Source organism: Varanus komodoensis, unplaced genomic scaffold (assembly GCF_004798865.1).
Source record: "Varanus komodoensis strain SLA01 unplaced genomic scaffold, ASM479886v1 scaffold3, whole genome shotgun sequence".
In the NCBI taxonomy this organism is placed as follows: Eukaryota; Metazoa; Chordata; class Lepidosauria; order Squamata; family Varanidae; genus Varanus; species Varanus komodoensis.
In genome coordinates this window covers 16104266-16356134 of record NW_025335761.1, presented here as the reverse complement: position 1 = coordinate 16356134, position 251869 = coordinate 16104266, and the positions used below count along the sequence as shown (strand labels likewise).

At 44.6% G+C, this 251869-nt stretch overlaps 1 protein-coding gene across 7 annotated transcripts; it reads left to right on the top strand.

The window, feature by feature from the left end:
* The first annotated feature begins 91422 nt into the window (after positions 1 to 91422).
* SLC8A3 (solute carrier family 8 member A3) lies at positions 91423 to 244648 on the top strand. 7 transcript variants are annotated; one of them, XM_044437191.1, is made up of 8 exons: positions 91423 to 93188; positions 210960 to 211063; positions 223900 to 223921; positions 233296 to 233300; positions 236766 to 236881; positions 238849 to 238963; positions 242156 to 242419; positions 243766 to 244648. In XM_044437191.1, exons 1-8 carry the CDS (start codon positions 91423 to 91425, stop codon positions 244140 to 244142), a joined length of 2769 nt encoding a protein of 922 aa, XP_044293126.1. In that variant the 3' UTR covers positions 244143 to 244648. The 7 variants fall into 7 exon arrangements, with proteins under 7 accessions (XP_044293126.1, XP_044293125.1, XP_044293122.1 ...); XM_044437190.1 differs by lacking the exon at positions 233296 to 233300 and having other exon boundaries at positions 223900 to 223917; positions 238849 to 238948; positions 242144 to 242419; XM_044437187.1 differs by lacking the exon at positions 233296 to 233300 and having other exon boundaries at positions 223900 to 223917; positions 236757 to 236881; positions 238849 to 238948; positions 242144 to 242419.
* Positions 244649 to 251869: the final 7221 nt, after the last annotated feature.

The following is a 251869-nucleotide window of genomic DNA, read 5'->3' as shown; positions in this document are numbered from 1 at the left end:
TCATTCTGCCTGCCAGACATTTTATTTTGCAATGGTTTTTTTCTCGACGTCAGTTTGCTGGTAGCAGCTTTCCCTCTGCAAAATCTGTAAGAAATGAGAATAAAATTGCAGTTCATTTTGACACAACAGTTTGAAGTCCAGCACTTCCTGGCTGCATTTTATGATGCTGTGTGTGAGTTTGTACTTAGGAAAACTGGGACAACCTCAAAACTGACTTTCTGTTCAGTCAAGTCATGATGTAATCCTGTGTCTTTTAATGTTAATATTTGGTATGTATTTACTTTAAAGGGATTTACATCTTATCTCCTGCTAATACAAACCATGAGGGCAAATAGAACTGCCAAGTAAATGAAACATGGAACATTCTAGTTCCTGGGATAAAGTGAAGGCTACCTGCAGACAGATTTTATCCCAGAAGTTTGGGTATAGAATTATTCTCACCTCAGTCAGAGCAGAGGCAGCTGCCCTAAATCCTATTCCGGTCTAGTTCAAGTTTTTCAGACTTCTGTTTTCTGTTATATAAGCAGTCTACTGCTGAAGATCCATTTTCATTTTGCTTTTTATAAACTGATCATAAATCCCTCATGTGTGAGGCTCTAGGGGAGTTGTTTCACCATGCTGATAGCTCATGAGCTCATATGGGGTAGGACTGTGCATGCGCCTGCATGTGTGCTTGTGTGTGAATACTGCATCTGCAACAGCCAGGCAAAATGTGAGAGTTTTCCCTAGCCAATTGACATCCCCCTCCATGGCAAGTTGGGCAAGCTGGAAAGACCTGCCAATTGAGCTCTGCCCACATGCAGTATTTCACTCACTCACTCACTCACTCACTCACCCACAGAGAGCGAGAGCGAGCGAGCATAGGAAAAGTGGTTCTAACTAATATCCAAGGTGAGGTCTGACCAGTGGAAAGTAGTAGTTCCACCCTGTACTAGTTAGACCACACCTTGAATACTCTGCCCAATTCTGGACACCACACCAGAAGGAATGAAAGATCAGGAAACACAGAACCTACAAGGAAAAATGGCAGGAACTGGATATTGAGAAGAAAAGACTCAGGTGGTGGAGTGAAGTGGGGGAAATGAAGGTCTGCAGCTTGTTTTCTCTCATCTGAGATGTTGGGACATTAAATAATGGGTTCAAATTACAGGAAGACAGATTTCAGTTAAACATCAGGAGAAACCTAAAGCTCAGAGCAATCAGGCAATATAATTTGTTGCTCGGGTGGGGGGGGGGGTGTTATCCATTGTGGAAGTTATTCAAGCTGAGACTGGACAGCCATTTGTAAAGGATGCTGTAAACTGGATTCTTGCCCTGAGCAGGTGCTTGGGCTTGACGTCCTCAGTGGCCCCTTCAGCTCTATGGTTCTTTGGGACATTTGGTTCAGATTTTGTCCAGAATGTGCACTACAGTGTGAGCATGCCTGCTCTGATGCATCTCAAAATTGACATTACTTTAAAATGGTAAGTTCGATTCAGCCAAACTTTGTATTTTCTCTGTCTTGTTTCATACGTCCCACTTTCTGGTATCTCTAAGCTGCAGCAGGCCTGGGCTATTTAAAATGATGCCTCAACGAGACTGAGCCATCCATCCTGTTCACACTTGGTTGGCAGGCGGTTGTATTGTACATAGTGAGATATACTGACATGGAGATAGGACTGGGATGCAGTGTATCCATCCTGTGTTTATTTGTCTAGAAAAATGCCCCACAGAACCCCATGGGGCTTCAGTCTTGGGCTTTGCATTGCAGTATACTGGATCGCAAACCCTCCCCTGGGTAGCTGCTATTCTGGATGTCATTTTCTTATGGTATGAGAGACTTTTGCTTTAGACACTGCAATATCTTCAGATACGGAGCGGGCGTTTCCTCTCATGTTTCATTAGAGATTCTTATGGATCATTGCTCAGAAGCATACATGCCAGTTTGAGTACATTCATCCTATGCATGGTGCATTTGCTAGGAACAATGTTTTAATTACAAATGCAATCTCAAACGTAAAGGATTCAAACTCTGTTGGCTGTATTGCCATAGGCCTTTGAGGACTCTAGCTTGGCAGTCTGTAGCACATAATTACTGTGAGCCTAAGGAGCAAAAACTCCATCTTAGCAGGAGAAGGAAATCTTGAGAGAGCTAATAAAAAGCATCTTCTTTAAGGCCATGTCTCCCCCCCACCCCAAAGACTGCCTTTGTCAGTGTAGCTCTCTACTCACAGGGAGCTTTCTACTAAAGTATCTGGGGATTTCTTTGTTATTACCCTAGAGATCTTGCCTAGCACATGCCTGATGGAAAACCCCAAGGGACCTTCAGTTATTGAACTACACATTTTTAGTAGTTACCAGCCTTGCACTGTGGAAGATCTCTTGTCTTGCTTCCTAGCATCACCTCAAGAACCGACAAGCAACTTGTGGCCCTTCAAGATCGGTTTTATAGCTCCCATTATCCCTACCCAGCATTGCCAATGGCAAGGCAAGATGAGAGTTGTAGGCCAAAATAACTGGTGGGCCACAGCTTGCCCAAGTCTCTTATTTGGCAAAGTTCTGTATCTGCTAAATCATTTGCTAGATTTATTTATTTATTAATTAAAAGCTTTTCTAACCCGTCCACTACTAGCGTCTTGGGACAGCTTACAAAAAAAGATGAGGAACTTTGATGAAATTGGATTCATACTCACAATTTCTTGTGAAGCTATTTAATGGTGGCCTGGATTTGAGGGGCAGAGAAAAAGTAGGAAGAGACTTTGAGGGCATGAAATGAATGGGATTTATCCTGAGATGTTCTGGAAGTTTCCAAGTTCAGCCCCATTGGCAACAAACTTCACATCATGTTTTCCTGAGCAAGAGTCTATTCCTGAGAAAGGGATGTCAGCTCATCAACAAGAAATAGAGTTGCCATCTACATATGTAATAAGGAGAAATGGATGCTTGCACAGTTTCGTTACCGTCTGGGAACGCGTACTTCTTCATGCAAGCACACTTGGGTTTGTGGGGAAATGTATCATGAGGAGTCATCTCATAAGCCACTGCTAGGCAACCATTTGCTCAGCCTTGTGTCCTCTGCTCCTCCCTAATGGACATTTTTCAGAAATCTCACTGTACAGATACTCAATTGATACGAAAAAAGATCTTGCCAACAAAATTAAGTCTTTTGCATGACTTGCAGGCATCCCTGCACTGCTTTATCAAATCTGTTCGGACAAAAAACTACCTGTGCCGGCGATAGTTTGCTCCTTCTGCAACTGGAGACCAGCCAAAATGGAAAGGTCTTTAGAATTTCTGAAATAATTTCAAATGATTTTGGGAAATATTGAAAATGTAAAATTGCAAGCCCAATCAAAAAGCGAAAGAAGATACTAGCTATAGATATGAATTGTTTCCTGACTCATGTGTAGCTGAGCAATATCATAGGAAATAGCAGTTTATTTATTCACTTATTATGGAAAATTATTTATGCACTGCCTTTCAATCTAAAACGACACACATGCAGTAGCTTATGTGAATAATCAAATAAAGACTATGGTGATGGGGGTTAGTTTTCCATCTGGACATTTGGAGGCCATGTTTAAAGGGGACTTTCTCACGAAAGTCTCCTCTGTTTGCAAGACTGCACAGTTGCTTAGCTACCCTTTGTGTTCTTTTGCTGCCTCATAATGTTCTTAAGTTCTGTATATTACAGGCCTTGGGCAAGCAAAACTAAGGCACCTTTCCTCTTTATTGTTTTGACTAAGGAAAGTCTTTCTTGATAGAAAGGCTTAGATAAATCCCGTTGGCAGCAGGATGGGCTAAGTAGGGCATGTCAGGAAGATTCACCTGAGCCGTGGCAGCCTGACTTTTATTTTTATTTTTTGGGGGGATAAAAGAGGGGGCACAGCTAATATCCCAAATCTGTAACAACTGTATAAAGACTTGCTTCAGATAAAATCAATCTGATAGAATGTAAATATTTGCTTTGCAGCCCATCAACTATATAGCTGCTTGTGAACCTAAAACAATGCACAGAGTTGTTTACTATAACCTGTAATAATTTAACCACAGATCCTCCTGTTTTGTTTCTGACTATATGAAATTACAGCAGTTGCAGAGAAAATGTTTTCAATTTTAAAGGCTTCCAGGATGTAAAGCTATTTTCAAAGAGTGTACACTTCTAATGATGTTAGCTCCAGACTCTCTACTTGCTCAAAAAGCAGCACATCTTTGACTACAGCACAGTGTATCATAATTTAATGACTAATTAACCTTTTAGAGCAAGAAAGCTTGCATTAATAAAATGTCACCACGATCACTCAGTTAAAGATCACAGATCTTTTAAATAAGTCAAATTATGCCACCAAAACAGACCATTTATAATGATGCTGGGCTACTTCTTTTCCACAAAGCTTAGACTCTTTTGTGTCGGCTCCATATTCATTCAGCTCTGACTTCCTGAAGTCAGCTGAGAGGGGAACAGCTTCTGTAGTTCTGCACTGCTGGTGGAACCATTTGAATCTGTCTGAGAAACTCTAAATAATCCAGCAACCCATATTTGGAAATAATGGAGAAGAAAAGGATGATTCATGATATCACCAGTATACTGCTTGCATAGTTCTCTTCCACAGGATTGCTGCACAATCAAACAGCTCCTGTCCCGGTAAGAATGCAAAGAAAAGCAAGACATTGCATGGGTACAGCTTTTTTTTAATACCACAGTGCAAGTGGCATGAAAAAATCCACCTCACAAATGTGGCCTTGAAGCCTTCAAATGATTCTGCTTACAACCAAGGTACAAGTGTGCACCCGTGTGGCATAGTGGTTAAGAGCACAGGACTGGGACTCAGGAGATCTGGGTTCAGTCATGGGGCGGTCACAGACCCTTGGCCAAACCTACCTTACAGGGTTGTTGTTGTGGGGGTACATCTGGGAAAAGGAAGAGGAGAATGATGAAAGCCACTTTGAGTTCCTTAAAAGAAAAAAGGTGGGCTATAAATAAAATAAATAAATAAATGGGCTTGCATGAGCCACTACTGTAAGTCACAGCCAGGGCAGAGAATCCCCTTCCGAGGACCTGCAGAGCTCTGCAGCAACATGAGAATGTCTTTCTCCAGGCCAGGGGAAGCATGGGGGCCATGGAGGGTGCCCAATCCTCTCAACACTGGACTGGGCAATCCCACAGGCTGGATTGGGGCTGGAGGTTGCCCACCACTCATTTACATCCAGTGCATGTTGCTCCGTTAACCTCTGGACAGTTAAAAATTAAAGTTGGGAACTGTAAAAATAATCAAGAAGGGTCCTGAAAATCACAAAACATAGCTAAGCAAAATGCAACCTGTAAGAGTAAGGTGTTCAAACAGTTAATGTTTTAAGCTTTAAAACAGTTAAAATGTTAACTAGCAAAGAGCGTAAATAATCTTGAAATTATATCAGGAGATCTGCAGTGGGAGAGGTCTTGGTGGGAGTGCGAGTGGTTGAGGAAAAGCAGAAGATGTCATGACCTACCAGCATTTCTGCACCTGCATGGAATTTTGGATTGGTGGCAGGGCTTTGTCTGCCCACCAGGGCCCCTAAACCAGATCCATGTGCCGGGCTTGGGCCAGTGGCATTTCTTCTATGCCTTTTTGCTTTTTAGGGCAAAGTTACTGAACTTCCACATCGGTAGCCAAATTGACCTGCCTGGGATCCCAGGGCTGCTCTCTGGAGTTGTCTGACCACCATACCCACTTCTCAGCATCACCAGGGTGGTCCTCATTTCCTCTCGTGGTCTCCTGCCACTTGCTGGTACCCGAGCTTTGACAAGGCTCTCCACCCATTCTTAAAGATTGAGACGCCTTTCCTAAGGTTTCGTTTCTGGCAGGAAGAGCTTTAAGGAACAACTGTGCCAGAATTTGGGAATATTTTGGCCTGTCCTTTCCACATGTGGCCCTGTCCTCTTTGCTTTTGGCCCCACCTACCACGGCATTGCAGCCCCAAGAGTTTTTCCTCACCTTGAATTTGGCTCTCTGGTTGAAAGAGGTTCAACAGCCTTGTTTCTCAGAATGAATGCGACTGTTCTTTATAGCCAGACTTGGAAAATAATGTGAAACCACATGAAATGATTACCTTGCTAAAGGTCATGGCACCTGGCATCAAGCACTGCCTGGAACCATGTGGAAGCAGCTGTACAGCAGGTTAGAAACTCTGTAAATATTACTGAAGAATACTGTTGACCCTTTCATACTGAGCTAGTCTTGTGAACGTGCTAATATGTTTGGAATAGTGTTTGCAATAGCATCTGCTGGTGTGCTTGTTTTCACTGTGAACATGGTTTTAAAAGAGCCAAAATGAAAAAGAATTTGTAGGCCATACTGAAAATGTTGGAAGTTATCATTGTAGATTATATACAGGCTGTGTGTGTGTGTGTGTGTGTGTGTGTGTGTGTGTGTGTGAGAGAGAGAGAGAGAGAGAGAGAGAGAGAGAGAGAGAGAGAGAGAGAGAGAGAGAGAGAGAGAGGATGTGTGTAAGCAGGCCTGAGACAGCCCTTGCAAAGAGGCACTATGAAACTCTAGAAAGCTGGTGTCAGCATTTAGAATGTAATATCTAGCATCAGACAAAGCATTCCATTAAATCTGTAGTTACTTTATTTATATAAAAAAGCTTAATTGGCATGCTGTATTCTGAGCAACATAATTAGAGCTTTTGTAGAATGTACTGGTACCTTTCTCTTCAGTGTTCTGACTGTGGGTTCCATTGCTTATGTACCCAAACTGGCACAAAAGTGGGAGGGCTTAAGGGACCCCCACAGTTTGCAAAAGTATGAAGGAATGGTACAAAAACCATCAAGTGGGGGATCCTAAGACAGACCAATCAGGACTGAGCATATTTAGTGACTGCAGAATCCCAAGTGTCTGGTGATGGGGGCAGAAAACCAGGAGGGGGAGTAGAATACCCTTGAAGAGTGCACAACTGCCCCACTGGCTGGCCAGGGCTCTGAACTGGAACACTTTGTTGCATGCTATTTATTTATTTATTTATTTATTTATTTATTTATTAAAGGCATTTCTAACCATCGTACACGAAGGCCTCAGGACAGCGATACAACAATAAAGTGCAGCATCAAATCATAAGTAAATAAAACCCATGTTTAAAATTACATCAACTCTTAAAATATTGGGAAAATAAAAAGGGGTTAGTCTGGCATCAAAATGAATAAAGTTTCAGCGCCAGTCACACCTCTCCGGAGAGCATCTTTCAAAGCCAGGGTGCCACCACAGAGAAGGCCCTTCTCTGGGTAGCCACCCTTCTGATCTCCTTCAAAGAGGGCTCCCAAAGAAGGACCTCTGACCCAGATCTTAAGGGGTGGGCAGGTGTATATAGACGGAGACACTTCTTTAGTTACCCAAGTCCTAAACCATTTAGGGCTTTATAAATTATCTTATATTTACACCTTAAATTGGGCCTGCACTTCAATTGGAAGCCAGTGCAGGTGGTAATGGACCAGTGTTATATACGCATATCTACTGGTCCCAGTTAACAGCCCAGCTGCTCTATTCTGGACCAACTGATGTATCCGAACCATCTTCAAGGGCAGCCCCATGTAGAGTATGTTACAATAATCCAGTCAGGACTTTTCCACAGCATGGGTCACCATCACTATGTTCTGCTCCTCCAAGTAAGGGCACAGTTGATGAATTAGTCAAAGCTGAAGGAAAGTGCTCCTTGCTGTAACCGTCATCTGGAACTGCAAGGATAACTCTGGGTCAAAGAGCACTCCCAAACTACACGCCCTGTGCCTTAGTGGGAGGGCAACCCGATCCAGAGCAGGGCAAAGATCACTGGAGACTTGGGCCACCTACCAACAGGACCCCCGCCTTGTCTGGATTAAGTCTCAATTTATTGGCCCTCATCCAGCCCATCCCACTGGTCAGACACATCCCACATGCAAGTTTATTAATGTACATTTATGCAAGGAGGTGTTTGATTAAATGATATGCCAGAGAGATCTAAAATTGTGTGAAACTGGTTAGGGGCTGGGAGGGAATGGGCAAGTGCCAAACACAGTGGCTTCACCCTCCAAATAATAGAGGCCTTTGTAGATGCTACCAGCATCTTCTGAAAGACACTGAAACAGATCAAGATGCTTACCAGGTATAACCAAAAACTATTTTGCTCAACTTGTTTTTCTTTCCGGACTAGTGAAACACTGTTATCTCCCAGCATGGCAATTCCTAGGCTCTGTGAAAATCTAAATCGCAAATACATCTCATCCCTACAGAACTAATATGGAAAATAATATTTATGAAAAATGGATCCTTGTCTCCTGAAAGAAATAAAATGAAGACTTCCAAATTAATTTGAAGACATCCTTGAAGATCTAAGCAATTTACTCTGAAATGCTGGATTAGCATTACTGTCCTTAAATTACAGCATCTAGCCTACAATAGAGTCTTGTTATCTTTTTCTGCATAACTGTATACTTTCTGCTATATGTACGAAGGAAACTACTTGCTTCTTTAAATGATGTACCACCAATCACCCAGTACCAATCCCTACCTTATAATAAAGGATCAAAGAGACATTGCTTCTATAGCAATTTGATGGTTAATGGACTATCTTTCGTTGAACAACAGTGGAATAAAGTAGAGTTTAGGAAAGAAAGAATAACTGAAGAAAACTAATTGCAAAGGAAAAGGGAAAGCAAGCAGTAAAAAGTAAACTTCTCAAATACTGTCTTTTTCAGAGCCTGCTATTCTACATCTTGGCTGTCTTGTTTCCATTCCAAAACCAAGCTTTTCATTCTTAAGAGCACTATCCAATGCCTTCCACTGCAGATGCACATAAGCCTTTGAATTCAGAAGCTTCCTTCATCCAGTGCATAAAACAAGGCATTCCACTGTACTTTATACCATGCATTTCCTCATGGCCGTTTCGTCAGTCTATATGATGTACCAGGTGGGGAAAGAGGCTGGGATACTGATAGGAAACTGCATAAGCCATCAGCCCAAGACTGCCCCCTCCCCAGCATACCCCTTTTCAGCCTCTCCAAGGACCAGTTGCATCCTCAAAAAGGCAGCTGGCACAGTTCTTTCTGCACCGACTATAGTTCACAGGACCTCAGAGCAGGAGTTCCAGATACCATATGACCCCCAAACAACATCAGGAGACCGTAGGATTGCAGCCCAAACTGCAAAGAAAGACTTGTGAAAGTTACACTGAAATTGTGTGAATGGAAGCATTGAGCAAGATGTTCAAAATATTAGAACAGGTTTCAATTGATGTAGTGTTCTTTGATATGCCTTAATTCCTGCAGAAACAGAATAAATTATGTGATATAATCAAATTTGGCTAATCTGTACAAGCTGTGTTGCTTTTTTTAAAAAAAAACCACAAGCCATAGGCAACCTAAGAAAGTGCTCTGGAACAGGTTGGCTATTGCTGCTGTAAATGGAACATCTATGGGGTTTGGCCCATTCCAAGGCTGGCTGCCTTAATCACGGGGCCATTCCACCAAGTACCAACACATAGCAAATGTCCACAAACCTCATTTGGATCTAACAAGAAACCATGGTTTAGTGTTACACAGATGTGGACATGAACCTCAGACTTGTGCACTCCTCTTTCTCTTCTGCCATAGCCATAAGGAAAACCATCAGAGAACAGAGATTAGTTTTTGGCTTATTTGAATAAGCCAAGAGTGTAACCCATGGTCTAAAGTTGGCTTTTTAGACAAGCCATAGTTAAGGCTAGCCACAGTTTCTGGTTCAGGCATTCTGACAAAGCATGGTTAATTGGAAACTGAAAGAGATGCTTCCTATCTCTTCACAACTTTGCCAAAGGAGAGGGAAGGGGCAGTGCACAGTCTTGAAGCTCATTCCTAATTCATGGTTCAAGGTGGTGTCCAGTGCAGCCAATCACCCAGTACCAATCCCTACCATGCGCAGGGCACCGTGGGAATAAAAGCCATGCAGGATAAGTGCACCAGCCCATTTAGTCCAGCACGATGGCCACACTGTGGGAAGTCCACCAGTGGGGGGGGGGGTGCGGCAGCGCCCTTCCGTTCAAGTTCCCCACAACTAGCCTACAGAGGCATGCCACCTCCGACACTGGTGCACCAATATGGCCATCCAGACTGGTAGGACTTGGTGGCATTGCCTATGGATCGATCTAACACACTTTTGAAGCCCACCAAGTTGGCTGCCATCACTACAGTCCATAGTTTAATTATGCACCGATGTGAAGTGCTTCGTTTTATCTGTCACAGCTCCCCCACGCTGCGCTCCAGCATTGTGGACGAGGGAGAAAAACGACTCCTTTTCCACCTTCTTCACACTGTGCCTCATTCCGAACACCTCTGACGTGCCTCCCCTTCCCTAGCTTTTGTCTAAGCTAGACAGCCCCCAGCGTTGCAGCCTTTCCTCACAGGGGACTTGCTCCAGCCCCTTGATCGTTTTAGCTTCCCTTTTATGCATGATACATGTAACATGAGAACGAACAACTCCCTGGAGAAGACCCTGATGCTGGGAGCAATTGACGGCAAAAGGAGAAGGGGACGGCAGAGGATGAGGTGGCTGGATGGAGTCACTGGGGCAGTGGGTGTGAGCTTGGGTGGACTCCAGGGGAGGGTGGAGGACAGGAAGGCCTGGAGGAATGTTGTCCATGGGGTTGTGATGGGTCGGGCACAACTTTGCAACCGAATAAAAAATACATAACATTGCCAGCATTAACATTGCATGGTTCTGTCCACTAACTAGGGTGGGAGGGAAGGGGTTAATGTTATAGATAAATTGAGACTGACCTCTGTGCTTGAGCTAGGTCCTTCCTGTCCCTCCTCTCCCCCCACCTCACCTGGAAAGGCAAAAGGGTCACATGACCATTTGCCCCCTCCTCTCCCCCCCACCACCAGGGGCACGGAAGCACGTGCTTCTCTCTCCTCCTCTCTAAGCGAACCAGCTAACAATGCAGCAAGATATCCTGTACCTGGATACCAACACCTCTCCTTCATGCAAGGCAAAAATGGATTGCTTGTATGTAAACAAACCTTGGACCTTTCATTAAAAAGTCTCTCAGTGTGAATTCTGACAGATTCAGGTGCAGGCAACCGTCTCTTAACTACATCTACTCTTCAGTGTTTGCCTCAACTGAAACTGCATATAACCAAACGTACAACAGGCTTCCATTGTGGCCCTTCTTCCAGACCTGCAATACCCTTTTTTAGGTACCATAACTCTACACGATATTTCAACCGTGGTCAAGCTATAGATTTGCATAAGGGCAGTTTTGATCTTGGCAGTTTTAGTTTTGACTCTTTTCCTAATTATGCCTGATGTGGAATTTGCCCTTTTCAGAGCAGTTGAATTCTGGGTTGACTTTCTCACTAAGATTTGTTTTTGCGTCGGTTGCCACTAGCTCCAATCCCATCAACACATATGTGATACTGGGATTTTTTGCCATCATTTTACACATGCTTACACTGAACTGCATTTGTCACTCCCCACTGAATTCCACCATGCATTACCCACACATTTGCAACACGTCTTGCACAAACTTCAATTGCACGCTTGCATCTTTTATGAATCTAATGGTTGCAGAACTGACAGGGTGTTCAGTCAGTCAGTGTTCACCCTGTCAGCCCCAGTGAGTCTAGATGGCTCTGGGTGACTTCTATTTTGTCTTTTCTGAAAAGACTGACCAAGCACCCACATGTTTCCTCTCTCTTCATACCTACCACTTTTAAATGGCTATGATCTCCCTGTACTTTTCCCTCTTCTTGTATTGTAGACATGCAGGATTCATTAAGCCCCCGATCTGCTTTATGAAATAGCCTCTGAAATTCAGTGTGTGTGACGGTGCCGACACTCCCCCTCCCAGGAAGTGTGGAAGGGGCATCTGGGCTTGCACATTACAGCACCTCAGACTCACCTGCGTCTCGATGCCCTTGACAAGACTGCTCTTAACCTGATGGTGCCCTCTCTGCACAGATCATATCATATCATGTGCCAGACTCCGATTTATTTATCCCTTAGGCAGTGGTGGCATTTGCTACTGTTTCCTGTCTCTGCAAGCACTAGAAGGACACACAAAGGAGTCCCAGCAGCTACCTAAGGTTAAAAATTTCATAATTCACCTGTCCATAAATGGGTGTTTTTGAAGAAGTATTGCCTGCAAATAAAACTCCCTGTAAGTCATCTTTTATGTGTTCCCTTGTTCCCTTTTTGTTTGGAAATTTGTTACAACATGTTATGGTACCTTGAGGTGGCACCTACCCTGCAGCTCTGGCTATTCATTTTTATGGGGACCTATACATGTTGTTTGAATGCCCACAACCAACTGCCTGAAGGAGAGCCGGGGTCGGGCAACTGTGGGCAGCCTCATTCAACGCTGTGGGTCTATCCTTGCTCACTGGACTGCCCCTCTGGGATTGTGTCCCTGCTACTTTGCGCCGTGTGTGTGTGTGTGTGTTCATTCCTGCATGAACGAACACACACACACAGAGTGGCAAAGAAAGAATGGTCATGGCTGGCCCTACTGATAAGCCAGGTGGGCCACCTCAGGGGTGGGGGGCCACATTGTCCCTTAGAATCCACCAGAGCCACAGCTGACCCCTGCTGCCACCTCCGAATGGACCAGGATAGTGACCAAAGAAGTGGTGATTTTGCAAGGAAACAGATATGTACATATCTTGTTTGCAGGCAGAACTGATCTCCCAGAAAGCATCCCAGCAACACATTTCTGCTTGCAGACAATGTACGCACTCCTTGGCACCATGCTTTCTTGCAAAATCAGCATTTTTTGCCCCTGTCATTCCCACTACAGCAGCAAATTTGATTGCCTGGGCAGGGGCTTGCAAAAAGCACCATTAAGGGCCACCGGTTACCCACCCCCATGCTGAATTTGCATTTTCCTAACCTAGAGATTAATGCAAGACCTGGATCAAAGGCCACAGACTCAAAATGTCTATGGAGACCAATCCATTGGTTTATGCATACACAGTCCCTGAAAATAATGCAGTGTTCATTTACAGCATATTTACCCCACTCCGGCCATAAAGCCTTCCAGAGCAACTCCTGTAGATAAATTCAAAACTTACAATCCCTGCCCTCAGATTTATAATCTAAAAGTCAGGGCACAGAAGGGAGAAGGATCAGGAGAGGGCAGAGTGAGGGGAGCAAAACCCAGGCACTGGTTCTTAAATTCACAATTCTGCTAGTTGTTATGTCTGACAGGGAGGGGCAAAACATGTCCCTCTGCATCTGTCCCTTCACCAGCCAATGTGGGGGCAGGTTATCTCCCCCTTTCCTGGGAAGCAGCAGGGGGCAGCTCCTAGTGGCCCTGGGTTCCCTGGCCAACGGCTGAGGCCAGAGCCTGTAATCCCACAGAATGGTCTGAATGTTCTGGACAAATAATGTCATTTAAAAACCCGCAATATGACCCATTCTTCGAAGAGTGCAATTTCGCTTGGAAACAAAGCACACGCTCCTCACACGCCTGTCTTCTAGCAAAAGAATCCTTGTTTTGCCATCACTGCAGTTCCGCCAGATTTTAGCAGCAATCTGCTGATTTTTTTGCTGTTGCCGCAAGACCAAATTTTGGCAGTAGTTCATTAGTGGGGTTGCAGAAAAGGTGGGGGAGCAAAGGCAGGCTGTGTGTTCCCCATCCTGGTTTAGAGCAATGAAACAAAATATGCTAGTTTGGGTGATATACCATGTCTGCCGAATCATGAACACAGCCTTGTGTGGGTTCCACTTCAGGCCTGGTCACTTTGGAGAGATGCCCACTTCACATCAGGAAGCACCAGAAATGGTAAAAGGGGCTTGAATCAGCTCAGGTTTGGGGTGTTTGGTTGAATCCAATGCACATCCTCCTCTTCAGCATTGGAGTTTTTGCATTCATGTGCAAGTCGTCACATGCTAGTATTTAACCAACGGAACTATGAGCACGTGCAAACCACATATTCAGCTCATGTCACATGGTCACTTCCAGCTCAACCCCTTGATAAGCAGTGGCATGACCCTCTAAGCCAAGGAAGTGAATAGTGATTAGAAAGGCTGATGGCTTAAATTTAATTCCATAGCCCACAGGAATCTGAATGTTCTAACTGTGGTCGTCCAATGAATCACAGAATGAATCAGGTTGATATCTGGCGATAAACTCAAAAGCTGATCACAAGAATATCAGTAAACACCACAGTGAGAAACTTCACCTTATCTCTGTTCAACAGGGGCCACCTCCTCCATAATGTACGTGAACTTCCGAATCTCAGACTTCATGCCGCATACAAACGCTGGTGTGCCATTGTAGAGGAGGAGCTAATGTATTCCTGGAAGAAGGGAGGGGGCAGACGAAATACTGACCTCTGGGTAAGCAGGCTATTTTTAACAGGACCTCCTCAAATAATTAGAGTGCTGCTCAGAGAGCATCCCTTCAGCAAGATCGTAGCTGCATGAGCAATGAGACCAGCGCCATTGGCTTCCAGATTGCATCTAAGGCAACAGAATGAGTAATGTCCCAATGTCATCTTCTACCACTACAGATCATGTTAAATAGGGTACAGGCTAGGGTGGGGGGGGGGGATCTATAAGCAAGCTGGCAGAAGGATGGCGTTTCAGTTTCTTTCTACTATAGAAAAGCTGCTTTATGGATGTATATATTTGGTAGCAGCCCCTCTGGTAGGAAAGGCCAAGGGTGAGCATTGACAGCTATGCAGCCAAAATGGGGGCTGCTGTGAAACAAGAGCGGGGTGTTTATTTATTTATTTATTTATTTGAAGTTTTTATATGTCGTCCAATACCACAGTCTCTGGACGGCTTACAAAACAAGAACACACCAACAAACAACACATTGCACCCTACCATTACTGATAAATTCAAAGATAAAACCAATTAAATATTTCAGTGTTGGGAAAATAAAAAGGTTTTCGCCTGATGCCAAAAAAAATAAAGCGGCGGTGCCAGACGACCCTCCCTGCAGAGCATGTTCCAAAGTCAGGGCGCCACCGCTGAAAAGGCTCTTCTCCAGGTAGCTACCCTCCTAATTTCCTTCAAAGAGTGCTCCCGGAGAAGGACCTCTACCTCAGATCTGCACATGGTAGGCATGTCATGAGCGGAGCCAGCTGGAGCCAGGGGTCAGACTAAATGGCCCAGGAGGGTCCTTCTGACTCACTCTGTTTCTCTGCTTCTATCTCAGGGGGTAGGCAGGCACATAGGGAAGAAGGCACTCCTTCAGGTGTCCAGGGCCCAAGCCATTCAGGGCTTTATAGGTCATTACCAGCACCTTAAATTGGGCCCAGACTTCAATTGGCAGCCAGTGTAGACGGTATAGGAGCAGCATGATATGGGAGTCTCTGCCGGTCCCCGTCAATAACCCGGCAGCTCTATTCTGGACCAATAGAAGTATCCGGACTGTCTTCAAGGGCAGCCCCACATAGAGCACATTTCAATAGTCAAAACGGGAGGTTACCAGAGCATGGGCCGCCATTGCCAGGATCTGCGCATCCAGGTAAGGGCGCAGCTGATGCATGAGCCACAACTGCAGGAAAGCGCTCCTCGCCTCTGCCAACACCTGGTACTCCAGGGACAGGTCAGGGCCGAGGAGCACTCCCCGGCTGCGTACCCTGTCCTTCAGTGGGAGTGCCACCCCGTGCAGAACAGGGCTAAAATCACTTGCCTGGAAGGCTTAGCCACCTACCAACAGGACCTCCATCTTGTGTCAGTATACATGGGGCAACATGGAGGTTTACAGAACTATGAAATGGCTACCACAACAAAGGCTTTCTTTAAAGCCCGAAGCAGGGAGAGGGGGAGAACTCCAAACAGCCCAGTGGCGAACAAGCACTCTTAGTAGCTATGCAGTGCTGAGTGTCAGCTGGACAAGAACATGGAGGGCTGGGAAATGGTAGGGTGGAATACCCGGCATGGAGGGATGGCTAGCTAGAAACCTGCAGAGGAGCATTCCTGTTGGGGGAAAGATACCTGCAGTATATTGTGGCAGGTGTGTTGAACTAGCACTGGGGAGAACTGTGGTCAATTCCCTACGACGTCATGAAGCTCCCTTGGTAACGATGGGCCAGTCACTCTCACCTAACCTACCTCACAGGATTGTTGTGAGGATAACATGGAGAGGGAAAGGGAGATCATATACACCACCTTGGAGAAAAGGTGGGATAGAAATGCAACAAAGAAAGAAATAACTGTACAATGAATGTAATATAACCGATAAATTCCCTGCAGTTGAACTGCCATGTTTGCTGCATATCATGTGATACTTGATTTCATGTACCATGTGAAATTGGCCTTGACTTTGTCGGACCAGTTCATCATGGGTTTTGGACACATTAAAAGTATCCTTTAAGTGTTTCAGTGATTAAACTTGAAGCAGCCTATGGAATTATTACATTGCTGAATCACAGGATTGTAGAGTTGGGATGGGCCATTCAGGCCATTGGGTCCCCCTCGCCGCTCAGTGCAGCAATCTACTTTAGAGCATTCCTGACAGATGGGTGATCCTAGAGTTGCTCTATGCTCCCAAGCCACTAAGGGTGCAATCCTGGGCAAGTTTTGACAGAAAACAAGGCCTACAGCTCCCCGCACACCCCAGCGGGCATGCCCATTCTAGCTAGGACAAGGTGGGAATGGTAGGTCTATTCTATTCTCTGCATGGAATCGAGATCATGCAGTGGGATGTGTGAATATGAATTTAGCTATTGTCATTTCTTCTGGAGAGAGTAGCATGCAATGTTCAATGCACAAAATTGGTTCCAATCTGTCTAACGTTTAATTGTATGTTTAGTGTTAGGACTCCCCTTCTCTTTCCCAATTTTTCAAATGATGATAAGCATCTGCTTTATTGAACACTAATGAATCCATTCGTTTTGAGGGAACATTTATTGACAGGGGCTCTTGAGAGAAATGCAACTTTCTCTCTGCAAGTACAGTAAGAGGGGTATAATCTCGACTGCTTCATTCTCATTTTGGCAGTAACTGGGAAGGAATGCCCATAGCTCAGGGGCAGAGCATTTGCTGTGTATGCAGAGTGTCCCGGGTTCAATCCCAAGTTTAAAGGAAGCGGGTCACAAGTGAGGGGCTCATCCTCAGACTGCAGAGAAAAGCCGCCACTCAGAGCTGGCAATAATGGGCTAAGTAGATGATAAGTCTGGCCTGGCCGTAAGGCAGTTCCCTTTTCCTGAGTCCCAAACTGCATGTGGAAAATGAACTGCCAAGATGTTGTGAGAAACCCAGCAAATTAGCTACAGATTCAGGATCCTTGTACACCCCAAGGAGCCCACCAGTACAGGAGTCTGCTCTCTCTCTCCCTCTCTTTCTTTCTGTATCAGGCCCAGCAATGGGGGGACGGGGGGTGGGCAGCTTCAGGGACCAGCGTCCTTGGGCAGCCATTGCCAACTCTGGGAACTCCCCGCCTGCTGCCCATTCTCCTTGCTGTTGTTTCCTCCGCTTGCAAGAAATAGAGGCTGACTCCAGAAAGGGGGTCCATTGAGAAAATCTTGCCCAAGCCCTCCCCCACTAAAAGTCCCACTGCCCTACGGCCTTTCGATCAGCCTCTGAATTGGGTGTCTTTAGAAGAGGCAGGACCATTCTCTTCCACTTTTGCACAAGAGCAAAGTTTGCTTCTCATTTGAACTCAGGGTGGGAATATCTCCGCTACGAGACACATTGCTGTTCTGTTCTCAGTGCTGGCTGCAGCAGCAGAGCGTTGGGGCAGAGGCTTGTGACGCCACCTGCCAGAATGTGAAACAGGGTAAGCAGTAAGACAAATTACCCCCTAAAACCTCAGGCCCCATGTAGAGATCCCAATTCTGTCTCTTTGGAGTCATGCCCCCTTCCCCTGGCTTCACTTATTTTCTCCTAACCAGCAACAGTTTGGTAGCTTCTGTCAGAATCCCGGAATCTCAATTTGAGAAGAGGGAATAAAACTCGGGTTCGTGGGAAAGACCAAGCGTCCAGACCATCTGAGGCTTTATTGTTTTACCCCAAGGTTCCTGCAGTACACTCACGATAATGCATGCCTGCAGATTACAATAAGATTCTGAGGTCTCCACATACAGAACAGATAAAGAAATGTCAGTCAATCACACTGTAACAATGAGTTTACAATATTTATAGTTGTCTGTATTGACACTTTAGTTGAGTAACTTGAACCCATCTCCAGGTCTGCTCAGAGAAACTATTCATGATAAGCTCAGACCCTTATCTCGACTCTAAACATTCTGCATGATCAGGGCACATGAAGCCCTCTGGACTATCAAAAGATTATTGTAAACTGAATTCCAACAATGACTATTTACAATGTATATTTGGGCTAAAATGGCCTGTCTGCTGTAGCCTACAGCTAAAGGTGAGAGAAAGGAGGGCGGAATGTCATTTTAAACAGTGACAGCTTGGTTTTGAGAAGGAAGACAGGATTTGATCCCACAATGCAAAGGCACACAGGAGTAATGCTTTTCAGACAGGATTTATCCGAATTTTCCCAACACTTCCCACCTTCTGTGCAGTGTTTCTCCCATTACAAAAGGGTGAAATGCCTGTGCCTCCATTACCAGCAGTAGGAGCTGCTTTAAGATACAATATGCTGTTTGGCCCCCTCTTTTGCCTCCACCAACCCCAGAATGTCCCCTTCCCCCCAGGTTCCCCCAAAATGGAATTTAGCCTTTGGGCCAAAAGAGATCCTCTGGACTAAAGGGGGGAAGCTGTCAGAGCACTAACCCCAGGATCTGAAATGACCCAACCGCATCACAGTTTGTTCGGCTAAAACAAGAGTTTTCCCAGAAAGTTCATTTGCAAGGAATAGCACCACAGGCTGGAAAGAAACAAAAGAGGAAATGGCTAGAAAGGAATCCTCCTATAGTGTTTAGGACTTTTATTTTGTCATCTTTGATCTAGCAGTTTTTGTCAATTTCTGAAATCTCATCAGATAAATGAACAGCCCAGGCAAAGATGCTTCTACTGTGTGTTTTTTTTTTTTTTTTTTTTTAATATAAGCTCAGGACAAGTCAGCTACTGCAAAATCCCTTGTAATGTTGTGAGTGCGTTGGTAGGCACTAATGCAGAACAGGTTGCCATGATCTCAAATGTCCATGAGGTCAGCTTGCTCCCTGTAATTTCACATACTTCTGCCAGATTTTTCAGTAAAGTAGGGCTGACTCACCCGCAACGTCCATTGTGGCTGCAGACACAAATCTGCAATCACAGGTTCTCTGTGAAGTGCTACCCCATGATTGCATTCATGGAGAATGCTCGCAGACAGAGAGCGCCTGGCCTTCCCAATCAAAAGATGTCATGTAGCTAGTCTATCTTTCCCTCTTTAACCGATTCTTTTTGGAAAGAAAAAGAAAAAAGATCAAAGAAGCAGCTGGAAAACATGGAAATGTTGCAAGCGTAAGATAATGAAGTCCAGAGCCCAGTAAAATTCCATGCACGGAGCAGTGTGATTGCAGAATAAAAGACTTGTTTGGAAGCACTCAGAGTGAAGAAGCCCCTGATAGTTGAGGGCAGAACTATCAAAGCTAAGTTGTGTATGCTGCATACAAGCAGGCCCCCTGGTCACTTCTGGATTAACGACAGAACCGGCTTGATTTGCTGGTGCCACTCAATCCCCCCTCCCCACAGAGGTAGCTCACAGACTTGAGGCAGTCAGTCCATGTTAAGACTGCAGTTATACAAACATTTATTTCTTCCCACAATGGATGTAGCCAAGCCTTTTCCCCTACCCTGGCGACCTGCATTTGCTTTAGACTTCAGTCCCAGCTAGCAAGGCCAATGTGGAGGAATGCTGGGGAGGGATGTGGCCATCTGGGGAGGCCCAGGGAGCTGCACTGAGATTCGGCCCGCAGGCTTGATGTTTATACTATTTGTTTGTTTGTTTGTTTTTAGATTTATTTCCTGCTAATCGGCTCAAGGGCCCTCTAAGTGGACCACAATAAATAAAACATATAACAACAAATAAAAAGTAGACTGTAAAAATAGAAGATCATGTTAGTCTGCGCAGACTGGTACCTTAAGTCCAAAATAAAGCAGAAGAAATGGGAGGCCCTTGCTAAATGCTTTGGCCACTGTTCTGCTCAGGAAGAGACACCAAGCACGGCCATCCTGTGAAAAGGAGCATTTGTTCCCGAAGATCCCTTGCAGGTGAATCGGTCACTTGCTCCTTTTGCCGCTATGCACAATAAATGAGCAAAAACACAGCCAGTGCCTGTGTGACAGATGGGCCCAGTCGGTGGCCTGACTAATTAAGCTGGCCCTCTTACTCATCCACCTCTGTGCTCATGTCTTTGACAGAGAGACAGCTAGTTTGGTGATCAGATCCTTTGTTTTCTGCTCTCCCTCCGTGGGTCCCTTCCCTGAACAGTATGCTGGATTTGTGCTTCATTGGCTCGGCAGAGGCAGAGGTGTGATGTTTTCTCTGTTCCAAACCTTGGTTTTTATGTTTATTCTACCTCCCACTGTGCAGAGGACACCGGTCGGCCTTAATAAAGCCACAGAAAACTGGCGTGTTCCTACAGGGTTATTTATTGCTTATCCTGATATGCTGATGATCCCAAATCCACTCTGTGTACTGGAATAAGACAGAAATCAAAGCACGGATGAAACAGCTGAATTGTGGGCACCGAGGAAATTGGGCACGCACAGCTTACACGCCTGGTCCTGTCATTGCTGTTCCCCTCACTGACCTCTGGGCGGCCACCACCAGCTGCTCCTTCCCTGGAGCCCCTTAAGTCTCTGCCTGCCTCTTGCGGCTCCACACCAGAAAAAGTGGCGTTGCCCTTTGACCACCCACTTCAACACAATCCCCTGCATTAGCAAATCATATAGGTGGGATGGAAGGAAAGCCCAAATCCCTTGCAGCCCAAATTCTTTTGTCATCCAAAAGGCCAAGTAACTGCTAGTTTTTTAATTGTCGAAAACAGGGACCTGCCTTTGTGTGTTTCTTTGTTCCATTGATTTTGTGCAGTCTGAAATCTGCATGGCACCTGAGCCTAGTCCAACAAAGGCTGCAATCTTACATGCACTTATCTAGGAGTGGACAGAAGGCTCAGTGAATTCAATAGGACTTATTTCTGAATAGAGAGGGCTAGCATTGCACTGTAAGTATGCTCTCTCCTCCTGTATTCTGCCTTAAGCCTGTGACTAAAGGCAAGTTTTGGTTTTATTTCCTTCCCTCCACAAGAAGGTCTTTCCATGGGAGGCAAAACTCCATCTCTGCCTAATTTTATTTTCTGCAGCCTTTCTCCCTAGCAGGCCCTCCTGACTTGCTTGTGTACTTTTCAGGAGACAGCGTGTGGCCACGAAAGGTGCGGGCAGGGAAGACTCCTTTTGTCAGCAAGCTAGTTTCAGCATAAAACTAGATCCAAACTGGGTTCAAAACCTAGTCAGGTTTCCCCCCCTCTCTGCTTCTTTCACATTCTGCTTTGCTTATCATCCCACCCAGGAAGAGTTCTGGAGGGTCTGAAAGGTAATGGCTGACTCTGAATTGTGAGTTGTATCTGTGTGACTTCCCTTTGCCTTTTTAAGGTCCATTCATGACACACATGCGTGCACCAACACACACCAGTTGTTGGTTTCCTACCACGGGTGTTGAGCAAAAGGTGCTCTGGCAGTTTTTCTGGGCCTTGCCCTTGCTGGCAGGACGGAAAGATGAAACAGGGGTTCTGTGGGTTGGAGCCATTTTAAAAGCCCCAGCTAAGTTCTCATGTGGTTTTGGGTTAGCATGGTGTAATGCAACTCCTGAGCACCATGTTTGTGCTCTTTTTGGCACCAGATGAACCCCTTTTTTTATTTTGCAGACATTTTAATAGACAGCATTTGCTCTAATTGTGCTTCTATGGCTGCTGTGCCATATATTAATGTTATTATAGTTGCTGTGGGTTGCCTTTTTTGTTGCATTGGTTTTATTGCTTATTGTAAATTGTTTATTTAAACATGACTATTGTTTTTATATGTCTTTTAAATTTTATAAACCATCCAGAGAGTCCAATGGGCTTTGGATGGTATACAATTGTAATTAATAAACGAATAAATAAAGCAGGGTGGAAGGACTTCTTTCAGCCTGAGGCAAAGGAAGCAGGGCCTGAAGCAAAGTAGTTCATTGTTGCTTGTTCATTTGTGTTTAATATAGGATCCTGTAGCTTAAAGCTCTGCCAGTGAGCAAGGCTTAGGAGAGACATTTCAAGAACATTTAGAATGGGCAGAAGACACATAAAACCCTCAAAATCACCAAATTATAGGTGGTCCAAGGAAGGCAGCAGGACCAGGGGACAAGCCGGCCAGGGATGATGGAGCAGACAATCTGCTGCAGTGGGAAAGCAACTGGCTGGGATAGACGGAGTTGGAGCGTTGGCAAGAATGTGAGGCACTGGCGGTTTGTCCCTCACCCTGTCCTGAAGCTCTGTGGGGGACGTTGAGGCACTCGCTGCCGCTCAGCCTGACCTTCTTCGTGGGTAAAACTGGGGTGAGGGCAGAATAGCCATGTGCGCTGCCCTGAAGGCTGCCTGAGGAAGCAGGGCTCAGAAAGACCTCCCCAGAGAGGTCCGCCTGGCGCCGTCGTTATTTGTTTTTCGGCGCCAGGCGAAGACCTTTTTATTTAAACGTCATTTTAATGGTTAATATTATTTGCTTATTTTATCTGGCCAGGGCGACTTATTTTATATTGTTAATTTGTTGTATATTTGATTGTATTATATTTTAATTTTATGTTGTGAGCCGCCCCGAGGCTTCGGCGAATGGGGCGGCATAGAAATGTTTTAAATAAAATAAATAAAATAAAAATAAATAAAATCCTATGAACACACACGTGTGGTTCCTGCTAATAGGAGAAGCCCTCGATGTGACGTTACGTCGTGCAACGCCTCCCCCTCCCCCAAGCCAATTCATTGGCAGCCAGTTGGTGGGGTGGGGGGGGCGCAGCTGGGGAGAATGGCCTGAATAGGATGGTGCACAGCACAGGCGTCCTCTCTCTAAATGCTGCTGGAGCGCAGGGCTGGTTGCGGAAGGAGACAGTGGACTGCAGCCATGCATGCACAATGGACCTGAGTACAAGAACATTTGAACAGGTAACCCTATTTTAAAACCCTGTTTTAAAAATGTCCCTGCTCACCAAATGCACCATGCTTGAGAGAACATTATGTCCTTCTTGTGTTCTGTCCGCAATCTGTCTCATAATTAGAATTGCCCAGACCATGTGCCTTTAATTCACTCCCATCTCTCATGTGTTCTAACATTATTTTAGTTCTCTGGATCTCAAAGGAGGCAGTATTTTTGCTTTGTTTTTTTTACTGTTCAAGGCAATCAGAAGTTTGATTTACATTTCATTGCACAGCACAGTAATTGTTTCAAAATGCTTTTTGCACATGTACCACAGTTGGAGTTATTATTTACTTAGAAATAATTGAGATTAATAAATAAAGACATTTGTTTGAGTTTGTTTTAGGTCGCTTCCATCCGGGATTTTTCTAACAATAACCTTAGCACTCCAGACAGTACTAATATCTCAGGGAGCCACTGTAGGAACTTGCCCCCAAAGCTTCCATCTCTGAATGAACTTGGGAAAGAGCCCTTGGTTCTGAATCAGCCCATTGACTCAGCGCTGATTACAATACCTGGCAACTGGGGTCAAGGCTTGTCTTAGAGTGAGGCAGCCCCCCAGGTGGTTGGTGTGGGGCATCATGCATGGACATCCAGTGGTTCCTTATTGAAGGCACAATCCCTTGCATGTTTAGGCAGAAAAAGCCCTACAAGTCCTGGCATCCCCCAGCCACCATGATGATGAAGGTGGTGGTGGTGGTGGTGGTGGTGATTGTATTTTACTATTAGGGGCAGGGAGAGGTGGTCTGCCAGACAGGCTTAGTCTGCCAGTGACTAAGCTTTAGGAGAGGGATCCCAGCCTTGTAGAATGGGAGGAACCGGCACAAAAACTAGGAAACCTACAATCAATTGGTCCTTGGGTGCAGGCCCTTCTGAGGATCCCAGGAGGACCGGATTCAGCCACCTGGCCTGCGATTCTGTAGCTCTGCTTTACCTAAAGGTGGCACAGCCTGAACCTGGCTTGTGTTCAGCCACAGAGCTCTAGATCTCCATCCCCACAGAGGACCACCCTTGCCAGCCTCTCGTTCTACCTGGCAACTCTCCTCTCCTTCCGCCCTCTCTATCCCTTCGCAGGGTTCCTCGTATGATGTCAAAGAAGCAGCCTGCATTCGTCTTTTCAGCCTGGCCACACGGGTGCGATGGATCCAAGCACAGGTCCCGAGATCTGAGATCAGAGCTCTTTTTCCAGTCTTGGATTTGGGAATCCAAGGAATTCATTGGCCCCTTAGTCACTGGATTGCTCTGGTAATTTTTTTCCCTAAAATGTATACACTGTCCTTCATCTGCAATGGATGCTGGGGCAGTGTACACAGCAGCATATTTATGGAAAGACTACTGAGATTTTGCAATATTGCATCTTGGATTTTTTAAATACACAACAGGACCCCCATATCTGCTAGTTCAGTTACTACATTTTTGCTGAACCATGGTTGATCTTTGTCTGAAAGAGAAGTTGTAAAGTGTCAAAGAGAAGTCATAAAGTCTTTCGTTTAAGTGAAAATTCTTGATTTAATAGGAAAAGAAAAAAATCATGTGCTAAGGTTGCTAGAATGTATAGTAGGAACAAATCTTCTATCTGTGAAATTGTAAAACAAGAAATGCATATGTACAGTTTATAGTACATATAGCGTTTGTTATCATCCATGGTTTCAGTCATTGCTGGGGGGCCTGGAAGCTATCCCTGTGGATACAGGGGTCCTACTGTATATATAAATGGAGCCAGGGGTTATTTCCAGGTAGCAGCTAAGCAGTATATCAGCATGAGCTACTCCCTGTGTAACCCCTATGCACATTTATAGAGTTAGGATGTTAATTGGATATCTTTGTGCCACGGGATTCAGTACATTGGGTTCAGTTGAAGTGTTCATGTGAATTAAAGTTAACAACTCTCATTCTCATCTATCAGTGATTTCCAGATGAGGCTGGTATCATCCAATCACTCTGCCTTGTTCATATATTTTAGAAGGCATCCAGGAAATCACATAATCTGGTTATTGCAAATCTTGCATTTTTTCACTGGTGCCTCCATGTTTTTTTTCTTTTCACAAGTTTCAGTTAAAGGGGAAATAGCAGCATCTTCTCTTTGGATTGATAGTGCTAGGAACGGTCTCTCTACCATACATGTGTGGGAATGTCCAAGTGCGCATGGAGCAATCACCCATACACAAGGGCTTTACAGTTTACCACAACTTGGGACTTCGATTCCACTAAATATATCGGGAGCCCTGAAGTAAACTGGAAGCTCCTGTTCTCATGCATATATGTCTATGCACTGGAGCATCAGTGGTCTATTATATTAGGACATTGGGAAGCATCTACATGTTTTGAAGCTCTGTCCAGCTGCCTGAGTGACCAGTGTCCTGGTTTAGCAAGCACTAAATGCCTTCTGTCACTGAATGAAGAGCTTGATATTCCATGCCTGATAAAATATTCAGTCACCATATGTTTTGTGTATAGAAGATGACAGAATGGGCAGACCATGAGAAGCAGGGTAGAGGTGGGAAGCAACATCTCTGAGTGGAAAAAATCTGGAGTGGAAAAAATGTGTTATTGACCTGAAAAGCTTTACAAAGTCCAGCAGCACCTGACTGGTCCCAGAATACAGGCAAAGTGACAAACTGAAGGTCTGCAATAGTGGGAGGAACCTCTGCTTCCAAAGTAGGTCTTTCATCAAAGGCAGATCTTCCTGGTCTTCCTGTTTTGCTCATCATGGAAACAGAGGTTGGACATGGTGGCCTCACTCAAGCTGCTAAAAGGCAGCTAGCTAATTAAGCCACATACAAAAGACTCCGCCATGCCAAGCCTGAGACAGCTTCACTGAGAATCTTGGAAGGCAGCTAATTGGAGGTGACCTTCTGAAAGGACAACTAAAAAGAAGCTGGTGCTGCTTCTCTCTTGCACTATGCGTGAGCCTCACAGAGAGACAGACAAGAAGTTAAGGTCAAGTTAGTAGCTGCATGTTCTACATTGTCATTGTAATTTAAATTTACGCTTTCCAACAGAAAAACGGCCTTGAAAGAACTTGGCAAAGAAATCCAGAAATCCAGAATTAAATTACGAGGACCCCCCTCCCCATAACCCATCATCAGCACAATAGTGCATACACAAATGACCACCTTAAAGACTTAATCAAACATTAATATATAAAAAGGGTTCATTCACAGTACACAAATTTGCAGCACACAACAGCTTGGCCAAACTAATATCCAGATGCCTGGGAAATTAAAGGCATAATCCTATGTGAGTTTAGACAGAACAGATACGCTCTTTTTAGGAAGGAAAAATGGGGAGTGGATTGTAGCACTATATGCTAAGGAAGGAATAGGGTGCAATGAGAGAGGGAGCGGGGTAGAAGGAGATCAGGTAGAGGCAGTGTGGGTAAGGTGGCCACGTATCTGTTAGTGGGGGTATGTTATTGCCCACCAGGTCAACCTGAGACCCTGGATGATGCTCTGATAGACCATATTGGAAGGGTATCCCATGGGAAGGACACAGTCATAATGGGAAACTGACTTTCCTGACATTAGTTGGGAGATGCACTTGGTGGCAGCAGCAAGATCCCACCGCTTCCTAGAAGCTATGGAGGGAAGGTTTTTCACCCAAAGGGTCCAAGAGGCAACAAGGGGAGGGAACATCAAATACTCGGTTCAGACCAAGAGGGAGGATCTGGTGGGTGATGTGCAGGTTAGGGGAGCTCTGGATGCCAGTGCCTACTCCATGCTATGCTTTGAGATCAGGGGAGTGGGGATGAGCAGTAGGTCAAGTACTGGGAGCTGGGATTTCTCAAGGGCTGACTTCAGTCAGTGGAAGGCCCAGCTGGGGGAAGTCTCCTGGGAAAGGGTACTGGGAGGCAAGGGAGTTCAGGAGGGGTGGATGGCTCTAACAAGGGAGGTCTTGAAGGCGCAAGCCTTAACGATACCACTGATTAGCAAAGTGAGGAGATGCAGGGGGTGCCATCGTGGATGTGAAGAGAGGTGGTAAGAGGGATTAGAAGGAAGGGGACCTACACAGGAAACGGACACTGGGGCAAGTGCACCAAAGGGCTTACCAGGAAGAGGCAGCATGATGCAGAAGGATTCCTCACGAGGCTAAGGCTGAGACTTGTGAAGAATGCCAAGAGCAACAAAAAGTGCTCCTACCTTCATGCAGAAAGGAAGAGGAAGGGGAGACAGGCGGGGGGACCACTTAACAGGGAGGGAGGGGATCTGGTAACTGATGTAAGGGAACAGGCACAGATGTTAAATTATTATCTTGCTTCTGTGCTCTCCCCAAAGAGGGTTGGGAGAGTTCTACCTGGGGGGCTAGATGAGGCTGGGGTTATGGGAGCACAGACTGGAATCACCTCACTAGAAGGAGCTTCTCAGGGCCCTGAATGGAACAGAGGCACTGGGCCCTGATGGGCTACTCCCAAGGGTCCTTTGGGAATTGTCAGAGGTTGAGGGAACTGAGTCTTTTCAGCCTGGAGAAGAGGAGACTCCGAGGGGATCTTTTAGCAGCTTACACGTATGTGAGGGGATGTCATACGGAGGAGGGCTGTGACCTGTTCTTCCCTGCAGTGGAGGGCACAGTGCATTCCAATGGGGCAAAGCTCAAGGAACCAGGCTTCAGTTGGATGTCAGGAAGTACTTCCTAATGGTTAAGACCCCTAGGATATGGAATGGGCTTCCAAGGGAGGTGGTTGAGGCCCCATCAGTGAGGATGTTCAAGGAAAGACTGGACGGCCACATGTTGGGAATTACATGAGTGGAGCTGGGGGTCAGACTAGATGGCCCAGGAGACCTCTTCTGACTCCCTTTTTTCCTATGTTTCTATCTAACAAAGATCTACAACTTTGTAAACTCACACAGGATTGTGTGTGAAATGTGTGTTAGCCTGGCACCAAGCCAGTAATGATGACTGGTATGTTGTTTATGGCCACTTGCTTTCATTTTTCATTTGACAAATTTCAGGGCCTGGTATAAGATGGCTTCTGAGTTATGCCATCCATAGAAAACTTTTGTCCATAACATGAAATGCTGTTGTAGACATTTTTGCAAGCCTGCAGCCCCAGGGGGAACTGTGGGACCTCCCACCCAAATTTTCTCTACCCCTTAATTTTTTGATCAACTAGTAAGAAAACAGTTTACAACTCTGTGTTTAAAATACATGTTATTTTATCTGCAGACCTGATCAGCAGCCTCCACAGAGCTGCAGGCTGAAGTCCCTTCCTTGCAAAGGTTCATGCGAGCTTTATCGTTAAAGCTGTGGGATGTAAGCCTGATTGAGCACAGCAGGATTTACTTCTGGGTAAATAAGCCCCAGATCGTGCTGCCGGAGCTGCCTCTCGCTGCTGCTTTTGCAGCGCTGCCATTCTCTTCCCTGAGATGGAGAGGAAATGAGCTTGCCTGCCAGCACGCAGCAAGCACCCATGGAAGCTTGGATGGGGCGCAGCCTCAGACTTCCTCTTGTTTGCATCAGATGCTTCTTTTATTTAGGGTCCGTTTTTAACTCTGTATTATTGCAATGCTCTCTGGGTGAGGGTGTAATCCTATGCAAGAGGAGACCAAATTTTTTTTTTTTTTAAAAAGGCTTGCTATTCATTTCACTGAATTTCCCCCTGAGGAGGAGAATTGTGAGCTGCCCTGAGAACTTTGATTGTGGGCAATATAGAAAGGTAATAATAAAAAATAGTAATAGTGGACAGTGCAATCAGAGATGGCCTGCGTGAAAAGGTAGCTCATTAATTGGTGCCTAAACATGTCATAATCAAGAGCCAGTGTGGTGTAGTGGTTAAGAGCGTGGAACTGGGACTCAGACGATGTGGGTTCTAGTCCCCGCTCAGCCATGGAGCCAACTGGGTGACTTTGGGCCAGTCACAGACTCTCAGCCCAGCCTACCTCTCAGGGTTGTTGTTCTGGGGATAAAATTGAGCAGGACAAGGGGGTTTATGTAAGTCACTTTGAGTTCATAGGAAAAACGGGATATAAAACTAATAAATAAATAAATGGTGCCTTCAGATACAAGCATTGTATATAAAACTTTGCACATGCTCCGAATTGTTCTTTCCCAAGGTGTCTTTTAATTATTCATTAATTGATTCATTGCACATGGCCAGCTAACCCTGCCTCCTGTCTCTCCATAGAGTGTGTTTCCTCCCAACAAGCAGTCCCCATATTTTTCATATCAAAAAGCTCAATGAGTTTGATGTCACATCAATATTTTCTCGATTATTCAGTGTATCCTACTTAATAGAAGAGAATATCGATTTTCCACAGAATTTAGCAATTTTGTCTCACAGTGTTCTCTCAGCGTAGTCCCAGTTCTTCTCTGTGTGTCATTTCCTATGTTGTATTAGAGCAGAAGATGAAGGGCTCTGTGCATTTGAAAGATACAGGTCTGGCATAACATTTGTTCAGCAACTAAGAGGTATCCTGCAGTGTATTTCCCCCTGCTCCCTTGCATAGAAGTAAATACTCCCTTCACCATCTACATAAGAACTATGTGAGAGCAGACCAATATTGAAACACTCCTCCCTTTGATTTTTAAGTGAGGGATGGAATTACTGGAGCCTTCAAAAGAATAATGCATCACAGCATCTTCCCACTGAGCATCCAGCTTGCATTCCATGTTAACCAGAAGATGCTAAAATTTTAAGCCGTTGTTTCATCATGCAAATTCTAAAACAGAAATAGTTTTAAAAACTAAAAGTGTACTGACATTTGACAAATCCTGGAGTCAGTCTACAGCAGGGGTGGGCCACTTGTACACCTCCAGATCTTTTGGCCTATCATACCTCACTGTTGGCTGTAATGGCAAGGGCTGATGGGAGTTGTAGGCAAGCACATGTCGAGGGCCCTGGGTTGCCCATCTCAGTCTATACTGAATAGTGCTGGGGTAGGTGTGCTGCCTCTTGCACCTGATTTCCCTACCAGACCCACCAGTAGCTGCACACGCTGCTGAACTATCACATGGTGCCAAAGCAACCCATGGAGCAACCGCTGTGCAACCACCAAGTGTTGCCGATGTGGGGTTGCCCTTTGTGTGGTGTAATGCAATGCTCAAGTGCTTGGATCTTCAAAAACACAACATGGGCGTTTGGAAGTGACTGCATCAAGGGATAAAACCAGGGCTGGGCTGACATTAAGTATAAATTCTGGAGGTTGAACACCCCAGCAGCCGTCTCCTGACAAGGTCCCCCTGGACTCCCTCCTGGTCTCCATTACCACCTGTTCGTTTGCCCTCTTTGCACTCCAGACCAGGCCATGTGGTGCTGTGCCGGCCCAGGCAGGGGGTGCGCAAGAGATGCCATTGCCAATTGGCTCACTGCCTCTGTGCACGGCAGGTGGGCACAATCTGAAGCACTGGGAGCACATGCCCAGGGCTGTCCATCACTAAATGGCTTGCTCGTGATTTCTCTGACTGGAAGATCATCTGTCATTCAAGGCAGGGTTCTGCTTGGATTTGACGAACTCAGTCTGGTTGGTAGGAAGACCACAGCTACGTCCTTCAGCCAGCTTGAATGCTTGGCCTGTGCTGGTGGTCCAAAGCCCTTCTCCCATCTTCAGCTAAGGAAGAGCCACCTACCTCTTGGTGCCGTCTTCGACCTTTTCTAGGTGGCCCTGTAGCACAGTGAAAACCTGTTTCTTTCACAATTAAACATGGCATTTTCCCTACTGTGAATAAAGGAAGAAAACCCTCACAAAAGTGCTGTTTAGACACAAAAGCAAAACTGAAGGGTTATGTCCTCATCTAAAGAGCACGTGGGGAAATATGAATGCACAGTAAAAGGCTCGTGTGGAAAAGCAATTTCTCTGTGGCTAGGAGTGCAGTTTTCCCTCCAAGAGAACTAAACTTGTGTGTTCTGTGTACAGCCTGCAGGTGACAAGCTACAGAAAAAGGAGGAGTATTTTCGAGGCAATTGGTTGGGCCACTGTTCATTGAGTCAAAAAAGGGGTGGTTGCGGGTATCAGAAGAGGGGGAGCCCATTGTGGTTACATGGAACACCTGCTTGACCCCTAGACCAATGTCTCTTTGCCCATCCTTATGGTGTGGCCAGCACCAGAACTGAGATTATGTTGGCCCCATCGCAACTAACACTTTCATCAATGCTCTAGAGTACAGTGATGGTGAACCTTTTAGAGGCCGAGTGCCCAAACTGCAACCCAAACCCCACTTATTTATCACAAAGTGCCAACACTGCAACAAAACCTGAATACTGAGGTTTTAGTTTAGAAAAAACAACTCATACATTAACATCTTTTGTCTTAAAATAAAAACACAATAACAGACCTTTCAATGATATATACAGCTTTTTATTGAAAGGTCAACATTTGCATTTAGTGTGCTTTTGCACAATTAATGTGATCTTTGCTGTTGTATGCATGCTGATAATTTGTCAATCCTTGGCTCAAATATGCCAGGGGGACAGCACAACATTAAAAGAATCTTAGTCTCTTAATTAGAACATCTCTTTGCTAAATCTTAGATATTAAATTTTATTTTTTCATAAGAAAACTCAAAAGCTAAAATCTTGTTTTAATAAAAATGAATGTATTAACACTCACAGCCAGTCCAAGCAAATATATATATATCCTTGGCAGTGCACTGCCCGGCCCTGTGAAAGCTCGGATGAATCACGGCTAATGAGTCATGGCTCGTGACATCATTGCCTGGTGCTGCCACTCCTTTCCGAGCATGCGCATGGCCCCTATATGTGCTGTTATCCAATGCTTGGCTGCTGGGCGATGCTGGGGCGACTTGGCTCGTGTGCCAACAGAGAGGGCTATTTGTGCCCGCTGCGGCACGCGTGCCATAGGTTTGCCATCACTGCTCCAGTGGATTGTGGGCTTGCAGGGTCAAAGCACAGGGGCTTTTTTTACTACCAGGGATAATGGCATTGTCTGCCACCTCCCCAGACTTCCCTGTTCTCTCTGAGCTTGTTGCAGCCTTCCCAGTAGTTGGGGGAAATAGATTTCCCCAGCAAGAAGGTATTGTTGTGAGTCGCTCCTTTCATGATGCAAGATATACTAGGAAGCCCTGGTCTTGAATGGGCCATCAAATCCCACTAATTTCACAAAGGACCTGCTCCTGGTGGAGACAGAAGCTGCCCCAGGATGGTTTGCTGTTATGGATTGGCTTGGCAGTCTGTTTTTGGATTCTGCTTGGGGGCATGGCTGTGCTGATGGGCAGGATGAGCACCTGCACTTCAAGACCTACTGCTCACTGCTAACTTCAGTATCTCTCACCACTGGTTTCAAGGAATTTTGGTTTGAAAGAAAACCCCAAAACTGTTGTGAACTGAGGTTCCTCCTTCATGCATTCAAAGCCACACACCTTTTCCTTGCAAAGCACTCTTTCTTGACCAAAAGCACAACACACTCAGAATGAATCTCTGAGCATGCACAGACTGGTTTGTTGAGCCCAAACTAGTATTCATCTCCAAGAACTCTCCCTATGAGCATGCCCGGGCTTACGTCTCCTCATTGCACGCCAGTCCTCTAATTGGGCCACCCTCCTCTGCTGATGATGCATCATGGGATCTAGAGCTGGGCCACCTCACTGGTGTCTGAGAAGCTCCCCTGTTCCAAGTGCCCTCCTGCCACCTGCACATCTTGGTTATTCCCAGGTATTGTCTGCCCACCTGGGGAGTCTGGTCATGAGATAAGTGTCTCCACTCCTTTCATCTCAGTGTCTTGGGGTGGCCCACATCTCCAGCCCTCCCTACTCCTATCCCCCTTCCCCTTCTTCTTATTCTTCTGAAGCCCAGCCAGCAGCCCTTGAGAATGTGCACCCAAAACAGACATCTCTCTCACTCCCGACAACAACAACAACAACAACAGTGTTTCCTCCCTGCTCCTTCGTGCCTTGTGCGTGCAAGCTGGCATTTTGTTCATAGAAATCTCTGTATCAGCTTGTCTTCCTACTCCTGTTGCATGGCCATGTAACAGACATAACAACTGATGGCAGGAAATTGAACACGAGCAGCCTAACTGAGGCCACGGGGAACAGGATGGCTCTTGCAGTCTGATGGAATGTCTTTTTGGTGGTCCCAGGATCCTCTGAAAGACAGCGCAGAGCCTTGCATCCAATTTCCTGCCATTTCACTTTTCTGTGCATGTCAGCTGAAGCCTCCACCTGTCATCGTCAGACAATCCCTCATACAGAAACAAGGGGTGTGGGAGAAATTAATGCCCGGGAAAGTGTCATTCACTCTTGCATGAACCTGCGCCAGGGTGCAGCTTCTGCCCACAGTGGGCCAGCTCCCTGTGCTGAAAAGATGAGATGAAAGCCACGGGAGAGGACCCAGGAGCACCCGGCAGATGTGAAGCAGCATTGTCAAACTGGGAGCAAGGGAGTGGGCGTTCCCTAATTCCTGGCTGACAGCTGGATGCCGCATTAGTAGAGAAGTGGGATGAGATGAGCTCTGTGAAATTGCATAAGGACAAATTGCTTCACATCCAGCCTGACAAAAGGTTCTGGAGAATCTGAGCACTCACTTGCTGTTCTGTGACACTTTGGTTGGTCCTAAGGAAGGTATTACCTGACTGTACATCTTGTGACCTTCCTCATGAGTTATCTTAAAGCGGCGCTCTTCTTCTGAGGGCTAAATTCCATGTTGGAGAAGCTCCGCAGGGCTGCCCTCCAGTGGGAGTAGGGCCAAGGACAAAGGTTGCGTGTGTCAAAATATTTTGGTTTTTAAAAATAGAATCATATTTCAGCTTTAGCTCTTATTAGCAGCAGTGAAGCCTTAGGAGAAGCAGTTCGGCCAAAGCTGGGAAATCATCAAATGTTCTTTGGCCAGGTCAAGGGGGATGGAGCCCAGGGAAGGAGGTGTGACCATCTGAGTGGCACTGAAGGGGAAAGATTGGGACTCCAAGAAGACCAGATTTGGCCCACTGCCTGATGTCCTGTATCCCTGTCACGGTTCACAACATGAGAGGTAGCCCTCCCTTCAGAATGTGCACACAAGAGCTGGGGAAGCCCCAGCTTCTCCCTAACCTCTCCCAGCATGTGTCTGAGTTGGACCAGAATCCTCACCCACAAACCTGCCCCTTAATTTGCAGCACAGCAAGAGCCTGCATTTGGTTGACTGTTGCTAGCAGCAGTCAATGAGGCAACTTCAGCCCCTTCATTTGGCGTCTCTTTCTGCTTCTTTGAAATACCTGAGACAAGAGGCCATCCTTCCCCAGGCTGGCCCATTCCAGATAGTTAATTCCTAGCTGCCCTAGCCAGCATGGCCAGTGAGCAAGGATGGCCAGTTGAGAAAGTCTACATAGACCCATGAGACGCCTCCTTTCTGGCTGAACTAGAACATCTTCTAAGAAAAAGTGGAATCAAATGCAAGCTGGAAAATGGGCAAACATTCCTTTATTTTTACACTGGTAAAAAGCAAAATGAAATGTGATGCAGGACTGTTATAAGAATCTATGTGTTTATGAAGATACAGATCCATAAAATATGTTTTCCTTTATTTATTTATAACATTTTACCCCTTCAATGAAAAAGTCTTCCAGTGCAGCTTACAAAGATCAATGAGTCCTCCTTTGCCCTCAAATTTACATTCTGAAAGGCATAACAGAAACGCAATGAGGATCAGTGGGGAGGAGGGAAAAACCCCCCAAATGTATGAACCAGAACCCACAGTACCAAAGAATAAGGCTCAGGGCAAAATAGACTGTTTAAAAACCCATGATATAAAGTTTCATATTGAAAACGAAGAGGAAAAGACACCCCTTCTAGTTTCTTTCATAACTTTAACACATACGCATACAAACACAGTGCTTTCCTATCCGTTTGCATGAGATATGAGGCGAAACTGAAAGTTCTACCTATATTTCCAGGAATAATTTATAAAACTGGAAGTCCCAACAGCTCTCTCCTTGAGTTCAGCACAAGCACCGTCTGAATGATTCGCTAGAACACAGGTTGCTAGCCAGCCCACCTTGAATATACTGTTTGCTCCTGGCGGGTAGCAGCTTTCGGGATAAATAGCTTTAGGGGGACTCCTAGCAGAAAAACGCTCAGTTGAGCCCTTCCCCTTGAGCCATGGTTCCAATCCAGATTCCCTCACTTAGTTGATGTAGACTGAATAGGCAGAGAGATGAGAATACTAGCAGTGAGATTCATCAATGTGTTTAATATTGCATGCAGTTCTCTAGGATCCAGAAAACAACTTCAGGCATGCCCAAGGGCTTACGAATCGTACCCAGTGGGTTTGTTTGTTTTGGCTGTGAACAGCAGGTTCTTACACACACTAGTGCCATATCCCAAGCTGCTTTTGAAATTCACATGCATGTCAGAAAACAGCCTTGCAATACAGTAGGGGGGAAACCTGAGCAAAGAAAGCAAGTCCAGTTCTGCCTTTGGTCCACAGGACCAGACAGGTGGCTCTTTGGATTCTGCCCTAGACAATTTGATGGTACATTCTAGCAACTCCAGTTGCCCTCTGGCAGTTAGCAAGAACTTAAGACAAGCCAGAGGCCCAACTAGTCCACCATTCTGCTGTCCACAGGAGCCTTCACATACCTCTAGGAAGCCCACTAGCAGGATGAGAGTGGCATTCCTCTCTTACCATTGTTCCCCGGTCACCTGTATTTAGAGGAGTGCTGCCTCTGAACTCAGAAGAACCTTGCAGCTGTGGTCACTAGCAGGCACTGGTGGCCTTATTCTCCCAGAGTGTGTCTGATTCCCCTTATGCAGTGCTGTGCAAATTGCATAACCCCAAAGGGCTGGAGCCAAAGAGTCGAGGCCCCAGACCTGCTGAGAGGGCACCTATTTCTCCCTCTACCCCAGTCCCCACACTAAAATGAATGTATCAGTGGGCCGCTAAAAGGTACTCTGAAAGGGCCCTTGTGGTGGCAACAGGCCCAGAGCACAAGTCATGCGGTGGGGTGGGGAGTGGTAGTAGCTGGTAAGTTTTATTTATATTCCTGCCATCTATGTCTGGAGGGTTTCAGATAACTGGGCTGGGAACAGTCTCTGAAAAGCCACTGCCAGTGGCAGTAGACCACAGGAGGTAGACATCGAGGGAGCCCAAAACATTTTGCTCAGAGACAGAGAGCATGATGGCAGCCTCCCCAAAGTCCATCTTGAGCATCAGTGATGGGACACATCCCCACTGCGCCTGGAAGCAGCAGGCCGGCTTAGAGGCTGCGCGGCACACCAGCATCTCCTCCTGCACCACCCCACAAGTGGGAGGGCCAGCCCTGGGCTGGCAAAGGGTTTGATGATATAAGGCAGCTCTGTAAATAGAAAATGAAAAAGTTGCTCCAGCAAAGCTTTCAGGCTCATAGGACCACTCTTGTTTTTTAAGCATACCCTTAAGCGTTACATTATGCACCAGAGTGCCAGTTGTCAAGCTAATAATAATAATAATAAGGTATGTCTTTGAGCTCAGTCAATGGGCCGCCACATAATTTATAATAGCAATAGTTCTGTGTAAGGAAAACACTCATCCCACTTGGCTGAGTACCCCACAGGGTAAGATACATAAAACTCTTCGCATGTTTCTATAATGGAGGTTAGCAAAGTGACTTGACAAAGCGAGAACAAATTTGCAGCTGTGATTTCATTGACGACATTGAGGTTTTAGGTCTCCACCTTTCATGGTGAAAATTGCACTTATAAAATTAAACAGCAATTTCACACGTCTTGATACACTATGAAAATGATTAGCCACGGCAGCGGCTGGAGAGAGAGGGGAGGAGGACGTCTGCCATGGTCAGGTTCCCCCAAATAATTATGTGTTCTATGTGAATTCACTCTTCATTCAATATTGCCAGGCCCTGAAAATGCAAGGTCTGTAGTTGTTCACAGAAGGCAGCACTGTAGATTGCAAAGTCAACATTAGCACTGGTGGCAATCATTCTGCTCCTGCAAATGTGGACACAAGACAGAATTAGTAATTCATTGGGGAAATCCAGTACTTTTGCAACCCAGTTCCAGGCAGGCAAAGGTGCTAGAGAATATTCTCCTCTCTTAAATTTGTTGCATTTCTTTGTCAGGCCTGAGGTTGCTGCTACTACCTGTTGCTCTTGAGCAGGGGTCTCCAGGCTTTTGAGCTAATCACAAAAAAATAGGAGTGCCCCCTTATTTGTGTGCATGATTGTGTGTGTGCTATTCACTCTGGCTCCTCTCTTGCTCCCACCCCAGATTCTCTCCATCCATCTCACTAATTCCTCTTTTCTCGCTCTTTGTCTTCCCTCTCCCCCTCCTGCTCTGCCCCTCACTCTCCCTGCCTCATCTTTTCTCTCTCTGTTTCATCCTTATTCCCTCCCTTCTCCAGCTCCTGCCTCTCTTTCCCATTCCCATTCCCTACAGCCAATGTAGCAATCTGCCTATTGGTTTTAACAGGGAAAGGAAGAACCTCCCTGCTAAAAAATGGCTGCAGTAAGTGAAGGTCAGCTCTGCCAAGAGCCCAATTGCCCAAAGTCATTAGTAGGGGGTGTACTTTACCCTTGCCCAGTGGGGTGGCAGGGGGGGGAGGGGCTGTCCCTGTTAACACAGTTGCAAAAAGAAATAAAAATTCTAAATGGGTAACAGAATAAACACAATTGTTAAGGACAGGTGAGAAGCAAGAGCAAAAAGTGGTACAAACGGGATCAGAAGTCTCAATGCACGTTTTCACTGCACAGAAAAAAAAGAACTATTGCATGGCCAGTGCAAAGAGATAGAAGAGAACAACGGCATAAGAAAAAGAAGAGATCCAGAAGATCCTTATCAGTTCAGACCTAGATTAGGAATGCTGAAAGACCAAGAAAAGAACAAACTGCCTGACCAGTATGAAATGAAGAGAAGGTGGAAAGCATGTGTAGAAGAACTATATAGAAGAGATAAAATACGACAGGATCTTTCAAAGAGGAATCCTGTAAAGAAGAACTTGCAGTATTAAAAAGCGAAGTGAAAGCTGCTCTGAAAGCACTGGGAAGAGATAAAGCACCCAGAAAAAATGGGTACCAGTAGAACTCTTCCAAGCTGCAGAGATGGAATCAGTCCAAATCTCACGAAGAATATGCCAACAAATACAGGAAACAAAACAATGGCCCACACACTGAAAATGTTCAATATGCTTTCCATTCCTCAGGAAAGGAGATACTAAGGAGTGCAGCAACTATAGGACAATTGCATGATTTCCCATGCAAGCAAAGCCATGCTCAAGGTGTTGCAACCAAGAATGTTGCCTTTATGGCATTAGAAATTCCCAATGTTCTAGGTGGATTCTGCAAAGGAAGAGACACTTCAGATCCCATTGCAAAGATATGTTGTTTACTGGAGCACAACAAATTCCAGAAGAGCAGTTTATGCTTTATAGACTACAGCAAAGTCTTGGACTGTGTGGGTCACGAGAAGCTATGGATGGTCCTGAATGAAATGCGTGTGTCTCAGTACTTGATTGAGCTGATCTTGGAGAAGCTACTGCTGTGACAGAGTATGGAAAAACAGGATGGTTTCCCACAGGCAAAGGCATCAGACAAAAGTGTATTTTATCTCCCTATCTGTTCAATCTGTATGCAGAACATAGCATGAGGAAAGCTGGATTAGGATCAGAAGGAGGCATGAAAATTGGGAAAAGATTTACCACTAATTTAAGATATGCAGATGAAACTATATTACTGGTAAAAAGTAGCAGTGACTTGAAACAACTCCTGATGAAAGTGAAAAAAGAAAATGCAAAAGCAGGACTGCAGCTGAACTTTACGAAAATGAAAATTGTGACTAATAGTTTGGTATTTTTGACCCCCTAGTAGTAAACCTGCAGGTTATTATAACTCCTAGTTTGCACAGTCACCATCAATATGTTATTGTTGTTAGTTGCAAAGTTGTGTCCAACCCATGGACAACATTCCTCCAGGGCTTCCTGTCTTCCACCGTCCCCCGGAGTCCACCAAAGCTCACACCAACTGCCCCAGTGACTCCATCCAGCCACCTCATCCTCTGCCATCCCCTTCTTCTTTTGCCATCTATTGTTCCCAGCATTAGGCTCTTCTCCAGGGAGTCCTTCCTTCTCATTAGGTGGCCAAAGTATTTGAGTTTCATCTTCAGTATCTGGCCTCCTAAAGAGCAGTCAGGGTCAATCTCCTCTAGGACTGACCGGTTTGATCGCCTTGCGGTCCAAGGTACTCGCAGGAGTCTCCGCCAGCACCACACTGTCAATATGCAAAGGTGCAAAAGAATACACATACTTCACTGAAAATGAATGGCCTTTTATATTGTTGGTGTAGTGTGCCATCAAGTTGTCTCCTACTTATGGCAACCCTATAAATGAATGTCCTTCAAAATTTCCTGTCCTTCACAGCCCTGCTCAGCCCTTGTAAATGCAAGGCTCTGATTTTTCTTTATGGAACTGATCCATCTCATGACTGATTTTCCTCCTCGTCTTCTGCCTTCGACTTTCCTTAGCACATCTGTCTTCTCCAATGAGTCTTGCCTTCCCTTGATGTGCCCCAAGTACAACAGCCCTCACTAGACCCATCCCTCATTTGAAGGCACCCTCCATTTGTCCAAGTCCAATGTAAAGATAACCACAGGAAAGGAGAACAGTGGGGGCCTTAGAAAGTTGGCTACAGTTGGAAGAAGCCTAGAAGGCCATTGGGTCCAACCTCTGCTCACTGCAGTCTCCCATCTCCCATCCAGATTCTAACCAGGCTCTGACCCTGCTTAGCTTCCAAGATTGGGCAAGATCACAATCCTTTACTGTGCTGAGATACATCATATTTCTATATACTGAAATCAGCAAATGGACATTTTAGGCTAATCTGCCTCCTTTTTCATGTGATGGATTCCCTTATTTCTGGCCATGAATGCAGGCCATCAGGCTGGACTTGGGGCCACACAGCTTAGCCCCCACTGCAGATCACCCCAAGAGCTGCAGGTGATGAGAACACCAGAGCAGTAGAAACATCTTATCCATGTGAGTTTGAAATACAAAAATGCACATGCATGGAGTATTATTATTATTATTACAATTATTATTTTAAATTAGGGTTGGGAAACTTGTGGTTGTGCTCTAATGGATCAGAAATGTAGAAACAGTTGTAAAGCATGGAATGGTGAGTGGAGGAATGGAAGATGAGTGTTGGTTGTGTATTGCACAAATACAATAGCACACATTGGCATTTACACTGTCTTCTTGCCTGTGATACCATTATCTTTCCTAGCTGCTGGAATACAGGAACTGGTGCACCAACTGTAACGCTAGGACTGACTTCGGTTTGCATCCGAATTTCACCTAAAGCAAAATTCGAGGCAAATTTATTCAGATGAAAGATCAGTAGGAATCCTAGGAGTAGTTAAAATAACATTGATAGAATCAGCACAATAAAATTCCTCAGGAGGGTATCACACATTTCTAAAGTGTCACCAAATTTTGCCTAAAGCAAACTTCAAGGCAACACTAGAGGATCTTGCTGAGGCAAAGAGAATAGGATTAGTGACATTTCTCAGAAGGAGGCTCACATATTTTTGCATAGCTCTTGCTACTCAGATTAAATATTCCTTTGAAAGTCTTTTGTCTTAGATTTTGTAATAAAAGAGACATCTTTGTGGGAGCCCAGAGTCACAGCTGTTTTGAAAAGAAAATGATTGGTCCTGGAGGGAAATAGTACAATCTTGTTGCATTTTATTTGTTAATTAACTAGAGTTCTTCTCATTGGTCTAGAATTACACCCTCAAGGAGCAGTTCCTTATGCATGTATTTCTGAAGTATCTTGAAGATTCTATTAATTAAAATACATGACCTGAGTTGGTCAATTTTTTGCCCCAAGCAGTTGCATCATGTGACTTCAAAGTTCTTCCCAGAATCCCTAGCAACACTGCAAGGGTTCCTTAGCCACACCTCTTAAATTATATGCTCTGCTTTACCAGTGCTACCACATTACCACCTAAGGGACATCTTGGGTTGCTGACTCAGTCAACCTGCAGCTTTAAATGGGAGCCAGTCTGAAGAATCAGAACAGGGCTGGGTGGATAGAGCATTGTATCTGGTATATGAACGCTTCTTATGTTCATTGAGGATGGGATGAACAGAAACACACTATTCACAGACAGAGAAAACCATTTGCCAGACAAGAATTTCTTGTCCAATACATGTACCTGCTTGATACTCCGACTGCCAAATGGGAAGTCGAATTTTCCCTCATATCAGAGCTAGAATTGTTGCTGAAAATGGATTGAGATATGAGAGAAAAATATGGCTGTGATTTCCAATTAGCAGGATTCTCTGAGGTCACCACCAATGGATGGATGGCAACAAGAGAGAGGACCTTTTCAAGATTCTACTCAGACCCTAAATGGATGCTTCAGTAAATAGTGTGATTCTTCTTCTGGTGGCTTTGAAGGAACAGCCTTCTCGTGGCCTTATCCTTACCCTCCCTGCAAGTACAGTGGTAAAATGTGTCATGATCAGACAGTGGGCTTCTCAGTCTCTGAGTCCCCCTCTCTCCTTCCCCGCTCCTCCCACCCTCATAAACTTTCAGAGAAAGACAGGCAGGAGATATCCTGCCTGCCTCTCTGAAGCTGCATTGCAAATGAAACCTCTTGCAAAGACCAGCTTCAATTTTTGTCACTTCACAGGGAAGTCCACACTGCTTTGGGAAGCACCAAAATAGGCCAGAGGGGCCCAGTTTGGCTCAGGCTTTGGGCTTTGTCCACATCCATCTCTTGTGGTGCTTCATCTGTGTCCTCCCCACAGAGGCTCACCTGGCACCTACCTTAGGACATTTACAGCACCAGGTGAAAAATCCTCTTATTCTTCTGGGCATTTCAAGAACTATATTGGTGTTTTTACATCTTTGGAAGATTCTAGTTTTATTGGTGATTTTATCATCTAGTCCTTGACTATTTGACATTAATTTCACTTTCTGTTTGTCTGAGTTTTTTTAAAGAGATCAGTTTGTTTAATTGACCTGCATACCGGGAGAACTTTGGGTTATTGGGTAAATTGAAAGTGTAAAAAAGAAAATAAACGAACTGGACCTTGTGATAATGGCGGCAGTGAATCAAAATATACCCACCTCATTCTGTGTTATGTGAACTTGACATAAACTTTACCTTATTTCTGAACTGTATGTCACACACAAACATGCATATTCTTGATGGCTGCTTTTTGAAGTGAAAAGCAACTTCTAGAAGTGATTTTCAGAAAAAAAATAGGGAGAGGGAATGTGTTTGAACTGTCCGCTTCCTTCTCTTTTATTTATATACTTCTGCTTTAACCCTCCATCTTCCACCTCCCACCCTGTTCATTGTCCTTCTTCCGACTGAAATGCAGAGGTGATCTTGGAAAGGAAATGGTTACTTGTTTGACCCTTGAGGACTGGAAAAACCAATTGGTCCAGCTATAAGAAAGGGTTTCAAAGGTCATTTCCCACCATACCAAACCTGGTTTTGCTGTGGGGAGAGCAGGCAGCTAAAAATGGGGAGGTTTCGTGTTTTGGTGAAGGGAAAGAAGACTGAGAAAGGAGGGGGCAAAATTTACAGCAAAGGACAGCCTACCCCAGTTTGGTGCCTTGAAACATGCTGACTGAGAATATTGGGAGTTGTAGGCCAACAGATCTGCAAAGAATCAGGTTGGAGAAGCCTGATCTTGGTTACATTCAAGATTAAATTACCTCTGCCCCCGCTCAATAGAAGAGTATATTTTAAGAACACGTTTAATGGTTGCTTTTTTAAAATCTGATAAAATGAGGAAGGGGCATAGTAGCTCTGTAGTATGGCACCAGGTTCAATCCATCACATCCCCAGGTAGAGCTGGGAAAGACTCCCTTCCTACAACATAGAAGAAGTATGTGTAATGTTGAAACTCTGGGAAGACAGCCACTCCTACCCCACCCTACCTAATGGTGCTCCTCCAGCCAAGATATATTGGATTCTAGAGTGGGATTCAGATTGCAGATGGAGTTTTGAAATCAGTCACATGCAGGCTGTGCGAGACCTTGCCAGGAATGGCTGATGGGCCCCTGCTTCAGCCCCGCATGAGGGTATCTCTGAGCCACACTGACAGAGCGGTTTTCTGTGCCCATGCTAAGAAATCTTGCGGGGACTCCAAACCTCTGAATCAGATCTGGAACCCAATGGGGAACCCAACAGAGAACATTCTAATATGGAAATAGTTCTTCCCAGCATGAATGTCAAAGTCCAGCTCAGATTCCTGTTGGGTGGAATCTGGTAGGACCCGTTTTATCTTACATCACCCCATCTTAACTTGTTTTTAATTGAGTGGCCTGGGGGCTATCTGCAGCCCTCCACCACTCCAGGGGCAGCCCTTGAGCCCTAGAAATCCCCACCCTTTCCCTTGCAGCCCAGCTGTTGTGTGGCTTGGTCACTGTTATTTTCAGTACTGGGATAAAATCAGGGTTGCTGGGAGCTTGAACCTCTCCATCCCTCCACAGTCCTGATGCAGTTATGACCAGTGTTTCCCCATTGCTCTTGGCAGACGGGAAACAGCCATCCCAATGAAGATTGCTGGGGAAGGGAGCTTTTAACTCCCTCCTCCCAGTGATCGCAGCTCTGCCAGTGTTGCTGTTTCCCCATTGTGCAGCCACTCTGCAAGAAACAAGCTGAGGTGAGCTGGGCTTGCCTGCTTTTTCTCTCTTTCCTGATGAAGGTCCCTATGTTTTTAACACAGGAACAACAGTGAACCCCTTTCAGCCCAAGGACCAAATCCCATTGTGAAGGAGCTTCTGGGAGCTCCATTCCAGGGGCAGGCAAGGGCCAAAACAAAAAGTATGAGCCAAAAATGCCAGCTTATTTTACTAGGAGCTCTTTTTGCCAGCATCTACATCTTAGGAGAGGCATTTCAACCTTTTAGAATGAGGGGAAAGCCACATAAAAGCTGGGACATAACCAAAACCGTAATACAGTGTAATAAATAAAAGATCAGTGATCATGGGAATGGGGTGGAACCAGGGGAGGTGGTGTGGCCATCTGGGGAAGCCCAGGACGCAGGATTAAAAGCCCCCCCCCCATGCAATTCAATGGCTTCTGTCAAAAAGGAATTCATCTGATGAAGCTTTTCATGGTATGATAAACATTCCCTGCCAAATACATTTACACCTCTCCCATTGGCTAGCACCGAGGCTAGGACTATTATGAACATGCCAAAATCCATTAACAGCAGTAGGGCTGCGCGTAGCTCTGCCACAGTGAACAGAATGAAAAGACAACGGATTCACATGGGCATCACAAAGTGTCTAGTGCACTGCACAGGTCTATATTAATAATAATCTAATCTCGAATTATTTTTGCACTGTGTGGCAACATACCGCATTAACTGAAAAAGGGCAGGTAAGTGCAACACTTGCATGAAACAGCTGTACTGAGCTGGAGAAGGAACTGGGAAGAAAACTGAGAAAGAAAACTACTCAACCCTTTAGCACTTCCATTTAAAAGGTATTTTTAATGGAAAATAATAAAGGAAAGATACAGCAGCCACTGTATTAGTTTAGACACAACCCTCAATAAAAGGCATGTGGAGATTACACAGAGATGGAGTAAACATAAAAACAAGGCTTTGTGCCACCAGCCCACTGAAAGTTATTACAAATATCTGTCATACAAGTGTTTATGCCCTAATTTTCAAAGGAAGTCATGGATCCTAGTGCCACTTCATGATTTATCAGCTTGGTGGCATCAAGGGGAAACCCGGGAGGGGAGGGGAGGGGAGGGGAGGGGAGGGGAGGGACACAGAGCAGTATGAGACAAGAGCCAGACCTTGGGGCCAGCACGCAGGGCCCCCTTCCAGAGAGCAGCAGATGCAAAAGCACATGCCATTTTATTCCTGTACACACGATGGCTTTAACTGTCGTTGAAGTGCAAAACTGCAGATGCTCAGCTTATTGCTATTTTTTAAATTACGGTTGGTAAAGAGTTTTCTGGTTGTTCTAACATGTCAGGAATTTAGGAGCAGTTTAAAAACATCAAATAGTGGTTGGTTTTGCAGCAGGGGGAAACCAAGTGCACTTCATAAATGATGTAATGCACATGGCCTTCCAAAGGGGGCAGAGCATAAGACCACTGAGTCCAGGGTCTAAATTTAATTAGCTGCACCACTGAGCAGGACGTCTGATTTGAGCCCATCCGTTGCATGCACAAGGATCTAGGTATCTGGCATCTCTGTCTAGAAGTCTCTTAGATCGAAGGGCTGGAAAGGACTTTTGTCAAAGGGTCCAGAGATGACAAAAGTGGGCTAGAATGACTAATGGTCCTATTCAGCAGGCGGCAGCTTCATATGTGTGCACCATTTGGGGCCATGGGTTCTTCTCGTGTCCTATGCCATAGCCATGTTCATGGTTACAGGGATCTGCTATGAATCACACCGCAATTCAGATCTGGCAAGTTTCTCAGGTGAGCAAAATGGAAAGAGATTACTGTGGCTGGGTGGGATGCCTGGCAGCATTCTCTACACGCTTCTCCAACAAGGAATGAGGCAAGAACGAGACTTAGGAGCTTGGCTGCCTTTAGGCTGGTTGGTCCCACCTCCGTGCTGACTAAGGCTTAGTCTCCTAAAGGAGCTTGGCCTGTTTTTATCTGGGGTATGCTTACAACTCCTCCTGACTCTGAGGATGCTAATGCAACCTAGTTTGGAAGCAGGAAAACTGAGCCCTGAGGTCTTTCTGGGAACTGGATCATGGAGAGGTGGAGACCCAGTAACACCTTTCCAGGCTGAGTCATCTCACTGAACCATCAACTCTGGAATTTCTGATTCTGAGGACAAGGGGTCAGGATCCTCTGAGGAGGGTTCAGGTCCATGACAATATGTTCCTGTTCAGCTGAGTGCTTGCACCTACATGGGGGGCTTAAGGAACACACCTTTGGTACAGGCAACTACAGAAATGCCAGCAGTATCTGAACAGACCCAATCGTCCTGACCGAGTGCCTCCGTGTGTGTTGGACTGCCAGACCTCCCATCATCCAAACGGCACCAAGTTGAGAGAAGCTGCTCTGTGCTACCAGGGTCTCTGATGGATTCGTATGATGAACTCGGCTTGACCCACCAACTACCAGGAGAGGCCACCACCTTCATGTACTTTGTGGGGCACCAGTAACATGCCTGAGCCAGTCTTGTGACTATTTATCATTGTACTGGAAGAGGGCTGGTTTCTCAAAATACTTAGGGCTACAGTCTGGACACAAGCCAAACCAATTACATGGTATAGAAGGACCAATGGTGCCACAGAGTGATGAAAAGAGAAAAGGCGCTGGGAATATTTGAATATACTTTCTAAGGTTACAACCCTTCACAAACTCAGCAGGGGGGAAGTTCCCGTGTTCAGTGGGGCTGACATATGAATAAGGAGGAAAGGATTGCGCAGTCAGACTCCCAACAGCAGTGCCTACAGCCCAGTATCATGTTTGGGATGCCTCTGCTAATAGAGAAAGAAATCACAGGCTTATTGGCTGCACTATGAACTTGTTATCTAGTGAAGTAATAAAATAAAAACCAACTGAAGTAATAAACCGTCTAGAGTATTACATTGCTGATGGCAATTCACTGGGGAATACCTAAAAGGTGGGAAACTGCTGCACTTCTAGCACAAAAGTTAAGGCTGAAAAAATAACTCGGTGGCTCTGTGATCCTGAAAAGTATCCCAGGGGCCATGAAATTTATTGGAGTCCCCCCTCCAAGGCCAAAGACATTGGTATGATCTCTGAAAGGGGATTCTGGAATCTAATCCTGCCCCTTCACTGCCACAGAATGGCGTGTGCCCGCAGCTGCTGTGGATGACATATAATTGGTGTCCGGGAGCCTCTGCTTTTAATGATGGCACAACCCCTAGGTCTGCATCCTTGACAAGAGAAAAGTCTAAATATCTGATTTTTAAAAAATACAGCATATTTTGATTGTACATACAAATCAAAGGTAGCAATATTTGTCAAGGCCTTTCTTCAGATAATGAAAAAGAGATTAAACATCATTTGTTTTTATGAAGAACTGTAAGGAAAACCTTCAAACAATGGAACCCATCAATACTTTCCTCTGTGTAGGGGAATAGCATTAAATGCACTACCCTCTGTCAATAGCTAGAATTAAATGTGATGTGTTTGTTAGGGGAAAATGCAGATTATTACACAATACGACAGGTGACAGTAAAACACATGGAAAAGTATCAGAGTAGGATTTCTCATTTTAGTTTATTAGCAGCTGTTCCCTTCCCATAGCCTTACTGATGTCTTACCAAGTTAGTTATTGATAGGAATGAGCTCCAAATTTGGGTGATACCTGAGCGAATCCAGGCTCCTTCAGACTATTTCTCATACTTTCTGAGGCTTTCCAGAATGGAAGCTGGGCCAGAACAAGGGCTTGGTTACCAATTCATGCTTGGAGATACAGACATTCTGTTTTGCTTTAGATCCACCAAAATGCTGGTGGTTGGGTGGCAGAGAGGGAGGGAGTGTAATTGTGCGAATGACATCTTGTTACAGACTGTCCCATCACTGTGGTTTGTGAGAGGACAAGGATAGGACCTCGAGATGGTTGTACTTCCAGTGCCATCAGTTCTGACAATGAAAAGCCTTAAACTGGTTCCCAGTTTTCATAATCTTCTAGACCCTTCTGGCAATCCTCTGAAAGTTTGCAGGTTTCATGCATGGAAACCTGCAATCCTCTAGGACTTGCACCATAGCCCCAAAATACCATTTCAGGGAAGAAAGAGACCCAGTCCCCGCCTCTCTCTCAAAAAAGAAAAAGGAGGACTGCCCTTCCAGTGGAGTAAGTCCCCTCTCTGCATGTACTCTTGCACAAGAAAAACCTGTGCCTCTTGACCTATAACTTAGCAGGCTCAATCTTCTCAAAAGAGGGCAACTATCCCTGTAAGTGTGATCCAATTCTTCCAGGAATTTTATTATTTATTTATTTATTTACTTACTTACTTACTTAATATCCCTTTCCTGCAAGAAACCCTATGCAGCTTACATAATCCTCTTCTCAATTTTATTTTTGCAACAATTCTGTGGGTTAGGTTAGGCTGAGTGAGCAACTGCTCCAAAGTCATCCAAAGAGCTTTATGGGAAAGTGAGAACTTGAACCCAGATCTCACAAGTTCCAGTCCAACTCTCTAACCACTACTTCACACTGGATCTTTCTCAAAATGTTATCAGCAGTTCCCCCTGCTTTTTTTCCAAAAAACTGAAATATAAATGTGTGTAGTACAAAACCCCCCTGCACTAATTATTCTCACATATGGCAGGCAAATCACCTCCTAAGGGACTACTTGCTGTGCCTGCAGCTTATCATTCAATTTTCACCAAAAGAAAAGAATTGTCACCATTTAAATATGTCTGACCATAGACTTTTTTATTTAAACATCATTTTAATTGTTAAAATATATGATCTGGCCAGGGCAACTTCTTCTTCCTTCTCTTTTCTCCTATATTCTTTATTTACTTATTTTATACTGTTAATTTTAATTTTATATTATTATGTTTGTATCTCAGTGTATTTTTTGTATTTTTGTATTTAATGGTAATTTATTATGTTCTATTGTATTTCAATGTATTTTATTGTGTTGTAAGCCGCCCCGAGGCTTCGGCAAGGGGCGGCATAGAAATATAATAATAATAATAATAATAATAATAATAATAATAATAATGAAGCACAAAGTGTCACAGTTCTGGCTCTCAGCTCAGGTGCAAAACAGACTGAAGCAGACTGTCTCCAAATTATTATTATTAATTACTATACTTATTTATGTTTCTATACTGTCCCAAATCCATCTGATAATTCCAAAGCACTGAATTGGGGTTTAAATCCGGGGATCAGTGCACAACTTTTGTTATTAACAGGACATTCAGATGCGATAAAACCACTCACCCAATGATGACGGTGGTTTGCTTTTCCTCTGCTCAGCCAGCTATGTTCATTCTGGCAATCTATTCTGACAAGGAGGGTACAATCCTGTGAACTCCTATCCTGACATCATCTTGGGGTCGGGGGGGGGGGGAATGGGATTTTTGGAGACCCAGCACCAAGGTCCCCTGAAGGCTGAGCCCCTATCACTGCTGGTGTAGAAAGAAATGCGCAGGCTGCCTCGGCCGGGGTGCAAATGCCCCCTGGAAATGGGGGAAGGGAGCATGCAGGAGGGGAGGGGAGGCGGCTGTACATGGCTCCCTATTAGCATCCCAGCATCCTATCTGTCACTTGATCAGGATGGCTGGAAACAGACATGTAGATAAAATGCAGAGAATGAGGCACAGCAGTGGGGAGAGCAGGCCCTTGCTCTGGCCATTGGATGTATCTTCCATCGCCATCCAAGTTTGGAGTTGGATAGCCTGTCATTTGAGAAAATGTGGTGCACTTTTAACTAAAAAAGTAAAACAGACATGCATTAAATGTTTTAAAACCCTTAGCAGCTTGTTTGCATATTCAGGACATTTTATAGTAAAACATGACCCAGAATTTGTGACTTGTGTCTGGATTTGTCCATGAATGTAAATGTGGATAGTTCTAAGAGGAACAGGGGGAGATGACCTAATAAATAATAATAATAGGGGATATCATCTTACTGTGAAAATAGTGCCATTTCTGGCTGTTACAGCACTTTAGGATGCTGACCAGCAGATTCTGACACAATTTTATTTTACCTTTGCTCTGCACATAATAAACCCATAATTATCATTAGCTTCATTTGTCACTCTGTCTTCATGAGGTGTGCATATACATGATTAATAACAGATGTCCTTACTTGGCTGGGAAAGTCAAGGGCTTTTATTACTTCACCCTGCAACAAATGTGTAGGGCAAAAGCTGCTATGGGTGCCTTCCTGCAGTCCTCGGGCCAGTGTCCCAGGACCTCCGCTCGGTGCAGAGGGAGCTTTGGTGCAGAATGACGACTGCATCACTGGCACTGGAAAGGCCTGGAGTCACAGTGCCCAACCCAGCCGTGCTCCGAAAGGAGGCGTCCTGGCGCAGGGGGTCTCTGGAATGCACACAAAGTGCCTATTCGTTATTTGTTTTTCGGCGCCAGGCGAAGACCTTTTTATTTAAGCGGCATTTTAACTGTTAGTATTACTTGATCTTATCTGGCCAGGGCGGCTTATTTTATATTGTATTTTTGGATTTTTAATGTTTATATTTATTGTAATTTATATTATAATTACTTTTATTTATTGTTGTAAGCCGCCCCGAGGCTTCGGCGAATGGGGCGGCATAAAAACGTTTTAATAAATAAATAATAAATAAATAAATATTCCTTGGACATACCCCTGCAGTGTAGTTGGGGAGGTGGGATATGCCAACCCATGGGGCATAAAATTAGAGAAAGAACAAATGGCAAGAGAATAACGGGAGGAAACACACACACAAACCTACCGTCTAAACCTTCTAGCCCTGCTCATGGAGGCTCAGCAGAGCGTAGGGTGTGGTGATTCTGCCACTGTGAATTCTCCTCAACTTTGCTTGCATTGCTCCCGTCTTTTCTGTTCCAATTCCGTCCTTCCAAAGCTAGAGGACTGAGTCATGCAGCCTTCCCTAAACTGGTGCTGCCCGGTGGTGTGGGACTACAACTCTCCGCATACAACATGGCAAGCCTGGGGGGGGGCTCCAAAACCCCATGAAAAACCATGACATGTAGGGGTGGCTTCACAGCTACAAAGAAGCTATGAGGGGAGGGGGACCAGACTTCAGCAAACACACGAAGCAAATGAAGCTTCCAAGTTATGGTGGCTCAGTGTCTCATGGGAACCTAGCTTTTGTGTCAAGTTATAGTTAAGGACCCATCCTCTCACTCTCCATAAAGGACCAGGTTTGGGCTTTCTTATGAGTTTCCCAGTGAGGAGATCATGTGGAGCCACAAAAACGCATCTTGTAGAATTTGGCAAATAGACTCTGGTATTGAGAGAACCCAGTACCTCAACTTCTCCCTCCCCATGAAGGAAGACAATATAACAGTGCACAGGGGCATAATCACTTAAGCCTGGCCCAACTCATTTGAAAAACCTGTCAAAAACAATCCACTGGGATATATCCCTACTTTGCAGGGCAATTATATGAGCGTGCAATCTTATATCTGGGTAGACAGAAGAAAGTTGTACAACTTCCAGCATTCCGGAAATATTGGGAGCTTTTGAAAAAAAAATTCCTGCCAAAACGTGCATGAAATTACCCCTTAAATGCTTCAATTTTAGATTCAGAAGCTGCAGTTTTTGCCCCCATGAATGAGCAGAAGTGGGAAATCAGCTCCTAGAAACACAAAACAATGAGGTTATGGTCGTTTCTGGCACAAGTTCCTGAGCCCTCTTGAGTTGGGAGAAAGAGAAATCCATGTAATTCTATTTTACACGGATTGATGCACTGGGTTGCAAAGCTGAACTGAAGTGAAACATCTGTGTACCTCAAATAGCTGTGTCTGTCTTAACTTATTGTCAGCTGTAAATGCATCTGTAGTCCTTCTTTTGCTGGCAAGTAGTATTATCTTTAAGCCTCAGTCTACTTTCCGCTCTTGCTGAGAGAATTAAACCCAACAAATGTTCTTCACAAAGCACTACAAATAAGATCCGTCCAATGAAAGAGTTTCTGGTTTGGAATTAAACCGGCAAATGACGACAAGCGAAAATGGCAACTGTCTTGCTGCCGATTTCAGCATGCCATGCCCAGGAGAACATTTCTGCAGCTTCTCTCTGTGGAACGCTGGCTGCATGACACCCTCCTGCAGCCTGGCTGGGTCACAGCTTCCAGCAGTGGGAGCTGTGGCCCCGCACTTGCTGGGGGCACAACGGCGGGGGAATGCTGCTCCATGATGCATGGTCTGAAGAGGAGGGACAGGCCGTGCCAGGTGGCAGAGCAAGGGCCCTTTCTCCTGCAGGCTTGCTCTTGACCAACACAGAGGCCTGCAGAGGCAGGCCACATCTGTGCCTGACCTCATGCAAAAGCTATCATTCCACTCCAGGCTGATGGAACCCGCAGCTTCAAGCCTGGTCATTTGTCACTGAAGTCACACAGCAATTTGTGAGGCAGCGGGTCATATTTTTAGCCTCCAAATGGTTCCTGCGCCACCTCCCAAGTAGTTATTGACTTTGTTCGAGACAGATCACTGGGTGAATGGAGCCTCTCTCTCTCTCCCTCTGCCACCACCACAGCCACCACTAAGCCGCGACTGATTCCCAAAGCACCCAAGCCAAGGCTACTCCTGCCTAAGCAATTTGTAGCAGCTATATTTAACTACGCTCAGATGCCCTTGGTCAACTGAACAAAAAGATCTGGGTTAGTTTTCTTTGCGGGCCGCGGGTTAGCGTCGTGCCTGCGTGCGTTTCCTTCACGCATCTCCTTCCGTTTCATGCCCTCCTTGCGCCATCCCCGCCCCACAGAAAGTGCAAAACCTAAGGTCCGATATATACCCCGAAAGGGCGGCGGGGGCGGGGGGAATCCCTCCTTGCCTGCTAGACTTTCGGTCGGCCAGAGAGGCAGGCCGCCCATTCATGCACTTCTCCGGCACGGGGCTCGCCTGTGGTTTCCTGCCTTGTGATTTGCTTCAAAGTACCCTGCCTGAAAATCCTCCCTCTCCTCCGCCCGCCCCGCGTTGCAAAGGATAAATATGCATGGCTTGTAATTCGGTTGCAGTTCTTGCTCCCAGCTGATAGGGTGACGTGGAGTTTGGAGAGGCTTGGAGATTGGCTTTTTGATTTGGCTCCTCTGCTGCAGTTGTGCACAAGGCTGGCGGGCACTGCCTCTCCATCCAGAAACCAGGCAGGCTCCGAGGGTTTCGCCTGCCTGCTCTGTGATGCTGGAAAGTCGCTCAGCTGAATGAGTGATGGTGTGAGAGCGCGAGAGAGCAGTGGGGGGAAAGCCCATCCTATTCTCTCGCAATCTGGGGGTGCCATCGTCATTTCCCTTCCAGGGCCCCCACCCCCCAGCCCTTCTTCATCCTCCTCATCCTCCTTCACTGTTCCCTCACTCTCTCCCTTCCTCCCCATCTCCAAATTACTCCGCACACGACCGAAAGAAGAGGAAAAAAGCCGGGCGGGTAGAATTCCCAGCCTTTTCCTTTGACACCCGCAAACCACCCTAGCACCCCACATTTCCAAGTGTACTTCCTCACTCGTACCGGCAAAAGAGAAGCTCAATTTTCCAGCAAGCAAGGCAAGTTGGATTGACAAGGAGATTCCACCCCCCCCCTCAGCCCCACCCCCCCCCCCCCCGCCCCGGGAACGATTTTCCACGAGCTGCAATGAGATCGCTTTAAGAACCGGAAGGATCTGGAACTGGGGAGGAAGGAGGACCCCCCCCCCCCCGCGACAAGAATCAGAAAGGTAAGTGATAGTGGCTCATCCCCACTTTGGCGTCTACAAATCCGGAAAGGGTTGCGGCTTTACAGCCGGGAAGCGACAGTTTCAGTATTGCGTTCGATCCCCATACAGGGTTTTTGGCGGTGGGGCGGGGGAAAGGAGATGCGATGGAATGGCTTCGCCAATCCATCCGTCAGGAAACAACAGCTGGAAATAAATGTTGCAAATGCAAACATGAGGCTTGTTTTCCTGCCTGGCTGGAGCTGGAGCTTGCCTGCGTGTGAAGCTGTGTATGTGCGCGCGTTGCACATGCATATGGAGATAAGCCGGGTGCTGCATCCTCCCATCCTGGCTTAGACCGTCTGAAGGAGCTGGAGGAAATTTCAGGGAAGGAGGGAATCGCCTGGGCTTGTGTGCTCCATCCCAACGTGCATTCTGAAGGATGACCCTTGGTGCCGCTCCAAACCCGCCCCCCTCCCCGAGCGATTTTATTCTGGGATCAGGAGGTGGGGGGGCGGTGGAATTGTAATATCATAACAACACGCCGCCGATCGCTCCGACGGGAAGCGTGGAGGATGCGCCGTTGCACAGCCCAAAGCCTGGTATCCCGGTTTCTGCCGAACTTGCGGGCAGCTCTTCGGAACAGATGCAGGAGGCGGAAAGGGAAGGGAAGGGAAGGGCACCCGCGGGGGCTTATGATAGGCGGCGGGCGAAGGGGACGGCGGGAGTCATAGGCGGAATAAATGCCTTTAATGCGGTGGCTATAAATTTCTCTCCCTCCCTCCCTCTTTCTCCCCAAAACGCCCTATTTCCGAGGTGTAAAAGCAGTCCGACCACGGCTTGTTTTGGTCTCAAGCCGCGGGAGGGAAACCGTACAGTTTTGCACAAAAGTGACTGAAAGCGATTAGGGCGCAGCAGACCTAATAAATAATTATAATATGAGGAAATGAGGAGATCGCCTCCAACTATCTCTGACTATTTTGGGAGAAGAGGCGGGATTGCCTGCGTGCAGAAGGGTCCGGCTGCGGTTCAAGCGCAGGCATGTCCAGCGGCGGCGGCAGCTCCTCATCTCCAAAGGCAAGGAGCTCCCGGGGCCCTTTGCAGCCCGCCGCCGACCTGCGCGGCTCTCCCTCGTCCTCTCACGGGGACGATTAATCTTACGCAGCTGTTGTGCTCCATCCACTCTGGCTGAGCGCTTGTTTACTTCGGCTTTCAAATATAGCTCCTGCGCCACCCGCTTTGCCTAAATAGGACAAGTTTACTTCGTAGTAGGAGTAAGCGTGGGGGGCAGGAGGCAGCTGGGGATCAGGGCTGCTCCTGCGGAAGGGGGTGACTTAGCGCTGCCCCTTGCACTAGCTTCTCGGGCCTACCAAAGCCCGTGCCCTAAAAAGCGACAGGGAGGGACAGGCCAGGCATGCAGCCCCCAAGCCTAGAATGAACCATCACGTGTTTGCCTTAACCTTTCCTAGCAAGACTTCTATCCAGTTGAAAATGAGGGGCACTTGTAGATTGGGTGATGTTCTTCCGAGGTGCAGTGCTGTCCTGTACAGAAATAGGTGAAAATATAGACAGGTGAACTTATTTTTTCTTGGTTATATTAAGGGCCAATTGGCAAGCTTAACACAGGAGCATATATTGTTTATTCATGCAGCCAGTTCTGAAACTTTATGCTCTGTCTTTCCAGAGGAATGTGATTCTTCTATTGCACATTTGCCTGAGCTGCAAGACCATATTTCTCAGCTAAACAGAGGCATGAGAATGTGGCCCCTTACCTTGTCAGGTATAGGTATTTTGTAGGACTTCAGTAAACTGGGGGTGGGAAGGCTTCAAAGTTGCAGGACCCACTTTATTATTTTACTACAATCGCAAGATTTACCAAGAGGAGATATGCAATAGGCTTGCCTTCCAAATTAATGCATTCTGAGTTCTTTTAAGGAACATAGCTTGCCATCTTCCCACACCAACTGCACTCTTGGTTACCCCAAGCTTTCTTTACTTGAGCATGACAATTTAGTGTTGGGGTGAGAAACTATGTAGGTAGCAGGGATCCATTTTGTTGCTGCTATTGTTAAACAGGTGGGAGTGAGAAATCCTTGCTGATCCACTGTAAATCACAGTGAACTATACTGGCTCCAGGTCAACATTCTCCCCTCCCTCACTCTAAGCCACGTAGTAGAACCTGAAAAAATAATGGGAAGGGGTTATTTGATGAGGAGCTTTCTGTTGGAGCCAAGATTGTTCTGCTGCTACCTCCATAATTCTAATGGTTCTTTTTAATGGCCATTTTTAGACTTTGAGGTTATGTGGTGAGGCTGCCGTGAATTACCTTGGCTTGGTGCTTTTGAGAATTTCAACACATGTGTTGAGATTGCAAATCCAGAAGTCCCACTTCATTCCACACTTGGGAAGGTTTTTCAGGTAATGGTGAGCTATGTTCTCCACATACACAACTGGATGTGTATATTGGCTCTAATCTACTTGCTGTGGTATTTGATTTGGGAAGGAGAATTGCCAGAGCAGTAGAAGCACAACCAGCCCTCCTATATACAGTGTATTCCCTGCTCTGTTTGCTGAGGGTACCTGACAACACTTTCTTATTCCATCCATCTTCATAATTAGGCTGTAATGGAAGGTCACTTGTTCTCAGTTTAGAGATGGGAAAGCAGGCCGAGAGAAAGAAAATTGATCAAGGCCATCTAATGTGATTTAAACCCACTTTGTCTTAGTTCAACTCCGCAGCCACTGAACAGAACTGGGTTTCTTTTCCATCACTTCAATGGCTGTTTGTTACTAATACACCAAGGAACATTGGATGGATTGAGACTGGAACTGAGGAAGCTGCCTTATCTGAGGCAGGCCTGCGGTCCCTCTGGCCCAGTATTGTCAACACCAGCTGGTGCTGATTCTTCAGGGTTTCATAAGTTTCCTTCCTAACCCTACTTAGAGAGGCTAGGGATCGCGTCTGCCTGCAGAACCTGTGTTCTGCCGTTGAGCTGTGACCTCTCAGCTCCGCAGAAACCAAAGACCTAAATGCTGTACCAATGAGGGAAGTCATAGTCTCTCTATTTGCAAAACAATTTCATTCATGTGTGGTTGAGCAACATAGCTTTCCTTTTCTTGTAGAACTGACACTTGGAACAAATGCCCCCCCCACACACACACACACCGTTGTGTAATGCTGTACTTTCCATGGAACTGCTTCTTCATGGGAGCCACAAGCCAGCGCCCACAATTACAGGACTTTGCTTTCTGTAGAAAAGCTAAGCCTATGATTGAATATGCATTTAGTAGAAATTCTGCATTCGTTGTGCAATTGAAGGGCACAATCTGAATTAAAGTAGAAGGCCTTTCAAACCTGGCTTGGGCATTGGGAAGCATGATTTCTGGAGCATCTTTAGATGTCAACCAGTACTTTGCTTTACATTCTTTATGTCAGGGGTGGGCAGCTTGTGATCCTCCATAAGTTTGGCCTAGAACTTCCATAAGCCCTAGCTAGTAGCATAGCTCATGGTGGGTTGTAGGCTATCAAAGTCTGCAGGGCCAGAATTTCCTCTCCTCTGCTTCAGATTAGAATATTGCACAGTGGCAAATGTAGGACTGAGGCCCACATGGAGCTATCCAATGTGTGCTTAGAAATGTAAAATACACATTTCAGAATAAGAATACCCCCATTTCTCCAGCAGTGGGGAGCAGGCCTGCTTCAGATTTGAGGGGATCCTAGGCAAAGTGCATTCTGTTGGCACCCCTTTTATGCTGCTGGTCCCCCTCCTACACAGCAGGAAGCATCAGCAGTGCTGTCAAGAATGGCTAGGAGATGGTGCTTTAATATCTCAAAATGTCCAGAGTGCCCAATGTAACATCATTGCTGGGCATTCTGGGAAATGCTTTACAGACACAGCCACCAGCTGTCAGTGTTTGTGGGTCCTGTTGGGGTTCTGGCAGCTGCCTTAGGATGCCAAGGGTTGATGCCCAAGTCCATATAGTTTTTAAAGCATTTGCTCCTATCTGTGTAGCATAGTGGAGAGATTTGACCAGAAAGGCCTGGATCACTTGTTTATGTCATTAGTTCTTTTATCAGCATTGGGTAAATAATTTCATTTATTTACAACATGTAATGAAGGTCCTTCTGCAGCTATCCTAAATGTTTCAAGGGCAAATCCATTAGCGGTTGTGTAAGCACTGGGAATTGTATGTATTTAGAAATGCTGCCAGTCCAGTAGGATTTCCCTTTTATTGTGGCTGTTGGACAAGTCTCTGATAAATTGTTGGTCACATTGCATGTGGAGGATTAGGAAGCTTTGCCATCTCTGCATGGTTGTTGACAGCAGGGTAGCAAATTACTCTGACCTACGCACCCCAAATACATACACCCTGTTTGCATTCTAATAATTAGCAGCATGCTTAGGTCACCAAAGTGAATAATGGTTGTATTGCAAACATTTGTCCGTTCACTTATCGGTGAGAATGTGCTTTCCCTTGACTGAGGATGTGCTTAGTATTCTCTGTACATTCAAAATGATTGTCTTCACATTTTAAAGAAAAACCGAGCGAGAGTTCTGGTGGTGTGGCCAAGCCCCTGAACCATGCAGTTACCCTGAACTAGCCTTTGGCTTTAGACCAATGCGGGCGGGGCAGGGGGGGTCACACAAATGTGGCCGACCGGACGCTTTGGCCAAAAACACCCATCATCCCTCCCCACTGGCTATTCATTTGCCTGATCCTGTCTCAAGCAAACCAGTGTCTCTCACCCCTGCGTGTGTAGCACAGGAATAACAACAGTGTTCTACCTGGTAGGGCTATTGTAAAGATTATTGGGATCATGTATATGAGGCACTCTGAACACTCAGCTGCTAACATATCTGGAATTACTTAGTATCTGCACAGCACTTTAAAGTATTAGAATTCCATGTGTGCTCTTCATATGTCAAGGAAAAACAGCTGGCCTATGCTTCTGAATTTTACTAGCATTAAAAGGTTCCTGCTAAAAATCTGCAGGGATTGCTTATCATTGATTTTAGCAGAATTATCCAACCAAGTCTGTAATTTGTACACACTTAACCTGGGAGTAAGTCCTGTTAAAGTTAATGGCGCTTAATTCTGAACAGACACACAGAACTGTATGATATTATGTTCCTTGTATACCTGCTAAAGCATACAAATGTTAAGTGAGGTGGCCCTCCTCTAAGGTGCATCATATACTGCTGGTAGGGAGTTGATCTGCCAAAAACTCAGTGCTGGTTATTTATGTGTTTATCTTGATAACTAGCCATATAGAACGGCAGGACCTGGATCTGCTTGTGCTCATGTTCTCCTGCTTTCAGGGACAGAACAATGCATAAATTGCTTATGGTTTGAAACCAAACTTGAAGCTGAAGTCTTTATCAAAGAATAATTTATAACTGAAGTTAATTTTGAAGTTGATAAAGCATTTCACGTGACCATTGTAGACCATCAGCATGGAGACTACATTTTTCATGGCTGTTGTTACCAGAAAGACAAGCTAACAAGGCATACTACAAAGCCTAAAAAATCCTAACTTATTTTCTGGGTTAGTTAGGTTCACATATATCTATTTCTTTCAGAATGACAAAGAGGATGGGTCTGCAGGTCTTTCAAGTGACAGAAGACCTTTTGGCAGTTTTGCCGCTACAGACAAACATAGCTACCCTACCAGAATTTCTTACACTGATACTGACAAAGGAAAAAAAATGCGCTACTAAACATGGAGAATAACCTGATACTATCAGCAGTAGCCCCTAGTTATGGAGTGCTGTCCCCAGTGAGGTTATCTTTTAGGGGTCAGGTTAAGACTTTGTATTACAGTACCATGCATTTTCTGGCATATTCATCTTGCTATTCACTAGGTCCTGCTTGTTATTGAATTGTTTAGCATAGTTTTAAATTGTTTTAAATCTTTGTATATTTTAACCCTTTCTGTAAGATGTCTTGAGCCTTTTTCTAGAGAAAGTCATCTAATAAATTTAATAAATGAATGGGTTTGAACATTTCTCTCCAGCCAGGATTAAAATGGCATGTACCAACACTTGACACTTTAACCCTATAATTGATTGCTGAGTGCTCTTACTGTTATATTGGGTTCTTTCTTCCCTCACTAGAAAGTTGTTGGACTGCAGCTGCCATCACTAATTATTGACTGTGCTGGTTGGGGATGGTAGAAGTGGTAGTCCAACAACATCTGCCATCCTGTGGTTGCAAAGCAGTGGGTAGTGCTTAAGCTCACAGCCTGTTAAAATTCTTGCAACTGAGAAGGAGGTAACAGTGGCAGTGTGTGACTTAAGTGAGGATGCAATCCCGTTCATGTTTAGACAGAAGAAAATCCTAAAACTCCTGCTTACTCCTGAGTTGATATGTACAGTGTAATCCTATTTATATCTACTCAAAAGTAAGCCCTACTGAGTTCAGGAGTGTGTGTAGGCCATTCAAACATCCACAGCAACCCTCTAGACCAGCTTTCCCCCACCAGGATGCCCACAGATGTTGGACTACAGTTTCCCTAATGCCCAGCCAGCATGGGCAATGGCCATAGATGGTCGCTCAGATTTGGCCTCCAGATTTTGATTTTGGCTGAGCGTAGGCAGGATGGGGAACGAAGCAGCTTGGCCATCAGAGGTCTGGCAGGTGGGTTCAGACTTGATGTGCACAAGGCTACCGCAGAATGGTTGAAGGATGTGCAAAACGGATTACCCTGGTAGATGAGGATGACCTTCTGCATGGAGTATCCCCCCCAAGAATATAATTCAGTTAAATAGAATTCTTCTCACTGAAGACAAAATGAGTGCTGAGCAGAATTAGATTAACAAAGAAGTATCTTACTGAACTCTGCAATATAGTATTATAAAATATTCATTTTCTTGAAATTGCAAGGGAAAATGAGGCTGACTGGTATCCTGACTAAAATGACAATCCTGTGCCCATTTGAGAGTAAATCCTATCAAACTTATTAGAATATACTTCTTAGTAAAATTTCCATAAGCTTGACCTTAAGATTGGAGACTTAAAATACTGGTTATGACATCAAACATGGATAGTTTTCACATTCTACAGTCAATAACTGATAGACTCAATACAGATGCATCTATTGCCTTCGCTCCCCCTTAATCAGGCTCAGTATTGTTTTATCCTATACATCAATGCCCAAGTAGTATTTTTGTTTGTAAGCTGGTTTTGAGCTGTGTTTAATATGCTCCTGTTCATAAACCAGTTTGATTACCTGCCAAATTTCATTTGTTTTCCAATCAAGAAATTATTATAATTCAAAATTTAAAGAGATTAGATAAACACACAGAACAGTAGAAACTCTCAAGTCAGAAATTCATCTGCAGAGCTCCCAATAGAGATTCCATATTTTTGCTTTTCATACTGATAACTTATTTTGCAAAAAAAATTAATTGATGCAAGTAGAACCAATCTTAATATTTATGCAAGTTACTGATATATAATAAATGGCTCAGAATTCCTAATGGAAATGTAAGATCAGATGCTCTTACTGGAAGTCTTTAAGACACCCTCAAGAAAAAGCCGCTGGCCTGCAAAACCCATTCGCCTGTCCAGACATACTTATGTCGGTCATGTGTTCAGTTCTGTTCATCTTTTGGCAGTAGCCTGGAAGAGGACCAGAACTAGCTCTTCTAGGTTACAGCACACCTGGAAGAAATGATCACTCCCAACAGATGACCAGGTGAGAATGGTTTTTTCAACTCTCCTTTTGTTCTCTTTTTGTACCGTCACTTAATTGAACGTTGGTCTGTTCACTTCAGGGAAGCAATTACATGTACTATAGAAGGGTGCTGTGTCCACCTTTCTTATTAGAAATGTATTTTCCTTTTCCACAGAGAGGAGACCTTTCGAAGGGGAGGATGCCACGGCAGAGAAAGCCCGTTGGCAGCCATATCAGGAGTATGGCTGTGAAGCTCAGCTCCATGTTACATGCTGTCAAGTTGCCTCCAACTTATAGCATCCCTATGAATGAATGGATGGATGAATGCCCTCCAAAATGTTCTATCCTTGGCAGCCCTACTCAGTTCTTGAGAACTCAAGACTTCATGCAATCAGTCCATCTCATATTTGGAAACTCAATTCATGGCTAGGTTTTATTGGGCAGCAGGAACCAAAGGTCAGAATGTGGCATTCTTAGGTAGCTGTTGGGGGCCCATCATCTAGGGTCCATGGGGTCATCTCTACTGTTAAGCATTCCTTGTCTCCATGCACCATGGAATGCTGGGCAGCTGAATCTTAGTGCAATTATTGTAACTTACCATGCCCCTGATCTGGTGCTGTTCCAGGGCATGGGTGGTACCTGAGAGCTACCATTTCAGTCTTTCACAATCCCCCAAGTGGTGCTGCATTCAGAGTAAAGCGAGAAATCAATATGGTGGCTCCAAGGCTTAGCAGTGTTGTATTGCTTGTGGGTCTGCATGCCACTGATGCTTCTATGTAAGTGCATCAGGGAAGGTCCAATTACAGTTGGAAGAAGGCCCACCAGAAGGCACTAGTTTGCCAAGAGCTACTTCAAATCTAGAGCCAATGGCAGCTCTGAGAATTTACTTGATGAACAAAATGTATCACCCCAATATGGACCAAATGGGCAGATTATGTTGCTGAGACCAAAAACTGTAATTCTGACCTAAAAGTTCCTCTTGGCCTTTTTATATGGCTCCCTCCAATCTGCTGGTGGCTCTTGGTTATCAGCTCGTTCTCCCTGCAGTTCTCTCCTCTGGCCAGAGCTCAGTGGTGGTGCACATGTTGCAAGGATCCTTTTATGGAATAGCATAGTAGTTTTGCGTTCATGTTCCTCGGGGATGAATCAGTCTGTGATGTTTGTTTCTGGTAAGCCCATTGGATTTTTGCAGTTAAATTCATAACATCCCACTGAACTACACAAAAATCTACATGCATTTTTTCAGATATACAGGTTTTTAAAGCGCTGCTTTCCAAATCTAAGCATTTTAATGCACAGTTTAAAATTGTCCCACCATAGGCTAAGCTAATTTTGGGGTAGACATTTTTCTGAATACATGAGATAAATATGAGTACTTTTTCCTAATATGCATATTTTGGAGGGGGATGCCAACATGAGCTCAACTTTTGGAAAGACGTGAATTTTGGAATGCAGCTGTATTTTAGATGGTACTTTTCTTTGGGAAGTGTGCATTAGGTATGTGTGCACAAAAATGTGAACGGGACAAGATTCTTTCCCATCCCAACATATCTGGCTTACTTGTGGCAAGATAGCCTAGAGGATTTTGTGTTTGTGTTTGCCATCTTTGTTAAGGGCTCATTCTGTTAATTTTTCTTGGGTAGCATATATGTCCACCAGTTTCTTTCTCCAGTTTGTTGGGGAGAATTTCTGATGGACACAGGCTAACCAAGCTGACATAAAAGGCTATGCATTGTTTACCTTACCCTGCTTGTGTGTGAAGATTTTGGCCTGTTTAGGATTTTTACAGTAACAAATGCAAGTTGTGATGGCAAATCAAGTCATTGGCAAGTTACATGAAGGCAGCGACTTGAATTCTTATTTCTTTTTTTCACCAAAAAGTCCCCTGCTGAAAATAAAGGGAGAGGTACAGCTGGAGTCAGTAATATTGATAACTGACATTTCAAAATGGCTTTTTGTTCAGAAAGATTTCAAAGAGCTTTGGAAGACATATGCATCACTCCTGTTGTCACTTGAATACAAAGCTACTTTGGGAGCATGACTTGGCATTTATCACAGCTCAGAGTGCACTTTTGTCGCACCTTGAGTCCCTACCTCGATTGTGCTAAAGTTCTTGGTCATTCCATTTAGCTAAAGGACACATTTGGTGAATGTGCATCATTCCCCAGTATGTGAATTGTTATAATTTCTGACTCACTGTATGTTTTCAGCTTGGTCCAGGTAGCTGGATAACCAGATCTTTTTTTTTTTTTAGAATAGGTTTTATTCTTAATATACCTAACAAAAAGAAACTAAGAAGCATCAGTCATTGAAAACATCAGACCTACTGCCCATGAAATACTTTTGTCTGTGAATCCATGAAAATCCAAAAGCCAGTTGGGTGACACGTTGGGGTAGCTAACCAGAAATAAGGCCATGGCTATTGCAAAACTGTACCACTTTCTAACAGAGCTCCAAGCAAAGTGCAGTTATGATTAATATCAACCCGAGGAGCGATTCCCAATGTAGTGGTGTGGATGGGTTGTCCAGCTGCAGTGAGGAAGTAGTAAGGGTAATAAAGCCAGTGTGGTGTAGTGGTTAAGAGCATGGGACTGGGACTCAGACGACCTGGGTTCTAGTCCCCGCTCAGCCATGGAGCCAACTGGGTGACTTTGGGCCAGTCACAAACTCTCAGCCCAACCTACCTCACAGGGTTGTTGTGGGGATAAGATGGAGGAGGAGATGTAAGCTGCCTTGAGCCCTTTGTAGGAAAAAGACAGGATATAAATTGATAAATAAATAAATAAATAAAGCACAACTTACACTGGGTTTTCCCCCCAAATTGGCCTTATTTATGGACCTCTATTAGCTGATAGGGTGGATGAATCTGTCAGTTTCAGTTTCTCTCTCATGTTGCCACTATCAGAAGTTTGTTTTGTCTTGTTGCAGCTTCAGTTTGTGACTCTCTCTCTCTCTCTTTTTAAAGGCCCAAATGGACATTTGTATGGATTTTCATGCACATTTTGGCACATTTGGTTTTTGTGTAAACTTCCCCCACATATGCATTTTTGTGTTTATGTTTTATTTGGAAAATCACATCACAATGTTCTGCAAAATGTGAACACTGCAGGATAACTGCATTGTGGTTTGTATATTGATCTGGGAAGTGTTAATTTGTTTAGTTTTTAACAAAATGCAAATTGAATGACATTTTCTCCCATTTTTGTTTATGAGTCATTAACATGGAACAAGATGGAGATGGGGTGGAAAAAGAGATGCACACCAATATTTGAGTGAAAAGCTTTTATCCCAACTCAGGATACTGTACATTAGCTCAGCTGTGTAGGCCAGTTAAGAGATCCTTTGATGGCAGAAAACTTTGAAACACTGGGGACAACTTACCCCAAACATACAGGGTATGTAATTCCCCTGAAGAGCAGAGGGATGTATGGCAAATTATCATAGGGTTTTTTTTTTAAAAAATGCAACTTAAATGGTTGGATCATTTTAAGTTGGCTCTTAATGTGAATGCAAGCTTTTAAATGTGGGTGTAGTGTATGTCCAGTTTTTCTTACAGATTCTGTCCTTGATAAACAACATCCATATCAATGTGAAGCCAAGAATGAAAAAGTGCAAGACAGACCTGCTTCTTGGTGTTGCATGTGAACATGCAGGGTTGTTTGCCAGTGGGTGCTCCAGCCACTGTGCTTGATACTCTTTAAAGGCCCCCTGTAATGACAACTCACTAATTATAATATGGTCCTAACCTGCCTTGCTTCCATTATGGAACTCAAGGTGACATTCATGAGGTTTCCAGATGGTCCCCCATACGGGCATAACATGCCCAGATCCATTTAGATTGAGAAACTACATCTGCCCTTGGATCATGCCCTGTTTCTGCTTGAGCATCATGGCCACTTGTAACAGGCAGAAATACATCCTTAGTGAAAGAGAGCTAAACTGTGGGGAGCAGCTGCCCGTGCCCCATGAAAATCAATAATAACCTTGCACTGTCTGGGAGACGGGGGATGCATGTGTCTAAGGAATTGTGTCTAAGGACAACTGGAATAAAACCAATAAATTTAAGCAAAATGGCAGAGCATTGCTGTACAGCCAGGGGATGGAAGATAACGTTGCTGGGGTTTATCTCTTTAAAAAGCAAGCATGCAAAGTGATCCCATTTGGAATTGTGTGCTGGCAGAGTCCATTTTCTCCAATAGAGGTTTAGAAATATGTAAAATTTAAGTTTTCAGAAAGCTTTTCAAAATGGCATGGGAATGGGGAGGGGGAGAACGGAACTGGTCACACACCATTACTTATGTGATTAAAATGGCATCCACAGCATTCCTGTGACACTCATGGAGCCATTTCCCACACAGCACTCAAAATGGCAATGCATGGGCTACCCAGGGGCAAGTCTCTCATTTTTTTCATCTATAAAATATTGTTTCAGTGCTGGAGAAACATGATGCTGCTGCCTCAGATATGTGACTTGAGGGGGAGACATGATAAATAAGAATCAAATGCAATTTACTTGGCAGTCAGCTAATTGTAAAGAAAGGTTCTGTGATAGGGCTGGTCGAACGAACGAGGCCTATCTGAGGAAAGAAATATCCCTTTCTTTACTTTCAGTCCACTCCTTTGAGGTGCCTTGTGTCATCTGAGTTCTCTCCCCCACTTGGTTCAACAATAACGCCGTCCACACTGCCCTTCAGCTTGTTGCAGTACAGAGGTGGTCACTCTTGACATTTGTACTGCTCTCAGAACTGGCTGGGGAGTTGGAAGACAATACTTAAAAACCAAAGTGGAGCATCCTCATCACCCTGGGACCGACATCCAGTCACTGTCATCACCCCAGCAGCCGTGTCTTTGCACTTAGCAATGCAAGGCCCCCTGAGTATCCAAACATTACCTAGCAGAGAAGCATCTTGCAGAGTTTCACAGCTCTCTAGTCCAAGCCACTGCCAGATCCCTGCTTCAGACATTTGGGTGAGGAGGCTTCATACATTTATTAGAGTTTTAAATGCAGCTAAATGTTGGAAAAACTGCAACAGTTGCAGAGGGAGTAAAAATAAAACACTGGCTCAAGTATTCTTCAGTTTTTATTGCAATAAAAACTTTTGCTGCTTGCTAGCTTGGTCTCCTAATCTGCATTCTACTCTAATAGAATAGCAGTGCCGACTGGGACATGCTGCGAATTGTAGGCCTTGTTTCTGTCTAAACTTGCATAGGAGTGCAGCTTAAAAATGGTCAGTAACTACTAATCGAGTTCCTTTAGGATGATAAATAGAAAACAATAACTTAAAGGTTACAGAAACAGTTATTTAAATAATTGATCTTCAGCAGGTCTTCCTGTCAGCTGCCCAGAGAGCTCTGGGGATATGGGGTCACATATGAATGCAAGCAAGCAAGCAAGCAAGCAAGCAAGCAAGCAAGCAAGCAAGCAATAAATAAATAAGCAAGCAAGCAAGCAAGCAAGCAAGCAAGCAAGCAAGCAAGCAAGCAAGCTGTTGGGGGAAAACCCACTTCAGGGTCACAGCCTGACCAATGCTTGGTCACAGTGGCAGCACTACTAACATGTAAGTATATAGAGAAGAGAAGAGAAGAGAAGAGAAGAGAAGAGAAGAGAAGAGAAGAGAAGAGTTCCAAGCTATATGGTTAGGCTAAAGGAGATGCTGACTCTGAAAACCATTGACTAGTTTCCCAGCTTCTTAGGTAAATTAGATGTTCCATAGATTTCCAGAGAAGAGCTGCGGGGCTTCTTTGATTGGAAGGATTGTGGACACCCACAGAGGATGTGGGCTGCTTAGGAAAGGTTGTTGAGCCTAAGCATTGTGTGCAGATTGGCATGCGCCCTGCCAGGCTCCACAGAATCCTCTGTGATGCGTGAGCATTCTGTGACAGAGGCTCCAATATCCAGAGGCTTACCTAAGGGTAAACAATAATCAATTGAAAACAATCCCTCCAGAGTGTTGGTAGAGGGGAAAAGCAGCTCTGCCCCCTGCCCTGGCAGAGGTTGATACAAACAGTTCGTGCCTATCTGTCTGGTCTGTGAACAATCACAAAAATGCCTTGGAATCAGACAAGTCTCTCCCCTCCATCTCTTGGAATGGAGCCATTCCCAGTAATCAGGCAATTTTACATAGCTCTAATACAGTGCAAGGGAACCTCTCTCAGCCTGAGGGCTGAATTCAATTTCAGATAAGCTCTCTGGAAACAGTGGTGGACGAGGCTGAAGGCAAAACAGCAGGGCCAAAATACAAAAATGACCAGCTTATTGGAGCTTAAAGCTCTCACTATTAATAACTAAACCTTCAGAAAGGCTTTCAGCCCAACAGTGGTGGATGAGGCTGAAGGCAAAACAGCAGGGCCAAAACACAAAAATGACCAGCTTATTGGAGCTTAAAGCTCTCACTATTAATAACTAAACCTTCAGAAACTCTTTCAGCCCTTTAGAACCGGGAAAAAGCACAGAAAACCCAGGAAATTGAACTGGGGCCAAACAGAGAGAGCATGGAATTTTGGACTACCATTCCCAGCATTCCTGACCATTGGTCATGAAGTGTGGGGCTGATGGGAGCTGAGTCCTAAACATCTGGAGGCATCAGGTTGAGAAAGGCTGTTGCAGATCCTTCCCAACCAAGGAAACTGCATATTTGAATCATGTTAATGGATGCACTTTGGCATGCTTACCATGTGTAAGATGTAGCTTTCTGGAAGATGAAGGAGAAAGCAAAGGAAAAGGTAAAAGATGCACATTGAGGAACAGTGGGTATCATTGCTAGGAAAGCACCATATTATTGTCCTGTGTAGGTTTTACAATCAATATAAATTGAAGAACAACACTAAATGTAACTTGCATCCTTGTAACACACTTGACTTGGTTGCTTCGCTGCTTTATGAACTTCTCTGTCCATCTTGTGGTCTTGGGCATCTCTGGTCCATTTTACTGATGCATGCATTCCACTCTGCATGACTCCCGAGTGTCAGTTCTGCAAAGGCAGGATTGGGCCATGTCCAAAGCTTGAAAGAATAAAGAAAGAAACGCCTTACTGATCTTCAGCTTTCCTTCCCTTTTTGCCTGCCAGGGACCAGGTCACCAGGTCAGCCTTGAAACATTGTCAGAGCCAGAGGCCTTTGGGTTGCTTAGGGCAAGCCAATGTTCTTTGCAGGAAGCCGCCCTCAGTCAGAAGCCAGAGGACAAAGATAAGTGATAAACAAGGAGATCAAGAGGCAGATTCTGCCTCAGAGCCCCTGAGAGTGAGCAGATGGGATCAGAAAGCAAGGGTCAGTGCGGGCTTGGGATTTCAGGTGGACAATCAGTACTGTGGGCAAGGGACTAGGCTTTGCTTGCCTCTAGTGTAGGAATGGAGAGATAATCGTTCAGTTCAAATTTGAATGTGGACTTCACCTAATTTCAAACTTTCTAATGAACACAGAAACCAAAACAAGACCATCTTCTGAAGTTTGCATGTCTCCAAATTCTGCAGTAGAGTTCTCCCATCCAAAGGAAAAATGCCAGAATAAATATAGAGGGGAAAATGCTCACAAAAATGTCTTGAGAATGAGGATTAGAAATGTACCACTGTATATTCAGAAATTTGTTTGCAAAGCATGTCTGTTAGGAAAAGTGAATTAAAATGCATTTTAAGGTGAATTGCACATGCAAATGTTTCATGCAAGCTTTAAAAAATTCTTCATGTTTATGAGTTCTTCACATTTGACATTGGAAAAAAGGAAACGTCTCTGTGCTCTCCAATTCCTTTCCCTGCCTGCCCCGCTATCCCCCAAAGACATGCATGGAAATATGGAGGAGACATATAGACTCCACTCCATCCTCTTTTTTTTTTTTAAGTATCTTGATTGGCCAGGCAGGATGGGGAAGACTTTCTGTCTGCGAGCCACTTCTAATTAATTCAAGAGGACCACATCTGCAAAGTATTTTGCTCATTTTTTAAAACTTGCTTTTTCCTTTCTGACTAGGTTTTATCATGCTTCACCCAATAGCCCATTCTCTCCGCTCTGTGTTCCCATATCAGTTATAGGATGACCATATTTCCTATTTTACAAAGGATAGTCCTCTATTTGAAGGGCTGTCCAGTCTGTGTCCAGTTTAAAGATAAGCCATAGGAAGGAAGGATGGGGCCTTTCACCTTATTCATCAGCTGGCTGTACCTGGTCAGCAGACATCCAGGTCATCTGGTCAGTGTTCCTCACTATGGTGAGGTTTATTGCATTTCTATTTATTGCATTTCTATTATTATTTCTAAATTTGCATCTGTACACAAGTACTATCATATTCAAATATTATACAAATTGGACTCCTTTTTGGCAATGCTATCGTGACAAGGGCTATGCTAAGTGTCTAACAGATCCGGACTGAGGTGCATAAGACAAACAATTGCATAAATCTGCATGTTCTAATTTACATATGCAAATATATGTACATAACTAGCAAACATTGCTATAATTTTAATTTTACGGAAGGAAAGCTAATCAGTTTCTTGCTTACTTTCAGGACAGAACTGTGCAATGTGTCAAACTGCTTACTTAAAATTTGCCCACACTTTTCCTTGGTCTTTCAGGCCCTGATCCATATGAGGAGGGTAAAGCACCTGGGACCCCCAGAGAGTTGTGTGACCCCTTAAACATGTACTGATTAATTGAATATGAACATGGCACATTGTCAAGGGAGGGATGGGAAAAACTCATGTTGATGGCCTAAAAACTTATTTATTTATTTATTAAGACATTTTTATGCCGCCCCATTCACCAAAGCCTCGGGGTGGCTTACAACATTAAGTTAAAAAATAATTATAACATTAAATTAAAAATACAAACATAAGTTAAAATGCAAAAAATAACAATATAAAATAAGTCGCCCTGGCACAATTACTAGAGAATAACCTCCAGAAAACATAGTGGGATTTACTTCTCGTTTGTTCTCCCTCCTGCTGTGGCCTGTAAGCAGAAAAGCACTGGACAGAGGCTTCAGGATTTGCTGCTCCAGATCTCAGGACTGGCTGAAGAGGCAGAAATGCCCACCCTAAAAGGTGGCTCCTCATTTGACTTCAAATACTTTATCTTGGTAGTTACTAGGACCCCAGAATGCTTGTGTTCTAATTTCTGGAAATCCAAAAATCTATATCAGATCATACTATACTAAGTTTTGAGCAGCCTCATAATCATGCAGCTATTAAAGTGCTAACATGCACAGATAGATTTATGAGGATGAACCAAAATTCTTAAAGATGTGCAAGCGTGGTTTTGAGGTGTGGGGTTCTCGCTCACGGATCAGCATGGCTAGCTTTGTTTGTGGTTGCTTGTTCTCTAAATCACTGAAGTTATCAATCCCCGGCTTTCTCTCTTGAGCCAGACAGTGGAACTGCAGTTCTGAGCACATTTACCAAGGAGTAAGCTTCCAGTTCTCTTAGTTGGGAGTAAATCCCATTGAACTCAGTATGACTTACTTCTAGGTAAACCTGTTTAGGATTATACAGTAAATTAGATGTAATCCTGATCTCTCTGTATCTCCACTTGTTTCCCTACCCCACATAATTTCCTGCACTGACTCAAGTTACCTTTTCTCACACTTTGGGGCAAAGCAGTGACTGGCACATCCTCCCATCCTCTGCCACAGTTGCTTTGTCTCCTGAGGAGGAGAATCCTGCAAGCCCAGCCTCCCTTCCATGACAATAATCACCAACATTATATAGTGAATAACTTGCTGTTTTTTCCACGACTTCCTCAATCAGTTGTTGGAGGCAGCTGCTTTGGCCCTAAAATCTTTGTGTCTCTGTGTTTGCACATGTCCTGTCTCCTAAAGAAATTTGTTTTAAAAAGGGGGAGGTGGACAGGGAAGGGAGAAGACATCTGATTTCAGGAAAAACCAAAACAAAAACTCTTCAGGCAGAAAAAATTAACCTATGCTGTTAGGCAGTTTTGCCTATGGGCTTGGTGAAATAATGGGCAGACTGTGGAAGGAAAGATGGCCTAGTGCTTGAAAGACTAGAACCTTCTTGCTTCCATGCCTCGTCAGTCTTCTGATTGAGTCCTAAGTGAGTTACGAGAAGCGTAACTGAAGCATTTTCCGCATTCAGAGGGAAGAAACTAGTTTGCATTAAGGTCAATGGTGGCAATGGAGACAGCTCAGAAAATCAGCGGGCCACGCCTAGGCGAGTCCTTGGTAACATTGCACAGGGGAAGTGACCATCCTAATCTGCTGGCCCCAGTCTCTCTCCTCTCTCCATTACATACTGCATTCTGTACTTGATGGCATGCACTCATTTCTCTCTGCACTCCAATCTTTTAATCCCTTTCTTCTGTATTCCCATCCCAGAGATCTTTCCCTATTCCCCTCAGGCATTGCCTCTTGCCCTCTTTTCCTGCTCCAGTCTATATCCCTCCTTTATTAATATTTTTTCTCTCCCTGCACTTACACTCTCCTCACAGCAGTTCCTGCTTTCCACATTTATTTTGTTTCCCCGGCCCACATGCCTCTTTGCAGCCCATCTTTACTTCCTTCCTCAGTCTGCTTTGATGCTCTGCCTCTACCTTGCAAAGGTGTTTGCTTTTTTGAAGCAGCAGCAGCAACCTAAACTAGCACACTAGGCGAAAATGCAAAAATGCATTGTTAGTGATAGGACAGATACTTGCATTAGGAACCCCAAAACACATTTCTTCACCCCTGGGACATCAAATCTTCCCTTCAGATGGATTCCAGACTGTCTTCTTGGTGTCTGGCTTTATTGGACATTTCAGATGGCCACTTTTACTTGCTGCTCCCCTTATTGTACCTTAAACAATCCATCTTCCCAAACCCATGTTGACAGATGTTGCCCTTACACTGACATCAAGTGCATACAGCTCTGTTGCATGAAAAACTGGTTCTGTGGGTGAATGCGGCATGAGCAGTGACCCTACCAGCATCCCAGCTAAAAATACAATATGTTCCTTCTGGCGATGCTGAAGTTTGCCTTTAGATAAGTAGGCATCCTCACCCCCTAGATGGGTTGTGCGTTTCTACCAGCTGGAGGGCATGGCTGAGGGCTCATTATGGAAGGCATTTCAGAGGTGTCCAGGGCAGGGGTAATCTTTTAGAACGGCATTTGCTGCAGGTATCCAGCGTTGTTCCTTTACTTCCTTGCAATATGTACGTTTGGTCAATGCATGTCTCATTGACATTCTCATCTGCCATCTTTCTACAGCTTATATTAAAGAAGCTCAAGGCAGATTTCACAAGTAACGTTAACTGCATTCGTATGCAATAAATTTGGGAATAACTTCTATTGGAATCAGTGTATGCCACTTATACGTAGGACTAACTGCATCAATGCCTATCTGTGGCTGAGGGCACAATCCTGCCCATGTTTAGGCAGCAACCATGCTGGCTGAGGGGTGCTGGGAACGGCAAAGTCTGTCTGTTCAGGCAGACCGTTTTCTGTCTAAACATGTGCATGAATATGCCTTAACATACTTGGAGGAAAACCAGGTTGGATATAATTGATCTGGTTTGTTGTGCAGAACCGGGCAGTTTTCATTTTAAATCATCATTCCTGGAAAAGTGTTTAATTTGAATGAACTGGTAGAAGCAGTCCTCTTTCCGTTCTTTTGAACTGGATTTATATAGCATGATAAGTCATGGTGCCGTGCACATGCCATGCTGCTGGGTTCAGGCTGCACGACCAACCAGCCACCATGAACCCCGACACAGGCATTCTGGAAAATAGTGGTGGGAGCATTTCTAAAGGAAGGGTGGGGAACCTCCCTCAGCAGAAGCACTTTTGGAGAAGCTCGCGGGGTACACATTCCACTGATAGATTGTGCTGAAAACAATGGGGTGGGACCAGGCTATCAAATACACAAGGATGTTTCCACCTAAAGCTCTTTTTGCCCATAATCAAACCTTAGGAGAAGCGTTTGAACCCTTTCAGAATGGGAAAAATGGCAAAAAGCTGGAAAACCACCAAACTGTTAGGTGTGATCATATGAGGAGTCCCACAGGGCTGGATTTGGCCCCAGCAGTTTCCCATGTCTGTTCTTGGTGCTTCAAGATCATGACATGGCATGTTCAGGAACCAAGCTGCTTGAATGCCTGAATCAATACCCCAAGAGCCCTTAAGAGTTTCTTTACTACTTTTTCTGGGGGGGGGGGTCACGGTGGCTGGCTGCAAAAACACATCTTCCCCTCAGTAAATAAACTATCATCCTTATTCATATTGTTGCACTATTTGTAGTTCTTTTTTCCACCTCAGGTATGAGTAAGTGAGAATACATTTCTGGAATTACATTGATTATAAGGCATATCCCACTGCAAGGCTCTTAAAGTACAATCCTGTGCCAGTTTAAACATAAAAATTCCTACAGTTTCTAGCACGCTCAGCCAGCCATGCTGGATGGCACCCTTAATGGCATAAGATTGTCCCTGGGATACCTAGAACATGACCCCAAATCAGGTTTGGTTGTTCTTTTGATCTTTTACAGAAAACAAATAATTGTAGTAAAAATGATAGTGTGAGCTAGGCCCCGGATTTTGTCGATATGTGTGGTTGTCAACAATACTAGAAAATGCCACACAAAAGAATTGAAGCAGCTATTGTCAAAATGTCCATATGAGGTACTTTAAGACAGCTGCCTCCAGCACTCAAAGTGCTCCCAGATCAGTAGAATATATATATCTGAGCTCAGAAGGGCTCAGCAGGTGTCAGATTCCAGACAGAAAACAACTGACTGAAATCCTACTTGATCCTAGGAACTAGATTTACAACTGTCTGGCCAATCAGAAACTTAAGAAAGCCAATCCCCAGTATGACAGTGGGATAGCTATAAAGTCAAGGCTAACTTTTCCAGCTGATGCCCCTTAGGTGCTTTGGACTCCAGTTCTTGGCATTCCTGACCATTGGCCATGCTGCCTGGGGCCGATGGGGATTGGAGTGCAAAATCTGGTGGTGGGGGGACACCAGATGGGGAAGGCTATATTTAGACCTAAGACTGTAAGTCTAATGATTTGGTGTAAATAATGGGCAATAGAACAGTAAATATGTCCACCTGACCTTGCTTAAATATGCAGTGTCACCTGACCAGTATTAATCATCTACCCCTTTTCTTTAAAAGTCCATCTGTGTCCGGATGCCCTCCCCCAGTCTGGCTAGGTAGTGCAATGAATTCAAAGGCGCTTGCATTCAGTGAATGAATGTATGCAAGGAGCAACATCTAGTGCAGCTGAGAGAGCAGGGGGGCTTGCCTTGCAGAGGAAGGCACCCTAATTTTGCTGGGCAGCTGAACTTCCTTGCACTATTGCCGGTGTGTTCTCTCTCTGCTAGTAGTCCCATATGGTTAATTTAACTTTGGTTAAATAATGGGAGCCAATATTATGGAAGAAATCTATATGTCTCTAATATGTAACAGCCACCAGCATGAGCTGTTTGGCTCATAAGGCATTAATCATGCTAGATGAGCTACTCAATCAGGTTTTTTTAAGCCCACCTAAATTGCAGAATTAGTGCATCAGTGAAGTTCACCGACTGTGATGAAGTGCTGTTTAGAGGGAGAATCTGCTACTGCCTGCTACAAAAGTGTACCGGCAATATTATTTCTAATTGGCTCATATATATGTGTATTAAGACAGCCCAAGTATCAGGTGAAGGACTGTATTGCACAAGGCATCGCTGCTGCCTTGGAAGGGGATCGCTGAGGTGCAGTGATGGCAGGAGCTACCAAAGGCTTGCTTTGCCATCTGCATTAATGAGCAAAACAGAGGGAAAGAGTCTATTAACTAATTTTGACAAGAATAACATGGGAGGGCTTGCAAGCTTCAGTGACGCCACAGCAGCAAATAAATTAAACGAGAAATGTTATATGTATGGACAAGGAAAGAACATGAAAACTAATGCAGTGCCTTCCCCAATTTTAGTGCCTTCCCAGGGTGTTGGGCTATACCTCCTATCATCCCCAGTTGGGAGGTGTAGCTCAATGCCCCAGGAGGGTGCCAGGCTGGAAATGGTGGAGCAGCAGCTCTAGGGTATAAAGAAAGCAACCCAACCCCTAAGTATGTAGCCCTGGAGAAAAGATAATAGATGTCTTCAGTTAATTTGGATGAAATGCAATGTTTATGAAGCAAAAATCAGACAGCAGCTTAAGTCAGCATCTTTTGAAGCTTGTAAAAGATGCCCCGGTCACGCCCACACATTTCCTTTTAATTTTCTGCCTTTTCTTCAAGTCAGAGGAAGGGCTGACCAGTTTCTCAACAGATTCCAGTCAGGGCTTGGTTGCGCTGTTTGCTGCAGCCTCAAATACCGCTGTCGGAGAACTTCCAGGGTTCTAAAAATGTGTTCTTCACCCATCAGTTCAGCCTTTCTGTGGACTGACTTTTGAAACCTTACTGGCTAAGAATGTTTACAAGACTTGGTCTTTTCATGGTACTTCTGCAGCAGGGGGAACTAGGATTATTTCTTTGAGTCGTTGAATATAAAATAATGTGCTACCCAATTGATCAAGGGGCTCTATCAGCTCCCAATGAGTATAATCACGGTGAGGGAGGGGGCAGGTTAGCTTACAAAAGATGCAAGGGAGAGGACATATGATAGAAGTGTACAAAAAATAATGCACAGTGTGGAGGAATTGGATAGGTAGATGCTCTTCTCCTTCATAATATTAGAACCCAGGCCATGTTATGAAATTGAATGGTGAGAGATTCAGGACAAAGCATTTTTAAACTAGGAAATACATTAGCACAAGATGTAGTAAAGGCCCTCAGCGTGGGCAGCTTTAAAAGACGATTGGACCAATTCTTGGAAAAGGCCATCAACAGTTCTAATGTTCAGTATCAGGGCGGGAGCGCTCCCTATGCCGGTCCCTGGAAGAGGGGTCCCACCCCTCTGCGCAGGGCAGGCTCTGCAGGGTGCAACTGCAGCACCCCCGACGGGGGAGTGGAGGGAGCCCTCACACTCTGCTTCCCAAAGGCATCTGGCTGTCCACTGTGGGAGCAGAATGCTGGACTACACAGAAGCATGGCTGGATCCAGCCAGGCTCTTCTTACATCCTCATCTACGATTTGTGCTTGCTGGATATCAAGGCACAGGGGGTTAAAGGCTTTCAGATTCTGTGCTATAGGTCAGGAAGTGTATGTGGGTGCTGAAAACATGCAGCAGTCCTTAGGCGGGTGCATTTACCCCATCAATCGACAGCGCTAGTCACTTACCATCACGATTCCAATTTCTTGATCTTTGCTTTCATCTGAGCAACTCATCCTATTCTTATACGCTGGCCAAATGACAATAGACTGCCACTGGCAGTTGCTCTCTCAGGATTGCCTTCTCCAGAAGACATCATTACCGAAAGATTTAACCGAGTGCCTGTGACTGGGCTGAACAGACAAAGAGATCAGAGGGTTGGAAGGGATCCCAGCAGCCATCCAGTCCATCGCTCTGCTATTGAGGATGCAGCTCCTGCATCCCTGGCAGATAGTGTCCAGCCTCTGCTTCAGTGCCTCCAGCAAAATACAGCTCTCCTTCTCCCAAGCTGGTCTATTGCACTATTGCACATCCCTTGCTTTTTCTGTGGATCTGCTTCTCTCTAACTCCCAGTCCCTGGAGCAACAGATCACAGCATCATGTCATGAAGGTTTATTTTATGTATTTTATTCATTTAAAGTCTTTAATATACCGTCAGTTCTTTACAAAATCTCAAGATGGTTTACACAGGTTGAGTACCACAGTGCCCTTGTATTGCACATAGACATTCTGGGTGCTTTCGGAGGAGGTGATACTGTGCAATCGCTCTGCTTCTGTCATGGAATTTAAGGGGTGCTTCCAACATTTGTAAGCCTCCCATGTTTTCCCACCATTTCCTCTAACTTTTTTCTGACTTCATAAAGCCTCTTACAGAGCTAAACATGGAATTAGTTACACAATACCCTTTGATTGGTGAATGCTGCAATTTGTAGTCCAAACCGTCTAGAGGTGCCCAGCATGCAGAAAAGGTTGAATGCGAAGCAGCCTATGTTTTGGAATGTCAACACAGTGAGGAAGAAGGAGAAAGACCAGGAGGAAGGATGGCTGCATTGCTATCAGATAGCACTTACGGAAATAAAGTGTGTAATTTAGCCAAAGGATGATCCGTTCCAGTGTATGGCAGTTATAATCCAGGCATTAATCTGCAGTGTTATATGCCAGCCAGAGGAGGAGACAGCCAGAAAGTACCAAGCAGCAGAATATAACAAGGTGGAGTAAAATTGCAATGGCCTAATTTCATTCTGAAGGCTGAAGGGGAAGCCTGAACCTCTGAGATAAATTAGATTGTGAGATTAGTCTCCTGGGAAAGCAGCAGCATTGTCCTCTCCTGAGCAATTTAAAAGTAAAAAAGGGCAGCACATTAGAAAATAGGGTACTTAAGGGACAAAATAGTCCTGGCTGCCATGAAGGGAAAGTGCAGCAAGGAAGGGGGAAGGGAGCAAGCGACTTAATAGTTCTCTTCTGTCTCTAATTTCAGTAATTCTGCAAAATCCCCACTAATAGGGCTAAGCCAGAGCATTGGCTAACTATCCATAACACTATGTCTGCCTCACAGAAATTTTAAGGCATTTTAATTTATAGCGCAGAGTTAAAGGTCTTTCTTCCTTTCTTCTGAAAATTCCATCCCTTGCCTTTCCTTGTAATTTCTTCTCTTCCATCAAGAGCATGGGTACCTTTTGTGTAACGCTCATGCCTGGCTGGAACACAGGCAGGATGAAGAGGTGAACTCTGTGTGTGTGTGTGTGTGTGTGTACAGAAGTATGTGCATATGGATGCACACATACATGTGTGGCCTTTGGAGGTCCCACCAACACTGGATGCAGCAAATTGGGCCCACAAGGGCTCTGCACATCATGACTACTGCCATTCATGCCTATGCCTCCTTTCTCAGCAGTAAGTCGATGAGAGTCAATGAAGTTTGCTTTTGAGTAAATAATTAATTATTATTTTATTTTTAACAGGCAATGGCCAAATACAAATAATAAAAACATCATAAAATCACAGTACACGATTTAAAAGCCAGTTTTAAAATAAAATCTAAAAAGCTTCAAAAAAGCTTAAACAAATTACATCAAAAGGGTTGTTAAGCAGCTGATATAATGTCTCAATATAATATTAAAGCTAATCAAGTGCCTTATCATAAAGGTCAGTATTTACCCCATGCCTAAAAGTTATCAGAGTTGGTGCCAGGCAGGTGTCATTAGGGAGCTTTTTCCTGAACTGGGGAGGCCACTACTGAGAAGTCTCTTCTCTTTGTCGCTACCAACTGAGCCTCTCTCAGAGGCGGCAATCAGAGAGAGCCCCAGAACTCAATCACAGTGCCTGGCAGATGGTGCTTGGGAGAAGCGTTCTATCAGGTATTGCGGTCTGAAGCCATGCAGGGCTTTATAGGTTAAAACAGAGCCTTGAACTGGGCTTGGAAACATATTATCGGCAAAGTGTATTGTAAGCTGCTTAGGGAGACCTCAGCAGTTATAGGCAGCATATAAATATGTGTAAATAAAAAAATAAGATAAAAAGCAAGTGGGCAAAAATTGGTATCGCTTCGACTTTCTGGTCCCTGTGAGTAATTTGTTCCATTTTGCACATGCTGCACCTTCCAGACAGCCTTCAAGGGCAGCCCCAGGTAGAATGCGTTGCAATAATCCACTTTAGAGATTACCAGAGCATAGGTCACTGAAACCATACTACCCCTTTCCAAACAGAGGCATAGTTGGGGCACCAGCCAAAACTAATAGAAGACACTCGATGGGCCACCTGGGTCTCAGGTGACAAAGAGAACCTGCTTCTTCAAGGGGAGTGCAGCCCCCTCAAGGACAGGTTTAATCCCCTCTATCCAATTAGCAGAACCATCCACCAACAGCATAGTAGGCTCATTTGGACTGAGCACATTTGCTAGGATCATCCCGTCCATTGTGGCAGCTGGGCACTAGCTCAGCGCCTCCACAACTTTACCTGCTGAAGATGAAGAGGAGAAATAGAGCTACCTGTCATCAGCATACAAATGGCAAGGTGCTTTCAGGCAAGCTTACCTCACCGGGTTGTAGAGAAGAGGAGGAGAATTATGCAAACTGCCTTGAGTTCCTTGGAAGGGAAAAAGCTGGGATATACATATAACAAACAAACAAATGCATAGCATTTCTTCCTGTACCTATCACTGCATTAATTGGTGCCCCATCAGGACCACCTACTTGGTCTCATAACTTCCCTCCATTGTGCACATGCAGGACCTGTGAGGGAGGAATACCCCCCCCCCCACACTTGCATTGCTCAAGGAGTGGCCCTTGCATCCCTCAAGGGTCCCCCTGCAAAGGAGCCACCCCCTTTGGGGTTGTTGCCGCCCTGCTTCAGGCTGAGAGATGGAGGGCATCCGCACCTGCACCTGGTGGCAGATGCTTTCAGTGGGAGCTGGCAGGCCTCTGGGGACTTTGCCCTCTCCCACTTCCTTCAGTCCAGCCAGCAACAATGTCAGCTGGGAGAGAAGGTCTGACAAGGGACCTGGTGGGAGAAGTGAAGCCAGGTGAGGGAAAGGCTGGTGAGATGCCAAGGCCTGCATTCCCACCTTCCCCGGAGAGAGTCCCAGTCCGTCTGTTTAGCTGTGGGCCTCACGCCTCCAGGTCATGCATCAACACTGCACTGTCACTCTGATAGAAAGGACACTGGTTTTTCTTTTTTCTTTTAACCTTCAAAGCAATAGCTTTTTGAACCCCTGATACAGGAAGTTCAGAGCTGTGGTCGCCTTTTCCATCAAGTCACTTTAAGATCTATCTGCCAGAGCTTGAAAAATGACCTTTTGACGACAGTGCACACATGTTAGTTTGGCACAGCATAAGCTTCAGCGTAAATAATTAGTTTTCTAAAGAACATGGCTGAGCCAAAGCAGTTCCACCATCCTTATTCTTTAAATATTTATCAAATGAATAAATTTCCCTTCTTTCAAATGTGCAGCTGCTGTTAGTAGATTTGCCATGGTGATTAACGGGTTTGTGTGTATTTGTGCATCATTTCCTTCAGGGACAGTTTTCTCTTTGAACAGGGGATAAAGTCTTTCTTATTCCCCCAGTAAACCCCTTATTCAAATTTCTATGGCTTCTTGAAATTGTCTCCTTCAAAAGGGATAGAAAACATTCCCTCCCATCCCAGTTTTCTTCCTGTTGTTATCTCACAAATCAGAAAACTCCTCTCATAGTCACCTTTTCCCCTCCATTTGCTGATGGTGCCCATGACATTTTCCTCAAATTGCTCAATATGTGCACGATCCCAGAAATAACATTGCATTTATATACCACCTTTTCTTCCTCTTGTGAGGAACCCAAGGCAGCTAACAAAGCTCCATTTTATCCTTGCAACAACGACTCTGAGGCAGCTTAGGCTGAGAGTGGGTCGGGGACTGGCCTACGGAGCTTCCTGGCCAAGTGGGGACTAGAACCCAGATCTCCCACATGCCCAGTCTAATACTCTATGCATTGCATCACACTTGCTCTCCTGCTCTCTGACTCCTAATTTAACCTACTTCTCCAAGCAGTTTTCATAAAAAACACACGCACTACAATTCAATCCCTACTATAGCAATAATATAAAATAATAAATGCCTTAAAGTCCTACAAAAGGAACAATAGAAACAAAGCATTGTCACGGTCATTTACAAGCCAGGGAAGGCCTGAGTGCATTTGCCACCGTTTCCACCTCTCACACCATGTACTGGGGTTTCTAGAGGGTGGATGCAGCACCAAGGAGGCCTGCTGATATACCATCACCTGACAGCATGCTGTTGGTTGTGGGCTGCCCAATAGGGCCTTCTTAGAAGGTTCCCGAGGTCGAATTCATTTATATAGAGGAGGTGATAAGTTGGTATCCTGGCTCTGAGTTGTTTAGGGCCTTAAATACCAACAACAACCTTGAGCATGTCTGAGCAGCGAATAGGCTGCCAATGCAGCTCTTTTAATGTAGGTGCATCAGTAGATGTTGCTGCATTTGGCATTAGCTTCAACTTCCAAATCATGCAAGAGCAGCAGCCCCAGATAGGGTGAATTGGTAGGTCTTTGGTGCAACCGTGCATGGGATATTGTGTTCCATTCTGGCTGCCATACCTGAAAACGGGCATTATAGAGTTGGGAAAAATGCAAAAAAAGGGCAACAACAATGATTGGCATGCTGGAGCAGCTCTTCGGTGAGGAACGGCTACAATAACTAGGACAGTTCAGCTTTAAGAAAGAAGTGATAAAGGAGGGACATGATAGAGGTGTTTAAAATGATGCATGGTGTGGAGACAGTGGCAAGGGAGACATTTTTCTCCCTCTCCCATAACACTTGAACTCGGGGTCATCCCTTTAAACTGATTGGTGAGAGGTTTGGGACAGATAAAAGGAAGTACTTCTTCGTACGGTATAGAGTTGAACTGTGGGATTTGCTGCTACAGGAAGTGGTGATGTCCACCAATCTGGATGGCTTTTAAAAGGGATTGAGCAGATTCATGAGGGAGGAGACTATTTGTGGCTTGCTGGCTGAGTGCTACCTCCCTTCCCAGAGGTGGCATGTCTGCATTTACCAGTGGCTGAGCAGCTTCAGCAGGAGGAGAGATCTTGCACCGTGGCCCTTGGGGAGCCTGTGGGCGGCTGGTTTGCTACCGTGTGTGCAGAGTACTGAACCTGATGGATCTTTGGTCTGATCCAGCATGGCTTTTCGTATGGTCTTATGAATTAGTCACCCAGCTGTGAGCAACTAGTGCATGACTCACTGTGGTTAGGCCAAGATTCTCCAGGAATGGGAAATGTGGTGCCTCACCAAAGTTGATAATGGGCATTCCAGGCCACTGAGGTCACCTGGCCTCCAGTCTCAGAGCTGGACCTAGGAATACCCTATTTGTACATATCTGCTCCTTTGGGACATATATGTAAGCAAGTGCCCTTGCAATCAGCGTTCTCGATCACGTGGAAAGCCCCATAGATAGAAGAGGCTTCCCCTGCTCCTGCGAACAGTTGCCCTCCAAACAAGCAGGGTGATGAGTGTACAAACAGAGGGGGCGCAGGACATAGGCAGGAAGGTGCCATGGCATTCATGCATTCCTTGCATGTTTTGCATGACAGCTCATTGCTCACTGTGTGAATAAAATGTTGGGCTAGAATGATGCTTGGTTGGATCTGCAGGGATCTTCCTATGTTCTCATACCAACAAAAGGCAGTAGCCATCTGGAAGTGAAGCCCACTGCCAGTTCCATTCTCCAGGCAGACAACTCTGCCTATTCTGTTGTGTAAATAGTGCCCATCATTTGTGCAATGGACATTTAGTACTTCTGGAAGCAAGCCCAGAAACGAACAGAAACCCTTGTTTCTGGAATGGGACAAGTCAGTGGAGCTCCTTTATACAAACCCGAGAACCTGCCCATTCCAGAAATGGATAGTCAGCATTGGATTCTGCTCATGTTTCATCATTCGAGACCTGCTGTGTGTTCTCCTGCCTCCAAAGCCACCCTAGATAAGGCCTCCTCTGGTGGCACACCAGTCACAGAACACTCTTTCCAGAAGGAGTCGTGCAGCATCCACTGTTCTACTTTCTAAGTATCAAGGTAAACCTGTTTCTGTTTCCTGAGCATTTAGTGAACGACATTACAACATTCTTCCTCCACTGTCACTGCAGCAGCTTTAACTGGATTGTTTTATGTGGATGATATTGTAAAATGGCTTTTATTGATTGGGTGAGTCACTTCGAAGGCTTGGTATTAGAAGGGCAGGATACAAATGTTTTAAAGAAATAATGAAGAAAAAAAACCCCCTTCCTAACCATGTTGCTCTGGTTTAGCAATAACAAAATAGAGCCATGTAGCCAGCAAAAACCATGAAGGTTCTCACTTGGAGTTCATAATGATCACATGGATTTCCTTCTATGTTCTGTCTTCTAATAATATAATTATTATATAATGTTTATTTCTTCCCCAGTCAGTCTGCAAAGTAAAGAGTGCTGAAGTGTCACCCCAGAGGGGTTCTTTCTTTCTTTCTCTTCTTCATTATGGTGCCATGGAATGAGTGAGAGGCAATTGCTTCATCTTTTAACACTTGCCACCTGCCTGTGGCTCCCAGGATGTGGCAAGCAGCCAGCATCCACCTCTTATCAAGCAGGCAAAAATAAAATTTAAAAGCGATCTTCTGTGTGTCTGTGTGCCAAATTAAATCCCCCTTTGATTTGTTCAGTATTTGGGGATGTTTGACATGAAAGCAAATGTGAGGCAAGTCATCTGGCAAAGTAAAGAGGTGGCGGAAATTGCTGTGAGTTCATTAAAAAAGCACACACATTATTGCACTTGGTATGTACTTATGAGGTGGATCTGCTAGTAAGCCTAGTACTAGGCAGAGAAACACCCAGCCTTCTCCTGTTCTGCTGTCTTATAAATACCTGCTCAGGGGCTGCATGTTTCCCAGCAGCTACCATTGCCCCTGTGCTCCTTCCCAAAGTATTTTTTTAGCAGCAGCCACAGTATATGGAATGCACAAAAGGTCAAGTCTAGGGTTCTTTGCAAGCTAGATTTGACCTTTTTGACCCTGCATTGGGCTCAGGAAGCTTGTGTTTGGGGTTGGTAGTAAATCCCTTTTAAAAAGGCATTCAGGTTACCCATGAACTGCAGTCCACAAGGCAGAGGCCGTTGGGGTGAGAACAGTCCCCACACCTTTGAAAGTTTCCCACCTCTGATACGTAAGATCATAATGTCCTACTGTGTGCTGTTCTGAGTCAAATCTTTCTTTGTCTTCTTTTTCTTTTTTCTCTTCTTTTTAATTCTGAACAATTGTTATGATTGAATGTTTTAATGATTATTATTGAACATTTTAATTGTATTTTATATGATTATTTGTTGTAAGCTTTCTTGATGCTGTACAAAGGACAGGATAGAAATTTTTTAAAATAAATAAATGAAAATCATATGTCACAATGATTTTTTTAAAATTGAAGCCCATCTACTGTAGGCTGTCATTATTTTATAACAATGGAAGGGCAGGAGATGTTTAAATGGCTCCTGCATTTGTTTTCTGGGTAAAACCACTCCATCACATGCAGTACTTTGTTGTGTTGGATCTTGCAGAGGTATCAGTAGATGGTGCTCTGTTTGGCCCAAGCAGCCCCAGAAAGCTGTTTTGACTGAGACATCTCTCCTTACTTCCTCCCCCACGCCCTCAACTGTTGTTAGTGATTAGATTTCACTAACAACAAAGTCAGAAAATCCATTCATGCCTCTCCTACTTAATGTGTAATTTGATCCTATAACTGGAAGCATGACCGCTTCTTGTTTACACATTTACAATAGCTAAATGGATTAAAATTCCCAGTTTCCACTATGAGTTGGCATTACAATGATAAGAATATCAGTCCTTGAAAATGGCTGCTTGCCAATATGAAAAGACAAATGGCAGCACAATTCTGTATATCCCTATTCACACACAAGCCCCATTAAGGATAAGAGGACCTCTTGTCATGCTTGTTCAGAGGGATTCCTCATTAAAGCATGAGCTTGGTGCTTTGCATGGGAACTGGCTGCCTCAGAGGACATTGGCGGGACCCAGTATGGACCTGGCCTTTCTCGGCTGATGCCGTCATGTCTGCCTGCTTGAGAGGCTGGTGGGGATTCCTCATGGCCGGCTCCCCAGAGCATGGCCACCTCAAGAGGCTGGCTAGTAGGATTGCTCCTCCTCAAGGGGACAGAATTCCTTGGGAGCAAGGTTTATAATGAGATGTGGCTGAGCTCCGAGTGGAGTGTTGGCACTTTCTGCGAACTGCTAGAAATACTCTTTGATCTTCAGTTCTGTTCTTCTTATCTTTTTTCCCTTGTCTTGTGTACTTGGCTCTTCATGCCATTGACCTCTGGCCTTCTATCACGCTCTGCTTATAGATCGTGTTTTTCCTTGATTGATTGCCTAGTTTCTGACCTTGGTCATACCTCAGACCTTGATCTGGGGAAGAACCTGTGTACCTGGTAAAACTGTGCTTGCCAATTTGCTTACTAATTTGATCACTCCGTTGTATTTGCCCCTGTATTTGTTTAGCAAAGAGCCGGGACTGAGTTTACAGCAAGATATTTGTTCTCCTGTAAAACTGTCTTGGCTAGTCAACTAAATGCTTTAAAGGGTAGTGGTTTTAATTTCTGTCCATTTCTTAGGTTGCAACCCTATGCATGTTAAACAGAAGAAAATACTTTTTTTCTATCTAAATGTGGAGGATTGTACCCACCCATGTTAACTAATCAATGTTAAGTTATCCTTGAATGTTTATGCTCTCTTTTGTAAAATGCTACAGATAAAAAAAAAAAAAAGAAATACAAACCGAGAGGCCATGCATGTGTGTGCATCTGTAGCAGCCAGAGTGATTACAATGACATAATTCCAGTTTAGTCTTGCAATATACACACTTAGTTTATTTCAGAAATCAGTAGATTCCCTGCCCCTTTTGGAACTGGTTGGGAGCTTTTTTGTTTTGGTTTTGCATTCCTTCATTTTAGTTCCATATTTATTCATTATTAATAATAGCAAGTTCCATGTTGTTCCATGTCATATTTAACCAATGGTCTACATTAAGGGCAAAGCTATGCCATGCATTATCGTAGCAGCTACTTAGTTCCCCATAATGTGTTTGCCAGTTAGCATTAATGGGGAGACAGAGCTGAGGGTGTTTGAAGGGGAGAACTGGTGCCCAGGGATTGCTGAAGTCATTCCCTTCTCACATATTCCTCTCCTACTTACCCTCTTGCTTGAGAACCATTTTTTCACCCTGCTGGACCGCTTTTTCTTGTCTCAGAGCTGGCTGGGAGAAAATGGGAAGAATATGGTTGGGAAAGGAGGAATTGCTGCAGGGACACCCCCCCCCCCCCATACTTCATTTATCACATGTGCTTGGAAAATGTAGCATGCAACAGTTTTCAAACATGCCAAAATGCCCTTATAGAGTCACAGATTCATACTTGTTTGTTTGTTTCCTAATGATGAAGAACATTTACTAAACTCACACAAGGTTTTTTTTAAAGCATCTGTTATTGTGTTACAAGAAATAAAATTGCAGTCATGCGGCATTCTTCCACATCTGTGGGAATAATCAGTCAGGGAAGCAGGCTGAAACAGGCTCCCACCTTCCTTCTTGGCCTTCCCCAACCTATTGCCTCCAGATGTTTTAGACTTCAAGTCCTGTCAGCCCCAGAACATCTGGAGGGCACCAGTTGGGTAAGCTTGCATTAGTTATTTCAGCTACAGCCATCTGTCTATCCCATCTAGTCCTTTACTTTTGCAGGCATCATGGAGTCTTTATGTGCTACCTTTCAGCAACCAGAAGTATAGGTGGTGTTACAGAGGGCAGCCAATCTCCTGGACTTCTTTCTGCCTTGAACCTCTTTAGGAATCCGTTCAGGTGCTACTTTTAAACTTGTGACCTGTTTCAGGCTTGAAAATGACATTATTCCTTTTTGAGCACTGTCTGCAATCTGAGCTGTCTCCTAAAATATTTCCTTTGAAAACAAATGAGTTGGAAGGTATTTGTAAGTGATACGATTATGAAAGCAAATAAATATGATATTCCCCTTGTTCTACCTTCTCCTTTTCCCCAGGTTGATGCAGAAAGACAGTTTAGAGATTTAGACAGCAAACCTTTATATACATACCTGAGAGGAAGGCCCATTGAATTCAGTGTACTTATTTCTGACTAGGTCAAGATGTATAGGATTGTGCTGAACAGCTGCAATCCTATATACACATACAAAGGAGTAAGTGCTGGTGAAGAGATCAGGACTTACTTCCAAGTAAGTATGCATAGAATTGTATTATGAGTTGCTAGTGCTACTTTACTTGTTAGTAACAAAGGCTTGTGGCATTTTTCGTTGGGAGCCCTATTAATTTTTTTCACATTATATTTCATAGACTTCTCAGGAAGGCACTTACACTAAAGAAGAATACTGATGCATTTCAGTAAATGATGCTAAGAGAAAAATACATAAGAGAAAAAAATCAAAAAATATTGAGAGAGTGAGATTTCAGGTTTGTTTTGATTTCATGCAATTTTTAATTAGTGAAGAAGGCCTTCACAGGTTTTAAAAATCTACTTTTCCACTATATGGATTCTTTTAGCATATCCAGAAAATTGGTATTTCTTGTTTAGCTGCAAATAATGGACTCAACCCTGTCCAAAGTTGCTGTAAATCAAGCTTATTTGTTCTAGAATCAGGTATTACCTGAAAATTACTTTCAGTGAACCTTATCTAACATTAATGCACACTGGGGATCTGATGTTTTGCATTCCTTTTTTTATTTGGGATATTTCTAGCCTGTCCAATCACTTTTGTCTCTGGATGGCTCACATTCCTTGGACCAGGCAGATTTCCATCTGAGCATCTTTGCGCTAAGTAGGAATACAACCTGGCAGCACACAGTAGTTTGCTATTTCCTGGAACAGCCTTCCTCAATCTGGGCCCCTCCAGATGTGCTGGACTGCAATTTCCATCATTCTCAGCTGGCATAACCTCTAGATATCTCAGGGCTCAGAAAAGTATTATTTTTGGCATTTTGTAATAGATTTTCCGAGATTTTTATATTCTTTACTCACAAATGTCTCCGAGATGAAGGTTATTAGGGACAATCTGAACTTGTAAATTGTCATGTCATTTTTTTAAAATGTCCCTTTTCTTCTTTTAAAAAGAAAAGTTCATTTCCATAAGGTAGCAGAACATTTTATCAAAATGTCAAGCCCAGGTTTCAGAAATTGTGATTGTACTTGAAAAAAAAAAATCATTCTGTATACACCTAATCATGCAATGTGGTGTGTAGTCAAGGTAATCACACATGCAAATTATGCACAAGTAGTTCTCTTAATGTGAGCTTTAATATCCACGTACAGTTAACAAGAGAACTGAATGGTATGAAAGCAGCTTTTCTTATTTAATTTACATATTTATTTTCAGCTGTTGGCAATACATTCACAGTGTGCTTTTTATTTTTTAAAAAATGGCTCATTGGTGCATCTGTCTGCATAGGGGATAGGAAACACAGCTCATCTTTCTATCCTGGGATCTGGCCCTGAACAATGGCTAGGGAAACTGGAGGGCTACTCCTGCGCCTCACTTAAGAAGCAGGAAGCTGGCGGGTAATTCCACCCACATCTGCAAAGGTGTTTCTGGCACTCATACGGAAGCAAACTGCTTTCTTCTAGCCAGGATGAGGTCGAAGTTGAAAGTGGTATGACAAGGTAGAAGTTCCATTTGATGAATGGCTGGGAATCAACAAGGGGGATGATCCCTATTCCTTAACCACATTGGAACTTGCCGGGGACACAGCTCAGTGGCAGAACCCACCCTCTGCATGCAGCAGGATCCAGGTTCCGATCCCTGGCTTCTGTGGGTAGGGCTGGCAAAGGATCCTGCCTGAAGACCACCAGAGCTGCTTCCAGTCCGTGTTCACAGTACTGGCCTAGAGGGACCCATAGCCTGAGGGTCGAAGGCAGGTATCTAACATGCCTGTTTCTATGTTTACATGGCGGTGTGGCCCCCATGTAAGCTACTGTTGGTGTAGCCAACTTTTCCTCTTCTGCTCCTCGACCCTGGTCTGCATAGCTTTAATGACCTTGGCCAGTTAAAAGCAGAGAAACCTCTGAGGGCTGGTTCACATATGCATGTACATAATTTGACACTTCAAAACCGAATGATTTATAGTGAACTGGCTCCGTTAATAGTATTAGTGCCTGGGGTGAAGTGAGAGCCTGTCTGCTGTGTTTGAGCTTTGTAGGCTCATTCCACTCTTTGAGAGACTGGAATGTTTAATTCTTGATTCCTTAGATCCCTATTTAAGACCCAGTTCATACATACACGTACGCTGCTTCAAAACACGCACACTCATTAGTTTGCTCTGAATAATGAGCAGTTGAATGTATAGACTGACTCCACTGAAAAGCTATGGTATGGTATGGTATTTATTTTATTTATTTTTTATTTTATTTTTTGATTTATATCCTGCCTTTTTCCTACGAAGGGCTCAAGGCAGCTTACATCATTCTCCATCTTATCCCTACAACAACAACCCTGTGAGGTAGATTGGGCTGAGAGTCTGTGACTGGCCCAAAGTCACCCAGTTGGCTCCATGGCTGAGCAGGGACTAGAACCCAGGTCGTCTGAGTCCCAGTCCCATGCTCTTAACCACTACACCACACTGGTATGGAATGGTATGGTATGAAGGTCCTATCTCTGATGACACATTCACACATGCAAATCACCACATGATGCATTGTATGCTTTCCCAAGACTCATCTTGCATTACGTTCACTGGATAACTTTGAAACTTTATATAGTTTTCAGCCCAATTGACCTCATAGGGTTGTTGGTCATCAGCAATAATAACAGAGGGGTTGGTCTCTGAATCCACTGTATAAACTTAGTCCAGCCTTCCTCAGCCTGGTCAGGTTTTCTGGGAATTACAGGAACTGTGTCTAACACATCTCAAAGCTGCCACAGAGGGGGAGCTTGCCTTAGCCTGTCATCACCAGAAAGCCAAGTCCAAATTAGAAAAGGAAATATATAACTAGGCTTTCAGAAACCACGGCAGAAAGAATATGCCATGTCTGAATTAATTTGTGCAGTGCCAAGGAGATGTGTTATTTTCTTCTGGCCTCATATATCCCAAAGATGTCTGATATGGATTTGTGATTCTGATACCACAAAATCAATTCTTTCCCCTTTTCTCCACTTTGTCAGCCCCATTTTTTTTCATTTGCAGTCACTGTTCATTTCTTTTCTTCCTGTTTTGCCTGTCATTATGTATTATCTGAAAGCTTTGAAAAAATCTATTTGATTGGTTGCCGTTGATGTTGGTGAGATTGTGCCCTGCTTTGAGGAAGAAGTGAGTGACACAACATAGCGATAAAACTGCCATTTGAGATGCACCTGTTAACACTGATAACGTTAAAATGCTTCCTGGAATATACTCGGAGCAGCACATTCTTTAGCTATTTGAGACATCTCCACTCTATGATTAGGCATGTATACTGTTTATGAGCATGTACATCTTCTCTAACCATGCTTTTGAAAATTTCCAGAAGCAAAAATGCCTGACAGAAATGCCTAACCAGTAGAGCCTGCAAATGAGTTATTTAAATTCTGACTTCAGAAAATGATAGATGTACCATTGCTGTTGAAGTAATAGGAACTGGCTTTGAGGCTGCTTCTCAAAATGTGAAGCTAGGCCCTTGCAAGAAGCTTGGGGAAAGTTCAGGGACATATACATTGCCCTGTATTTTCTCCCTTGCCGGCCCATATTTTGTCAGATGAAACATACCATTTGCTGTCTTCCTCGGGACCAAAATGTCTTGCTACTCAAGGCCAATATTTATTTTACCTCACAAGAATGCTTTTGTTGTTTGCTTCTGTAGCTTCCCTGAATCACAAAGCAGGGCAGTCATATCATGGCTGCTTTTCTTTGCTATTTCTCAGTTTCAGGATGAAATTATGCACTGATACAACCGAACACCAACTTGTACATGCATTTTGGAGATCATTTCAAAGTAGCTTAATTTTTCTCAAGTTGTTGTCCATTAAGGTGGATTCTGTATGTGGTATAAAGTGGTGTGTGTATGCTTGGCACAAGTCTAAGGACCTGAATGCTGAAGTGTGTAAAAAATCAGCACAACTATTCAAGGATGTCCTTTGAATCCTGGGTCAGTTGGTTGTTCCAAGCTGAGGCAAAGCAGACCAACAAGGAAAAACAGAAGCACAATTTGAATTGAACTTCCAAAAACATGGTGAGAATGAGGCCTTTCAGGATCCCTAACCTTTAGGGATAATTTGACTAAGGCAACTGAGAATTGCTCCTCTATTTTGAGCAGTATACCTCCTTTACAATTTTGCATCTGGTGAAGTGGAAAGTACCCACAAAAGCTTATGACAGAATATATATATATTTCGTAGACTTTAAAGTGCCACAGGAGTCTTTGTTTTTGCTATAACACAGTAACATGGCTGCCTTTTTGATAATAAGTTTACATGACTCTTCCCTCATATTGTATTAGGACCGAGACATATATCACCTTTGACTGTGAATGCATATGGGAAAATACAGTGTAGTTGCCATGGAGTCCAGGTGTTTTCTTTGTTGCATTAAGTAAAACTGTTTCTTCTAAAGGCATTTCATCCAGATTTTAAACTAAAGCATTTGTGAAGCATTTATTTATTTATTTGCACAAATGTACAGCTCACCAAAACTGTTTTGGTCATATAAACAAAACTGAAAAACAACAACAATAACATCTGTGCCATGTTGGTGCTGCCCTTTCTGGCTGGTGCTCTGATCCTTAAACGAGGCTCCAACTCTCAAGGAAAGAGACACAAGCCTTTCTGAAATAGCAAGTCGCAGGAATTTACTGCAACTCCTAGCAAAATTACCACCTGGATGTATGTAAGAAATACAATTCAATTTATTTTCTTCAGTCTCACCCTTCTCATTCCTCTCTGTCTGTTTCAGATTCTTATCCTGGAAAGAAGACAGTTGCCTCTGTGCCGTGGACATTAAGTCTTGTGTATGGCGTGGTTAAGGTTGCAGCCTGTCACCTCAGCCTTCCTCCGGTTTGGGCTTGTCACTTTTGTGCTGTTTTTACACGGTCTACAGGTGGATGCTGGCACAGGGGCAGATCCACCCAGTGTAGGACATAACGCCACATGCTCCGGTTCTTCTGAATGCAAGGAGGGTGTTATCTTGCCAATATGGTATCCAGAAAACCCATCACTGGGGGACAAAATTGCCAGGGTGATTGTTTATTTTGTGGCACTGATCTACATGTTCCTTGGAGTCTCTATCATTGCCGACCGTTTCATGGCATCCATAGAGGTCATTACCTCACAAGAGAAAGAGATTACAATAAGGAAACCCAATGGGGAAACTACAACCACCACCATCCGAATTTGGAATGAAACTGTTTCCAACTTGACCCTCATGGCTCTTGGTTCCTCAGCTCCTGAGATCCTTCTGTCATTGATAGAGGTATGTGGCCATGGATTCATTGCTGGTGATCTGGGGCCTTCCACCATAGTTGGCAGTGCAGCTTTCAATATGTTTATCATCATCGCCATCTGTGTCTATGTCATTCCTGATGGTGAGACTAGGAAGATAAAACATTTGAGGGTTTTCTTTGTCACAGCTGCATGGAGCATCTTTGCATATATTTGGTTGTACATGATCCTTGCAGTCTTCTCCCCGGGTGTAGTCCAAGTCTGGGAAGGCCTGCTCACTCTGTTCTTCTTCCCTGTTTGTGTTATCCTAGCTTGGATAGCAGACAGAAGGCTATTTCTCTATAAGTATATGCACAAAAAGTACCGTACTGACAAGCACAGGGGCATTATCATTGAGTCTGAAGGAGATCACCCTAAGGGGATCGAAATGGATGGTAAAATGATGAACTCCCACTTTCTGGATGGAAACCTAGTGCCTATGGAGGGGAAAGAGGTGGATGAGTCTCGCAAAGAGATGATCCGGATCCTCAAGGATCTGAAGCAAAAGCACCCAGAAAAAGACTTAGACCAACTGGTGGAGATGGCCAATTACTATGCCTTATCTCATCAGCAAAAGAGCAGAGCGTTCTACCGGATTCAGGCAACCAGAATGATGACAGGAGCAGGAAACATTCTGAAAAAGCACGCAGCCGAACAAGCCAAGAGGAGCACCAGCTTGCATGAGGTGCGTCCAGAGGAGCCAGAGGAATTCATCTCAAAAATTTATTTTGATCCTTGCTCCTACCAGTGTCTTGAGAATTGCGGTGCTGTCCTCCTCAATGTTGTTCGAAAAGGTGGGGATGTGTCCAAGACCATTTGTGTGGACTATAAAACAGAGGATGGCTCTGCCAATGCTGGGGCTGACTATGAGTTTACAGAAGGGACCATTGTCTTGAAATCAGGAGAGACCCAGAAGGAATTCTCCATAGGGATCATCGATGATGACATCTTTGAGGAAGATGAGCATTTCTTTGTACGCCTCAGCAACCTACGGGTGGTTGAGGCAGATGAACCTCCTGAGCTCAGCAACTTGACCTATCCCAAGGCCATACTGGCCTCTCCCTGTGTGGCAACTGTGACTATCTTAGATGATGACCACGCAGGTATTTTCACCTTTGAGTGTGATGTGATACACGTCAGTGAGAGCATTGGGGTAATGGAAGTAAAAGTTCTTAGGACATCTGGTGCCCGAGGTACAGTTATAGTACCCTTTAGAACAGTTGAAGGAACAGCAAAAGGAGGTGGAGAGGATTTTGAAGATGCTTATGGGGAGCTGGAGTTCAAGAATGATGAAACTGTGTAAGTACCACACTTAATTTTTTTCTGTATCAGCTGTTTAACTCCAGAATTTTCTTCCATCACAGGAAACTCAGGGAACGTGTAGCGGACTGTCCACTCTGCTTCTCTTCTAGTCTCCGTACTTATCTCTTCCAGGCAAGAACCCTACAGCAGGATCTAGTCTTTTCTGCTCTTTTCCTAGGAGAGAATAAATGTGGTTACACATATTTTTGAAATGGCCTAAACTTCACTTAGGACTTATTAAATTTATGATGAGGCAGAATACCAAAGCATGCTAGGGCCTTGATCCAGAACAGTCTTGCTCATATTAATTGTCATATGTACATTAATAGAGTGTTATGGCTTCAGGAGCAGGTTTTTGCTCCTCAAACTCTGGATCTACCTTACAGGTACATCTGATCAATTAGTTTCTACCTCTTCTTCTTTCCAGCCACTAAATCAATCATTGCCTTTAAAAAACAAACAAACAACAACAATAATAGTTCACTGTGAGTCTGAGTAATGTGTTGATTGCTTTGGGAAGAAAAATCTTTTAATAAGTTTTAAAGAAATGTGGCTTGAAAATCAAGTAGTTTTCATATCTGCTCCAGCAAAGGAAATCTCCTTATTTACCTGGGGATTTCTTCTACTAGCCATTTTTTTCCTGTAAAGAAAATCCCCTTCTAGCAAAGTCCACCCAAACAGTGAAAATACACATTCTGCTGTCAGGGTTCAATAGCATGCCCACTTTCTGTTGCCACTTCATTTGATCAACAAGATATTTTAATTAAAGCTGAAAAGTGGAGATGCTCAGAATCAGTAAGATGCCTTCGGTGCAATCATCTCTTTCAGCAAAGCTTGAGTGATGTAAATTCATTAACAACCTCCTAAATTTGTTGTAGTTTTTTCCGTTATAGAATACTTGATAAATTGGGCTGCTGAAGGGTTTTCTGCTTGCTCTACCTCTTTTGATTCTGCTATGGCTGTCACAGTAAGACTATGTTAGCAAATGCAAATGAGTCAGCTTTCGGGCCCTAGGCTTGTTCAGGAAGAGGCGAGCAGCCATAGCTTGGTGGTAGACCATATGCTGGATGTGCAAAAGTTCCCGAGTTCAGTCCCCAGGTACCTCGTTCTCAAGTAAATGTGCAGAAAAATGTGCTGGATCTGCCGGACATGTCTTAAACCTAGTACATGGGGATGATTGCACAGAATGCTTTCCCTTGATTTGTCAGTAGCAAAGGATTCAAATATTTATTTGTTTATTTTAAAAAGTTATCCTGAATCTTTAAGTACATTCATCCTGGGGGAACAAGGGGCTGGAAAGCTCTCTGAACCAAACGTCGACTGTGTGGGAAGCAGATAGATCCTGCCACCGGGTCTTGCTTGTTGCTTCTGTAATTCCAGAATGGTCAAAGTTTCCTCACCCTTATTTTGGGAGGTGGGATGGGAGAAATGATTCCTCCAGTTGTGGATAGGTATGTCAAGGTCATCCTAGTCTCCTATTATTGGGTGATTGTGAATTTGATGGGTGTCTGATGTCTATTAGAGAGCCAGTGTGGTGTAGTGGTTAAGAGCATGGGACTGGGACTCAGACGACCTGGGTTCTAGTCCCCGCTCGGCCATGGCGCCAACTGGGTGACTTTGGGCCAGTCACAGACTCTCAGCCCAACCTTCCTCACAAGGTTGTTGTTGTGGGGATAAGATGGAGGAGGAGAATGATGTAAGCTGCCTTGAGCCCTTTGAGGGAAAAGGCAGGATATAAATTGATAAATAAATAAATATTAGCTGCTGCTTAATCCTGCAAGTGCACCCAGATCTTGTGCCCAGCAGTTCCTCACAAGCTATGTGTAACTCCTGCCAGAGTCCGCTGGCTCTGCTCACATCTTTGCAGCAGGGCTCCTATAGGCTCTTTGTGATGAAGTGTGCAAATAACCTGGAATCAGACCAGGCCACAGACAACAAAATCATCTTTTTCAGTTTGGGGCTTAGCAAATGCCTACTTCGTTGAATGCGTAAAGAAGTCACAGTCTTGAACCTTGAAGAACTGGGCAGGGCTGTCATGGGCAAGGCGTTCTGGAGGGCCTTCGTTCATAGGGTCACCATAAGTTGGAGACGACTTGATGGCACATAGCAGCAACAACAAGGGCCCGCTGGCCTGGCCTAGCCTAGCAGCCTGAATCCCACTGCCACTTGCTTTGCCCCCACCAGTTGTCTCACCAGGCTGGCCAGTAGTTGCAATGTCTTGCAGCCTTTGCACTCCACACATTCTTAATATTTTGAAGGCCTTTCTCACACAAGCCCTCTCCTCTACCGATACCCGCAGGGCGATTTCCTCAGATGTCCTTGAGAGTTCTGCCTCAGAATGTCCGGCCCACCAGAAGCTTTGCGCTCTGCCCATGCTCCTTGCTTATTTGTGGACTCGGACTTCTGGCATCCATTCCCCTATAAACTTTTCTGCCTACACCTCATCCCGCTGACATGCTCTACTGCTTTCTGCTCAGGTGCTTTCTGGGGAAGCATCATGATTGAACACATTAAACTTTGGACCCTTTTCTTTTAAAGTTAATTTTAGTCTGAAAGCCACTTCTGCAACACTGATACAGCTGCAGTGCTGCCTTGAGTGGGCCCACAAAGGGCAAAAGGGAGAATGGTGTCTCTTCAACAGGACCTGCGCTGTCACCATGATGTCTTAGAATCTGCAAGACTAAGTCCCATTTTCTTTCATAATTGATCTTAAAATCAATATTGCTGTTTTGGAGGGCACATATATCATATCTTTCTTGCATGGCAGCTTTCCAAACATAGCAGCTGCTAGTATGGAAGAGTCAGAAGTGAATTGCATGAATCTATTTTTTTCCTCCTTCGTCCCACATTTATCACAGAGCATGAATAAAGCTTTGATGGTACAAATCAGGTTGGCTGCCTAAGCACCAATTTTTGTTCATATCTGCTACCCAGAATGCAAATACTGTGTATGGACCATACTCTCTGAACTCACTTACTGGTAACTCAACTGTCTTTGAAGATTGGGTGATGGCTGTGGTTGGAAAATTAAGTTATGTCAGTGGTTTTCAGGCTCCAGATTACCGAACCTGAGGATCCCTTGGCTCTGTATCAGGGCTTACTTAGAGGAGATCTGTGAAGATATGCAAGCTTCCTAAAGGGCAGCCTACAGGCTACTACTGATCTTCTGCAATAGGCACATTCAGAACAGCAGCAGAGCCCAAACAGACCTGGTTATGGCTCTGTGTGGACAGGCTGTTCTCTTTTAGATGCAAAAGGAGCCCCCATAGGTCAGACCAGAGATGCGTCAAGTCCCATCCTGAGGCCAGCCAGACACTTGGGGAGCCCACATTTTGCCTTCATGCCTTGCAGCTTACCACCCCTCCACCTATATACACACTGTTTGTTTCCAGCAAGTGTCTCTGAACACATTTACCTGTCATGACCAGATAGTTGTTGATGGAGGCATCTTCCAAGATGTTTTTCTAACCTACTCTTAAAATCAACCAGGGATCAAACTACGTAACAGCCTGATTTGCAATAATCTGAGGTGTCACTGAATTGTGAGTTATCAAACTCGAGAAGAGAACCCATGGTTTGCTGTTGGGTTGTAAACTCTTAAACAGTTCATTAACAGCCCATAGTTAAACCAAAGTGAAGGGTTCTTACGTGACAACAACCCACAGTTCAACAACAATCCGCACTCAACTGGGTCATCTTTATGTGTGAACCAGGTGATAATGTTAACTCAGTGGAGGACAGCTTCCCCTCTTGTTTTGTTTCCTGTAAAGTAAGCATATGATGCACAGTCCAGCTTGGGACAGGCAAGGGGGGGATGAGAATGATTTTATGAATCCAAGAGCAGCTGAGGCTCTCAGGATGACCTGCATGATAGAAACAAATGCAAAAACACTAATGATAAATCCTTTTCTTCCTTTCTTCCCAAACATAATAGTTAATAAAAGGGGGAAGAGCCATCACTTTCCCTAAAAATCAAGAGTTTGAAAACCACTGAGCAATGAGAAGCCCTTCTGTATTGCACATGGAAATGTTGTGCTTCCTGGTTTCTCTTTGAAGAGCTGCTTTTGATTTTGGTGCAGAAGTGGACTGATATACTTGTCCTTCCCCAGGCACAGAGAACGTTGCTGCTGGTTTCATGTATCTGTCACCAGGTGCAAGTGGTCCTCTCCTTGAACAGTTAGAATCGTGTAAGAGGAGGGAGAGCAGGAATCTGTGCTTCAAGCACTATGAAGAGGGTCTGCCACGGGGAGCCCCCTGTACTTGCATAGATCTCCCTGCCTGGTTTAGATAAAGGAGGTGCCACACAGCCAAGGTGTGGAACGAGGCTATGTTGATACAACGGAGGGGGCAGGCTAGCTAGTTCATTCATGCTCTTCTCATATATGAAGAAAGGAAGAATGACTGCATAGAATTTGTCCTTTCTGGCATAAGATAATGATATAGTCGTCCAAGTGCAGCCATAATAATTTTGTGACTTTAGCTCGTGGAGTGAGCAGGCAATTAGCTTGCTTGGGAAAATGATTATTTTGCATGAAATCTGTGTGCTGTTTCTACGTGCATTGTGTTTGATTCATATTCTATATTCAAATGGTCTTAATAATTTATATGGAGAAAAGAAATCTTCAGGAAAGATCTATTTATTATCATTCCCCTGAGAAATGTTTAGTGTACTTTTTACTTCCAGAGAAGGACTTGATAAAAGCAGCTTCAAATGACTGAAACATTAAACAGTGACTAATAATTACAACATATTAAATCAAGAGCTTCAGCCAACATATAACACCACCCCAAAACCCCTTAGCAATGAATTGATACATTTAATTAATATAATAATCCGCAGTTTGATTCTGTACAGATGCTTCTCTACTGTGAAGATAATGTCAGTGTGACTTAATAAGGAAAGATGGTGATGGGTAAGTTGGTTGTGCTGGCTTTGAATTATGGGAGTTTCAGTTCAACACATCTGGAAAGCACCAGATTGGGGAAGGTTACTTTAGAGCAAAGACAGTCTAACTACTTCTTGACAGAGATATTTGAACAGAAATTCCATGGTTTCTCTACCGTCTGTACTAGCCTCTAATAGGTGCACAGGTATACATCTATTAGAACGGTGATTGATGGACACATGGTAGCTCTCCAGATGTTTCACACTTCAACTGTCAGCATTCCTGGCTATTCCAATGCTTAACCATGTGGATAGGAGCTTCTGGGAGTTAAAGTCTAAAACTTCTGGAGATCTGTCTTCTGCCAACTCCTGCATTGGAGGATTTCATAATTGCAAATGTATATATTCAAGTGAACATAAGAAGAGCCCTGTAGAATTAGAGGAGTCCACCTAGTCCAGGTTTCTGTTCACACAGTGGCCAAGCAGCTGCCCACAGGATCATACGGACAGTGCAGCCACAGCCTCCCACCCAAGTTTGTTTGTTCATTTATTCCATTTATATGTCACCCCAGAGGCTCTCTGGACAACTGACATACTAAAAAACAGGATAAAACAATACAAACACAATATAACATTTACTACAAAAACCAGTAGTAACAGCAATAAAAGCTGTAAATAATTTAAACCAAAATAGAAAAAATAGAATTAATAAATACTAAATACTATACATAGGTATAAAACCCTAAAAATAAAGCATAAAACATTAAAATTAGAAATAAATATCCCTCCTTTAAAATCATGTCCCATTGGCAGCAGCATAGAATAATGTTATTAATATCTAAAAATTCATCTGTCAAAATAACTGCTAAACTGATAAGTCTTTAGCCAAAAGCCAAAAGAGTCCATGTCAACTGGACCTCGAGCAGAATTGAATTCCCAAGTTGGGGTGCTATGAAGAAGGCCCTCCTTGCAACCCCCCCCCCCCACTTTGTTAGGAATGAGGGCTTCAGATGAGGACTGCAATGATCGGGCTGGTACATTTGGGGAAAGGCACTCCCCCATTTAGCACTTTTTTGTACCGTTGCAATAGCCTCATAGTTCTTTGGATGGTTTACATGATAAAACTATTTACAAAGCATAAAAACTATATGAAGAAATCAATTAAAATATCAATACCAATACAACAATAACAGTCCAGTTAGTAATGTACATTAACATAGCTGATTGGATACATCTTAAAAAATAACAATTAAAATTCTAAAATTCACTAATTAAAATAACAGAGTTAAAATGTAAACCTAAAGCAATTAAAATGTCTTCTTTGCTGGAATGTACACAAAGATGGCGCTTGACACACACTTTTGGGGAGCTGGTTCCATAAATGGGGTGCCATGACTGAGAAGGTCCCATCCCAGGGAGCCACCCTCCTAGCTTCCTTTAGAGGTGGCTCCTGGAGCAGGACCTCTGATGACAATCTTAGGGTCCAGGTAGGCTTATACAGATGGAGATGTTTTTTCAGATATTCAGGTCCTAAACCATTTAGGGCATTATACATTTAGGCGAGCACCTTGAAGCAGACCCAACAGTGCAGTTGATAGAGGACTGGTGCCATGTTTTTAGTACTCCGAGTCCCCATCAGCAGTCTGGCTGCTTACTTTGCGCCAGTTGAAGCTTCTGGTTCATTTTCAGGGGCAGCTCCACTTAAAGCACATTACAGTTGTGCAACTGAGAGATTACCAGGGCATGAATTACTGTTGCCAGGTCCTGCCTGTCCATATATGGTTGAAGTTGATGAATTAACCAGAGCTGATAAAAGGCACTCCTGGCCACTGAGCTTCCCTGGTACTCCAAGGACAACTCAGGATCCAGAAGCAACCCCAAGCTCCACACCCTGTCCTGTACAGGGAGTGCAACCCTATCTAAGACAGTGCAAATATCTCCCATCAGAACATGGGAGCCACCTATCAACAGCACCTGGATTAAGCTTCAGTTTGTTGGCCCTCATCCAACCCATCATCACCCTGGCCAGGGACTGGTTTCAAACCATTACCACTTCACCTGGGTTGGATGAAAATGAGATGACACTTCAGCCCAACCCCCCCCCCCCCCGATGACCTCTCCCAGCAGTTGCATGTACGTAAATGTTGAAGAGCATTGGGGATAAAATGGAGCCCTGCAGGTACTCCATGAAATAATTGCCATGGCACAGAGCTACACTCACCCAGCAACAACAACTGGAATCGGTCAGCCAGGTAGGAGCAGAACCACTGCAAAGCAGTGCCCCTGACTCCTAGCCTGGCCACCCTATCCGGAAGGATACCATGGTTGATGGTATTGAACGCCACTGAAAGGTCCAGGAGAACCAACACTCCCTTGTCTTTCTCCTAGCAAAAGTCAACCCCCAGGGTGACCAGAGCAATTTTAGTTCCATAACCAGGGTAGAAACTGGACTGAAATGGGTCCACACACTCAGTTTCTTCCAAGAGCACCTTGAAGTTGTCCAGATACCACCAGCTCAAGCACCTTGCCCAGAAATGGAATATTGGCCACTGGCCTAACACTGTTAAAATCTTCTGGATCTAGGTTTGTTTTCTCCAGAAGGAGCCTGATCACTGCCTCTTTTAACCAGGGATTAGTCTTTCTTTTAAAGAAGAATTCACAGTTTCCCGGATCCAGACCCATATTCCCTCACTGGCTTGAATGACCATTCAACTTGGGCAAGAGTTGAATAAACAGACGATAGAATGAACTTGTCCAAGTATCTTCTCTTATCAGGCCTCAATAATTGAAACTTATCCAATACAAAAGAACCAGATGATGCACTGAATGCCTCCATCCAAAGAACCACATTTAATTTGGAGTCCAATTTGTGGTGAATCTGAGTGGTTTTGCCCTTGAAATGCTGTGCAGAACTCTCACAACAGGCTGCCAAGGGTTCTACCTGATCTTCCTTGGGGCCAACATGAAGAAGGCCATGAACAATTCGGAACAGCTTTGCTTGGCAGCATTCAGAAGATGCAATGCAGGCAGAGAAGACTCTTTTCACTGCCTTCACTGCCACAGAGTAAGCTTGATATTGAGCTCTCAAACGTGTCCTATCAGATTCAGCATGAGTTTTCCTCCGTCTTCCTCCGTGCACTCTAGTCGTCTTCCCACCTGCTTCATTGCCTGCAGCTCAGTAGTGCTCTGTGGAGCTGATTGAGCTCTGTCTAGGGGGAGACGGCATTTAGGGGTGATCATGTCAATTACCTGGGTCACTTCTGTGTTCCACAAAGCGACCTGGGCTTTGACAGGACCACCAGCCATATCAACTGGAAAATCCCCCAAAGCCTTCTGGAAGCCATCCGGATCCATTAGGCAGCAGGGGCAGACCATCTTATTGAGTCCTCCACCCTTGCGGAGGGAAACAGAGGCCAAGTCTAAACCTCAAGAGGAAGTTCTCTGACCACGACAAAGGGGTTACTATTATACCCTCCACTTCCAAATCACCCTCTTCCTGCCCAGTGGCAAAAAAACAGGCCAAGAATGTATCCTTTTTCATGGGTGGGGCTGATGATATGCCGAGACAGCCCCATGGTTGTCATGGCGGCCATGAAGTCCTGAGCTACCCCAGATAGAGCCGTCTCAGTATGAAAATTGAGATCCCCTGAAATGTGTATCCTGGGAGTCCTGAATATCAGGCAGGGGCCAACTCTGACAGCTCAGGTAGAAAGTCCACAGTGCAGCAAGGTGGGTGGTGCGCTGGAAGAAACAGACCGGAGATTACAGCCACTCTCCTCCCCAGCCCCCAAGTGATGTTGGTCCTGCACAGAATAGCCAAGTGGGCCTAACCGGGAAAGAGTAACATAACCTGCTCCTCCCACCCAGGTTTCTGTAGTACAGGCCAGGTCAGCCCGCTCATCCATAATCAGATCATGGATGAGTGTGATTTGGTTTTGGGCTGACCTGGCCTTAACCAGCAGCCACTCCCAGTTCCAGTAGCAGGAGAGGATGAAGCAGTGGTGCTGAAGTGGCAGCTTTCCTACAAGGTGGGGCACAGCGGAGCGGCCAGCCGGCATCCCACCAGAAACTGGTGTAGACAGACATCCTGCTTCTGATACTGGAAGCAGCACATAGTCATCAGGATGGGCAGCTGTTGATAGCCATGGTTTCACCATGCACTGCGTGAAGAAGTACTTCCTTTAGGCAGTCTGACGCTTGCACTAATCGACTTCACGGGATGACGCTGAATTCCAGTATGTCTTTCTATCCATGTTCTCCACACCCTGCACAATTCTGTGCATTTCAGTCATGTCTCCCTTCAGTCATCTGTTTTTCTAAGATAAACCATTTCAGCAGATGTAGTCTTTTCTCACAGGGGAGTTTCTCAGCCTCTTGATAATTTTAGTTGCCCTTTTCCCAACTATACAATACCTTTTTTTAATGTGGCCAGAACTGTACACAATGCTCTAAGTGACATCACACCATAGATTTGCTTGAGGAAAGTATGATCGTGGCAGTTTTTATTTTCAGTTCCTTTCCCAATTACGCCTAACATGAGTTCGCCTTCTTCTCTGCAGCCACACATTGGGTCAACATATCTATTGTGCTGTCCGCCACAACCCCAAGATTTCATTGTTGATCATTTGCCACTAGCTCAGAAACAATCATCTTATACTCAAAGTGAGGATTTCTTGTCCCAACAGTGCACTTGTTTACACTTGCTTAGATTGCTTAGATTAGGAAATGATGAGATTAGGAGGGCGTTGGGTTGGCCGAGTGATGGTAACTGGCCCATGGGCACCCAGTGGGCTTCATGGCAGGGTGAGGATTTGAACCCGGATTCCCCCAGCCCTAGTTTGGGCACACTTGGCCTCACACAGACTGGCTGTGGATGGTGTCTATGGTGTGTAACTTTCTGGAGATTAGTTTCAGGGATGCATGAAATCAGCTGGCTGAAATGAGACACCCTGACAATTGCTTGATCAAGCGATGTGGTAGGCTAATCTTTACCCACTTATAGCATTTGCTGACAGGTGCTGATTGGGCATACATGCCTCCTGTTCGTGTGAAGGACAAATGGCATCTTGTCATGGGTGGATGAAGGAGAATGGCATGTGACAACTACAAATGAAGGAAAGTCCCCCAAGTATCCATGGCTTGAGTGAAATATGTTGACACGATAGGCAATGACGGTTCTTAGCATTACCAGGTCCTTGATGGAAAGGCAACAAGATTAAATCACAGGGAATAATTTTAAAGAAGGCCCAGGGTATATGAAGATGTCCCTTTCTGATTCAGGTCAGACTGCTACTATATGGTTGGTTCCAGCTGTGCTATTCTTGTTCATAGTGGTGAGAAAGCACTTTGCCACGTGATATGTAACAATTATGAGTTCTGTCTGCGCTTGTTTAGAAATGCAGGCAAAATTTTTCCCTTTACTTTTTCATAGGGGTGAACATGTGTGTGAAAGTCTGATTCATATGTAGTCTTAGCCTCATTCCTTCAGTCCTGAACTTCAGTCCAGTGAAGAGGGAAGTTACTTAGTGTCATGGCTGGGAGGTGGTGATACCCATCATTTAAAGGCTCCCACTGCCCCTCTGCACTGTGACAGAGAGGGCTGCCTCTGGACCCATCCTTGATGCTGCAGATGTTGGCACAGTGCCACCCAGTGTGGAGCTGGCAAGCAGCACCTTTGCCACAGGAGCCCTTCCGCTCATTCGGATCAGCTTTGGTTGAGGGTCTCTTTATCGCAAGGCTGGAAGCGTCCCTTGAGAGGGCTTCTTCAGCAGTGCCCCGCCACCTAACTCCGTCCTTCACAGCTGCTCCCTGATTATTTTGGTGGGGAAAAGATATGAGTTTATTTTTCTTTCCCTGTATTTGAGTCATACGTATTTTAAGGATTCTAAAATTCTCTCTCTCACACATGGCTCACATACCTTATTTAAATCTCATGGATATAGGAAAAATGTTTTTGAGATGCATAAACCAGGTAAAAGTCTGCATAATCAAAAGCTATCAAAAGGTTATATTAAACTTCACAATGAGCTGTTCTAAAGAATGGTGTATAAAGAGAATTATAATTGTTGTGGAAAAGATAATAACAGATGTAGTAGATTTAACTGATTTGCTCAGAATTGTAGCTAAGCTAATTTAAAATAGATATATAAAATAGAATGTAGGTATATCTATTTTACATATGTCTGTTGGCCTACATAGTACATAAATCTACTGGCCTACATTCCTCAAGGCACTTAAAAGCTATTACATATAGTATGAGCAACTTCTAAACTAGTCAGAACTAGTCTTCACAAGAACAATTGCAAGTTTAGAAGAGGGAAATTTCCTGAAAGAATTTTTGAATGAGTTCTCAACATGTGTCCCATGGTCCCAGTGATGGGGTGCACAGGTTTTTTTATGATTTATTTCAATTTTATGTTTAATGTTATATGTTATTTTAACTGTAAGTTTTTAAAGTTGTAATTTATATTGTAAAATTAATAAAACATGTTCTTTTAAACTAGTCTGTATCTCAGTGTGACATAGGCCATATCTATTGTTTCTTCAAGGCAAGCAAGTGGTAGATCCAGGGTTATACATCTCAACATTGTTTAAGCCTGTACACTGTATCTTAGATCTGATCCAAGTGCTCCCCACAACTGAACCTCACTAAAAGTTTGTAATGGTTTGAAAATGCTGGGAAGGAGACAGCAACAGCTTTTTCTGCTGCACCCCTATAGCAAAGGTTATTCTAGATGTGAGAAGGTACTGCGGGTGCAGTAGGTGAGTTAAACCTGACAAACAGACCATGGCTATTTCCATTTTTCACACAGTAGAATCACAGAATAGTAGAGTTGGAAGAGGCCAGAAGGCCATCAGGTCCAGGAGGATGCAGGAGACTAAGTTAAACCATACCTCTCAGATGGCTTTTTAGTTGCATCTCGAATACCTCCAATGTGGGAGGGAGAGTCCACAACCTCTCTTGGTAATTGGTTCCATTGTCCTACTGCTCTAACAGGAGGAAATTTCTCCTGATATCTAGACGGAATCTGGCTTCCTGTAACTGGAGCCCATTATTCCATGTCCTGTACTCTGGGATGATCGAAGAAATCTTGTCCTTCTTTGTGACAGCCTTTCAAGTACTTGTAGAGTGTTCTCTTCTCAAGGCTAAACATGCCCAGTTTTTTCCATCTCTCCTTATAGGGCCTTGTTTCCAGTCCCTGGATCATCTTTGTTGCCCTCCTCTGAACCCTTTCCAGTTGTCTGCATCTTTCTTAAACTGTGGTGCCCAAAACTGGACCCAGTACTCCAAATAAAGCCTAATCAGTGCTGAGTAAAGGGGAACTGGTACTTCACAGGATTTGGAAGTGATACTTCTATTAGTGCAGCCTAAAATAGCATTTGCCCTTTTTGCTGCCACATGACATTGTTGACTTATATTCAGCTTGTGATCTTCAACAATTCCAAAATACTTCTCACTTGCAGTATTATTAATAAGAGATACTTTGGACCCAGAATTTACAACATGGATTGGGATAGTCAATACTTTTTTGTTTTAGGTATTAAATATGTCTCTAGAAATATTAATAACATTGATTCAGATGTTCATCCAGTACCTCTGGGAATGATGCCTGATAGCTCCCTTAAATGTAAATCTCTCCTCTTTGAACGCTCCAGCAAAAAAAGGCTAGTACTCATGTTAATACAGTCAGAAAACTTGCCAGAACATCATATGCAGTGATAGTGCAAACATCATCACTCTCATTAAATTACCCACCAACTGAATATTGCAGCCCAGGGTGGGAAACTAGCCAGCTCTGCCTATTAGACTGACACAGGACTTCGCGTTGCAATGATAATCCCAGTTTACGAGGGTCTGGATGATCCTGAAGTGTCCTTGCATATGTAGGAGGGTAGCAGCTGATGAACCTCTCCAGCTGATGGAAGGGCTTCTGGCAGTAGAACTGAGAGAGGGCGTTCCCCGTCTCGCTTCAGCCTTGCACACACACTCAGTACCTTGTGTGGATGGTTGGGGGACTTTGCAGAGCAGGTGGGGGAGCTCCAAGGGGGAGGAGAGGGGGGGAAGTGTTGTTGCAAAAGTCCTCTCATGCAGTGTTGCATTTTGCCCATGTCCTCGGTATACAGATGTACCTTTTTGTATACTGAACAATACCTTGTGATAGGGTAGTGGGCAAGAAACTGGGATAGCCTATTCCCAGTACTAAATTAGCCTGGAGCCAGATATTGTCACCCAGAGTGCTTCTCGGGAGGAGTCTGCCCCTTTTCGTTTCTCTAGACTGCTGGACACTGTGGCATCTTTGACATCCAGTGCAACATCTCCTCCAGCCTCCAACACATTTTCATGGACACCCTTCACTTCATCAGATGGAGAAAGTGCAAAGCTTGCGCCGTAGTAAATTTGTTAGTGTTTAAAGTGCCAGAAGACTCTTTGTTGGTTTTGCAGCAATACACTGACATGACTACTTTTCTATACATCAAAAAAAAGGTCTATCCCTTTTGCAGCTGCGGTTGCAGCCATGAAAACTGCTGCAGCACCAAATTATTATATCACTGTGCGCTCTTTTCCACACGGCCTTTTCTGCAAGTGTTTATGGAATAGTGCTATTGGCTCTTTCCTTCCACTCTCAGTTTCTTTGGATCTCACCCATAGTTTCCAGTTACCATAAGTATTATACAGGTGCAGTCCCACCATTCTGGGAGAACTGCAAAGCAGCTTGGCAGTCTGTCAGAAACACTTACAATCTTTTCATTGTGATTACTTTTCATTGTCATTACTGTGACAAAGTGAAGGATTTCAGCTCAATTTAGATGATGGGAAGGAGCCAATGCTGCCAGGCAGTTAGTACCATTTACACTGGGCTAGCGGAAACTAATGCTCGTGCAACATCAATAGTGCTTGCTAGCAGGACACCAGCAAGCCTTTTTAGCATATGATTACACCATGTCTTTTGCAAAAGAACTGCAGAAGTAGTTCATGGAACCATAGAATAGCAGAACTGGAAGAGGCCAAGAGGTCATCGGGTCCAGCCCCCTGTTCAGGACTCCCAAGTTAAAGCATCCCTAAAGGATGCTTTTTCAGTCCACAGCCTCCTGAGGTAATTGGTTTCATTGTCTAACAGTCGGGAAGTTTTTTCTCACGTTCAGCCAGAATCTGGCTTCTGTACCTTGAGCTGATTATCCTGTGTCCTGCACTCTGGGATGACTGAAAAGAGATTCTGGTCTTCCTCTCTGTGACAGCTTTTCAGGCACTTGAAGCATGCTATGATATCTTCAGCTGTCAAAGCTAAACATGCCACATTATTTCCACCTCTCCTCATAGTGCTTTGTTTCCCATCCTCTGATCATCTTTGTTGCCTTCCTCTTAAACTTTTCCAGCTTGTCTGCATCTTTCTTAAACTGTGGTGCCCAGAACTGGACACAGAACAGAGGCCTAGCCAGTACTGAGTAAGGGGGAACTAGTGCTTCATGTAATTTAGAAGTGATAATTCTGTTAATGCAGCCCAAAACAGCATTTGCCTTGTTTGCAGCCACATCACATTGTCTTGGTCACATTTCGTAGAATTGTCTCCCATCAGATTATGAGAAATTGAAATTCCCCATTAATACTATGCCATGCCTCCAATATTGCCAAGTTGCTTTTAATAAGTTTAATTACTGTCTTCTCTTTAGCTGAGAGGCCAGGAGTAGGCTCCGACCACCATGATCCTTTTATTCTTTGTTCCATTTATTTTAATCCCAAAGCTTTCAATCGGACTACTAAGCTCATCTTCCTGAATTTCTGTCCAGATCAATGGATCCTTAACATCTAGTGTGACTCTTGAACAAGTTTTATACTTCATTTGGTGAATTCCTGTCATGGGAATCATCCCACCAAGTTTCAGTTACACTTATCAAGTCATATCCACCCTCCTGTATTAAGAGCCTTTTGCTTGGCACTACATGGGGTGCCCTGCAGCTCATCTGTAGGGTACCATACTCATCCTCAAGTTCCTGAAAGCTGCTCCTTAGTTGCATTTCTTCCACAGGTGCAGAGTTTCTCCTGTGGTCCTTTTTCAGGGAGTTTCTTCTACTTCATTTCCTTTGGCTCGGGATTCTCCTCTTCCGCCCCAGTTTGCTGCAGTTCTTACAGTTCCTGTACTTCCCTGTTGCAGCCCCACTGCTGTGTCTAAGAGCTCTTTGTCTTCTCTTATTCCCTTGTGGATGGACACTCACCACTCCATGCTTCCACTCGTCCTTCCAACAGGGGATCCAGCTTGCAGAAAAGCAACACCGCAGAAATCGTGCAGGACATTCCACTGGAGAGTCTTTTCCATGCAAAGGTTGCACTCTCTTTTTGATCCTATCTTGCCAGTTGTATTGGAATGGCCTGTGCTTTGTCCTGACTTCCCTGAGGATTAAAAACAGAGTCCTATTAGTATATGTGTGTGTTACAAGAAAAAGGAATTGTTAGAAACCTCCTCCTTAACCTCCCTTGCCAAACTTTGCTGCCAAAGTCCCATTCATTCTGCTTGTTCACTCACTTGCTGGAAGCTTCCTTACTTGTATCAACCATCTGGGGCAGCTTCTTCTGCTCAGCCAGGAGTCAGGGAACACGCCATCAGAAGTGGATTCACTTTTCATGGAAAAAGGAAAGAAAGAGCATGGCCTGCAAAGGCAAGAGAGACAACTCTGGGTTGGGCCGCTTGTCGCCCTCCAGATATTTTGTGCTAGAACTCCCATTAGCCAGAACCAGAACAGCCAATGGTGAGAGATCATGGAAAGTACAGGCCAAAACTTTTTTTTTGGTGGGGGGGGCTGAAATCCCCCCCCCACACACACACACACACATGCATACATGTTAAAAGATACAACACTGATTCTGATACCTCTTTCTAGGTTTCATTTCGTTACAAAGTCAGATTTTGGCTCTGGTTGAACATTACATGTGCTTTGTCCTCAAGGTGTGTCATTACAAACCAAGTGTTAATTATCTGCCTAAGAGTTATTCAAGATTTAAATGCTTTACTTCTACTTGGTTAACATACAAAAGAGCATTTGTGCCCTTGAGTGGGTTTAGATTGTATTTGTAGCCTTGGAGCAGTGTCTCTGGTCTAGAACCTGGTAAAGGAAATTGCATCCCATTGGTCTTGTTAGATCTTGTTTTGTTCTTCTGCACACCACTGAGTAGTCATTGGTCATGTGCCTCCAGGATGTGCTGCATAATTAGGGCTGAATGGTTCCTCTGATTCTTGATAGCAAAATAAATAGAGAACAGTGATGAGTGGTTGCTTGTAATCTTGTCTTAACTGGGTGTGATCACCTGGAAACTCACAGTCTGCTGCCACCAGCATGTTGATGTTACTCGCCTGCTGTGTCCTCCTCCTCCTCCTCCTCCTCAATCCAGGGAAGCCTTTTCTGTGTCTGGCTATTGGAAACTTGGTGGCTTCCCATTCAAGATAATGGCCAGTGAGCTACAATGGAAAGACCTTGTATATGTGCATGGACATGTGCAGTGAGGAAAGAGAAGGAGGCTCCATAGGTCTGCATGTGTAGACCGTGTACCCTTTTAAAACTGTGTCCTACACCTGCCTTTATACTGTTTCCTTAATTCTCTCTGCCCCATTAGAAAGACACACATGTCTTAGTGTTGCATCTCTCTTTTTTATAAATTATGCCGAATAAACAAAACTGAACTGGGAAATTCTGTTCCATTAATCTCTGCCTCACTTGCCCTATGGGTAGAATGGAGGATTAGGCTCAGCAAGCAAATGTATCTTATCTGCCCTTTCTCATCTAGTGGATCATATTGGTTTCTTCCTGGCTTGTTTTACCTTTTTTAAAAGGATGTACTTCAGTGGAGATGGCTTACAAAGGATGCTGTATATAGTAATGCTCTAATTTGCAGCCTGCAGTTTTCTAAGGGCTTTCTTGGAAATAAATTCATCACAGTGTGGATGTTGATGCTCATACTAGGAAGATATACCCAGTTTTTATGCAATAGTTATGCAGTATCCAGAGAACAGCTTCCCGTGCTTCTCCTAGTGGCACAGCCCTCCACAATTTGAAATAAAGGAAGTATACCTGAGAAACCAGGTCCTTTCCTGGGAATAGTCTGCTGGTCCTACATTTCCAGGAAACACTTGGCTGTGTATGATTTGCTGATCATGAGTGAACTGTTCTCAAGTTTAATGTGTGAACAAGAAAGAAAGAGATCATGAATCCTTTCGGTCCCAATCAAACCTTGCATTCCAATTAAAGTGAACAGGATCTCCACAGAGTAGCTCACTTTTGTTCTTCGAAGCAAAGAAGATGTCAAACCATGATGTAAAAAGCCAGTTTTTATTACAGTGAAAAATAGAGTTGGCCCCAAGAACAATTCCAAAATTCATTTCAGAACAATACTTTAACTGGTCCAGTTCAAGGGCCAGAAAGTGACGTGCGAGGCTTGAGGTTCTCCAGAGCTCTCTACCAGGCTTAATAGTAAACAAAACATGAGGGAGGGGGAGAGAGGAGTGGCTGGTGCTGAAGTCATGAACCCTGCTTTTGGTTTAATAGTAAACAAAACATGAAGGAGGGGGAGAGAGGAGTGGCTGGTGCTGAAGGCGTGAACCCTGCTTTTGGTTACCCTCTCTAGGCGAACCCTGCAAGGAGGCTGCATAGCTCAACTTAGGCTCTACCAGGTGCTGTGACAGTTTCAGGTTGCAACTATATTGTGATGTTACCCCAATATGGATCAATTTATTATTCAGAATAGCAGGTTAGTTCTCCAAAACTACTTGTGATCAGTTAGACGGCAACCACTTTTCTCAGCCAGTTGAGAAAAGATGATAAGCAACCGTTCATCATGGTTCTCTAGTTAATTTTGCTATCAAGAATCAGGGGAGACATTCAGTCCTAATTATGCAGCACGTCCTGGAGGCACATGGCCAGTGGCTACTCAGTCCGCCTGATCTCAGGTGGTTCTGGAGAGTGCAGGGCCACACGTTCACCCCATAGGTGATAGGTGGACTTAGGGAGAGTGATGGCGGTGAGGTTTCAGAGGACAGTGCTGGTGTACCTCCTCACCCCTGTTAGCCTGGCGCCCTCGGTGAAATAGACTGTCCTTTTACTGCTGTTGAAGTGGGACTAAGCTGTCAGTCTAGCTAGCCTCTGTGTATGGAGAATGAGGCAGGGTATCACACTGCCCAAGCCTCTGGGTTCCAGAAGACATAACCCTGCCTCCAAAAGCAGCATCCCTTCAGCTCTCCATGTTGGAGAGTAATAGAAGTACAACTGTTCTAACAGCACTGTCTGCTCAGAGGTAAGTCTGACTGAGTTCAGTGGGTAAAATGAACTGCCAAGAAAGTGGGCACATGACTTCCTTGATTTACTACAGCACCGTGCTGGTGTTTTGGTTACAGCCTTAGGCCTATCAAGCTCTCCCGTTCTCCCATGAAAAGTCCAGTGAAAGGAGTTGTGCTTCATAGTTCTTATGCTGTGAATTGCTCTACCTGATAGGTTGCTGCTAGTGGGCACAAGACAGATGATATCACACTTGCAGTGAATCCACCTAGATGCTGTGGGGCAGAACTAGACATGGGGGTGGCACTGCGTTCAACTCTCCCATGTCTCCTGTGACACCAAGTTCTGTCCTGAGCAGGGGTGAGGAAACTCGACTGGACCCCACAGCTAACACTCTTGTGGCTACGTCTTACTAGCTTGGTAGTATCTCAACCGTGTCTTAGTACCTGCACAGAGTGCAAACATCAGTCTTATGCAAGGTTTTCTGGATCAGGTGATCCATTATATAATACGACTGGGCAAAGACAGCAATACGTTTTCTCTCCACCAGTTCAGCGAACTGAATTTAGCACATGGGGTAGCAGTTTCTTTCCTACGTGCCAGGTCATGTGAGACAGTTGTGCTAAGAAGGTCTCTGTGCTGTAATCAAGGTTTTGGCAGAAATGCATTTAACACCGTGGACAGTGATGACCGTGTTGTTTTGCTCCAAAGGTGACTTTGTTGTTACAACTGTAAGGATTGATGTGTCTCATGCAATCGCTATATTTGTGGAATAAAATTAGTTTTTGTTGTACAGTGATCTGATCAATGGGAAAATGCCAAAAGGTGAAACCTCCCCAAGACTTTCAGACTGGCAGGAATTGTTCTAGCTTATTGAAGTGCTGTGTGTCTTGTGCCTTGCAGCTGGCACTCGCCTTCCTATGAGCAAGCACATGATGGGTAGGAGTATGGCCGATTCTTTTTAGCCAGCAGAAATAGAGAAAATTCAATGGCAATTCAAATGGCAGCAGGACTCTCGCTGTGCTGAAGAAGCACACAAAGATAAATGAGGGATACTGTGCTGCTTTTTTTTGCCCATTTCTTGAAGTCTTGTAAATATTCCCATTGTGAGTTGCAGCCTTATCCTTCCCTCATAAGTGGTTCAAGACCAGATCTATTTGTATCTGAACAGAAGCTTCTTTTCATTATACCATTCTCTCTCTCTCTCTCTCTCTCTCTCTCTCTCTCTCTCTCTCTCTCTCACACACACACACACACACACACACACACACACACACACACACACACGTGTCCACACATTTATATGAGAAAAATATGAGAGACTTGGCAGAGAGTTCCAAGGATAGAAGCCTTAAAAGACATATTTTAAAATGTACTGGTTTAACTTCTTAGGATGCATGAAATGCATATTATGATGCCATGTGGTGTGGTGGGTAGAGTTTTGGACTGGGGAGGGACCAGGCAGATCTGAGTTCTAGTCTTTGCACAGCCATGAGCCTGCTCGATGATTTTGGGCCAGTCACTGCCTCTCAGCCTAACTTACTTCACAGGGATGTTGTGAGGAGGAAAATGGAGTGAAGGGGAACTACGTAAGCTGTTTTGGATTCCTTGCAAGAGGAAAAACGGTGGGATAGAACTGGTCTATAGTAATACTAATAATCTCAGATATCTAATCCATATCACATACTTTCTGTCTTGCGTAAGTTTAACTGTTGAGAATGATCCTTGCAGTTCCTGACAAATTGGCAAAATGTCCACTACTGTTAAATACATAAACTAATCTTGGACTCTTTCTTTGATCAGCTAGAAATGTTCAGCATCCCTGATGTAGATACCAGATTTGGGTGCAATTCCACAATAACAACTTGAAATAAGTCTCATTCATCTCCCTGAACCAACTTTTACATAGTTACCACAATCTAGATCGAACATGTTGGCAAAGTCACTTTTACCCACTATAGAACACATAGTAAGCACACCCAGAAACTCACACTGCCTGGGCTGATCTTTTTTAAACAAAAACATCTCACAAATTTACACTGATATCAGCTTCTACCCCATTCACATTAGAATGACTTGGGGAATAAGCCTCCATGGGGAAAAATAGTTACATAATAATACTGGAAATCGTTTCGCTTAATATTTAAGTAAAGTAAATGTCTTTAAGTACCCTGTTCCTCAAACTCCTCTTCCTTCCCTTTCCACCAACCGGAGCAGCAGTGGAGCTGCTTGAGACACAGAAAAAGGGAAACAGAGGTTTTACCTCTCGTTTCTTCCCTTCCTCCCCCAGTGTACTCATTAAGAGTGCTAGCAGAAAGTGCAGGTTCATAATTGCAGAGCCAGTGTGGTGCAGTGGTTAAGAGCCTGGGACTGGGACTCAGGCGATCTGGGTTCTAGTGCCCGCTCAGCCATGGATCCAACTGGGCGACTTTGGGCCAGTCACAGACTCTCAGCCCAACCTACCTCACAGGGTTGTTGTTGTGGGGATAAGATGGAGGAGGAGAATGATGTCAGCTGCCTTGAGCCCTTTGAGGGAAAAGGCTGGATATAAATTGGAAAATAAATAAATAATTGTCACCAGTGATCTTTTGCAAGGTGCCGGCATTAACCAATAACCTCATCACATCTGAAGTGCTCCACCCACTGCTGCTCGTCAGAGCATTAAAAGGGAAGAGGTGGCTGTTTTGGAGACCACGGAAGAAGCCTCGGTGGAAGGGAGAGCTATCTCAACTGTTGAGGTACAGAATTTGAAATCCCTCCAGACTTTTAAAAAATAAAAATTTTCACATATTGGCAATTTTGACAGCATTTATTCATTTCTGTGGCACTTTCCAGTGCATAAAAGGTGATTTTATGCTCTTCATTTTGATAGCTGCTTTTTTATTTTTGGATAGCTACTTTCTGCATGGATGATAGTGGTGGTGAGGTGCCAAGCTGGCACCTGATGAGCAAGCAGAGCTCCTCGGTGGAGGCACACTCTGTCCTACACTTTGTGTTTGTAAGAAAACAACCAAGATGTAACTCTAATAAATCTGATAAATATATAAATAATACATAAAATGTGGGCCAGGCAGGATTGTTCCTTAGGTAAATTTGGACAGCTGTTTCCAAGATGTACAAATAATAAAAAAAAGAAATGTAGGTGCAGAGGAGTGATGAAATAGACTCCAGATATAATGCCCCAGAGTTAACAGGCCTCCAATCATTGCTTTACAAAGTGCAAGTCAGGTCTCCATTAAACCTAATGATGGCTCCAGAAATATTTACAATAATCCCTTTGCGTGCTCCCTCTCACGCATTTCCGAAGTGGGAGACCACCTTGTTGATGCAAAACAACTCAGCACAGCCCCTCCAAATTAAGTCATGCGGTGGCCTCGGTATACCAAGAGCTGAAGCAGTCAAGTGGGAGGGGTGTTGCTCTTGCATCCGGATTGTTGGCTTCCCGCAGGCAGGTGGTTGACGGCTCGTGTGAACAGAAAGCTGGGCTGGGTAGGCCTTTGGTCTGTTCGGCATGGCTCTCTTTCTCCTATAAGACACAGGGAGAATACTAGGTGGCAAGGATGTGAATAACTGTTTGATTCCAAGTTTAGTTGGGGGGTGATGTATAACTTACCATCCACTGCCTGCACACAGCATAAGCCAACTTTGTTTCTGGAGGAAAAAGAAATGTGCTGCAGTAGTGCCATGCTTCCTGACACAATTGCTACCAGAGGCAGAGTTAGGAGTAAGGGGGTAGTATGTTGTCTGCTAAGTGACAAATAGTCTGGCTCATATCTCAGATTTAAGCAAGGGTGAATAGCCTGGGGGTAAGGAAGGCGATCTAAGAGCCTCCTTAAAATCGCAAACTGAAAAATGTTCACAATGACCTGCTTCATGAGGTAATGTCACTCTTCCTGGAAGGTACTACTCATTTAATTATGGGGTGTCTCTGTCTCGTTCTGGGCAAGAGAATGGCTCAGCTTCCTTTAACCACTGCCCAGAATGCTTGTGAGACACCCTATAATTCAATTAGAAGTACCCTCCAGGGAGCATATAATTATATCCTATCTGTGAAACCTAATGACAACCTCCTCAAATCGCATGGTGAGTAACTCTATCCTGCTGCCCAGAACCTTTCGCCGGGGAAAGAACTAATCTGCTTAGCACAGATTGAACTCGGTGGTATAGAGCACTTACCCAACTGCCTCTGAAAGGAATCTCTGCCAGCAGAATAAAGCTTTTAAAGGCATGTGCTCACCACCTATTGGGGACTCACCTTGAAAGAGCTGCTCACCAGGCAGCAGGTCTTTCAATACAGCTCTTTCAATACAAAGGAAGGAAGGAAGGAAGGAAGGAAGGAAGGAAGGAAGGAAGGAAGGAAGATCCTCATGACCTTGCACCTCCTTTGGAGGACAAAGATTCCAACAAGGAGTGATTGGAATGTTTTCAATAGGGCCGTGCACCAACTATAAGATTCAGAAGCTGATTTGAGATTTTGGAAAATAAGCTCTGTTTGGCTTGAACCAATTCAAAGGCTGCCTGCTTCCACTTGGGTCCAAATTGGAATCTCGATTCAGAAATCCAAATCATCACATCTCTCATTCCATAGTTAGAAATAAGCAAATGGCTATAACTGCTTTTTCTGTCTATCAGATATGGACAAGACTTTCAGCCATAGAAATCCCTTAGGAGGAGATTAATGCCTACCAAATTTCAGATGAATAGGTGCAGGTTTTTGTTTTTAGGTGTTTAGGCTTTTATTTATAGGTTTTTAATTTCAATTATTAATTAAAAGGAATGGTTGATGACCTGTTCTAGTTCCCTGTTAAAAATGGGTGAAATTTGCAGAGGTTTTCCCCTTTTGAATAGATCAGGGCTGCCAAGATCAATTCCTCAGGAAGATCAGTTATTTGGAGGTTATATTAAAAAGATGTGCCATTCCCCTCTTTTTTGAGAGAATGGTTATGAAAATAATGTACTGCAAAGAGAAGTCCCTAGTTAAGAAATTTAAAAAATTCAGGATAGATGCACTGTTTTTGTTGGGTTTTGGTGAAAATGGCATCTGCATATGAAAATGGCATATGTCATAGAGTTATGCCTTGACAAGAAACTTGCAATATTTTAGAAGGATAGGTGCAGGCAGTAGGAATTGCAATGAATGAAAATTGCTTCAACCTTTCTGGTTTCTCCTGCTTGGCACCAGAGCAACATAAAATGCAATAGGGTAGGGCTGGATGATGGGTGTGGAGCATACAGTGGCAGGGGCAGAAATATGTGAACATCCAGCATCTTCAAAGCAAACACCTGATGTTACACTGCCCCACATCCTGAGCCTCCTCCTTGTTCCTGTGAGAGATTACTAGCAAATACCACTGAACACAGAACCAGCGTTTTGCAATTATTTTAGCAATTACTTTAACAATCCTGAACTGGGTTCAGAGAGCTGCGGTAAAACCATTCACTGTGATTAGATGCTAAAGTTGCCTCTCACCAAACTGCGTTCCTTCTTTGCCCTCTGTCCCACCCTGTCTCGTCTCACACTGCTGTTTTCCTGCTATAGAGAAGTCCATGCATTCTTAATACTTGGAGCTTGGGGAGATGAGTTTCAGTGTTTGAAAACACACTGTCTCTGCCAGCCCTTAAATGTCACAGGTAAATATGAGGCAGCAGATCCTGAAGGATGATGGATCCCACCACTGGGAAGACTGTGTATCCCACCTGGCAATCCAAAAAGCTTTGCTGGAAGCTGCTCTGATTCCACAAGGGCGAGTGGCACCGCTCTCTAGCCTGTGCTTCCTCTCTTGGAGGATTCACCAGAGCAGGCCACTGGGAAGAGAGTGTGGCCAGTGTCAAGCCCCAAAGGGCTGGCCAGATGCCTCACTGAGAGGGCTCCTTCCCCAGAGCAAGGCACTGGTTGCCTCCACTGCTGTGCCACAAATAGGGCCGGATCACCTCCCTGCCAGTCCTAGCTCTGAGGAAGAACCTCACAGTGGGGCATCAGAGTGAGCCGTGTGGTGCTGGAGGGGAGGGGAGAGGGGGAAGTGGTCGTCCCTGCCATTGCCGTGTCCTGCTAGAACACTATGTCAGAATTCACCTGCACTAGTTTAATGCTAGCCATGAGGAAACAGAACAAATTAGAATATTTTACAACTCCTCTGTAGGTGACTGACTAGATGAAGAAAGTTACGGAGTCACTACTGAAAAGACTGCTCTGTGCCAAACTTTGGTGCACAGGCAGTTTAGACACAAGAGGCTTCCCAAGCAATCTCAAAGAACAGAGGAGGAAAGGTTCTCTAAGGTTTGCATTGCCAAAGCCATAACCTATTTTGAACTGGTTAAAACCTGAATTTCTAGTCTTTAAGGTGGAGGGAGACTATCCTGAGCATGCCAATATATTTAAACAAAACGATAATAGATAGCCATCATCTAGGAATAAAATGAATGAGATTTCAAATGGATTTAAAGACCATTTAGAGTCAGTATCACGCAAGAACCATCAAGATTTCATGGCATTTTCAAGGTTATTGGAGGTTAAAGCTGTCTTGGATGAGCCGGAAATCAGTGGTAAAAATGAAACCTTACTGAAATATCAACTTCTGTCACTGACTTTACTAGTCTTTGTTCCTTAAGAAAAGACATTAAGGGAAGTAAGCCTTATTGAGTTCAGTGGGGCTTATTCTCAGATAAGTGTGCATAGGATTGGAACATAAGGTGCTGTTAATCAGATATAAGAACATATCAATTGGTCTGTACAGAACAGGAGTGGAGACCTTTAGAGGGTCAGGGGCCACTTTTGAACCGCCAGAGCCTTCTGCAGTCCTCTGCTGCCATGCTGCTGAATTAGTTTCAGCCTTGGATAATGGTTTGCTGCTGAAATTTGGCAAATGACCATCCCCCCTCCCCCGGCTGTAACCTTGAATTGGAGCTTCAGCAGTAGGGGCTGTATGCCAGTGAAAGGGCCCATGCAGTCCAAAGGTTGCTCACCCCTGATATAGAATAACAAACCTTCAAGGGTGATGTGGAGCATATTACAGCAAAGCTTATCACGGAGTAGAATAGCAATGGTGAACATAGCTGAGGATTATCACACAGCTATCTTAACACAAAGTATTACTGGTTGAAGCCGCATAAATAGAGCTTGTGCTGGTACTTGGAGCAGAAACGTTTAAACATTCCACTGGAGTCCTGAATATGGTAAGAGCAAATGGTAATAAGATCACTATTGCTAGAGTTTGGGATAAGTATAGAGATGTCTTAGCTCTTTCTTTACAGCCAATGTCCTTTCAAAGTCTTTTAGCTTGGCCACAAGGACAGATGATTCCAGTTCAGAAGAGACATATGAAAGCCAGTGGCTGTGTTGACACAAAACGACAAACCATGCTGGAAACCATGCAGGTGGGGCTTGTTTGTATGTGTGGATTTGGCAAGTGAGGTGTGGCACGTTTGGTTTCCTTGAAACACCACAGAGAATCGACCATTTGTGGTAAGGGTTCTGCAATTTCTCCTGTTCTGTCTAGCAACTGCTGAGGCAGCGGCAGCTGCACTTTGATTGGCTGCTTCACACCCCCCTACCCTGCTGGGGCATGGCTTTTCAGTGGCCAGCTGTGGCAAATCTTGCCAGTGGAGGGGCATTGCACTGTACTGTCTCCAGCAGGAGCAACCATGGGGGCAGCCTGGCATGGATCGCCACCTTGCATGAGGTGAATCCTGTGATTAGCCCATGCTGGGAGTGAGTGGGCTCTTCGTGTGATCAGTAGCCTTCTAATGAGGAGTACTTGGGTTGTGCATGGGCATCTTTAGCCCTGAACAGCCCATGCCACCCACTCTGTCATGCGTGTGCATTCCTACAATATTCCAGGCGTGCACGAGAAGCTGACCATTTTGGCTGGACTGACAGCTCAGATTCTGAGATTGAGCTGTGTGAGGGGGAGTTGGCCGATCCCAACAGGGCTGACAGCGCTATAATGAGATGGTTGTTGAAATGGACTCAGCTGCAGCCTCAGTCCAAGGCTCTGGGTACCCGCCTGTACCTGCTGGGGAAGAGATTAGTGCAAGGGCAGCCGAGGGACCTAGTCAACCTGCCCATGGGAATGAAGAAGAGCTGCAACATCCTGAGAGGGGGATTTGGAGATGGGGAGCCTATCAGATGGGGAATCCAGCCTCCTGAGGAGGTGGACCCAAAAGTCTGTCGTCACTGCCACAGGGCGGCCCAGATGGGATCTCAGAGGGAGGGACGCAGGTGCGCCTGGTTCCACGGTGCTCCTCCTGCCCAAGACAAGCACAGAAGGGTTCATAAGCAAAGCTTGGGGTGAAGGGGGCCAGAGGGTGTTCAGCGTTTTGCTTTGTGCATGCTCTGGAACTTACCAGTAAAATAAAAACATTTGGCTAGAAGTGCTGGTGAGTCTGTTACTCACCTCACACTCGGCTCACAGCACACTCTTCCCAGTTGCAGGACAATCGCGCTCCTCGCCCCTTGCAAAGATGCTTTCCCAGGCTGAGGTCCGCATGGGCATCTGTGGGAAGGTGTGCCTGCCAGGGTGTGCTTCCCCCTTCCCTGGCACAAAAGCCTGTGCTGCTGCCCTCCATGTGCCAGGCTGCTGAGGGGAGGCAGCCCTGGCAGCATGTGCACATCCTGCGAAGGGGGAAGCATCGGGCACGTGTGCATGTGGGCTGTGGGTGGGGACTTATGCATTGGCGTGGGGTGTGGCGGTGGCAGGCAGTGCTTCTCTGTTGCCCTTGCAGAGCAACTGGCCTGCTCTAAGGAGTAGACAGTGGCGAGACATGTTCTTGGTGGCCGGCTGAGAACAGGCCCATAGAAGCATGCGGGCTGCTGGGGGAGAGGCAAGATTATGGCTGGGGCAGGCAGGAGCCATACACCCTGGGATTCAATCCCAGCTGTGGGGACTCATGGGAGACGTGCCACCATTTGGAGGTAAGATGGAGCTTCATGAGTAGATACCTTGCAGATGTGCAAAGCCAGGACAGAAGGTGGGTTGCCATGCCATGCAGTAACCACATGGCTTAGCATGATGTGTGAATAAACCCGATGTAGTGTAGTGAATAGAGTGTTGGACTGGGATTCAGGCGATCTGAGTTCTAGTCCCCACTCAGCCATGAAGCTCACCAGGTGACCTCAGCCCAGTCACTGACTCTCAGCCTAACTACCTCACAGGGTTGTTTGTGAAGATAAGACTCAGAGGAGGGCAATTACATGAGCCACCTTGGGCTACCTGAAGCAAAAAAGGCAGAATATAAACATTTCTGCTTTAAAAGGAGGGCTTTCCCATTTGTACCATGTTTGAGCAAGATACTAGAAAAGATGGTGGCTTCTCAACTCCACAAAGAAGAACCTAGAAGTTTTTGGCAAATTTCCTTAATGAGCCAATTAACTTATTTTTAAAAGATAAGGGAAGGGTGAGCCTGCCTAATTACCTAATTACCAGGAAATGACCATCATTTTTTGAGGCTATAAAACAGGATGACCTTAGGGAAATCATCAGATAATGACATGTTGGCAGAGAAGTGTTTTGGTATTTCCTTTAATAAGGTAGCTCTGTTTTGTTGAAGGTGGAACAGGGAGAAGTTACTAAATTTGAAAAATACAAATATGCACTTAAAAAAATGTAGAAGCCCACCTTGATGTACTTTATGATTGGAACAGATTTTATTACTGGATATATTTTATAGTTGACTTTATTTCCATGTTTTAATTTAAAAAGAATGGTATAACTTTAAAATATACACAGTAGCCTTTTGATTAGTACCAGAAGAAAGCTAAGGCATCACTGCAAATACTGGAACAGTGGTGAGATATGCTCCCTGCGGCCATCAGAGCAAACCCTTCAAGATCTCATCAAGAGCAGCCCCACACAGAATATGTTACTGTCATCTGCAAAGTAGATTACAAGAGCAGGACTTAGGTATGCTAATCTACATCTTCACCACCCACACAATGTGCCAAAGGGGCTCAATACAAAACAACAGTACAAAACCAAAAATGCATGCTAGGACGTCAATGTTGTATATAACTCATATATTGTTACAGGGAAAAAACAGCCCAAACTAGTAAGTTCATTAATACCAGCATGGCTGCACAGGGTCAGTAAAGGGAAAGTCAGAGTCCAGTGCACCAAGCTTTTCCAGTGCATCAAAGTGTTGGCTTGTGAAACATGAAAATAACCATCCCAGAAGTAGCAAGATAAAGGGACCAGTTTCCCTGGAGCAGCTGATCACTCTCATGCCCCCAGTCTCCCTCTGGTGCACTCCTTAAAACTCCAAGAGAGACAAAAATGGTTGCCACCTTTCCACTGGACTGAGTTGGCCAAAAGAAGTCTTGGCATCTGCTCCTCTGTGTGCTTCCAGGGATGGGATGGGAAAAATGACATTCAAACATTTTTCCCATCAAAAACAGTGCATAGCAAGCATGCTGGATCTTATAGTGCTTCCAAATGGAGTCCTGCCTGGTGACTATTTCATATCTTCTTATCATGTACTCTTGTCATACATTCAGTTTAATAGAGAAAGTTCCTAAATGAGTGCAGCTCTTTACATTGTGTGTCCACATTGGGAACCCCATAGTTCCCCAAACAATGACTAGGTTCAGGCAGTACATTTACTCACTTGAGTGGGTTGTCATTGAACCATGGGTTGTTCCTGAAATATGAGTTATCATGTTGTCTGTCCCCAGCAAAATAACAAACCATGATGAACAGCCCAGAGTTCACAACCCAAGAACAAACTATAGGCTCTTTTCATGGGTTGTTCTTGGTTAACAAGCCATAGCAAGACACTGCGGTAATCCACAGTTCAAAGACAGCCCATATTTAACCACTGAGTGTGGTCTATTGTGTTGTCTGAGCTTGGTCACCGTGGGAAGGCCCATGGAAGCCCCTAATGATGTGATAATATATTCAGAAGGACTTAGTTTGAGTCCTATAAGCCTTTATTTATTTATTTAAAAACTTTTCCATACCGTCCACTACGAAATAGTCTCGGGACAGTCTTACACTAAAATGAAAGCTCACCTTTCCCACATGTCTCAGATTCCTGGCATTCTGTGGCTGCTTTGCTGCAGTAGCGATGAAGACAGAGCTTGCTCATTTCTCCTTTGCAACTCTTGCCTTGCTAAAAAAGATCTCACTGAAATGAATGTAGCTGCCTGCTGTTTGTAATGAATATGTTACCATGACTAGCTCTAGTCCCCAAATCTGGCATGTGCTTTAAATCTTTTTTCTGTGAGTGGGCAGGGTGCCTTGTGAATGGTATTTTTAAAAAATCATGTTTTGAGAAAATGGATAAAATCTTCATGAAAAGGATGAGAGTTGGGATGAAAATTCTACTCCCTTTTGGGAGGGGGAATACTGACTGAAGTGACCTTGAAGGTGCCAGATCTGTGTCAGTGCAAAAGCTTATTGAGAATCTCAGTGGAGATGGAGCCACTGAAAAGCAGGAAAAGCCATTCTCCAGGAAAAAACAGCTCTTGAGGATAAGTATTTGTGAAATCACCTCCAGCTGGACCATTTGATTGAAATTGCTATCCATTATTTTTAAACACAGCCATGAAAGAGAAGAAAAGTCTGGAAAACTGTGATGATAAAGAGCTGATAAACAGCTATCGCTCAGTCTAAGTGTTGCAAGCGTGCAGCTAGTGGAGGCATGGTGGAGCACTTACTGAAGGGCCACAACCCAGCAGAGGGCCACTGGTAAAGGTGCAGAACCACCACCTCCCCTTCGCCATTGGAATCAGCTTGCTCACCTTCCCCTTTCTCTGGCCCAAGGGGGGAGGTGGTGAGGAGGAGAAACAGTAGTTTCCAGTGCCTCCTTGCTCACTGGTTTTCTGCCTATGAAGCAACCAAGTAGTAACAATGATGAGAAAGAGGAGGAGGAGCAAGAGCAGCTGGTGATGAGAAGATGGATTCTCTGAGAAAGGTGGCACTTTGGGGGTATCTTGCCCAGAGGCCTTCAAAAACCTGAAGCCAGCACTAATTGGAAGATCCCTTTGGATTTGGGAAAGTATGATGTATTGTCCCTGGTATGAACTTAGAGAGGACCCCAACAAAGTCAGAGCATAGCTCTTATTGAAACTCCTATTCATTTCCACCAGAAATGCTTTGGGAGATTTCCAGCCTCCATTTATAATCCCTCTTGAGATGTGGTTCTGCTGTAACCCATACCGATTGCTAATTTTGCCCATTAAGTGAGTTCCATCACCAGCACTGGAATTCCAACGTGATATCCTGCACTGGGGCAGATGAGTTCGCTTAACAGCTTGACTAACAATATATAAATGTTTCCTGTAGGGATGTGCCAAGTACCACTTGAGAAATTTGACTAGTGCTTTTGAAAATCCTTTTGCCTCTCATGAAATATCCTGGATATTTCATCCTAGTAGGAACCTCCATCTTCACCTGGACATTTCTTTTTAGGGGAAAATAGAATTTGCGCAGTGCAGGCACAATATCCAGGCACATCCACTCCCGTGATGCCTGGCTCCAAGGAAGGGCCCCTCAGAGCCAGCCAGTTGGAGCAGGATGGCTTTGGGAAGAGCTGTACCCACCACAGGGTTGTTCTGTCATGATCCCTGCAGTGAGCAACAGGGTGGGGGCTGCTCCCACTCACAGAAAACGAGACAGGCCCTTTTCCCAGTCCGATCAGGACCAAGAACCTGATCCAGACTGTCCCTCATAACTGTGCCGTCTGCATTTTAGAAATTCATCTGCGCCCCGCAGCAGCACCTAATGTGACAGAAATGCCAGGTTTGCCTGATGTTTGTTCATAGTTTGACTCCAGCATACCTGTGCTTTATTTGTGGTGTGTGTGGGCGTTGAAAGCACATTGTAGTTACAGAACCTCTCCCCGCAGCCCACCTTTGGCACAGGCGATGCTGCAGTGCTGCTTCCATCTGCTGTTTGTGCTGCCCGAGCCGGCTTCAGGGAGCAGCTTCCACCTTTCCCATGCAGGCGCCCCACGTGCTCCCTTTTCCTCCCCAAGTGCTCGTCGCTAATTAAGCCCTTGCTACATCAAGTGCTAATCACTGAGGGTTTCGCTAGGAAGGGAAGGGAAGAAAGCAGAGTCATAAAGCGTGTTGCTGTACAAGCCAACTTGTATAGCAAGAAATCTTGCTTCTCCAAACCGGGCATGCTCACATATACTTAATTTTAGGGCTGGGGAATAAAGCAGAGAGTGTAAACTGGAGAAGGAGGTGTGTGAATGCCACAGTTCTGCGTCTCTAGCAAATTGGGAGCTGGGAGGTGGGCACCAGGAGTCCAGAAGTCTTCTGCTGCTTTTACCAGCTAGATGCAATTAAACTAATTTTCTGTCTGTATAGATATTGCCAGTCTCTCAGTGTCAGCTAGGTACAAAGAATGTTGTTGTCTTCCTTGCCTGCTGCATCTGACAGATTCTACACTGGCCCAAGCATGGTGAGCAGAGATGTTCACCCCCAGATAATTCACTTTATGCTTCAGAGGGGTGATATTAATATGATCGTGTGTTTTAATATGATAGTTGCAGATAAGGATTTTTTTGCTTCTGCAGAACTTAGTTTTATTCTAAAAACATTTTCAGATAAGAGGCAACAGGAAAGACATGCATAATAATGCAAGATCACTAAGGGCACAATCCTATGAATGTTTGGGCAGAAAAACGGTCTTCCAACATACCTCATACATTGGCAGGATCATGATGGGAGTTGTAGGTCTTTTTTCCTGTTTAAACCTGCGTTAGAGTTGCACTCTAAGTGTGCAATCCTAGGCATGTCTACTCAGAAGGAAGTCCCAATAAGTTAAATGGAGCTTACTCACACAGTGTAGAGGATTGCAACCTAAAGAAATTTAGGCTCAATGGTTATAATTGTTTTATCATAGATATGGTTATGGGACAGTCTGGGTAAAACAGCTAAAGGAGAAAATCAAATGAAATACTTGACATATAAATGCTGGCATATGTGTGTATATGTGTATGCATGTGCCTGAATATAAGTGAGAAAAAATACAGGCATTTCCACTTTGTTAGAATATGATCAGAATTTGATTTTAATTTCTTTAGCTTGTGGAAATTCTTCAGACTTCTGATAAAATATAAGGATATCTATCTGTCTAAAAGCCAGCTACCAAGGAAGGGAACTTTTTCATTTCTGTAGTATGACCAGTGGCCAAACTATGACATCTGGGATCAAGCCACTCACTCTCAAAACACACACGCACACACATACCAGATGCTATCTAGCTATTACTGGGTATCTGTGCTGATTTGTTCAGTGACGTGTCATAAGGGCTGTGGGGATTTTAATGCATTCCTCTGCATCATTTCCTATTGCATTGGCATTGGCATTCGTATCCTGCCTTTCTTCCTCTTGTGAGGAACCCAGTGCAGCTTGCATGTCTCCATTTTATCCTCACAGCAATAACCCTTTGGGGTAGGCTAGGCTGAGAGTGAGTGACTGGCCCAAAGTCACCCAGTGAGCTTCAGAGCTGAGTGGGGACCAAGCCTGTGCTACACTGGCTCTCCTAGACCTAAAAAGCCCTTCTCCAGTTACAACTGGGTCTGTGGAAGGAGAGCTCTAATATCTGTGTCCTTTAAACTGTTTACATACTGGGGTATAGTTAGGAGGTGACAAAATCGTGTCCGCTCCTTCATCAGTGGTGTTAGCAGAGACATGGGATGGGTTTAACCCTCACTCCAAGGGTGCTTGCCAAGAGGAACCCCTCCTCCCACCGGCTACGCATGTGGAAAGATTAACCATTGCACGGGGCAGCATCAGTGCGGGATAACACCTGTCCATCATCCCTGATGCTAAGTATCCAAGGCTCTACCTGCAGGGGCTCAAGGGAGAGCAGTTTACGAGCAATTCAACCTTGGCCTGGCTTCCAAAATCCCACTGTCTGCAGTCAGTTCAGGGAGACAAAGGAATGGGGTGGCAGAAAGAGAGCGCCAGTGATCCACTTGCGGTTTGGTCCTTGCTTGCCACCAATATAAGACCCCCTCCCCAAGATCACCAATGTGTTGTATTGTATGTCATCCCAAGGCTTTCTGTAGGGAACAGGATAGAAAAGCTTTTAATACATACATACATACATACATAAATTGCCAATGTGGAAATGTGGCCCTTGACAGAAAGAATGGGGCCCTTATCTATTTAAACGAGCCAGAAACTTATTGGTACTTGACCTGCTTGACTCACTTACTGAAATAAATATAGTCCATTCTTTCTTTTATTTAATATAGTTACAGCTCAGCTTTTATCTAGTAAGGAACACAAGGCAATTGACATAAACCTCCGTTCTCCATTTTATCCTTGTAATGATCCTGTGAGGTCAGTTAGACTGCGCATCCATGACTGGCCCAAAGTCCCCCAGTGAATTTCTTGGCTGTGTGGGGATTGGAACCGGCATCTCGCAAGTCCCAACCCAGCACTTTAATGTTATTAACCACACAGGCTCCACTATGGCACACTAGCTTCTCAATGATTTGAAAAAAAAGGATGCTCTTTCAAAATCCATTTCCTAATGGGAAATGTGAGATGCCTGGGGTAAAAATGAGGCAAACACAGCTGTCCAACTTGACTTGACAATTATGACGGGTATCTGGAAAGTTTCGGCTTGCTTCATCCCCTCTGTTCAACTGTACAGTGTAAAGAACTGTGACACACCCTCTCAGGGTCAGTCCCGATTTATCTACACCCTTCCTGAAAGCAGAGATCTTTGAAAAGTGTAGAGTAGCCACCTCATACCACCTTTTAGTACCCACAGTGCATTAGGCTACATTCTCTCTGAGGAAATGATGCAGATCTAAATGTCACTGATGGCTTCAAGGCTGCTGCAGGGATGTGGTTTCTTAGCGGAATTCTGCTGTTTAAAGCATCAACCTCATGTTGACCTCTCTGCAGCTGTAGAACTATTTATCTACTCAACTCCTCACTTTCCTATGAAAGATATGGTTCTCTGTCTGTATCCCTCTCTCTCTCTCAGACATACATGCAAACACAACAAAAGGCTGGTGCATTTCCTCTATTTCTCCTCAAAATAGGACTTTGCATCTGACAGTGCATCATCTCCCATCTTGGAAGTTCAATTCCACAAGGCAGGCATCTCAAAATCTTTTTGAGATTTTTTTGTGTTGCCAAGCCCACTGGATTGCTCGTACTAAAAAGTCCAATTTTCTAGCTTGTATACAGTGAAAGTTGAGCCAGTAAAAATGTCCTTTTCCTCACAGTAGCCTCCTGAAATACATTGTGGTTGTTTTTAGAGAGTCACACCACCCCTGTTTTTAGAGTGTTCACACCACCCCTGTTTTGCTTGTTCATTCTGCCAATCTCTGCTTTTTTTATTCATCTCCATTCATGCAAACTTCTCCTCATCCAGGAGTATCCAGAAATTATTAGATCCTTTTGTTTAGATGTAGCTGTGGATCCTACAAAGTGCAGCCTATGCGCTCCATACCAGGGCTGTGCACCAACCCCAATATGTGGTTCAGACCCTCATTTGGAGAGCAGCACAATTCAAGGAGACCAATTCAAAGGCAATCCTGATCAACTCAGGCCTGAATGCATATTTCAGTTTGGAAATTCAAATCGCCATGCCTTCATTCCCCATGGCTGGAAATTAACAAATAGATACAACTTTTTCCCCTCTGCTTGTCAGTATCAGATGGTGTATTCTGGCATATTAGTCCAATAGGAGGGGATTATGAATGCTAGATTTCAGCCAAATGATTACAGGAATTTTTCTTCTATGTATCTTTAAATTTGTTTATTTATAAAGGGCGCTACCAATAATTTCTTTATTCCTAGGAAGGTGGGTGGTTCTACTAGGAAGGTGGGTGGTTTTCCGCAAAAGGTCCTGTTAATATTCAAGCTGTAGCTGGTGTTTGATGCTTGTGCAACCCATGGCCCCCAGATTTGGATGGCATGACAAACTGTGACTGTGGCCTGAATATTCAGGATAATAAACCATGACAAGCCCCACAATGATCGTGCAAACCTGCGCTCTTTTTGTCTCAGTGCCCTTATGCAGAGTGTGGTGAGAACGTAGCCATTCTCTCAGCCATTGGTTTATTATCACCATTTAGTATCTTTGACATTTGATGCTGATGGAAATTTGTACCTTGATGGGGCAATCCTAGTCTTGTCTACTCAGAATTCACATTGAGTTTACTCCTATGTAAGCGTGCATAGAATTACAGCCTACATTTTATAAAAGGGCTATAATTCTTACCTTCTTTCAGTGCAAATGCTCTTCATATGTTCTAAACATTTGGTGGACATTTAGTTTACAGGCTGAATGAATTAGGAATTTCTTAAATGCTCTATAAAAGTGCATCAGAGAATGTTCTGATATAGATCTTTGTGTTTTTTTTATTATGGAACATGCTAGTTGCACAGATATCTGATTTTTTGTTACTGTTTGTGGAATGCTGAAACAGATCCTCACACAACAAATCATTGGGGGCAGGAGTTGTCCTTGGCATCTTTTTTTTAAACTTGTTTACAGTATAAAACTGGGGGCATGGAGCTGGGGAGAGTCTACAGGGGAAGATGAAGCAAACAGAAACAGATGCAAGTAAACCCGAGTGTTCAGAGTCAGAGATGTGAATGGGCACCTTGGGTTTGAAGTCCCGCTTTGCTGATAACAGAATCTTATCAGGCAGATGTAACTCTTATTTTGATGACAGACACCCAAGACTGCAAAACCCAAAAGGCAGGGAGGAGATGTGGTTGTGAATGGGCAATCAGCAGGGAGCAAGGCTCTCTCTTCACACATGTGCCAGTGCGATGTACTCACCTGTCCGTGGAAATCTCCAGTTCTGCTTTATGCTGGCAGTGGGAAAAGTGTGACTGTTTGCTGTGCCCTCTGACTTATGCCAGAGATGCTGAGGACTCTATTCCCATCAGCATCGCCCTCTTTACAGGAGGGGCTTCGTATGAGGCAATTGTTCTCTGCTTAAGATTTCTGCCTTCGGATATCTTTTAGAGCCAGGCCAGTGATAACAATCAGAAATGGGACAGAATGTGCTGTCATTGTTAACCAGGTGCTGCATCCTCTGGGGCTGCAAGGCAGCACGGAAAGCCCGATTCACAGGGCTGGCTCTCTGTTACAGGGACCCCTGGCAAAATTTGTTAGGGTACAATCCTGTGCAAGTTGAGACAAACAGCAGGGCACTTTAGATGAAAAAAAATGCTGGGTGTAGGCCTTTTTTCTGCTTAAATTTGCATAGAATTTCACCACCTTCAGTTAATTAGTTAACTAACTTTGGTCTTTCTGCCCAAAATGGAGCTGAAGGCAGCTAGCAATAGTGAAATACAGATTAAACACAAAATCTTACTTAAAACACAACATAAAACAGATCCATTAAAACAAAATATAAAAACAGAAATACAAGAAATAGCACCCAACTGATTAAAAACCCTTCGTGGTGGTCCACGTGCCCACCCAAGTAGTAATGGGTGTCCTATCTTCTAGCCATCTAGTCTCTTTTCTTGCCAAGGGCTTACCTGGCAGCAGTGGTGGCTAGGACTGCCTGCCAGTTTATGTTCCCACAGGGCCCTTGAACAACTCTAAGGCAGCTTTTCTGGGGCATTGTGGGAAATCCAAAATGGCAGGCAACTTGCAGGCATTGCTTCAAGGAAAGTCTGGTTTGGGGGATTGAACACATAAGTGGGCCAGGTTTTAGCACTTCGTGGAGGGGAGGGGGTTGCCAGGGTGCTTGGGCAGTTGCCCAAGGATGCTGCATGGGTCCTGCTTACAGTGTTCCATGGGGATCGTCTGACTTCCTAGCTAAGCAGCTATGGGCACGTGCTTAGGGCAGCAGTTCCGTGGTCACTTGGATGATGGACTTTCTATTGTTAGCATCACCTTGAAACTTGTGCATCTGCTGAACAGCAATATTAAGAGCCAAAGATCTGTTCCCAAAGATGGAAGGTAAAAGGTAGAAGAAGCAAAAGACCAAATGAGGCGCCCGAAGCCTCAGGAGAGAGAATTGAGTTCTACGCTTGTGTTCGGTTCCTGGAATTAGAACTCACTGAAATGCCTTGGGAAGACTCATGTGCCTGGTTTGGAAGCTGCAGCTAGGGCAGGATACAGCAGCTGGGATGTTCAGTGCAGCTCCTAGCTAGTCATTTACTGCACCTGTGTTAAAAGACCAGTGCTGGCTGCTGATAAGCTACCGAGCCATGTTCAAGGAGTTGCTGTTGACATACAAAGCCCAAAAAGACTCAGAATTTTGAGCCACAGCTAACAGAACATTGCTAGGTAATGGTGCAAAAGCAGGCCTACTTAGTGGTGGCACCTGCCCTTTGAAACACTCTGCTATGTGTGGTTCAAGAGGCAGAAATGGCAGAGGTTTTAAGCGGCTCTTCCTTGAGGAAGAGGACAAGATGGCACACACTCATTGCCATTCTATCAGCAGAAGTTGACCAGACTGGAGGGTAACTTTAATTCAGGGCTGGTGAATAATCTTCTGCCTCACCTAAGGGCAGCAGGCTTGCTAAGGGATGCAGTTCAGGTTGCCTGGAACACTCAGCTCTCTCTTCCCACAGAGGGGAACAAGCAGAGAACTGCACAGCTGTCCCCTTCACAAGTATCACCAAATATCTGTCTCCAAGGCATGGGCCTCATTCTGCCTAATAATGGAGCCAGCCCTGCCAGGTACGCTGAATAGACAGTCCAGGTTTAGATGCATAAAACAGTCCGACTTGTAAAAGGGACATCCCTATATTCCTAAATATGAAAGGAGAATAGCAGAACCAATCTTATGTTTATTTTCTTTCCTAAGATATACACATGGCCTATAGCAGAGGAAAATGGTTTTCCAGTAGGACTCTTTCAGATGTCATGTTCCCTCAGTGACTTGTTTAAATGTCAGGTTCTGCTCCCTTCTAAATGTCACAAGTTTCTCCTCCAGTTATGGCCATTCTGTACCACGCTGGTTGTGCAATAGCCATTCATCCGTCCATCCATCCATCCAACCATCGTAAAGCATTCCTCTCCCTCCAAACCCATCCCCTCTCCTGAATAAAATTGCATATTGTTATAATTAGAAGGACAACAAGATTGCCCTAGCAGGGGAATAGCCTGGAATAATCATATTTATAATTTTTGTTAGCATATACTTTCAGGGCCAAAGGGGGGGGGTTGTGGAGAGATAGTGCATGCTAGATATTAATATTTATCTATCTATTTGCAGTGATGTTCAGCTCTCATTTCCCTCTGTTATTCTGTCATATTCCTCTCCTGTAAGATTATTCCTTCTCCTAAATCCCAGCCAATCAGGGATCACAAAGGGAAAGGTATTGTATCTTGTATGTAGGCAGTAAGAATGGGCCATATGAAGACATCCCGAGGGCAAACAAAACCAGTGTTTGCCTACAGTCTACATAACTGTGCAAAATACCACTTCTCCTGCCCACACAAACCGCCACTACTTCAGCTCATGTCTGCACGCCTACAATACAAATGATCTAATGTAGAGCATTGCATATGTCCCCTTGCCATACATTTCCCTGAGGGGCGTGTTCTGGAACAAAACACACTGGAGTCTGTTTAACTGTCATTAAATAAGCCCTGGATGCATCGTGTTTAACCATGATTAAATTGTGTACCTTTCTATGGGTTGCTTTTGAGAACCTCATTCTTGCAGGACTACATTGAAAATAAATGGCAATGTGCCATTTTCCGGTTGTTCGCACAAATAAACCCTGCCCCGCTTTTCACTGTAGCACATGCTCTTACAATGTAACCGCATTATTACACGGTAACAATCTCCAGCAAGCACTTTTGTTTTCTGGACAAGAAGAATGGAATTACTGTTGCAGTTCTTTTCTACATCACTTTGGAAAATAGCCTGAGATGTTTAATTTTTAAACGGTGGTGGAGTCCGAGCAAAGCCGCAGATAGCCATCCAACACTTTGGCTCTTTCCATTTAATCTGGTTTATTGATTTTGGATAAAGACAATATATGATATATGATAGTGCTTCTGAAATAAAAATGAAGTGGATTGGCATCAAGCTTGGGGGTGTGTAGAGTTTTTGTTTGGCTTTTCTGCTTCCTATAACTGTCCAGGTCTTTTGAAAAGTCAAGTGGAAATCCTCAATTATGCAGTGGCCGCTGCTGTTGCCATTATGTAGTAACCGTCCAACCATCACCACTTGTGTGCAACTCTCGGGTCGTGCATTATGGCTTGACTGTTGTGTCTGCCCCCCAGTGCAGAAGCACGGCATCCGTGTGCCCCCAAAATCCCAGCTGCTGCTGCTGTTGGTGGTAGTCAGAGAGACAGCTGCAGAGAAGATGCTGCATGAGAGAGTGGCAAAGGCAAAGATCACTTCTCCTTTGCTCTTGCCTTTGATTCACCTTGTTTTGAAGCACTGGTTTGAAATGCAGCTTTTGAAGACGGGTAGTCCAGCATCCTGCGCTGTGGCCATAGTGTGCCACTGCGCAGCTACTTAAAGGAGCCACAACAGACCGGACTGCTTCCTGTAGTTGTGCATTTCTTGAAATGTTTGTATTTTAAAAATGCAGCTAAATATTTTTGAATTCTTTGTAATGTTGATTAATTTTCCCAGGCATTGCTATTTATTCCTAGGAATTGCTATTTATTAGTGCATTTTCATTATATTACTATTTTATATCTTCCTATTATTTGTTTGGCCTTCTGGGCTTCTTTTTGGAAGTGAAATGAACATGATATAAATATCTCTTGTGAAGTAAAGTCCACCCCCAGATTGCATCTTTATACTCAACTGTTAACTCTTTAACTTGCTTTTTAACCATTTGGTATGATTGTTATCACAATAATTACCCTCCATTTGCTTCATGCCTTTAATTTTGGATCTGGGCTGCTCATACTCCTCTGCAACATGGAACAACAAGACTACATGGTAATGTTGCAGTGTCCAGCTTTTAAAAAAAGGCAGGTTCCTCCAGTTCTCATCTCCTGGGTCCCTAATGTGGAAGCAAAAGGGCCACACAAGATGTGTCCAGACTTTGTAGCTTGTGCACAGCTGCCCTAGGACCTAATCAAACTGTATCCTCCCTGAGTGTTTGGTTGAATGGTCAGGTATAACGTCCCATAATGAATAAAACCACAGGTGTGGGGCCACTCGGCACACCTTCAAAAAGGACAAATCACCTTTTGAATGTGTCTCCAGGATTACTCTGATATGCGTCTGTAGAACATAAGCCTTATCAGGGGGCTCCTACACCCCGCAGTCCTTTTAATTTTCACTTCAGTCTCCCAGAAAGGTCCAGAATCTGATGCCAAAATCCAGTAGAGGTGTCAGTTCTGTTGCACTTGTGGTACTAGCAGCTCACACTCCAAGCTTTTGTGCTTCTAAAAATAGCACCATAAATGAGAAGGACTGTTTCCAGTCTGGGACAAGTCATGTGAGCTCATTTTCCCCAATCTGGAAATGAGTGTTTCTGCTAGTTTTGGGTTATTTTAGGGACCACAAAAGTGGTGAGTCCTGCCAGCACACAGGCACTATAGGTTACTACCCCTGGCCCTTACTGATTTGCTTGACATATTTAATCTTTATCAACTGCTTATTCGGTGATACAGAAATGCAATTAATGAAATGAATGTTAAAATTGTTCATAGTGTTCTGGAAAGCAATTATATAAGCAGCAGTTTCAACATACTATTTTGGTACAGTTGAGCACTATATATGATAGATATGCAGCTAAATATATAGATGGTATATACATTCTACAAAGTGTGGATGTGGAAAAATGGAGCTCACTATCAGTCAAAAGCAGGGTAAAATATCCAAGCAAAAGCTAGACCTGCCTTCCACAGTAGGGCATTCAACAGACTAGTGTCAGCCAGGTTTTTGGCCCTGTTATGAGCCTCCAATTTAAAAAGCAACACCCTGAAATTATCTAGTTAGCAGTATTATGTACATAATGAGTGCGTTTAGGCATGCGTGCTCATGTGGTAAAACTCAAACCCAGCATTGTAAATAAAAAACAATCTTCAATTCATTTGAAAGGATATCACAATTCATATGGCATTTTAAAACTTGCTAAATAGTACACAAAATAGTAAAATACAAGCTTCCTTAAGAAAATTAATTTCAACATTCCTGGCAAAGGTAGAAAATAAGGTGGCCACTTCTGCATTGACAAGAAAGAGGAATCACCACCCAAGAAAGGACAAATAGGGCGCAGATTTGCATAAAATTTGCTGTTCTGGTTTATGTGTAGTCTTAGAATAATGACTATAATTTAAATAGAAATACATCATATCAGAGTTGGGGGGAACTGTGCCCAAGTGACCTCTGTGCCCCCAGTTCTGCCATCCTAGGTCTAACAGTTGATGGGCAACTGGAAGGCTCCTGGGGCCATTTCCAGCTGTTCGGACTGGACACCCTCTCTAGCAGAGAATGCCTTTGAATCAAGGACTGTCCTCTGATACCCTTCAGCCAGAGGACTGTGTTCTTTAAAGTTGGACAAATGTCCACCTTAAGAAGCCATACAGGATCCCCTAAGAGACTGTTCCTTCAAACTGTTGCAAAGAACTTGAAAAAGGATTTACCCATGTGTTTCATGGGCTCTAGCATCAAAGTGCCCAAAGAATACGAGATCGGTCATAGAGCAAGAAAAATGAACATTAGTCCAGCCTTGTGTCCTGACACAAGCCCTCCATTTTTCACAGAAAAATGGCCATTATTGGCACAGGGTGTTCATTCCCCCAGCAAAAGGATCTGACAAGTTCTCAAGGAATCTGGAGAAGGACAACTTCTGAAAAGTCAGTCAGGAAAGGGTAATGCCTGAATGAGGTCATGTCTACAGTGAGGAAACTTCTGTGCAGCCACAAGGTCAAAATCTCAAATTCTGTGGGGCTGTGGGGGGATTCTAGGGCACTGATACTCAGAGTTGGTAACAACAACGCTACCGGATAAGGATTGAGTCAGAAAAATGTGCTGGCTGTGGCAGACAGAAGCACACGACGGTCTCAACCATGCACATATATCAGCAGGGGAATGGGGACAGGTGGCTTTTGAACAACGGAGCTGCTCAGGTTAAATGCAGAGAACGCTGCCCGTTTCCTTTACATATTGCCAAGCCTGGAACCAGGAATGCAGTGCTAGCCCAAGACATTTTGCTGCCTGAAGTGAGGCCAAAAATATGGCACCATTCATTCCTCTACTAGGACCAGCACTTAAACTAGGGATGCAAAACTCTGAATGTGGGAAAGATCCCCCCACTGGCTTTCCATGGGCTGGAGGATTTCAGCAGGCATGACCACTTTTGCTGATGGCACTGCCCCATCCCAGTTTTCCTCTCTCCATGCGTTGCAGAGAAAGGAGAAGGGGTCCGGCTGTTGGAGTGCACCATCCCCATGGGGTCACCATGTATAGCAGGAAGCCAGCTTGGCTGGTGCTGGAAGAATGGGGACCTTTTAGTCCCCACCAGTCCTTGGAGTCCAGCTTTTATCTCCACGCTCAGATGGGGATAACTGCAGAGATTGTGTCCCTTGCAGGAGGAGCCCCAAAGGAATCTCCACAGGGATGTTGGGCCAAGCACTTTCCCCTGAGGAATCCAAGGAGGTGCCTCAGGGTGCATTGCCAGGCCAGATCTTGTCTGTGGGCCACAGATTCTCCACCCCGACCTAAAGGCGTCCTCTGCTACCCTGAGGCCAATTCTTGCCTTCGTTCGTTCATTCCATCTCCTCATCGCCGCACACCACCTGGAGCAGGCCCTTGCTGTATGGCAAGGCTGGCTCGGTCTCAGTGTGGTCATTTCAGCAGGCCCCCATCCTCTTCTGGGGGGGCGGGTAAGTGCTGTGTGCTGCAGGTACGGTGTGGTGTGTGCCCTCCACCAGCACTAGGTTCAGTGTGCTGGGTCAGATAGAACCTACCTAAGGGAATACCAAAGCACTGCATTTAAGAAAGGTGCACAGGCCATCTCTTCTTCCTGTCTTGAAAGGCAGAGAATTACTTTCCCCCAGGGCTAAATTAGGCATCAGGTGGAAGATCCATGCCAGGATCTCCTGACACCTTTTCTTTGCTTAGAAGCAACTAGTTGGGTTCTAGTCCTCACTTAGCCACCAAGCTCACTGGGTTACTTGGGGACAGGCACAGACTCTCAGCTCAACCTACCGACAGGGTTGTCGTTACGAGCATAAGATTGAGCAGAGAAGGATAATTATATAAGCCTCCTTGAATTTTTGAAAGGAGAAAAGATAGGGATATAGATGGAATAAGTATAAATTAAATCACCCCAGTGTCCAACTGATAGCAGTTTATGGGGCATTTATACCAACACAGCTGAGCAAGGGTTAATCCCTGGCTCAATATGTCACAGCACCAATCCAGGTTCTTCACCGCCTACCCCCTGGAGCTACTTGTAAGCAAAGAAGCAGACTTTAAGAGATCGGATCATAGATTTCCTCTGTCACATCTACTTTGATCCCAAGGCTTATAATCCACCTATGTCCCCTTAATACTGCATCTCCTGGGATGCCCAACCTAACTGGAATTTTCTGTAGTAAAATTAATACCTTGGAATGAATACCAGATCACTACTGGCAAGGTGCAAAGGCACACTTCTCATGGCAGTATCAATGGATAATATTACAATGGATGTACTTGAGAGCTAGAAGGGACTGCTTGGGGCACTGCAATAGTCACTCCGCTGTTTTGCAAATTAATTCAGAAATGAATGATAATACATGGGAATTCAAAATCGCAGTTTCAAAAGGACTGAAAATAAAACAGCAGCTATCATGTATACATCTACCAAGCCCATATTTAGAGCACTATGAAAATAGTTCTGTTCTGCCAGTTCTAGAAGTGAATTGCAGGAGCTGGAGGGGCACAGAACCTTTATGACCGTACAGTATTAAAATTATCAGAGCGATGGAGCAACTCTTGCATTTAAGGTAAGAGGAAGAGGTGCTTTTGTACACATAATCCATGGCACCATCAGGACAGGACTTTGGGGCAAATGTTCAGGACACCACTCAGCTGAATGAACAAGCAGGGCCCCCAGCGCAGCAGCACAGCTTTTGAAGTAAGTGAAATAGCAAACGTGATCTGAGGAGAGTCTTCCTGTAAGTGCAGAGTCTAAGATTACTTAACTACATTTCCGTACAATATGGAAGATTAAAAATTGCAACAGATGTAAAGTATCTTGAAACAGGATCCTCGTATGAAGCTGTCTGGCAGAAGAGTCAGCCCAAACAGACAGAACTATTTGTATACAATGAGTAATTAACTCGCAGCACATATTGCTACTGGAGTACTGTTGCTGAGCAAGCCTGCCAGGGTGGGCAGTGTGCCAAGAGGACCCCCAAGCCTGGAGCTGGCGGTGAGCGGAGCCTGTGTTCTCATACCTCGTCGTTCACTGCATGCAGGCCACTTTGGTGCCCTTTTCTTAGCAGGCGTGATGGATGGAGCACAAACCAGATCAATTGTATTAGATGCGGGTAACAGGAGGTGGCTTTTGGTAATGCATCCAGTGAGAGCTTGTCGTGGCATCCTATGCAAGGGCTGAGCAGACTGAATCACTCACTTGGCGGGAAAGCTGCCGCCTGCTCAGAGTAGAGGTGGCCCCCTGAAGCGTGGCTGCTGCAGTGCATTAAGTGATGCTAATTACAATCAGATCCATATTCTCTTCCACTCTCCCTTATTGGGGCTTGAGAAAATAATTTATGCTATGCAGACCATTAGAGATAACCCCCTTCTTGCCTCATCCATAGATCTGTCCACCAGGTCCCATCATAATGATTTGCTTCTGCAAGTCATCCCATATAATGCTAGCTAGACCTGCAGAAGGAGCAGTTACAGGGCATTGCTCTGGAAATGCTTCTGATTGGTGCACCAGCAAGAAGCTTTCATGTTCATTTCGGAGGGCTGCATCTTTATGGCAATGGATAAGAAGCAGGGAGGCTGATTCAAATAACAGGTTTTAAAAGGCCATTTGCTGGCTGGAAATGCTGAGAGTCGCAGTCCAACATATCTGGAGGGCACCAAGTTGGGGAGGGCTGGTTTGCAGTGTTAGTGCTTTCAAAAAATTTCCTTTGGCTTGTGTACAGAGCATGTTTCATATGGAAGCCATTGAGGGAAAGACAAATGACAGAGTCTCTCTTCTGACTGGAGCCAGCCGTACTTTTAAGGAGACAATTCCATCTCTCAGGCTCCCTCCACCTCTCGAAGCGTCTAATTTGCAAAGCTAAGATGCCTTTGAAAAGACCACCGCTTGCCTTCAAACAAGGCATAGCCTTGCTTACTGGCATAAATTGCAAGGTCACTCCCTTCTCAGCACTCTTTATCCCCTCCCCCCAAAAATGACAGACTGGCAAGCATCCGCAGTCTATTTCCCCTTGCCAAGAAGTGGCAGGAAAGGTGCATTGAAAGGATTGATGGCAAAAGAGCTGGGTTGAATTATTTCCTGTTGCACACTGAATGGAGGTTTACTTTGTGGGATGCTGGGTCTTCTTAAATCATCCATCCCTTCCCTCCCAAAAGGCAAGCAGAAGAGCATGCAGCAAAGAAAAGAAGGGAATCAGAATTTGTTTAACAGCTCCTGCCACAGTGAAACAATAACTATGAATGAAGCATTAACAGACGTCTGCTTTATGCAAGTTGCATGAGATAATTAATTCTCAGGCAGGATATATTAAACCAGGAAAGGAAGCAGACCTTACCTTCTGCAAACCTCAGTATTGCTCATTTTTATGACAAGGGGGAAAACGTTTTAAAGGCCTCTTAAAATTGAGAAGAATTATATTGCTCCAATGTAAGTTAATTTCAATATCAATCTTTAATATTAGCACCGACAACAAGAACACCTAACAATCCCCCCTCCCGACACACAACATCATTTATCACAATAATGCTGCTTGCCTTCAGAAACACCACGCAAATTGGTAAAGATGTGACCAGTTTGTGGAACTTGATCTGGTGGCATTGCACAAAGTGCACTGACCCAGCTGAGTGGAAACCTAGCCCGGATGTGTACTGTGTAGCTAGGGGCCTCATAATTTCCCTTCTGCATTTAATTGTGTCAAAGTCTACTCTATTATCTTTCTTGATAATGCTGCTTGGGAACTAATCGTGCATATGCAGGTAGCACACATGTGCATTATATTTTGGCTGCACTCTCTTTTGGGCCATCCAGTGCCCCTTGGCAACATCTTCCTCCAGAGAACCTGTCCTGACTTTATTAAAGCAGATCTCTGCACGGAGCACTGCCCCTCCCACTGCTTTTTCCATTGTTCCTTTTTATTTCTATAATAAATCTCACAAGGTCTCTGAAAGCAGGAGCAAAGAGAAGCAGATTTCCTGCCAGTATATTGCAGGGTTTTTTATTGACTGTCAAAAGGTTTGAATCAAAAGGTGAGTCCAGCAGTGGTGAGCAAAATGCAGTGTGTTGTTCCCTATGGCAGGTGAAGAGACATTTGAATTATTCCCCTGTGCCATGATGGACAGTTTTAGTGGTGGCCAAGGCAGTGTGGAGCAGGAAATCATTACTCTGATGCTCCTCCAGCCAGTTGGTCCTTTCATGTAGCCCATTTGCACAGTTCTCCCTTCCTGAGGCAGCAGTGGGGACAGCAGTGAGGAGGCGCCAGGGAATATCGCACCTAGTGTAACGGAGGATGTGGGGATGGCCACCAATTTGGATGGCTTTCAAAGGGAGTCAGGTGCATTCATCAGGGAGGAGAAGGTTGCCAGTGGCCACTGGTTCTGTTTGCGTCCAGGATCAGAGGCAGTAGGACTACGGCCACCAGCTGCTGGGGAACATAACCAGCAGGATACTGGTTGGCCACTGGGTGAACAGGATGCTGGAGCAGATGAGCCCCAGCAGAACTCCATGCTTCCTTCATGTGTTTGTTTCCTTGGCAGCAGCGCCCCCCAGGGCCGTCTTAACGCATGGGCCCCATACTAATCTGTGTATGTTAACCCTTCATTTTTACATTTTTATTCCTGTGGGTAGTTGTCCTAGAGGCCCCAGTACACTGCTTTGCCCGGGACCCATAATGCTGTTAAGACGGCCCTGGCTCCCCCATGGGCGTTTCTCCTGCCCAGGCTTGAGTGGACAAGTGCTTTCGTGCTTTTTACTTTTCATAGTGCTGGACAGATGCAGTGATGTCCTCCAAGGGGGCCCTGGGCACTTTGAAGGAGCAGTTCTCGCTGCCCAAATGCACTTTGGAAAAGCTGGTTGTCAAGTAGGCTGTCCCAAAGGTGTCAAAAAAGCTGCAGGGACCCAACAAGGCCTCTGCATCATGGTGAGGGCGGAGGAAGCCATCAAATACTGCTGGAGCACTGAAGGGCCGTCACGTGGCCAAGTAGTACTGGGGAGGTTAGGTTGCCTTTCTCTGCGTGATCATTCTGCCAACTCTTAAAGACATGTGTGTTCAGCCAGGCCTTTGGTATGTAGGCTGGTCTGCTGGACTATGTGCTGTTTTCATTCTTGTGATCTTTAACTGTAATTTTAATGTATTGCAGTACTGCTTAAACACTATTTTATTTTAAATTTTGCTTCCTATTATTGTTGAACACCTTGAACACCGTTTCTGTGGTGAAAAGTGGGGGTATAAATTTAATGAATTAAAGATAAATGGTATAAGGAATTAAACCCTCTGTTACAACCCTGTTGCAGAAAGCTGTACTTTTCATCCTCAAGACATCTTCCATGGATAAAAGCCTTGGTACTTATATGCAGAGCACATCATGAGAAAGGCGAGGCTAGATGAATCACCAATTGGAATTAAGATTGCTGGGAGAAATATCAACAACCTGAGATATGCAGATGATACCAATCTCATGGCAGAAAGTGAAGAGGAACTAAAGAGCCTCTTGATGGAGGAGAATGCAAAAATTGGCTTGAAACTCAACATTAAGAAACATTAGAAATTAAAAGACGCTTGCTCCTGGGGAAGAAAGCTATGGCAAATCTAGACAGCATACTAAAAGCAGAGACATCACCCTGCCAACAAAGGTGCATATAGTCAAGGCTATGGTTTTCCCAGTTGCAATGTATGGCTGTGAAAGCTGGACCATAAGGAAGGCTGAGCGCCAAAGGACTGAGGCCTTTGAATTGTGGTGCTGGAGGAGACTCCTGCGAGTCTGCTGGACCGCAAGGTGATCGAACTGGTCAGTCCTAGAGGGGATCAACCCTGACTGCTCTTTAGAAGGCCAGATACTGAAGATGAAACTCAAAAACTTTGGCCACCTAATGAGAAGGAAGGACTCACTGGAGAAGAGCCTAATGCTGGGAACAATAGATGGCAACAGAAGAAGGGGACAGCAGAGGATGAAGTGGTTGGATGGAGTCACTGAAGCAGTTGGTGTGAGCTTAAGTGGACTCTGGGGGATGGTGGAGGACAGGAAGGCCTGGAGAAATGTTGTCCATGGGGTCGCGATGGGTTGGACACGACTTCACGACTAACAACAACAACTTCTGTTTAACGATTTTCTGCAAAAGTTGTTCTTATGTTATTACGTAAGACAAAGGCTGTTGGATTGGCTTAACATGGGGGTGTGCAACTTGTGGCCCTCCAGATGTTTTGGCCTACAACTGCCATATCTCCCACTATGTTCTGTGCTGACTAGAGCTGAACATCTGGAAGGCTAAATATCTGGAAGATATCAAGTAAGCCAACCTTGGGTAAATTTCATCTGGAAATGGAAGGGGAATGATAAGGCATTTCAGTATCAGATGAGAGATCCGTTTAGAACAGGCAGGGTTTTATTTCATATCACATGGTTCTAGGGTGCAACATTCAGCCGGTATGGATGGAAAGTTGATGGAACATTTCAGTTTTTGGAGAGCCATAGAGATGGATAACTAGTAACACCAGCCAGCCAGCCAGCCAGCCAGCCAGCCAGCCAGCCAGCCAGCCTCTAACAGATGGAAATCCAACTGAGGATAGAAAGCAGGCTGTGTTTGCAGTTCCTGTTTTAGTAATTGTTTCTCGTCTCTTGTACAAAGTCCTTTGATCCCATTTTTGCTGTGAGCATTTGTATGAATTAGACATTAGGATCAGACATTTCTGTGGGTAAGAATAGCATCTGCAGCAGCATTAGCCAGCAGTCATAATTACTGTGTCTTTGAATTGTCAGGTTTTAGGGCATGAATTTCTTAACCAGCAGAGGTCAGGAAGAAATCCAGACAAAGGAAAAGTAAAGGAAGCAGCTTTTATTTCAGAAGGTACTTCCACCACCCTGCATGATGGTGTTGCTCATTCAGGACAGTTATCCACAAACGTGTGTTTGTATATATGAGTACATATATAAATGGCTTGCTCAGGAAGTGGATTCAGATCCCAGGAATACAGTCTGGACTACACATCACGCTCCATGATCGAAAACAGAGGGCAATATATGGCGGAGCTGGATTGTCGTAACACGTCACATATGCAGGTTAACTTGTTTGCACAGCAGCTTGGACAATTAAGGCATCAGGTTTTCCCGTCGGTATGGCAGGTCTAACAAAAATATTTTCAGACCGACTGTCTGTCTCGAAACAGTGAATGTGTTGCTTTCAGTTTCATGGATATTCACAGCATGCCTAATCAAGGCGCCCCTATGCCAGGATGCAGTTGCACCTTGGGGAACATTTAGATTAAGCGTCTGTCAGAGGCAGAGCTACAGATTTCTGTACATGATGCAACACTGGAACTACTGGAGCACACCATGCTATGTTTTAATGCCCTTCTGAATCCACTCTAGATTATTTATCTGGGGTTTAAGTGTTCTGAGCAGTTTGTTCTTGTGGGAGAGGTCTGTGACTCATATCGCAGGCAGCTGGTGATTTAGTGGTAGACTGATCCAAACAAGAAATCTCACCTATTTTGCAGCAGATGCGCTAAAGGTCATTAAATATATAGGAACGGATTGCCACTACAAAGTTTATATGCACGGGGCAAATGCAGCAGCCATTCTGTGTTGCTTGTCCCCAGTGTCCTGGTACTCCAAACAGGGTTTTATTTATAATCCTCCATGGATTTGTCTAACCCAGCTTTTCCCAGCATTAGACTGCAGCTCCTGTTATGCCTGACCATTGGAGTGCCAGGGCCAGCGGGAGTTGTGCAAAACATCCGGAAGGCTCAAGGTTGAAAAAGTCTTGAAAAACCACTGTACACAGTGGTCAGCAAGTCATCCTCTCATGAGGTTCTGCAGTAGATTTGCCCAACTTGTTGTCCTGTGGATGTGCTGGATTGCAACTATCATCTTCCCCAGCCAGCAGGTCTAATAGGAGTGGAACCTAGTACATCTGGAGGGCACTGGGTTGAGGAAGCGTGGCTTGTGCAATGTGTTAAGAGAAACTATCCTGAGCTAATGCACAACAGTTAGACTGGATAGCCCTCAAGTCCCAGTACAAGTAAGAAAGATAAACAGCATTTCTTCTTTTGAAAGTATGATTTTTCATTTTATCTATCGATCTATCTATCTAATGCCCCCCCTCCATTAAAGAGGCCCATGATGCAACATGGAGGGCAGGATGTGTTCTAGTGGGGCAAAGCTCAAGGAACCAGGCTTCAGTTGGATGTCAGGAAGTACTTCCTGATGGTTAGGACCCTTAGGATATGGAATGGGCTTCTAAGGGAGGTGGTTGAGGCCCCATAAGTGAGACTGTTCAAGGAAAGAGTGGGCAACCACTTGTTGGGAATTACATGAGTGAGGCTGGGGGTCAGACTAGATGGCCCAGGAGCCCCCTTCTGACTTGCTATGTTTCTATGTTTGTAACCCTATCCATGACTACTCAAAAGTAAGACCTACAACTGTTTCTTGCAGAAATCTCTGAGTCCTGTGAATCTCATCCAGTACATTTCCAGTACTATTACTGCAAGATTAGTCATGTCTGATGCCTAACGGAAAGGAGAGCAAATTCCCCCTTAAAGGTCTAATCTTATTTTCTAATGGACACAACAGGGAGTAAGAAGTCCCAATCATACATTTTAATGCCATATATATAATGTTTTTGTCACCAAGTACATTGGAGTGTTGATAATTGCACTGAAGCTTCTTGACCGGCTCTGTCACGTTCATCTTTTCTCTGACATCTGCATTCTGGGTACTTTCTATCTCTTCCATAGTCTGATCATTTCACTGTCCTTCTCCGACCTTCTGTGCTCAAAGGTCTCTTGATTCTTCACTTTTATTAATACATTTTAAAGTGAGCAGAATGCTGAAGTGACAGTTCTGCCAACTTGAGGCCTTTACTTAGCTCCAGGACAAGAAGCACAGAGGCAGCAATGAACGCCTACCCCTTCCCCCTCACGCAACGAATCCCGCTCCCCAGCCAAGGGCGAGAATACATTTTCCATGGGCCACTAGATGAATGGTTTTGCTTGCTCTCCTTTGTGCAGAGATACCAAATAGGCATTGGACTGGTTCAAGCAGGAAGGATGGATTCTGTCAAGCGGCGAGTACCAGATTCTGAAAAGCCCGTCAGTTCTAGACCTGGCAGGCCCAATCACAGGCTAGCCGGCCCCACCTCTGATGCTCCAACCCCTCGGGCTTTGCTGGGACCCACCCCAACCATAGCTCCTGACCCATGGCTTCACTCAAGAGGCCATGGGTCACCCTTTATGTATCCACACGTTTTATTTTAAAATATTTGTAGGGTGCCTCTTGTCTTTCATAATTAACACTGTTTTCAAAATGTTTAAAATGAAGAATTGACAAGGTCTTCACAGAATTCTGCGTTCAAAGCATATATAGACTAAACTACGGGGGTGCCATTCTGGTGCCAGGCCACTGTTTGTGGGCAAGCAGCTTGGCTACAAGCCATCAGGTTTTGCTGCCTGCCTGGCCAAGATGTCCGTCGTGATAGCTGGACATCCCGTCCACCCCTTTTATTGACTTAGCCTACATTTCTATTTGTCCATCATGATTCTAAGTATTACCAAAAGGAGAACCATTTTGAAAACTGGTGATTTAGCTGGCTTACCAGTAGAGAAGGAACAATGTAACATGATGAATTTAACTGGTTTTACATATATAAAAAAGACATTTATTTATTTATTTATTTACTTATTTAATTACTTATTTATTTAAAATATTTCTATGCCGCCCCCATCGCAACAAAGCCTCGGGGCAGCTCACAAAAAATACATAAAACCATAGATAAATAATAATAATATAATAATTTAAAAGAAAAAAACATTTAAAAACCCCTGGTGCATTCTCGGCTAATTTTAAAATCCTAATTAATTCAATAATTTAGCAATTAAAATAAGTTTTAAATAAAAAGGTCTTAGCCTGGCGCCAAAAAACAAATAACGACAGCGCCAGGTGGACCTCTCTGGGGAGCGCATTCCATAGATGGGGCGCCACCGCAGAGCAAGCCCTCCTCCGGGTATTCACCCTCCTAATATCATTCACAGAGGGTTCCCAGAGAAGGGCATCCATGGCTGATCTCAAGGGGCGGGAGGGCATATATGGACATGCCTGGGTTTGCAGTGCAGCAAGGAGGTGAAACGTGTCTATGTACTTTTTCCCCTGTTCTTCTGTAATAAGCCATGCATAATCCTACTTCTAGCTTTGATGACGTGCTTACAAAAATTAAAATGTCATTTGAGGTACCTTAAATTTATCTCCACACTAGATCTCTGGGTATGTGTTCACACATGCATCCGTACGCAAAGGAAGAGAAGGGGAGAAAACTTGTCTTTCGTTCTTTAGCTAGGAGATTTAGGAGAGAAATCAGTATTATGGAGCAGATGTGAAGCATGCATTGCTTAGAGCAGCCTCCCCATCTTGGATCCCACCAGTTATTTTCAACCACAACTCTTTCCAGCTTCATCCAGAATGACCTGTGATCAGGGATGGTGGGAATTGTGTTGTAAAACATCTGGGGGAGATCCAAGGAACTATTAATCTTGATAGATAACCCTGTTCAGCACCTTCCCTTTTGGTTTGTATTGTCCACAACTGAATGTATTACCCATTTTCTTAAGTCTTATTCGTTTAGCACCATGGGATGGAACACTGGAATACAAATTTAACAAACCAACACATCACTCCAGTTCTACCTATGGAATCACAACTTGCTGATGTTGCCTTTGTGAGAACGCACAAATCTACCCAGTCCTTGCTTTAGCTCTTTCCTTTGCCTGTATGGGGAGAATGAATAACGAACAAGATAGAAGGCTGAAATGTGGAGGGAACAAGATGGAGGGAAATGGTTGGAGAAAGGGATCTCCATCCCTAGCTGCAAACACACACAGCAATACAGGGCCTTTTCTGTCTGGAAGGTAACTTGAAAATAGCCTTTCATAACTATCCAAAGCAGTTTAGCTGAGTTAGTGCTCTGCTTTTCTCCCTCCCCTTCACTTTCCACAAGCACATTTCTTTTCACATATAGTGTTTTTCCCCTTGAGATTTCCACTGCTCTGACGCCCTTAGCAGACACTGATGTGACATGCAGAGCTTCGAAATTGGGGCTCCAGGGTGCTTTATCTCCTCCTTCCTGAAATGAGCTGTGACATTCCAAGTTCTCCTCCACAGGCCACCATTCTCAGTGCTTTCATTAACAGTCCCCCTGTGAAATGAGGGACTTGGGGAAGACGAAACCACAAGGGAGTACCATTCAGAGCAGGGAGAGAGCATTATGGGAAGTGATATCCCCCTGCCTGAGCTCAGAGTTGTCCTGGGCCTTTCCACATGGACAGTCAAAGATCACCAAAACAGTTAGCCGATACTCTCCTAAATGCCCTTTCATTGATGAAAGTGCAGGTGTTGTTATGAGTGCGAATTTCCCTGGCAGAAGATCTTTGCTTTACACTTTACATGCAGTGAGACAGGCAGACATTCAATTGGTGTACATTTCCTTTTACTCTTTCTTTGTACTGGGGAAAGCTCCACCTGTTGAATTTCTGCATGTAATGCATGCAGCACCTCAGGCCCAGGGATCATATCTAGCTCTCCTAGGGTCTCTCCTTCTCTGCCTCCCCCCTTTTCCTCTGGCCACCAATTTTTCTGGCTTTCATGCAGTTTTTTCACCTGTTCTAAAAGACTGAAATGCCTCTCCTAAGACTTAGTTACTGGAGGAAGCTAAATTATACTGGTATTTTTGGTCCCACCCCCTTAGTCTTTGCCTGACTCACACCTAGAATGCAGTTTATGAGAGCATCTCCAAATGGAATTTGGCCTTGGGCTGCAAGAGGTTCAGCATCCCTGTACTAAAAGTGAAGAGTAGCTTTCAAGAAATAAAGAGAATCTCCAAATAGCAATTGGATTGATCCAGTAAACCCTCTCCCTGGGCAGAAGGGCCTCATCTAGAAGCTGGAAAATTTTAATCCAATGGAGCTTTCCCACTGGCTAAAGAGAAGATTCAGTGTTGGGCAATTCCCCTTTCGCTCCCCCTGAAGTCCCCTGACCACTGAAAAACCTGCTAGCAAACTTCTGAGGAAAGAGGGGAAGGGGCTGCAGGGTGTGAAGGGAGCTGGTGAAAACGGCATTCTCCCTTTCAACCAGTGGGGAACATTTAGAGTTGAGCTCCACGAGGGGACATGCCCAATGGCAGGCCCAACCCAGTACCTTATCCACACCTAATAGCATGAAAAAGGAGGAGTATCACTTTGCTGTGGTTAGATAGTAAGGTGGCCAGATGAAAAAGAGGACCGAGCATGCCAGTGAAAGAGCATGAGGAGCCCTGTCCTTTTTCCCAGGTGACTGTTCTCTTGGATTCCCATGGCCTTCAGTTTCCATTATATCCAGCTGACTCCAAGAATGGAGAGAAGGAAACACTGCTTTTAAAACCCAGATGGACTTGCTGTGGTGAGAAGGGAGATCCCCCATGGTTCATCATTTACACACACACACACACACACACACACACCTGACTGCATGCTTCGAGGCTAGAGTTGCATAGCTTGGGGGAAACTTGTCCTTGATGAATTAAAATAGCACTGACATAGAGAAGATCAGGGCACAGTTGAGTTGGGGGAATGGTGGAAGTTGCAGTTTTCCTATCTAAACATGCATAGGATTGTATTCTAAATGGTAGCAAGAAGACAAATAGCGATCCATAGGTCTTAAAGATCCTTAGGTCCCAGGACTGATGCCATCAGTAGCCCAGATCTCTGCCCCCCCCCCCCATGGCCCTGTTTTAGGACAAGAAATATACCTTTGGGGACTCCAGGCATGGATCTCTTATGCCAAGCGTAGTTTGGCCCTAAGTTGTAGGAAACTTGATGGAGGTTTATGCAGTTATAGATGTTGTGAAGAAAATAGAGAAGCTTTTCTCCCTCTCTTGTGGTCATCCAGCATCAAAGTCAGACAGCAGAGCTCTTAACATGAAACATAACACAATTTAATGTATGGAATTTGCTCCTGCAAGTAGCCCTGCATGGCTTTAAAGGTGACTAGACACATTCATGGAAGGCTCTTGATTTGTATTTGCATGATGTTCATACGGCACCTCCAAGTCCAAAAGTATTGCATCTCTGAGCTGGTAGGGCCAGGGCTGTAGCTCGGTGGAAGAACACATATGTTGTCTGAAGAAGGTTCAGGTCCCAGCATCTTCAGGTAGGACTGGAAAAATACCTGCCTGAAACCCTGGGGAGGCAGTGCGTCAGTTTCCACACAGTACTTGAACTAGATGGACTGATGCCCTGACTGAGAATATGGCAGCTTCCTGTGTACCCTTTGCTGGGTAGATTATGCCTTTGCATTACGCTTGTGGGTTTTGGCCACTGTAGGAAGCAGCATGCTGGACTAGATCGGCCTTTGTTCTGATCCAACAGGGCTCTTCTTGTATTAGCAACACTTGCACACTGAAACAGGGCGCAAACAAAGGGTGTAGACCATGTTCCCTTCATGCAGGGGAATCCACCTTCAGCTTCATTTACTGCCCCACTGCATTTGTTCATTAACACCATCCGCTGATTCACTTCACTCCTCTCTGAAGCAGCTTTGACCTTTGCCATTTTATATCAGCTACCAAGAGAAGCTTAAGTGGAATCACAATTTTTGAGCTATTTGTTGTGGAGCTGTCTTCATAGCTATTAGGCAGAGCATGTTTCACTTCAAGGCTCCTGAGTCCTGGTCTGTTTGCAAGACATGTTTTCCGGAGCACAGACCTCGACCTCCTAGGAACAATGAAGAGGTGGCAGGGAGATGATTTGAGGAATGCAGCAGATGGCCAGCCTTTCTGCAGGATAAGGCACAAAATCCACAGCAGCTGCAAGCCTTTGGAATATTGAACACACACGAGCATTGGTAGAATGGTGATAAGATTTAGAACAAAGCAGTCAGAATAAGCCTTTATATCAGAGGTGGGTGACATTCGCTCCATGGGCCTCGTGTGGTCCCTGATTCCCCCTCCCACCCCCAGTGTGACCCTCCACTGCCTCCTGCTGTTTCTATTTTTTTTTTTCCTTGGGGGTGGGGGAGTCACAGGTTGCTGACCAGAAAACTAGCTAATCTTGTGCTAGTCTTCTTGTCAGCAAAGCCTCTCCAGCAGTTTGCCACTGAACGGCAGGGCAACTTGGTGGACGAGTAAGACCCATTATCTCTATCAAAGATCTTGCAGAGGAGGGGAACACTTCAGGAACTGTTTGTTGGTGACACAGCAGCTGAAGTTTTGGACTCACATTGCGAGTGTCATGATGAGCTCCTGTACTTCCATTTTAACACTTCCCCACAGCAAAGGGATAAAATAACATGAGCATGTAGAGCTGCCCCCTTGTTATCATTAATCAGATGCTATTATCTTGCTTTAGACAGCAACCTACAAGATTTCAAGATTAGAATGTAAAAGGTAGTGTGTGCCCAGCACAATTAACTCCCACACAAGCTGCCTGCAGTTTCAAGTGACATCAGACATCCTCAGATGGGGTAGGTGAGCAGAGGAATTGCCCTGACACCAGAATTCCTCCCTGAGTGCTGGAACACAAGAATTCCCATGCCAATATGGTGAGAATACTCCTGTAGCTTTAAGAATGTAAGACTATAAACTAAGCCCTTGTCCTGAAAAGTTGCATCTACTGCAATCAATGGAATTGGATTCCAAATAATTGTCTTTAGGGCTGGCATGTTTGAACCCTGAGTGACAGTTTCTCTGTCAGACAGATCAAGTTTACCTTGGAAACTACCCATAAATATGCAGACTATCGGTTGTGCATATCATAAGCTCCTAATGAGTTAGTTAACTTTACCCTCTTCACAGCTGAGCATTATTCTCATTTCTTCCTGGCTTGTTCACATCAGCCCTTTCCATAGCTGTGGACAACAGGTTGGAGTTTAGTCTGACATTCTGCCACCTGGGAACACTCCTAGGTTTCAGCTTATGCCAAGCTGGAAGTATGTCCAATTGATCCTAATAATGGTGGCTCTGGCAGGCAGCTGTGGTCCACATTCATCTGGAAAAGGACTTTTCTGCTGGCAGCTACTCCATCAATTTGAGATGCCAGGTGTTGAACCTGAGTAGGGGTAGATGAATCCACCAAGGATGGTTTTGCTCAGTTTCTCCTTTTCCCAAATTTCAATTTGTTTCATCCCATTTCCTGTATCAGTTTGTATCCACTATATCCATTAAACCAACTAGAATTCACATGCATGTTTGTACTCATTGTTTCTAACAAACATTTTTGTATGCATATTTATTAATATACCCATTTTGGCAAACATGTTTCCATACTATAGTACTTTTTACATTTTATTTTTACCAATATATGCGTTTGGTGCAAATGCATGTGTGTACATTTCCCTCTAATATAAGGATATTCGCCTACATTTCAAAGAGAGAGCGAGAACTGCATCACAGAATTTGGAAACTGCATGCATTTGTGTTTTAGTTTGCATGTTGGCTCGGGCAGTGTAAATTAGGAGTGTTTAAGTTCAAAAGTGACCCAAATGCATTTCTCCCCTCCATTAACCTGGGCCCTTCAGCTTGCAATGCTTGTACTCCACCACTGAGTTGTGATGCCTCTACCTGAGCCAGGACATCACTTGGATGTCACCCCCTGTTTTAGGGGAGGGGGAGGGATTGCAGCGGTTGGCCTTTTCATTGCCGAGCACAGATGCCTGAGTCCCAAGTCACATATGCTGAAAGTCACATCAGGGATGAGGGGAACATTGTAAGCTGAAGGCTCGTGCACACTCTTCAGCATAGGTATGAATGGGCCCTTAATGCAGGCTAGAAAGTAGGAGCGCAGAAATTTCTCTCTGTCTCTCTCTCTGTCGAAATCACATTCTACCGTGGCACAGTCCAGAGCATGTTTTGCGTAGCAAGGATCTGTGAAAGTTCAGCACAGAGGTGAATTGGCAGGAGAGCAGAGAGGAACAGCAGGTGCCGATGGAGGTCATGGCTGAATTGCCTTGGCAGGACTGAGTCCAGGAAGGTTGCCAACATCCAGTAAAATATTTAATGCATCCAAGCTGTGATCCTTATGAGAAAAATTATTAAATTATCAAATTTCCTTCAGTTATGTTACGTCAAACTTTTGAAGATGTTGGAATATCCCTTTAAAGTTTACGCTACTGAAGACTGCTAGGTTATTTGCTGAATACTGTTAGACTGTTCAGTGAATAAATCTGATGTATTGTGTATTTAGCAAGCATTATATACAGAATATTTTAACAAACCCCTTGGCCTTTGAGTCTGAGAAGAGAACTCTCAGCCTGTGGAATCTCCTTCTCCACTTGGTGATATTATTGTATGGACAGTGTTTTGGGAAGGAGCAAGTACATAAACAAGAAAAGTGGGGAAGACTATCCATTAACTCTGCAGGATGTATGATTTATAAACTGGGAGCACTGTCAAGGCATACATCCAGTTGAAGCAGAAGCTATTTTCTATAAAGTCTTACCAACCAGTCTGTTGTAGTATTTGCAACACAAAATCTGACAGCGGTTTCTTTTTGCTTCCTTCTGTCCAGGCAATTTGGCCAATTCCTCAATTTCCATCAAGACTCCCACAGTCTGTAGTGTTAAGTGCACTCCCACTTTTTTGAGAAGTGAACATTTCACAGATTCAAAACTGATCCATTGGTGTGGGTTTCCTTTAGAGGAAGGTGACTGGAGGCTTACTGGACTTTTGTAATATTTGTGTTTATCAGTTGGGGTACACTCACCGAGTCACCTGCCAGCTTTCTGATCCTTGGTAGGGATAACCATGAGTCAGCACAGGTAAAATCTTGCCAAATCTGGTTTCCTAAAATGCCTTACTAATCCTGGATCTTTTGCAATCAGAATCACTGAGTTGGGATGGATGCCTGGTAGATCATATAAACTAAAGTTTAATCAACAATTGTATTAACCTAGGCTCCCTTGATGGCATTCAAGCCACCTCTTCTAATTATGGCAGAAGTAGGCCGGTTGTAGACTTTAAAATGCTTTCTGCAACAACCCCCAGCATTCCTCACCATTGGCTATGCTGGCTAGGACTGGTGGGACTTGTAGGCCAAAATTTCTGGAGGGCCACAAGTCCTCCCACCTCCAATTTACAGACTCCAAGCTCAGTCACCACCAGTGCCAAGTGAGGTAGGGACAGGGACAGGTTTCTTCCACAGCTAGTTCTACAAGCTGTGCACCAACCATGGCTTTTATTGGAATGGGCTTCCAAGGGAGGTGGTTGAGGCCCAATCAGTGAGGGTGTTCAAGGAAAGATTGGACAACCACATGTTGAGAATTACATGAGCGGAACTGGCTGGAGCCGGGGGTCAGACTAGAAGGCCCAGGAGGTTCCTTCTGACTTGCTTTGCTTCTATGTTTCTGTTGTTGGAAAATGTGTTATTTTCCTGCCTTCATTCCACATATTGAATAACACTTCTCAGAGCACATTCCCCAGTGCCTCTTTACTTCAAATGCTATGCCATTATAGGTAGCCTGATTGATACCCACATTTTTTCTGGGGTTTGTGTGTGTATTGACATTCTCTGACACACAATTCCTTGTCTCAGCCAGCCAGCCAGTAATTTCTTGTCTTCTGAATCTTTTTTGTCACTACAAAAAATAGCAGTTCTTAAAGAAATGTTCCAAATCTAGTACTAGGCCTAAGCATCCCCACCCAGGTCCAACCTTTTTAAAGATTTTCTGTTTCCTCAAATAGTATCTCATCTTGAAGCTGAAGCCTTGATTTTCTAATATGAATAGTGTGTCCACTTCAGTCTCTTTCAACAGAATAATGTGTTTACAGCAGTCTATTGTTGTGGCAGGTCCAGAAGGACAACAGGTTCACATGTATGGCTTTGCTGAGATATGAGTGGAAATTTTTGACCCTGGAGAAAGTGAACTGTGTGGAAAAAGTCATAATTCTGTTTTTCCCCTCTTTCTGAATGGCATTGTGGAAATTCCTGTAAGTTTTGCATGGGGTTTCTTTTACCTCCATCTTTTCCCCCATAGTTCAGGTAAGGTTTCTTTGCCAAGCTGCCTGTTAAAGAGGAAAGGTGTTCCTGTAGTTTCATGGGTGTGAGGGCAGAATGTTTGCCTGGTACTGTTTGTAGTCAAAATGATGATTCATAGGGAAAGAGCTGTCCCTGGAAATTAGATACTTCAGGTTGCTCCAGCCGAGAGCTATAAGAAGTCAAAGGAAAGCATAGGACGACTGCAGGGATCTTTGCCTCCCCTCCACTTTTTCTTCATAATATTTCATTTCTGGCTTTGTGTTGGAAACACTTATAGACATTTCAAAAAATAACCCTTCTCCCACTGCCAATTCAGTTCTCAACCTCGTTTTCTTTTTTTCCAGGAGGTGGCTGATGCTGATCACTTTTTGCTTAGGCACGGATGAATCATCCATATGCATATGTCAAGCTGGGGCAAAAATAGCTGGAGAAAAAGAAAAAAAGCAAAGACGAAAAGGGACTGAGCTAGCCTCTGTCTTTGGCACAGCACTTGCTCACCATGCCTGTGTGCAGAAGGTGACTGTAACCAAGTTGCTCTCTGCTGGACTCAGGCCTTGGCCTTGCCCTACATTGGGGAAGAAGACGACTCTCAGTTGAAAAGATGGGAGGGAAGAAAGTCCAGGTTGCTGTGTTCACATACACATGCACTGGAAGGGACCACATGAGTAGGCTCCCCCAACCCAATATCCTCTAGATAGGTTGGATGACAACTCCCATCATCCCCCCCAGCATGGCACTTGGGATGGTGAGAGTTATAGTCCAAGAGATCTAGAGGATATCTGGTTAAGGAAGGCTGCCACAGACAACTGCACCCGTCTTCTGTTTGGCAGGAGCAGGCTGTGAAACTCCTCCGCCTCCAAAAAGCTGCTCAGCCCTCCTGGTTCTCTTCTAATAGGGCCATGTGTGCAGCCTTGCGTGTGGGCAACACCTGTTTGCACATTCATGTTGCTGTCCAGCTTGGGCAGCACATGCTTCTGCACACGAATGTCACCTGATTGCAGCCAGCAATCTTTGTCTGCGGCTCTTTGTCTGCAGGAGTTTGCTAATATACCAGAAGGACAAAACAAGCTTGGTGAGGGATCTGGAAGTCAGATTCTCTGAGGACCAATGAAAATTGCTGGGCATGTTTAGCCCAGAGAAGACCTGAGAGCGGCCTTCAGTTCTCTGGACAACTGGCATGCAGTAGCAGAATCTGGGTTGTTCTCTGTTTCTCCATTGGCAGGCCAAGAACATGTGGGTGGAGATTGCAAGGAAACAGTTTGTATAGCAGGGATAGCCCTCCAGAAGTGCTGGCCCACAGTTCCCATCAGCCCTAGCTAGCATAGTCAATGGTGAGGGATGCTGGGAGTTTAAGCCAAACATCTGTAGGGCCACAAGTTCCCCACTCCAGTTATATGGAATATATTTCTTTGGTCGCCATTCCTGCTTTCAGTGGTTTGGAAGTGATGAAGGCCAGGAGTAGACATACCTGTTTGGGGATCTTTTCCTTATCTATTTAATTATTTACATAAATACTGAGTGGGATGGTTTAAATTGGTAACCTGCAACAGCAGGGGGTCGGACCCCATGGCCTTCGTGGCCCTTTCCAACTCCGCCATTCCATGGTTCTATTATATGTGCACACAACATTTATAGACCTCGCAGTTAACAGGCTCTTCTGGCCAGTTAACAACATAGGTAAAACCATAAAGACCAGTTTAAAAGTTTCATTAATTGAAACCAACCACAGTACAATACTGAACAAACAAATTCATCAGTGAAAGCACTGAAGACTGTAAGAGCTTTTTGGCTGTTAGATGGGATAGAAATGTAATGAACATTAAAGTGGTATTTTAAAGTAGGATTTAAAACACCTAAAATGTTTTAAAGGCCTTTGCCAGCCAGTGCATGTGGAAAAACAGCAAGGGAGGGGGAAGGTTCAATTGGAAGGCTTTCTCACTAACCGGCTAGTGAGTGTGGGGTAGCTTGGAGTAAACCTTTGAACATGCAATTTGAAGTGATAATGTCACAGGAGAGCGGTAAGCCAAGATTTCTCTGGGTGTTTTTCTCTGTGCTTGGGGTGAGTGTATTACAGCAGTTAAGAGTGCTGGATCAGATCTCAGGAGATCCAGGTTCTAGTCCCCATTCTGTTCGCTGGGAGAATTTGGGCTGGTCACTGATTCTCACCCTAACCTACTTCACAGAATTGATGTTTGGAAGATAAAATGGAGAGGAGGAAGGCTAGGTAAGCTGCCTACGTCCCTTGCAAAAGGAAAATAAGTTGGGTTATAAATGTAGATATAAATAAATATAGGTTGCCAAGTTGCTTCTTCCACTTCTCTGAATATGAATGATAGAATTCGTTGGCAAGCTGCAGTTTGGAGGCATAGTTTGATATCAGTTTAAAATGTGACCTTCCTTACAAAGGCATCGAGCAGCACTGCATGCTTTTGAAAGAAAGTGGCAAAAATGTGCAGTGTGCTACCTAAAATAACATTGATTTATTTTTAGTTTTAGTTTTAAAGGTAGGGAACAAATTGAGGCACCGGCTCTCTTCTTTCTCGACACAGAGAATATTTCTGTTGAGGTACTACTGTTGAAATTCCACTCTTCAATCAGCAAAAGGGATGACCTTCCTAAATCACAAAACATTCATAGTTTCTGTCCTCTGACACTGTTACATTTATTGGCTGCAATGCCTTCTTGAGGATATTCTCGGAATCAAGAAAACAGCAGGAGTGCGTGGATATCCCCCGTTTGCAACTAAGAATGAGCACTGAGAAAGTGAGATTGGGTTGGGGGAGGTTATTTTTAACCCTGCGACATGTGGCTTACTAAAAAAGCTGTGTTTTTGCCTCAGCGAGGGAACGTGTGAGGATTCACTGAAGGGGAAGGGCCCACGTGTGGAGAAGTGCTCGAGATCTTTGCGGATGAGATCCAGGATGTAGAACAAGCTGACTGCACGTGTCTGAACCCTGAGGGGAATCAGCTGTGTAATGAAACTGCAGTGATCCTCACATGTTTGGGGTGAGCTTTGAACTGTGGAAGGGATGTAATGTGTTGGAAGAGTGCAGTCAGACTGTCAGTGGAGGAGATGGTGTGCTGAAAGGTAAATGGCCTTTCCCACAGGGGGGAAGGAGCAAAAGCCGTGGGCTTCTTCTGCGTCACTCCAGAAACAACTTACATGTTCATTCTTCCTTGCTTCTTTTCCATCTACGCTTGTGAGAGTTAACGAGGGAGCTGGAAATTAGAGGGAGATTTGCAGGAGAAGCCTAGTACACTGTGATAAATGGGAAGGGGTAGGTGCATAGGTGGGACTGGCATTTCAGGCAGCAAGGCCTCCACAGGCCTCCACAGCCAGTGCTTAATTTCAGCAAACAGACGTGATTAATCTTCTGGCTTGCCACCCTGAGCTGCTTGCCCTGATTCTGCAGGACTTAGCCTTGAGGTAAAAAGGAACCTTTCCACATACAACCCCTTGGTGGCGATTGTGTATGGTGAGTGGCAATCATAAGGATGCTTTTTTGCAGAGGGGGGAGAACGTTAACCCCCTAAAATATTTTCATTGCATATGAATTTCTGCACAGGAAGGATCTCTTTCACTTAAGGAATGTGAGTGTTAATGAGGCCCCTGCTCACCTTTTAACAATGCTGATATCCATTCTTTCTCTCTGTCTGTCTGTCTGCACACTCATATATGTATGAGGCAGATCGCAATGTTGTGTTTTTGGGAGGATATGAGCAATTCCCTTCTCCAGTAGCCCGCACATAGCACTCCCTTGGGAGGCCTGCTCCCTGCTCCCACACCTTCTCCTTCTTGGCTAGCACTGGACAGGGCAAGTTCTACCCACTGTTCTCCTAAACCTGCCATGTCCAGCATGCTGTGAGATGGGGAGCAGGAATGGTTCCCCCCACTCCTTCCACCTGCCTCAGTGGCCCATAGATTGGCAGCACCCATGTTTAGCACACAGAGGCTTCCAAGTTCTATATCTCCTTGGGAAATACAGGCTTGGGAAAGACTGAAATCCTTTGTAGTCAGTAGAAACGTCATGGCAAGGCTGCTTTTCATGATCCTGGTGTATGGTGTATGATGCAGCTTTTGTCCCATCTTTGTCAAATCCCAGTTGTCCATTTATGGAAGTCCAACACAACACAACAGGGCTGCTGAGAACTATGTAGCTCTGCTCTGGGTCCCATTTCTTAGCCATACTAGAGACTAATATCAGGCATTAGAATCATCAAGAAAAGAGTTGTAGCTATTTTTTGCATCCTCCACTTGATACCACAGCATGGGCATGGTTTTGGTGCTTGATCAGTTCTGGATAGGAGTTTTGCCCTCATTTTCACAGTGCATTTCTGTTTTCAGTCAGGAATAGTGACCAGGGAGAGATTCATTATGTCCAGCCTTTGCTGGACGAACAGGAAGAAGAGGAGGATGCATCCACTACTTCACTTCCACAAAGGAAGTTCACAGACTTCCTGACCATTTCCCTCTGGCTAAGCATAACCACCAGGCTCATCTCTTTGGAACAGAGAAAGGGACAGCTAACAGCTTGTCTATTTCCCCCCTTCCCTGCTCTCTTTCACTCTCCAGATCCTCATGGCAGAGCTTTACATGGCAGAGGAAGGCAGGACACGCTCCAACGGAGCAAAGCTCAGGGAACCAAGGTTCCATTTAGATGCCAGGAAGCACTTCCTGACGGTTAGGACCCCGAGGGTGTGGAATGGGCTTCCCCGGGAGGTAGTTGAGGCCCCATCGGTGTGGGTTTTCAAGGATAGGCTGGACGTCCACATGGTGGGCATGTTGTGAGCAGAGCCGGCTGGTGCCGGAGATCAGACTAGATGGCCCGGGAGGCCCTTCTGACTCACTCTGTTTCTGTGTTTCTATACATTCTTCACAGATCTCTCACTCCCTGAGATACCTATGTGTTTAAAGAGTTCACGTAAAATCTGATTTCCTGCAGGCAGGCATAATACACATTTGTACCTAATCCCATTCTCTCTTCTTGAGGGAGGAGAGAGAATGTAAATAGGGTTATGTTTCTCCCTGCACAATGTGGTTATAGCATGAATCTCATTATATCATTTTGTCTCCTTTTTATATGATGCTGCACACATGTGCCTGCTTTACCCCTCATCCAGAATGTGCTCTGCGCACCTCATTTTATCCTCCTTCAGGTGCAGTTTACTGTGCAGCCTCTTGTGGAACACAGAAAAGTTTCCTTGGGTTTTGTGTCTGTATACTCTACCACGGATTGAAGTTGTTGATAGTTGTCCTCAAAGGTGAATTATATTTGCTGTTTTGAAAAATTAAGACACATCCTGGCTACCACCACTTTGGAAGTCATGCCTCCATACCTGTAAAACAAGGCTTCCAAGTATACAAGGCTTCAATATGTAGAAACTTCCACAGGTACAAAATAGGGTGGTGCAATTGCTAGTGCGAGCAATTGCTGGTGTGCACCCATATCACTCCAGTACTATATCAACTCCACTGCTTCTTGGTTGAGCTCTGGGACCAATTTAAAGTGCTTGTTTTGACATATAAATGGCTTGGGACCAGAATACCTGAAGGACCACCTGCTCCCAACACCTACCTGGCCCCTAAGATCGTGTTTGGAGGCCCTTCTGAAGGAGCCATCTTCCAAGGAGGTAAGGAGGATGGCGAACAGGAGAGGGGCCTTCTCAGTGGCAATGCCCCATCTTGGAATAGCCTCCCAAGAGCAGTTCGCCTGGCAGCTGCTTTACAAGGTAAACCGTCCTGAGACGCCAGTATTGGGATGGGCTATAAAAGCTTCAAACAAACAAAGCTTTTCAGTGCTAGGCAAAGACAGCATCTTTCTCCAGACAATTTAATAACTGATTTGTAATAACTGATACACTTTAAATGGAACTAGTTTTATAGTGTCTCAGAATTTTAACTCATGCTGCTTTAATTTCTCATGTTAATACCTAACTCTCAGCTGTATATTGTTACAGATTATGGTGTATTGTTGTGAATTGTGTATTTTGGTGTGCTCTGTTTATATTGTTGGTTTGTTTTGTGTGTGTGTGTATGGTATTTTATTGGTATATTTGATTTTATGTGACTCCTCTGTAATCCACCTAGAAATTCCTTTTGGATTGTTGATCACAGAATGTAGATTTAATAAAAAATAAATAATAAGTATGTGTCAGCGGCTACCTGTGGGTACACAGGACCACACTGGAAAAATCCCGCATCCTTCATAGGCCGCTTCCTAAGGGTCCTCTGGGACACCTTAGTGGAGAGAAAGTAACATATAGCTTAAGCCCACTGCAAACGCAGTCAACCGCTGTGGTTTTTATCAGAGTGGGATCTTAAAGGAGCCCTCTGACCCCCAGCATTCACGTCCAGGTAGCTGCGGCTGTATTCACGGAGAGCCTAGATCACACGTTACATTCTCCCAACGAGTGCCTTTGCTGCTTCACAGAGATAATTAATGTGCACATTCATAACCTTCCTCTTAAAGGACCCAGCATCTCTGCAAGCAAAGTTATGTAACTGAAATCAATGTGTGTGATTGCTCTAATTTAGAGACTATGCTTTTGTTGTAGAAATGTTGGTTTTCTGCTTGCAGCTGTATATAATTAATCGTAGCAGTTTTTGGTGAACAGAGTTCTTTGCTCCTTTGTCTTCTGCATCCAAACCCACCTTTCTGTTTAATCTGCCACTCAAGCCATGGCTGAATGTGCAATTAGCCCAACACAGAAAATGTAGTTTCCCAATTAGTGCAATTTCTTAAGAAAAATGAGGTACTGATCAATATTTTGGATAACAGCAAGGAGGCAATGGGCACACCTCTCACTCCTCGCACTCACACAATATTCCCCACATCCTCATCAGCTGGAGAAAGAAAGTAGCTTTATTATAGCAAGCTGTCAGACAATCATGCAGGATAAGGTCACAGCACGAATAAAAATTTAAATGAAACTCATTTAAGAACTAATTTGTATGCACATTTTTGGTACTTATACTGCTGGAAGTATTTTTTCCCAGCTGAAAAAATAGGTGTAACTAAATCATTGGTTCCCAATAATGATCTTCAGCATCCTTCCACTTTCCCATCAAGCTCTTCAAGTAAACCTCCATTGCCAGTGACCTTTAAAACTTCTCTTTAACTGCCCAGCATGAACTCAATGTTCTGTCACTATTTAATAGAATCTACAGTACGTAGCAGGACAGCTGCATAGCAAATTAACATAGAAGCAGTTACCAGGAGTCATCACAAGACCAGACTAACGTCTGTGCTCTTGGCCCCTAGCTTATGAACAGTCCTCAAGCGAGGTGTTTCCACGGGATGGCTCTCCTGTAGAGTTGTTCTTTTTCTGGATTCAGGGACAAAATCCAAGGGATAATGTACAGGGGTAGTTCTCGTTGGATTGTTTCCTGTGGTGGTTCATGGACAGTCTTACTGGGTTGGAGAGCAGGTCCACAGAGGTGGAGCCAAGGGGAGGTCACAAGGGTGGAGCCAACCATGCCTGGTTTATGACACAGCCTTGTGCCTTGCAAACCCTAGGTTTGCACATGCAGCTTTCTTCTCATCCCTGCCCATTCCTTTTTCCTTTCATGTTGTGTCTTTTTAGATGTAAGCCTATGGGCAGAGACTGTCTTCTTTTACTGATTATTTGTAAACTGGTGCAGAAGTCTTTTTGGTAGAAGAGTGGTACATAAATAGCTTTAAAAATGAAAAAGATGAACCCTTTGTAACTCCCTACATTTCTCCCAGGCTGTATTAAAGATGGGCTGAAAAATATGCTACAATAATCAGCAGCAACCTTGCTGAACCCCAGCGTGCCCTTTTCAGCATGTACTGGAGTGTTCCTTGGAGAATGTTGAAATTAAAAGTGTGGTGCTTTGGCTTAATCATGCCCCTTTGCCCTGCCCTTCCTTTGGTGGGTGATGTCTCTTGGCTATATTAGTCTTCTGTGGTTTAAAGCATCTTTGACAAATTATGTGCATGTCTCCTTGGAAGTGTTTTCCCAAGCAAGTGAATATATGCTTGCAACCTCAGTTGTAATAGCCTAACCCATACCCTCACCCAAGAAAAAGGGAAAAGAGGAGGAGAGGAAGGACTGATAATTACAGTGGAATTATCTCCAGGTAAAACTCCATGGGATTGGAGCCTAAATTAAAAATAGCACACTTTTTGCATGGAATGGAAGCATTGCCCATAAATATAAAATCTAGCTGCTGCCGCATCATCAATCTGTCTTTTTTACACAGCAGCAGAAAAGATCAAAAGAGAATACACACAATCTCCTCATGACACAGTTGAAACAGAAATATCACAGCCCTCCACACACACACCTCAAACCCTGCAGGAAAAGATCAATACATGCAATCACCACAGACTGCTCTGTTCTCCCAGTGACATCCCACATCAAAAGTACTGGTTAAAAACATCCGTTTACTATGCTCACTATTTTTAAATGCAGAGCAAATGTACAAACACTACAAGTGTGAAACCATGACTGCTTTTAACGTGCAGCCCATATAGATGTAAGGCTGTAATCTTATATGCAGTTACCTGGAGGGAAATCCCACTGACCTCAAAGGGGCTTACTTCTGAGTAGACATGATAACATTGTAAAAATAGCTGCTTGTTCCTTCAGAAAAGGATGCTCAACCCAGCAAAAGCAAATGTGGCAACAACTGGTTAGCACTGGGACACAAAGAACTTGGCAATCAGAATGGAAAATGGCTAGGAAAGGCAAGAATTCCTCACTTCCAGACAACAGAACTGAATGGTGGGCAAATCTGGGGGCATGTAAAGAGCCCTGATGGAAACAGCAATCACAGGACTTCTTCTCCACGGCCATACACAAACTTCAGGGATTTGAGAAGCTACATAAATCATCACCTGAAACACATATCCCTCCCAGGGTTTCTTTCTGTGTTTCTCACTTCCCTTCTGCTGCTCAAGCAATTTGTCCACCCAGAGATGTTATATACGCGATACAACAGAGAGAAACTGCTGCTGCCCTTCATCGCTACCTGTAACCTTTCTGCCACCCACCCCATTCATTGCACAGGTGCCAGTTAAGCAGTATGGTGTGGCTGAGATGGGGTGATTTTGCAGCTGTCTGGCTGGACTCCCCTCGTCCATACAGCCATGAAACAGATGAAGGAGGAACAACTTAACAGGTTTTGTTCTCTGGCTCAAGGCTAGAGGGCACTCTTTGTGGTGTAGTCTGAGAGCTCTTTCCTCAGAGGGAGAAACCCTTAGCATCGTATGGTGATGTAAGCACTGTTTAGGAGTAATAGGATCACCTTCTTATTTATTTACTAACAAATGGGCCCACCTTCACCCAAATCAGAACAGCCTAGGGATGTGCAGATTTAATTTAATTTTGCTTTCCATTTTTGCTTTTCTGTAATTCATTTCATGTGTGATTCATGGATTGTCAGGCATCCATCTTTTGTTCTGTCATCCATTCATCTGCTTTTTATAAAGTCAGATTTATCAGCTTTAGAAATGTGTGCAGACACTTCCACTGCAGTTGATGTAACTGGTACACAGTATCTTGGGTAATGAGAGACTGGAGATGTGTATGGGATTGTAGCATAAATTTAAAAAGTAATGTGGGCATGTGCTCTACTTTACAGAGGCACTATTCTGAAGAGTTGGCTAATGAAGGGTCTTTGAGTTGTCCATCAGTAGAGGCTGAGCAGGCCCACCTCTCAACTTCTCATACTGTGCCCCACCATAGTGAGATGTATTTCTGTTTAATTATTGCTAAATTTACAACTGTCCATGTACATTTGCACAGGAAAATAATATTCAGATCGATACCTTCTTTGGATCTCCTTTTTGTTGAAATGCAAGTGGCCATTCTCTGTTTTGCATGACATGACAATCCATGATAAGACAAGCTACAGTGGGTTGTTGATGGATGTCCATGTTGATGTTTCCAGAAGGAGTCATGACACAGGTGACTTTTGGAAATCACCCGTGGCAGATAATCTGGCCACACAGACTTTCTTCACAGCATTGCTAAAACAGGGCTTCAAGAGAAAGCTTTTATTGGGATGGAGTGAGTGCCCCCTGGAGCAGCTGAAGATTAATACATGCCCAGAGATGAGTGGGCCAGCCTGAAACAGTCATCTGACATCCTGAAGTCTTGCCATTCTTCTGTGCTGGAAAGAATCCAGGGGTACATCTTGGAGTGTCCATCTGTGAGTGGAATGGTGTAAACTGGTGTCCTGCAGCAGGAAGGGGTTGGACCCAATGGCCTTTATAGCCCCTTCCAGCTCTATTCTATGACTAGTCAGCTAGTTGTGACTGATATGTTCCATTGACTCATGGACTGCAACTCTGAGAGTAGAAGAGAAAGTAATGCAAGTCCCTGTCAGAAACAGAAATCAACTTATGCTGGCTTTTATGAGGCCTATGCTGAAATCAGTTGATGAAACTGAAATTGTGCGAGATTTTGCATACTTTATCTCACTTATTAATTCAAATGGAGAGTGCAGGCAAGAAATCAAAAGATGGCTAAGACTGGGAGGGGCAGCAGTGAAAGGAACTAGAAAAGTTCATCAAGTGTAAGGACATTGGATTATAGATTAAGGCCAAGATCATCCACACTATTGTATTCCCTATTGCTGTGTAGGGGTGTGAAAACTGGACGATGAAGGAAGTTGACAAGAAGAAAATGAATGTATTCAAAACATGGTGCTGGGCTAGGGCTTTGCGAATACCCTGGGCAGCAGAAGGATGAACACGTGGGTCCTAGATCAAATCAAGTCAGAATGTCCCCTAAAAGCAAAATTGATGAAACTGAAGATGCCATATTTAGGGCACATCGTAAGAAGGCAGAACTTCCTGGAGAAGACAATAAACCAGGGAAAGTTGGAAAGAAGAAGAAAAGGAAAACCAAACATGAGATGGTTCAGTTCCATAAAGGAGATCATAGCCTTGAAGTCTAAGAGCTGAGCAGGGCATTTACGCATAGTATGTCATGAGATGAAAATAACTTGATGGCGCATAGCAACAACAATATAGAAAGCAATTCATTTTCAGTGAAGTATATCTGCCCTTTTGAATTATTTGCATATTGGCAGTGACTGTGCAAGGTAGTCATAATAACCAGCAGGTTTTCTACTGAGGGTCAAGAGTACCCAGCTATCTCGTCTATCAAATGTGAACTTGCAAGACAAAATTACATTGCGGAGATCATTCATGATTTCACAATATGAAAGGGCAATATGAAATTAACTGAAGTATTGAATTGAAATGGCATGTTTATTAATTGTTCGTACTTCTGTTGGTCCACTGGAATAAGAAATATAACTTCAACAATATAATGCCTTTACAAGCAGCAACTCCAAAGCAACAAAATAGTAAGCTTTGTAGGACTTTTCTTCAGGTTGGATGTTAACAAATAGCAAATCAGCAGGAGACTGTAGGAATTGCAAAAAAAGCTCCACTGTGGACCATGGTGTAATTTCAGAAAATAGATCCTTTCAAAAGTAAAAGAGAAAATTTTATTTTTGTGACTAATGAGATTGTGAGAGGTGGTCTGTGTTAGCACTTGTTTCTGGACTGCCTGGAAGAGACACTCCTGTCTATACCTGTAGACTCTGCCTTGGGATGTAATAAAAATCTATTATAGATAAAGGACCAAACTTTCCAGCAGAGGGGGCAGCTTGTGCCACATGCTGGCTTGGGTTCATCATAAAATCATCCCAACTGGTATATCTGTACCTTCTTCAGACTGGCCTAATTGCAAAGCCACACATGGAAATACTCGGAGTGAATGTGGGAGCGTTTCCCTGCTTTGGAAGATGTCATCCCTGCTGACTCACTACACGTGCTGGAGGCGATGCGCTGTGATCCTTGGTGTGTGGGGTAAAGGAGGGAATGAACATTGCAAAGATTGGTTGATAGATAAGGTCATCCGGTGCCTGGAGTAACTAAATGAAACTATCTGGGTTCTTTCACTCTTGCTGTCATGAAACAACAAACAGCAACCCCCACGTGAGGGGCCATTTAAGCAGCTTTGTCTTCATTCATATTGCGTATGAACATTGTCTTCATATTGTCCGATTGCCTTCATTCATACTGTGTATTATTCTTAAATTCATCCTAAAGCTTATTTCAAAGTAGTTGCTGGGCATTACTGATTTGATTTTTTCTGATATTAGCTTGAATTTTTACGATGTTTCTGATTAATGCAGTGCATGTGTTTAAAACAAAGAAATCCTGAAATAACCCCACATTTCCACAGCCCCCAAGTCAAAAGAAACTCAGGCAGTCGTGGGAGAAGCATGTGAGTTTATATTTGTGTTTTCTTCTCCCCCCGCTGTGTCCTCACCCCGTCTCTCTTTCTCTCTCTCTCTCTGTGCTGTGTCTGCACTTCCTGCTGGGGCAGAAACTGCCAAAAAATCTCCTGACAAAAAGCATTCATGTCAAGTGTTAATAACTAAGAACAAACAAGAAAATCTTCTTTAAAAAATGCTCTGTTCAATTTATCCAACCCATCTGGGATGCGTGAGAGCCCAATCCTGTAATTATGTGTTAGCTGTGCTGTACAAACGGTGCTCATCTGCTTTCAGCAACTGGGGCAAGAGCTATCTGGCCCTCCTTTCCGCTGCAGTGCAAGGAAAACAATGTGCAAGGGAGTATGTGTATAAAGGGCAGGATACCACAAGGCTAGGACATCCAGGACGTCACTTTATCCATCTCTGCAGGTGCCAGACATGTTCCATCTGCCCTTCATTGCCTGGCTCTCAAGTTCCTCATCAGGGCCCTAGGTATCACAGTGCCTTCTTATAGTGCTGACTTACGTATATCGCAGAGTTGGACTTGTATTTGTTGGCACAGTTATTCATACAAAATCTCTGAAAACATCCCCATCCTGGTCCTGGCTAGAATGAGCAGAAGGTGTGAATCCTGACAGCTGTTTCAGCATTGTGACAGGATTACATTTTACATTACATTTAATCTTGTAACCCGCACAGGGAGTCTTCTGGCTAATAATGTGGGATAAAAATCCAATCAATCAATCAATCAATCAATCAGTTGCTAGTTTTGTGGAGATACACTGAAGGTCATCCATGCTCAGCAGATCCCTTTTAAGACCTACTGCCTGCAAAATAGTGTCTTTAACTGCATATTCTCCATGTCCTTTACACTATTCAATTATTTAGTGCCCTTTTAGCACTCAGCATTGGCCTTTTCATCCCACAATCTCTGGAAAGCAGGACTAGCATTCATTCCATAAAAGTTTTCTGACCTCACATAGTATGAGAGATCTTGATGCAGTGGGCAACTTTATGTCATGGGCAGATTCCCTGACTGACGCTATCCTGAGCAAAACACTTCCCTGGCTGCTTCTAAGAGTGACTTTGAGCAGTCTGAAGAAACAGCATGAGAAGAAGCACAGATAAAGTAAGCTTTTCTGTTTGTTTCCAATGCGTAATGTCAGACCTCGTATCTCTCCCCAGCATGGAGAGGTGTATGCATTGTAGGGATCTCTGTGGGTGTAGTCAGGGGATCAAACGTGCATGTAGTTCACACAGTATATAGTTAAACCATGGGATTTGCTGCCACAAGATGTAGTGATGGCCCCCAACTTGGATGGCTTTAAAAAGGGATTAGGAAAAGACTTCTTCTTAGAAAGTGTGCCAGAGAGGATGCTATTGCTCTCATGTCCTACTGAGAGGCAACTGATTGGCTGTTCTATGGACTGAACTCTGGGCTAAATGGGCTTTTCTTATGTTCTAAGTAAAGAGGAGACTCACAACTCACCAAAACTTCCTCTCCCTTTGCAATAGACATAACATAGCTGTCCCTTCACATGTGTATGCACAGCTGCTCTCCCAGTTCAGTGCCTCTACTTCCTCTAAGCTAAGCTTGCATAGTTATTTCAGCTCCCTTTCCACTTGTCCTTCTTAAGATGCAAGCCATTTTTAACATTTATTGTGGCAGAGGAGGTTCACATTCTCTCTGTGTCCATGTTGACTTAAGAGCCACCATTATACAAAATGGATGCAGCATTCTGTGGTGTGGTACTTAGTGTGGCCAAACAGACTCGGATTCCAGTGTTTGCTTCTTAGTTGCTTATTCTTCACTGAGAAAGAGTTGGCTGAGTTCCTAGCTTATTACCCAGTCCCTAAGTGAAGTTGGCCTTGTAAGCAGGGCACTTCAAGCAATTCAGTTCAGTTGCATAAAAGATACCGTCTTAATGTATTTGGGGATGGACCAAGAGAGAGACAATACATGTTATAAATAAAATCCAAATTTCTTGTTGTGGTAGTTATAGGATAGCTTATTGTCCTTCTCTTTTAATTCTTGTATTATTTAAGCAGATCAAGAAAGAAAAAAACCTATTCATTAGCAGCTACGTCATTAAGAGAAAAGGCTGTTTCTTCACCTTTCTGAAATGTAATATGATATGAGTCAGTGAATTGTTGGAGTATGAGTCAAGGCCTGTCTACTGTCAGGCAGAAGGTAGGCTAAGTGAAAGTGGATCAACAGATAGAAGAAAAATGCAAGAACTGGTGGGGAAGATAAGGGTATTTACTGATGATAGAATTCACTGGGTAAAGATGCTTAAGGAGATGTAAGAACATAAGAAGTGTGCTACTGGATCAGACCAAGAATCTCCCTGATCCAGCATCCTGTTTCCTATGGGGGTGCCCAGATGCCTACGGGAGACCCGCATGCAAGAGATACAAGGAATCACCCTTCCCTACTGCTGTTTCCTGTTTTTGGAGGCAGCATATAGTGATCCCAGCAAGTTGCCATTGTTAATCTTCTCCACAAATTGACAGAATCCATTCTAAAGCCATCCAAACAGATGGCTGCTGCCACATTTCATGGCAGCAAATTCCACAGTATGATGGACTTAGGGAATTGGACTTATTGGTTAGACCACTGGGGTGCCCAAATAGTTCATTTAAGAAAAGTTCTAGTTTCCATGTGTTGCTTCTTTGCTTATGTGTTTGAGAAACTTGCATGCTTTAGTTAAAAACAGAGGTTTTTCAACAGGTTGGTGCAGTTCATTTCTCTGTGTCATTGCTGTATTTTAAATTAATTTGTTTTTACATCAGGTTTTAATTAAGATTTTTGTTTCCCACACAGATTTTATGGGTATTTTTTATTTAATTTCTATACTACCAGTAAGCCCAAAACTGATGTCTGGGCAGTTCACAGAGTCACAAAACCAACAGCATTAAATAAAATAACAAATACCAAAATCAGTAACATTAAAATCAAATACACATTATCTAAAATCAACAGGAGGCCTACAACAACTTCATCCAAGTTAGTCCAAAGGTACAGCAGCAGAACAATAAATACAACATAAACACAGAGTTAAAATGGTTTTTAAAATAATTCAAATCATTTATCTATTAAAATGTTGGGTGAATAAAAAGGTTTTTGCCTGGCGCCAAAAATAGAGGGTAGGTGCCAGGCGCACTTCTTTGGGGAGCTGATTCCACAATCGGGGTGCCACAGATGAAAAGTTCCTTCCCTTAGTTGCCACCCTCTTTATTTCCTTAAGAGGGGGCTCTCTGAGAAGGACCTCAGATGATGGCCTCGGCATCAGGGTAGGCACATATGGGACAAAGCATTCCTTTAGGTACCCTGGCCCCAAGCTGTTCGGGCCTTTAAATATTAGTTTAGCACTTTAAATTGGGCCTGGGCTTCAGTTGGTAACCAGTGAAGTTGGTGGAGGACTGGCACAGCCCCACTGCCCTATTTTGAACCAACAGAAGTTTCTGGACTGCCTTCAAAGGTGGCCCCACATACTGTGCATTACAATAATCCAAGCGAGAGATTACCATGTAGGCTCCTTTTTTGAAAGGAGTGAGATATCAACAATTAAAGGAAATGAACTTCCAGGCAAACCCCTTCGACAAGTTATACTGACCAGTTGGCTTCCTCTTCTTCTCCATAGCTGGTGTTGCAGAAGGTCCTGTTTTTATAGATCTGCTGCTACTACAGACTGCAAAAAAATCAAACTGGAGTGCCGCATGGCTGGTTATTTGGGATATTGTGTGACATGGAAATGGTACCTAGAGTACTTGGAGCACTGGAACCATTGTCAGAGGAGAGGGCGCAGAAGAGGTCACACTCCCAGAGCCCCTTCAAGTTTGCCCTGACTCTGACCTAGGGACCTGAGGAGACTGGGCTCCAGCCCTTATGGAACCCAACTGGCTAATGGGATTCCTCCCAAGACACAGCTTCTGTGTGTCCTGCCGTGTCTGATGACCGAAAACCATCGGTCTGGCACTGCCTGCAGCGTCCTCTCTGACATGTCCTCCTAGGGCTCAGATAACCACATGCCAGTCGAAGGCTAGAGCTGAATGGCATTGTTGAAAAGCCACTGGTGCATCTTGCTTGACAGATTGATTGAGATACATTAGGAGAGCTGCATGCTGGGATCAGGGCAGGAAGAGCGGGGAGGAGGTGGGACAGAACTGTGTTGACAAAGCTATGTTGGAAACTTTATATCTGCTGGATCCGTTTCACCTGAGTGAGACACTTGTGTCATTTAGGGTTATATTTCAGTGTTCCCTCCTCAACAGACCTGGAAGCCTATGAATACAGGGCAGAACAGTTGTTTCTCATTCTGGGTATGTGGTGGGTGTTCAGTGGGTCTTAGATTCACCCTGATATAGCTGCTTAATTATTGTAGAGAAACTAGGGTGAGGGATGTCAAGGGTGGCTCTCTTTCCCCTCAGTAAACAACCATCTACTTTTACTGTCCCTTGGTTTCTGTGGTTCCCTCTGAATCTCTTGTGAAGTCAGGGACGTTGGAATTTTCCGGCTGCGAGCCAAGTTCAATTTCAGGGAAGTCTTCAAGGAGCGCAGTTCAGTGCAGCCAAAGGCAAAAAGGGTAGAGCCCAAAATACCAATGTGTTTTAGCTTGACTTTGGTAACTAAGAAGAGGCTTGGGGAAAGGACACACAAAAGCGAGAAAACCACCTGTCAATTAGTGGTTAGGAAAAGAGGGAGAGGACAGTAATGAAGCATGTGTGGTATCTCAGGAGGCCTGAGTAGAACCTCTGGAGGGCTGGATTTGCACCCCATGCCTGAGTTTATGCACCCCTGGCATAAAGGAAAGTAACCCATCAGCAACCAGGACAGTCACCCTGACTGGGTGTGGTGAGCAGCCTACAGGCGTCTCTGCCACTTCTTCAGGTGTGAACTCCACGCCTAAACTAGCTTGAGGCCAGGCCTTATTTACCCATACCTTGCCCCAACTACTTTCCTCCGTTCCAAGAGATGCAGAACACTTTACCTGGTAGTGTAAGGGAGCACATTTCAAGGAGTGAAAGCAGAACAGCAGGCCTGTAGGACCTTTGGCAGATGGAGCAACATGTGGGAAAACTGGGTGATCCAACTGTATGCTTTTCTGTCTGCAGTAAGCAGGTCTCCAGGTGTGTGTGTATGTGAGAGAGGGAGGGAGGGAGAATTGCTTCATCAAAGTCAGACCATCGTCCATCTAACCCGATATGGCCTTCCTTGTGCCCAGCAATGGCTGTCCCAGAGGCCTGCCTGGAGATGCCAGGGTTCAGACCTTGGACCTCCTGCATGCAATGTGCTCTACAGTTTCTGTTGTCAAGTGCAAGGACATTGAAAATTCTGGGTGGATTGAAGAGAAAAACTAATTCTGTTCAAAGCCTTTTTAAATCTAGGGAAAATTGAAAAAGGTGGGAAAAAAAAACCCAATATGGCTTAGTTGCTCAGAATGTGAGACTGGCACCAGGATGACTTTGGTCCAGATCCTTACTCAGCTATAAACCTTGCTGGATGATCTTGAGCTGCTCACTTTTTTTGTTGGCATAACCTTTTGTTGACCTAACAATCACAGAATTGTTGTGGGGATAAAAGGAGGTAGAGGACCTAAGCTCAGAGGAATAACAGGATAAAAATGTCATTTTGATGTTATTTACACCTGTACAGATTCTAGTCCTATTTTAACCCCTACTAAATCCCACTTTAAAAATCAAATTTTACTTCTGGTAACTGTCAAAAGTCATTACTCCTGTAAGTAGGGTGGCTCAGACTCTTGCATGTTCTCAAGGTGGTAGAATCTCAGAAACATCAAAACTGAGGGTACCCATGGGACCTGAGTCCCACCCATCCCCTCAAAGCACACAGCCACAAACAAGGATCTTACCATGAAGGGCACCATTGCTCTTTTGTCAACTAAGATCTCACACCTTTGGTTGCGTTTGAAAGCTTGCCTTTTGCAGTGGTCAAATAGAACCAAAAGGAAAATAAACTTACCTGTATTGGTAAGGTAGGTGTCATCTGCAAGGCAATGCACAGGTCGGCTATCTGCTGGATTTTGCCATCACATTTCTCACCCAAGGCTTCCCATTCCCACAGCCACACCACTCCAGATGTCCCCCATTCTACAGAAATAAAAACTCGATTAAAATATTTTTGCACATTTTACAAAAATTAAGAAGGGAGATAAATTAAACATGTTTAGCAACCATGGGCAACCCCTCCATGCTGAGGCACTTTGAGGGGGTTGTCTGTGGCTGTCAAAACAGGGATAGTGAAATCTGGAAAGGATAAAAAGACAAGAGAAAAGCCATGATAAGCCCTAAAAGGTTCCAAATCATAGTGGGGAGGGGGAATCTAGCACCAGCTGCCTCCTCCCTGGTGCTGCTTTAGTTCTGCAGGGATAGTTCTGGCATTGGCTATCCTTGGGCTGGCTTGGCAAGTGTGGCAAGGGCTTTTATTTTATTTTATTTTATTTTGGTTTTTGGTTTTGCTGCTCTTGCATTGGCTTCTGTGGATACTTCCTTTCCAAAGGTGTTTTCTATCTTCTTGCTCAAAGGCCAGGGTTTAACAAAACCAGTGAACATCCTGAGAATAGAAATGTCGGTTCAGTAACTATACATTTCCTTGCATGAAGAATGCTTGGTGAAAACATTCAAACAATGCATGTCAACATCCAAATATAACGTCCAGCCTATTCAAGGATAGGCTGGACGTCCACATGGTGGGCATGTCGTGAGCGGAGCTGGCTGGTGCCGGAAGTCAGACTAGATGGCCTGGGAGGCTCCTTCTGACTCGCTCTGTTTCTGTGTTTCTATAAAGAATGAGTTTATTTGGGAGAAAGTGGGAGGGGGAACAAGGGAAGGCAACATACCCAAATAATAAAATAGGAAAACTCTTTTAACTTAGTTACATAGAGTCTTGGATTCCAGACCATATGCAGAGTGCATTGAAGAGAGGATAGTCTGGAAGAAAGCATCTTGGTTCTCAAGGTGGGAGAAAGCTAATTTTTATGGGATTTTGGGTTTTTGAGGTAAGTGAAAGCCAGTCCCTAAGCAGAGACTGGTAGTTTTTGTTATTGTTGTTTTGTCCATTAAAGTGATAGTCATTTTAGTGTCATTTTTGCTTGGCAGAGAGACAGGTACCAAGCACATCAATAAATAAATAAATTCATGCTCTAGCCAGCAAACCAGGAAATATTTAGTGACTGGACCCACCATGCTACCAACTCTAAACTTAAATGTCAAAAGACTCAGCTGGTTGAGGGGTCCCCAGGTTTTTGTTTGGTGGGCATATTTTGAATTTGAGAGTATGTTGTGGTCACTCTCACAAAATGGCTCCAAGGGAGCTCTTGAACCATTCAGAGAGCTTCAGGTATTGGGCAGTATAAAAATATATTAAACAAATAAATAAAGATCAATTCATTCAAACTGCAAAACACAAATCTGCACTTTTCAACCCATGTTAAGATGGGGTTGGTGCTAGATAGCAACTGTTTGCTTTGCAGCATGCTATGCTAACCTCCCAGTTATTTTTTATTACTTAAAAACATCTTAAGAAATGAAACAAAAATGAGGAGGGACAGAAAGACTGGCAGACACCCAAAGCTTCACAGACAATTTGATACCCATGGCACTGCACTGGAGATGCTTCCTTATTCTAGAGGAGGAGGAGGAGGAGTTAGGGTTTTGCATGTGTATTGGAAAATAAAGCAATGAGATAAGCCTGTTTGGGTTACCTGGCATAGGGCTAACTTAGGGGCTGTAGGTGTCATTGTTGCGAACAGAGATCAGCACAGAGATGCAAAGCAGTTGTGAGGTTGTTCCTCTCACAGCCTGCTGAGGAGCGATCAGAGGGCCTAGAGACTTCCTAGGCTTTGGAACAACTAACAGCATCCCCAGGGAAGAGGCACACAGCGGGAAAGAGATGGCAATGGCATGCAAGCCACTCAGTGTGCGAGAAAATCAAGGGACATGAAGTGTTCTGAAATGCTTAGTGAGAGGAAGCTGTCGGAACTATTTCTTCTTTAAAGGGAAGAGAGTGCTTCTCGTCTAGACAACACCCTTTACAGAAGGTCCAGAGTACTGTTTTCATGCAGAATGATGCCCTAAACTAGGTGGGATCTGCTTTTTCTAAAGATGCAACACCTACAGCAAGGAAATACTTGGGCGCATGTGATACTAATCAATGCATGTTCCCAGGACATGATCACGTAAAAGTCTTCCTGGATATTGCTGCACTCAAATGTTGTTGTTGTTATTCCTGCGGGTCTCTAAGAAAATAATTGATCTACATCACCATATATTGAGCAAAAACTGATATCCATGAGGCATTGAACACAATGAGTAAGGGCTGCTTCTCCCTTACATGTCGAAGATCTAGCTGCCTCTCTTGAAGTTCACCCATGTGTCCAACATGTATGGAAATTCTAGACCCAGAATTCAAGATTGCTGCTCACTTATGGTTCAAATGAGTAGCAGAGCCGAAGGCCCCCTGATAGTGAACAGGTGCACAGTATCAAGAGGCAGATCACACCTGTTCTGAAAGACCTACCTTGGTGGCCAGTTGCTTTCCTGCTGTACTTCAGAGTGTAGGTGCTGTTAAAAGACTCAAATGTCTCATCACCTGGCTATATAAAAGACTGGCTGTTTTGCTATGAACTTGTCTTGGTACTAAGATCTGCAGGGGAAATCCGTTTGAGCATTCTATCACCTGCAGAATTCCATTTGCTGAGAACATGTGAAGGAGCATGTTTGCCCCAAACTATGTGATGTCCTTCTTCAAGACGCTCTTTGCCTTTACAAAATCTGTGAATACATGTGTTTTCAACTTAACCTTTTAAAATAGCCAGCTTTACTGTTCTCCGTGTTCTAATGTCTTATTACTTTGAATTGCTTGCTGCCTTCATTACTTTTTAGCATATGAGATGGCATATAATTTTTATAATAAATAATAGATAAATGGTGCAAAATCAACTGCCATGTCTTTGAGACCATGCAAGGATTTGGAAAAAATTCAGAAGTCTTTGGATCATCTTTCCAATATAGATGCGTCCTGTAGTACAGTTCCTGCGTTAACCTTCCAAGTAATTTGAGTCATGGGTGAGATATCCAAGTAGTATTTTTAGATGGACTAAGAAGCAACCCTTGTTATTCTTCACCTCTTAGAATAGAAAAGGGGGAATCATACCTCTGGATCTGGTACAAGAAGGGCATAAGGGGTTATTTTTCCCATAGAAAGGTTAACATTTTGTGCCATCAGAAGTTGTATGTGTGGCCAACAGACTAAAATGTTACCGTCATTTATTTGGTTATTCAAAATGTGCTGAATACGAGTGAAGGTCTTTTTCCCTGTATTTGGTGGAGGGGGAGGGTGTACACATAAATATTTAGCTGAGACTGGACAGACATTAAGAAAGTTCCTTCTTATTTATATGTTGCCATAGTCCAGAAGTCCAGAGAGCCATTTTGGCTAAGGGGGTGGGATATAAATCTAATAATAAATAAATAAGTCTAATGTTCATGTACCCGTCTTCGAAACAGTGGGGCTGTCAGGCCCAATCCTTGGGGCAAAAGTCAGATGCCCCACTGAAGAGAATTCATGTGTGTGTGGAGGGGGGGCAAACTCAGGCCACAGCGACCATCCGTGCTTGTGCTCTGGAAATGTAAGTGTGTGTGTAGGCACACCCCCGTCTTCCAGTCTGCAGCAGGTGCCAGGCACGCAGCCACACCGGATGCAGCGGTGGTGCTGTTAGCAACAGCAGCGGCTTCATGAACAGCACCACCTTTACACCAGAGGAAGGTGAGGAACAGCGCAGCAGCAGCAGCAGCAGCGCAGCCGGTGCCAGGAGGAGACGCTGCTCCAGGAGGCCCGGCATGGCTTCCGTCTTCTCAGCGGCTGCAGCAGGGCATCAGTGGAGCTAGTGGAAAGGCACAGGACATTCCCAGGGCTTTATTTTTCAGCTGAAAACTTTCCAGAACAGATTTTTGTTTTGCAGTTTCATGAGTTCATTAGTAGCAATTAACAGATGGCGATGGCAAATACTGTATTAGGTGAGTATGGCAGCTTGGGGGGACGCAATTAATGTTTTTCAGGTGGTTTTCCTAGTGAGTAGATGAGAAGGCATGCTACTAAAGCACGCGTGTCTTAGTGTGATGTAGAACTAATAGCTGGTTGAGGGTATCTCAGCAACTGCAGTGAAAGAGTGTTTGCTGGTGGTCATTAGCAGACTATATACTATTCCTTGTGTAGCTTAAATAAATCAGTTCAGCCTTTGGATGCCCTCCAAAATACAGGACCCAGCATATCCAGCCAGCTATGGTTGCTTTACATTTTTAGAATATTCTAATGAAAATGCCTGCAAAACATAGCATTTCAGTCACATTTATGAGACATTGTGCGTTTATGATTTCTCAGACACTGGGGGCTTCAGGTGCTCTAAATGACATCTTTGTTCTGCAGAGCCTCTCCCATTCTTTGCAACCATTTTTGCCTTAAAAAAAAACTTGAAAAGTCTGATATATCTTTGAATGGGGGCAAAACGCTGTTGCTTTTGTGCAGTTCCACTGTACCATGGTGCCACCTAGTGATTGTGTAATGGAACATAAATAAAGGCGGAGAAAAACTTCAGGAAAAAACATGTCAAGGAGTAGGTCTTAATTCCACAAGTCTTTCAGTTCAAATTCAGCTGTATTGGGACCAAAAAAGAACAGGGTGCTTTTTTAGCATAGTTGTAGTTAGTAAACATGCTAAAATAGATGACGCTCTAGTGATTTTCTAATGCAAACTGAAACATTTCTGATACAATTGACCCTATTCACATTAGCCTGATTTACATGGGGAGAATTTCCGAACCAAAATTTCCTGGAGAACTCTCATCACTGATCTGATCTGGTGGCGCCAAGCCAGTCAATACATATACACCACAGATGAGAAGGCACTGGTGGCAGCAGCACAAGGAGCTGTATTGGAGGCCCATGCATTGGATTCTGATGTCTCATCTTTCATCTCCATCACCTGGTTCTCACCACCTATCTTGGCTAGAGAAGCGCACTACAGTTTTCCCAGTTGCCTCTGCCTTTCTTCCTTTCCCCAGGACCACTATCCAGTCCATCCTTGAATTCTGCAGTAGCTTTGGTTCAGTCAGCCTTGCATAAGAATACATGGAGTACTTTGCCAAAACTGGCCAAAAGTCCAGCTAGTTTAGCATTGGTGGTCAGCTAGCCCAGCCTTGCCCAATTTGGAAGCTTGCAGATGCAATTGATGGACTTGTACTTGCCATCATCTCCTGCCAGCATGGGTCTGTAGTCCAATGCTTCTGGAGGTTTCCGAGTTGGAATGGTCTGGCATAGACTGTATGTGCATTCAGAAATCCTTTGACAACCATCTCTTGGATTTCATGTTCCTCTGCAGCAGCCCCATGTTGGAAATACAACTTTTATATCTCCCCAGCTTGAAAGAAGCACAAATTGCTTCATTGTTTAAAAAGAAACCACAGCAGCAACTGCATCTCCAGGAAAGGGTAACTGCAGAGGCTGTATTTCCAATTGCAATATCATTGGAAAGGAACAAAAGCTTCTGCCCCCTCATTCTGTGCAGCAGTCACATCTCAGAACTGGCTTCAGGAGGGCCTGTGCAAAGAGGCTGCAAAGTTAGCTACTGTGCAAATTGAGATTTCACAGGCTGCATGGCAATTTGCAAACTTGTTACGACATCCATGAAATTCACCAATGCATAAACAGGTTATGGGGAACCGCAGAGTTGCTGTAGTGAATATCCCATGAGGAGAAGGACAGATGTAGGTTGAGTCATAATCTGGCCTCGTGTTTAAAAATATTCCATGACACTTTTGGCAAGAGGGGAAAATATGCACAGATTGTATATTTTGCCTAACACTTTGTCTGGTCATACTGCGTACTGTTAGAGCTGGTTTAGATGTCATGCCAGAAATCAAAGCTTTCTGGTGGCAGCATGGTTCCAATGAACATATCTCAATTATAGATGGCTTTGCTGACAGTCCTTGAACCGTTTTTTGGCTTGTACCAAGTTTCAACCTGATCTCATCCAGCATTCTCACTGCATGTGTATCAAAGTGGAATGATAAAATGGAATCCATACCTTCAGAATCCTTCAGCGTTTATTCCATGTGGATGTTAAATAATGGTCTCTCACCTTCCTCTGGGACCATCTCTCTAGTGATGGATAAATATATCTTGCATTGGAGCCAAAACACTGATCTGAACACCTCCAGTGGACAGGTAAGCTCATTCAGGTTTTTAAAAAATGCATCGCAGTGGAAATGCCCCAACAGAACAAATAATCAGCCCATCCCTGTGCTGATTACTCGTTATCTCGGCAAACCACAAGCTTGTCTTATCCCTTCCCCCCGCATCATAACATAGGTGCCAATAATGGGAGGAATTGTGTGGGACAACAAAATACCAGCTACCAGAAACCACATCCACCCACGGGACTTCACAAGTATGGGAAAAATGGGACCGGCTGGAATTAACTGGAGTATCTCCAGATTTATAATGGTAATAGGAGCCTAGAATTACCTGTCAGGGCTGTTTGTGGTACTTAGTAAGGAGAAGGGAGAGAGTCAGTTAAAGGCTTTGGAGGGGTAAAGTAACTGCCGTTCCCTCCCACTGAGGTCCTTCTGTCTGCTCGCCTTTGGAAGGTACAGGAGTGCAAGTGATGTTAGCTTGTGAATGTGAGCTGGCACTTCCTTCTCACACACACACACACCGTGTTTTTCTGAGGGGACCCTTATACCTGAAGGGTGCCTTCACTTCTGCACTTGATCCTGAGATTATGAGTTTGTATAGGTAATGCCACACCTGCATAGATATCCTTAGGACACCTGAGGCCTGTATAGCTACAACAACCACATGGCATTCTCCATTTCCACACCTGCACGCATCTGAACATCTGATTTAAAAATTTAGCAAATATTTGTGAAAATTAGGGGAAGATCATGAAAAAAGATTAGTAACCATGGGTAGCCCCTCAGAGGGTTTGCTGAGACGCTCTGAATTTTCTATAACTACCAAATGGGGATTGTGAAATCCAGCTTGACAGCCAGCTTTTGCTGTCTCCAAAAAGAAAAAGGGAAATGCATTTTTTAAAAGTTGCAAGCCCCAAACACCTTGTAATTGCAGCAGGAGGGACAGGTATGTCCTGCTGTGGTGTCTCCTGGGATACCCCTGGAAGGACAAAGCGGGGAGGAAGGCGGCCAACAACCCACAGTGATCCTCTGTCAGGTGCACCATGGATTGGCCCTACAGCACCCAAGGCACCAGTGCTCATTGCCATGTTTCATGGCCAAGCCCGTTCCTTTATCTACCCCTCACCCACACACCTACAGGCTATTTCATAGCAGACTTGATCACTGGATGTAAAATGCTCCCTAAGGTCAAAGCTTCATATTGCATCTCTCAAATCTGGTTTGAGCAGATTAGAAAATTATTAGTTTGCAAGCAACTTATGCATACATGTGTAAAACTTTAGCCAAAAGCCCAGAGCTAGTATCTCAGCTCTGCATACACCATCCTGAAATTCCCAATGGACAGTTAAGCTTGGCATGGCAGCCCCTAAAGAACTGCAGGACCTCTCAGTAGCAGCCTGGGGCATAGGATGTCCTGCCCTGGGTTGTTTTCATGTTTGCTTTTGGCTTAGAAGATGCCTCACTGTGGAGTTGCCTGTGCAAAGCCAGGCCCCTCTTGGAAATTCCCCAGCTCTGTACTGGCTGGCACATAAAATCTGACCGGAAGCTCTTCATCCTCGGAAGAGATATTTATAATATTGCTACCTCAATGGAAATTCCCCCCAATTTACTATTCATTGCGTGTGCTTATATTTAATTTAAGGCCAGCGAGTAAATATTTATCATCAGTCTAAAAATAAAGAGACTCATAATCATTTTTCCTCCCCTGAATCCTATACCATTGGGGCAATTTGGCCATCCTTAGCCAAAATGCTCCAGTCCTTCATAATAAGACAGACGTTCATTTTAGTTTTTTAATTGGACTGGTTTCCTGCAGTTCCCGCTTGGACCAAAGAGCACCCCTGTCAAGCTCTCCACAAACAACCCCCCCTCCCTTCCCCAGTTAAGTGAAGCCCGTTTCCATGGTAGCCTCATTAAATTTGCATCTTGTTCAGCTTGGGCTGCATCACGGCTGCAAGTTGTATTTTTAGCCCATGGCAGTTACATAATGAGAAAGGACTGGGGAGAGTGAACAGGGAGGTTCCAGTCAGGAATGGGTCTTGATGGAACCCGCTTGGCTAACTCTGTTCATTTGAGGTCAGGTGGAACTTCTACAGATGACAGCTGTCCCAGTTATGGGTCATCTGGTGAGATGGGACATGCTTTCCCCCCATTTTCCACAAGCTCAGCCAGTCAGGTGGTGGATGCCGCTTGATCCAAGAAAGGTGATGGATGGCTGCCAGTCTCCCATGCCTGTCAAACGCTTGAAATGACATTCTGCAGGAATGGGATGAGGATAGGGGCGGAGTGGTGAACCTTGTCTTCTGGAGGAGATACAGCACATGGGCTTCCCAATGTTTCAGGGTTTTCCCATTCCTCATGGCCCTTTAAAACAGGTTCACAAGGCAAAGAAAGGAAAGGGAGAATTCCCATACAGTTCTTTGACTCTCTTCCTCCTAGTTTGCAGAAGTCACACAGTTGCACCACTGATGGAATGCAAACTTTCTTAGAGCTTAACTTCTGAAATGAGCTCCCATACTTACAAGGCTGTGCGGAGATTATGATGTCTGGGTTTTCCGTGTGTGTATGTGTGTGTGTGTGTTTGGCAGCAGAGGGAGCTCAAAGGTGGCTGTAGCTACACAATAATGAGGGGTAGACACCCTGTATGTACCCATGGACACCTCTATCTTTTAATTCACATCTCACAGCTAAGCTCCAGCAGCTCCAGCTAACTCCCGATGAGCATTCTCTCTAGTGAGAACAGTGTTGTTAGAACATGAATTATAGGAGTGTCTGCATCTCAACTGGCAGTCTTGTATTTCTCAGTCTCTCAATAATATCTTGAAAGCTGCCCTGAAAGTCTGCTAGTGTAAGCATATCATTAACATATTGTGATACATACAAATAAATCATATGGGCCTATTTTGCATGGTTGGGGTAAACCAGCCTTCTCTAACCTGTTGCCTACAGATGGATGGGTTACCATGCTGGCTGGGAATAATCGGAGAGGCAGTCCAACACACCTGGTGTAGGTTGGTGTAAGCATTCCTGAAATCAAGTATGTGAAGTGCTTTCAGCACTTAGAAAAGTGTTACGTAAATACAAAGTGTTACTGCAATAAATAGGCTGGCACTTCCAAATATGTTTGGCTGCAAAGCTATATATATTTTCCCAAAAATAAACTCCATTGAAAACAATGGGACTTAGTGCTAAGTAGATTTCTATGGGGTGGCATCCATGAATAAGGTTAGAAACCCTGCAGCCCACAGTGTGGTTTCTGGCTACACCAGCACCCCAGCCCTTCACTACCCAACAAAGCCGGAGTAATGCAAACACAGGAGGGAGCCAAGACATGGGCTCTTCCTGGGTGTTCTTGGAGTTCTGACATGATCTGAACCACTGCAGAAAGAATTGCATTGCCAGGTTTCCTCATCAAAAAGTTAGTGTAAAGCCTGGGGATCAGTATCGGGGCCAGCTTCTCAGTCAGGGGATCTTCTCCCTTCTATTGAGTCAGGATTCGATGGTAAGGAACTTCTAGCAAGTAGGACAAAAATGTTTGTGCAATGGAGAGTAGTTTTGGTTAGCCTGAAGACATATTCATAGGAGTAGTCATGTCCCATCATCATCATCATCATCATCATCATCATCATCATCATCACCATATTGATATTTATGAATATATTGTATTTATAGACTGCCTTTTTTCCTCTTGTGAAGAACCCAAGGTTCCTCCTCTGTGCCATTTTATTCTTGCAACAAAAACCCTGTGAGGTGGGTTAAACAGAGTGAGTGAATGGCCCAAAGCCATCCAATAAGCTTCACGGCTGGACCCCAGAGAAGCACTCACACCACCTTGCCAGCTCTGTGTGCGTTTTTCTTGCACTGTTACAGTGGAGTGACCTATAACTCAAGAAATTCTTGGTTTGAGTATGAGCTGACAGTGTGGTCTTGGGCAAGCCATTGTTTCTCAGGCCATTTGGCACTATATTAGCACTATAAATGCTAAACTGTATTCTCCTTTAAAGCTTGTGAGGGCCACCTTATACTTGTCTCCATTGCACGGGATGCATGAAATGAGGAAGGTGATTTCTTTTTGCTAGATCAACTCCTTTCCTAGCAGACATTAAACCACTGCAAGATATTGGCCAGGTTTGGACAATTCTGGGGAAAAGAAGTCACAGGGGCTTCTTTGTCCCACCCTCAAGTATGCCAGGCACATGCTGGGTGATTTGCCTACTTACCCTGGTGGTGCACTGTTGTTGCCTCATCCAAACTCAGCAAGTATGTGGTGTAAGGGGGGCTCTCAGGCTACCCCGGGACGCTAAAACAAGCCACCCCTGCCATGTACCTCACCATCTGGCTTATCTGAACCTGGCAAATGCTTTATCTGTTTTGTATCTCCAATTCTCTGGGAGAAAAGATGTTCTGCATCAAACTGCCTCATTCTGCATCAACCATTATAGAAAGTGGAACCGCAAAATAAGGAGGTACATTAATAGAATCATAAAATAGTAGAATTAGAAGGGGAAATGAAGGCCATCGGGTCCGACCCCCAGCTGTTGCAGGACACCAAGTTACACCATCCCTCTCAGATGGCCGTCCAGTTTCTTTCTGAATGTCTCCAGTGTGGGAGAGCCCACCACCTCTCTAGGCAGCTGGTTCCACCGTTGTATTGCTCCTGACATTGAGGAAGCTTTTCCTGATGTCCAGCCTGAATCTGGGTTGTCACAACTTGAGCTGATTATTCTGCATCCTACACTCTGGCATCACCAAGAAGAGATCTTGACCTTCCTCTTTGTGGCAGCCTTTGAGGTACTTCTAGAGGGATGCCATGTCCCCCCGCAGTCTCCTGAACATGCCCAGTTCAAGGCTGAACATGCAGGTGCCACTTGGAACATAATCCATCAAGCACAGTGGCTACTGTGTGACCTGTGTTCGCTTCCATGGCACTTGTGCAGGGCTCCTGCGTCATGTCAGGAATGGCAGTTCTGCTTGACGGATAGTTCCCATAATGTCTTCATTAGGGTCTGTGTTTGTTCCTGCACTTAAGCTCATGCTAGGGAACTGAAATAGACTCTGCTCTTAGTACTTGTATTCTGTGGAATGATTGATATTCCCCACTTTTCACTCTTCCCGTCAAAATCTACAAAAAGGTAATTTAGCAAAACATGGATTCCCCAAATATGCTTAATCAGAAGTAAGCCTGGCTGAATAATCCCCCTGAATTACTCCTGTGTGAGCATGGATGGCATTTGCTACCTTGTGCAGAAAATTAATGCCCAACTCCAAATCGTAACTCCTGCTTTCATGAATATTGTTAGACGTTTGACTGTCTCTAATATTGGTGAGTGAGTTTATCACTATGCTTTAACCTACTGAGCAGCAAAAGGCTTAACAAAGGAGCTAAGTGGTCTTTAATGACCTGGAATCTCTTTCCAGCCTTTATGATGGACACTCATCAGCATTAGGCAGAGGCAGAGGGACAGAGAGGGACAGAAGAAATTTGCAAATTGTATTTGGACACAGACTGAGGAAGACGGTGGGAGAATTTTAGACTGGAGTTTGCCCAAAATTGGGATGTTACATTGGTAGAATTGTTCAAATTATTGGGGGGAGGGCATGTTCATAATGACATTCACAAGCCCTGTCCTCTGATTTATGCTATTTTAGCCAGGCAATGCCCACTCCTTCCCCTACCAGGAACTACTTAAATTAACCAGTAGCTAAGAGGGCACTCCCTGAGCTGTCAAAGGCAGAACTTAGGGCTTTTGCATCCAAAGCTTTATGAACCATTGGGCCTAGTTAATACCAGAAAAACAAGTTTGGGAAATACTATACTTCTAAAGGGTGAAGCCATTTATTTTCTAGATATTTTCCGCTCTTTTCACATGCTCTTTTGAAGAGAAATCTTTTATGGCTATGGTAGGGATATGAGGATTGAGAAACTAATTTGCCTCTTGTTCCAGCTCACCCTCCATTGAAATGACCCCCTGAAAACTTCTTGGAAATTGTATTTGGCCCCTGTGCTGAAAGAGCTTTGCCAGCTCTGGTTTAGGGTGAATAACAGTAATTTTACACAGACATAGCTTCTTGACCCTTCTCCTGCCAGACACAAAAAACCGAATGCAAACTCACACAAGGTAAACAGGCAACATAAGGAAAACCTACACAACCCTGTGTTTCCTGAGTTTTATTCCTATCCTGTCCTTTGGTTCTCTGGACTTTCATTCCCACTACACAGACAAATAGGCTTGTCTTCTCATGCATGCTTATTTGTTTGTTTGTTTGTTTATTCATTTATATGCCACCCCCCTACTCCAAACTAAAAAACTTAAGATTAAAATAAAATGTTAATAAAACACAGTGCAAATAAATTAAAACACAGCTATCAAAGAAAGAAAGAGCACCCAACCAGTGAAAAATGCCTTTAGCTGAAGAGCAGCATATATGCCAATAGAATTCCAGAAAGACAGACAGACAGACAGTAGCAAAAGGGTGACAGGAGAGGGCCAGGCTAGATTCCCTTGGCCAAGTGTTTTTGGGGACTTGACAGTACTCTTTTCAGAGCACAAGTAATGTTATACTCAAAATTTGCTATCACCCAAACAGTGCTTTGCAAGATAGTGTTTGCATGTTTATGGAGACCTACGCAGCTTCTAATTAAACAAATGTACAAGAAGCCCCCTTCACTTTCTGTGCTTCACTGACATAATTAGAGTCCATGGAACATTATGCCATAATATATTTGACTTTTTTTGACGGCTGTTGCGAGATCCTTTGTTATTTCAACTGTGAAAAGTGGCAGTGACACAGAGCTCAACAACTGGCAGTTCTCAGTCTGAGAGATGTGCCTTGTCTCACTTTGCCACCAAAGGCATGAAGGAGCAGCTTCAGAAGCAAGGTTTTGACTAGCCACTTCTCCTTTCTGCTTGGAGGAGCTGCCCAGCGAAACTAATGCCTGAACAGCAGTACCATTTGTACTGAGGCAGCCTATGCCTTCTACCGCTGACCTCCACCCTCAGCAAGGTAGATGATAAGGGGCACTCTGTACTGTTACACTGAGGGAAGAGAGGTGGGATGGGTTGGCCCCATCTTGCCACACCGTTCCAGACCCCCTGAGAGGGCTGCAGCTGCTGCTTTGCCTGCAGAAGGCCCCAGCAGTTCAGTCCTTAGCATCTGCAGCTATAGTACAGAAGGACTCCTGTCTGGACTCCACAAGACCTGCTGCCAGTCAGTGTTGACAGTGCTGAGCTAGATGGACCAGTGGGCTGATTTTATAAGGCAGCATCCTATCTAGATGGCAGGACAGCAAGTCATGCTGGTCTTCTAGGTGAATTTTAACACTTGGCCGAGAACCAACATGGGCTGCTGTGCAACCAGTCCGCTGCAGCATACATGGCATAATTTAGTTGTAGATTAGCATGCAGCTAATGTTGGACAAATTCATGGATTTAGGCCATTGCAGATATGTGCTATGGACTGATCAAAACCAGCCCACAGTGGTATGGTAGATGTTGCGACCACATGAAAATGGTTCCACACTTCAAACCCTTTGTGTGTAGTTCATCAGATGGCTGCAACTATTTCCACCAACCTTGACAAGTTAAGACAATAATCTTTGAGTGGTGCACAGTGTGGAGATCACTGAAACAACAAGGTGAGCCGTATTGACTTGCCATATGAAGCAGCTGCTGGGCTGTTGCATTTCATGCATGAATAAGGCCTGGATGTCTCCTAGTTCCAAAGCAAATAAGCTCACACTCAAGAACATCTTTTCAAAGATCTGCCACACCACTCTGATGGATTGCCCTTTGTCAGCAGCAATGAATGTTCTGCAAGCCAAATTCTGCCCTTTGTTGTACCTCTGTGGCAAATCCACCTTAGCTTGGGCTCTTGTGTTATCGCCACAGGCCTAGTTTATTCTGCGAAGTGCTTTTATTACTTGTGTTGCTGTGAGAAAAAAGGAGGAGGGGGACAACTTGACTCCAAGCGAGCTAGGAAGCCTGGGCTCTGATAAAAGCTATCTCTTGGTTTGTAAACTGAGATGCAAACCGACCTGGAATCATTGGGATAAAACAAACACTGAGCCCGTGGTGCCTTTTTAACAGCTGACTGATCAGAAGGGCACCGCACTCCAAAAGGCTTGTGATACCAGGGCTGTTTGATTTTTTTTTCAGAATGTTGATAAGGAGGTACAAATAAATTGATTATTATTATTATAACATTTCTATGCCTCCCCTTGCTGAAGCCTCGGGGCGGCTTACAACACAATAAAATACATTGAAATACAATAGAACATAATAAATTAGCATTAAATACAAAAATACAAAAAATATATTGAGTTACAAACATAATAATATAAAATTAAAATTATCAGTATAAAATAAGTAAATAAATAATATAGGAGGAGAAAAGAGAAGGAAGAAGAAGTTGCCCTGGCCAGATCATATATTTTAACAATTAAAATGATGTTTAAATAAAAAGGTCTTTACCTGGCGCCGAAAAACCAGTAATGACGGTGCCAGGCGGACCTCTTTGGGGAGTGAATTCCATAGGTTGGGCGCCACCGCAGAGAAAGCCCTCCTCCGAGTACTTACTCTCCTAATTTCTTTCATGGAGGGTTCCCGGAGAAGGGACTCTCCCGCAGATCTCAAGGGGCGGTCGGGCATATACGGGTGTAAGCGCTCGTTCAGGTAGCCAGGACCCAAGCCATTTAGGGCTTTATAGGTCATAACCAACACCTTGAATTGGGCCCGGGCTTCAATGGGAAGCCAGTGAAGCTGACGGAGGACTGGATTAAAATGTTACTTGGAAGGTCTAATGTATAATGTGCTTTTATCAATAAGATTATACGACATTTTTCATTTATACTAAATAGAAGCAGCAAGGCCGGCACCAGATTTGACAGGACATGGTACCAAGTGTCCTGTCTTATCTCTCCTGGAAAAAAGGGAGGCAGCCACGCAGCCTTTCCACCTGGCACATCTTCCTTTTTTTAAAGAAAAATGCTTTTTGAGGAAAAACCTAGCTAAAGATAGTTTTCTATTTAAGATACATTATAGTCCAAGGGTTATTCATCATGAAATAAGGTTTTTAATTATGTAGTATGAGGCGGTATATTCATGCAGTGTTTAATTTTTTGGTAAATGAATGCTATTAATCCATTCACAATGTCATGCTCTGTCAGAGGTTTCTATAAGATTATTGGGCAATTTTTCTATCTAGAAGTTATTATCTGTATGCCTGGTTTTACAGTTCTCCAAACTGTGAATTTATGTCTGCAGAGATCACATGCCTCTTCTTCACAGCAAAAATGTTATAAAATAAATATACAGAGTTGAAAAAAAGACCTTAATCCCATTGTTGCTTTGCAGATATATGTACACAAAATCACCCCCTTACCTCTTCAGTGCTAAGTTTCAAAAACTGCAGTGGATATAGGAAGATTGCTGGGAATGGAATAGATCTGTACTAGAAGCTAAGCGTGAAGAGGCAAGAGCAAGCGGTATAAATGAAAGTGAAACCTTTCACACAGAATTCTCCACAAGTCTTTGATCTTTTTGTGTATAGGTTGAGGTTAACCATAGTACAGCTGGGGAGATCTCTTTCAGGGGTTTCCTCTCCTCCTTGTCTCTTAGCTGCAGGGTCAATTTTGGTGAAAAATCTGTCTATAGTCACTTGTTTTTTCCTGTGCTGCATAACCCTCTGGAAATGAGAGACCACGTTATCGTTCATCAGATGCAACACTCTGTTTGTTACAGTTACGTTGGGGTGGTACTTCTCAAAGAAATCCTGGCACTCATTCTATTTTTTCATAATGGATTGTACCATTATGTATTGTACCACATCACTGCTAACCTCCTCCCTGTCTTCCTCTTCCTCAGTGGAATCCTCCTCAGCCTTCTGCTGCTCACTGTGGAGTTCAGCAAGTTCTTCTGTCGTCAGCTCCTCTATGTCTACCCTGCACGAACACAACTACAATCGTGGGCATCTCCCCACTCGGCGGGGGGGGGGGGGGGGGGGGCTAAAAGCGTGGGGGGGGGGGGGGGGGGGGGGGGAAGATGGCCAAGATTGCACCCGTCTTTCCTGCAGGAGCGCGCCCGTGATCACACACGTCTTCCCTGCATGAATGCAACTGTGATCGGGGGGGGGGGGGGGTGGGGAGATGGCCACAATCTTGGTTGCCACCCAATGCAGAGTTCACAACCCACGTCAAAATTTTCATGAAATTTTTGTTTGTGACCCGATTTGGTTGTGAGCCAAAGCGTTCGTGAGCCAAGGCACCACTGTATTCTTTCCCTGGAGGAAAAAACCTATAATGGCAGCAGGCCACAAAAGTGATCCAATATGAGAATATTTTAATGAAGTTCCTCTACCTACAGGTAAGGCAGGCATGCATGCAAATTATGTAGAAAACCATGCTTTAAATCTAGTCTTATTGACTAGTGATTTAAATTGTGATTTAAATCAATTTGATTGAAATCAAATCCACCCTGAGCAAAAATGTTTGCCTCATTCAATTGCACACCACAAAGTTTCTTTAATAAGGTATTGTCCAATTCAGCCAATCGCTGGCAGCATAATGCAGCTAATGGTTTTTTAAATATATATGTTTTGTCAGTGTCCCATAGTTGCTACCATTGGGAAGGAGGTTATTACATAAATAAATTTTGTACTGGAACAGTGTTTAATATTCACCTGTCCCATGTAATTTAACAAATAGAAGGGGAATTGAAACTCTGTGTACTTTTAACAGCTAAATGTTGCTATTACACAATTGGAAGGGTAAACACCTGTCTCCTTTAAAGTAATTGAGAACCTTACAATACTGTAATATATGAATGGTGGTATAGATGCCAACTTCAAATTGATACTTTTTTTTTTTTGCTTTGCTTTGCTTTGCTTTTGATGATTCCTATGTATAACTGCTCAAAAGTAAGCATTTCCAAATACTTATATTTTTTAAAAAAGAACAAGTTAAACAAGTTTTGGGGACCCAGAGGTCCTTGTTGGTAACCCCCTTCCCAGTCACCACTGGCTGCTGCCTTGGGAAACCCCGGTCTAGAGAGACAGATTCCATGGTCTAGAGAGACAGATTCAAACACTGCACCAAATCTTCGTTATCTCCTTATAGCCTCTACCTAACCCTTTCACAGAAACATATAACTGCTTTTTCAGGCACGTGTGTTGCAATGGACTTACACCCAGCCCTAAGAATATCAAGCTGAGCTGATTCCCCCGCTTGACCGCCTTTCATGCTCCCACTTGCAAGAGAGGCATCCCCAACCCGGCACCCGCGGAAGTGCCTTTCTCACAAGCAGCAGTGATGGGGAGGAACAGCACCACCCAGCTGATTTCTCCCACCCGCACCCCCCACTTTTGCCTGAGCATGGATCAAACAGTCCTCTGCTCCAGCAGTCCCCACTGGAGCAGCAGGCAAGGGAGCCTAACCAGCTTCTTCATCCACGCTGCTGCTTCAGGGCATGAGCCCTCTTTGCACCGCAGAGACTGCTTGACAGTCATGGTGAACCAAACTGGACTCACAGTCATGGCTGTCAAAGAGAAGAGACCCATTCTTCCCACTGGTGTCTGCCAGGATACTGGTCAGAAGACTGAGAAGGAAGGAGAGAGGAAGAGAGATACCACCATGAGCCTGATCTAATGACTGGTAGGTTGAAAAAAAAAAAAAAACCCAGCTGTGGCAACCATGCAGTTTTGCTTTCTGTGATATGTGAATTCTGCCAAGATTTCAAAGCCACATCCAACCCATTGCATCGCAATGCAAATGCAGTAATACAACAGTCGATAAAGTTCCTTAACAGAGCAGCCGTACTATGGTGCTGGGAGAGTATCCAGGGGGCCCAGTGCTATCGCAGGTTCCTCCTCCCCACACCCAGGGCCATAGGCTGAGGTACGATTTTGCAAAGGAAAATCTAATGGGGGATTTCTTTACCCCAGCAACTGGTGTGGAAAGTTGTGAAAGCGCCTTTTCTCAGGACACAACCATGACTTTGAAGGAGATTTAGAGAAGGCAGAAGGAAGGACTGGTCCATGAGCCTCTCCATGCATGTCCCCACCCACTGGATCAGTGAAAAATAACAAAATCAGAGGAATATGGAGCTGTAAAATTTGTTTACTTATTTAAAAACCTCCATTCTCCTATCCTGCTTGTGGGACATTGGGTACATGGAGGGCTCTAAGGTCAGAGTCCACCTTCAGTCAAGAGAATTTTAAAGCGGTTTTTTAAATTACAAGAACTTGGTGAATTTGAGAGCTTTTGCTTGTCATCTTGTTTTTTCTGAAGCTGCACGGTTGTTTGAGTTATCTCTTTACGCAAGCACGTGTGGCCCAACAGTTGGGTCCTCAAAATTTAGATGACATCTTAGCTGCTATAATGAGGCATATTTTCTGTAATAAGCTCCCAGTGCTAAATTGCATCAGTGTAAAACAAACTTGGTACTCAATATACAGAAACATCCTTTTAACACAGAAGAATATAATAGGACACATCTATTGAGATGTAATTGTACGTGGCACTCCTGACTCATTCTGTGGCAATGCAGTAGCTGAACATTTTGGAGGGAACTCAGAAAATGACACCAAAAGTGGTGAAGAGGCCAGGAAGACCTGTGTATGAAGAAAGAGGAAAGGACCACTGGATGAATGAAAAGAGGAAGGCATGGGGCCATGGGGAGCGGGCCCTTGTGAGGGGCTCCTGGTAGCAAGAGGCGGTCCACTGCGAGCAGTGACCAGAAAGGGGCTTAAGGCAGCAGCTTTTCGGTGGCCATGGTCTCTTCTGACAGCCAGGCCCACCTCACAGGCCACCAGCGTGGCCCTGTGCACACTGGTTCTGTTACACAAGGAGCGGGAAGACTGACAGCTGCTCTTTGCAGCACAGAGCTCCTCAGGTACGGCCCTCCTTTCCTCCTCTGCTTCCTCCAATGTTTCCATCTTTGCCACCATTGCCATAGCAACGATACACTGCTGCTGCTGAAGGATAGCAAAAGAGTCTATATATAGCTTCCAGATCTCCTTGCCTTCAGCTAAAAGCCTTAGACCAAGAAAGGTAGTTTTTGAGTCTCCAGACAGCTTGGGCATGGGATGGAGAGGGGCATTTGGTGGACTGAAAGGAGGGGGCAGCCTGGACCCCCAAAATAATTTCTTCTTGCATTACTATTTCAGCAAATGTGCAGAAAGGCATCCCCCAAAACATGTTGGTCCTAGCTCTGACTTTCCAGCAGATCTTTACTATATTTCAGGGCCCATCTTTTAAAAGTGAATCAAAGGCAGCTGATTATTTCATCAGACTGTCAATTTCATTTCATTTATTTCATAATGGAAATCTATAATGGAGTTTGACATTTGATTCTGTTCGAATAGTACATGAAACTAAATTAAAAAGTGATAAAATTAAGAGGTGTATAGGACAGCACCAGGCCTATGAATTCAGTTCCGGCCAGGATTCGCTTTTACTCTCATTTGCCACACATGACTCTCCCTCACCTCCCCTGTGGGGCAGCTGGGTAATTTTAGACCGTGAACCCCACTCATGGGGGGCTCCTTTAGAGGGCTGTGTGTATTACTTTGGTGGGGAAGGAAGCAATAGCAAACCATTTGTCTCTCAGCCTCTCAGCCACCTATTGCATCTACATTCCTGATATGTTAGATCAACAACAAAACTCATTGGCAACCTTGATTTAAGAACACAACCTGAGTACATACAGTTTTGCAATTTAAAATCACTTAAATCACTGCATTGTCATGACTATAGCAATAAAATGGAGTTTACTTCTGCACCTCCCACCTTCCGGCTGGCCCATGGGGTCCTGGACTTTGGCCTGGTTAGTTCCTCTGCCTCAATTACTGCCCCCTCCTCCTTCCTTAGTTGCCTTCCGGCCATCCAGAGCAAGAATGCATGCTCCTTGGGACTTGGCTTGGGCTTATATGAAGCTCTGCAAAATGTTGTGTACATGGAAGAGGGATTGGCAAATATTTGCTTGTTTCATTAGCCAATCTCTACTTGATCTCTGTTTGCTACAAAGTCCCTCACCATTAAATCCTCTGGCATGTGCTAAGGGCTTTGGAGAGCATTTTTCGCATTTGCCATATAGCATCAAGAGGCAGAAAACAGCAGGAGTTTCTGCTGCTGTTGATTCCCTTCTGCATACCGCGGGACAAGTGAGAAGGAACCCCATTTCTCCCCAGGTCCTCTGGCAAGAGCAGAGGTCTTCGAAGAGGAGTCTCTTCTCCCTTGCATGGAGCCCTGGACAAGTATACCAATCTTACCCAAACCTCTTTGTACAGACGAGAGAAAATTCTACCTCTTCCTTACTCCCTGTGGCCTACATGGAAGGCTTTGGAAGAAAATAGAGTAGTTTATTCTCTTTCCCAAACTGCAGCAAAAAGAGACTGTGTGTGTGTGTGTGTGTGTGTGCGCGCGCGCGCACGCGCGCGCAGGGGTCTTTTCACCAACGTGAGAGGGGAACTTGGCCCTTATAAGCAAGTGGAACTATGGGGACCAGGCATGAATAAACCTGTTCCCCAAATGTGAGCCAGGCAGGAATTTATAGTTCTGCTGTGGCTCATGCTCTCCCAACGTGTTTTTCCATTATGTCTGAAAGAAGCCTGTGTGAAGTTTAGTGACAGAATATGGGGTTTGTATTTGGAAATCTGGGTTGCGCCATGAAGCGAACTGGATGGCTTTAAACAATTCTCTCAACCTAGTCTACCTCAGACTTATTCTACATTTGCTTGTTTTCTAGCTTTCTCCCTCCCGCACCTTTATCTCCCTCCCCTACAAGTCCCTCACAGATCATCTCAGATTGCAATCTGCTTGAGGCTTGCAAAGCTCCAGCAGAGTCTTATTTGTTCCTCTTTGCAAATGGATTCTTCAGGCTTTTTGTGGGGAAATCAGGTATGTCAGTTTTGCCAGTGTCCCCAGATGCTAGCAACTGGGCAGCTTGAAGAACTGGAAGGGAGTCGCACTTCAAAGATGGACTTCTCAGCTGGAAGTACATTTTGAAGAGATTAAAATTTATTGCAGCAGAGAGAAAGTGCATGGGTGTATAGAAACTATGTACCTATGCACTTTCCTGTCAAAACAGAAATTATTAACCTCTTGGAAAGTAAACTTGGATTTTGAAAGCTGAAGAATGTTTGCTGTTATAATCCAAGTGCATCCAGGCATGGGGATCCCCATGAATCTCTAGCACCTGGAGGTGCTATCACCTTATAGTCAACTGCACTATGAAGGAGGCATGTGAACCTCCAAATTACCCAAAGAAACCAGCTAGAAAAGGGTGACATTGAAGGGATGACCCCAAGCTTCATAATCACTGGTTGCAGGGAGGCTTATATACAGTCATGAAAATGAGGATAGCCTACCGACACATTTAGCACCCCTGAAAAGCTTCCAGTTTCAGCTGCAATGGGTCTTTTTCAGGCCCTGCTCACTTTTTTCACACATCTCCAAATGGGATTCACAATGTGCTACTAGCTTCCTTTTTGGTATGTAAACTAGTGCATGAGATTTCCTTTTGCTGGACTTAACAGCAGGCTTTGCAAATAACTTAGGAATGAGACATTTGGAGTGACCTCTCTTATCTTTCTTACATGCCAGGAGGGTGGGATGGCCAGTGTACAGTCAACCTTCCCAACCTGGATCCCTCCAGATGTGTTGGGTTGTTCTTGTTGTGAGTCGCGAAGTCGTGTCCAACCCATCGCGAGACGTGTTGGGAGGAAATAACAAAAATTAGAATCCAACATACCTAGAGAACATATTGGGTTATGGAAGGCCAGTGGAAACTGCAGATAGATTTTTATAAAGAACATTGGAATGGAGATTTCCTTGCATTAAACATGAAAAATTATCTTTTATACTTGCATTCAAATTTAGAGGGTAAAAAAAAGAAGTGTTGAAATGGAGACTTTGTGTCCAATCTTCCACTTGTTACTTAATTTGCTAATTGCCTTCTGTTAAATTGCATATGTAGCAACATCATGAGCCTCGGATCATGTTTGGTCTCTTTTCTTAATTAATCATTGGCACCAGTGCAAAAGGGAATGCAAAACAATGCTCTGATGAGTTTGTTGATAAGCGCCTTCTGGATATGTACACATGACAAATCAAGATGACATATTCTGGAAGCGAAGAGAGCACTCTTGAGTACTGGGTTTAATAAAAGTTAGCCCAATTTAGTACTTATTTAAACCTTTCACAGTCAGAATCAGGTGCTACAAGGCCATTGCCTGGGTCTCTGTGCTTCAGGCTCGTCCACTGTTCTATACAAGGTTGCTGTGTCGTATGGTAGGGAGATGACTTGATATCCATGGACATATGAATGCGTGGAGGGTGCATGGTAAGCTACCACTCGCTACCTTTTGTTAGGATTTACGCATCACTTGAATTAAGTTTCTCAATGGGAGAAGTACAGAACGCTGCTGGTTGTGCACTTCACCTGGAGCCAGGTGTATATCGTGACTCAGGATAGAGGGGATGTGGCAGACATACACTTTGAACTTGAGGAACAGATGCCTCTGTGCAATGCTCAGCCTAGGAACTTCATTTTACTACCAGAACTAAGGTCACATTACGTTCACATGAAGACCATCTTATTCCTGGCCTGGCTTTCCTCCAAGCTTTCTTGATTTCATAGAGCAAAACAGCTGTGCGCTGCCACAATTATTAAAACATCAGAAACTGATGCTGCTCTACTGGCATACCACCCAGAAATCTACCGGTAGGTTGAGATCTACCTTTTGCCCCTCTCTTCCCTAAATACACTCTTGCCCCTTTTTTCATCCTGTGGGAAGCCTCTCTCTTAAACCAACAGGCTTCCAGTAAAAGTTCAGCCCATGCTATTCCATCCAGAGAATTCCTCTCTGTCTGTCAAAGTATCTGATGATTTCAAGTGCCTATCACCTTCCCTACTAGAGCATCCCTGTGTTTTATTAACCAAGCCATTCCAAACCTGATATCTTCTACTGCAGTTCCCATCATCCCTAGCCAGGATAATCTAACACACCTGGAGGGACCCAGGTTGGGAAAGGCTATGCTATGTGCCACCCTGCCTTTCATCTTCTGATCTGGCTTCTCATACACACGTCCATCACATGCTGCTCCGTCGGTCCTTCTGTCCACCCTGAGATTCCATCATAAAGAACTGCTGGACACATTCGAAGGCTGCCTGTGTGAAGCCTTCTTTTTAAAATGAACTATACTCAAAAGTCCCCAAGCAACTCTGCTAGTGCACACAGGTGGTTTTAACAAGGACATGCCACCCCTCTTCACAAGAAGCTTGTTACCAGCACCTAAGTATCATAATAAACATTACTGGAAATTATTATTAGGCAGAGGGAGCTTGGCAAAGGACTGGCTCACACCAGCAAGCATGGCCAGGAGGAAGGGAACCAAAGGAACCATCAGTCTTGGGTAGGTCATCCCTTTGCAACTCAGCAGGTGAATACTAGCAAATATTAACTGCTTGATAGGCAGGAGAGTAAAGTGTCAGTCGCCAGTTCACATTCTTCACATAAGCACACGAGAAGAGCCCTGCTGGCTGGATCAGGCCAGGCATCCCCCTAGTCCAGCATTCTGTTCACACAGCGGCCAAGTGGCTGCCCACAGGATCCCACGAGCAAGACAAGAGTGCAACAGCACCTCCAGCCCATGTTCCCCAACAACTGATGTTAATGAGGATGAACAGTGTTTATAGCTCCCTTCAGCAATTATTTCTTTGTCATAGCTCATTTTTACATTGCCCCATGTGTGTGTACAGTGCTTTACAGGGGCACCGATCCCATTTCATTGGAGCATACAGTCTTAAAATTTGACATGGGAAATAGTAGAGGAAAGATAAGGAAATCGCAGAACACTATGCAGTTCCTCAAGTCCCCTGCACTTCGGCTTGGTTGCGAGCTGGATGGCGGTAAGGCAGGGCGGTAGCAGGTTCTCAACAAGCTGAAACTTCTCCCATCCCAAGTGGCCAACAAAAATTACAGAAACAGCAGTTCTGATACATCACAGGCTAAAGTCATTACAAATCTTTCACTATTAATATTTTAGCAGAAGCAAAGATCTTTATTTCATATGTATGGTTTGGTCTTGACTCTGTCCTATTAATTACCGTGCACTGAGCACAAAAGCATTTCCCAATAGCCCTAACTGAAACACAGGCCAATTTATTAATTAGCTTGAGAGTACAAAGGGAATGCACAAAAGGAAAAGCTTTTTGTGTCAATACTTCTTCCTCTTCCTTCCCAGTGAGAGTGGACTGGCAGCAGTAATCTTGCTTGGAAGAGCAAAGTTTGATATTATGGTTCTTTTTCTGCGGCATGTTTACATAAAAAAACATTAGGATAACCACTGAGTTAAACACTGTGTAGGACTCAAGACAAAACTGGGACCTTAGTTATGGTGCAAAGTTGTCATCAGTGTACCGACTGGTTTTATCCCTGAGTTCTCCAAAGCAGAGCCCAGAGACACAACTTTGGTGCTTGCCCTGTGCCTCTCTCAATTTTTATTTTATTTCTTAAGATTCCTTTAAGTATACCTTAAAAAAGAACAGCAGCAGCAGCAGGGAGTCTGTTTTGCTGGAAAGTGAATTGCTGCTGTGTGTCTTCTTTATTTATGTTGTTTTGTGGTGTGCAGACCGACACTTCTGCCTTGTACATAGGTTCCTGAACAAGTTACTTTTTTAGCCTTACCAGTTTGCCCTCTGGGAAATGAATGCTACTGGTCATGCTTGCTCTGATAACCATTTATGAAAGTGTGTGTTCCCGGCAAGGTTGTCATTTTGTGAGAAGACTCACAATATGTTCTCAAATTTTCAGATGTGTCTGCGAACCTAAAAGTTGGGGCTCCCTAACACAAGGGGCGATGACAATTGCATGCCACTCATGAATGGTGCAGTTGTATTAGAGAGAAGTGTCATGATCACCGCGATGAAAGAAAAGATGGACTTACTAAAGGCATTTCATAAAAGGGGATGGGGTGGGGTAGATGACAACAGAGAAAGGGAGTACTTGTAAGGAAAAGGCTTCAGGGGAAAGATGACCTGAGCATGCATTCAAAGCAGATGCAGAGTGGGAAGATGGATTTAGAATATGCTAAAGAAAAGGAAGTGAACAGACTGCCTGATTTATATTTATATGATTGCCAGGCTCTCCTGTGATGAGTGGGTTAACAAAATTCACAGTTTGCTAATAGCTTTATCAAACCAGATGGTGCAAGATTTTGAGTTCTTCAGAACTGTTCATCAGACTAGGTGGCAACAAAACAAAATCAGGGCTGATCGCCTAGCCTGATGAAGAGCTTCACTCAGCTAAGAATTTTGGAGATTATGTACACAGAATGGAAGAAAAAAGTGAACAGCTGGTGGCAGCGATGGTCTCATGATTAGCATTCATTGATAATTAGGGTGATAACAATGTTTCCTACAGTGACAGAGACCGGAGAGTTCAGGTAGACAGAGAAGCACACACCTGTGCTGATCACATTCAGTTCATGGATTTTTTTATTTATTTAACTGGATGTCTCCCCATTTAACTGGATGTCTCCCCAGTCCCGTGTTGGTGTGATTATTTGTGACTGAAAGGAATAGGAGATGCAAAATAAGAAAGCTAAGGGAACACAGCGCTGGACATTATCAAGAGACAGAACAAAAGTTACAAAGAACTGGCAGATCCTGGCACGACTCCCACTAGAGCAGTGGGGATGGACAAGAAGAAGGAAATAATTTTCAGGTTGCCGTTGTGCTAATCCCAGGATTGGGGCTGAAGTTGAACTAAGACTGCGAACATGAGGAACAGGCCCAGCCACAAGCAAGTAATTGCCTCCTGTGGGCTGGTTCAGTAAACTCCTATAACAGCAAAGGAAAAAATGGCAACATTTGTCATTATAAAGTGTTCTTCATTATTTCCTTGCCGTTCAATTCTAAACCAACCATGATTAGGATTAAAAATGAAAATACTGTAAATTCAGTTTGCATCCATGCATAATCCACTAAAATCCAACTAGTAGTAAACAAAAATGATGTTTTCCTAACTTAATGCACAGTGGTGCTGATTCCCAAATGTGAGGGGTCAAGAAACAGTAAGTGCTTGCTGAAACTTTATAGCTGCTACAGGGCTTATGGTACCAAGTATTTGGGAAAAATTCACACAAGGGATGTTAGTGGTCTCAACCAAGAGGAAACTTGCATGAGCTTGGGACTCATTAGAGTGAGGAAGACTCACAAAATATAGAACTGATCAGATGATCTAGAGTGGCCATCACTATACTTGGGTAGCAGCTTAATGACTCAGCCAAGAGTATTCTGTTCCACAAACATTTTTCTATGTCTGATTGCGGAAAATAAAATAAAAATCTATATATTCAGGAAACAAAATTCAAGATTTTGTGAACCAAACTTTTGTGGCATTTTTTGTGTATTCTTGCAGAGGTCAAATGGTTTACCAAATGACCAAAAACTCTCTTAACCACCCTCCTTCAGTGTGTCTACAACATGCCAGACTACAACCTCCATGGCCATTTTGTTTGGAAGTTGCAGTCTAGCCACTCTGCAGGGCACCACATTTGTGGAGGCTGCTCATTAGAGTCCTTTGAAAATAAGCAAGCTGAATTTTCCATACTTCCCGACAACCAGGCAGCATCTAGGACAGGGGTGTTGAAACTTCTTTCAGACTGAACTCTGAGGTCAATTTGGAAAAAGCTTTTGTGGGAGGATCCAATGGTGCTCAGGGCTGAAGACAAGGGGGACAGGGCCAAAAATGCCAGCATATTTCAGCATATGGCTTGTATGTATGTATGTATGTATGTATGTATGTATGTATTGCTTTTCTATACTGTTCAGCAGCCCTACATGGCTCCCAGAACGGTTTACAAAAAAGCAATGATTTACAATATCAGCATTAAAAACAATGAGCACAAATAAACACCATTACAATAAAAATAAATCTATTGAATGCCAACCTGTCCACGCTTGCTTTTAAAGCCAGTGTCTAAGTCTTAGGGGAGGCTAAGTAGAGAGAGAGAGGGAGGCTAAGCAGAGAGCCAGGGAGAAGTGGGGGTTAGATAGAAGGGGTGGTGGCCACCTATGGGCTAGTCTGTTTATCCACTGCCTACTCGGCAGAGCTGGGTAACTGTCGCCATTATTATTGCTATAATTGTTTGAGAGCCAGTGTGGTGTGGTGGTTAGAATGTTGAACTGTGGGCCTGGGAGGTCTGGCTTCTAGGCCCCACTGGGCCATGAAATTCACTGGATGCCTTTGGGCTAGTTATACACAGCCCAGCCTAGCTCACTGGGATGGGTAGGTAGGTTGCTGTGAAGCTAACATGGAGCTATGTAATCTGATTTAGGTTCCTCAGAAGACAAAAAAGTGGGATATAAATGCAACATAATAGTAATAATGGGGGGAAAGGGACTGAATAAAGAGCAGGAAGCCCTCCAGGGATTGGCAACCAGAGCAAAGGGGGGAAGGGGCTGGGGTCTTCTGGGGAATGCCAGAGGGTTGTATTTGGCCCTCTGATGGACCACATTTGGCTCCTTGCTCAGAGCTGGGGAAAGGAGTCTCCTAACGGATTGAATTGCACACTCACCAAAGCTTTAAATGTGTATAAATCATGTGCTCTGATTTTTTTGTTTGTTTGTTTTTAAGAATATGTTGAACTGAACTGTATAGGTTCATACTCCCATAACCGATAGGGAAAAGCCAGTGAGTTGCATTTCTGTTTTAGTGCAAAATCTCCTTTTTGCCCTTTTCACTTGTGCAGTCTCTTCCTTGACCTCTGTCTCCTCAGCTTGGCCTGCCTCATCTTGATCCCAAGTTAATTTGCTTCTCTTCATCATTTTGGTAAAAATGAAGGTTTGCCCATGTCAGTGAAACTAGTCTGTATGAATTGATTTAAAAAAAAAGCTAATGTTGAGGATGGGAAGACTGCAAGAGTCCATACACCATGAATGTAATTTTGTTTGCACACATAAGCTGTGACTATCCCAGCCATTAGGAAGTAAAGGAAGATGATCAGTCCGTGAATGATTGTTCCTCAAGCTGCATCTCAGCAAGTCACCAGGTTGACCTTCTGTGCTTTTCATTGTCACGTTAGAGCTTTGGATAGGCTTCCTGGTGTTCTGGAAGAACCCAGCTACAGAAGGACACCTTGTTTGGTACACAGCTGTAACAGGGAGGGAGGGAAAATGCACAAATCCCCCCTTTTCCCCAAAAGAAATTGCTGGAGCAGAAGATCTGAGAGAGCTGCTCTGATCCTGGGACTCATGGAACCTCTTGCTTTTCATCCAGGCGAATCTAACTGTCAGGTCTGCTAGGCTGAAAAATCCCGCCTGTGCCTGAGTCCTGCTCAATTAATTTCAAAAGTCTGCCATGACGTTTTCATGACAGAGCATTGCTGAACCTCTCTCCATGGCTGCATTTTCTTCCTTTCAGTGTCTGCTTGTCACAACTTTCATATTAACATGACACCTTCCCAGAAAATTGTCACTTCGGCTGCCTTTCCCTACACCACTAGGTGGGAAGTGCCATGAGCTTGTGACAAAGGTGAGGCTGCAAATGTCACCAAGCATGTGTGCTTTTGCCTAGTTAAAAGAACAGAATTTCCCACTGTCGTTTGGTTTCATTTTCTTTTCAGGCATGAAATGTTGACCTTAAGATTAAAGGCTGGCAACCCTGAGCCATTATGATCAAAGCTGTGGTCTCCACAGTGTCAATGGGCTTCAGGAGCTCCCAATGCCTTTTAATTTATTTTTTATTGTGCAACTTGAAACCAAAACAACATCAACAAAGCATTCTGCTCTCAGGACCTGCTTGAGAGAGTCAGAAGTAACTGAGGCTTCACAATGATTATCAACATATACTGTACTTTGATAAATTGCAGTGAACCACCCTGGGAGCTTTGGCTATTGGGCAGTCTAGAAATAAAATAAATTAACTAGAGATGGTGGCAGATGTAAGTAACGTTTAGTGTAATCAGCTAACATCCGGTGATATTCTTTTGTGTTGATCTCTATCCCCTCTTAGGAAACCACTGAATTCTTTGCCACAACAAATTCCTTGTCCCATAATTTGGCCTTCGCCAAGTTATGCACAAGAACTGGCTCTGGGAAAAGCATTATTCAGCTTCCCAACTTCAGGAAGAATTTGCTGATTCAGAGGCAGTAAGTCCAGATTTCCAACATACCCAGGGAAATCTCTCCTGGTACCCATTGGGCTCTCTGCCTCTCTTGATTTTAATTTATTTCTTAAGAAGGTTTAAAACTTCTTTTTTAAGCTGAGAGATCGCCATGCTGCAAAGCAATATGCTGCCCTTTATTTGGGTTCAAAAATAGTGGATGTGCATTATGAATTCCTACCTTGGCTTTGTACTTAGGCTCTTGAGCTAGTTTCTTTTCCATTCACCCCACCAGTTTGCCCTCTGGAAAATCTTTTTTTGTGCCTGCCATCCATTTTAGAAATGAGAAACCCCTTTCATGGCAACTGTTTTGGGTGAGTGCCCATGACACTGTTAATATTCTAAATGTGAGCATAATTTTTTTTATTTTATATTGGTCTTCTGCTTCCCCCGCATGCTCTCCAAGACTTCTTACCAATTTCTTATAATTTCTTCTTCTCTTCTTATTTCACTCTTAACTTGTTCCTTCACTTAGCCGTTAGTTCCTTTCATCCGTTACTGTTGCTTCTTTTACATTCATTGCCTCCTATAACAGTTTGCCTCTCCTAACACATTCCTCGTTATACTAATTTTAAAACTATTAGTAGTACTAGTATTAGGTTAGTATTAGTATTGATAATGATCCTAGTCTTGTTCTCTGACCATGGTGCAGCCAGGGCACAGGGCAGTGGAGCAACAAGTCCTGGCAGTCTGTAGCATTGAGAGCCACCTGAAGGATGGCTGAGACACGCTGATGGCTCCTGACCCAGAGCCTGAGAAGTGCTGCGTTAATGCTTCCACTGCTTTCAGAAACCCTGTTTACATCCTTGCACAAGTGTTTGATCCAGTCATTTCCTTTCACTAGTGCAACCCATTTGCACTTTCATGACTCATGGAGGCTTCACAATGCTAGGAGAAGTTGGTGTTAGTTGTGCTAGTTGCTCCGTTAGTACTCAGACCAAACAAGCACTATCTGCACCAATACCAGCACTTGCCCTTTTTTGCACTTGTGTTACATTGGATACAACTGATTTGACTTGGTTTGCGCTGGCGTATCCCATCTAGTTCAGCATTTCCAATCATCTCCAGCCACATTTCTTTCAGTGCCTTCTCTTGTTATTTGACCCAGCATAAGGTCAAAGTATCTGAAACAGCTAAAAATATCTTCCATTGAGCTGTCAGGACTAATAGGTGTTGATCAACCTATCCTGGGTGGTTTTCTTTGGTTCTTCTAATTAAAAAGCCATCTGGGATACTGGCCATCAGTTGCCACGTAGTCTCGCCTCCTAACAGGGGTGCTTCTGTTAACTCACTCTCACCATTCTGTGGCTACTGTGGGGACTGGGCCGACTCTTCCTATGAAAGAGCCTTCAGAGTTTGCAGATACAAATTCTGATTCAAGCAAGCAGAAGAAGGAGTTGTGATCCAGAGCTAAAACGCCAGAGCCAGTGGACGCAAAGACACATTAGGCAGTCACTGAGAATCAGATAGCTTCAAATTCTGTGAGAAAGTTAAGTGAGCATGCTAATGTGGAGGTGGGTGGACCTAGCATCATTAATCTGAGAGAACAGTGACAGGTTAAGAGGGCACATTGGTTAAGAAACATCAGTCACTCCAAGTGACTAGCCCTTGAGGAGAAGGATCTGCTCTTTTTAGTTTGTAAGGAAGGTTTTCCAGCCATTAAACCACATTTCCCTAATGGCCAGTATTCTAACTTTGCTTGTATCTTTTGTTACTGACTTCTGCAACACTAACATTTTGTGTTACAAAGCCATCCTACCTGGTTAGCTTTCATATAATGAATTCTTTTAGTTGAAAGCCTTTGTCCTGGTCAACTTGAAAGGAGGGGGAGAAGCATGGCCGGAACAGTGACTGAGCTTCCCTTGGGCTTCCCTCTCTCCCTCCTGGGTTTTTAATTGGTTGAAGTTTTGTGTGTATGTGCATGTATTCTACAAACCTTGGAGTTCTCTGGATCCCACCTGTACTTCTCCCTTGCTTCTTCATGGCTCCATTGCTGTTCGGACTCCCTACCTGCATTTGCTTGTAGTGGGATATGAATTCAATTCAAGCCATTACTTTGGCTGTCACTTGGATTGGTCACTTGCCCATGGAAAGAGCAAGCGGTTCTGTGTGCTTGACACACTACTTCATCTCGTGCTGCAGGTTGGCACTTGCCGTGATGAAGGAGTTGAAGCGAGTCGCCTGTGAGGAAGGGTCGCAACAGCTGAGATGGCTGAGCCTAGAAAAAAGGCATAAGGGAAAACCCAATAGACAGAGACAGAATTATGTATGATGCAGTTAAAGTGGATAGGGGGACATTTTTCTCCCTTTCCTGTATTATAACCCAGGATCACCTCATGAAGCTGATTGGTGGGAGATCCAGGACAGATAAAAGGAAGCACTTCTTCATAGTACTATGGAATTTCCTTCCATGAGATGTAGTGATGGCCACCAATTTGGATTGCCTTTAAACGAGATTAGACAACTTAATGGAGGAAGAGGCTGTCAGTGGGCTCTGGTCCTAAAGGCTCTATGCTGCCTCCTGTGTCAAATGCAACATGCCTACATTGTACTCTTCCTTATTTTCCCAGGCATTTTAGTCCCTCCATTTTTGTTGTTTTAAAACTATTGCCATATTTTAAATCTTTGCATTGCTGTTAGGTTTTAACTATTACGCTAAATCTTTATTATGGTCAGAGACCAGACCAAAGTAAAACATTAAAAGACAATACAGAAATATTGCAAGAATATAAGCAAATATTAACCATTGATTATAAGGTATACATGACAGAGCCAATAGCCTAGTTCTAATACTAGTATTAAAATAGTATATTGTGAGGAATTGTCTATCACCTGGAATGGGGACATTGTATGTAGCATATAACATTGAACTGTTAGGTTTTACTTCAGTTTTCACTTCTATTTTATGTTTTATTTTTATTTTTGAAAAATTTTAAAAGAAAAATCATTTGTCTGATGTTGCATTGTATGGTTTTAAAATGATTTTGTGCTGCCCAGAAAACATTTGCTTGGCAGTGAAGAAGCATCCTCAGTCAACCCATAGATCAAGCAATCCTGCCTTCTGGTCAGCCGGAGCCAGACACAGTGGTGGCCCTTGTAGGCCTTCAGTTTGATCCCGCAAGGGTCTTTTTATGTTCTTAGGATCTTGACCTGCCTTTGATTTACCCGTAAAGTGTCACATTGTATGTTGAAAATATCACCAATGCTAAAATGTTAGCACATACCATTAGGTAAAAGCGTCCTTGTGTAGAAACTGGGGACTCAGTAGTGTTCAAGACTGCTTATTTTTATTACCCTATTCAAATGTAATGCGTGTCTCACAAATATTTATTCTGAAAGGAACTGAGGTTATGAAGGGATAAATTTCATCCCTGAGATATATTCTAAGACAGCACCATTCATCTGCTCACTTGTTGGCAGCATGCCACAATTAAAAATAGTACACCTTCTGGAACACTTGGAGACTTTGAATTTCAGATTAACATATATAAATTGAGAAAATTGTAGGTTAAGTAATAGCTAATTTAAGGTGTTGGGACTGGAACACTTTTCTGGTGCCACAAAACTTCCAAACTCTTTTCAAGGGTCACTTCTTTACAAAGACTGTTGACGAAAGGTATCGGTATTCTTCAGGATGCTAAAGCTTTCCCAATGCTTCTGCTTTAGAACTAAGAGAGGGGATAGGGCCCTTTCACTGTCATCTGTGTAGCAAGGAGGAAATTGTGCATTTTCTTACCTTGTTGTCCAAATCGAAGACCTGAAAAAATAGAGCTAAAAGGATGAGCCTCTCCATTGAGTGAAGATGCTCTAGAAGTCGGAGCATTTGGTCTCCTAAAAATGATTCCATAGATACCTTGCTAACTTTCCTGAACCCAACAGTTGTTTGAAGTTGCCTAAATCAGACCACAGGTCCCTCCTTTTTTTAATTCTATTAGCTGACTATATTTTCTTGTGTTTTGCAGCCAAAACCATTCTCCCTCCTCAGCATAAGTCTCCATTTCCCATTGCTTCTGGACTGGCCTAGGACATTCTGTTGTCTGAAGCAGGAGATGAGATGCTCCCAACAGACAGACACAGACAGTCCTCAGCAGAAGCCACCCAGACTGTCTTCGACACTGGGGAAAGGACAGCATTCTCAACTGCCCTTGAGGGCAGCAAGCTACCTTAGGGAGCGCAGAGCAAACCGTGTGGCACACACAGCTCCTTCCTCCAACACCTCACCGCAACTTGCCCCTCAGCCCCAGCATTTTCTGCCTGAGTAGGCTCCTTGCTCTGCCTCCTTGCTCTGCCTCAGCCCCAGTATTTTCTGCTCTGCCTCGCAGCCCTAGCTGTCTTGCTAATGTCACTTGCCTGACAGGTATGTGAAACAATGGAATTCACTTCTGCATGATAGAGTGTCAGCCCCCAGTTTGGATGGCTTTATGGGGATAGATGCATGGAGGAGAAGACTATCCATGGTCACTGGCCTTCATGGCTTTATGCTACCTCCAGTATCAGAGGCAGTATGCCTGAGTTGCTGAGGATCATGCTGTTGCATTCTTGTCCTGCTTGTGAGATCCTTGTGGGCAGCTGATCCACCATGTGAACAGAATGCTGGACTTGGGCTTGATCCAATATGGCCCTTCTTATGCTCTTAACAGAGCAAACCTATGGCCCTAAGCAGTATCTAGATGGCAACGGGTTTGTTCAGATTCCTAGTACTATTGTTGGAAACTCACTCCAACTCCACAACTGGGGATCCATACCTGGATCTCTCTCCAGCCTCTGCAGCCGGTGAGGAAGGAATCACACAACCTGCTTGCTGCTTTGGGGCTGCAAAAGGAACCCTCAGTCAAGGGATTTAATAGGAGGGAGAACCTCAGCCTCTTTCCCCCTCCTTCCAAAGTGGCCTTCATCTCCATGCTTCTCCTCTGCATAGTATCTCCATAATCCTCCAAGACTGGAGGGTTAGGGGAAGCCTTGTAGGATTGCTCCCTAAATTAGGGAATGGGTTTCTTTAAAAAAATTGTGTGCATCCAAGTTGTGACAAGCAGTTCTGAGACTGTTTCAGCACTGTGGTTATTTGCAGAACTAGCCAAGTTGATAAAGCAGCACTAGAACAAGGAGGTCCAACTTTTTGTATTTTGAGGACCACATGAGAACTTCGACATGGAACCTGTGGAACACCCAATGAATTACATTTCCATATCATAAATTAAAGCGTTTGCAATATATTTATTTAATTTAATATACAGAATTAATAAATTTCATTAACCATTAATTAAACAATTCCATTAACTGAATGAAGAAGAATTCTTTGTGGGCAGCTCAAGCACAATGGCTGCTCCTCTGGGGTGGCCCATCTTTTCTTCCCTGTTTCTCCCAGCCAGAAACCCTCCCATGTGAAACCCCTGGCCCCTCCCTTCTTGGAATTGGTATCCAGAGCCTCTTGCACGTGAGCCAAGAAGCAATTCCTGGCATGCCCTGCCTGCTCCTGCTGACTGGCCCAAAGGAGCAGGCGGAACATGCTGGGGAGCATTTGTGGAACTGAGGGCCCGGTGCCACTGGTCAGCTGGAGCCGCCATGTCATTTTCGAGCAAGTTCTCACGAGGCCAGCCGTGCAATCCACTCCTCTTGAGCCTCAGAGTGGGATGGGATGGGGGCCCCAGGAGAGCTCACTGCAGTCATGTCCATGCCATTGCTGAGATCAAGACTGGGGGAGGGACTTCAAGTGGCAAGAGGGCCACACGAGCCGTTGGGCCACAGGCCACGTGTTGGACTACCCCACACTAAAATAAAGTGTAGTTATCACTGAGTGGTAGAAGAAATACTTGGTATGAAGAAAGTCCCAGGTTCAGGGCGGGGGAAGACCTTGGTGTAGCCCCCCGGAGAGCACCATCAGTCGGGATGGAAGGCACTGAGCTAAGGGGCCCCATGGTCAGATTCCGTGTAGGCAAAGACTCCTGTGTGCCTAACTGGAGAGGCAGATCGGAGGGCCTCCCAGATGCTATCCATTCTGGTCTGGCACTTATCAGACATCAGGCTGCCACCTTCTAAGTGTCCTCAGAAGGCTGTCATGGCACTTTATAAATAAAGCAGGCCAACAATAAAACAAGCAATTGCAAAACTTTAAAAAGCCAATCAAAACCAAAAAAACACAAAACTTGCCAACTCATGGTGGTTGGATAAAAAAATAATACACAGTAGAATAAAACGTTCAGATAAAATGAATATTAGATAAAAAGAATATGAAAAACCTGTCTATCTTTTGAATCATCTGGTAAATAAAAGGGTTTTACCTGGCACAGAAATGAAAACAACAATGGCATCAGGCAGATGATTTGAAAGATAGACTGGTGGCGGGGTGCCACCACAGAGAAGGCCCTTCTCCAAACTGCCACCCACCAACTTCCTAGGGGGGTTGTTCCCAGAGAAAGACTTCCATGGAAGATCTTAAGGGCCAGTAGGAACATGTGGAGAAAGACATTCCTTCAGTTGGCCTGGCCCCAAGCCATTTAGGGCTTTAAATGTGAACGCCAGCACTTTGCACTGGGCCCGGAATTCACCAGGCAGCATCTGAGGGCTACATTCAGCCTTCCCCAGCCTGGTGCCTGCCAGACATTTTGGGCTTCATCACCCCTCTGCCCTTGTGCATGAAGGCTGGGAGTTGCCTCCCAAACCAGATGGAGGGCTCCAGGTTGCAGCGGGCTGAGGCTGAGTTCTCCAAACAGGACCAGGGCCCTGTCACGGATTCCTCAGAGCCCTACACGGATACACAGATGAGCAGTGTAGGAGCTTCATTTCCTAAGAACTTCCATCTGGACTGTAATCTTGGGGGAATTTATAAAATGCCTCGTAATCACATGTGTGCCACACACCCACCCAAACACTGCACACGTGGTCCAAGAGAAGGGTCATGGACTGCTCACTTTGAAGTACGGAACAGTCTGTTACCATCTCAGCAATAGTTTGGTGAGTGGGGTCTCTTTTGCATTTGGATCACACCCACAGCTATCACTTCCCAAGTTAGAACACCATTTTAAAGCTGAGTTCCAGTGTTGAAGTTTGATAAACGCTGCCTTGTAAGAAGAGACTCCAGATCCCAAAGAGCAGGCTTCTGTCCATATTTGCTGTAGCTTGTTAGCATAAGCAAAGTTGAACCTTTTTTCGTACTGACATCTTTAGGGATATAGACTTGTGTCGCATATCCTGCTCTTGGAATTGTTTTCCAGTTTTTGGAGACCTGTGAAAAAGCATTTAAGGATTAAAATTAACACTGTTCTGATGTAGTCATGGTGCAAAATAAAATGTCAGAATGCTAACAGAATGAATTGAGGTGTAAGTTTCTAAACTTAACAGTTTGAAAAAGGCAGTCAGTCATATATCTGGAAATTGTGTGTGAGTGTGTGTGTGTAGCAAAAATTACCTTTTCCTTATTACCTTCTTAGATTTGTGTTACACTCTTTATTTTTCAGCAGGCAGTTAAAGCTGCATCTTAAATGTATGCCTTCAAATTGCATGTTACAGCTTGTATGCACAGAGATGTATGTCTTCTAATCTGAATAAATAACTTGAATCACATGTGAAGGGTGAATGGGATTTTACAAGTGAATCAATGACTTTAAGTCTGAATTGATTTTACACGAATATATTTCTGCAACAGATTTCCTTTGTTCTATCAGGCTGGCTAGCTGCCTAGCAAAGGTTAAGCTCCTTACTGTGTTTTGTCTTTGTAGTGGGTGAGTAAGCTTTGACCATCTAAACTCTCTCTTTGGCTTCTTTCTCCCCCTCATGCCCCAGCTGGCTCATCCCCCTTCTCCTCATTATGACACTTATTATTTTTCCATTCACAGCAAAATTATTCACATCAAGGTAATTGATGATGAGGAGTATGAGAAAAACAAGACTTTCTTCATTGAGCTGATGGGTCCCCGCATGGTGGATATGAGTTTACAGAAAGGTGTAGTACTGCCTCTCCCAACTAACATTAACACTCTTCTTTCCTCTTTCTCTCTTCTCTGCCTTTCTCTTCTCACTATCTATAGTCTCGTTTCTGTTTTCCAACCGCTCTATCCTTGACACCTCTGTGTATGCACAACTTGTCACATGGTACTGATGCGAGCTAATGTGCTTATGCATTATATATCTGGGAAGGCTGTGTGCACGTGGAGTGTGTGGCTGATGGATATAACTTAGATGCCAGGAATTTCAAATCCACCATTGAGACCACAGAAGCTGGCCAAGAGCTTCTGCATATCAGTATGAAACAAACCTGTATGAGTCACAGAGACCTTTCACTTAAGCTCGTGCATAGCAAGTTAGCACAGCAGTCAGGGACATATGAATAATAGTTGCCTTCTTTGAAAAAGAAAACGTTTAGCCTATTCACCCCATCTCCCCAAAAGGAGAAGTTTTGCTCATGAGCTTTCTAGTATTTTCCTACTTACTAGACCTCAGCTATAATGGATAACTTTGTTGCCAATAGTAACATCATGAACCACTGGAGATTCAGTCTATGTCTCTTCTTTCATTAATATGCATAGCAGCAACATATTTGCACCAATTTGGTCCTCCTGGCCTTACCAGTGGCCAATGCCATGGCTGTGGTCCATGCAGCCACAAACCCTACCCTTGGCTGGCGTTTCAATATCAGGCCCATGCTTTCATGCACCTGGAAAAAATGGGATGCTACAACTTTTAATAAAATGCAGTCATGTAGAGGGTAGACTAGGTGGAGAGACCAACACAGTTCAGATATTCCAAAGCTTGCGGTCTCTGCACAGAAGAAGGAGAGGGTGAACATATGGGTTCCATCACCACCCCGCCATTGTCCTTCCCATCACTCTCAATGGTTGGGAAGTGACTGTGTGCAGTGGACAATCTCTTGTAGACACGTACCAATTGAGAGGCTTGGAAACCCAAGCTAGTGTGTTCATTTCAGCGTTCCCCAGCCCACCATTCTGTTTGCTGTAGGCCTTTTTTCTGTCTAAACTTGCCTAGGTTTGTACCCTAAAAGCCTAATCCGGAAGCACGCTGAATTTCATGAACTCTGAATAATCTATTCCAGAAAAAGCAATATGTAAGACAATTACGGATGCATATTTTTTCAGAAGAGGGGAAAGATCAGCTTGCCTTCACACATCCAAGCTGGAGGCCTTTCTTAGGTGGAAAGATGCTGGTCTCTGTGTGTGGATGCGTGCTTTCGTCTTCAGACTCCCACTCAAACACAAAAGTGATGCTGGGGGCGGGGGGATGAGAGAGAGAGAGAGAGAGATTGGATCATTAACTCTCAAACACTTTGAATATAAAACTTATCAAACTACTTATCTAGGGCTCTTTTGTGCCCACAAATATTTTTGATTGGCCATTGTTACATCATTTGAATACCTGCTGTTACCATGTGACACTCAACTAAATGTGCTGCAGAAGTCACCTTCCACTAACCATCAGCAAGGAGCAAGGTCCCCTTCCTCAGCCTTTGCCCCTCCCTCCCTCCCTCCATCCCTCCCTCCTCTAATATTCTCTGACTCACCCAAAGGGCAGCTACAACTGATGGGCCATAGCAAGCAGCTGAAACATCCCCAAGGCAGTGGCAGGAATGGGCCGCGTGCGAGGAAGGAAGGTGTCGTGGTGGTGGCGGTGGCGGTGGTGGTGATGGTGCTGCTGCTCTTGCATCTTCTCCCGACTAGGCAACCCGCTGTACACACGTATCTTTTTTGTTGTCCCTACAGGAAGACCATAAGGGTTAAAATAGTAGATGAGGAGGAATACGAAAGGCAGGAGAATTTCTTCATTGCCCTTGGTGAACCGAAATGGATGGAACGAGGAATATCAGGTGTGAGATCCTTTTTGAAAAACAAACAAAGCGAACCCAGATCCCACGTAAACTTTCTGCTCCCCCTTTTTCCGCCTTTTTCTCTTTCATTTTTATACAAACTGAGTTTTATTCTTTTTCCTCCTATATTCTCGCTCTCACCCTGTTTCGGTCCCATCTCTGCATTTTTGAACCTAGCTTTTCAGATCTTCCTTTTGTGCCTTTCAGGCCGTATGACTCACGTGTGTTTGGATCGTTTCCGTTCTTTTCTCTCTTTCTTTCCCCTGCCCCTGTCTCCCTTTTTGTGATATCTTTGGTGTTATCCTGTTCCCCTTCCTAATGCTGAGACTGAAAGTCCTTTTCCAAAAGGGCGTGACTGCATGGCTGCCTCTTCAGCTTGCTCCCCAGTTCTGTATCTTCCGCAGCTTCCCCTGCCTTCTTCTTGCTCCCTTCCTAAGGCATTGCAGTGAATAAACATGGAGTGCTGATTAATTTTATTTCTAATATCTACCAGCGGGATTGCAATTAATGAGTTCTGTCATAACAACAACAATGAATGTTTGCATTCAGCTTGCTTCATTGGTGCAAAAACCCTCCAAGCAAACATACTTATTAATACAACTTCATAGCCCTAATACTGGGAGGTCATAAAGCATTCTTTCTTATAATGCAAAAAGGAACAATAATGAAGCTCACAGAGTATTAAGGGCATGCAGCAAATCAACAACAAGGAAGTCCATCAGTTCTGGAAAATAAGTTCTAAGCCTTCTGCCCCTCTTCTACATTTCCAGCCCTCCAGATGTATTGGACTGCAGTATGGGAGCCATCTTTCCCCATCCACCCCATGGGGAGGCGCCAGCTTGAGGAGGGCTTTTAAAGGCATCTCTTCTCAATGTATTGACTTGCATGCAGGTTGTGAAGGTCTGATGAAGACATACGCAGGTTGATGTTTCCAGGGTTTCTTTCCCATATTCTTCATGCCAATGGCTATTCTCGAGAAGGTCCCAGTAGACTATGCCTTGGTCTGTCGAGACAGATCAAGCATATTTAAAACACACACAGACAGAGCATTAAATAATTGAGAAGAACAAATATTTTTTTCCTAATAGTATGCATATTATTAAAAAATCAAACTAATCAAGCTCTTTTATGGGTGAATGCACTGACCCATCATGCATGCCTCCCGATTCTCCACCAAAAACTAATGGCTGCCAGCTAGTGGCTGTGATTGTGGCCCTCCCAGTAATCGCACGCCACCACTGTGACTTGCTTTTTTGTTGCTGCGCATCCTGGTAAAAATGCCAATTTGTGCCAAAAGTTCCACAGCTATCCAGTCCAGTTCACCAGCACTCGAAATTAAAACACTTGAGCCAAATACCAAGTGAATACTGCGCAGTGCATATTCATAACTCTCTCTCTACACACCCCAGCGTCCAGTCTCCCCAGTTGACTCCCATACATTAGGGGTCCTCCCCCCTCTGCACCCCATTCTCATTCATCCACCCTCTCAAAGCAGATTGGCTACCAGCATCTAAACTAAGGTGCAAGCACCTCTTTCAGCTAAGGGCCAAAATCTGTTTTGGAGACACTCTTGGGGTGGGGGCAGGCCAAAGGCAAAACGGCTGAGCTTTTTATTTAGAGATGCAGCCCTCACCAGCTCAATGCAGTGTAAAGAGGTACCCTCCAGAATGCTACCGCCTCATTCTGGGTTACATGGCGATCACCTCTGAGCTGGTGGTCTTTGCCACTTCCTGCAGCCACACATCCTATAAGTGATTCCCTGCTTTCCCGTAGAGAAGAGCTTCCCTTTCTGCTCTGTGAAATGTACTCTTCCCATTTACAAGAGGAGGCCAAAGAAGAACCACGTGCCTTTTCTCACTGATGAAAATGCTACAGAGCTGTCTCAGAGCCACACTTTAACCACAGACAGCTCACCTGCAGGCGGCAGTCACCTTGGTTACATTCTGGCCTTCCCCAATCCCACACACTCCAGGTTTGTTGGACTGCGACTCCTATTATTCCAACCCAATGGCCCTGCTGGTTGGGGATGATGGGAGCTGTGGTCTGACTCATTTGGAGGAAAAACCTGCATCATTACAGGGCCACAAAATACTCAGGTGCTTGTTGGGGTGCGGGCTGAGCTAGGCATGGCAGCTTTAAAGCACAGAGAGGGTTCTGGTTTAGCAACACAGGACACAAAGTTCTCAAAAGGAGTTTTCGAGAGATTATGATTACTCTGCCCCAAACCTATGGAGTTGATTAACTACTCAGTAGTCGTGCAGTTCAGTCCTGTACATGTCTGTCGACCCATAAGCAAACCCCACAGAACCTCTTTTAACTCCACGGCCAAGTGTCAGTGTTTTCTGGGCCACATTCCTGTGGTGGGCATGGTCGAGGCAAGGGGAGGAGGCCCCAGGTGCCAGCCAGCAGTATGATGGAGTGGTTACGAGCGCAGGACTGGGGCTCAGCCGATCTGGGTTCCAGCCCCCATGCAGCCATGGAGTTCACTGGGTAACTTTCAGCCCAACCCACCTCACAGAATTGTTGCTGCGAGGATAAGAGTGTGAGGAGGAGGAGGAGGAGGGATATCATGTCAGCTGCCTTGAGTTCCTCAAAAAGAAAGAAAGACAGGATGTAAATACAATAAATACATCTTTTACTGTAAAGCTCTGCCTCCAGTAACAAAGCTTTAGTGAGGCATTTAAGCCTTTTAGAATGGGGAAAAACTGCACTGAAGTTGGGAAGCCATCCAGGAATCAGCAGTGGGAGAGTGGGGGGAGGAGTCTATTTGTGGGACCCAGAGGGCTGGATTAGGCCCTGGGAACTGAGGTTCTGCACCCCTGCCCTATGAACTCCAGTGAGATTTCTCCTAAATGCCTGGTATAGGAAAGGAGTCTTCAAAAAACACAGGTAGTCATGTAATATACAATAGGCGGTTAAATTAACCCAATACACTGACACAAAATAATCCAGTTGAACAGAAAGCAGGAGAGGGATTCATGGTGATGACACTGAGAGGTAGCTTTAGCAGAAAGATTCTTGACTTATAGTTGAAGAGGAGAACATGCTAGGCTGAAGACATGGACTCACTTCCTTACACTAATCCTAGAATAAGTAAGGCACACTTCCCCTACTCGGTACCCTTGAGATGCGCTGGCCTACAACTCCCAGCATCTCCCATGAGCCATGCTGGCTGAAGAATACTGGGAGATGTAGTCCAACATATCTGGGGGGACACCAGGTTGAAGAAGGCTGGGCTAAAGAATGGATGAGAAGGCAGGTGAAAAGGGAATGTGCAGCCTTTGATAACGAGGTGGATCTCGTTGGGTTACTGTTAGGGGCAGCTAAGGGGCATTTGGACCAGGCTCCTGATCCGCTCGTGGCTGCTGCAAGCACTGTTTGCCAGCTGCTTCCTAGGCTCGGGTCAAGGTGTCGCTCTGAACCTTTCAAGTCCCAAACCGGCAATGCAATGTACCACGAGGCCTGTAATGAACTGCCTGGTTGTCACAGTCTGCAAGGGACACCTTCATCCACAGAGGCCTGGGCATGCACAAAGGGCTTTTTCTTGGATTGCTCCCAAACTGTGGAGTGTGCTCCCTCGAGAACTCTGTTGCCCTCCCCACCCCCCCACCCCGCACCCCTCCAATGCTGGCTTTTAGATCTGGCCTTCTAAGGGTCCAATCGTCCCAGTTTTAATCTAGCCCTCCCAGAGCACAAGCCTATGTATGTTTAGACAGAAAAAAGTCTTAGAGCTCCCAGCATTCCCCAGCAAGCACTGCTGGGAATGTTGGGAATGCTGAGAATTGTAGGACCATTTTCTCTTTAAGCATGCATAGAATGGCACCCTTCCTAATGTAGCTCTTTTAGGGTGCCATTCTATGCATGTGCAAGCAGAAAAGGGTCCTAACGCTTGTGGCATCATTCCCCTGGGAATGTGACATTTTAGCAAATAATGTGATGGACAAAGGTTAATCATGAATGAATGAAGCTAAGCAGATGTGTAGTTCTAGGCAGTGCCTGGGAAGGAGACTGCATGGAAATGAGGCCAGGTGTATTGATAGCTCTATTAACTTTTATACAAACTTTAAAAATTCATTTTACGGATCATGTCAGACAATTTATTTGGTAAAGGAATGAGGCTGAGTGTTTGCTTTTTCATGCTACCCCTCCTCCGGATTAACTGCTCATCCTATTTAGATAAATTCATCCCATAAAATGTTCAATCTTTGTTACCCTCTAGGCTTTTAGTGCATTAGCTAAATTGAATTAAATGGTAATCTGTTAGCTTCTCAGCCATCTTAGTTTTGAATTCCCTTCAGAATTATTGACATCATGACATTCAGCCCTCATAATCCTGAATGTTATCAACTTCTGAATGCTTCCCCTTTTTGTAATTTCATTCCATGACAATATACCCTGTGTCACACCTGAAACAATTGTGCCTGAGGTGAGAATCCTCTAACTCTGCCATATCGAGCTTGCTCGGGAATCCAGGGATCAACAAAAGCTGGCAAAGAGAGCTTTCCTTGCAGTGGCTCTAACAGAACAACATTTGGAACAACAGAGGCATAAAAACAAAGGTGTATTAAATGTCTCGTCATATGAAGGCAGGCTTGCCATCTTCCCCCTTCTGCTGCTTAGCTGGAAGGCTGCCCCATCTCAGTCTGCATTCTCACGGCTGTGAGGCTGCCCTTTATCTGCAGCGACAGGGACCAAACTGTCGCTAGAGAAGCGTAGCGGGACCTGGAAGCCTCCTGGCATATTGTACTGCCTTGCTGGTCACCCCGCTGTCAGTACCTTTTGCGTGTTTCTCCAACGAATCCAGTCCTTTTCATTTTAAAAACTTGACTTATTTTTTCGCTATTCCCTTGGTGGGTTTACTGTCATATTAACTGTCAGCTTGGGTCTGGTTTTCTCTTACTTCAGGGAGATCCAAGCTGTTTGTATTATATCGTTCTATCAGGCCCAATGCTGCAGCATTAGTGCAGCTATAGCATTTTCATTTCATGAAAGGAGGTGGAGGAGTGAATTAATACTGTGTCTCATGACTACATGGAAGAATGCAGAGTTTCTTTGAGCTGGTTTAGGGTGCAGAATTACTTAAACTTTCTAAAAAATAATGCGGGCCGTAAAAGAGGATCCCAGTCTGCATACGTTCACGTTTGCAAATGTAGCAATAATTAGTAAGGTTTAAATTCCATAGAAAGCAAGCCAAGTCATTTCCCAACAAAATCACTCCCCATCTTAAATTAATTTGTGCTCCACTCAAGTTCACCCAAGTCACTTGTTATTATCTGGGTTGCACTGAAGTAGTTCTAGTTAGGAGAGACCCACTGAGATGATTTCGGGTTAAGGTAGGCTAACACTGGATAGAACCCAGTTAATTTTAGGCACAGACAGTATTTGTGTCTGCTCCAAATTAACTTCCTGTTCGTTTGCTTGCTTGCTTGCTTGCTTGCCCATTCCTGTGCTACCCATTGGTCAAGATTGTCTGGGAAGTTCACCATGACCTGCATTCCATTCAATCATTCCTCCCTCCTTAAATGACATGAAATTCAGCATCACTAAGGTGTGGATGGTGAGTCCCTTCATGCGATGGAGGGGGCAGGAATGGCGTTTGCAGTGTGACAAGGTGGCTGTCTTTCTTAATTTGTTAGAAACGTAATTGAGCCAGCCAAAGGCAGCACAGCAGCTGGGTTTCAGCTGCCTCCTGAAACTCAAGTGTCTCTGGGTGGAGAAGTTATATCATTTTGCCTTCCTTTGCAGGGGTGTTGTGTGGGAAAAGGACATGGGCAGTCATTTCTTTTTCCTGTATAATCATCCCTAGAAGGAGGAGGGAAATGACATCATTTCCCCTTCCGTGGGCTCTTGAGGGTCCAGTTAGCACGATGCAGCAGCTATTCATCCACTAGATGAGAAAGAGAGAGATTTCCCGCCACCTTATCTCAATCTGTATCTTTGGGACAGAACACACAGTGCACAATAACAAGGGCAGGGGCTCAGCAATCAAGGACCCTGCAGTGGGAGAGGCCCTGGGCACATCGCTGAGCTCCTCCCAAGCTGAAAAGCTCGTCACCAGCTGCTTACCATTGCTCTGCCAGGACCCAAGCTAATCAAGACATGCAGGCATGGCTACCCCAAATCCCCTTGAGCTCTCATGCCTTACGGGTATGGAAATCCTGACAACTGAAGCCAGGCTTCCCCAGCCTGATGCCCTCCAGATGTGTGGCTGGGGGATGTGGGAGGTGTGATCCAACACATCTGGAAGGCACCATGTTGGAGAATCCTGGCTGAAGCCATGCGAGTCAGCTGATGGCGTTCATAAAGAAGGTCACATTCTGTAGGATGATCATTCCCTCTGCTGATGCGCTTCCACTGAGGCAGCTTCACATCAGCTCCAACCATCTGCTGCCTTGCCCCTTACCCCTCTCCCTAGTGGAGAAGGCCTCTTAAGGAATCACGCTGCATACAGGAGGGCGGTGGGGCCATGCTCACAAGCCCTGCTCCAGTCTTCACCAACCCGCAGATAGCTTGGGCTGGGACTCCCGGCATTCCTGGCCATTGGCTATGCTGGCTGGAGCTGATGGGAGGGCACCAGCTTGGGGCAGGCTGCCCTGCCCCCCAGGTCTTCTCCCCCTGCAATCCCAACCTTCATACAGAGCCGGTGTGGTGTAGTGGTTAAGAGCATGGGACTGGGACTCAGATGATCTGGGTTCTAGTCCCCGCTCAGCCGTGGAGCCAACTGGGTGACTTTGGGCCAGTCACAGACTCTCAGCCCAACCTACCTCACAGGGTTGTTGTTGTGGGGATAAGATGAAGGAGATGTAAGCTGCCTTGAGCCCTTTGTAGGAAAAAGGCAGGATATAAATCAAAAATAATAAACAGTCTGAAGGAGGCTCAACTGAATAAACGTAAGAGTCCTCCCCATGTTCAGGAATGCTGAGGAGCAGGATTCCCAGTAGCAAGGAGGGTTCCAAGCATGCTTCTCTCTCTCGACAGACATCTTGGTAAATGTGTGAAGGTGGAGAGGAGGCCTGGAGTGGGCTGGCACATGATTACTTCTTATTTAGGGTATTTTTATGCCACTGCTCAGCCAGGAAGCCTCCCAGGGCAGGTGGCATATGAGTACTTAAACAAGGCCTCTGCCTACAGGCTAACAATATGAAAAGGCAAAACACACATGAAAAAAGGAAAGCAGAGGGAAGAAGAGTAATTTGGTGTCTTGCAGCAGCAGGGGGTTGGGCCCAATGGCCTTCAAGGCCCCTTCCAACTCTACTATTCTATGATGCTCTGAGTAGGCCTTCTCTCCCAGTAGGGCTATAGTAAAGCAACAGTTAAGCAGAAGGGTAGCTGGTGACTCTAAAAGGTGAAGGAGCAACAGACTTTTCCACTGCTCTACCTGCCTAGCACTTCTGCTCCATCTTGGTTCCACCTATGGAAATCTCTATCACCTGCCATAGCTGGACACAACCTCCAGGTTTGGCTGTGGTCTACCTGTTGAGTAGTAAATGCTTGAGATAAAATAGCAAGAGGAGCCCCCATCTTCACGCATTGCTCATGAGCTCCCAAGGTTCCTGATTGCTCTATGCCTGTCAAACTCATTTTCCTCCCAGACCCCTTCCAAATTTTTTCTCCCCAGGACCCCCAGTTCATGATTCTTCCTTCTTCCCCTCGTCCCCCATAAAGAAAGGATTATTCCTTTAAAAAAAGAAATATTCAGCATCAACTCAGCCTCTACTAGGTCTAATCCTCATTTTTCTCACATGGTTTGCAATCCATTGCCGGAGAAGCTGTCCTCATCCGTATTTTTGCATGCAGGTAGCATGCATGTTCCCCTGGTTCTGGCTGCAGACAGGAGAACCGTGATGGAAAATTGGCAGTGGGCAGCTACTGTCCACCGAGCTGTCCTCCCCTGAGTCCTAATCATCCGCCTCCATTGCGCTTCCTCTTCCACAGCCACCAGGACAGCACTCAGTGCTGGATGCCTGTGGAGCCCTTTATCTGCTCTGGTGTCAGCTCCACCTCAGAGCCTCAAGGAAATCTAAGAGGAGATGCTGACAAAGTCACAAATACTCATGCTGATCTGTGAGGGATTTCTAGAAAGACGCTTCTTCCAAAAGGGTGTCAGCGCAGAATGCACACTGAATAAGGGGATGGGCCTATGGGAGACGAGGCTTATGAATTACGGAAATGCAAGCCTACCTTCCTCATGCTTGCCTGGTCTATCGTGCCGTTGTCTCATCTCACATCTTGAAAGATGTAGCTGTGAGATATAGATGCCTGCAGCAGCTGTAATGAGTGCTGCGAAGAGGGTGTCAATGTTATAAAGGGTTCTGAGATTGGACAAATTGGGCCTATTACAGGTCGGAAGTGAGTTGCACTGGAGGAGTTCTTTTTATTTGAAAGAAACTGCCCTGGCCTGCAGAACCATTATCCTGCTTCTGTGAGCAAAGCCCACTCAGAAACGTGGACTTAAAAATGATCCCGAAGCTTCCCTGTCTGTGTTCCTGAAGCTTCGTTTATACCATCCTTCAAATCTTCATGTGTCACATTAGAAGTATGTGAGAGAAAAAGCCCTTTCTTAGGCTGAAATGAAAATGGAGGATAGACCCCAGAGCATCTTGTTAGGAATGTTTAAAGAGACTTATAAATGTTGTTTGGAAGTTCTGCTGGCAGCTAAGGGGCAATAGTAACACTTCCTCTGCCATGACAGTTCGCCCATCTGTGAAGCACCCATGATGGCCTGACAGAGGATTCAGCTCCCTCCCTCTCGGTGCCCCAGGCAGCATCCCAGGGACATCACAGGACAGAGAAGTCCACTCTCACGCAGAGCTATGAAGCCAAGCCATTTACAGCTCACCATGGCTATTCTTTCCCTTTAAGGTTTTTTTGAGGAAGATTAAAAGCCAACTTCCCCATCTCTGCTTTGGCAGCCAGCAGTCCCCGTTCCAAGTGCCTCAGTGGCACCTTGGAGGGGCTGTCAGAAGCTGCCTTGCTTTACGTTTTGCGTTGTTTACACCCAAACATTGTTGCTTGGATTCCTTTTGACTGCTTGGTCTCCTTCCAGGAGAAATACTGTGAAGTGGGCTGGGGGAGATCTTCAAATCTCTGCTGGGGGCTTTTCAAGAAAGGTACCCATAGCTGCTAGATAGTGGAGACCCCCTAAAAAGAGTCCCAGTAGAAGCTTAGATTACTCCCACTGGGGCTTCTGAGAATAAGTGCCTTTGTACTACTAGATGTTGGGCAGCCCCTAAAACAGAGATGTGTCAAGCTAGGTATTTAGATTGTCCCCCTTCCCCCAAAAAGGGATAAACGAGCTGCTGGGAAATTTAAAAAATGGCTGTACATTGTACTGGAGAATGTACTGCAGCCACCCCCAAAAGCCACTTGGGCACTTGTGGAGCAGCTGTCCCTGGTAAAGATTCAGATCAAAGAGATTCAGATCAATTTTTAAAATGACATAAATTAGTCTGTTTCCATGCAGTGCTCATCCCCAGGGACATTTCCCCAACTTCTATTATGCCTGCAGGGTCAGATTCTTAAATCGAACATGGCATTGGAAATAATGCTATGCAGCCTTCAAGACTGGCCTTGCATGTAGCACTAATAGAAGCAGTATATAATAAATAGCCTGTGAGGATTTTAGTAACATAATGGGGTATTCAGCAAGCTATGGTACTGCTGGTAGGTGCATATGTGAAGGAATCATCTGGTCCTCATGACAGGATTATAAGATGCAGGACAGACCTGTGAAAATGAGGGGGAGCGGTTCAGTGACATCTCCATTTCACAAATATTTTTTAATCCAAGAGGCCATACTTTTCTTGCTTTTTCTCAGCTACATGCCTGTCTGAAAATGAAGATAATATTTCATTTTTTCCTGCTAAGGCCTCCTTTCATAGAAGCAGTTAATAAAAATGGGCATCAATTTTGTTGTGCATGTGACTCCCATGGACTTCCAGTAGCCTCCCACCCTAAGCTTCGTACTCAGAGTTATAAATCAGGCATTCAACAACTTTAATTAATTTCAAAGCATGTGAGTTTTAAATCAGAGTGAATGCCAAAGTAAGATAGTCACTTGTAGAAACAATGGTGCCAGGCTTCAGAAATCATTTCTTTTTATAAAATAATATTCCTATAAACTATATTAAATCTAACATGAAATAGGAAGAAAGGATACAATGGGATTATATGAGAAAGCTTAAGTACTTAAAAGACTGTTAATCATATAAACCTACATTAACAATTCTATGGTTAAACTATCCCTATCAGTTTTATACTACCAATTAGCAAATGGAAATTAAAATAAGTGGTTGCATCAGACAAGAGCTCCTACTTAATTAAGTCTATAGGCCTATATCCACTCACTGGGAATGAACCCCACTGAATTTAATCCAGCTTACTTCTGAGGAGACATGTAAGACAGAACAATCCTTATCTAATTGGGCAAAGTAATTCATTCTGTGTGCAGTTTGAAGTGCAACTCATTAACTGCAGTTTTGGTTAGTCTTGAGAGATTGATTAGTAATATAGACCAAAACCAGATGATTCACAGCTGATGAACATAACACAAAAACTGCTGTGGCATCTGATAGCATCACAATTTTGCAGAGTGACTTAATTTCATGAAAAACTATCCTGAGAATCTGTGCTTGTCTTAAGATTGCTCTTGCCCACAGTGGGTTGCAGTGTTGTCCACACCCAGCAGGGCAACCTCGTCACGGGTTGTTGGAAAGGGCTACAGAGCCACTCAGGAATAATGACAACCCCACTTCCAGCTGCTCATTCTCATGATCTCACTAGTCCTCCATTCCACTAATGTTGAAGGACCATCATTTTTTCCCAGTTTATTTTTTGGAATGTGGAATTTTTGGAAAATGCAGTTGGGGAAATTTATTGCCCCCCCCCACATTGCACATTTAATTTTTATTTTTTTACAAGTCCTTCACAGCTATGCAGTTACAGATATCTGATACACGTAGTCTTGGCTGACCAATTTCCTTGACTGTTTCAGTTGTCAAAGGAAGACAAGGCCAGACTGCATATAGGCTAATTTGTACACAGCTGCATGGGACCAAGTACTGAGCTGTCAGTTGAAGAAGACTGTTAAGCAGCCAGAAAGCAGCAAAAGTAGATGCCCCCCAAAAGGGTGGGGGAAGTATCAGCCACTTAGCAATGTAATCCTCTCAAGTATAATTGTTCTCAGCACCCTTCACATTTTCAACACTTCCCCGAGTCTCCAGCCACTCCAGAAAAGGGAGATATTAATTTCTTCAGCACTTTATGCATCTTCTTTTGGAGCAATTACTGCTGTGGTTACTGTGCTTACAAAAGTACAGAAGGATACAGAAATGCAATGGCTGGGAAGTAAGTGAAGGGAAAATTTGCAGCAATGCAAAGGCTGGGAAATTACTGCTGTGAAAGGGGTTGGGGAGTTAATAGCTCCACATTCTGGAGCAGCTGGAAACTCAGGGAAGTTCTGAAAAGGCGGAAGACGCTCAGAACTTTAAACTGAACAGCTGCTATTGTTAAATTGGAGGCCTCCATCCTTTTTTTGGTGCAGCTTCTTTTGTTCCCTTTACTAGTGGCTTTCCATTGAAATATAGGTACTTGGGCCCTGGCAAATGTGAGGAAATGAACTATATGCTGTCTTGCCTTGGTTCCCTTTGGGAGTTGAAACCGAACAGGAACTTGACCAGGCAAGACTACATGTATTGGATAGCCCTACCTGGCACATGTGCCCTTGTGAGGGACTGACTTTTTAAAATGCAATTTTCAGGATCCAACCCCCGCTCCTCCTGATTATTCTGATTCTGCTTTTCTGAAATAAAAATGGCAGTGAGTGACAGGGTAGTGGTGAAAGCAGGGAGGAGGAGACAAAATTAGTTCTGCTGCAAAGGGCACTGGGATCTTTGCTGAAGCTGGTTGGAGAATGGAGGGGGAAACAAGGGGAGAACAACCCACCGTAAGGCAGATTATCTGTTGGGCACACCATGGTTTGTTCAGCAAACAGCCAGTCCACTATGGCTTATCTGCAAGGTAGCTTCGCATGACATGTGAACCTATCCTCAGAGTTTAGAATCAAAACCCTCCTAGCAGGCCAAGGGAAGTCATATTTGTTCCTGTTCTGGGACCACTTTACAGTACACTGGCAGCCACCCGCAGCTTACCTGGTGGCAGTTAGACAATAGCTTGGTGAAGCAACAATTCTTCTATTCATGGCCATGGCATGAACGTCACTTACGTGTTCACATTGACATGGGTGAAAAATCACTTACTGCTTCAGTTGCTAAAAGCTCACATGCAAATTAAGTAGGATGACATGTCATTTCCCCCTGTGAGATGGTGGTAATTCTGCTGAGGACTAAGGTGACAAAATAGTCTGACCTGCATTGTACTTTGTGGGTGAAACCAAAGTGATGATTGCTAAACAGAGCAAGCCAAAAGACTGTAGAAGGACTGGAAGATCTGCCAGAAAGATCTGCCTTATAGAGGTGAGGTTAGGTTGTTCCCAAATTCTGAGAATGTATTGCAAATTAGCACCCTTTCTGTCTCCAGAATCCCCACTCCTTCAAGTCCAGTTCCCCCTGCCTTTGCTTATGATAGGAGGAAACCTCTGAAAGCCAGAACCCTTGGTACACACCAGTTCTCTCCAGCTTCACTCTCATCTCGCAGCTACAAAGCATGTTCACAAACCTGCATCTAGCATGCGGCTACAGAAAATCCACAGCTACATCAAGCCAAGTTCATTTGCTCATTTAATGTAGTCATCGACAAAATGCCTTTAAAACTGTCACACATAAAATATTAACTTTGTTCCTCCCCCCCCCTTCTGTTTTATATTTCTTTTCATATAGCACTCCTCCTGACTCAAGGTAAGTCTTTTTCCCCTTCATTGGTTTGGTTTTTGCTCTGTATTTCTCCTTACTGTGGCCTAGATTTCCATTTTAGTCTTTTGTTGGGAGTTACTTGATCTTCCGTGTGTTGTACTACAGTTACTAACATCAGTAGCTGTCCACTGAGAGTGCATGAATCGAAGACATCTACAAAACGTAAGGAAACTGATCTGTCTTGAGATCTATAACTGAGCCAGTCTGTGGAAGGTGCTGAGCCTTCTCTGTACCAGCCTTCCCCAACCAGGTGCCCTCCTTATGTTTTGGGCCACAGTTTCCAACATTCCTACCATCAGCTGAACTCTAAAACATCTGGTAGGTGGCATGCTAGGGAAGGCTGTTCTGCACCATCCAGTTACCCGTCACACACAACTGTCCTGCTCTTCCTATATTTTTTGCTTTGCCCCTGTGTAATATTTGTAAGCCGCCCTGAGGCTTCGGCGAATGGGGCGGCATAAAAATGTTTTAATTAATTAATTAATTAATTAATAATATTGTCATAGAATGTGCAGCTCAGAGAGAATTAGCTGAAATTATCCATACTGGAACTCTTACATCTATATCATGGAAGATGCCTGAAGGTCATTGTCATTAGTTCAGTACCCATCCACAAGACAAGACCACTAAGCAGATCAAGTCACACAATCTAGAACAGTGGGACAGGACCGTGTTGAAGACAGCAGCTCACTGGTAGAACACACGCCTTGCACACAGAAGGTCCAGCGTCAAGCCATCCCATCTCCAGCTAAACCAGCAGGAAGCAGGCAGTGTCTGTGCCCAAGATCCTGCCCAGCAGTCAGACTCAGAAGCAGTGGCAGTGGGTCTGATGAACAAATACCAGGCAGCTTCCCGTGTTCCCAGGCTACCATGTGCAGAGCATGTTATTGTCTTCAGCAGCACTCTTGTCAGGCTCCAAGCCGGAAGGAGGCAGATGTGCTCAGCAACTTGCTGGCCTGGCTTTGTCTCTCAGCCGGTCTTCATTTCAGCTCTGCAGGAGGGCACCAAGATTCCAGTTAGGCATTTAAATATATTAAGCAACACAAAACCAACCTCTACCAGCAGCAGCAGTAGCATCAAAGGACTGCTCCAAATGGCCACTTTCAGCATGGAGGCAGGAAAATGTTCGCAGAGTTCAGACGGGGTTACCTAAGTCAACATTTCATTCCATGTTGACAAAGGTGCTGTGAATTTCCCAACTGTCACTGGGACACAAGGAATTGGTGATGTGGTCTGGACAAGGGAGCTTTCCTACGCGCCTCTGCTTGCCCCTCGCCAGATAAACAACATGCCGCAGTAGCAGGAGAGCGGCCTTCCTCATTTTAATGTTTTGTGAGCCGCCCCAAGGCTTCGGCGAATGGGGCGGCATAGAAATTTTCTAAATAAATAAAAAATAATATCTCGCTGCTGCTATAGGCCACTTGATGGAAAGGAGCCTCTTTCACTTGTTCTCCTGCTGCTAACCCTGCTTCTGTGAAGCAGCAGATAACCAGCAGGGCTGTCCAGTTTGAGCAGCCCTGCTGAGACAAAGTTGAAGGGGGCTGAAAGGGCCAGCAGCTCCCGTGGCGTTATCCCCAGATCAGGAATGAGCATCCCAAGAGCTCCCCGGTTCAGGTTAACTGTTGCCTTGTGTTGATAAGCTGCCTTGAGGCTGAGCCATGTCTTTCTGCCTGAGGGGTCCATGTCGGATTCTGCAGCAGCGGGAATGCGTGGGGCCTGTCCATTAGCAAAGCACGGCTCAAGACTCTGGCGGAGGTTGATGGTGGCCTGTCGTCATGATTCAGAGAGGTTTGCGTTAGAATCCCCAGCGTGCAGGAAGTCAAAACCCTCACGCACAAGCAGGGAAGGCTGCTGCTGCTGCGCACATTGCTTTTCCTCCCACTCGCTGCTGCCCTCGTTTGTGATCCTGCCCTTTCAGTGCTTGGCTTTGTTGCTGCCTGAATCTTATACCCTCCGAGAGTGGCCACTGCCTGTCCCTACATACCTGTGGCCCGGTTGCATATTTAGAGCTCGTGGCAGAAGGGAATAATTCCAAAATGCTGAGGATCACTGTGGAGGCAGGACCTGGTGTTTCTGTATTCAAAGGGGTGTGGAATGGGCTTCCACGGTAGGTGGTTGAAGCCCCAGTGGTGACGGTGTTTAAGGATAGGCTGGACATGCACATGGTAGGCATGTCATGACTGGAGCCAGCTGGAGCCGGGGGTCAGACTAGATGGCTCAGGAGGCCCCTTCTGACTCGCTCAGTTTCTATATTTCTAAATATGCTCAAGCCGTCTGTTCCTGAAAGTGTAGGAGTCCTCCAGGCTGCTCCTCTCAGAGAGGATATAAGCATGTGGAGGCTGGCCCATGCCTCTGCACCGTGACAGAGGCAGCTCTGGGGACCAGCTAGCAGTGCTGGCAAACCTCCATCAAATTGTCAGAAGGCTTTGCTGGAGAAAGGCTTTTGAAATAAAGCCCTGCTCAGCTTATCTGAATTACTGAGGTACTGAAGTGAGAGACAAATGCCCTGTTTCAGTGCTAATGAAGTTTTGGGTAAATAAATAAAGTGATCACATGGCACAATGCGTTGACTCACTGCAGAGTTGGGGAAGCCCGCAGGCTTTTTCTGCAGGGCTGAAAACAAGCAATCCCCCCCCCCCCCCCCCTCCTTGGTGTATCGAAGGCAGCAGGGCTCAGCCAAAGTGTTTTGCTGCCTGGGGCAGACAAGAGGACCCCTCCCTCCCCTTCTGTGTGCTGCTGGCAGCTGAATCTTCCTTCAGCAGTGGTGATGTGGCAGCTCCTCCTCCATGCCTGGCTGCAGCCGTCTAGCTTGGCTCCTCCCGGCACAGAGAAGACAACCCAGGCCACTTCTGATTGGAGAGAGCAGCAAGATGCGGGGCTTCTGGGCCTCAGGACTCACACACACATGGGGTACAGAGCTGCTCCTCTGCCTGGTATGGGCCAGCCAAGCACTCACTGGCCCTTCCCCTTGCTGTCTCAGATCAGAGGAGCTGCAGGAGTGAAAGGCAGCCTGACCCAGAGATCAGAGATGACTGCAGGCATTCTGCTGCTGGTGTGCTCCTTGAAGGGATCCCTCCAGGCAGTGGGGTTTGGACCCAAGAACTGTGCAAGCCAGATTGGGCTGGAGCTTCTTCACCCCTGGTTTTGTGGGTACCGGTCAGGCTTGTGTCCCCCATTCCCAGTTGGGGTGCTGCTTCACCTGGCCCTTCAGACGTCCGTTCAGAAGGCAGCGGCAGTCAAGAGAGTCCGCTATCAGCTTCAGCGAACTGCATCCCTTCCTGGAGGAAAATGACCTGCAATCAGCAGTGCACATGCTGGCACCTCAGAGGCTTGCTTTCAGCAGTGCCCTCTGCAGAGGGCTACATGGGTGCCTACTCCAGGAACTTCAACTAGTACAAGATACGGCAGCCAGACTAGTCTCTGCGACATCACGGAGAGACCACGTATCAGCAAGTTTTTCCATTGGCTGCCAATAGATTTTTGGATACAACACAAAGCTTTGGTAATTACCTTCATGGCTAAGGGGTGCCTTTGCCCATATACTCTGCCCTGCTTACTATGGTCCCCCGGGGATAATCTTCCAAAGTTTGCTTGTGCAGGATTAATGCCAACTACCCAGAGGATCTTTTCCCGTGGTCTCCCCTGAACTATGGAAAGGCCTGCTGGGAGAGACGCATCAGTTACCCCAGATTGCTCCTGATTCCCCATCACTGCTTTCCCCCACCGCATCTGCCCTACATAGCATCCCTCTTCTTTAGATGAGCTGCCCAATGCGCTACGTTTCTATAACGGCCCTTCCATTCTGGTTAACGCCTGCAGTTGGGCTCCTTGTGAGGGCTGCACTGACATCACTTGGACACACGGACAGTGTGCTTCAAACACAGCGGCAGATGATTTTCAGGGCAACATAAAAAATGCATATGCCACTGCACACGTAGAGCGCCACTCAGGACAGATCATGACTAATAAGTAAAGAATGGAGGTGACACTTTCACTTAGTACATGTCATGTTAGATTTAGAAAATGCAAACATTTCAGGAGTGTTGGACAAAATTACATTGAAAATTACATTGAAGTTTGTCATCTCGTCTCTCTGCATCTAGCTTCTGCTTTTCCCCCCTACCAAAATTCAACATTATGTAGCTCTCATAGCTTTGAGCAGACCAAGAAAACCCCTTTGTCACCTTCTCTCCTTGTAAAGAAAGTTGTATTATTGTCCCCTTAGACATCAGTTTGGAATGTACATTTATATTTTCTGTTCACTAGTGCAGGTTTCCCCCAAGCTGAAGCCCTTCAGTTACCAAGGACTGCAATCCCCATTACCTCCAGCCTAGACCAATGAGAGTTGTTGTTTTACTCATCTGCAGGGCAAAGATTGGGACGGGCTGCTTGGACGTTCCTGCTCTTCAAAAGTTCAGCTGCTCTAAGTGTGTACTTCTTGACTTTTATTGGTGCCAATGTCCAAAGTGGGCATTACATATTTGCAGGGCTGCCATCCTAAAATAATAAACATTCAGAACAATACCAATGGGGGCATAGAGACAGAGAAGGGAAGAAACAGGGCAAGTGTGTTTGTGTTTTAATTGCATCTTTTAGTGTTGACCTATATGTTCAATGAGCCTCTGATTGTTCATATTGGCTGCCAGCTTGCCAGCTTCTGCTACAATAATTCTCAAAGCAGAAGGTTCCAGAAGTGGCATGAAGAAGTGCTAGTAGATCTTGGTGTACGCTTACTGCAGTGTCGACCCAGCAAGCCAAACTGTTCACTGACGTTCTCCCAAATGCTGAGAGGCTCAGGGTGAAAGACTTTGCACCTCTTCTAGCACTGCCCTCTTTGAGAATCATGGTGGTCCAGGAAGCTGCCGCAACCACTCAATTGAATGCCTTGGTATTGCCTGGGCTCCCCAGGAACCACGGCTGGGCCACACGCTCGAGCTTCTGAAAGGGTCACTCATGGCTGGTGCACTGGCTCAGCATCTGGCATCTGTCTGGATCACAAGTCACCATTTCCTATAGGGTGCCATATAGAATCAGTGCCAGATCTGGGTTTTTGAGAGTCCCTGGGCAAGGAGCCCCTCTTCCAGCAAGTCTCCTCCTCTTCTGCATGTTCTCTGTTTGCTTGGAAATCAGAGACCCCATGAGCAAGGGGGCAGTGGTATCTCCCGTGTCTTTGTTGGACAAGAAGCAGGTGAAGAAGCAGGGGGCAATGGTGGAGGAGCAATTCCAGAGACCACTTTCCATGGGTCTTGCTTGGTGTGCAGGCTTACTTCACCATTCTAGAATACATCATTTTGAACCAGAGTATTCCACCTCACTTTTGCCCTCTCGTCATGTCCATGCTGGAAACATTGGCCCAACACATCTGGAGGGCACGACCAGGTTGGGAATGACCAGTCTAAATGCTATGGCTAAAGTCATTATTTTTTCCCAGGAATGTCAGGGGCAAGTGTAACATCCTGAATTTCTCTCCCTCCTTTTTTTCCGTTTAGGAACATGTGTTTTACCCCCTTTCCCTATAAAACTCATGTTAAGAACATTTTTTTGAACCACGAATTACTTGCATTCAGTTTGGAGCTTGTGCAAAACATTAGTGAGTCATGGCCTGCCTTACAATAACGGGCTTTTCCCACCTTTTTGGAAGCGCCTCGTTCATCTTTGCTTGTGGATAGGAGGGTATCTTCTCTTGTGGCTACCCTGTTAACGCTTGGTTAGATCTAGAAGGAGAGGTGTTAGAACGGAATCCTTTCCTCCCTAGTCCTTTGCCATATCTGGAAAGCAGAGAGGGAACCGAGAAGAAACTGGCAGGTTCATTTTCGTGCCTGGCATCTCCAGACCTTATCAGGACTAATTGGACTTGACAGCTGGGAGTCGAGGGTGCAATCCATGTTGAAAGCTGAACGCTGTGGCTGAGGCAAACAAATCAGGGCTGGTTAATAATTAAGCGACAGTTTGGCAGCATTCACCTTGACAGACTTGACCTGTCAAATTAAAAACTTTCTGGCTTTTTTCTCCTTTTGCTCCCAGGCACTACCTGCTGTTGGGACACAAGTGAGCTGCCCGCCACTTAAAGCCCGTGGGCCTCTGTGCCTTTGCACTAGCCGACAGCTGTGCTCCCTCCCTCCAGAAAGCCATCTTTGTGTCTTCCTCCTCATCTGGAAGCAGTGCCTGAAAATCCATTTTCAGGGTGCTGCTAATTGACCACAGTTGTTTTCCTCTTGCCTCTGCTCTGAACCCAACACACAGTGTATTCTTTGTAAAGCCCTCAAGTGTCAATCACTGGGAAATAATGCCATAAATTCAATAGGATCAGCATTGCCATCGTTGTGGCCCCGATCATTTATTTGCACAGTTCAGTCTGCAGTAGAAGAGAGCTCTAGTTTTGCTGATTCAGGAGTGGGTTAGAGCAGGAGTCAGTTTGGAAGGAAGCCTTTGCCCTGCACGGCTCCCAAAGGTACCCTTGAATGTTTCAGGGTCTCCTGCTTTGTGATTGTCTCAAAGAGGGAATAACACCATGGACAACTGTTTGGGCAAAAAGAAGATTCAAATAGAACCCTTTAACTCCCTCTCCCCTGCTAGACTTCAGTGGGGCTAGCAAGCTACTGCTGCAGCCTGCCCCATGGGCACGCTGGCTTGCACGGAGTTTTGGCGACCAGAACAAGTGAGAGCAGTGGCCTGGCACACACATTGCACTTCAGGCCTCTGGGCAAAATCTGGAAGGCCTGAGCTCAAAATCCAGGCCATCCTGAGCTCCCCAGTGGCCGCACCTCCTTGCTCTTGCCCCACTCTTTTGCCCCAGTCATTTCGGCATTTCTTGGGCCTTGGCGCATTTCCCCCCGTTCTGAAATGCTGAAATGCCTCTGCTAGGCACTGGCAGTAAGAACATTAAGCTAAAATGAGCTGGGTGTGTTTCTGACCGGACCCTCTTGCCTTCTACCACCCCTGAAATGCGGCCCTCCAAAGTTTCTCGGAAATTGATTTTGGCCCTCAGGCTGAAAGCGATGCAGTGGTACAAGCAACAGCTGATGGAGTCCTGATGAGTCGTGTAACTGCTTGCACAGTGACTTGTGGGATGGCTTGTCAACAGTGCATGCAAGCAGAATCCAAGTATTGTGCTACCTTTGCAAAGTTAATAACCTTCGTCGTCTGGCAGGGCTTTAGAGTTAAAGCAAAGTTTCATGATATATCGTCTGTACAAGGGCGTTTAGCCTCTGAATAATTTCTGGAGGAGAATATGCTCACAAAGCAGTCTGAAGTCTTCATAACTCTAGAGAAATGCTCATAAATCATATCCATACAGTCTGCCTTTCTTCAGTTTTCTTTTTATTTCCGTTCTGAAGGTGCAAGCAGGAAAGGTGAAAGGGGGAATGTTCAGTGGGGCAGGAGGGGGCAGACACACTAATGACCATAGCTCCTAACTCTATTCTTCTGCCAAGTGTCACGGTAGGTCATGTTGCATGTGACACAGACACGTTGGTTGCACCTAGAATGCCCTCCGGAAAGAACTCCACCTCACTTCATTACGGCTCACCTTCTGACAGATAGCCGAAGCTTTGAAAAAGCTACTTCCACCTTGTTTTAATCTTGCCTCTTAATGGACAAGGGCAGCTTCTAACTGCCGTTGGCCTTATGAGCCTTCCTAGTGAAGGTTATCTATTTTTAGGAAAGGTTAACTTTAATGGTGCACTTCTATCATTTTTATTTTTATGGGGCCATTGTTTAGTGGTCTTGAATATTTCTGATAGAAAGGCATGGTCTCAGTTCTAATAACGATGGCTGATTCCACATGTTGATGGCTACATATAGTGCAGTTCTGCACATATTGACTTGATAGCAAGACTTCCTGTGTTCGTTTTCCTGGCATGTTGACATAGAAACAGAGCAAGTCAGAAGGGGTCTCCCAGGCCATCTAGTCTGACCCCCGGCTCCGGCTGGCTCCGCTCATGACATGCCCACAATGTACACATCCAGCGTATCTTTGAATACCCTCACCGATGGGGCCTCAACGACCTTTTGTGAAAGCCCATTCCATACCCTCAGGGTCCTAACTGTCAGGAAGTGCTTCCTGGCATCTAAATGGAGCCTTGGTTCCCTGAGCTTTGCTCCGTTGGAGCACGTCCTGCCTTCCTCTGCAGGGGAGAACAGGTCTCTACCCATCTCCGCGTGACATCCCCTCACATACCTGTATGCCGCCAACAGATCCCCTCTGAGTCTCCTCCAGGCTGAAGAGACCCAGTTCCTTCAGTTTCGCCTCATATGGCATCCCCTGCAAACTGGCCACCAACCTTGTGGCCCTACGCTGCACTGACTCTAACCTGGCTATATCCTTCCTGTAATGAGGGGCCCAAAACTGAGCACAGTACTCCAGTTGCGGGCACACCAGAGTCGTATAGAGTGGTAGTAATACCTCTCTCGATCTAGAAGCCACACTTCTGGCTATGCAACCAAGGGAGCCGTTAGCCCTCTTAACCACCGCATCACACTGCTGACTTATGTTTAGCCTGCAGTCAACCAACACCCTGAGGTCCCTTTCACAAGTGCTGGACAGTCCATGCAATGGCCGCTCTTACCCGATCCAAATTTGCAATTCTGTCACCAAAGCGTTTATGAGACTAATTACTGTAAAACAAGAAGCCTTTAAAAATGTCACCTTCTCTGACTTGCCACAAAATTGCCTGCATGGGAATCACCACAAGGATCAGACCTTCATTTCTACCTTACTATTGCTTCAGCTGAAAGTTGTCATCAGCACCATGGACAAGGACAGTTCCTGTAAACTACTTTTCTGACGTAGAAATACTATTAGATAGCAATGGCAAATTCTAGAAGTTCCCCATCCAGAATGTAAGTTCTACAAGTTTGTGCAAACATCATTTTTTGTTTGTACATCTGATAGATTGACATCAAAAGTGTTTCATTAAGTCCTTGTTCATTGTTGCTTCTCCCTTGGCTCCCTTCTGTTTTCTCTATGTGGTACACCCCTAACTTGTTAAAAATGTAGACTGCAGATTCCATGAGGAAAGAACTCTTCATTGATATTCTGCAAATTCCCATGTACAGCAATGATGTCATATAAAACATGGTCACAAACACTTTTGGCATTAGCAGAAGTGGCATCACACTTCAAAGGAAAGTCTTGTGCATGTTAGATCATTTTTTCTTGCTTTAATAGTCACAGAGTAGGAAAAAGTCATGGGTTACTGTCAAGCAGTAGCTAGTACATTTTGAGGAAAAAGGCAGGGTGTAAATGAAATAAACAAACCTGAGACAGAAGGACAGGGCCTCTGTGCATTTGTGCTCTTCAGGTGGCAATGGGCTAACCTCTCTCATTCTTCACTACTTTCTCAGAAAGAATAGTCAGTGGAGAGGAGGTAGTGGAGAAGTGGCATGTATGGAGGCAGTTGCCATTATCTGAGAGCTGGAGGATCAGCACCACCCCAAAGAGGGCTCTGAGCCCAGTGAGACTCTGGTCACCCCATGCCAGGGAGGGCCCCCCAGAACATCCCTAGAACTGAGGACTTGGCCCTGCCATCAGGGTTAGTCTCCAAGAATGAGTCATCAAAAGCCTTGTAGTTTTCTCAGCCACACAGGGATGTAAAGCTACAGAAATGAGGAAGCTTGTAGCCAGTGAAAGGTGGAGCTTCTGAGATGCTTGAAGTGACTGGCCAGCTCACGCTGCTAGCCCTTGTTGGGAAAACTGCTCTTTTCATAAGGAATTCTCCCAGCCTAGCAACTCCTGCATAACACTGTGTAAGTCTCTGCCGTGTTCACCTGGCATAGCCCTTTGCCTGCTACAAGAACCTCCCAGGGTACCCAAGGGATGAGCTGCTCCCCCTAGGGCACAATGCAAGCCATTCACATTTAGTGAGGTGGGTGGTGAGGAGAGTATGATCAGCATCGAAAGGGTGGCAAGATTCACTGTCAAGGACCCAGAGACATCCAGTTTATCAAGGCATCTCTGGCATTCTTCCAGCATAAGTCGTCGTGTCTTTCCAAGCCCCTTGGGTGATACTGTGTGAGGGTGGGATCCTTCTTATCTGCCCTAGAAGGATCCGGCGCATGCAGAAACCTCTAGGCCAGTGGTTCTCAACCTGTGATCCATGGACCCCCCGGGTGTGAAGACTTGAAGAAATGTGACGGTTTTTTGCAGTTAAATCTGAATGAATGACAGCAAGAGGAAATGGGAAATAGAACAAAATCTTAATTTTCCATGCTTGTTTTGTAAAACTTGACTTTCTGAACCTATTTCCTCAATTTAAAACAGTCAGAGATATAAATTGGCTATGAGAGTAGCTGTCTGATGGCAAAGAGCTGCGTTTGGTATTTCTGCACATGCTGAGAACAAGCGGGGAGGTGAGAACTGTAAAAATGTTTCATCAAATTTTAATGTAAAAATTGACATCATATTCAGAATTAACATGTCAAAATACCATAAAATGGGCCATTTGAGCAAAAAGAGTGTTGATATTATTATTTGAAGTTTGTATGGAATCATTGCAATATATTATAATAGAAGCGTGTGTATTAACAGATTGACTTATTTCCCCTTCTCTCCGAATCTGAAGGCCCTTCGTGAGAAAATTGAAATAAATACTTGATACCGTCTAGTGCTTTAAATCTTGAGTTAAGTCTTGGTGGTCTGCAGCCACAAAGGCATTTAAAGGGAGTCCGTGGTGAAGGAAAGTTTGAGACTCACTGCTCTCGGTAATTGCACTCTTGGGCATTGCAGAGAAGTCTAGCAATTTCCTGAAAGATCCCATCAGTTAGCAGCCTTTTCAGGGCCATCTTTTTACCCACATAGCAAAATTTGCAGATATGAAATAAGGACTCCAGAAATTCATCACCCATTTCCTGAATTTCCTAACAGTTTTATTGCAATCTGTTATTGTTCCAACCACTGGTCACCATAGCAAGTTCCATTCCTGAGTCACTTCTTGGATTGACCACATGGCACTGGTGCCTCTACAGTGAAGGCTGGTGAAAGTCTTACCTTGAGGGGCACAGGTCAATTAGAACAGCCTTCCTCAGCAGGGTGCCTTCCAGATGTTTGGGGGTGTAACATCCATCATTCCCAGCCAGCATGGCCCACTGCAGGGCTGATGGAACCTGTAGTCCAGAATATATGGAAGGTGCCACATTGGGCAAGTCTGTGCTGATGTCTCCCTGCATGTTCATTTCTTATCTCTCCTTAGCCTCAGAATAAGATTTTCACCAGCCTTCACTTTGATGAAACTGCCTCCCCAGTTTTCACCCCACTATGTGAAGATTAAAATCTTTTCATTCCCGAATAGCTTATTTCTTCTTGTACACTTAAAAAAAATGAGAGGAAATCCACAATATGAATGAGATAAGTGTGCCCTCATGAAGACATATCAGAACTGAGCAATCTGGTATATATCCGCATAAGTATATTTGTGAGTGTTCAACTTAGAGTTCAACAGTCTACCAAGTGGAATAACCTAATCAGTGGGAAAAATCTCCTTTTCATTGAGAACTCAGAAAGCACATGAGCACATTGCAAGCTTCAGAAAATAACTTCTATTAAACAGAGAAAGAAATAATAGAAGTATTAATCTTTTCTAGCCAAGTTGGCACTCTGTGCCTTCAACAGACATAACCATTTCCTTTCCTCAATAAATTCCCTTTGTATTGAGTTTGCAAATTTGCTTCATAAAATCTTGACTTGTTTTCCATAAAACAAAACAGATGGGGCAGTATTTCATTTGCAGACTTGTATAATCAGGGCTATCCTCAAAGAATAAATTATTTTAGTGATTTCACTCACTTGACATTTTGGGAAATAGGTTACTAGTTCACAAGATGTTGTTCTTCTGCATATGGAGCAACACAATGCATGCAACATGTGGATGCTGATCTATACAGTATCCCATGTCAAATTCTCATATTCTTCATAACATGTAAGTTCACTTGTCCCATGCTCTGACATCCTCTTGTTGGGTATTTTATTGCCAGTGGAAGTCAGTGCTGTGAAGAGCAGGGCAGGGAACACAAGCAGCATCATGATTTAGCCACCTAGGAACCCCGTCAAATGGATCATGTATAGTTAATCAATGTTTCCTCTAACAAGCCGTTAAAATGACTAACAAAGATAATCCATATTAAAATCAGTAAGGCCAAAATCCAGCACAACATTACTCATGGTTAATATTGTTATTTCAGTAGATTAAGTAGTTCCCACATTTTTAGCAAGCAATATTTCTTTACTATTTATCTACTTCTCCCACCAGAAAGTTTCCTTTTGTTCTCATTATTCATACACACACATGTGCATACGCCAAAACATAGGAAGAAAAAATGGTCTGGATGTCATGGGCTGAATCCAGGTTTATGCTGGATCATCTGCCCTGGTGTGAATGAACATTCCCAAGGCCTTCTTCTGGCCCTTTGAAGATGCTGCAAAGAGAGTTGGGAGACCTTACTGAATGAAGCAGGCTGTGGTGCAGAGGGGAGGAGTCCCAAAATCAGGTGATGAGACCTTCTACAAGCAGAGTCCTTCCTCTTGTGGATGGTGGCTCCCAGAGCCAGTCCCATGTCTCCCTGAATCTTCCTTCATATTTTGACCAGTGCTTGACTGTTTCATGGAAATCAGATCCATTTCTCACACCAACTTCCAGTGCATTTCATGAGTGGCATCTTAAATTTAAAGTAATCCATTCTTCCATTGCTTTCATGGGATCTGTTATGTGGAGCTTGTATAGGAGGCCAGCTTCCGCTCTTCTTTGCTCAGCCCAGCTCTCCTCCAGTGTCCCCTGCCCTATGTGAGAAGTGTGGAGGACATTCTCTGCATGTTGACACTTTTTCCACAGAAGTGGCAGAAAGGAAGCTGACAGTGGAAGAGGAGGAAGCCAAGCGTATTGCAGAAATGGGAAAGCCAATACTGGGCGAGCATCCCAAACTGGAGGTCATCATTGAAGAATCCTATGAATTCAAGGTCAGTGCCAGGTACCAACCCTCTCTGGGAGGGAGTGAGGAATGAAATTACAGGAAAGGAGGTAATCAGAGGAGGAAAAAGGGAGACCATAAAGGAACAGAGAGAGGAAAGAGCACTGTGTGAGAAGGAAAGCCAATGTAGGGTAGAGAGGCCGAGGGGTGCTTGGCGAAAAGAAGACAATGCAAATAGGGAGGAAACAATAGAGGACAAAAGAGAAGTCTGACGAAAAGTTCAGTAAGAGATGCTTAAGGGGACACATTATTTCCATGGTATTTTAAAAAAAGCCATGTAGAATCCCACCACCCTCTCCTGATGTACGACTTCTGAAAATTGAGCTAGCCAGTCCTGAGTCCAAAGTATATTGCATGAGAGCCAAATGTACCCTAACGTAATATGGCCAGGTATAACAAAAAAGAGTTGTCAACATCCATTCATCGTCTGTTCATTTGAAAGCATCCAAAGTTAGAACATCCTAAATCTAAGACGAAGGCAAGCGTCTCACTAGGAAAAAGTGCAGTGTTGTGTTTTTCAATATAAATGCTCATGACAGAAAACCTGGTAACAAATGCTGTACTTTAGAAGCTATACAACTTCTGTGCAGCCAATGTTTGCAAATGTACTGTTTTTTAAAAACATTCAGATATATTCCAATATTTCAGGACAAAAGAGAGTGTGTGCAGTTCTCTTTGTCCTTACTGCTGGTTGTGGCAGATGGGCTTAAAAGCTGAGTTCTGTGGACACAGAAGACATCAAGTCCCAGCCCAGTCCTTCTTCCTCCACATAAAAGTAGGCTGTCATTTTCCTGCTGACCCAACCATTGCTACCTCTACACCTGTTGTCCATGTTGGGGTTGGAAATGGAGGCATGGGACAGACTGCAACCAGGGCTTCCAGTTGCTAATCCCAACTTCTTCTGCTCTTCTAGCTCACATTTTCTGTCCGTACATGGGAGTGTCCCATTCTGCGGTAATACTAGCACAGAACAGGGATTATTCCCAGTGAAAGTGATAAATAAGCATTGTGTGCAACAAGTACACTTTCACCAGTACTCAAACCCATGCTTGACTCGGTCAAGCTTATTTCCTTTAGGGGTGTCCAGGTGAGGCTCATGTCTTCTGGTCACAGCTTTAATAGTGAGTCCATTGCACCTGAAGCCAAGGCTGCCAAGGCCCATGTGAAGCTCTAGCTGGGAACCTGGGTGTATTGGCCTCTTGCAGTTATGAATGGAAATGAGTGTATCCATGGGCAATGGGAGGGGAAGCTTTTGGAGTACTATCCATCAAGAGGCATTAAGTAGCTACTCTGACTTCCCGCATCATGAATTCTCTCTAGTAAAGACTACAGATGGAGGCAAAGACCCCCTCTGAAATTCTGTGAATGAAATAGGGCAATTGCAAAATTAGGCCAATTATCACAGAGGACAAGTGTTAGTGGCTCGTAGTCCTGCTGGCTGTATGTGCCCGAAGCAGTGCCAGTTTCCAGGGGACACAAGCAGGAGGGTGGGATTGTACTCATGTCCCGCTTGTGGGCTTCCCACAGGTCTCTGGCCAGCCACTGTGTGAAGCGGATGCTGGATGGCTTTGCTCTTTTCTGTCCTTATAAAGGCCTCATCTGTGATGGGAAAGAGGGCTGAAGTTGATCTGTGTGAACGATAAAGCAAGAAGCTACTGCTGTTAATTGACAAGGCAGTCTTTCTAATGAGGCAACGGCCTGACTCTGAAGTGATTTTATGCAGAGATATGCAATAAGATGTGCTTATTGATGGTTTGATTTTTCTGCATTTCAGGCAGCAGTTCTGTAGACCTTCTTGGGTGAATGGCAAACTGAAATCAATGGGATTGATTGCTGAGTTGACACATACAGAATTGCAATAATTTAACTGATTGGTTTAAGCCATCAATAAGGACTCCATTATGAAGTACGTCCAATGGAAGGCCTGTTCTAACCCATCTTTCCTGTCCTTGACAGAGTACAGTGGACAAGCTCATCAAGAAGACAAACCTGGCCTTGGTTGTAGGAACACATTCATGGCGGGACCAGTTCATGGAAGCCATTACTGTCAGTGCAGGTGAGACAGGCGAATGCCTGTAATTCACCCCAGGTAGCCCTCACTCAGGGGTTGGGGGGCCGATTACTGTGGCTAGCACAAGCCACCACTAAACTCTCCCTTTGCCCGGAAGGATTCAGCTTGGCAAGGTTTCTTAGGATTGTTTTGTCTGATACCTATATTGCATCCATCCATCGGCTACAGAATGGATGTTTATTAGGGTTGCTAAATGATTAAAAATGGTTTCAATAACCATCTGTATTTTACATAATAAATGTACCATATTCTAATAAACCTGCAGATTACCAAAACTTCAATTTAGAAGACTTTTTAAGATACTGAAGGAAAAGTGAGGCTCTTGATAATTTGACAAAGAAAAGCTGCAATCCACTGTTAGAAGGAAAGGTCATTTTTAATATTTCTTTTTTCATTTTTTCTTACACCAACTTGCCAGAATCAAAATACTTGCAAAAGTAAAGCAAATTGTCCCCTTAATTCTGAATAATCAAATAATCAGAATCGGCACTCCACAGTTCTTATTAATTGGTTCTTATTAATCAGCTAGAGAACATTATGTTAACAGGTGGCTTTTATACAGATTTAATAAACAAAGAATACTTCAAACTAATTGATCAATCTGTTAGATTAAATTAGAACACTTAACCTGCAAATTTATACACATCTAGCTGGGACCTGCTGGATTAAGTGGTGCTCACTTTTAAGGAGCTGCGGCTTGCGGTACATTGTCCATTCTTACCTATCTGAGCTAGACTTCGGCTCACTTGTGTGCATGCTGTGAAAATCTCTCCTTAGTTCTCAGCCATTAGCGGTGCTTTTCAACCATTTACCTTTGTAGTTAGGAGCTCAAATGAATGGTTTTTCCAGGATTAGACAGCTCAAGATTTTTAATGTATCCACGTATTTTGCACACAATAGGTAATATTACAGAGACAGCAACTAAATGATTGCAGGAAATTAGTGGCTGCTTCCCTTTTAAAGCTGCACAGAGCACTCCAAGATGTTTCACAATGCTTCCTAGGTCCCTTGCATTCTTCCCAGCTAATTTCCAGAAATCCTACCGACATGAAGGGCTGTGAATTGTTTCTGCTGGAGTTCTTTTGTGAGCTTGCTGGAGACCAGCCAGCAAAACCTGAGAGGTGGCGAGTGCAGGAATGGCTAAATGTGCCCTGGACACTGCTGCCTATGAGGAAGTTTCTTCCTTCTTAGCTTCAGACATATCAGCTAAAGCAGAGGGCTGTGATGTCTCCCTCCCGCTCCGGCTGGTTTGCATTTCAGCCCCTGCTGCTCCTCTCTTTCTCTCTTGCTTCGGATCAGGCTGCTGGTTCATCTGTCCAGCACTGCTTCTTCCCTCTTCCTTAAGTTATTTCCCCTTCTTTTATGATGCCACGTAGGCTTTATGGTGGTGTCCAGATTCTTGATCAGTTTCTTCTTAGTATTTGGTTTAAAAGAGGCCACTGTCTGCCAAGTCTTTTAAACTGCTCAAAAAGCCTCAGCTGGAGATGGGGAAATTACTTAAATAATTAAGGTTGCCCACACTGAGTGCTCTTCATGAGCACCAGCTGCCAATGGCTGCTACTGAGTGACTCTCTGAGGGAAACCAGTACAAGGAGATGTAATCTATGAATTTTGTGGCTTTATTGTTTAACTTGGTTTTTGGAAAGGCCAGAGAGCAAGCCTTTGGGAAAGTGTAAAAAAGTGTTGTGGGCACTGTCACAAAGTGAATGATGCAGTGAATGTGGCCAGTCCCGAAAACCCATTTCACAGGATCCGACAGTGCTAATTTGCCAAAGAATCTCAGCACACGGCAGACATGAGGGGTGATCGCCGAAATGCAGCACCTTCCCTTTGAACGCAAGGTTCTCACTCGCCTTCAGAATCATCTCCCCACAACACCCTTTCGGTCTGTCTCTCTCGTCCCACGCTCCCAGCCCCATAAGGCCCACTCATCCAAGCCGCATGTTCCTTGGAGTGTCCCTGCTGCCAAGACACACGAGCTCTTTTCCCCCTCTCTCAGGGGTCTTACCCCAAACTCTCTTCTGTCCAGATCCCTGCTACACAAAATGCTCTCTCTCACTGACTGGGTTCAGATGACATAACAACACACACGCAAGGACTGAGCACGTGTCGAGTGTGGGTTGTTACTGAAATGGTGGTTTTTCTGTTGTCTGAACCCAGCAACAACAATCTACATCCGACCCTTACTCATCCCCTGAGTGTGGGTTGTCAAGTTCTCCTCCCTCTCCCCCTCCCTCCCTCTCTCTCCTAAGATTCAGCAAGCATGTGCTATGGGGAAAGAATGTCTTTTAATCCCCTCTCCTTTCCCATGCTTGCTTACTCCCTTCTTCAGAGCAAAGGTGAATAAGGATGCCTGACTGGCCTTCAATATTTTCATGATGTTGTCTCTGTTGCTATGGTAATAAATGTGGTCATATCCTCTGGGTGCCCACACAAGAACAAAGCTAAGGACATTAAGAGATGCTTCCCCTGTTGTTGACCTACTTTCAAACGTCCTGGTACCATCCCAGGGTATGGGGAAGCCCCAGTGCTGTCCTCAGCCCCCTTCCCCCCACGAACCCTCCAGAATCTCCAGGGGCTAAGCAGAGGAAAGGACAGCGAAGCCAGCCGGGCTGTTCCTTGCTTCAGCACTAAAGGAGACTTTGCATGGAAAAATACTTTTTCCGTGTTCAGCTTGGAAGAGAGTAGATTTGCTGGCAGCCCCTAAGTAAGCTGTCCACATCTTCTGTGGTTCTGCAGGCCATCTATATCCAGATGTTCTGTTGTCAGGAATCATTGCCTGGGGAGACACAACGAGATCAGGTCCTCGTGTACCTTTTGGGAGGGAAAGGGTCAAGAAGGGCAAGGCAGATCCGGAGGGCCACATACAAGGAAGAGAGGCCAGCCTCTGGGAGGTCATGTCCACAGGAAAAGTGGGAAGCTGGAACTGATCCAGCTGGCAAAGCCGCTGTCAGGACTCCCAGAGATGAGCAAGCTGGAAAGCAGGGGTCTGGGGAGAAGGGACTGGAGGCAGAGGGCTTGGTGGAGGGCAATGTTGGGAGTCCAAAATGCTTTGGAGTCAAAATCCAAGCTAGTGCCAGACCAGCCTTCCCTACCTGGTATCCTGCAGAGGCATACCAGGGGCTGGGAGTCCTGCAACATCCATTAGATTTGGGCTTCCCCGTTTTCTGTTCCCTGCAGCGGGTGATGAAGACGAGGATGAGTCTGGCGAGGAGCGCCTGCCTTCCTGCTTCGACTATGTCATGCACTTCCTAACCGTCTTCTGGAAGGTGCTCTTCGCCTGCGTGCCCCCCACAGAGTACTGCCACGGCTGGGCTTGCTTCGTCGTGTCCATCCTGATCATTGGCATGCTCACCGCCATCATCGGAGACTTGGCTTCTCACTTTGGCTGCACAATCGGCCTCAAGGATTCTGTGACTGCGGTTATCTTTGTGGCCTTTGGCACTTCAGTTCCAGGTGAGGAGACTCATGGAGAAGGTCTGCTCCATTCATTTATTTATTCGATTTATATGCCACTGTAATCTTTTTAAGAACTCAAAGCAGCTTACATCATTCTCCTCCTGCTCTCAGTCTCATCCCCACAACAGCAACCCTGTGAGGTAGGCTGGTCTGAGAGGCTGTGACTGGCCCACAGTCACCAGTTGGCTCCATGGCTGAGTGGGGACTAGAACTCAGGTCTCTTTAGTCCCAGTTCCCCGCTCTTAACCACTACACTACACTACCCCATACAGCATCCCCCTTCACAATCCCGTTTTGGAAGCAGGAGCTGCAAATGCTGAAGTCTCATCATGGCCCTGCATTGAGCTTCCTATAGCAGGGGTAGTTCTCCAGATTTTTTTGGAGAACTACCCTTGTTCCATGCAAGCAGGGCCTTCAGGGGCTGACGCCCTAACTTCTGCTCTCCTCTTCCATACAAGCACCTTTCCAGGGATGACCCCAAGAGGAGCAGCAATCCCAGGGCCACGTCAGCAGCATTCTTCCTAGTTAATTCAGATATTTCTAGGCCGCTTTTCAGGGCAGGTGCAGAGTGCAGGAAGGGCTAAGGGTGCCTCAGACTCTTCTGCCCCTTTCCCATCCCTGTTTTAGGGAAGGGTTTCCATGAAAGGAACTTTGTTGTGGTTCCTTTGTAGAAGTTATAAAACTGAAAGCCCACATTGTGTCTGCCAGTACCTGAGAAAGCCTTTCTCCAATCAATCAGTCACATTAACAAACAAAGCCTATCAAAGTTGTCTAAACAACATACAAAAGACAGACAGCTATAATTCAGTAAAACCACCACGATCCATTCTAATCACAGAGCCAAAGCATTCGGAGGAAAGTTGGGAGGCAGGGCACATCTGCTCAGTCGTTCCAGCCGGCATGGCTGCCACTTTCCCCATCACCACCTGTGCAGCCAGACTGGCTCCAGCAGCCATGGCCGAGGCCCCAGCAATTTGGCAGGAAGGCAAGCTGTGCAGTGGGGGCACGTGCCTGCAGCCCACCTGGTCCCCACCGCCTCTCTAGCCCTCTGCTGTGGCCCACCCTACACCCAGCTTCACCACCTTCATGAGAACTGAGTTCCCGGTCTTTTCAGCCCACAAAGGTATTTCCATCTTAAATTGGGCGGTCGTGTATTTTGCCCCAAGCAGGGGCAGGACACCTGGGGACCTTCAGGTGCTCATGGGCTGCATCTCTTGTCCGCCCTAGCCAGCATAGCCAGTGGGAAGGGTCAGTGGGTGCCGTGGTCCACCAATGCCAGGGGATGACCCCTTTCCCATCCGCATCCACGCCACTGTCTCTCTGGCTCTCTCTCTCCCTTTCAGACACTTTCGCTAGCAAAGCTGCTGCCGTCCAAGATGTGTACGCAGACGCTTCCATCGGCAATGTCACGGGCAGCAATGCCGTCAACGTCTTCCTGGGCATCGGACTGGCCTGGTCAGTGGCAGCCATTTACTGGGCTTCCCAGGGAGGGGAATTCCATGTGTCAGCCGGCACGCTCGCCTTCTCCGTGACACTGTTCACCATCTTCGCGTTCATCTGCATCAGCGTCCTGCTGTACCGGAGACGGCCTCACCTGGGAGGGGAGCTGGGCGGCCCCAAGGGGTGCAGACTTGCCACAATGGTGCTTTTCGTGAGCTTGTGGCTGCTGTACATTTTGTTTGCCACGCTAGAGGCCTACTGCTACATCAAGGGCTTCTAAGCCCGATCAAGCCAGAAGGGAGGGCCCCCTCCTTCGTTACCTCATCGGACAGCAATCTTCAGTGTGTTGTCGAACCAGGAGTGACAGCTATCAATCAAGATTCCATAACTGCCCAGGCTGAAGGACAACTGGGCTTTAAGAAGGGCAAAACTACCATCACAAAGTCAAGGCAACAATTAAAACAAAGCCAACGACATCAACTCAGTCACTGATCCCCATCCGGTCAAATCAGAAGCATCAGCAGCGGTTAAGTACCCATTTGTTAAATGGTGCTGCTGATCTCCACATTGTTCCTTCTACCACTTTACAAAATGGAGAAAGTATAAATAAGTTGGGTGGCCACTTGCTTTTTTTAATTTGGGGATGGTGGTTAATCTTACTTGATCTATTTTTCCTTTTTTTAGCACTCAGAAAGGAGGCTGAAAAATGATCAATACATCCAAACCTCATGTCAGTGTCAGCTCGGGAGTTGAAAATGCTCTGCATTTTTTTACATTGGGTAAACAGTGTCTATCAAAAGACTCACTCTTTTCACGATATTTTAGAGTTACAGTGCTAGACTGTTGTATTTGAAATGCAAACACCACACACACACACACACACACACATTCAGGAAAATACCATTGAAGGTATGAAGTGGTCTGTTCACTTGCCTGGGCTACCAAAAAAGAAAGACCTCTAAGAATATTGTATGTAACTTGTATATTTTGAATATGGCAATTTTCTTTGTGTAATTAACTTAAAAGCTTTTGGCACTGCAGACAACAATATATATATATTAAATAGATAGATAGTCATTTATAAATGGCAAATAAACCAACACAAGGGGGAAAGCCTGCAGTGTGGAAAATTGGAGCAAAGGAAAAACCAGCACAAGTTTCTTTTCTTTCTTTTTTAAAATTACAGTAGAGTCCTTGTTTCATTGATGGAGAAGATGATGATTCTTTTTTACATGGAGATGAGGTTATAATTTGTTCCTCTCCCATTTTTCAGTGCATATGACAAAATTTGAGGGTGTTTGAGGTGCCATGTAAAGTATTGCAGGCTTCATCTGCACAGGTTGACGTCAAAGCCTTCAAGGAGGAAGAAAGGAATCCTGGGGATCCCTCTTGACTAGCTTTGTGCCACATACTGGCATCTCCTTGACACCCCACCTGTAAAAGGAAACTCTCAAGAGACGCATTTGGCGCCAACACTATACTTTGGTGTAATGCTTGCTACTCCAACAAGCTTCAGGCATGTACTTACCCCTCCTGGTCCTTCCTCAGATCTGGCCATGAGAAAGAGACTAGAAGTATCCATTTCTGTTTTCTACCGGCCACAGTTTATTGTTATATATGCACTGGCTGAAACTGGTTAGTTTTAACTATGGTTTGTCCAAACCAGCCAACTTCAAGCCATGGTTTATTACGCTTTGTTGTTCTAATAAATCACTGTTAAGACGAGACACAGTTCCCCTTTAAGGCAAAACAGCAATCCACAACAGGAACTGCTGTTTCCAACTTCCTTGTGACTACACGGGGGCGGGGGGGTTAGGGTTGGGGACCAGGCTCGTGCCCACAGCACAGCTTAGTGCTGTATTGCGATGAGAGCGATATGATCCACAGGCCTAGAGCTCTAGCCGTTGGAAGGAGCTCTGCTTTGGAGATGATTGCCCATCACTGGCAGTTAAACTCACATTAAAGCATCTCAGAAACAATTTGCTAATTCTACCTTTGGCAATTTCTGACCGGATGACTTCCTCACCTCACTGAGGGCAGAGCATGACTCTATGGATAATGCTACACATCTAGCTGCTAAAGAGAATACCAATGCCAGTTCTCTTTACTGGTAAGAAGAATACCAATGCCTTTGAGGGTCTGGGGGCATCTTCCTACCCACCTACCTTTCTGCCTAAGGAAAGTGCTGAAAATATTTTTCCAGTTCACCTAATGAGATCACCTTATGATTACCTGGTGTGCAGCAACCCTTGTCTTTCAAAGGACCGGTGCTTCCTGATCTCTGTTAGAGCCAGGGTTATGGTTTTAACTGTCACCATTTATCATGGGAAGAACATTCTAGAAAAGCACCCTTTTGATTTCCAGTTGTAATTAAAAATTATCTGTGCATGTGTACACAAACACACAGACATATGAGTTATAGCAGCAGCTTCAAAGTGAAATGTTGGGTTACTAACAAAAGTTATACTTATAGCTAAATGCACACACACACACATTTCTTCAGTGCAAGAAATAAAGGGTATGCTTTATTTTTAAAGAATAAGACATTTCTTCTGTCAAAAAGTTAGGTGCTCTAAAGGAATGTCTTCTTCATAAACGCCAAGCTTATAAAGTGGCGCAGATAATCCACTGACTAGTGAGCAAGGAAAATTAGAAGCATCTATACTGTGCATTGTTAAATAAGAATGGTGATAAATAATGTTTTAGAAACAGGATGGGTGCCATGGAGTGTGTGTATGTGTGCATACAATCATGCACCTGTGCATAAAAGAAGAGAAAGCAGCTTGATAGCCAAAAAGAATTCATTACTGAACATGGAAATGAAGATACAATTTTAGGGAATTATGACAATGAATGAATGAAAAATGAAGTATTTATTTTCATATAAAACCGCAGAGAAGTTTCATACATGCCACACCCCATTTATATTTCTTTATCATGTGTTAAGAAATGGGAATGCTTCATTCTTGTGCCATTTGAGCTTTTGGAGAATAGGGTCATACTCTGGAAAGTAGTAATGGGAGAATACGTGAAGGTTTTATTCCAGCAAGCAATTAGGTTTCCAAAGCTGTACAAAAAGTGGATCATCCCAATGGTGATGTGATTGAGACGAAGGGCATGGCCTGTTGGAAAGGGCTTCAGTGCACGCCCACTGGGATTCCTGGAAGCTGCGGCTGCGCTCGCTCGTGATGGCTTGTGCGTGGCAGACTGTGCCCAAAGTCAAAAAGGTGGTTCCTTTTTATGGAACCACGTCATGAGCTGCACAACCCTCCATATCTAGTCGAGTTTTCAGGATTTTAGCAACTGTCATGCTCTGCCTGTCTGTTCTGTGCTTTTTCCCACACATGTGACTGTTACCTGCCCTTGCTGTTCTGGGAAGGGTTTGGGAGCTAGAGATCTAATTAAGTAAATATCTTGGTTCCTTTTGCACAAACCTTGATTTTAGAAATGGAAGCTGGTTGTGCAGTTATCAGCTCTTCTAGATTTGGAAAATAATGGATTAAGGAAAAAAAGATAATGGGGGGGAGGGGGCTACTACAGCCATTCATAATCCATGTTATTGAACACATTGTTTCCTTCATTCCCTCCAATGACCTCACGCTCTGGTAACAATTAGCTTTTTGCCAGAATTATGTTCTCTGACTTGCTAGCCCTTCCACCACTTGTCTACTCGTATGACTGGGTTTATTTATCTGTCCTGCCCTTCCCCAGAGAAGCTTTGGGCAGGGCAAGCGAGGCCTCCTTTGATCCTCCCAACCGCTTGGTAAGGTGGAATGAGGCTGAGCAACACGACTTCTGAGCTTCTCATTAGCGCCAGCAGACAAGCTCGACCAGGATGCACCGTTCACACGTTTGGTTCAAAGAACAGCTTCACCTCACCGGCCTTGTCCCACACGTTTCTTGCAACCGGCTGTCCCCTTGTGAGATCCGTGTGGGTCATCATTTCTTTATTTACTTAAAAAAATGCATTGACACTCACCGTCATCCGGTGAGCTCTTATTTAAACCAGCGCAATTCCCCCGTTCCTACTTAACTAACCTAACTTGGGTACCATGAATACTGTCAATCATCATGTTTGCTTGTGCTGTATCACACACATTATTTCTGCCAGCTTGCTTCTTAAGCGCACTTGCTGGGGAGGATGGGTGGCGTGCCATGGCCTGTGTCATAGTTACTTTGCTACCCTCAACATGCACTGAGAAGAACTGTTCTGGGCCAACTATATCAGTGGAGTGTCTTTCTTCATCTTATTTTTTAAGTCATTAAATACAAGAGAAGTCAATTGAAAAAAAAAACCTGTGTAGCCCTTTTTTAATGGGAGATTTTCTGATTCTTTCTTAGAAATATGCATGGAATCATTTTTAGCACAATTTTGACATTATTTTAGTTGTGGGATTTTAAAAGGTGATCTCCCATCTATTTCCCAGAGAGGGAACTTGAGGCAATGAACAGAGAAAAATCAGCAATATTTAATTTGTATTTAAGAACACAAATTAATAAGAACCATTATAAGTTAACCAGAAGGGCTAGAACTTACCCATAGGTTTAAAGAAAAGAAAGAAAAACTTTCATTACTTCACAAACAGCCATGTCCTTACATACTGCTTAAAACAGTACCGTCCAGATATGTTGGACTACAACTCCCATCATTCCCATTCAGCATGCCTGGAGGGATGTACCCTGGAGCTGGCTGCAGTAGGTTATCCAGTGCTGATGAATCCCTGTGGGCAAAGCATCCCACAGGGCAAGTGCAAGCACAGAGCAGGCTCTAGACTAGCCAGCCCCACCTTGGTGACCTCCAGAGCTGCTGGCCCACAACCCCCTGCAAGCCTAGCCACCAGGGCCATTGCGTCAGCCTACCTGGCCATCGTAGTCTGATGTGTCCAGTTGCTTCCAGGTTCAGGAAGGCTGCATTAGATGCTGCGGCTCCCAGATATAGGCGAACTGGAGTGGAGCCCTGGAGCATATGGGGAGAGGCATCTGAGCAAAACGGCATATGGAAGAAGGTGGGTCTTGCCATCCATGATGTTTGGCTGGAAGAGGTTGCTTACTGGTGCTGCCTCTAGCCAAAGCGGCAGCTCCCTCTTCTGGTTGGACCCCTGATATTTCTGCCTTGTCCTTCATTCTCGTTTATCAATACAAGGGAGGAACTTTGCTGTGAGCCTGGTTCTGGTTCTGACGCAGTCAGGTCTGTGGCATGATTCTAACGGGATGCACCAAGGTCCCAAAAAGCTAAAGCTAAAGTAAACAGCACTCCAGAATAAAGGGAATCCTTTTAACAAAGGTATGAGTGGTTCAACAGAGAACCTGACAGCAAGCTTTGGAAGATATGAAGGGGAAAATTACTCCCTTAACTCCCCATTTGACCCTTAAAAACTGTATCATGCATGGAGTCACAAGAAAGACCACAGACAGAAAGAGTAACCAACTTACCCAAGCTAGAAAGAAAAATATCCTGCAACTCCCAGCATTCCCTAGCTAGTTGTAAGACTTATTCTGTCTAAACATAGGATGGTACCCTCCACCTCTCACTTTTTAACTTTCAGAAGTACTGTGAATGGTCGAACCAACCAGCCTTTCTCCCGTGTATCACTGTTTTGTTTTCTGCAATATAAAATGGTTAAAACTCCAAGGCTGAGATCGTCAGTATTTATCCTGCCGGCAGAGGAGCCTTGAAGAAGGGTTTCCAATCCTCGATTCTGGCCTTCTGCAACCACCTTCCCCCAGCCTTGCATTCCAGAGGGTTCCCCAACCCTCCAGAGCAGATTTTTAGGGGTTGCCTAGTGGACAGCAAGCATGGCTTCTCCCCAGTCACCTGTGGGGGCACCACAGGAGCAGAACTTTGTTCCTGGGGACTTAGGATCCAAGGTCAAGTTAGCATCTCGTCTCCCAGATTTAAATAAAAGATCCTTCTGAACGTGTTGCTCACACTTGTTATAAGGAAACGCTGCCATGTGAACAGAAGAAAACAAACCTGGCCTTTTATTTAGATTTAAATTTTGACTGCATGACCCGCAAATCATATTCCAGTAGATTGTAGAATCAGACACAGCAGCTGTCCTTAGACCCAGAAAGTGTTTACCTTCAGCTCTTCAATCTCAAATCATTAAGTATTTCTAGGTTGGTCTACATTTTTGAAAATAATAAAAGTAATATTAACTATGCTGCAAAATTAGAAATTGGGAGGGGATTCCCTAAAAGAGGTATATTCATTAAAGCAAGCTGCTTCCTTGGTGCCCTCCAGATGGCTGGGAATGATGGGTGCTGTAATCCAAGGCATCTGGAGGAAAAGGAAGGCTGAAGAATGCTACCCTAAAAGTTCAGTAACGCCACTTTGAGCTCCTTTGCTGCCTCTTTTGGTCTCCCATTCCTGCCAGGGAAAACTGGTTGTGTGATCCTCCTCTTATGTGGGAAACACCAGCTGGTTTTCAAAATGCAACAGTTCCAGCCTTTCCCAACATGGAGACATGTGAAAGAAAATGCATCACTACTGAATTTCTGTCTGATGGGTTCCCATCTAAGGTGGAAAAGCCTTCAGAGGAAAGGCAACAAGCCCTGAATTTAGGGAAACATTTCCTAGGCCACAGTAGATTCACTTAACAATTTGTTAACTTGATGCAACTGTTTGCATTTTGCATTTTTTTAAAAAAGCAAAAGGCCTTACAAAAGTGTGCTATTGCAGACACTGAACCCAGTCTTCAGTTGGATCTGGGCTGCCATCACCATAAAGATCTCACTGCCTCTGGCACCAGGTGCAAAAATGATCGTTGTAATTAAAACAGTTCCTCTCTACATGGCAATTTGTATCGGCCATGCAAGAGGCTCCCAGCAGGCTTGTCTTCTTGGGGCAGAGCCAGGCCAAAGGAAGACCGTTATGTTTTATTCCAAGTTGGCAGTAAAAAGTTAGTTCTGTCACGGTGAACTTAGGTTTGCCATTTCCTAATTAAATTAATCCAGATATGCGTTGGAAGACAGGGTACCACTCTTTCAGGCAGACAGCAAAAGCTAAGGAACACTGCTGGCTAGAATCACGCAGGGAAAGGATAAGCAAAGGTGGGAGCTGACTCTGCTGGTACAAGAGGCGACATCAGAAGGTTGATGTTTCTGATCCGCTTTCTCGGTTGATGCAGCACTTGGGCTTCCCCTGGTACAGACCTTTGAGGGAAAGACCCACCCTGCCTTAGCAGAATGCAAGCGATGCAGCCAGACTTATGCGGTCTTTTGGTAGCCACTCAACACATGGGCTGGTCTCAGACTGCTGGGCACCTCCAGTGCATTTTCTTCATCACAGGCAGGAAAGAATAAAATATCCTCTGTAAAGGTGTTAGGGTCAAATTAGGCTCAAGCTGTGCAGTTCTGGAGCTAGGCAGAAAAAGGTCCACACTCCAGGGGGGCATCCACTGGGCGATGGATGAGGGACTCAGCCAAGATGCCTCTTTCAGTCTGGTGACATGACCAGGCATCTCATCAATCAGGCAATCAATCAATCAATCAATCAGAAAACACCTTGCCTTCAACATTGTACCTGTTGGTTCAGTGCAATGCAGTTGAGGCAGCTTGATGAAAAGGCTTCAGCAGTTCCTTAGGCCTTCAAGGCCTTTAGGTTGAAACCCCCAAAGACTTCAGAAAGAATTCTAGGAATGGCATGGCAATAGAATGGATCTGATGGAAGCCTCAGTTTGAAGCTGCAGTTCTTCCTCCTCCATTAAAAACAAAACACATCTGTTCCGTTTTTTAAAAAAACAAAATGAATTTCACTGAATTGCTAAATCCAGAATATGCATGGCATGATGGAGATTGCAAACATTTAATCAAAATGTAAAACGACTAGATCAACTATATAGCTCAACTATTTCCAAGATGGAAATGAATGCACCTGTTAATTTTTTCCTCCCTGTTCCATGAAAGGCATAGATCCGTGCCAGAGGCAAGAGTCCAAATCAATATCATTACAGCTTGGGAAGGTGTGAGAACAATCACCTAAAGACAGCCATGGGACTTCCAAGC

What these genes read in the sequence shown, in the direction of transcription:
- SLC8A3 (XM_044437184.1), top strand. Translation starts at nt 91,423, where the DNA reads ATGGCGTGGTTAAGGTTGCAGCCTGTCACCTCAGCCTTCCTCCGGTTT. An exon ending in TTCAAGAATGATGAAACTGT is followed by an intron (nt 93,189 to 209,081) that starts GTAAGTACCACA and finishes TTCCATTCACAG; the next exon opens with CAAAATTATTCACATCAAGG. An exon ending in AGCCATTACTGTCAGTGCAG is followed by an intron (nt 238,949 to 242,143) that starts GTGAGACAGGCG and finishes TGTTCCCTGCAG; the next exon opens with CGGGTGATGAAGACGAGGAT.